Source organism: Balaenoptera acutorostrata, chromosome 1, assembly GCF_949987535.1.
Source record: "Balaenoptera acutorostrata chromosome 1, mBalAcu1.1, whole genome shotgun sequence".
NCBI lineage: Eukaryota > Metazoa > Chordata > Mammalia > Artiodactyla > Balaenopteridae > Balaenoptera > Balaenoptera acutorostrata.
The window spans coordinates 45307572-45561518 of NC_080064.1; the positions used below are offsets into that span (position 1 = coordinate 45307572).

Consider the following 253947-nt stretch of genomic DNA (forward strand, 5'->3'; position numbering starts at 1 on the left):
GTCTGTCTTTTCTCTTTCTTTGTCCTTTGCTTCTCCTGCCTTTGTCTCCTTTCCTCCCTTTCTCTGGCTCTCTGAAATTAAATAGAATCCAACTGCCAGCTCCCTGTGTGTTCTCCTGCTCACGACTCAGCCCTTTTCATTATTAATAGAAATATGTCCTCATTGTACAGCTTAATTCTGCTTATCTGGAGTGGATTAAGTGCTCACAATGACATGCAGTATTGATTCCTGAGCATCCCTGTTAAAGGAATTTTACCACGACCTAATTAGTTCCATAAAACCAGTGGGGGACGGGACCAGGGGACGAGGGGAGCCTGGGTGGGAGTCAAGAGCCCTGGATCCCCATCCCATAATGCCAATGTGCTGAGTGACATCGTGCCCGTTCCTCCCGATGTCACTGGGGAGGAACTGGCCTGCTCCGGGAGGCTGGAGCTAGGAGAGGAGGTGGGAGCCAGGTCACCCCGAGTCTTCAAGGGGTCAGAGGTGCACTGGGTGAGAGCATGCGTTGTGGAGCCCGAGGCCTAGATTTGGATCCCAGCTCACCATCTGCTGGCTGTGCCGTGAGGGCAAGTGACTTAACTTCACCGTCCCTCAGTTTCTGCATCTGTAAAATGGGAGGAACTGTCAGTCCAGCTCTGGCAGGAAGCAAATGGCCCTCTCAGTCTTGGGCAGTTGAGGAAGGTTCAATGAAGGGACTACACACAAGGCTGTGAGCCGGGTGTCAGGCAAGCAAGAGACAGTGCAGTGTGCTCACTTCTCTAAGAGTGGGAGCAATTCCAGTGCCAGCCCCTGCCTGAACAGGTAGGCTGGCGGCCATATGAGAGGGCCCCTGACCTTCAGTGGAAGATATAGCCTGCCGGGGACCCTCCTTCTTGCCCTCACTTCCATGCTGGGCTCCTCATTGGCTGCAGCCAGCTGGGAGCCAGCACGAAGGGAGCCCCAGAGATAGGTTGGCCCTGGACACAGGGCAGGCAAAGTGTCTACCTGGGGTGAACGGGCGTCGGCGAGCTGACCCAGGAAGCACACGCAGGCCAGCACAGAGCGGCACTCACAGACCCCCGTAGATTATGGTGGTGGGGGGGGGAAGCTAGGCACGCGTCACAGGTTCTGTTGCCACTTGGTTGGGTGGCCTCTCTGAATCCTAGTTTCCTCTCTTCTTTATAAAGAAGGGGTTGCTGGATCTTTCCATCTTGCTTTGCCTAACGCAGCCATGCAGTACGAAGAGGTGTCCCTTTGACCTGGGTTTGAATCCTGGTTGCTCCTCTCACCTAAATGGGGATAGAAGGACCCTCCACAGGGCTGTTTCCCAGAGTGGGGGTGGGGTGGGGTGGGAGGAGAGCCCTGCACAGAGTAGGTGCTCAGTAAACATGACCTCCATTGCTTCATTTCACTTCAGCAGTAATGAGGCAGGAATTTTCCCTGAGGATTTGTTTTTACAAGCTGACCTTCAGGATGACATAGTGAGACACAGGACACTGTTCAGGGCACCTGCATAGGCCTGGGCTGTGGGGAGGGCGGCCGCCTTGTGGGAGCCTTGGTGCCCTCCGAACTGGCCTCCTCTTCCCTCCCTCCTGGGCCACTCAGGGTGGGTGGGGCTCTATGTGAAAAGGATGTTCTCTGCACCCCCGCCCGCCTGTAGGGGCCCTGACTCTGCCCCTTTGTCCGCTGGAGGCTGTTCGGGCTGTGTCCCTGGAAGGCCTGCTCTGCCCTCCCCTGGCTTCCCCTGTTTACCCAAAGCCAGTGCCAGAATTGAAGCACGTTTTCCCACCAGCTGAGGAGTCAGTGCAGAGAGCAAAGGTCTGGTTCATATAGGGATTCCAATTTCAGTCCCAGCCTTGGTCTGCTTGACTGCCAGTGGGGGTGAGCCTGCCTTTCATTGATGTCCGGGGACCAGTGCCGGTGTCTGTAAGGCCCACAGCACGTGGTGGCGGCCCTGTGATGCGGGCCCCCGTCCCTGCCGAGGGAACCCAGGGACCGAGCTGGGCTCCGCACCTCGGCTCTCTTACACACGCCTCCACTGCTCTCCTGGTCTCGGCCTCTAGGCTGAATCGCAAAGCAGAACCGGGTCCCCAAGTCTCATTTCCAGTTTTTAATGTTTTTCTTGTAAAACCAAAAATATAAAACTGGCAGGGGAATGGAAAACAAGTTCTGTACATTTTATATACACGAGGTCTGTGATTTCGAAACCATGGCGGAAACAAAAGGAAGACACAGTCAAGGGATGCCACAGGTCACGGATGCTGACGGGCACCTCTGAGCACCTGGCTCAGGCTCGGAGGCTCAGTCCCGGCCAGTGCTGCGCAGCTGCCGCAGACCAGGCACCCCGCGCTCTGCGGAGCGGTGGCCTGGCTGCTCGGGCTGCGTGCCCCGAAGGTGGGAACAGACGGCGGGGCGGGCAAGGGAGCGTCTGCGGTGGAGGTCAGGCAGGTGTGGGCGGCGTTCCTTCAGGTGTCTGTGTAGATGGAGGGGATGTGACTCAGGCAGTGGTCAAAGGCCCCGTTGGGGAAGAAGCCGCAGTCCTCGGGGCCGCTGGACACGACGTCTTCTGATGGCTGCGGTGGCAGCACTGTGGGGCATGGGGCCTCGGCCAGGGCCTCGTAGCCTGTGGGTGTAGGGGGACAGGGTCCAGACTGGAGAACTCAAGGGCCATGCCTTGTCATCTTTTCCCAGCTCCCAGACCCCACCCTCCTGCCCAGGCCCCCTCGTCACAGTGTCCCCTCAGCAGGGTGCTCTGAGCCCTCTGCTCTTCCAGATGGGGGAGCTGGTGGGTGGGGAGGGGGCTTGGGAGGAGGCTCCCAAGGTCTTGTACCTCCAAGGGGCCCAGGGCAGTTGGGGAGAGAGGCAAGGGCTGGCGTGGAGCAGTCCATCACCCAGTGCTGGACTGTGGGGCGGAATGTGGGGAGGAAGGGGAGGTCGAGGTGGGAACATCACAGCTCTAGCCCTCAAGGGCTGGTTTTCTCCTGGCAGAAGGACCCCAGCCCACCGCCACCCTTTCAGGTTCCTCTGACCCAGCAGACACAAGAAACCCAAAGATGGGGGCCAGCACTCATTGGGCGTTTACCAAAAGCTCATTTAAATCTTGTCTCACTTAAGCTTCACAACAATCCTATGAGGTGGGATTCATTATCCCATTTTACAGGTGAGAAGACAGGCTCAGAGAAGGCAAGCTCCTTGCCCCAGGTCATAGTAAGCAGGGGAGCTGGGATTTGAACCCAGGTCCATCTGGCTCTGAGACACCTGGCTCTTCCATTGGACACACTGTCTCTGGGGTGGGGGCCTGAAACCTAGAAGGAACCGAGAGAGGTCGGTCGTCTTATCCAGTCCCTGACCTAAGGACTCTGTCCCTGAGCTGCTGTCATGAATTTGTATAACCTGAGACAGATGGGTCTCAGTCTTCCTGTCTGTGCAATGGGATCTGACCAAACTAATCCTGAGGCCCCATGGCCCTACCTTGTTGGTCCGGATTCAATCCTGTGAGTCTGCTCTCAGCTTGGCAGAGGAGGTATGGGCAAGGGCACTGGATGCTGGGCTGCCACCCAGACAGCAAGGGAGAGGGAAGGCCAAAAGAACCCCCTACCCAGATGTGGGGGCATGGAAGCTGCCTCTCGCCCCCCCCTCAGAGCTATTTATTTCAGGGCTTGCTGCTAAACCAAGAAAATCCCGCCTAGAGCTGGATGGGGCCAGGGGGAGGATGGGGTGGTGAGAGCTGGCAGTGCTGGAGACGGCGGCGGCGGGTGCCTAATCACTCACCAACCCACGTGCAAGCGAACACGCCCCCCCGCCCCCCGCAGACCTGTGGTCAGGTTCACATCTGCCTCTCGTGCATGCGTGTGACACATGTCCACTCACAGAGGTATGTACACCGTACCCGAACACACAGGCACACACCTGCACACAAGCATGCTCATATGAAATGGCCCAAACATGCTAATACACAACCATGCACACACACGTGTACACACACAGAGGGGAATCACAGGAGGAGGACACGTGTGCACAGACACGGCATGAACATCAGCACAAGCACGATGTGGAGCACATGTCTGCAGACACAAACACACGTGCCGCCGAGCTCCTTACACACATGGGGGGCTGACACTGCCGGGAACCCACCGTGCGGGCCCTGCATGCACATGCATGCACATGGCCACACAGATGTGCCCCACAAACACGTGTAGAAAGAAGACACGCACAGGCCCGGAGCGTGTGTGTGAGCAGGAACACGGGTCCACACGCAGGTGACCCACAGGTTTGTGTGTGCTCGGCTGTGGCCTTGGTGCTTGTCCCTGGTCCTTATCCCTCCACCCCCAGCCGCACACACCCAGAGCTGCCCAAGGGGCCTCTGGGAAGGGTCTCAGGCTCCCCTTTGTCTGGGGCCCCACCATCCTGCCCAGGCCTTGCAGCTTCCAGCTAGATCTGAGCCCCGAGGCTGATCTGGGGTGGGCTTGGCTTGGGGACTTCCGGTACCACCCATCTGATGCCCCTGCTCTGACCAGGCCTGGCCCTGGGGTCTGAGATCTCCACTCGGGCCGTGCGCAGCCCTCCCCTCTCACTGGGTTCTCCACCCCAGCTGGGGGCATTACTCGAGGAAGGCCCAGGGCCCTGAGGGGGACACAGATGCAGCATAAGGAACAAGCACAACCTCTAGGCTCTGTCTCTTCCTACAGTGTGGCCTCTGTGGGCCTCGGTTCCCTCATGTGTTAAATGGGGATCAGTATTTGTCTCATTCCCTGCTGTATTCTCAGGGTTTACAACTGTGCCTGGCACACAGTAGGTGCTCAATAAATATTTAAAGGAAAGCATCAGTTAGACGGGGAGCTCCTAGTCTGATTCTTCTCTGTGTGAGAGTGTGGAAGGAACACTGAGGCTGGGGTCAGGCAGCGTGCAAATCCCCACTCTGTGGGGTCCTGGGGCCTCCCTGCGCCTTTAGCTCCACCTCTGTAAAGTGGGGATGACCCTACCTCATAGGGCCGTCCCAAGGCTGTGGGACAATATGCACGAAGCACGCGGCACTGGAATGGAAAGGAGGCATGCAGGCGGGGCTTACCTGTGGCAGGTAAAGGTGCACTGAGGCCATGGTAGCCATTGGGCCGCAGGGGGTTGAAACCGTGGGCCTCCCCGGCCAGTCCGTCCCCACTGGCGGCCTGCTCGGCTGACCGGTAGCAGTCACCATAAGGGAAGCAATTCTGGATGGAGTGGAAACTGCCCTGGTAGCCTGCAGGGGGAGTCAGCGGGGGCTGCATTCAGAGGGAAAATGCCGAGGGAGGGAGGGGACGGTCCCCCACTGCAGTGCTCAGCCCCCCACACTGTCCTGTGGGCATGGGGGGTGTGAATGAGTGAAGAGAGCCCCAGGGTGGAGGAGGCGCGGGGGGTCCTGCCCCGCATGGGGTTGGGCGAGGTGGTCTCACGTGGCTGTGCCCGACGACAGTGCTTGGGGGGAAGGGACTGTGGGCCCTCCCCCGACTTCCGCTTCGAGATACCCCATCACTCACTGCTCCTCCAAGCAGCAGGCCAGTCCCACCCCCAGCCATCAAAGGGAACGCTGTTCCCTTTGATGTCTGGTCGATGGAACAAACTCTTACTCAGCCCTGCCTCCCGGCTTTTCCCAGTGTGGCCCTCAGTGCCCGCCATCATTCCGAGTACCCACCTGCCACCCCCAGGCCAGTGTCTCCTGCCTCTTGGGCAGCCTGAGTGGAATCGGTGGGTACATATGGAGAGGGCCCCCTGGCCAGAGCTTACCTTGCGGGCTGGGCAGAGGCTGGGGCGGAGGGCTCTGGAAGGGCGGGTAGGGTGGCTTGCTGGGGAGCGTGGGGAAGGACTGGCCCCCTGGAGAATGGCTCTGGGAGGATGGTGGCAGCGGCGGTGGCGCAAGCCCCTTCAGTGGGCTGACCATGGGCGAAAGGAGGCCGGGTCCCAACCTGGAGAGAAGAGACAGCCCTTAGCAGGATGGGCTCTGGAGGATGTGGGGGCCACAGGCGTGCCTGCCACTTCTTGTTCCCCTCCAGCTATGGTGAGCTCACTCACTGACCTGCTCTAACTTACAGCAGTGCAGTTAGAAGAGGAAGCTTTTATTTCTGATTATGTTCAAACCGGAATTAAAATTTTAAGTCCTGTAAGCTTTAGAGTCCAAAGGAACCACTAAAGAAAAGCTTCTATTTGGTATTTAGGACTGATAGTCAAGACCACTGGTTATAACCACAACCTCTGGAGTCAACAAAACTGTTTAAAACCCCATCTGCTCTCACTGCCCATGTGACTTTGGGCAAAATGCTTAATGTCTCTGAGCCTTGGTTTCCTCACAGGGTTGCTGTGTTCTCCACCTCACAACTCCACTGCAACTCTTTACCCAGGGCTAAATACCAGCCACCCCTGCTGGATCCCCACACCCTAACTCTGTGTAAGCCACTCTGGTCACCAGCAGGATGAGTCCAGGAACAGCCCCACTGAAAGCCGGGGCAGTTTCTCAGCAGGAGAACATCCCAAGGCACTAACAGTCACCATTCACCCATTGAACCTCTGCCTCGCTCCAGATCCTGTGAGAGATGTTCACAGATCAGAAAACCAAGGCTCAGAGAGGTTGCCCAAGTTAGTCCCAGCCACACAGCACTGACCCCATGGGTTATGGTGAGGATAAAATTAAATAAAGCAGTGTAGACAAAGCACCCAGTATGATGTCAGATACATTCTTAACCACACTGTGAATCATCAGCATTATCATCAAGGTGAAAGGAAGGAAAACTAGCACTTAGGTCTGATGTCCAAATTGGCCTCTAGTCCTCTGCATGGCCTTTAGTCCTCTGCATGGTGTACTTTTAGGGACCTTCTGTCTCCATCTCTGGCCATCTCTCCTCCACTTGCACACATCCTGTGATGGGGGACTCACCACCTCCCTTCGTACGCAGCCTGAAGGGGTGCGGGCCTCAGCCCGTACTCTCTGGAAGCTCACGTTCTGAAACGAGCCTGCAGCCGCCCTGAACCCAGCTGAGCCCCAGTGGGCTGTGTAACTAGGCTTCATGTCACTGTACACCAGGTTCCTTCCTCTTGCCGCCTTCCTAAGCCTCTGAGGTCTGCTCACAGGAACCCAAATGACCCTGGGGTCAGGGGGACTTGGCTGAAGGCTCACAGCCTATGAAGCATTTATGTGCACTGCAGAAAGAGGACGAGTGTGAGGGCTCAGAGTCTTTATTTTCTTGTTTGCATTAATGGTTATGTTGGACCATTCACGTTAGAATACTCTATGAACTCAATGTCACAGCTCCAGGTGAAGCTCCAGGTGACCTTTTCAGGCTAGGCATGTTACCCCTGCCCACCCTCCAACACATGAAGAGGTGTGAACAGACAGATCAGTGCCTCTCTCTGAGGGGAGCAGGACTGTCTCAAAACAAGGAAAGATTTGGGGAGAGATTGGTGGGCTTCACGTCTGTAGCTCTGCAGGGTCCCCATGTGATCTAACTTGAGCATCCTGCTGTCACTGCCCCTGTGATGACACTGCACTGTCATCATTCCCATGTCTGGGACCCCCACCACTGTGTGAGTACGCTGAAGACAGCAGAAAGGGGCTTCCACGCCAGGTCCCTGGTCCCCAGGCCCAGCATCTAAGGCCCTGGAGGTACACGTCAGCCTCCGTAAGCTGATGAACTGATCCTCATCGTGACTCCATGAATTAATTGTCATTATCATCAACATGTATATTTTTAGACCTGTCTCACAGGGCCATCAAGTGGGTCTACAACTGTGCTCTATAAACTGTGTAAGGCTGTGCACAAGCCATGGGTCCTCATAACCAGTTCTCTCAGCTGAGGCTGGGTCCAGGTGTGGCCAGGAGGGTGGGTCTTCCTCCTTCCAGCCTGCTGAGTGGTACCCTCCTGTCTTATGCCCACCCCATCCTGGCACCCACAGCCCAGTTCTTCCGCGACTTCCTGTCGGTCCCCTCCCCTGGGAGCCCCTGCGGGGAGGGCCAGGCCTGGTCCTCTCAGTTACTCCCTGCTCAGCACCGGGCCTGGCACATAGCAAACAGCTAATACTAACAAATGGGCTTCTGAATCACTCAGCTACAAAATCCAGAGATTAACGGCACTGCAGACTTAAGGAGAACCAGATCCGAAGGGGAAAAAACATGCATTTTCAAAGTTTGTTTCTCCTGTCTCAAACCTGCCATAAATTCCCGTTTGCCACCTTCACAGCCAGTGAAATTAAACAGAACACGACTCTCCCCTCAGCAGACGTGAAGGCTGAGGTTATACTGCTCTACCTGAACTCTTTAAAAGGAAAAAAGATCATCTGGAGCTCCTCTTCTGAGTCATGCAAATGATCCCTAAATCAAATATTTTTGCTTCAATTGGAACCTATAAAAATTAATATAAAACCTCACTGGCCTGGCAGACTAGGGCTTCATACCTCGTACAGGGCCGGGGAGAAAAAACCACCCTATTGAGAGTCTTCTCTTAGCCAGGGTAAACAAATTTGGTCATGAAGTCAGGCCCTCTTAGCATATTTTTGAGTGAATCAGATAATTCTGTCAAGCTATTTAACGTCCCAGCAAACCACCAGGGAGCTGCGAGTGGCCTTCCATGTTGACTTTGGCAGGAAGGGGAGGCTGAAGGCCTTCCCCCCTTCCTCGCCTCTTCTCAGGGGCTGAAAAAAGAAACCCATTCAAGCTGGGCCTGGGCCTGGTGTCAGGCGTGAGGGCCCTTCTCTCGGGCAGCCCATGGGAGCCTGGGCACCTGGCTGGTGGGGATGGCTTGCCCGTTGCTCCTGCAGGCACGGGTGGCCGAGCGGGCCTGGGGTCCTGTCTCCGTCCTGTCATCACTCTGCCTCTCGCTGCAGGAATTCTTGATGGGCACTTATGCAGGCGGCAGGGAGGTGATGAATGAGGCGGAGCAGAGTGCACAGGCCTGAGAGGGGAAAGGCCTCTGGTTTATTTTTCTTTGGTTGGCGATGTTTTGGGGCTGGCTGTGGGTGAACAGGTGGCCTGAGCCAGTGGGTGGGGGACAGGGGGGTAGTGTCCAAGGAACCTGTACCAGGTGACACATACATTGTCAGGCATGTGTAGCTGATCCTCACCATCTTCCTAGAGGAGGGTATTTTAAAGCCCATCTTACAGAAGAGGAAACTGAGGCTTGGGGAGGGCTTGGTTTTCTGGGTCCCCCTTTGCACTCCATCATGCTGCCTCTTTGTGGCTCTTCCCCTACTCATAGCCAGTCTTCCCTGCTCACCCAGGGGTTCATCTCTGACCAGCCCTCCTCTCCCCACCCAGCCAGAGTGTCCTCAAGTCCTGCTCATTCCATGGCACTCATGCCTTCTGAGCATTCCTCCTCCCTCCCACAGGTGCTGGCTCAGGCTGCCATCCACCCACCTTGGACGCTGCAGTCCAGCCCCACACTGCAGGCTGTGCCTTCTCATCCCCAAACCTGACCTGCTCACTGCTCAACACCCTTCAGACAGAGTCCTGTCACAGGCCCCATGATCTGGCCCTGGTGACCGCTCTCCTGAGCCTATCACCCCACACGAAGGTTCAGGCTTCTCAGAACACACCAAGCTCTCACCACACCTGCCCATGCTCTGGCTGCTCCTTCCTCCCAACCTCTCTACTCGGCCAGCTCCTACTTAACCTTGGAGGCCCGGCTTAACACCACCTCCAGGAAGCCTTCCCTGACATCCTCCCCCACCACACTGGGTTCTTCTCTGGGTTTCCACAGCCCCTTCTGCTTTGTTCCCTGAGGGCACTTGCCCCGCATCATCAATCCCTGTAGGTCTATCACAGGGAGCTTCACCAGGGCTGGCTGGGGGCATCAGTGGCCTCAGCACCAGGCCCAGGGCCCTGTCCTCATCAGGGGCTCAATAGCTGGACACTGAATGAACAGATGAGTGAGTAGCAAGAGGAGCCCTGGACAGCGAATTTGGTAATGAACTCAGGCTGAGGGCCCCACGCACAGGCAGGCCACGGCTGCAGCCTTGAGAAGGAAGGGCAGGGGAGGAGGAAGGTGATGGGACCAGGCCTTGGGGGACAAGTTTGATCAAGTCAAACTTGGGGGACAAGTTTTGATCAAGCAAAAGTGGCAGGGAGGGCAGGCGGTAGGGCTGTGAAGCTTCCCTCTGCCCATTTGCAAGGAAAACAGATTTCTGAAGCATTAGGGGCCAGCAATTAGCACATTCCTTGTTTCCAGCCAAGTAAATGGCCACAGTGGGAACCACCCTGAATGCAGAAAGAGGCCTCCTCCCTGCAGTGATCCTGCAGTAAGGGCTTCTGGACAGCCCTGGCGGGCCGGCCAATGGTCACAGCTGCATCGGCCGGAAGTGGGGACGAGACCAGGCGGGCCTCTCTGGAGTGGGCGGTGGGCAGTCTGCTCGCCAGATACACGGTACCAGCCAAAGAGAAGTCAGGGTGAGGCTCCCAGGGAGGCCTGGCTGTGGAAGCCCAGAATGCAGGGTGGGGTGGGGATGCAGCATCTTCCCAGGGCCGCCCCCCAGGGAGTGGAAGGGGCACGAGGTGAGGCACTGAGAGGCCCCAAACTGATATCATCCACCTGGTAGGGTTACTGTGAGGCACTGATGAAATCGTGCACAGCTAGTATTTGGTACAGAGCGCAGTACAGGTAGGTGCTGCATAAACGCTGGCTCTTTTCATTATTAGTAACAACCATTTAGTGTGTGGGACGCCTGCCCTCACCTGCTGCCCGTGCAGGTGCCCACCTGCTGTCCCGGAGGAGGACTGGCTTGCTGTACATACCCATCCCTGGTGCTCTCAGCCGTGGGCAGAGGGGACAGATGGTGGTGGGAACTGGTGGTGGCGTCCAGTGGGTGGTGCCTGGAAGGGACGTCGTGCATAGGGGGCAGGATGCTTGATGCGAGCCCATTATGGGGGGTGATGGAGCCGGGATACACGCCTGCAGGAAAGCAAACAAATATCACTGGGCTTCGGCCACTCCCCAGAGATGGCTGCGGATGCCCCAGAAGCCGTGCGCCTGCGGAGAGAGAAAGACAAGAAGGGAAACCAGCGAGGTTGTATTCATAGAAGGTTAGGGGCCCAAACGGGGGAGACGATGGCCCCACGCTGCTCTGTTCATGCTGTAGCTGAAGGGCTGTGTGCGGGGCTGAGGCCTGTGCTGAGAGCAGGGGTGGACTGACAGGGGCTGTCAGAGGCATGGGGTGGTCGGGCTGTGTGTGTGCGTGTGTGTGTGTGTGTTTACTGGGGCAGAGGGGTGTTGAATGGAGCAGCCTGCCTCAAACCTCTGGGGCTGTTCTGGGAAAGAAGGGGCTTGCTCTGTGTAGCCCCAGTAGACAGAGACCCTGGAATGAAGAGAAGTTTGAGAGAAGCAGACTCTAGCTCCAGGCCTGGCCGTTCCTTCTAATAGGCAGAGCTGCTGTAGGGTCACAGGCTGCCTTTGGAGAAAATTAACTACCCAACCCCAGAGGTGTGCAAGCAGCGCCGGGGTGTCTGCTGTGAGGGGTTCTAGAGAGAGGATGGCTATGGTAGCTGGATGGCAGGCTGGTCTGGGAGACTTGGGAGAAGGGATACCACAGATGGCTGTGTAGGCTGTACACTGCACAAGGGTCCCGACCGAGGAGAGGTGTCAACCATGCTCTAGTCTCAGATTCTAAACCTCTAGCAGACACCTGCAGGGTGGTACCACCTTTTATCACCTTTTACTCTCAAGGGTCTTACCCTTGTTAAGAAGACAGGTGGGCTAATGAATCAAATGGGGGACACTAGTCAGTCCAGGGTCCCAACTGAGGGTCTGAGAGTAGTTACTGAGGCCACTGCTTCCCAAATGCCTTCACCAAGGAACCCCAATTAGAGGGGAGAATGAACCCCAACTCTGGGACTAGAGCCTGAGAAGGTCACAGCAAAGGCTGCAAGTTTTGACGTTCCCTATTTCATCTGAAAAAAAAAAAATGAGGCCAATTTTGCACCCCTTCTTTAATCTGGCCATGTTTATTTGAACATTAATAGAAATTGACATCATTTTCCCAGAAATCAGTTCATCAAGTTGATGCCCTGGGAGGACTCTGTGGACCTGGGGGCTGTGCCCCGAGCTGCACTGAGGCAGCGTCCACTCTGTCAGCTGCTACGTTTCGAACATCACTCTGGTCATCGTGGATCCAGACCCAATGTTCTCAGCACCTCATGGGGACCATCTGAGAACACACCACACTCCTTTCATGGATGCAGTAAAGGAGGAACTTTTACCTTCTTAGGTGGTTCTAAGGCTAGCCCATCCCAGGCCTGCAAGTCAGGGAACTACTACCAGGAACTGAGCAGGGCTATGGCAGGGATTGCAAGCTCAACGCCTTAGGTGGCACGGCAGGGAGCAAAGTAAATGAACCGGCAGGGTTTACGGTAGGGGACTGTGGCACCGCACAGGTTGTAGACCAAACAGTTTGCAACCCCCGGCCAGCAGCTGGAGCAACAGACATCCTAAGGAAGGGTTACATTAGGTGAAATTCTAATCTATTATTAACAACAGTTAATTAAGAATATACTATACGTCAAGCTCTTTTTCCACACTATCAAGTTTAAGCATCTCAACAACTGTCAATCGGGCAGATAATATGATCTCATTTAAAGATGAAGAAACGGGGCTTCCCTGGTGGCGCAGTGGTTGAGAGTCTGCCTGCCAATGCAGGGGACACGGGTTCGGGCCCTGGTCTGGGAGGATCCCACATGCCGCGGAGCAGCTGGGCCTGTGAGCCACAACTGCTGAGCCTGCGCGTCTGGAGCCTGTACTCTGCAATAAGAGAGGCCGCGATAGTGAGAGGCCCGCGCACCGTGATGAAGAGTGGACCCCGCTTGCCACAACTAGAGAAAGCCCTTGCACAGAAACGAAGACCCAACACAGCCAAAAATAAATAAATAAATAAATTAGTTTAAAAAAAAAAAAAAAAGATGAAGAAACGAAGTCTTAAGATCTTCAGTGATTTGCCAAAAGTCATGCAATGGGCAGCTAATCAGGCCTCCCATTTCCCAAGGAAATGGCCTGGGGCTCCAGCTCAGGCTGCAGCCTGGATGTCTGGCTAGGGACCTCTGGTCCAGGCTTCACTGTGGGCTGGCTGTGAGACCCAGGCTCTGAATGGGCTCCTGGGAGCCTCCGCCTCTCAGCCCCAGTCCCTCCCGCTCCGTCTCGGGGACCTCTGTTCCCACGGGCAACATCCATCGGCCATCTCCTTCGGCCACACATCCCTCCCAGCTTGGTCAGGAAGGCGCAGGAGGGGGTTTCTGCGGATGGGGCCTGGCTCAGTGCTGCCCACGGCCTGCTCCGCTCACCGCTCTCTACGGCACCTCCTCACCTGCCATCTTGAACCAATCTGGGAGTCTGACAGCTGGGAAGGCCTAGAATCCTGATAAATCCTGCTCCCTCTCCCTCAGCCGTGCTGACCTCATGCTTCTCATGTCCTCACTGCCCATCACGTTACCAGGGTCAGCTGAGGGAGGCCTGCCGGGTAAGCTCCTGAGGGTTTCCTGTAAAGAGAGCTGGTCCTCCCTGATGAGAGACAAGCTAGAGGGAGCTTCCCATAGTCAGACAAATGAAGATTTGAGGCCGCCCTCACCAGCCCCTCCCTAACCTCACCCCTCTGTTCTGGACTCTTCTGTCCACACTCATCGAATCTGTCCCATTCCCCCTGCCTTTGCCCTGCCTGGTCCAGGTCCCTCTCTGTACAGCCCCCTGAGGATGAACACACGGTAGGCGGCTGAGTATGCGGACCAGGCATGTTGAACATGTGGACAGACAGCGTGTGGGAAGGAGGGAACCACTGTATCGTGAGGAACAGCAGGAGCGGGGACACCATGGGGGCTGCCCGTTCTCTCCCCAGAACATACCACTTCAGGCTGTAAATCAGCATCATCAATCATCAGCCGTGAGCACTTAACATCTGGCCCCAACATCTGTTCCCAACCGTGCCTCAGGCATCTGCTGTAGGGTCTGTAGAAGAACCTGACGGTCGAATCCCAGGGGGACCCAGGACTCCTGGGTTTGCCTGGCTGGTCCTTTTCTCCCCACTGTGCTGGAAGCAGCTCAAGGACAGGGACTAGAACAGAGCCTGGCACACAGTAGGTGCTCAGTATGGCGAGATGTAGCATTGGCAGCAGGGAGGCAGCAGATGGTTTGGTTAAGGGCACAGGCTGCAGCCAGATGGCCTGGGCTGAAATTGGCCTCTGCCATTTACTGGTTGTGGAACCTCAGCAAAAAGTTACTTAAGCTCTCAAGGCCTCAGTTGCCTCATCTGGAAAAGAAAGAGCATACTAGCATGTACTTTCTGAGGCTGATGTGAGGATTATGTTAGTTAACACACATATGTATAGGCCCTAGAACGGCTCCTGGCAGCACATATTCAATAAATGTTGGCTGTTGCATTATTAGGAGATGGATGAGTAAATAGTTACTCTTCTCCTTCACCATGAGACACAAAAAATAATGATAAAATTCTCAGTCACATGGGTTCATATAAGGGATCACATCCACAGTCCCATTTGTTGCCACGGCAGGTGTGGGACGGGGCGGGGAACTGAGGCTCAAGGCAGGGGAGACACCCCTCACTCACTGTCGGAGCAGGCCTGGGCAGGCTTGGTATTACCCCAGTGCCCTTCCCGTCCACGATGCTGCCTCAGTGACTTCACTTCTCATCTGCAGCATGGGCTCACTGGTGACTGGATGAGATGATGTTTGTAAAGTGACCAGCCCAAGCAGGTGCTCAAGAGATGGTTGTTGCTGGTTCCGGCTGCTCTCGCTGGGACAAGCCCTGGGATAGCATCTGGGAGAACAGGCTTCCAAATTGGATCTGTTGCTGACTTTTCTGGATGACCTTGGGTCAGTCCTTTTCCTGCCCAGACCTGAGTCCTCCCAGGGTAAAAATGATGCAGCTGTAGGACCTCGGCCCCAGGGTAGCCATTATTAATCAGTCCCAGCCCTCTTTCCTGCTGAGCCTCAGAATCCTTCTCAACACACAGGTCCAGCCACAGGCAGCTGGCACTTGAGATGCAAACCTTTATCCTTAGACTAGGTCATCCCTAGGGTCTCTTCTCTACTAGGGTCCCTATTTTAGCAACTCTGACCCTATGAGAAACAGCCATGGCAGATGGGCCCCCTAGCTGGAGGGAGGTGGGTGTGGTCCCTCCTCCATGGACCCATCCTCCTGGGGTGTCCTCACCTTTGTGGACCTGTATGAGCACAGACCCTGTGAAGGGCTACCTAGAGAAAGAGGAAACACCTTCTCTTCCCGAGGTTGTTTGGTGAAGCGCTTTGACACAGTTTTAAATTTGCTGCAACTCTAAGGCTGAGGGGGGGAGAATTTTTAAAAACTAGAAAATAAAAAATGTTTAAAATGGTTGGGGTAATTCAAGAAATCCCGAAGGGTGGGAAAAGCTTTCTGCTCTGATACTGTGGTTTCTTTGGGGGGTGGGGAGGGGGTAGAGCACAAGCATTATCAGCTGGAATCCACAGGCCACACTGCCCTTTTCTGGGCTGGATTCCCAAGCATCCAGGAATTCCTGCCAGGGCCTGAGACCTGCTCCATGGCCCGCGGCAGCTGGGAGGGTCACACAGGCTGCCTCGGCTGGACCAGAGGCTCTGAGTGTCCGGATGGATAGGCTGCAGGGTTCCAGGGGTTTGGCGGGCCCTATCTTATGATGAGCTGGAACTGATTATGGCCAAGCTGCCCACCCTCTCAGAGCCTCGGTTTTCTCCTCTGAAGCAAGGAGTCGTGGTGGGGAGTACATGGGACTTTAAGTTGGGGTCCAGGCCTGAGCCCTGAGGCAGGTCCTGAAGGAAGTGCAGGAGCTGCCTTCGTGAAGGGGAGGGGTGTGGAGGCTGGCAAGGTGTGTACAGTGGTTCAGAGGCAAGAGGGAGCATGGGGTGTTCGGGAACTGCGTCCAACGTGCCAAGGTTGGGGCGGGAGGCGGCCAGGAGTGCCTAGGCCCCGTGAGGCCTGGGAGGCCCAGCTGGGAGGAGCCTGGGCTTCATCCCACGGGCGATGGGGAGCCACAGAGGAGTGTGAAGGAACATACGCCTGGTCAGATAAGCTGCAGAGTCAGTAAGCCCCAAGGAGTGGGTGCCCTCCAGCAGGTCATGCCCACGTGGCCCCCGCTGCCCACAGAGCCTGGCCGTCCTCCTGGAGGGCTGGGTACAGGAAGGGGCCCCTCCGGGCTGTGCGCCTAGCCCTGCCTCCCTGCTTGCGTACCTGGGAGCAGCTCCTGGCTCAGGGTGCGGCCACCCTTCCCGTTGCTGGCAGCCAGCTGTGTGGATGCGTGGAGCTGCTGTAGGGCCAGACACTCGGTCAGGACGTCGGCCTGGGCATCAGGGCACATGTGCAGCTGGGGAGCGAGCAGAGAGAGAGAGGGTGTGAGCGCGAGACCACCTGCCCACCGGCAACCCTCGCTTTAGGGGACAGGGCAGGAAGGACAGTGGACCCAGGGCACGACCCCTCCCTCACTGTACCTCAGTTTCCTCATCTGTCAAATGGAGCTAATTATGTACACAGCGAAGGTTGTGTTAGTTCAGGGCTGAGAAGCAGATGCTAAGGGAAGATTGAACATGCAAGGGTTTTAATAGGGAGAGTGCCTGTGTGAGAGAAAACAGGGAGAGCTGGGCAGGCTGGGAGAGCCGTCAGACCAAGGGAAGGAGGGAGGGAGAGGAAGCTTCCTCGACTGGGAGCCTAGGGACCAGGGAGTCCTCAGGGAGCCAAAGTCTGCTGGGAGTCAGGGGGGTCCAAGTCTCCCAGGAAGGGGTCTGGCCTCACATCCCCACAGGGCCTGCCGGGCTCGGTCTCTGGCTGGGAGCACCCGCAGGAGGGGTGGCCTCGGCACAGACGCCGAGAGGGCATCAAAGTGCAGCAGCTGGGGCCTCCCAGGTAGCTGGAGCTCTGTGAGGCCCATTCTCGGGGCTGCTGCCGGGGTGACCGATGCCATGGAGTAAGATACAGGGGGCGCGTGGTTAAGTGTCTCCTCTCTGGCCCTCCCCTCCCCTGCCCGTAATAAGCAACAATACCCCTCAGGCCAGGCTGCTGTGAGGAGGATGAGAGGATGGGCATGAACGCTTGTTGAAGGTGCTGTGTCAAGGGCTGGCTGGCTCCACTGGCGGAGTCCCCCAGGCTCACATGACAGTGGGCTCGCTGGGTCGATACCTGGCCTTGAGGGTGTTGGCTAAGAGTACGCTTGGGCGGGCAAGTCTTTGGCCAACCGCCCTCAGCTGTCCCTAAAGACAGACTTGAGCTCGACACCTCAGACCATCTTCACGTCTCCAGATGGGGCCAGATGGGCACAGGGAGGGTCTGGTTGGGGCCCTCGGGCAATGGGGGGGCTGGCATGCACCAGGATGGGAGGGCCCCTTCTCCCAGGGAAATCCCAAAGCTGACCATCAGAGTCCTGAAGATTGACTTGTCCAAACCCTCATTTTATCTGGGACAAAACCGACCCAGAGAAGGCAAGAGCCTTGTCGCATGTCACACAGCAGCTGGGAGTCAGCCCTGAGGGTTTTTCTACCCTCTCAGGCCAGCTGGGCCAGCACCCAGGCTTGGGGAAGGCATGCCCAGCCTCCCGATGGGCTCTCGGCTCCCTGACCCAGCAGCTGTTTTCCATGTAAGTTAAGTTTCTGGCAAAAGAGGGCCAAGGCATGTTCTTACAGACCGCAATGTCGATCGGATTAGGAGCAGCGGGAGAGGAGAATTAAGGAAGAAAAGCATTTCTAATTCTCTCTGAAACGCAGCAGGGCTGCCAAAGAGCTGTCATAATACAAGGGTCGCTTTACCCAGAAAGATACATCATCCCCGATGGCTTTTAATGGATGCTTATTGTTGGGAAGTTTGCAGATCTGCGGCCCCAGGTCCCTGGGGCTCAGTGCAAGCCAAGCACAGGGCCTGGGAAAACCAGGGCAGGATTCTGGTCCTCGGGCACCAGTCCGCTTGGGACGGAAGCCCCCCCTGGTGTGGAGCCTGGGCCATTCCCTGTCCCTGCCCAAGCCCCTCAACCTGAGAGCACTGGAGAGAGCTTGGCCCTGGAAGCAGATGGGTCTGGCACTGTCACTCCCACACTGAACAACTCTGGGCAGATTTGTTACCTCTCTGAGCCTCAGTTTCCACATCTCTAAAATGGGGGGGGGGGAAATTGCCCACTTCCTAGTTATAGTGAGGGTTATAGTGAGGACTAGCTGAGATACAGTCTATGAAGCATATGGCTCATCTCTCCTTTCTCAGGGTGAACGTGTGCTCATGGCGAGCTCGTGGCCCATGCTGTGAACATGTCCCTTCTCTGCTCTACTGCTTCCAGGGGCTCCCAAGCCTGTCTGTTCCCTCCTCATTGTCTTTGCCACTGAGGCCTGCTTGCTTCTAGCACCCCATCTCTGTATACACCCATCCCACAGACTACAACAGTCTATTTCTCCAGCCTCTAGACCTTTCTCTGCTTTATTCATGCCGTATCCACAGTTCTGAGAACAGTGCCTGGAGGACAGGAGCTGCTCCATAAATCTTGCCGAACAAATCAATGGGCTCTTCCCCCTCTGTCCTCCTCTGTCATGCTCATGTCCCCAGGTTGGCCCCTGGTGTTTCTCTTCCCCCCCATACCCTCCCTGGCACTCAAGCACCCGTGGACCCGGTGGTCCTCAGGAGATGTGGGTTAAACCCAGCGGCTCACACACCGCCTGTCCAAAACAGAACCTGCTGCTTTCTTCTGCAAACCTGCTTCTTTCTTAGATTCTCTTTCCTGGTGAAGGGGACCACCACCCATCCGTCCATCCTGCCCCCAAACGTCTGACACTGATGCTCCTTCTGCCAGCCCCCCCACTGCCTAGCCAAGCAGTCGCCAAACCCAATCCCCTCCCACCTTGCCCCAGGTCAGCCCCCACTGTCTCCCCTGCTCCCTAGCAGTGGCCTCCCTGCCTTGAATTTCCCTCCAACCACCTCGACCCATTCATTCTCCACTAGGCCCCAGAGCCATCTTTCAGGGTGACAGGTCCCTTTTTTGCTTATAACCCCTCGATGGCACCCCCTGTCCTCAGCCCAGACTCCTCTGCAGGGCTTTGGGCTGTCCTGTCGCCCTGTCCCCACCGCCTCCCCTCCGTGTGGCTTGCTGCTCAGCTCCGAGACAGGTAGGGGGCCCACTGGTCCTCACATAGTGATTTCAGCTTCAGTTGCTCTCTTGCGCACCATCTTCACGGGCCCAATGCTTACTCCTTCTTCAAGACTTAACGACAACACCCACCGACTTCTGTTCTGAACTTTTACTTTGGCCAAGTACTGCTCAAAACCCTTGACATAGATTTACTCATTTAATCCTCATGACAACACTTTAAAGCAAGTCCTCTTTGCCCCATCTGACAGCTGAGGACATGAAGAACAAAGGCGCTAAGACGCGTGTGTGCCTGAGGCCATGGGGCTAGTAGTGGTGAGCCCGCAGTCTGGCCAGAGTGCACACCACTGCCCCACCCCGGCCCCATGTCACTTCTTCCACGACCCTCCCATTCCCACCCTGACGGGCTAAAGCCCCTTCTCTGTGCCCTGTTCTCTGCACATGTCTATTGCAGTCTTTGTCATATCTCTTTATGTCTGTCTCCCACTGCCAGGTCCCCATTGAAGGTGGGGACCGTGGTTTTGTATTTTTGCATCCTTGATGCTTGACATCAAATATTTATAAACAAGCCATGGCCAGTGGGCAGATGGATGAGAGAGGAGCTGGTGGACAGTCTGTGGGTGGATAAATGCCCGCTGGCTGAGGGTGAGGAAGTACAGATCTTCCTCAACTTATAATGGGACTACGTCCCCAATAACCCATTGTAAGTTGAAAATACCACAAGTCAAAAATGCATTTAATACACCTAACCTACCAAACACCATAGCTTAGCCTCACCTACCTTAAATGTGCTCAGAACACTTACACGCACACAAAGCCTATCTTATAATAAAGTGTTGAATAGCTCATGTAACATATTGGATACTGTCCTGAAAGTGAAAAACAGAACGGAGGTCTGGGAACAGAATGGCTGTTAGCGTATCAGCTGTTCACCCTCGTGATTGTGCAGCTGACTGGGAGCTGCGGCCACTGCCGCTGCCCAGCATCACGAGAGAGGATCTACTGCACATCGCAAGCCTGGAAAACGATCAAAATTCAAAATTTGAAGTATGGTTTTTACTGAATTTGTAAAAATACCATCGTACCATCATAAAGTTGAACAATTGTAAGTTGAACCATCATAAGTCAAACCATCGTTAAGTCAGGGACTGTCTGGACACTTGAGCTGGTGGGAGGCAGATGGAGGGCAAGGGACAGCGGCACCCTTGGGTGTGGAAGGCTGAACGCACGCAAGCAGTGTGCCTTGTACCTGCCTTGATGCTGGACGGGAGGCCGGGAGGCCGGGTGGGGGCATCTGCAGAGATGGACCTGGAACGGAGCCCTCTTACCTTCTTACGCACCTGCTGCTCTTTGGCTGAATGGGCCTTCACGTGCTTGCGGAGGGAGCTGGGGTCTGTGTAGCGCTTGGAGCAGCCAGGGATCTGGCAGGCGTACGGCTTCTGTAACATCAGAGGGCAGAGGTGGGGTGAGTGAGGGTCCACCTGCCAGGCCCAAGGTACCGCTGTGTGGCCTGCAGTGGGGAGGACGACTGGGCAAGGGGCGGCTGCAGGCTCACACCCTGTCCCTCCCTCCGTGTCCTGGGCCAGGAGGGGTCTGACTCAGCCAGGCCTGCTGATGGGTGCGGGGAAGGTGCCTGGCCTGGCGGTGAAGGAGGGGGTTTGTATCTCCATTCTACCCTCATGCTGGGACCTCAGGTAAGTTGCCTCCCCTCTCTGAGTCTCACTTTTCTCCTCTGCATAATGGGGCCAGCTGAGTTCTAAGGATTCTTTCTTTCAGTTCTAACACTAGCTCCGAGAAAATATACCCTCTGGGGCTCATGGCTGCAGAGAAGCAGCAGGTAGACAATGAGTAAAGTGAGGTGGCTGACTTGGAGAGGAGGAGGAGGAGGAGGGCAGGGAGACGGGGGAGGGGGGACAGCGCAGGGCAAGGCGGGCACAAACATGGAGCCAAGCTGCACAACGGCAGGGCCCGGGCTGGGAGCCACTGACCAAAACTTGCCGTGGGTCCAGAATCACAGTTCCTTGGCCCAACAATCACGGGAGACCAGAGGGAACTGGATCTCGGACACAGCCCTGGGGAGGCTGTGCCTCCGTCTGTGCCCTTTGCGTCCCTTCCCCTCAGAGCCCCATCCCTCCTCTACAACGAATCCATGCCCACCGCCTCCCCTCGTTCCTGTCCAGACCCCACCCTGCTCTCTGCGCCTCCAACCTCCCCTCACACTCACAGCCAGAGGGCCTTTCTCACAGGCCTGGCCATGCTCTCACCTTCTAACCCCCCTTGGCTCCCTGGTGCCCTTGGATACAGCCCACATCCGGGCACTGAAGGCCCTTTGTGACTTGGGCCCTGCTTGAGTCCTCACCCCTCCTCCTGCCCCTGCACACCCACCACCCAGCCCTCGTCACCTCCTCTCCAACCTCTCCTCGAGTCTTCTTCCCACTGCCACCACCCGAGCTGCCACGGGCAGCGCTGTCCACCTGCGCTGCTGGGTCTGTTCAGTGGTGAGTTTTCCTCAGGGGAGGCTCCCGTCTGATTCATCTCAGGCCCCAGGGTCTGACCCAGGGCAGGGACCCTGTGGCTCTAACTGAATTCTGAGCTCTCTGTAGGGGCCTCCACAAGACCTTGCTTGGGGACTCCAGCTGCTACTTGAAGTCCCTAAGGCGCCCTTTTTGAACACATCTAGTGGCTCCGATTTCTCGGGGCCTTCTGGCCTCCAGCGACTGCAGGGGATGTCATGGGGAGGGGATGTTTGGAGGTGATGCCTATGTCCCCGTCAGACACGCCCACGGGAACTGCCCCCCAAACCTCAAGGCGAGTCAGCCCTTCTGGACCTCATGGGGAGGGGGAAGCAGAAAGAGACGGCCATACCTTGGTGCTGCCACGGAGAGTTGCCAGGTTAAAGAAACGGAGGAGAGCAAAAAGAGAGAGACAGAGCAGTGAGAGGCTTGCCTTGCTGAAAGGAAGGTATGGGCGGGAGGGTGGAAGGCAGGCCTCAGACCTGTCCCCACACAACCACACAGAGACACAGACACAGACCAACACGCTACAGGGTCCCTCTCACACAGGCCTGCTCCCTACCCCAACATATGCGCGCGTGCGTGCGTGTGCGCGCACACACACACACACACATAGACACACACTTTCTCTCATGGGCCCTACCCTGCCCTGCCCCAGGCCCGGTCCCCTGGGGACGCTGATACAAATCCACACGCTTTTGTCAAAAAGCAAACAAACAGAGCTCCGTGTGTGCAGGCACCCTCGCCTGGAAAGAGGGCACAAGGCCCATCTCTGTGTTTGTTTTTCCAGGGCCTGACGTGTGTAGAACATTCCTCTGGCCCAGCTCCCTCATGAGCCCTCAGGAAACCCTGTGGCTGTCCCAAGCAGAAGCCAAGGCCCGGGCCTGGAGTCCCCACACCAGCTCCGAAGCCTCGTTAACAGCAGGACGCTCACGGCCGTGCTGTGAGCGTGGAGCACCTCACAGCGCCCTCACCTACTGAGTCCCCAGAGTGCAGGCCCTGCGCGCGGGGCTGGCCACCCATGATCTCCTTTCAGTCTCACACCCACCCCGGGAGAAGCATCCCCGCTCTGCCGATGAGGATATCGAGGCTGATGCTTTGCCCAAGACCTCACAGTGAGTGGAGTGCCCATGACACTCTGCTAGGGTGCCCCCTCTCTTCTGCAGCCCTGAAGGGTCCAGGGAAGTGGGCAAAGGAGAGATTATCACCCCCTTCTTCCTTATAAGGAAATGGAGGCCAGGGCAGGATGGTCTGTGGCGGTCGGGACATGAACCCTACATGGAGTGCCTGGGACATGGCAGGATTTAGTCAGCATTCAGTCAGTGAGTCATAGGTCAGGAAAGGAGGGACTCAAGTTTGCTGTGCAGATCCTGTGTCTGGGCTCCACATCTGTCACCTCAGTTGATCCCCTACCCCTCTCATGTGAGGTAGGTGTTTGAGGAAACTGAGGCCAGAGAGGATGGGTGGCGGTCCTCGGACCTCCGGGACCAGGTGGAGGGCCAGGGTTAGAACCCAGGCTGGTTCTCTCCAGTCTGTCCCGCTGCTTTCCTGCCCATGGAGAGAATCCCATGTTCTCTGGTGTCAGAGGGGAGCTGGGGACATGACTGGGTCCTCTCTGGAAAACAAGGCCCAGCCTACATGGGGCTGACCCAATGGGCCTGAGCCTTGGGTGCTGGGAAAGCAAACTAGCCATGGGGGGTCCGCCTGCATGTCTCCATGGGGCTGGAGAACGCGGGGGCTGAGCTTGGTGGCTGCACCTCCCGGGCTTGACCAGGACCTTCTGGGGAGATGCAGGCCTGAGACAACCCTGCGGGCTCATTCTGGGCCTGACCCAACCCAGCCCTCGGAGCTCTGTTCACACACCAAGTTGGGGCCAGAGGCGTGTTGCTTTGGGGCTGGGTCCAGGAAGTGCAGTAAGGGGAAGGGAGGAAGGGGGTGAGTCAGGGTAGGTGACCCCGAGATGCTGGAGGGACGTTGCCCCGGGGGAGGAGGGTACAGAGAGGCCTTGTGCTGTTGAGGCTGCCTTGTGGCCTCTGGGAGATGTAACCAGGGTGCTGGGGCACAAGCCATGCCTCTCAGGGCCGGGACAGGTGCCAAGGGCCCCAAGGGCTGGGCATGTGAGGAGGTAATGAAGGCAGAGGGATTTGTTAGCATACCTCCTCACTTCATGTCCCCAACCCCCGTGACAGTGAGCCTGAGAGGGGAGGGGTGGGGACAGCGGTCGGGCTCAGGTTGGGGGGAAGGGCTCTCCCTTCCCATCCTCTCCCCTCGGCTCTTCTCCCCTTTTCCAGCAAGGGGCACCGGACTTGGGGTCAGGCAGACTGGGTGGCATCCCAGCTCTGCCACTTACCAGCTGTGTGACAGTCAATGACTTCATCTCTGACTTTGTTTCTTTGTTTGCAAGATGGGGATAGGCCCCTACACCTTGTGGTTTGTCACTAGGATTAAACTGGGGGACAGTGTGTGTGATATTAGGGGAGAGGGGAGATGTATAGAATATTCTGCCCAGGGCCTGGCCTGGCCCCAAAACGTGACTTCCCTGCTATTTTCTGCTACCCACTTCCCCCATCTTTTTTGGGTCTTGGTTTTCCCAGCTATAAAACCCCAGAGGGCCTCTAGCTTTGACCTCTATTGTTATGTGGCTTCCAACTTACCCTGGAGGGGTCAGTCGCCCTCCTGGGCCTCTGTTTCCTCATCTGTATGTCTGTATACTGGACAGGCTGGGCTGGACGGCCACTCAGGTCTCCCAGTCCCCGATCAGCAGAGTTCCCCAAACATTTGCACAAAATGCAGAGACACAGGCCAGTGGCTGAGACGTGGAATCTGGCTACGGACCCGTCTGCTGCTGCACATGGGGGCTGGGGGCCTCCCAGGCCGGGTGCATCCCATCACATAGGCCCTATGAGACTGGGGTGAGGCCCAGTTCTGAGTCAGCTCTGCCACCTTCCAGCTGAGTAGTGAAATGCCCAGAGCCCCGCTTCCCTCATCTGTCAAATGGGCTAGTGACCCCCTGACTGGCAGGGTCACTGTGAGATCGTGGGAGACGATGTCCTAGGAAGTGCTCTGCTAACTGCTGAGGTCTGTATGCACAGGAGAGAATGCTTGGACCGATGTCGTGATGGAGCTGCAGGTTATCACACTGGCACAAACAAGGGAAAGGAGGTGGACACACGGGCATCTGGGGCCCAGGCCACTATTCCAGGGGCCTGGAGTCTTAGGCCCTGCTCACCTCAACTCCTCACCCACCGTGCCTGGGAGATACAGAATGGCCCTGGAGAGCCTCTGGCCTGTCTCCATGGAGGGAGGGGGTGGGAAGAGCAGGGAGGACCTGCTCTGGGGGTGACTGACAGGCCTGGGGATAGGATGCAGGATGTGAGCCCACCCTCTCAGTGCGGCCCACACTAGTGCCTGGGCCGGTACCCCTGGGCTAAAGCAGTGGTTCTCAACTAGGGGAGAGTTTAATTCCTCCTCCCTGGGATTTTTGGCAACGTTGAAGGACATTTTTGGTTGTCATAACTGGGAAGTGGGAGATCGCTCCTGTCTAATGGATAGAGGCCAGGGATACTGCTAAACATCCTATAATGACAGTACTTCCCTCTCCCCACAAAGAATTGTCCTGCTCAAAATGTCAACAGGGCTCAAGGATGAAGGCAGGGTTTCTGCCTGGAGCCGCCTGCTGCCCTGCATAGGCAAGTGGGGGCAGAGTGCGCGTCCTCCAACCCCACCCTCGGCCTCTGCCCTCGGGCCTACCGTGTCGAGGTGGGTGCGCTGGTGCTTGGCGCGGTCGCTGGAGTTGCTGAAGGCCTTCTGACAGCCCGGGTGCTGGCACAGGTATGGCTTCTCGCCCGTGTGGCTCCGCAGGTGGATCTTGAGGTTCTCCAGCCTCGAGAAGGCCTTGCTGCAGCCCTCAAACTGCAGGAAAGGCTGGTGAGGGGTGCTCTGCAGCCCCCCGAAGGCCCACCGCCCAGCCTGGAAGTGGGCCCCAGCATCCTCTGCCCCCCAACCCCCTGACCCTGCCCGAGGCCTCCAGCTGCCCCAGTTCAGCTCCCCATGAAGTGCTCAGGACCCAAACTCTATCTGGGAAGCCCTGGTGGGTCCAGAAAAAAATACACCCCTGACTTACAAATGGCCACTAGGGCTTGAGAAAAAAGTGGTCTTTCCAACTCTGGATCTGGACAGGTTTGCCCTCCATCGGCATCTGGAAATGACGTGCTGCTCTAATGGCAGCACTGCCCTGAACGGACAGGATGTAGGTACACATCTATTGCAGACAGCCCTGGATTTGGAACCCAAGGCCTGGATGTGAGTCGGGCTCTGTCCCAGTGAGGCTTTGGGCAGTGCCCTTGACCTCCCTGTGCCTTATTTCCTTGCCTACAAACTAAGACTGTGTGGCCACCACTCCGGGCTGATATGAAGGTCCCAAGGGGTAGGACACTGACTGTCAAAGGGCTTTGCCCACCTGGAACACAGCATCAATGCTGACTGCTGTCAGAACAATGACCACATTTGTAAACTCAGTGTCTCTGATTTACCATTTGGCCGTTTATCTGTTTAACATCCACCAAGTATGCACTAGGCCCCATGCCAGGCAGTGGGCATTCAGTAGGTACAGCACAGACATGTGATGCCCCTGGTCAGGGTGGGGATGAGCAGAGAGCAACAAATACAGTGCTGATCCCAGCAGCCTCTGCCCAGCTCCCATCTCTCTCCCAGAATCCTCTAACTTCAAACTCCTCCCTCCCTACTCTCTACACAGCTACCCCAGGAGCCTCTGGTGTAGGAAAGGGACCCCGTTGCTTCCGCCTGAAGTACTGCGGGCCTGGCATTCAAACACTCAGCCCGACACACGTTCCAGCCCCTCCTGACTCCCCACCAGAAGCTTGAAACAGCAGGGGTCCTCCAGGCAATTTCAAGCCTTTGTTCTAGAAAGGTACTCAGCAAAGAATGTCCTATCTCGTAACAGTGCATCCAACCCCCTTCAGCCTTCAAAATCCTTCAAACACTGCCCGCCGGAGCACGCCCTAGTCCTGGTGTGACTGGCTCCTTCTCCCCACTGTCTGGCCGCCATTCCCACGGTGCTCGCTGTGGGCGGGAAGAGGAGCTACACCGGCCCACCCCTGCTCCATCCGTCCAGGTGTGGTGCCGGGTGTTTAACCGCATGACAACCGTGAAGTGTGCGGCCTCAATGTCCCCACCTCAGAGACAGAGGCTTCCAGGGGTGATCACAGTGTTGGGACAAGATGCAGGCCACATCTGGGCCAAAGCCCAGGTGGCTACTCTGTGCCCGCTGCCTTCCCAGGGCAGGGGGGCAGGGGGAGGTGACCCTTGAGGAAGAAGAGATCGGGGAGGCCGGGTTTCCTCTCATGAGCCATTGGTTCCGTCCCTCAGGCCAGGGCAGACGTCAGAACAAGGACCCAGAGACAACGGTCTGGGGCGGGCTCTCCTGGAGCCTCTCCCTTGAAGACCCGGCCACAACTGCGGGCCGTGCTCTGCTGGGGCTGGTCCCAGGCAAGCTTCCCGCAGCTGGGTTTTAGAAGCTGTTCCGCTTCCTATTTCCAGATGTTATGCCTCTTCCGTGCATCGAAACCAGAAGGAAATCCTGTGTGGGGAGTAAACAGGCCACAAGCCACGCCCCCCTTGCTCTCCTGCAAGGCCGGTGCCAGGTTCGCCCACAGTGAGGTGGGGCAGCGGCTGAGGAGCAGGCTGCCTCTCGGCTCCCAGCCGGTCCCTCTGTTCCTCTCTGGCCCGAGCCGGGAAGGTGGACATGTGGGGCGGAGGGGCAATAGCCCCTCACGGGCCGCGTGCCGCTCCTGACTTTGCAGGGTCCGCCTGACTCTGGAGATCCAGATATCATCTCCCCACCCGGTCTGTGCGCCTATCTGGCCAGCCGTCCGTCTCAGCACCGTTGCCCCCACCCCCATGCCTTTGTTCGGGCTGTGCCCCTCCTGGGACACCTTCCCTTCCAATTCGCTGACAATTCAATTCAGACACTTGTCACGATCTGCAGCTTGGTGTTCGCGGTCTTCCAACACGGCTGGACGCCTCTCCCATCTGTGTACACCCCACACGTTATGCTGTAGTCACACAGGAGTGATCAGACCCTGAACGTGTCGGGAACTTGAATGCCCCCAGGCCTGCTGGAGCTGTTCCCTTGGAATGGAACGCCTTGCCTTCCTTCACTCACTTAGCAGACATCTACTCATGGTGCCCAAGCACCACCTCCTTGGAGAAGCCTCTGCCAGCCTCCTGCTCCTCCTCGGTCACACCCTGAGCTGTGTTGAGGTTTTCACTGCACACCCTTTGCCCTTTCTCCATGCCTCCAGGCTAAGGGTTTGGGAGTTCCCTGCGGGCAGGGCTAGCATCTCACTTATGGGGCAAAGGGTGAGTTAGAAATGTGATCCAATGGTGGGTAAGAATAGGGGTTCTGGAGCCTAGGGGTGCACACGCCTCCCTCGTGTTCATCAAGGTACCCCACACCTGCGCATGTGCGCTGTGCCCATGCCATGCCTGTGTATGCCCAGCTCGTCCTGCCCACACCTACCCCATTGGAACTTCCCAGAGCTGAGTCCCAGGCTGGCCAGGGCACCATGATGGGAGACCCATCCCTCAAGGTAGAACCAGAGGTAGCAGCAGGTGGGGTAGCAACTGCCCCATCAGGACAGGTCTGGGACGAGGCTGTTGCAGATACACCTGGCAGAGCAACGCCCCCATCAGAGCCAGCATCCCAGGCATGCCAGGGCCTTGAGGGGAGATGGGCTCTGCCTGCAGCTGCTTGCCAAGGTCCCCACGATCCTCCCCCTTTAACAACCCCAGAGATGGGCTAACAGAGGCAGAGAGAAGAGGACAGAATGCTCGTGGGTTCAGCACCTGTGCGCTCACTCTGCTAGGCCTGGTAATGTCCCTATCGTGATCGAGTATCCTCTCCATAGCCCTCGGGGCAAATATCTCTCCCACTGTCAGGAGCCAAGGCTCGGGGGAATCAGCACAACAGTTACAGACATGGACCCTGGTGTGGGACGACCACGGCTTGTGTCTTGTCTGCTCCACTTGTGAGTGATCCGAAGTGAGTCCCTTCAATTCTTTGAGCCTGTTTCCTCATCGTAAAACCGGGTGAGTTCTACCAACCTCAGAGGGTGGCTGTGAGGACTGCACAGTAAGTGCTTATCTTGGTACCAGGTTCTTGCTCAATACCGTCATTGTAGCTATTATTTAGGATCACAGAGCAGGTAAGTAGTGGAGTGGCATTCTGCCTGGGGTGGCAACTCCTGGGCCTGCTGGCCCTCTGCAGAGTTGGAAGGGTGCGTGTGTATGTGTGTGTGTGTGATGTCCCGCTGGGCATGGTGGGCTCTCAAGTCCCCCCAAAGTCCTGTTTCTACTTCTCACTCCTTAACCCCTCACCTCACTCCCCATCTTCCTCCTCCAGCCTGACATCCAGACTAACCTTCTCAACACACCCTGGGCTCTCCAGCCCGTGGGCTCAGGCATATCAAAGGGGTGTCAGCCTGCTCCTGGGGCCTGGAGCAGGCTGGGGACTGGGCAACAGTCTGGAGGGGCAGGTGCCCCAGCACCTCCTGTGATGGGGAGTTATCCCAGTGCTGTCCTGGCTCCACCTCCAAGGAACAGGTGGCCTGGACAGGTCTGCTCCCCCACCAAGCCCCCCATCTGTACCCTGGGGAGCCAGGACCTGGCAGGGCTCACACAGTGGTGGAAGGGCCTGGTCTGGAATCCTAGAGCTGGGGCACCTGAGTTTCTCATGAGTCCTCCTCTGCTGCCTTACAGCTGGCAGCTTCATCAGACAGCCCCCAAGACCCCTCCAGCTCTAATGCTTTATGAGTCTATTTTTAAATTGTAAATCTAACCAGGTCACCCCTGCTCAGGACCCTCCAGGGCTCGTTGTGCCTTCTGACATCCGGTCAACCCCCTCAGCCTGGCATTCAATGCCCTCCACGGTCTGGTGTGTCAGAGCCTGGGGTGAAGGGTTCAAACTTGGAAAGCAGATGGCTCTGTAATCTTGGCAAGTCAGTGCCCTCTCTGTGGCTCAGTTTCTTTCTCTGTAAAATGAAGATGCGAGGAAGCAGCTCACAGAGTTGTGGCAGTGGCGCAATGTGCATATCTGCATGTCACGCAGGACATCAATGTTGTCACTGTTATCATGGTGGTGGTGGTGGTGGTGTCTTGCCCTGAGGGAGGACACCCCTGTGGGGCAGGTTTTACTGACCCCAGAAGTAAAGAACAGGAGGCCCTGGTTGACGTGTTCGCCATTGATTGGTGTGGCCCTAAAACTCTTTCCACGCCAAGCCCGTGAAGTACCCTGTGGGCACCTCCAAAGAGAGTGAGGTTGCCTTTTGGGAAGGGAGTAGCTTGAAGGGGCCCCATGCACTGACTGTGTGGGGTCTGGGGGGCAGCAGGGAGAGGTGCCCCACCACTGCTGTGTCATGGGGGTACAGATGCTGCCAGAATGGAAACATGGGTCTTACTGGAACAGAAATGGAGTCGACGGGCACATCCAGGCTTTGGGTCTCAGTTTGCTTGAGGGGGGTGGAGGATGGGCCTTAAGGCAATGCTATGGTGACCCAAGGGTGTAATGATGCTTCCGCAGGGTCTGCACCCCACGGGGTACACGCTAGGGTGGGGCCTTCCTGACATTCCTCCCCCAACACTCCAGTCTCCTGAGGTTCTAGGGCAGATTTTGCCCTGGACAGGCCCCTCCTCTCTGTTGTCCATGTCCAGGTGTATAGCCTGCAGAGCACACCTCCTGGAACAGCCCTGCTCCCATTGAAAGGGGGCAAGGAGGTGTAATTGCCCCCACTGTGCCAGAGGGCACCAAACCTGGGCTCGGCTGCAGTCAGAACTGCCGTCTCTTCTAGAAAGAAGTGACCCATCCATCTTCAACACAAGGTAGCAATGTCAGACAAGCCCTACAGCTCTGAAAGTCACTCGTGTGCCCCAAGTGTGGAGTCTTGGGATCAAAACATCCCCAAACTCACCTGCTCCAGAATGAATCACCACCCCATGGGTTTGAATGAAGGGACCCTCAGAAACTCCCATTTCTACTTCTAGATCTCCTTCCCTTCCTCCCCTTCATTCCGGCTCAGCAGATTCTTAGCTGTTTCCAGAATATACACCACCCCTCCAAGTCTGCCTATGCCCTCCACTCTGTTTGTCCACAGAAACTGCCCTGTGCAACCATTCACATGGCCCAGCCAATGGTGCAGCACAGGGCTATTCACTTGGGGAACTCTGGTGCCACTTCTGCTGGTTGGACTCCCCGGCCACTGACCTCCCACCTTCCACCTGGACGCTTGAGCCAGAAACCTGGTCCCTCCTCCCTGGCCCCTGCATCCAACCATCTGCTAAGCCAGGGAAATGCCACCTCTTAAACATCTTTCACATCCGCCCACTACTCTGGTCCACACCCCAGCACTGCTCACCAAGGTGACTGTACCAGCCATTCTGTCTCCACCCTCCCCTCCCAATTCATTCCCACATGATATCCAGTATCTAGAACAAAGACAGAAGCCTATAGGTGTGTCTGAGCCCCCTTTCCCCGCCACCCCCGCTCACACCCTGCATGGCTCCCCAGTGCCTCGGCAAGTACAAACCCTCACCCCAGCATTCTGGCTGGTGCGACCTGGCCCTGGTAACGGCTTGGTGATGTCTGCCCTCTCCACCCCACCACCACTGCGTTTCAGCATCAAATTGGCCTGGGTTCAAATCCATTCTTCAGAACTGGATGACCTGGGCAAGTTCATTTCACTTGTCAGAGCTCAGGTGCCTTATCTGTAAATGGGGGCATCCACTTGGGCACACCTGGGCACACGGTGGGTGGGTGCTCTCTGTGAACCACAGGGTATATGCAGCATCCTGTGGCCAGAGCCCTGATGCCACCTGTGTGCATCCAGAGGATTACCCAGGCACCTCTTATTCGGGATGAATTTGAAACACATCAGTTCACATAACCAAACACAACAGATTTATCTGGCCAGAAGCCAAGGCTCACATGCCATGGGCAACAGAGAGGGTCACTACTGTGGGTAAGGCGTACACGAAGAGGGGAGAAGGAAGAGAAGAGATATCTAACAGTCTAGAAAAATGTAAGAGTGAGTGCTAGGTTTTTCTTATTTACTTAGAAGGCATAAACATTAAAATATGTACTAAGATGAACCTGGGGTGAATTCAGAATGACCTTAGTGACTGGGTGACACCCTCTCAGTCACCTATCAGGAGCCGGGAGCCATGTGTGTTTTGCGTGGTACTTCGTTTAATTGTGACAACATGCTCTTCTGGTGAGGCTCCTTTCTAGCGCCACTCTGCAGATGAGGAAACTGAGGGTCAGAAAAGTGACATCACTGGCCCTAAGTGATGTCACACAGCCAGTAAGTGGCAGAGCTGGGACTGGATCTGAGGTCTGGCTGATGTGCAAGTCTGTATATATGTGTCCCTAACTGCTCTGGCTACCGCCTCAGGGACCCCTACAGAAAGCACCAAAAACAGGCTGGTACTCGGGAACTATGACCGTGATTTCCAACTGGGCTCACATCCCGGGTTCCTTTCCCAGGCAAAATCAGGCCCAGCCCTGGATGCAGAGCTGATGCTGGGCAAAGGGGACACCCTCCTTCCTCCGGGTGCCTCCGAGAGGAGAGGCCACCACACAAAGAGGAAAGCCGAGGCGACACAGCAGAGAAGGGTGAGCCCGGCTGAGGCACAGAGTTTTGAAAGGCCCAGTTCCCACATGTGGGGCGTGTTACAAAAGAAGATTCAAATAACGGGGGAAAATACCCCGGGAACCATGAAGCCCTAGACCATCTGGAGTTTTATAGTAACAGGCAGGGGAAAATCAGAACCTAATTGAAAAAAGTCCACTGCAATCCATTACCGCTGCATGCAGCTCACAGAACCAAGGGCAGGAGATGAAAGACTGAGAGGAGCCGTCCCGGGAGCTGGGGAGGGGACTCCCTCTTCCCTTCCAGACCAAGCCCAAGGACCCTTCAAACTCTGGCTGGGGGAAGGAGAGGGCACTGGGTCTGGCGTCAGAATCTGCAGGGCTGGGCTCACCCCACTCAGCAAGCTGCCGTCTCTGAGCCTTTCTCACACCTGTGAAAGGGCAGAGCGAGTTCATTCAGGGCAGCCCCGGCACGGAGCCAGCTGGTGCCAGGCATGCCTGTTCTCTCCCTCTGGGCCCTGCAGGATGATCAAGGGCCCTGTGTCACATGTGAGGTGTGGGACATTGTGCCACAGGCCGAAGGCCGCGAGGTCTCACAGACAGAAGTTTGTGCCAGGGCCTCGCCACCGACCGCCACGAGCTTGGGCAAGTCATGTCCCACCTCTGCCCTCATTTTTCTCCTCTCTATAATGGGGCCACCACAAACGGCTGCTAGAAGTAAATAAAAGGACATGCCCAGCACGGGACCTGGCACACAGCGGTCCCTGAGGAATGTCAAGTTTCCTCCCTGTGGCTGACATGGGCCAAGGAGGAGGGAGGCCCTTTTCTCATGCTCTGGCTAAGGATCTGGACACAAAGGGCAAGGAGGAGGTTTGGGGGAACAGGGCACACGGGTGGGGGCAGGAGAGGAAATGCCTCCAGTTTTGGCCTTTGCCAGTGACTTGCTTCTAAACAAACACATTTCTGGTTTAAGGGTAAAATATATTGGGTTTCAACAGTCTGGCAGGCCATTCGGGGATCAACTTTTCATTTTCGTACAAACTTTTAACCTACTTTACAACAGTGATTTGGATGGGAGAGCTGCACAGTGCCAGATCCTTCTCCAAGATGTCAAATAATTCTGTTTGGCCAGCTTGAAAGGCCAGCCAGCCGGGAGCTGAGGTCCATGCCTCACCCTGCACCCCGGGAGAGGGATGTTGCTCTGCACTTACTGTCCTCTGAACCTCACGGGTTTTCCACGAGGGTCTTCTCAAGGCCTTGTGCTTCGAGGGTCCTCGGAGGTAGGTGGAGGCAATAAGGGGAGGGACACATGTGGAGAGTCCTGGGAGGTGAGGCTGGATGGCACTGGCCTGGACTGTGCCCTGTGAAGGCTGTGAGGGTCTGGTCCAGCCTCGGGTACCTAGTGCCGTCTGGGTGAATGTATGAACGGGCAGATGGGGGCAGGAGGGAGACCATGACTGTAACAGCAGCTATCACATTTACTAGGTGGGGGACTGGGCCAAACTCTCCCTAAACACGTCTCCTTAGTCCCATTAACCAGCACGACAGGTCCCCTTGTTACAAAGGCGGAAACTGAGGCGCAGGGAGTTTATGTGAGAGAGACCCCGAGCTCATGAGGGATGGAGCCTGGGTTTGCCTCCAGTGCCCTTCTGTGCCTGGGCCCACTCTTGTCCTAGGCAGCCAGGACCGAGGGGCGCCATGAGCTCCAAGGCGAGCGTCTCTCAGCTCTCTAGGCCTTCATGACCACCTAGAGAAGCGGGAAGCACACAAAAGGCAGAGAGAGACTGGGCTAGGGGGCCACAGGGCCTCCTTCCCAGAGCCGGTCAGACTGGGCCTGCCCTTGGGAGGAGATTTCTCAAGCTAGCGAGGTGCAGGCTGGAGATTCCCCAACTCTTCCTCACCAGGACTGCGCTGGAGGCTCTGGGCTGGGCCCTTTTCCAGCAGAAAGTCCCTGTCTGGGCAAGAAACAGGTTCCTGTTCCCAGCCAGAGAGAGCCAAGAGGGCTAGGACACCTTTCCAGGGTATGCAGAGCCCCCCCAGAGTAGGAGGTGCACGGGGAGGTTGAGTCTGTTCACCAGTAGACAGGTGGGATCCAGGGGGCTCCCTGTGCTGGCACATGGCTTGAGGTGTGGAGAGAGGCTCGGCTAGGGGCCAGGGCCCAGCAGAAGTCAGACTGCGCAGAATGGCTGACACACCCACACACACATAGCAAGCCACCAGCCGCAGACCCAGAAATGCAGACACACACACACTCTGACACCTCTTCTGCCAACCAAGCCACACATCAAAGACACAGAACCCCAGGACACCAACACACAGTGCACACGCGCACACACACACACACACACACACACACAATCATGACTCATGCCACACACACAGGCCAGCACGTACACACACACACACACACACACACACACCTCATACATATACCCAAGGACACCCAAGCCCAGACCCCACCACAGGCACAAACATACAAACTCCGCAGACTCTAGATGCACTGACACACAGCCCCACGTACAGCACAGCAGAAACTGGCTCACATATTGGAACACAGATGGCCTCATGGTGGTCTGTGTGTGCACAGGGAGAGACACCCAGAGACAAAATCCAGCAAAGGCTTCCTCCAAGAGGCCCGTGGATAAAGACATGTCCTCACACCAACATCTCCACACCCAACACAGCCAGACCCATGGACAGTCACGCTCCCACACGGCTCTCCATGGCTCCAGGCCGCCCAGGAGAGGAGGCTGCAGGTGGGAAGAGCCAGCTGAGCCCGTTGTACCTCCTGATTTTCCCACGGCAGCTGGACTGGCTTGGCTTTGGGGAGGGAACATGTGGCCGTAGAGAACTCCAAGACAGGGCCGCAGGCCACCCTTTGGTCCCACTGACCTCTAGCCCAGTGCCCACTCCCCCTTTCTAAGCTCCAGCTGCAGGCCTTTGCCCATGCAGTGTCCTCCGCCTGTCCGGTCCTCCCTGCCCTTCTGGGCTTGGCTCAAGCCTCAGCCCTCCCCTCCTCCTGTGCCAGGCCTTCCCTCATCGCCCCTGTTCCCACCCTGCCCTGAGCGCCTGGACACCACTCTGATGCACTGAGGCCAGGACGGCCTGTCTCCCACTGCTCGTTCTCTCTGCAGATGCCGCATACCCCCTGGGCCTTGCCAGATGCTGCCCGGCCTCTAGGAGCTCACCCCCAAGAGGGGAGGCAGGCACAGGCGGGAAAGCCACACGGCAGCCCATTCCATCTCCACAGCCAACTGAGAAGCAGAAGCACCTGGCCCATTTGCTGAGGAGACACCTTTCCAGGTGCATCAACATCTGATCCTAAGAGCTGGGGGTAAGGCAGGTGAGCGCTGCTCCAGGAGGAGGAGGGGAGGGACCGTAATGAATGAAAGGGTTCTCTCCAGCCTCAACCCTCCCCCAAATAAGCCTGCGCCCACAGCCTGGGTCTCAGGTCCAATTCCTCCTCTTCCTGGCCCCTGCGAACCTCAGTGTGCTCCCTGCAAAGGGGGTGACACTCCTGGCCCCAGGAGCCTATTATGGACATCAGGGTGTGGCCTTGGTACTGGGCACAGGACAGGTGCTCAGTCCTCTTTTCGGCTCCTCTTCCGAATTCCAAGAAGAAACAACAGAGGATGGGTCCATGATGTGAAAAACATTAGTGTCTGAAGACCTGATTCCAGCCCTGGCTCTGTCACAGGTTACTGTGTGACCTTAAACCAGTCACCTGCCTTCCTTGGGCTTAATTACCCGGGGCCGCCTGCCCAGGATTGGCGAGGGCACAGGTGGCGACTGCATGAATTAAGCCCTGTATAACCCGCAGCACCCTGGGGCTGCCCCGGGGAGAAAGGAGATCCAAGACATTCCACCCATCACCTGAAAGAAAACCTCCTGTCGCGTCAGTGCGAATCATGACAAATGTACACGTGCGAAGTTCCCTTCTGAGGTCATGGTTGGGTGGGAGCAACCTGCCCCGTGTGCACCTGGGGCTCAGTTCCCACCAGGAATGTCCCGTGAGGCTCTGGGCCCCTTGGGCGGGGGCAGGGGCGGGGCTGGGCCAGACAGCTGGTGTGTGTAGCTCTGGGGTAGCAGGGGCCTGGGGAGGTCGTAGTGAGGGTGTGGGGAGCCACAGAGGGGTGTGCTCAGTCAGGGGGAGCCCTACTGGAGAGGACATGAGTGACCCATTCCCAGGTGCTCAGGAACAGAGTCGGGTGACTGCATGTTCACCAGGGCTGCTTGGAGGGTGCAAGATGGTTCCTAAGTTACCTTCGGGGATATCCAATGGCTCTAAATTGGGTTCGATCTGACACCTGGGGCCCAGTGGGATAAACAGGCCAGGCTGACCTGCCTCAGCATTGTCACCACTGTCCCACCCGCCACAGATCCCCTGGGAGGCCCTGTGATGGCAACTTAGGGCCACACACTGAAGAGGGTCACATGGCTCCACATTGCTCGCTGCTGCCACTGACTGAACCCAGTGCCTGGACTCACTAATAATGGTGGATGGAAGGAACGATGACAGCCCAGCTTTCAACCTCGAGCTAATGAAGGAAGGTCAATTGCCATTAGGAACCAAGTACACAAACAACAACAACAACAACAAAACAAATGAAATCCAACCTACGGAAGGACGAGAAGCTGGGAAGAGACAGGGCAGGCCTTTCCAGTGACCAAGTGCCTCAGTCTGCAGGACACCTCTCTTCCCTGGTCTAACCAGTATCACTGCCACCCCGCCAGAGGCAGGACTGAGGCTCACAGGCTCGCTCTGGGGCTTCTCAGCGGTTGGGAGCCACTGCTCATGCCTCCCAACCCCCAGCTGGCCCACTGTGCAAGAGACATCCAGCTGTGAGCCGTGCACCCGGCTGGTTCAGCCACAGAGGACTCCCCTGGGCCAGGTGTCCTGGGGACGTCCCTTTCCCTGCTAGGTCTCAGTTCTCATCTGTCAAATGGGTATGTAGTAATAGCATTGTGCCTCCACCCAAGTGCTTCTGGAGGAGATAAGTTGGCAGAAAGCAGAGCAGATAGGAGTGAACTCCTGGCTTTTGGGTTTCAAAATCTCAAGTCTCAGGGCCGAATGGAAAGAACTCTGGAGACAGAGATAAGTCACGCACGGTAAATATTTCAAACGATTTTCTGCCATAAACCCATCTGAGAGTGCCCAGCACAGGCCTGGCACACAGTGAGCTTGTGTGAGAATATCTGTTAATGAATGAAAGAAGCAAGCAACAAACATACGAACCTTGAGGGACGTGTGGAGCAGGGCAGGGAGCCCCCCAAATTAGTGGAGCCCAGGAGAAGCCTAGGCGGGAGGAAGAGCAAAGCTTCCTGTGTTCCCACCCCTGGAAAATGTCTGGCTGGGAAAGGGACGCTGGAGGGAAAGCAAGACACGGGGAGATGGCAGGGCTCCCTCAGAGTAGGGAGGCTCAGAGCTCTGCCCTTTCACCCTGGGGCCAGGCTCTGGTGTGCTGATAGCACCCCCAGTTAGGCTTGTGGGACCTGAAGCAGGGCTCCTCCCAGGCGGGGCCGAGGCCCCCTGCGGGCAGGACTCTGGATCTCTCAGGAGGTCCCACACCCAGATGTTGAGTCCAAGCTGGCCCCAGGGCAGCCTTTCAGATGGATGGGAGACCGGTGGGCTCTGGCCAAAGACGAGGTGGGATGCTGGACGGCTCAGAAGATGCCAGCGTGAGAAATGACTCTGAGGACCTCTCGGTTCAGTGCAAGCCCCCCCCCACCCACAGAACTGGCACAGGGGTTTGTGAACTGCCTGAGATTTGCTACCCAGCTACGGGGACTCAGAACAGGATGGGAGTTCAAGGAAGACTTTCAAGTTACATTTCTTTTCTCTCACACTCAAGTCTGTGGACTTCAGGTTCAGACCTGACATAAATAAAATAGAGACCATTGTCTGCCCTGTCACGAGGATGTGGAAAAGGCAGAAGGGAGGAAAACTGCTCCTGAGGTGTGCACCTCTGAGTCGGCCTGTGCAGCCCCCTTTCTGTGCACCGCCATCTGTGCTCTTCGGGGCACCCTGGACAGAAGGTGCTCTATCACCCTCTTTCCCAGAGAGCCTGTGCTCAGGGTGCCCAGGGGTTAAGAGCAGCAGCCGGACTGAACCCAAGGCTGTCTGATGCCAAAGCCCTGTCCCTGTTCTCACATCGCGTTCAACAAAAAGCAGACGGGTCTGCAGATTTAGGAAACATTAGGCCACGGGCAAGAAATGACTAGAAACAAAAAATTAAATGTTTCACGTCACCAGAAAATAACAATACTAGTGATAATAGCCACCACACTGTTTTTCAGATCCCCTGAGAGTGTTTATTTCCCTTAAAACAAATTCTCCAAATGTTCAGTCCAACACAGGTTGGAAAGCGCTGGAAGGGTCTGGGGGAGGCATCCCACCCCTCACCTGCGCCTGGCGCCTCAGGGGTCTGAAAAGGAAGCATGCCTTCTGCTGGGCTAGGGAAGCTGTCCGACTCTCGTGGGAACCTTCCGTCTCTCGAGCAAGGGAGAATCACCCTGTGGTCACCACACAAAAGAACGACCAAGTAAACTGAAAAAAATCACAACCATATGATAAAGCAGGAAGGGGTCCTTAAGGAGGAACACACTGCGAGGCACTGCTCTGAGAACCGAGAGGGTGGCAGGAGGGGCGTCCTGGGGAGCAGGGCCCCGCCCAGATGGCTGGCTGCACAGCCTGACTCAGGGGGACACCTGGAACTCATTAGCATTATGTCAGGAATAAGGTAAAATTAAAACATTTAGCTTTGGATTCTAAAATTAAGGAGGACAAAAAGAGAAGGATGCCATTGTGCTGAGCCACTCAGCTACGACTTGGGCATCAATAATTTACAGAAAATAAAAAATCACTGCCTTGTACTGGGGCCCAGCCGGGGCACCCTGCTAGCGGGGGCTGAGGACAGAGAGCGGAGTCTCCAGCTCTGTCCTGGGGGAATCAAGTTGGGAGCCTGGGTGGGGCCCAGGTGAGGTCTTCCGACCACTCACTCCCTCTGGCAGTGCCAGTTATATGCCAATCCTGCCACTCTCCTCACTGTCTCCACCCTGGCCACCGCCCCCAAATCCGTCATCTGTCCTGCAGCCAGAGAGACTCCTAAATGGCAACCTGCCCCCAACATTGCTCAGAACGGCTCCCCACTGCCTTCAGGATACAACCCAAGGCCCTCAGCCTGGCATTTCCAGCTTCCCACCATCTGAATCTGCAGGCCTTCCAGCGGTGGCTGGCTCCCCAGGCTCCCTCCTCCCTCTCTAGTCTCCACTTACCCTGACTACTTGGGCTCTTGGACCTTTATACCTCTGGGCTCTCGCATATGCTGTTCCCTCAGCCTGGAATTCCCTCAGACGCCAGGGCTCAGCACCAATGGTGGCTCCTCTGCAGAGGCCCTGGGCTCTGGGGGCAGGTCCTGGGCCAGACTCCTCTCTGGGTCCTCCTAGGCTCAGGGGTAACAGCAAGGTGGCTGGGCTGGGCTGCGTGGGGACCTGAGACTCACACAATGTCAGGACTGGCCGGCCCTCGGAGGCCCCTGTGTTATAGGTGGGGACACCACGACAGCCCAGAGAGGGCATAGCTACTCCTGCCCCCAGCTTTGGCCCCCCTGGATTCTCAGGGCGTGCTCATTCTGGGTTAAAGAGTGCTCTGAAGTCATCCAGGCTGAAGTTCAAATCCCAACTCCCCTTCCACTCTATGAGAGGCACAGATCACCTAATCTCTCTGGGGTTCAGCACCTTTGTTGGCATTGCAAGGATGGAAATGATGGTATAGTGTTACCCACTCCCAGGGCTGTGGAGAATCGGCACCAGGCTCTGCTCGATCACCACCAGTCACCGCCAGTGACCCCCTGTGCAGACGGAGAAACTGAGGTCCAAGGCTACAGAGGACAGGGAATCAATGACAGGATGGAGACAAAGGCTCCCGGCTCTGGAAAGGTAGTCTGGGCAGAGTTCACAAAGCCTGACTTGTCCAGTGGCACAAGAGAGCAGACAAGTCATTCATTCATTTCCTCACTCATTCATTCACTCAGCTAAGTGCACATGGCTAGGTGTCCAAAATACACTGCAGTGAAGAAAGCAAATTACCAAACAACATATCTAGTATGATTCCATTCCTGCAAAGAGTATAATTATCATATACACAGAGAAGTCTGGAAAAATACTCCAAAATGTAAAACAGTGGTTATTTCTGAGTACTATAGCTAGAGGTAACTTTTCCTTTTTTCTTTATACTTTACTCTCCACTTTCTACCTCTTGATACATTATACTTTTGCTTTATACTTTATACTACTCTGTTTTGTTGAAGTTTAAAAAAAAATTCACAGTGGCCAGTGTGATATTTTCATAGACAGATCTAGGTTGCAGAAGAACTAGACTTCCTTCTTAATTCTGCGCGTGGCTTTGGGTGAGTTGTCCTGCATAACAGGACGTGGGGATGTTCCCACCCTCGATGTGGAGCCTGAAAGATCTGAGTCAGGTCTGGATCCGACACTTGCCCCTGTCCTATGTGATGTGGGCGAAGGACTTGCCTCTGATCTCAGTTTCCACACAAATGCATGGGAACAACATGATGACCTCCAGAGGGGATCTGAGGATCAAGGAAGACATGGATGGTGACCAACTTTCATGGATGGTGACATAGCCCATGACGATGACAGCTGTGTGCCTGCATCAGGGAACCCAGGCCCACCCCATGGGATGCACTGAGGGATGCCTCCTCACAGAGTGGCATCGCCAAGCTGTTTCACACATGGTGACCAGTGATGACTGAGGAGTCTCAGGAGACAGAGCGGCCAGCTTAAGTAAACAGTGGACACAAACAAGCTCACTCCTAGGGCAGAGGACACACAGGCAGGTCCGAGCCACAAGACTGCATGGGGGCGGGCAAGGCTGCATTTCACGCCGCAGCAGTAGCCATGAGCCGCAGAGCGCCGTGGGGAGCAAAGGCTCCTTCAACATCCTTCTCTGCAGCCTCAGCTGAATGTCTGGGGACACGTCTCTGAGTCAGGTAGATGGGCTGTGGGCTTTAGAGCAGGCGGAGCTGGGTTCAAGTCCCAGCCCTGCTGCTGACTGGCCCCTGCCCTTAGGCGTGGTACTTAGCCGCTCTGGTCCAGAGCTGTCTTCTGGAAAACAGTTAACACTCCTTCCTTGTAGGTTTATTGTAAGGGCCAAATGAGATAAGAGACTGCATGGGATCTATCATTTCTTACTCCTACAAGTGAATCAGTAATAATAAGTTTAATTTTTTAAATCTATTAAATCATATAGAAAAAAACCCTAATACCCATCAAGTGATGAATAGATAAACAAAAATAGTATATCAATACAATTGAATATTATTTGGCCATAAAAAGAAGTAAAACACTGATACATTCTACAATATGGATAAACTTTGAAAACATTATAGCGAGTGAAAGAAGCCAGATACAAAACACCACATATTGTATGATTCCACCTATGTGAAATGCCAGAATAGGCAAATCCATAGAGACAGAAAGTAGATTGGTGGTTGTCAGAGGCTGGGTGGAGGGGAGAATGGGAGTGACTGCTAACAGGTATAGGGTTTCTTTTTGGGATGATGAAAATGTTCTGGAATTAAGATAGTAATAATGGTTTCACAACTTTGTGAATATACTAAAAACACTGTATACTTTAGAAAGATGAATCTTGTGAGTTATATTTCAATAATACTTTAAAACATTAAAAAGAGAGAGGGAGATGGCAGGGCCTTCCACCTCTGGGCGTGGACAGGCCCTCGCCCCAGCACTACTGCATGCCAGGCATGGGTGTCATTCTCCATGCAGCCTGCACTGATGTACCTCTGCTCCCATCACCTGCCACTTCACCTGGCAAAATCCTGCTCATCCTCCAAGTTTCAGATCATATGCCACCTCTTCCAGGGAGCCTTCCTTGATTCCCCTACTGTTAGGGCAAGGCTCCCCTGGGGTCCCACAGCCCTGGCCTTCCCTCATCACAGACCCTAGGACTCAGGATCGTAACTGTCTGCCTCTGGGTCACTTGCTCCCACCACCAGGGCTGTGACTCAGACATGGAATAGTGTTGGTCCCACCAGCTGGCCTCTCACCCAGGGCCCAGCAGTAGACTGTACTCACAGCAGGGGCTCAGGGAATGTTTGCTTACTGAAACAATCTGCTCAATTGGGGTTAGCCACCCATGTCCCATCCCCCCCTGGGTAAGGAGAAAAAATCACAGGTCTCATTGGAACAGGTGTTAGAATAAGTCTGCCTGTTTTATACTGGGGAGACTGAGGCTGGGGAAGGAGAAGAGACCAGCTCAAGGCTGCCCAGAAAGTCAATGGTGACACCAAGACAGGGAGCCCAGACTCCAGGCTCCCAGCCCAGTGCTCCCTGACCTTTGGCCTCGGGGCACTCTCCTCCTCACACCCAGAAAAAAGGCAGCAGCTCCAGTTTCAACATGGGCTGAAGGTGGTAACAACAGTGGGTCCTCATCTGTGGCCCCTCCCTCTCCTCCTGCATCCGCAGAGAAATAGCGGAGAACTAGCTCTTGACTCCTGGGTCCCGAGCTCTCCTCCACCTTTCACGCTCCTGCCTTTAATGGATGGAAGGTGTTGCTTATCTCTGTAAGGTCCCATTTCTCAGGACCTAACCCAGGCAGTCCCGCCGACACATGTAGCTCCCAGAACTTCACCACCAGCAAGCCCTCCAGTGGACCCCGCAGGCCCACTCAAACGTATTTGCTAACTGCATGCTACACAATGGGTTTTCATCGTCTTTTGAATGACTGTGCATTTTGGAACACAAACTCGGTGAACCGGGCTCAGACTGGGTCTGGCAAATTCTATTTGTTGCTTCTCCCTTCGTGCGAGCCAAGCCGGGCTGCCGGGGATTACCGGAGCAGAATGACAGTAATTTCTCATTCGAAATATGTTTCATAAAATCCATTTCCATTTTCCTCAAGGAGCCAGGAACAGCCCAAAGAGGTCCAACTTGAGAGTTTCTTTGTGAGGGAGCCGCAGAGAGGACTTTTGTTTTCTTATAAATCTATGCTTATTGTGTTTTCCATGTTTTCTGCAACAAGCATATAAAAACTTTTACAAATATTTATTTTTAAAAACTCAAGGATAGAATCCTCCTGCTTCTCCGACTTCTCCCTGCTGGCCTCTCATTGCTCCTTTGTACGGGGTTGGTTTCTGCTGAACACGGGCTGAATCTCTCCCCTCCAGCTGCCAAGCTCTAACTGGACCTTGTGTCTGCTGGCTTTACCTTCTCAGCAACTCCACCTTTTAAAGATGACTCCTGTCCAAGGCCGCCCCAGGAGTCCCTGGCTGACCGGGACCTGAATGCAAAAATGCACTTCCTCTTTTCCACTATACCACCTCGCCTCTCTGGGCCTCAGTTAACCATCTATAAAATAAAGGGGGACTTCCCTGGCACTTCCACTGCAAGGGGCACAGTTTTGGTCCTGGGTTGGGGAACTAAGATCCTGCATGATGCGTGTTGTGGCCAAAAAATAAAATAAAATAAAGGGGAAGGGACTGAAGGTGGTCTCACAGACCCCTTCTGGCTCTGGCATGCCACACCTCGTGTGCACCGCCAGGTACCTGAAGGCGAGGCTCAGGGGTGAGTTCTGAGGGCCTCCCTACTCACACCAACATTGGACTTTGCCCTTTCCAGCAAAAGGCCCTATCTGTGCATGTCTCTAATTGGAGAACTGGGGTCTCTGTGCAGCACTGAGTAGGTGTTTATCTGCCAGACCTGTAGCATGCTGCCATTGGCACTGCCATGTCCATCATGGATGGGGGTGTGAGGGGGGGGGGACTCGCATGGCAGTAAGGGGCAGGGGAGGAGGGCCACACATGATATGTGGACCCCTGCTCTGGGCCACATGCTTACACCTATGACTTCTGCTAATCCTATGACAATGGTGTCACGCTAACGTAATCCCAGCTCAGGGTCCCACCACTTGACCACACTGTCTTTCACTGTGACCACAACTCTGGGCCTGGCTTTTAGGGACAGGCCTGCATGAGTTCAGAAGTTGCTGACCTGCTATGGCAAGATGAGGATTAGATGGCCTCTGCCCTATGAAAGCAGACCAGGAGGAATGCTGAGGGTGGGCCAGGTTCTTTGGGTGATGTCATTCTGTGTGTCTGCTTCCCTGTGGTCTTCCATGAGCCCTTCATAAAGTCTTTTTTTTTTCTTTTCTTTTTTTTTACAGCTCTGTTAAGATGTAATTCACATAACCATAAAATCGATCCATTTGAAGTACACAGTTCAGTGTTTTGAAGTATATTCACAGAGTTGTGCAACTATTACCACAATCAATTTTAGAACATTTTCATCATCCCTAAAAGGAACCCCATACCCATTAGCAGTCATTCCTCCCTCTCTGTAACCCCTGACAACCACTAATCTACTTTCTATTTCTATAGATTTGCCTATTTGGGAAATTTCATGTAACTAGAATCATCCAATATGTGGTCTTTTGTGGCTGGTTTCTTTTGCTTAGCATAACGTTTTCAAGGTTCATTCATGTTGTTGCGTGTATCAGTGCTTCATGCTTTTTGTGGCTAAATAATATTCCATTCTATGGATGCACCACATTTTATTCATCAGTTGATGGATATTTAGGTTGTTTCCACTTTTTAGTTATTGTGAATAATGCTGCTGTGAACATTCATGTACAAAATTTTGTGAAGACCCATGTTTTCAATTATTTTGGGTATATATATCCAGGAGCAGAATTTCTAGATCACATGGTAATTCTATGTTTAATTGTTTGAGGAACTGCCAGACTGTTTTCCAAAGCAGCTGCACCGTTCTACCTTCCCATCCTCACTGTATGAGGGTTCCAATTTGTCCATGTCCTTGTCAACACCCGTTACTGCCCATCTTTTTCATTATAGCCATTCTAGTGGGTGTGAAGTAGTATCTCATTATGGTTCGGATTTGCATTTCCCTGACAGCTAATGATGTTGAGCATCTCTTCATACAGCCATCTGTATACCTTCTTTGGAGAAATGTCTATTCAAGCCCTTTGCCCATTTTTTACTTAGGTTATTTATCTTTTTCATTATTGAATTGTAAGAGTTCTTAATATATGCTGGGTACAAGCCCCTTATCAGAAAAGTGATTGCAAAAGTAAAGTCATTTTTGAGCTAAAACAACAACAGCTAACATTTACTGAGTGCTTATCATGTGCTGGGCCCTGTTTCAAGTGCTTTACATGCAGTAAGTGTTTTAATCCCTACAACAGCTCCACAAGGTAGATTTTATTGTTGTTGTTGTTATCCCCATATTACAGATGAGTAAAGAGAGTCACAGAGCAGCACCCTTTTCAAGTCACCCATCTAGGAAGGGGCAAAGCAGAAGTTCTGGGGTACTAAGGGAAAGTCATGGCAAACCCTTGAGCCATGGGACAAACTGGGAAGTGATGCCTCCTTGGACTGATATGGGGCAGAGCAGCCAGGGACCCCTAAAAGGGGACTCAACTCTGGGACAGGAGACAGGGCCACAAGACTGAGCCCACCTCACAAGGTTTTCTGTCTCCTCTGCCAGCCTCAGGGACTCTGGGTTCAATTTTATTCAGGAAGGATTCAGTTTCCTTCAGCCATGCATGCTCAGATTGGGTGGAGATTGCAGACTGGCTCAGGAACTGACCCACTGCAAATCATAGGTGATGTTTTCAGCCATCAGCACCAGAGGGAGCCCAGCCCATTAACACATTAGCAAGCGAGCTTCCCTGGCCTTTCTCTGCAGTAGGCCTGGGCAGGAAGGAGGTGGTGCCGGTGGAACACAGGGCTCAGAGGGGGAAAGCCTTGCCCCAGGGGTTGGAGGGTTAGATGTGACAGTGAACAGAACGAACACTGGCTCACACGGAGCCAGGTTCCATTGCTCTTTGACATCTGGGTTCTGGGCACCCACCCAGGCTAAAGATCAGACAAACTTTGTGCAAGAAGGTGGTTAATGAAACATTCTTGTTACCAAATATGAATAGTGGAAAATTAGGAACAACCTAAATATCCAACAGTGGGAGAAAAGCTGAGTAGACTGCACCACAGTCCTCATGATAGACTATAAGACGGCTATGAAAAACGATCGCGATGACGCACCTGGAATCAGGGGAAATTTCTTAGCCCCAGTGCTAAATTCATCAACGCCCATTATTGTTAATAATCTTCTCAACAACCCCATTGAGAACTTGAGGCACAGAGAAGTGAAGCACGTCATCTGAGATGAGGCCTGGACTGGTCCATAGCTTGGACCCTTCTCACTCTAAAATCCTGGCAATGAATCTGAAATCACCCCTGTTGAGCACTTACCATGCGCCAGACATTGTGCTAATAAGCACCATGTCATACATGGATGGGCTCATGACCAAAGAAAACATTCCACTCTGGTGGTTTGAGTCATCTGTTCTTTTTGGTTTTGCAAAATTTCTAGCAAATGATTATGTCACACTCAGAGAAATTCAGAACACCCGAAACACCCACCTCTTGGGGATGCAAGGAAGCCCTTGGGACGTCACAACGTAGCACTTTGGAAACTGTGGCAGCCCACCTACACTCAGCACCCAAACCCCAGGTCCCCAGGATGGAGGCCTCTCCCAGCTGGTGGGAGATGCTCAGGTTGGGAAGGAGGAGCCTCAAGCCGCTTCCTCCCTCCCCTCTGGTCCGGTGTCCTCATCTGCCAAACAGGGTAACAACCTCTGCCCTATTGCCTCCCTGAGTGCTGGGAGGAGGCCAGGTCAAGCAGTGATCTACTGCAGGCAGCTCAGAGCCCTGGGGGACCAAGGTGAAGCCTCAGGAAGGGGCTGCTTTTCTCAGGGACCCCATGAGTACCTGAGAGAGTGCTGTTGGCAATACCGCCCCTACTAGGGCCTCTTCCATTTGTGAGCTCTGCAGTCATGCCTGCTCCATCTCTTCCATCCTCTGCCCACAGGATCAAGTCTCCACTCCTGGGCTTGACATTCAGACTCACCAGGCCATGGCCCAAGCCTCACTTCCTTCTGCCCTCCCTCCCCCTACACTCCACTGCTTTCCTGGATGCACTGGCTGACCTGCCTCCTGGTCCCTCTGCCTTGAAAGTCCTTGGACACCGTGCTCTTTTCACCACTCCAGGCCCTGCTCAATCTCATTCCCTCCAAGATTCTCCCAGATCTCCCCTCCAGCACCTCACATGGTCCTCAACTTGAGGACGAAGTGGGGGCTACAGGCTCCTGGGTTCAAATCACAGCCTGGGCTGGGCAGGAGACTCTTCTCTCCCAGCCAGTGTGAGCCCTACTCCCTCACCCTACATCTGACACACACACACCCCCAATGCACATCCAACATCCTACCACACACCTAAATACACACACACGATCCCCAGGCCAACACACATGCCCATACCCAATATCTATGCACGTACAGCAAACAGATTTTCAAATACACTCCTCCAAACACACGTGTGCCTTGACCACGTGCACACCCAAAACAGTCAACGCCCAATGCAACACCATACACCTGACACACACACACTGAACGTACGACACTCACCCAAACACTCAAACTACTCCCCTCAACACAAGCACAGACCATGACCACCCACCCCCAAACTTAAACTCAAACTCGCCCCCCACACAAACATATGCACACTCACACTCACTTAACCTAACCACACACACATGCATGCACATGTACTGGAGGAGGGTGTTTGAGAGTGTGCTCTGGGAGTGTGCTGGATGTGTGCATGGGCGTGGCATCGGGAGTGGCTGCGTATGCTGTGGGTGTTGACATACAGGGATACACGGGGTGTGCAGTGCGTATATGTCTATCTCAGCCACACACTCCGCAACCATAACCCCAGTACGTAGGTACTTACCTGCACAGACACCCCCATCCCACACCAAACCTCCCCCACACCCCAATCCCAATCCCAAACATGAGCTCTACAATTTCAATCACACTGCGAACAACCCGCACACACACCACACAGACCTACTCATACCAACACGCATGCCCACTTGGTCTCCTAATCCCCCCCAGTGCTTAACACACACCCAGGTACAGGCAATCACGCTCATACACACACACTCTCACAGAACCCCTGCTCACACCCAAAGATGGAACCCCCTGGACTCTCCCCTACCTGCTCTCCGGGCCTCACCATACACCCCAATCCTAAACTTCTATGGGTGGAGGGCAGACCCCATGGGAGTGGGACCAGGCAGGGACCCCATGCACCCGCACACAAGCCCCGTGCGTGGGCTGGCTCTGTGCAGAGGGACCCAGGTGGCAGGGGGATGGGCAGCCCCACGGGGCCTGCCTTCTCAGGTCCCCTGGCCACATTCCTGCCTGCTCCAGGGGTTTACTCTTCCCTTGTTCATTGATGATTAAAATCCTTTTAAGCAGACCGCAAAGATTGTTGTCTTCGTCTTTTTTTTTTTTTTTTATAAAAACCAAAACCAACAGATGCGTATGGGGACCCTCTGATTTTCCTCCAGGGTGATTTACATGACCACAACCAGTTCTTGGAGAAAAAAGGAAAACATTCCAGCAGCCTAATAGAAACATTCCCCCTCTGCTCACCATCCTCTCAGCCGGCTCAGCTCATTCCCAAGGACGGCTCCTCCGGCCCCTTCCCTCCCGCCTGGAGGCCAAGAGGTGGAGGGAGGACCTAACTGGACCCTGGGCCGCAGCCCCACGTGAGACTACCTCTATGAGAGTTTTCTATTTTTATGTTTATCATCAACCCTAGGGGAGGGAGCTGGGCAGGCAGAGACAAACTTCCTCAGCAACAGAACCGAAGACTCCTGTTCACTTAATCGGTCCTCTTAAACAGTTAACAACCTGGGGGTCGGGTAGGTACTAGTGCTATTTCCATTTTACATATGAACAAACTGAGCGTAGAGGTAATAAGTAACTTGTTCCAGTCCTCAACTGGTGTCAGGCCCCAACCAAGGCAACACAAAGCTAGTATTCGAGCTGAGTCCACAGCCTGAGCAAGGGCACCACTAACCTTCTCTGCCTTTCTTAAGACATTTCCCCCACTGGCTGGTCTGGCAGCTGCAGCCAACCCCACCCCTGGAAGCCTTGGTGAATACAGGTTGTCCTTCAGACCTGGGGTACACCAGGAGAGCACAGCCAAGGCTGGAGGGACTTGTGGGGTTACTTCATCCACTTTCCCCAAGAATAGGAATCAATTCCATGGCCCCCTGCCAGGGACCATTCCCCTTGGCTTACTACACACCTGCTGAGATGGTACCCCGGATCTGAGGCAGCCTTTCCCTATCCAACCACCACCTCTCCATCCAACCGTGACCCTCCACACACTCACCCATCTAATCTAATGTTAAGTGCCTACAAGATGCTGGGTACCATTCCAGCTGATGGTGACATAGTGGTGAACAAGACACACATGACCTCTGCCCTTGTGCAGGTAACATGCTATTGGAGTGACACAGACACTAGCCAAGTAAGTAAATAAGATAATGTCCTGTGACTTATTATGATCTTATTGTGTCTCCAAGGCCAAGTGCTTTTTCCCATAGCACTCACATGGTGACCCACATCATGTGAGTGCTATGGGAAAAAGCACTTGGCCTTGTGATGAGACAGAAGTACTGTGAGGAGGTGGCATTTGACCTGAGACCTCAAGAATGAGAAGGAGCCAGGCACACTAAGCTTTAGGGACAGAGAATCCCAGGTAGGACGAAACACCAGTGCAAAGGCCCTGAGGTAGGAAAAGAGATAGAGCAAGGAGGCCAGTGTGAGTGGAGTAGGGAGGGCAAGGGGGAGGACGGCCAGAAGGGTCTAGAGAGGTGGATGGGCCTGCCTTATTGGCCAGACGAGGGTTTGGCCAGTGTTCCAGCAGATGGAGCGGCATCACCCTCCCTGGATGTCCCTAAAGAGAAACTGGTACACTGGGCCTCCCCCAAAGCCTGGCTCAGGGACCCCTGTCAGTGCAGAGAACGCCATCGGGCACCCACCAGGCCAGAAGACCCTACCTTGAGTTCCTGGACATAACATCTCACCTTCCATTACCTGCCCTTGTGGGACTTTCACATTTGCAGTCCCATCTGAGCATCCTCAAAACAAGGAAGGGAGGGACAGTCATGACAACTTCTTTTTGACAGATGAGGAAACTGAAGCACAAAGAAGGCAGAACTATCATCTGAGGTCAGACAGTGAGTGGGATTTGAATCCAAGCCCTTTTCTGGGGTATCCAGAGGATCCCACCAACCCAACCACAGCCCTCTGGGGTAACGTTTGGATAACTGAGGTAGGGGCAGGCAGTAGGGACCAGGCAAAGTGCCAGGTTATTTATATGTATTAGCTTATAAAACTAGAGAACCAAAGCTCAGGGAGGGCAAATGACTGCCTAAGGTCACACAGCAAATCTGAGGAGGAGCCAGGACTTGACTCAAGTCTGGCACCACGGGACTAATCAAGCAGCTCATTAGTTCAGGCAAGTTTCCTCTTCTGCTGTCGATCTGGACTCAGGTTTGAGTCTGTTGCAATAGGGACACTGGGGAAGGGTGTGGGTGGGGACAGGTCACATCAGGGAGGCAGTGACACAGGCCCCACCAGTCCTGACCTGTTACCAGGCCCTACTGGCCAGCTCTGAGAAGCTGGGGGACACTCCCAAGAGCCACTGTCTCACGGGACTCAGGAGGGCTTCCCCACCCCTGATATCCCCTCTGATCCTGTTGAAGCCACCAGTGAAGGACACTCTGTCATCCTCCCAGGCTTCGTCAGGGCCTATGAGGCTTGAAGGAGACATTCTCTGGGGTGCAGAATGGAAAAGGCCTCAAAAGGAGGGCAGGGGACCTGGGAATCTGAAAGGGGCTGGCAGCTGTCTTTCTGGGCAGACTTGAGTGCCGTGCAGGGGTAGCTTCTCTAGGCGCAGACATAGGAAAGGTTGGCATGTTCCAGAAAGTTCCACGGGGACTCTCAGGTCTAAAGATTGGCCACCCCTCCCCCTGCCTCAGGTGACCAGGTCACTGTCTTCCCTACAAAGCAGTGTGTCAGTGGCCTCTTGGGCCACTCTCATTCTGAAAATCCTCTGCCTCAGACCTCATTTGTGGCTTGGCCTTGGCACAGAGCCGGACTGAAGGGGACCCGAAGAGGGTGTGCGGGTGAGTGCATGCTTACATGAGGGCACTGGGTTACCCTGCCCCAGTGGGCTTGGGGCTGTGCTGTCCTGCTTTGGGAGAGCCTGAGCAACAAAAGCCCCTCAACTCTGAAACAAGGCACCTTGGGAAGCTGCAATCAGTCAAAACAAGAAGCATTTACTCCCAGGTGTGGGAGGAGAGCACTACGCTGCAGACCGTGTTCATCCATCACTCAGAGCCAGCCTGGAGCTCAGCGTGGTTTGTGCCCAGCACAGGAGCGGTGCGGGGCCAGCGCCCAGACCCGCTCACCTCCCTAAACCCCAGGCTAGGACTGGAAACAAAATGTATCTGTTCGGTCATGCTTGTGCCACCCTGGACACTGTACATTATATCATCAAGTCCCCAGAATGGCCCCAATGGTAGGTGATATCATAATGGTCCCTACTTTACAGATGGAGAAACTGAAGCACACAGCATTATGGAACTTGCCCCTGTTCCCTCAGATGGAAAATACACTCTGCTTCTGCATCCACCAGTTCGCACCTGTGGATTCAACCAACTTCGTATCCATGGTACCCACAGACACAGAAGGTCGACTGTACTAGGCCATTTTATATAAGGAACTTGAGCACCCGCAGATTTTGGTAACTGTGTGGGTTGGCTGGGGAGTCCCTACTACAGGGATGACTGTAGTAGCAGTTAGGGTTTGACTCAGGCAGTCTGGCTGGACAGAGAGGTTTAGGAGTCCGAGTCATCAGCACTTGGTAACCAGCGAAACATAGGGAGGTGAGAAAGCATCCAGAAAGCCTCTTGGGGTTGTGGAGGAAGGGGGTGGGGGCAGCAGCAGGTATCCAGATGCAGAGCAACCACATGCCATGGCTGAGGCCAGCTGGGGAGGAACCGACCCTCTGAGCCCATCAGGTCTGCCTTGAAACAGACACGTGGCAGAGCACATGCTCACATGGTGCTGTCCAGCAGCTTCCATGAAATATCTTGTCACTCCAATAACATTTCTGAATACCTCTCCTAATTCACTTCCTGTATAATCAGACAGACGAGGTAAATATATATCTTTTTTTAAGTGAAGCACATTATAGTACCTAAATGGTTTTTATCAAGTTCTTTCCAGTCTCCTGCAAATTTCTGATTTCTAAATAATCCCTTATCCATTCCATATGCCCTTCTGAAGTCATTGTTAACAGAACAGCAGAAAACACATAAATAATCTGCCCTTTTGCATGAGCTTATGGTTGACTCCAGTTACTGCCAATCAAATGTCCTTAGCAGAGCCCCAAATCAAAGCAGGACGGAGCCGCTGATTAGATGGGGAACGGGGCTCTGGATAATATGGGATGAGGCCAGCAGGGGCTGGCAGCACCAGGCCTGCAGTGGGCACTCCTTGTCAGGCTGTAAGGGCTCACTGTCAAACACACAAGGTGTGTAAGCAATGTGATGGGAGCCTGGGCTTGGGAAGTGCGACTGCATGCAGGTGGGGCAGAAAGGCAGAGGGACACATTCAAAGGGTCCAGTTTAGCGGGGTAACTTAATGACCCCTGGAGGCAGGCCCAGGGTCATACTGAGCGCCATCCCCTGGGGTTCAGTCCCTCACCTGTCACTATCAAAGTGATCTTTTGAAAGCAGCCGCTGATGATAGCAGCCCTCAGTGGATCTCCAGGAAAATGTCCCAGTTCCTCTGCATGCGTGGCTCTATGTGATCCAGCCCCAGTCAACCTTCCCGTCTGCTGCTCTCCACCCCAGGCCCTCTACTCCAGCCCTGGCAAACTCCCAGGCATTCCCAGAACATGACATTGTCCTCCATGTCTCCTCCTAATAAACTCCACCCTGCCTTGGGCCAACGCTTATGTCCACTCCCCTTGCTCCAGTGTTTGGCCTCCCCCAAAACTTGGGACAAGGGTTGAGAAGGGTGGCCCATTCGTGTCATGGTGCCCAGCACCAGCCCGGGGCCTGGTCCAGAGGAGCTCTTGGTAAAGGCTGAGTCAATGAGTGAAGGAACACCCATTTCCCCTTGGGTGAGCCATTTACCTTGCTTGATTCACGACCCTGTATGTGCAGGACACCCTTAGTGTGTATTTCTTTGCTCTTCTGGGCCACCTAGAACCTGTCATAGTGCCTTACGGCCTGAAGGTAAACGGAGCGTAGTCTTGGACTTGTCTGTGCCATCCCGGAAACCGAAAAGCAGGAACAATGCAAAGCCCAAACTGATGAGGGTTTGCTGTAGCAGAGAGAAGAATCAGACCCGGAGCTAGAAGGGCCTGAAAAATTTTCTAGGTCTTAGAAACCTGGGGCTTCTTAGAAACAGTAACGCACAATGCAGTGGGCTTTGTTGGCCTCTGCCATTTTGTATAAACCTTGTCTTTTCAGACTTTGGCTTCTCTGAAGGCAGGGACCGAGTCTTTCTTGGCTGTGCCCACTCCCCTCAGAGACTGACCTGGCACCGAGTGGACAGGCACTGGGGCCTGCTGACTGGAGAGAGGACCTCAAGGCCCCAGAGCCCACAAGGCCACAACCCTACCTTGTCAGGTGTTCAATCCCAGAACTGGCCCAGGACTTGAGACTTCCCAAGTTAGAAGTGTTCTGTCCTCTCCCTTGACTGCTTGTCAACCCCTCAGTCCTGGTAACTGTCCTTCTGAACATCCCTCCATCCGCTTGGCCCCTGTCCTGATCCTCCCGTGCCACTGAAGGTTGAGATGATGACCGGCAGGCTTCTACTGGTACGCAGCTGCCAGGCCTACTCCTCCCGCCCAGTCCCACCCCACGGCTCCCCTTGTCCGCAGGGTCGAGCTCGATCGCCTTAATGTGGCGTAAGGGCCTGGTCCTCGGCCCTGTGTCAGTCCCTCCTTTTGCTAATCTTCCCCGTGACTGAATCCCCTCACAGCACTCAGCCTACCCAGGATGAGAGCTCACTCCCTGCTTGAAGGGCAGGGTTTCTACCTGTGGACAGTTTTGATCAGGAGAAACTTGTCCACGTGCTGACCTGACGTCAGCTTCCCTCCGACACCCATCAGACAGCCCTCCCCCTCCCCACGAGGGCAGAAGCTGCAGTGAGGAGGATGGAGTGGGGCGCAGGGGAGACTGGAGACAGCGTATAGCTGGCCTAAGGGCACGTCAGCATAGCTGGCTTTACCATGCCTTCGGCAAGTACTGTTGATGGCCTGCTATGAGTCCAGCATGGGGCGAGGCACTGGGGCAGTAGTGCACGCAGTAAGTGCTTTAAGAAGGCCTCGGCCACAGCCTGCCCAGTAGACTGCTCAGATGCAGCCTGTGATGGTGATGAGTCTTTGGACTCACTCCAGGGTGGACCACCCACCCTGCCCTCAGGGCTCCAGGCCTCGCTGTCTGAAGGACCACAGGCAACAGATGACGCTCTGCGGCCTGTCCCTGCTCCTGCTCCCGCCCCTGCCAGGCAGCTAGGCAGAGTACCAGAGAAGAGGCCAGCCCCATCTTGGACTGTTGTCCCTTTTAGGAACTCTAATGTACACGCCATCACTGAGCACCTACTATGTGCCAGAAACTGTGATGGGTTCTCTATAGCTGTTACCCAGTTTGTTTGATCCCCACAAAGCAGAGTGTCTACTACTCTTCCCAAGTCCCATCCTGCCACACTAGTCAAGTTATAGATGAAGAAATTCAGGATCAGAGAGACTAAACCACTTTCCAAGGTCACGCAGCAAGGAATAGAGAGCCAGGATTGAAACCAGGTCCCACTTTCCAATAATTTCCTAGGGTCACTTTAATAAGCAGCTAGGCCACGGGAGCCCCGGCCTTGCAGGTAAGCTGAGCAGCAGGGCAGTTAAGAATATACTGCATTTATAAATGGTGCATGAATTTACAAGCCTCCAGCTATAATTTCATCATAAGCCAGGCCCTGGAAAGTCTGCATAATCCTGAAAGGTGCTAGGTTTTGTCTAAAAGACAGCTATGACTGCTAATTGGAGCCTTGACCTATGCTGTAAATGAGATCAAAGTGTGGGCACCTAAATGCAATCTTTTGCAAACAGGCACTGTATATCTTTACATTACTGTTGGCCAAACAGGGCCTTAAATAGCTTCTGTGTGACCAACTTCATAAATCTGCCCTCGCTCCATGGCCGGCAAATGCTGCCGGAGAGGACACCATGTTCCCAAGGTAAACAGTTGGCAGGCAGCTGCCTCCTGGCCAGCCAAGAACTAGAGCAATGGGCCTGGGGTTGGGGCCCAGACAGCTCCCAGGAAGCCACAGAACATGCTGGGCTCGGCAGAGGCCGAAGGGAGCCAGTGGGCCCAGCAGTTCTTGGAGTTGTCATCCTAAGGTGTGGAGTAAAGGGGCTTAGGCCCATGGGATCCATGGTGCTCTGGTTGTGTGGAACACGCCAGCAAACGGAGCAGGTCCAGAGGCCGGCCAGGGAAGCTGGAGGGAACTCACCCTTACCATGAACCCACAGCATGCGAATCTCTCCACACCCCTGGGAGGCTGGCTTCCCCCTCCCCATTTTAGAGGTAGGGAGACCGACGCTCACGGTGTTACACTATTTGTCCACAGAGCCAGCAAGTGGAGAAGCCAGTTTGGATCCAGGGCTGCCGAGTTCCAAAGACTTTTTCCATGTCACACACGAGGAGAGGACTTGGAGCAGACAGGTAACAGAGATCATATTTGCCAAACCAAAAATCCGTCCACCAGGAATGACAAATACGAGTATGGTTATGAGGGCAACGCAACAGAGCATGTTAATGTGGGATGATGCCAGAACACAATACCGGGGAAAGGAGTGAGCCTCCCAGAGATGAATGAACGGAGGCTTACAAAGATTCTGTAGATGGGGTTTGTGCACAATGCGGTAGAGAAGATCCATTGTGAATTCCTGTCATCATCATTTGCTGAACACCTGCGGTGTGCCAGGCCCCTGCCAGGTCACAAAGAGCCAAGTAGAATCAGTGCCTGCCTTCAAGGAGTTCAGCCACTCAAGGAACTAAGTGGTGAACAGAAAACAGGGCACCAAGAATTCTACTGCACACAGAGATGAAACACAGAAGAAACCTGGGAACATCAGAGAAGTATAATCCTACCTGGGAAACAACTGGGGTTGCACCTCCATGGTGACTCACAATGTATGGAAACACTCCTGCACCCACAACGCACCCTTCTGCTCCCAGGAGACGAGCAGGCTGGGATTCTGCAGCCAGCACCCCAGACCATGAGCTGAGCTGGCTCAAGATCACCCAGCAAGAACCCACCCTTTCTCCTGAGTCCCAGCCCAGCACTCCCCATTGCACCACATGGCCCTTCAACCAATAGGCAGGCACCCCGCCCCACTCCCTTGGACCTGCTCTGCCCACAGGTATTCTCATTTCCCTCTCCTCCAACAACGTAACAATCATGATAATAGCAAGGGTGAGGCACATGAACCTTAACCCTTTGAAACCAATTTTCTCACGGGGGTGATGACAGAACCAGATCTGTTGGAGGATTAAATAAAATAATGCATGTAAAGCACTCAGCACTGTAAAAGATCAACAACGTATCAATAGCTGATTCTTAAAATAACACATTTATGGTGCTTTGCCATATCTGAGTTCCTATGATTCTTGTAACAACTCGTGGGGGAGTTGTTGTTACTATTATTGTTATTATGACTGGTGACCATTTTACAGATGAGGAAACTGAGGTTTTGTTTCTGGGCCTTTCTGCTGCAAAATAACCAGATTATATATAAAACATGGTTATTATTGAGTTACTTGTATCCTAGAAGGTAAGGAAAATCTCAGTGGCTAGGGGAGACAAAAGGAGGAAATCATGAGCTAAAAATAGACTGCTGCCGCGTGGGGTTGCCCTGAAGCAGGTGTTGACACCACGACTGCAGCAAAGTGGGGGGGCTAGACCTTCAACTCCTACACTGGGCTTGGGGACCTGGCCGGGGTTTGGGGCAACCTGGTTCTGAGGGCTCCTGGCTTCTGGATTTCCTCTAGGGAGGCAAGCATGTTTATCTCAGGCCTCCGGGGTACCCAGAGATAAAGATCACCCACACGTCCTCACACTCAAAACTACCCGGCACACAAGGGGACAAGCAGAGGAAGAACCCGAAGAGACAAAGGATCACAAAAGTAGCCATCCCCTGCCCCAAGGATTTCAAATTTAAAACTATCAGATCTAGAATATAAACTAATATGGGTGAAATGTTTAAAGAAATAAAGGATGGAATCACAAAATATGAGCAAGTAGTAAGAGACTATCAAAAATAACCAGTGACGTTTGAAAAAGATCAGACAGAATTTCTAGCAATTAAAAATGTAATTGCTAAAATAAATTTTTAAAAACCAAAATGGAGCGTTTCCCTGGTGGCGCAGTGGTTGAGAGTCTGCCTGCTAGTGCAGGGGACACGGGTTCGAGCCCTGGTCTGGGAGGATCCCACATGCCGCAGAGCAACTAGGCCCATGAGCCACAACTACTGAGCCTGCGTATCTGGAGCCTGTGCTCCGCAACAAGAGAGGCCGCGATAGTGAGAGGCCCGCGCACCGCGATGAAGAGTGGCCCCCACTTGCCACAACTAGAGAAAGCCCTCACACAGAGACGAAGACCCAACACAGCCAAAAATAAATAAAGAACACTTTTAAAAAGTATTAAAAAAAAAAAAACCAGAATGGATAAAACAGCAGGTTAGACACAGCTGAACTGGAAAAGCTGAAGAAATTTCACAGAATTCAGATCAGAGAGATAAGTAGCGGGAAAATAAGAGATTTGGAGGCCAGAGTAAAAAAGGCATAATATATCTTTAATCAAAGTTTCAAAAGCAAAGAAAAAAAAAAAAAGGAAAACAAGCAATATTTGAAGAGATAATGGCTGAGAATTGTCAAGTGCTACAAGGAGGAAAAAAAAAATTAAAGAAATCCCCTTCTACTTACAGGGGAGTGAAAATTCAGAACACCAAAGTAGAAGATCTTTATATAGAAAATAACAGAGAGAAAACCTGTGTTGTGAGAAAACTCATAAAAGAATGCCAATTATATCAACAGGCTTTTCTACAACAAAATGGAAACAAGGGGCAATGAACTAGTATTTTCAAAGTGCTGACAGAAAATAACTGTCATGAGACACAGATGTAGAGAACAAACGTATGGACACCAAGGGGGGAAAGTGGCAGGGTTGGGGTGGTGGTGGTGGGATGAATTGGGAGATTGGAATTGACATATATACACTAATATGTATAAAATGGATACCTAATAAGAACCTGCTGTATAAGAAAATAAATAAAATAAAATTCCAAAAAAGAAAATAATTGTCAACATAGAATGGGTACTCCAAAAACTATCTTTCAAAATGAAGGTGAAAGAAAAGATATTTTCAGATAAACAAACGAGACAGACAAACTTACTCCAGGAACTTCTAAAGGATAAATTTCAGAAGAAGGAAAATGATCCCAGAAGGAAGGTATAAAGTGTGCAAGAACTGATGAAGGGCAAATAAATTTGTAAATATGTAAACATGGAGGTGGAGCTAAAAAAACATTGTTTTATAAAATAACAATGCTCTCTAATTTGTGGAGTTGAAACAAGGACAGAACTAGAATACTGTCCAACAGTAGGAACAAGTTGGGATGGAGGAATTAGAGGTAGTGTTCTAAGGGTCTTGTACTGCTGGGGAAAGGCTTAAGGTATTAACATTAGACTTCTAGAGTGTATAACTTCCACACCAGCAGAGAGAGGGAAAAGTAATATGGAGAAAAAAAAACCCAAAACAAAAAAACCCAACCTCTCGTAATCAATCAAAAAAGCAAAATAAAATGAACAACAAAAAAACTAAGGCAAAACAAACAAAAAAGCACAGAAAAAGCAGAAGTAGAAAGCAAAATATAAGATATCAGAAACATGTCCTAATACGTTGGTAATCATAACTGAAAATGGATTAAACTTGAGAGCACATCAGAATGAACTAAAGAAACAAAACAAATCACACCTCCCACTATGTGCTAATTTCAATAAACACACCTAAAGCATAAGGACATGAAAAAGTTGAAAGTTAAAGGATAGAAAAAGATATATGATGCAAATGCTATCCAAAAGAAAGATGCTATAGCCTATTAATATTAGATAAAGTAGAATTTAAACCAACAAATTATTAGGTATGGAGTTATCTAATGATAAAAGTTTTAAACTTCTAGGAATCTAATGATGTTGCAAATACTGATAGAAATGCAAAGCCTACCATCTTGGTGGGAGATTTCAATACTTTTCTCTCAATTATTAATGGGTCAAACAGAGAAAAAATTAGTAAAGTTATAGAAATTTTGAATAATACAAGACTTTTGATCTATTGAACACAAAACAAACACATTCTCTTCAAGCACATGGAACATTTACAAAAAACTGTCATAATTTCAGTCATAATGGGTGATATTATATAAATAAATGTTCTCCAATGACCGTAAAATTAAATTACAAGTTAATAACAAAAAGAGAAACATATTTCCCTATGTTTGGAAAATTAAAGACTTACTGAGTCAGTCAAAGCATCATAATGGATATTTAAAATATTTACTTAGAACTGAACAATAATGCCAATACTACATATAAGAAATTCTGAGATGCAGTAAAAGTAGCATTAAAAAATTATTTTGCAAATGATTATACTAGAAAAAGAGAAAGTCTGAAAATTAATGTGCTAGGCAATCCATTTTAGAAATTATAAAAGGGACAGCGAAATAAACTAAAAAATATAAAAAGAAGAAGATAATAAATATAAAAGCAGAAATGAATAAAGTTGAAAACAAAGATACAATAGAGAGAACCAACAAAGCCAGGAATTAGTTCTTGGAACAACTAATAACAGAGACAAACCTCTGGTGAAATGAATTAAGAAAAAAAGAGAAAAGGCATACAAGAAGAGTAATATTAGGATTTAAAAAGGGAGACATAACTACAGATCCACCAAAGATTTAAAAATTAAAGGGAACACTATAACCAATTTTATGACAATAAATTTGAAAACATCAGATAAACCCAAAATGATGCACATCTTATAAAACAGCTGGCCTGTAATCTTCCAATGTATCAAAGACATGACAGTCAAGGAAAGTCTGAGGGTTGGGGGAAACAAAACAGATGAGACAAAAAGGAGCAATGAATGATTCTGACCTGGATCCTTTTTTAATAAGGAACATTACTGGGACAGTTGGTGACATCTGAATGGGGCCTGAGGATTAGATGGTAGCAGTGTATCAGTATTAATTTCCTGATTTTGATGGTTAACTTTTATCCTTTTTTGTAAGAAACACATACTAAAATTCAAGACTGATAGGATATCATTTGGCAACTTATTATCAAATTATTCAGAAAAAAATTTTTATACTGTACTTTCAACTTTTCTGCAAGTTTCTATTGTTTTAAATTTTTTAAAAGAATGAGGGATAGGGGTAGGGGAACTGACTTCAGAAGGAAAAAAAAAGCCTTAATAGTTCTATGCCAATTAAGATAATTGAAACAGTAGTTTTAAATCTTCCCACAAAGATAACACCAGACTCAGTTTTACAGGCAAGTTTTACCAAATATTCAAAGAACATATCATTCCAATCTTATACAAACTCGTCAAGGGATAGAAAAAAGAGAACTAGTCCTCAACACATTCTATGAGGCCAATAAAACCCTGATACCAAAATCAAATGACAGAAGTATGTGGAAGGAGAACTACAGGCAAATATCACTCATTAACAAAGATGTAAAAATCCTGAGTTAAGTGATATAAAGAAAAGATAACACACCATAACCAAGTTGGGTGAATTCTAAGAATGTAAGAACAATTTAACATCAGAAAAATCTATAAATTTAACTTACCATATTTACAAGTTGAAGTAGACTATATATGGTAACCTCACCAGATTTAAAAAGACCCTTTGATTAAAATTCAATGCTCATATATTCTAAAATTCTTAGCAAATTAGGAATAAAAAGGAATGCCTTAAAACAAAACAAGGATGTCCCCTATCACCACTCCTTTTCAACATCATACTGGAAATCCTAGCTAGTGCGATAAGAAAAGGAAATAAAAGGAATACAGATGAGGAAGGAAGAAATAAAACTGTCTTTTTTTGCAGACGACATGATTGTCTATGTAGAAAATACAAAAGAATCAGCTAACTGCCAAAATTAATATGTGATTATAGCAGTATACAAGGTTTACATACAAAAGTCAACCACTTTCTTACATGTCAGCAATGAAAAATGGAATTGAAATAAAAAACACAATAGAATTTAGATTAGCACACCCCTGCCAAATAAAATACCTAGGTATAAATCTAACAAAATATGTACAAGATCTATATGAGGAAAACTATAAAACTGTGGTGAAAGAAATCAAAGAAGAGCTTAATTAATGGAGATATAGTCCATGTTTATGGATAAGAAGACTCAATACTGTCATGAAGCCAGTTCTTCCCAATTTAGTTAATAGACTCAATACAATCTCTATCCAAATCCCAGCAAGTTATTTTGTGGATATTGATAAACTTATTCAAAAGTTTACATAAGAAAGGCAAAATACTCATAATAGCCAACACAATATTAAAGGAGAATAGCAAAGTTGGAGAACTGACGCTACCTGACTTCAAGACTTGCTCTAAGGATATGGTAATCAAGACAGTGTGGTACTGGTGAAAGAATAGACAAATGGATCAGTGGAACAGAACAGACAGTCCAGAAATAGACCCCCATAAATACAATCACCTGATCTTTGACAAAGGGGGAGAAGGTAATACAATGGCAAAAAGACAGTCTTTTCAAGAAATGGTGTTGGAACAACTAGACATCCACATGCAAAAAAAAAAAAAGTCTAGACACAGACCTTACACACTTCACAAAAATTCACTCTAAATGGGTCATAGATCTAAATAAAAAATATAAAACTATAGAACTCCCGGAATATAACATAGGAGAAAATCTTGGTGAACTTGGGTTTGGCAATGATTTTTAAGATATAATACCAAAGGCATGATCCATGAAAGAAATAATTTATTCTAATTGGAATAAATTGGACTTCATTAAAATTAAAAACTCCTGCTCTGCAAAAGACATTGTCAAGAGAATGAGAAGACAAGCCACAGACTGGGAGAAAATATTTGCAAAAGACATATCTGAAAAACAAATATTATCCTTATTAAAAAATGGGCAAGGGACTTCCCTGGTGGTGCAGTGGTTGGGAATCTGGCTGCCAATGCAGGAGACACGGGTTCGATCCCTGGTCCAGGAAGATCTCACATGCCATGGAGCAACTAAGCCCGTGCACCACAACTGCTGAGCCTGAACTCTAGAGCCCGTGAGCCACAACTACTGAAGCCCCCGTGCCTAGAGCCCGTGCTCTGCAACAAGAGAAGCCACCGCAATGAGAAGCCCTTGCACCGCAATGAAGAGTAGCCCCTGCTTGCTGCAACTAGAGAAAGCCCTCACACAGCAACAAAGACCCAATGCAGCCAAAAATAAGTAAATAAACAATAAATAAATTTTAAAAAAATGGGCAAAATATCTGAACAGAAACCTCACCAAAGAAGATATACAGATGGCAAATAAGCATATGAAAAGATGCTCCACATCCTATGTCATTAGGGAATTGCAAATTAAAACAATAATGGATACCACTACATATCTATTAGAATGGCTAAAATCCAAAACACTAACAACACCAAATGCTGGAGAGAATGTGGAGCAACAGGACCTCTCATTCATTGCTGATGGGAATGCAAAATGGTACAGTCACTTTGGAAGACAGTTTGACAGCTTCTTACAAAACTAGTAAATATACTCTTACTGTATGATCCAGAAATTGTACTCCTGGTATTTACCCAAATGAGTTGAAAAGTTATGTCCACACAAAAACTTGCACATGGATGTTTTTGGAAACCTTATTAATGATTCCCAAAACTTGGAAGCAACCAAGATGTCTTTCAGTAGATAAATGGATAGACTGTGGTACATCCAGACAATGGAATACTACTCAATTCCAAAAAGAAATGAGCTATCAAGCCATGAAAAGACATGGAAGAAACTTAAATGCATATTACTAAACGAAAGATGCCAATCTGAGAAGGATACATATTGTATGATTCCAACTGTATGACATTCTTGAAAAAAGAAAATTATGAAGATCAGTGGTTGCCTGGGGTTAGGGGGAAGGGAGGGATGACTAGACACAGCAGAGAATTTTTAGGCCAGTGAAACTATTCTGTATGATACTACAATGGCAGATACATGTCATTATGCATTTGTCAAACTCATAAATGTACAACACCAAGCGTAAACCCTAATATAAACTATGGACTTTGAGTGATAATGATGTGTCAGTGTAGGTTCACTGATTGTAACAAATGTACCACTCTAGTCCAGGATGTTGACAGTGGGGGAAGCTGGGGCGGGGGGAGGGTGGTGCAGAAGATAGATGGAAACTCTCTGTACTTTCCACTTAATTTTTTTGTGAACCTAAAACTTCCCTCAAAAATAAAATCTATTTTTTAAAAAAGTAATGCCTTTTATCTGATAGAAGATATATACAGAAATTCTATAGGAAGTTTTATACTTAACGGTAAAATGTTAGAAGTATTTTAAGTAAGAGCAAGACAACAATATCCACTATCATTGTTTCTTTTCAAAGAGATAAAAGTATAAAGATTGAAAAGGAAGAAGTAAAATCATCATTATTCACATATATGAGAGTCTGTATAGAAATCCTCAAAGAATCTATTACATAAAAATTAATAGAAATAATAAGAGAATTTGTCAAGATAGCTGGGTATAAGATACATATAGTGAAAGCAATTGTATTTCTATTCACCAGGAACAAACAAAAAAGATAATTTAAAAAGAGATATAATTCACACTAGCAGCAAAAATCAAAAGAAGCCTATGAATAAATACTTAAAAGAAATACATGCAATACATGTATGAAGAAATATAAAATCTTGCAGAAAATCATTAACAAAGACCATGTTTATAGACAGAAAGAATAAATATCATAAAGAGGTCCATTTCCCCCAGATGATCTGTAAGCAGAATTGCAATAAAAAATGTTAAGTTTTTGAAATTTTAAAGTTGATTCTAAAATATATATGGAAGAGTAAAGTCCTAAGGATAGCCAAGGAATACCTAAAGAAGACTGGAGTGAGAGTAGGGCGATAGGTTTTCCTAGTAGATATCAGCAAAAACTTCTTACAAAACTATGGTAATTAAGATAGTGTAATACTGGTACAGGGTTAAAAAAAAAATTGACTAATGGAACAGAAGCACCTAGAAACAGACTAATAAATACATAAAAACGTATATATGACAGGGCAGTATTGCAGATCTCTGGAGAAAGGATGGGCAATTCAGTGAATGGCTACCCAGATGGAAAAAAATTAAATTGGGTTCCTACCTCACACCATACCCTCTAACTCCAATGGATTAAAACCTTAAATGAAAGTAAGACTTTAAAAACTTAAAAATAAATCCTCTCGTTATGATACAAGAGAATTTACTTGTGACATCAAGGTAGAGAAGGATTTCTTTTAAGAAAGAAAAGATTTAAGCAATTAAAGGAAAGATTGATAAATTCACTCATTAAAACTAAGACCTTCTGTTCAAGAAAAACACCATCAAGAAAGAAAATATGAGTCACCAACTGGTAGAAAATACCAAAAATTCCTATCAATCAATAAGAAAAAGACAAACCAATAGAAAAATGGGCAGAGGACATTAAAGGCATTTCACAGAAGAGGAAACATGAATGGCCTACAAACTATGACAAGAGGAAACATGAATGGCCTACAAACTATGACTTGTCTCATAATCATCTATATGAGAATTAAGACCACCACCAGATACCATTTCACACCCACCAGACTGAGAGTTATGCAACGCTTTTGAGGCTGTGGAACAACAGAACTTCTACACGCCACGTGGGTGGGAGTGTAAACTGGTACAACCACTTTTGAAAACAATATGGCATCATCTTACATTCTCTGAGCCAGCAATTCCATTTCTAGGCTCACACTCTAGTGAAACTCTTCCACTCGTCCAAAAAGACACATGAAGAGGAATGTTCACAGCAGCATTGTGAGCTAGCACAAAACAGAAACAACCCAAATGTCCATCAACAAGAAAATGATTAAAGTTTACTCACACAATGTAATATTACACAGTAGTAAGAATGAATGAATTATAGCTACACACAGTAATATGGATACAATCAAATATAACATTAAGTGAAAATATGGCAAAGACCACATACAGTATGACACTATTTTTGTAAAGTTTTAAACCAAGCAAAACTAAACAATACATTGTTTATAGATATATATGTGTGATGCTAAACAGAAAATAAACAGTGGTTCCAGAAATTCAAGGATGTTCATTTTGCTATGCCTTATTATTTACACATATTTGCATGTATTACTTTCAAAGTATCAAATACGATATAATTTTTTAAAATGTAGTCTAAATCTTGGTTGTCTCTACTTCCTAATGTGTGACCCTGGCAAATCCTTCCCTTTCCAAAGCTTCTGTTTCCTTGTCTGTAAAATGGGGTTAGTGACACCCCTCTCCTGGGGTGCTGAGAGCCAATCCTAATTTAGCACAGTATCTGGCATGTATCAAGCACTAAGTAAGGGTTTGCTATTTTTATTATTACTATTAATAGTGATAAACATAGGCAGTGGCAGGGCAGGGACCCAGGCCACCCCCATCTCCCAATCTAGTGCTTTTTCTATGCTGTCCTTTCTGCCTGGTGCCCCCAGACCCCTGTGGGCTGCAGCAGGGTGACTCTTTCCCGCCTTGTCAGAGGGGCAACTGATTCAGACAGCACCATGGCCAACAGCCCCATGCAATCAGGGGACGTATACATTCCTGCTGGATTGAAATCCTCAGCCAGCACTGCGGTGGCCTCTGGGCCTTACTGATTAATAACCTGGCCTAGCGCTAAGAGCTCTCAGAGGATGGCTGGCAGGGAACAGGCAGGATGGCACAGGCACCTCCTGGATGCACATGAGCACTGGGGGCAGAAATCAGCCTCTTCTAGGCCCTGGCCAGCACCATCGCCTAGAGCTGGGGCAAGGGAGGGGGGCCGGCAGCTCAAGTCCTCCTGACTCAGGGATGCGGGTTCCACTCCTAGCTGTGCCTCTGCTTGCTGCAGGGACCCCAGGCAAGCTGCTTCATCACTCGGGCTTCTGTCTCTCATTTGTAAAACAGCACCTGGCCCAAATGTGTTAGCGAGCTTAGAGCAGTGCCCAGCAGTGTAAGGGCTTCATCACTTTAACTGCTACTATGCCTTTTGGGACCCAGTCTCAAGGGTTAATATCATTAGTCTGTGGGTCCCGGAACTCAACCTGAATTCCGTCTGTCCCAGGGCCCAGAGCAAGGCTTAATAAAGAATAAGACGCTTCAGGGAATGTTTGCTGAACGAAATTGCCAAATGGCAGGCCAGCCTCTGCTCCCACAGTTCCCTCCACTGGGGAAGGTCCTGCGTGCTATAAAGTCCTTCCTGGTACTGGGCTTAACCTGCTTCCTGGCAGCTTCCTCCCTCCAAGTTTTGGGAACAGGGGAAGAACAGTGGGGAGGAGAAGCGCCCGCACACCCCATTTGTACACACTCGCCAGGGCCCAAATCCAGTCTGCACTTCTCAGTGGTGCTTCCCCTGACCACCCTGACCAGGAGGAATGACACCTTCCTCAGGCTTGTAGAACCCACATTCACAGACATATGCTGCACGGACACACAGAGGTGTGCAGACACACACCCCAGATACACACTTACAAATCAACCCACTCAGAGGAACACACACAACACCCTGGACCTTGGGGACACATTCAACAACACAAACGTGCCTACAGACACTAACACACAGGCCTGCGAGGGTGCACGCACGCGCGCGTGTGCACACACACACCCCACAAGCACATAGAGACCTGGCGACAGGCACCCAGAGACAGGCAAACACACATAAGCACGGGCTCTCAGAACTCCAGAAGCTGGGGAGCCAGGGTCAGAGCCCCTTGTGGGGGAGGGCTCTGTGCTTTCCTAGAAATGGACTTGATTTACCCTGGACACGTCCCTGGGGGGCAGCTCAGGCTGATGCCAGAGACCACAGGTCTCCCGTTGGTTGTTCAGCAAGCCTGGCATCTGAGGGGCATTTTTAGAGATGACATAAACAGACATTCAGGGCATAATCTCTGCTCCATTCCATGCCGTACAAATTGTCGCACAAATTGCAGTACAATGACAATTAGAGCAGCAATTGCCGCAGGCCAGTTAGCTTGTGCAAACAGAGACCCCGCTGCTCCCCACACCGCCCCTGCAGCCCACTCCAGGCGCCCCAGACAGCAGGACGCTGTGACCCCAGCAGGGCCTCACCCAGCGAGCGAGACCATCTGCACTTCTGACATCCACTTCTGTGGTCCTGGCTCTGAGTTGCTCTGAGGTCACGCTGGGTGAGGCCCTGGTGGAGCACAGCTCTGAGCCTCAGTTTTCCCAGAGGTCACCGGGCCTTTGGTCAGCTTCCGCTGCAGCTTCTCCACCCAGCCTGCCTTTCTCCCAGGTCCTATTCACCTCTGTCCCCAGCACTTCACTCAATGCCGGGCATATTTCAAAGACTAAGTAAGACTGTGGAATGAATGAATGAACCCCCTTCCCACCCTGGAAGACAGGCATCGTTACCCCCACTTGTGGCAGACCCTCACCCCCGGTCTCCCCTGGGAAATCACTTGTACACAAATCTTCCTCTCAGGGTCTGCTTCTGGGGCATCCACCTAAATGCCATTTTACAGATGAGGAAATGGAAGCTTCAGAAAGGTAAGGTAACTCTCCCAATGTCACACAGCACAGCTGCCCTTGGGGGTTAGTTCTGGGGAGGCAGCCCCCGACTCCTCCTCTGGTTGGGAGGCTGGTGAGGTCCTGATGTCTGCTGGTCCCTAATACGGGTAAAGGAAGCAGCCCTACTTTGCCCTTGTGTCCAAGCCACATTCGTAGTTCCAGCTGTACCATTAACAAGGGGCGCTGTGATCCCCGCCTAGCCATGGGGTCTAGATGTGAATATGTCTAAGAAGAGGAGGACCGAGTTCAGCCAGGGTTTGACCACAGGCCCGCTGGAGGGGGGACGTTCAGCCAGCCCAAACCTCGGGCTCCTTGAGAGGGAGCCTCTCCATAAACAGTGTGATCAGTCCAGGGGCAGAGTGGTGGCCCCCCTCGGGACCTGATATCTTGTCAGGGGCCCTCACTGGACACCCTGGCCCAGCACAGAGGATTCTTGGGCCAAGTTGGAAAACTGCTTGCAAGTGCAGTGCTCTCCAGCAGCCTATATAAATCTGGAGGAAAGGGGTCATTGAGCCCTGGGAAACTGCAACCAAAGGCACTAACTCGGTTCTTAGAAAAGCCTCTAGAATTAAGTCATTACCTGTTAATTAACACGAGCTGGGCAGAGATCTTAGTTGATGGCATGGCTGTGTGCATGCTGGCCCTTGAGAGGCAAAGGAAGCACACACACATCTATGTTCACACGTACCTCAGGCCCCTCCTGCTCTAACTCACCCTCGGGTCTCTGCAGCCCTGCGGACAGAGCCCGAGCTCCTCCATCTGACACACAAGGTCCTCTGTCACCAGCCCTGTTCACCTCTCCATCACTCCATCACTGAGCCATTTGAAACTCTCACCTCCAGGCTTTTCTTATGCTGTTCCCTCTCCTTGGGACACCCTTCCCATCCTTTTGCACCTGGATAACTCTTACCTACCTTCTCTCTGGAGGCCTCCCCACCCGGTATTAAATCCTCTCCTCTGAGTTCCCATTTATTTTCCTCCAGGGGATTCATCATGGCATTTTGTAACTCAGGTTCAAAGACTGGCCCCCCTCTAGATGGCGAGCTTCTCCAGGGCAGGACAGGCAGAGCACAGAGCAGGCGCGTGGTGGTAAATGAATGAACACACACGGGCACAGCTGCACACGCTCAGAGGCTGCTCTGAGCTGGCCCTTGCGCCAGCCTGGGCCCCTGGAGATGGTGCAGGAGCCACCGCACAGGAGGACTTCGTCAGGGCGCTCTGTTATCCCAGCAGGAGGAGGCATCCCAGCCTGCTGGCCTGCTATCTCTTCTTGGAGACACGGGCAAGCGCAGTCAGGAGGGTGATGGCTCTCTCCAGTCCCCGCCCCCCATCCATCTCCCTGACCAGATCCTCCAGCCCCTTATGCTCTCAGGCCCACCTCTAGGCTGATGACACCCATCTCCTGTCTCAGGAGCCCCAGACTCCCACATCTCTAGCCCCCTGGGGCCCTCTGGCTGGCACCTCCCTACTCAGCACACCTGAAACCAGCTCACATCTTCCTCCCTCGTGCTGCCAGGGCTTGTACTCACGTCCACACAATGAACGCAGGCGGGAGAGTGGAGCACCAACCTGAGCTCCTCCTCTGACCCCACATTTAACAGGCTTCCCATCCCTTTCTGTCGACTGTCTCTCCTGAATAGCTCTCAAATCCAATCATCTCTGTAGCTGCAGATGTGCTAGTTTGATTGGTTGCCCAGTTTCCCCATATTAAAGAATCCTTCAGTGTGGGAAGTGAAGGTGTGAATAGGGAGGACATTTATGCCTCCCACAAAGGAGGGGGGGGCAATCCCTGTCAACCTGGGTGCGGGGGACCCAAGACAGGCCTGGTCAGTGGGATGCCCTGCTACAGCTTTAGCCCTGGAGCGAGAGCACGAGGCTGAGGACCCCAGTGTGGTGTCTGGATAGTCTGGTGTCTGGAGAAGCAGGTCTAGGTTCCCTGCTTCTAGGCCCCTGGGGTCCTGGGATCCTGCCTGTCCTCAAAGCCTGCTCCTCTTTCCTTAGACAAATGGTCTGTGGTCACAGGGCCTGCCCATAAATTCTAGGGGGTGGGGAAGGAGGGGATGCAGGGCTCATTATGGCCAGAGCTGGTTTCTGCTGCTTATAAGTAAGAAACTTAGCAGGCAGCTGCTTCTCTCCCTTCTGCCACCACCCAGATCCAGGCTTCATTGCCTTACCTCTCGGCCCACACTAGTGCCCTTTCTCACCTCCTCCATGATGTTATTCTGATCCCCCCCACCACCACCCTACGTCCTGGCTGACAGATGCTCCCTCTACTAGGCCCCATCACCCCTCAGCACCCCTCAAGGCATGGATCATGGTGTTGCCCTTTTCTTTTTAAGATCTGCAGAGTCCACTAGGCTATGAGCTCCTTGAGCAAGGGGCTGAGTCTGCCCCAAGTAACAGACTGACCCGTGAAGTCTGTAGAGAGAGGCCACTTGCTATAGAAGTCAGCTCCCACTGAGTGGTCGGGGTCAAGTCACTTAACTTCTCTGAGCCTCAGTTTCCTCATCTGTAAAGTGAGAATAATGATGGCTACCTCAGAGGGCTGCTGTACGGACAGACTAAGAATATAACATAGACTATAAGACACAGGTGAGGTTCCTTCATTGTCAGTATTTACTTGGCCCTGGCTTTTCTCAAAGAACATTAGCAAAGTTATTTGTGAAAACAAGATCTATGGCTTTGTTCAGTGACTCTGTATCATCATCAATCATTCGTACAGCCTTCCTCCAGCAATCAACTTGTGTGACTCTCACCAGGCCTCATAAAGATTTGATATCCAGACAAAACTGGCCCCAACACACAAGCTGGCTGCTCTTCTTCCTTTCCCAGACAATAAGAATTCTACAATTCAACAACTTGCCTTCTTTGCCTTGGCTTCCAGGAAGCTCCAGTAAATACAGGGTTCAATCGCAGTAACTAAGTGAGCTTAGGTTTTTCACATATTTATGTCCTTTTCTCTATGTCAGTTTAACTGCATATAGATCTTTTGTAGTAAATACCCATGAATTCTTAATGAAAGACAAGAACTCAATGATCAGAAATAAGATGGACTAGAACAGAATGGGACATAGTAGAACATCACAGCAAGGTTTTCTGGTGTTTCCTCCACTCATTCCTCTTCACAGAGGATGAAACTGAAGTCTAGAGAAGGGGAGGGGGAGGCAAGGCCTGGACTGCACCTCAAGTGCTCCCAGCCTCTGCAGGCCTTGCTTTTGGGCTGCCTTGTCCACCAGGCACAGCACACACAGTACACAAGAGTCCACAATACTTTTAGGAGCCCTTGAAAATGTTTGAATTTAATTTATAATCAGAAGAAAAGAAGGAACTTTTAGGTCAAAGAAAATGTTTTAATACATAAAATTAATATGTTGTCTTTAAACCTACGTTGTCATAAAATGTAATTTTTAGTATTTTTTATGGAGGAAGAGGCTGAAGCCAAAAGTGCTGGGGTCAGCAAACGTCATGATGAGGCCCTGCTCCCTTTACCCACCTCACCAATGAGTCCGGGAAGCTTCTACTTCCCACCTGCTGGCTTCCAGGGGACCCAGGCCTCCTCCACACTTCCCTCTCTGACGGGATCCAAAGGGAGCGTTTTCATGAAGATTCTAGTGGGAAGTGGGGCCTTGCCAGGTGAATCTAATTTATACCCGGTAGTGAGCACCTCAGAGAGCTCCTGAAAGGCCAAAACCACCTCCTGGCTGCGGGGTGGAGGCGGATCCCTTGGCTGAGTTTGCCAACCAGCTGTCAGGACAAACCTTCCTGGGTTCACAGTGTGGAGACAATGAAAGGGCTGGCGCTTGGAAGGCACGAGCCGCGAACTTCCTGACAGAGGTGTTGACTGCGGGCCGCAGACCCTCTGTTCTGCTTGGCTCAGGACCACCCCTCGTCTTCCCCAGCTCACGAGCTGGGCTCACTGCGGGGGCCACAGCGGGAGCAGAGCAGGCCTGACAAATACCACCATCCCACCTGGGGTACAAGCAGCAATGGAACTCAGAGGAGAGGGGCAGCAGGGGAAAAGCCTGCCCTGGGCATCACCACTGACGCACCGTGTGACCCTGGGCACCCTTCACTGGTCACCCTGCCTCACCAGGTCCAAGTGTCCTCACTGGGAAGATGGGGCAATGGTTGTTGTGAGGATGACATGGGATGACGGGCAGTAAACAACCTCCAGCAGATGAAGCAGGATTATCATTCCCACTAAACAGAAGGAAATTGAGACCAGAACAAGGAAATAGTTTGCCTAGCCAACATCATGGTGAATAAGGGATCAGAACTGGATTCCAGAAGCCTTGAAGGTAGGGTTCAGCTCTTCCTGAGGAGTGGTTATGCCTTCAGGCTTCCCTGGATTCGAATCTCGACTCCAGCTCTTACTGGCTGTGGGACCTCCCCACATTCTCTCTCCTGCCCCGTGTACATAGTCATGGGCCGCAGAGGCCTCCATCCCGACCTGGTTCGCTCACCTGGTCTCAGGGATGGAGACCCAGGTAGCTGCCCCCGAAACCCCTCCCTTCCTCTGACCCCTGCACACCTCCCCTAACCTGTGAGGTCGCTGTCTCCCTGCACAAGAAGCCAGAGAAGTGGGGCAAAGGATGCCTTGGGCTCGTGGTGCTAATTCTGGATAAAGCAAACCCCACCCCCGACCAGTGTAGGTTAAGTGCAAGGATCCATGCAAAGTCCAGATTATGTGGGATCGTTTTTGAGGAGTCACAGTAACTAATTAAGATGTCTTGACAGGCATTCTCTGGGCTGAGCTCAATGAAAACAGGGAGTGATCAGCTCATGATCAATTACAGAAAAACATGCTGACACAGACCACAACCCGGAGCAGTGGGTGGCCGGGGATTGGAACCCCAGCACTTAACTTCTCTGAGCCTCAGTCTCCTCATCCATAAAATGGGACAGTAATGCCAACATCAAAAGATTCACTGAGAAAACAAAGGGCTTAATCTGCTATCTGGAGAAGAGCACATACCTAAAAAAATGCCACTTTCCCTCCTTCCTCACACTTTAAAGTAGCTGCTTTGGGGTAGTTTAATCATTTCCTCTGCTGCATTCTTGGCTATAATAGTCCTTTTGTTGTCAATTAATGCAAAATTGTACTCTTACTCTATCTCTGTGCCCATGGTCATAAAAACAGGATCTGTGGAGACCGAATTAATGATAAACAGCTGCAGCAGCAGCAGCAGCTAATTACAGAGCTTCTACTCTGTGGAGGGCTTGATTGTAAATTTCTCTCCAAGCGTGGGAATGTGGACAAGAACTCCTCCTCTCTAGGCCTCAGTTTCCAAATCCACAAACAGGATTGAGCCAGATGGTTTCCAAGCTGACAGTTTCTAAGCTCTTATCTGGGTCTGACATTCCATGAGCTGGAGGACTTGGGGTGCAGACTCTCCTTTACCCTCATATTGCAGATTAAGGAGGGAGGGAAATCAAGGCGGGGATGGGGTAGGAGGAGTGAACTAACACTATGCACCGGGTGCTTGGCTGGGCCCCCTGGGCACACTACCCATCTAGCCTAACCCAGAAATGCCCCTCAGACAGCAACCCATGCAGTTCTCACCATGGCTCTGTGAGTTTGCTGCAAAAACCTTCATTTTACAAGACTCCTGATTCTCGGCCTGGGCCCTTCCCAGCACACTCCATCACTTCTGCCCCACTGAGTCCGGCTCTTCCCCTTTTCAGTCAATCACATTCATTCAGGAAACAGTTGTCAATCACATACTGTTCAAGACCTTGGAAACGTAACAGGGAACAAAACATAAAAGGATCTAGACTTTATGGAGCTTACGGTTGAGTGGAGGGAACAGATCAGAGACAAACACACAGTGTTGGGTAGTATGAGGGGCAGAGAGTGGATGAAGATATTACATTAGACAGGTGGTCAGGGAAGGCCTCCTGGAGGAGGTGACATGGACCTCCATGAAAGCCCTCCATGGGCCTGAGTGAAGGGAGGTGGGGCTGGAGCAAGAAAATTCTGGATGGAGGGAAGAGCCATGCAGAGCCTGAGGTGGGAATGAAGCTGGTATGTGTGAGGAACATCCAGGAGCCAGTGTGGCTGGAGCAGAGCAAGAGAGGAGTGTGGAAGGAACTGAGGTCAGAGAGCTCAGCAGAGGCCCACACCTGCCCCTTCCTTGTCCTTCACCTCTTTCCTCCTCCCCTAGGGCCCTGCCAGGAACGTGGAAAGGTAACTGCCTGAGTTCAAAGGATCTCAGGGATTCTGGAGTCCTTTCATTTTATGGATGAGAAAACGGAGGCCCCATAGGGTCTGGTGACTCTCCCAGAGCCATAAGGCAGTCTGATGCAGAGCTGGGGAGGGAACCGAGCACTGAGCCCTGGCCCACGCTGTCTCTACCCAGACTGCTGGAGTCAGGGTCAGGAAACCTAAGGGCTTGGGACTGATCAAAGTCCTTGTCACACACGTGAAGAAACTGAGGCCCAAGGCCAGGTGGCTGCGTGTGCATGAAGAAGGGGTGGGGGTGGGTAGAGGAGCTGCAGAGTCTTGTTGGTGCACACCCGTGTGGGCCTTTGCACAAGCCAGGCTTCCTCTGGGCCTAACACCCAATGCAATCAATCAGCGTGCTTTTCTAATGCACGTGAGGAGCTGTGATGTCTGAAACCCACCACTGATTACAACCTCCCTGGAGCCTGCTGGACAGTGCTGCCTGAACCCGATCCTGCTGGGAGGGAAGGTGATTCTGACACGTGGGGACTGCACAAGCTGCCAGCCATCTCCTCTGCGTGACCTCCAGGGGGTTGTCTCCCCACCCTGGGCCTCGAGTCCTCATTTGTCAAAAGGTGCTGCAGGGCTTGGGAGCAGCATCAGATGAGATTCCCTGGAGGGTTCTTCCCCAATGTGAACACAACACAAGCCAGCGTTCTCCAGAATTTGGGAGGCAGTGATGGTACAGGTGGAGGCAATGCAAGTCAGCTGTCAACACGGGGCCTGGCACATAGTAGGTACTCAACAGACTTTGCGGCTCTGCACAGTGGGACGAGCACTGCACTGGAAGGCAAGGGACCTGAGCTTTGGTTCTTTTGCTCCATGATCTCAATGAGCCAAACCCTCTCTACGTGCCTCAGTTCCCACAGCAACAAACAGCAAAAGTGCAAACACAGGCATTCGGACTTGTGGCCTCCACGAGGCCACCTCCTCTGGTCCTGGTTGCCTGGGGAGAAGCAACGGGAGCAGGCAGTGGGGGGTGGGATCTTGGGGAAGTATTGGAGGCAAAGCAGACTCATTTTTCTTCCTGGGGCCAAACTCTCTTGACTTCCAATTGCTATCATGTTCCTTGGCAACTAAACCTGGTCAGAAATGACCCCATAGGCCAAACTGCCTCCCCAAATGAGGGATTCAGCAGATTCTGGGGAGCACAGACTTGTGGTTAAATAGGGGTGCAGAAGGCAGCTGTGGGCAGTGGGAAGATGACAGAGCATGGAGCCAGGGACAGGAGGTGGAGTCCCAGATGTGACACCCAGTCAGGTAGCTTCCCCTCCGTGGATTTCAGCGAGCCCATTATAAAACAGGGATCCTGCCACTGCCCTGTGCATTCCCTGAGCACAGGAACTACACCCATCAAAACTGCACCCCAGGGCCTGGTCATGCCCTGCGAAGCTACAAATGTTACTTTCAGCTCGAAAACCCTACTCTTTCTGGCTCAGTACAACAAAGAGGCTGGCTCATGGAACATCAGCTGAACACTCACAGGGCACTTGCCTTCCTCCATGCCCAGCAGAGACCGATATCCCCAAGAAACGCACAGCCCAGGAGTACCACGCTCTCTGCTCTCCGAGGCCCATGCTCCCAATGTGGCAGACTTATCAAGGGAGGCTTGGGGGGTACGTGCAGGAGGCAAGAGCAGGCCGCCCTCCATCAGGCGGCCACCTCCCAGCTGTTTGGAAATGGCCACTTGCAAGGCCATGAGTCTCAGTGATGGACTCTCATTTTATCATTACCCACGTCAGAAGAATGCATCTTGAGGGGGCAGCACTGCACAAGTCAGCGCTGTAATCACTTACAGACCACGGAGGCCCCAGTCCTGGCAGTGGAGGAAGATTTATTGTGGGGATGGACGGAAAACAAAGAACAGTTGTGCAAACTTTACGGAGCCACATTATGGGAAATGCCTTTCCCATTTCCCACTGGTAAATGTGCTGGATGCTGTTTCCAAAGGGGGACTGAGCTCCGGGACCCAATCACTGCGCCCGGCATGGCTCGCTGGGCTGAGCTGGCCTGGCCCGTGGTGCCCAGGCCTTGGCTGGCAGCCAGGTGCTGCTGTCTGCTCTGGTGGACCCGGGAAGAAGGCTCCTTCCTGGGCCCCTGCGTCCTCATCTGCCTACTGCTGCTCCCCCTCGCACGCACCCACCACACGACCAACATTCTAAATGTTAATGCTGATCGTGTCACTCTCCTGCTCAGAACCCTTCCACCACTCTCTCCCTTGCCCTCAGGACAGAGTCCCAGCTCTTCATACTGGACTTCAAGGCCCTTTAAGGTTCAATTCCAGCTGCCATTTCTACTCTCAGCCCCCATGCACAGAACACACTCCCAGCACAAGAGGCTACCTATGCTCCCCTCAAGGGCCAAGACTGTCACATCTTTTGCATATGCTGTTCCCTTTCCTTGAAATGTCTTTCCTCATGGTCTGCACCTGGAAAGCTCCTACCCTCCCTTCAAAGCCCAGCTCTCACGACATCCTGGGGGAAGCCTTCTCCCTCCTCTGTGCCTCTGCAGCATGTGGTTAATTCCTTTGGCACCAGACCATTCCTCATTTGATGCTGCGCCTCCTGCTTCTAGCACCAAACCTGGCACAGTATGGGTGTCAATAAAGCTGTGTTGAAAAGGTGGCAGAAGTGAGATGGGAGACAGCACAGCTGAGCCCAGGGCACTCTCCCGAGGGAGGGGAACAGGTAAGCTGAGTGTCCCCTGGGTCTTGGAGAGGACTGAGGCCATAGCGCTGGTGTGGCCCATCACCCCTTTAACGGATGAGGTCGGTCACTGCAGCAGGCCAAGCGAGGCGCGTGAAGTCGGCTCAGATAACGCATCTGCCATCCTGTGGAGACAGAGCCTATTAATGCTCAATCACGAAGTTTACCATTTCCAGGATGTCCCTCTTAGAAAACATGTTCTGGACACTTTCTTCAAGTCACTGTTGATTTTATCTGACTTTCTCAGTCCAATAAGAGAATCATTTCAATTCCATTTACATTAAATTCAAAAGCTTTCTCTCCTTTTATTATTTTAAATTCAATTCAGAGGGCTGTGTTTTTTTATCCTTAATTTTTTTCATATTCCATAAAGCAGTGTGGAGTTCACAAAACTTGGCCAGTGTTCCTGTACCCTCAAGTTTGGTGCTCCCAGGAATTCTCATCTCTATGAGAGCTTGGGTTTGATGACTCAAAAAAAAAAAAAAAAAAAAAGGAACAAGGGCTCCTGTTTTCAAGCATGGAGTATTTTGCCAGGCATGAGATAAGTGCTCCATATACATGATCTCATTTAATTCTCACAACACTCTCCCTTTTACACAGACAGGAAACTGAGGCTCAAAGAGGCCACGTGACTTGTTTGAGGTCTCATGGCTGGTTAAGGGTCAGAGCAGATATTTGAACCCCAACAGTTATCCTATACCTTTAGCCATTGGTCCACCCTGGCTCACCAATTTCTGGCTCAGAATTCAAATAAGATGGAGGGCGGGGAGTCAGGGATGGAGATGAGGTAGGGCTGGGGACGGGGAAGTGAATGGGGGTAGGAGGGATGGGGGATAGAGGTGGAAGGGAGAGGGGGGAGGTATGGGGGCGCTGTGGAGCAGAGAAGGAGGAAGCTAGAAGAGCTGCAGACAGAGGCCTAAAGGCCAAGCACTGCATTTGGGGAGCATGTGGCTAAAAGATTCTGTGCCGGATGGGAAACCCGTCTGGGAGGGACACGCCTATGAGGGTGATTGTGTACTCTGGAGCCGGGTTACGGGCAGGAGCACTGGACCGGGAGTTGGGGACTCAACTTGATCCCCTCTGCAGAGCCCTCTGCAGTTTGTGGACCACAAGTGTCCACCCCTCACAGAGACTCTTCTGGGGTGAGCATCAGAAGCCCTATTTTACAGATACATTAACGGAGGCTCAGGAGTGAAGTGACTTGTCCAAGGTGGCACAGTCAGTGAGCAGCAAAGCTGGGATGAGTCTCCAGCTCCACCTGTCTCCTTCCTCTCCTCTTTCCCAGGCAAGTCTTTTCCATCTGCGGCCTCAGTTTCCCCCTCTGTACAGTGATGAGAGGGGGCCCTCAGGGCTCTGAGTTGAATGCAAAGCTGGAGTTTCCAGAAAGCCTCTCCTTATGAAGGTCCCTGAGTTTGATTTTTAAAAACTGGGGGAGATAGGAAGGCATCCAGTGTAAGCCAAGATCTGTGGAGCTGGAACCTTGGCTTCAAGAGGGGAAAGGGCATTAGCATCTGCTGGGCACCCAAGGAACACAGAGTGCTAGGCATTAATCCCATTTCACAGTTCAGGAAACTGAGGCTCAGCATAGCCAAGGGACCCATCCAAGGTCACATCCATGGCAGAGCTGGGACTTACAACAGGCTTTTCTGTTCCTTTAGGGACACTCATGACTGCATGGCTCCTATGCTTTTTAGACCCTCCCTCTTCTCCTTTCCTAATGCAAACTGCCCAGAGCAGTCAGACCATTTGTTGTGCACTCACTGTGTGCCAGGCAGTACGCAACAGCTCATGTATAGTACCTCATCAAAGCCTCACAACAGTTCTACTCCCTCCACTTTACACGTAAGAAAACAGAGGCTTACAGAAATCAAGTTACTTGCACACAATCATAGGCTGCTAGGTAGCAAAGCCAGGTTTCAAATGAAGGCTTTCTTGCAGGAAAACTTCAAGCACCAGATTAGGGATGGATGTGACCATCTTTAAGGTCCCTCCATTCTTGTGACTTTATGGGAAATTGCTCTGGAGGGCAGTGTCTGGGCAACCTCACACAGTGTCGGAGCAGAGAGGGCAGATGGCCACTAGGGCAGAGCCTCTGTACTAGGGAGCAGACTCACCTCCTCTGCCTCCAAGGCTAGGCCAGGTGCCAAAGAGCATGTGGTCCCCAAGACACTCAACCATACCAGGAGCACTGTTATAAATGGGGCAACATGTGCTGGGAGGGCAGGACACACGGAGAAAAGGGGTGCCGAGGAGGGGACACTGGACTGGGTTGTGCAGGATGGTTAGGAGTTTGCTGGGTTGGGAAAGGCATTCCAGGCAGAAGTATCAGCAAAAGCCAAGGCCCAGAGGAGGGACTTCAGTAAGGGTTGTTAACGAGGGCGTATTTGGATGCAAACTAAATGGCTGCCTTTGCTCAAAAAGGTTTTCCTACCCAGACCCTCCCGCCCCCCACCCCCAGAACGAGATGAGGCTCAAGCCCCTGTTTCCAAAGTGGGTGGGCTTGACCTGGTTGGAACAGCTTGGCCTCTATGGGCTCATGTACAGCAGGCTCCTCCAGGGCAAGGGGTTTAAAACCATATTCAATTTTGCAGCCTTTTAATCTTACCAGAAACCCCAGCCTCCAGAAAGGGAGACTGTTTTCAGGTGACTTATTTATTTTTAAAAAGGTAAAATGTCTTATTCTTCATCCCATGAGTGCTCTCTCCTCTCATATAGGACAAAAGACCCATCATGTCAGCAGGGCAGGGACCTGCAGGCTCTCAAGATGATGGGGCGCTGGCTTGGGAAAAGTAGTTAAATGCAGACGTCTATCTGCTTCCCTGCTCCATCAGGGCTCCACAGGGCCAGGCTGGCTTTGATTCCCTTCTGTGACCCCACGGCCCACCAGGGCCTGGCACACAGGAGGTGCTCGGTGTCAGCTTGCCGAATAAGTTTCAGATCTGGATATTCTCTCGACATTTGCAAGCAGACTGATGATTCTCTGCCTGGGAGGTGGCTTGGGGTCATGGCTAGCACACAGTCTTTGGAGTCAGGCTGAGACCTGGGTTCAAATTTGACCCCATGATGCACTTGGGGCCTGAACTTGGGCATGAACTGGACTATCCTTTCCCCATCTGTAAAATGGGGATAATTTCAGTCTCCAGCAATGTTCTGAGCGCTGAGATCACACATGTGTGGAAGCCCTCAATATTGAAAAACACCCAATGAGTATTTCAATAATGTTCCTGTCCCCCTTGACTGACTCAAACAAGCTTAAGCAGCCAGGCTCAAATCCTCAGCTCCTGGCTTCCCTCCCTCCCTCCATCATCCAGCAATAAGATCGCAAGATTCAAGGGCAGAATCCTTCCCACGGCGCTAGAAGTCTCACATCACATCATCTTCGTCTCTGGACCCACGACACCTGGCGCACTGGAGAGGCTGCTGCCCCTCCAGTGAGGCAAGTGTCTCAAGGGGAAGATTCTTCCCTCAGTTGAGGGTCACTTTCCCACAGTCTAACTTCCCCAACGCTTGGTTACCGGCCCCTTCAGGAAACCCCCTGCCCACTGAAGCTGCCCCATTTGCTGTGCCATCCTGGACCCCCATCCTCTCAGGGCCTGTCTTCCCCATGCCCTGTCCCTACGTGATGAGGATGGACTGGTAAAGCTCAGACATCTCGAGCTCCCGGATAATTCCCTGGGATGAGCCTGAGATGTTGAGATGAGTCAGGGGTGTCAGCTGCCCTGGGAATGTGCCCAACCCACTAGGCTGCTCTCAGGACACGGGGGCCGGAAGGAGCAGATGCCCTGGGACCCCACACACCGTGATGTGAGACGCACAGAGGACTCTACTCTGCTGAATAGAGAAGCTGGGCAAAGGCAGGTGGTAGAGGGCAGTGTGGCCTGTGGAATGGTCCAGGCAGCTGTGCCCGGTGATACAGAGCAGGCCATTGCGTCTCTGAATGTCAGTTTCTTCTTCTGTAAAATGGGCATGGTAATCCCTGGCTGGAGAGAGACTGTCTCAGAATATATTAGGTCTCTTCTCCCTCAGGACTTCCCATAAGATGCCATCCCGGACCCCCTGTCAAGCCTCTCTCTGAGGTATATCCCTGGTCCCAGGTCCAGTGGCACCTAGGACAGACTGGGCGGGGTAAGGGATGGGGACCAATGGTCAGTGCGGCTGCAGCTGCCAGAGGAACCCGGGCAGGATGTTAAGTCCAGCCTCAAGGCTCCAGCTGTGCATCAGAACTTGGAGGGCAGGGACTAGAGCCTCCTCCCTGTGCCTCTGCCCTGGTTCCCCCTTCTTACCCCGAACAGCCACTGTCTGGCACCGAGCAGGGGCTCTGCATCGCTGGCAGACACCTGACCACAAGGCCACCAGCACATGTGATAGCCCTGCCCACCTCACCAACAGCAGAGGCTGCAGCAGTTAGCTGACCTCAAGTCCAGGTTCCACTCCTGACTGGCTCTTTTGAGCCTCAGGCTCCTCATTTGTAAAATAGCTGTCAAAGATCCTGTCCTAACTCCTAGGGCTAATGTATGAATCTCCTAAGACCATCAGTGTGAAGAGTGTGATTGGGGAAGATGAGAATTAACTAAGCAGTTCCCTATGTCATCTCTTTTAATCCTAATAACGACAGTCCTAAAAGGTAGGTACTATTATCACCCCGTTTTACAATTGAGTATGCTATGGTTCAGAAAGGTTAAGTCACCTGCCTGAGGTCACACAGCCGGTAAGTGGCAGGGCCCGAGGTCGGTGTGACTCCAGACTTGGGCTTTCACCTGCCTTTTACACCTTCATGCTGCGCTCACAGCTTTGGTCAAGCTCTTCACAAAAGTCAGGGGTTGTTGTCATGATTATTTCATAAAACCCAAGGTTATGAGAAGTTTTCCTCTTTCTCCTCTGCCTATCTTTTTCTCGATGTGGAGAAATGCAAACTCAGAGTCTGCTAATTTCTGCAGTCTCAGACAATCAGAATTCCAACCGTCTGAGAGAGCCAACCTAAGAAAGCAAGAAAGTAATCTTTTCAAAGTTAACGTCTTCGAGGCGTCGCGTCAGTATTTGGGTTGGACGTAACCTTGCTATCGTAACACAGATGAAACCCCAAATATAATAAGGCTAAGACAACTCCGACAACGTAAGAAACATAACAGGATATTGCAAAGAGATTAAGGAGCTTCCGCTGGACAGCGTGGAAGGGCCGTGGAAAGGGCAGGGTGGGGAGCGGGCAGTGCACCCTGGGGGCCAGTGAGGCGAGTCCTGAGTCCCTGGCTGAGCCTGAGGATGAACGGCCTGGGCAGAGGGGAGCTGGGCTCCTCCAGGCACCTCTAGGCCCGCCCAGTGCGGGAGCAGAGGCTCCGCAGGCTAAATGTGAACCAGCTGCAAGGATGGGAGTGTTACAGTTGGACGGGGCGGGGAAGGCTTACCTCATGAAAGAACTGTGGAAACGGCTGCTGGAAAGATAATAAAAGGATTAACTGCTATTTTAGTGGGCCATTTACTCTGCAATCAAAGTGTCTCATCTATTTCCTGTTCTCCAGAGGCTCCGGGTCCAAAATTCCTTTGTCTATTACAGCACATGGTAGCAGAGGCCTGTCATGAGAAATTAATAATTGTACAGGGAAGGGAGATTGTATTTATCTGGGGTGCGGGTTAGGGCCCGCCCCCTCCCCTGGGTTACCTACTGCACCAGCCTCGCAGGAAGCGGGAGCACTCCCACTGCGGGCAGGGCGGAGCTCAGAGATCTCTGCTACCATCTCCAGAGGATGGCACCCGGCAGGGCTGGTACCTGGACCCCAGAGAATAATCAGTTTAACAGGAGAAGATATACACAAACAAGAGCATCACGGCTTAGAAAGGTGTGAGTTCAACTTCCACTCCAATGGTTACTAGCCGTGTAACCCTGGGCAAGTTACTTTTATCGTTGTTATCAATACTATTATTACTATCATGATTATTAGTCTCTATTATTATTGTTACTATGGTTTGTCTCTAACTAGCTGTGTGGCCTGGGGTAAATTATGCAGTCTCTCTGAGCCTCAGTTTCCTCATCTGTAAAATGGGGATTAATAGTATCTGCCCCATAGGGTTGTTGTGAGGACCACATGGAGTATGAGGACCATGGGCTTAGAATAGCCCCCGCACACAGTCAGCACTCAGGAGCTGCTTGCTGGTGTTATTACCATAATCCTAAACCCCCTAAGAGGCAAGATGAAGTGTTCTCACAGCAGCAGGTGGAAGGCCAGCTGGACCCTACTGAACCTTTGTTTCTTCATCTATAAAATCCCTTGGTTTCACAGGACTCTTGTAAAGATTAAACGCAACCATGGGTAAGTATAGACATGGCTTGAACATCATCTCCTGCATGAAGCCCTTCTAGATCTCTCCTCCCTGGGCCGATGCAAACTCCATCCCAGACCCCGTCACTCATCTCCACACCCATCTCCCACGCATCTCTGACTGTGAGTGCCCTCAGGCAAAGATCTTGGCAGGTCCAGGTCTGTCTCCAGAGCCAGGTGTAAGCCAGTGTTCTGTGGAATCTGCTGAACCAAAAGAGATTCTGGCAGGCTGGCCCCAGAGAAGAAACCCTACGGAGAGATCCTGAGACTGCTCTGAGTGATTTGAGCCTCTGTGACCCACTCACTGGGCATCAATTTCCCAACCTGGAAAACGGACAGGGAAGGCCTAGATCATCTCCAAGGTCCCTCATGTCTAACACAGAAACTCCTGGATGCTGTGATTCTACACGGGAGCCGGAGTGCGAGAAGGCCACTGACCATGCCACACGAGGGTTCAGGCCAGGCAGCCTCTTCGAGGACCCTGCGTACACCACTGGGATCACCCCAGGAGAGAAGACACGAAGGAGAACTGTAGCCCGGCAGCTGTCAACTGCAGGATCTCAGAGAGAGACAGGACTGTCTGCGGTCCAGGAGCCTTACCCTGCGATGTCCGCTGGGCATCTCTTTCCAGGCAGGGGCGTGCCCTCTCACAAGACACACGTGTCACAACACCCCAAAGGAACAGGGGCGTCGCCAGGAACCGGCCCAGCCACCAGTTCTCCCTCCAGCACACTCTCGGCCCAAAGACACACGATACAGTCAGCTTCTCAGCCTGCTCACTCCAGCCTCTCCCCCCGACCCCAGCACGCCAACCCTGACCCTCACTTGTCTGCAAAGTGAATTCCTTCTCATACTCAAGACCCAGCCTCCTCAAAGCTGAATAAGTTGGTCCAGTGGGTACCCAGCTCACAGCTCCACAAGCAGATGCGCCCCAAGGGCGAACAGCTAGTCCCAGGAGGATGGAGTTTATGCTGCTGGTTGCCCCTCCCTGGTCCTGCAAATGCTGCCCTGCACTTTGAGCAGGGACAGAGGTGCACCTCTCCCCGAGCTGCACCCCTTCCCAGACTGAGTTCTCCATGAGGTAGGGCCCAGTGACAGCACACAAGTGTTGGAAGAACTCAACTTTGGCTACAACACTGGCCCTGAAGACCAGACACACTGCTTCCTTCCTCTGCCTTACCCAAGCCCCAGCAGCTGGGAAGACAGAGCTGGGCCTTGGTGGCTCCACCAGCCCTTCCAATCCCAGGCAGGCGCCTGTCCTGGTGGGCTGGCTGGGCCTTGTGGGTAGGCACGGTGGCTTGGCTAAAGATATCAGGGACTAAGACTACATTTCTAACCTCTGATACGGATTTCCACCGCAGTGAGAGCAGAACATGCAAATGACCACTTAGAAGGGCTGGAGGCCTGGGTGCCTATATTTTGTGTGTGTGTGCGTGTGTGTGTGTGTGTGTGTGTGTGTGTGTCTCCCTGGAAAGCCTAGTTTCAGCCTCAGCCAGAACACTGCAGGTGCTATGCAGGGCCTTATCTGCTAACCCTTGGCCTTACCCCAAAGCCTGCCCTGGGTACCCACAGCTCTGAAGCCGGACGCCTGTGAGGACCCGGCGCTCTCTGGAGGAACTCAAGCCTGTGGCTGCTCCAGGAGGCCCCAGAGCCTCCCTGGGAAGGGCTCCGGGTGAAGAGCCAGTGCTGGGGGAGAGCGTACTCTCCATGACTCACCTGGCCATCGGCAGGTGTGACACTGAGCATTTGTACATAAGAGAGAAGGCTGGCCGAGCCGCTTTGACCTCAGAGCACGTGTGTCACCACCTGAACGAGTGTGTGTGACACCAGGCCGTGGAGGGTGGAGGACGGGGTACCTGGCCCTCCGCCAAGGTTCCCAGCGACAGGGCACTGACCACTGTGACCAGTGGCCACATCCCAGCCAGCCCCCAGGGTGAGGAGCCTAGGCAGGGCTCTCCCAGGGCAGTGAGGTGGGTGCTGCCCTGCTGGGGGCGGCGGGGGCACAGCCCGGCGGCCGTGGGAACTCACCATGCACTTGTTGGGCTTCTCGCCCGAGTGCACCCTCATGTGGATGAGCAGCTTGTAGCGGGCATTGAAGGGCTTGTAGCGGCGCACGCACCCCGCCCAGAAGCAGGTGAAGTCCTCGCCCTTGCGCTGGTCAATGTGGCTCTTCTCAATGTGCCGCACCAGCTCCTCCTGCTGCTCGTAGGCTGCACAGCAGTCCACCCAACGGCACGCCTGCCGCCCAGCCACGCCCCTGCCCGCCAGGCCCAGCCCCAGGCCTCCAAGGCCCGGGCCAGGCGGCAGCTGAGACAGGGGGTAGGGGGGCGGCAGGCCCTGCTGGTGAGGCCCGAAGAGCTCTGAGAACTCGTCCGCGGGCTCCTGCTTCAGGAAGCCGGACTTCCGGCAGGCTTCCAGTTGCAAACTGCCCTCGTGGCTCTCGGTGGACGCAGGGCTGGGCCGGGCCCTCTTGGGAGGGCCCCCCGGGTCTCCCGGCAGAGGGGGGCTCCGGAGTCCATTTACGCAGGTGACCAGAGCTGTCTGGGAGGAGCGGATGATGGAGGTGATGTCGGAGGAGGCGCAGGGCGAGGCGGAGGCTGAGGAGGCGGGGGGCAGGCCCAAGAGGCAGCAGCGCTTCAGGCCACCCTCGGGCGGGTGGGCCTCAGGTGGGGGGCCCAGGCCAGAGCTGGGTTCACTGCCCAGAAGGTAGCAGGAAGGTGCGGGGTTGGCGAGGCCTCGGCCCGAGAGGTCCAGGTCTGTGTGCAGGCCCGTGGCTGGCGGGGCCCGGCAGTGGGCAGACAGGGGTGCGCGAGCTTCCGTCATGGCCCGGTAGTCAGGCAGGGACTCCTGCTTGATGTGCTGTGTGGCCGGGAGGCCTCCATTCACATAGGTGGCCTGGGGCCTGGGCGACCTGGAAGACAGTGCACAGGGGTCATGAGAGGGTGGGCACTCCACAGTGGGGAGGTCCGGGCAGGGGACAGTGGCGAGCCTGACGACCGAGGGGCGGAGAAGCCCAGAGCAAGAGAGGGAGGCTGAGGGCTGGCAGCAGACAGACCAGGACTGGTTGCCCGGTCAGCAGGGAAGAATGTGGAGGGAGAAGGGGAGAGAGAGGAAGAGGAGGGGGCTGGGGAGAGGTTCGAGAGAGGCAGGAGGTCTGAAAGCATGAATGTGCCGAGGAGGATGCCCGAAAGGAGTGCATTTCATCCTTTTATTAACTCCAGACCACCCTCTCCAGCCCAATTGCTATCCGTCCTGCCACTGAGGCCTCCCTGGGTCTGCCCTGTCCCCCTCCCCGTGACCTTCTAGTGACTTCTGGAGGACGAAGGCTGAGGATGGCTCTTTGAGGGACACCAGGTCCAGTTTGTTTTAAATTCTGCTTACTTGTCCCTTAAATCTCTCTTGATTCTTGTAATGTTTCTTAATTTCTCAAAATGTGATGTTTTGCCCCAAGCAATCTGTTCTTTCCACTGTGAACATCAGCGGATGGGGTTTGGATCACAGTCACAGTGAGGGGTCATCCTAGGAAAAACTGAGGAAAAGTTTCTTGGGGGGAATGTCCAGAATTTCAAGGTCATGAATGTACAAAATGAAGCTGTAGGCAGGCAGGCCAGGTGCGGCAGCAAGAGACCTGGGTTAACATCTCTTAACCCTCAGGTCTCAGCCACTCGCAGCTCAGCGAACCTTACTTAGCAAGGTGCTCTGGGCCTCTCCCCATAGCCCAGCGTCGAATGGTTCTCCTGAGGGTGAGGATGGTGATGGGCAGGGCCCAGCTGGCCAAGATGCTCTCATCATCACACATGCGGTACATGCATTCCTGGAGGGGGCCTCTCACAAATGTGGGACAAGTAAGTGCAGGAAGAGATATCAGGGCCTGCCGGTCATCAGAGGGCTCTGAGAAGGAGAGAGACCAGCAAGGTGACACTGGGCTCAGGGTCCGAGAAGCCCCAGCAGCTGGCTGGGCAGAACAGGAGGCCTGCTTATGTGCCCAAAGTCTGACTAGGATACCCCATGCGCCCTCACACCTGTCCCCATCCGAGCCTCAGTCTTCTCACCTGTGAAATAAGGACTAACCCTCCCTACCTCAGAGGGAGGCTGCCAGGATCAAGGGAGGAAACAGATGCTGTGACAGCCCTCTGGGAAGAGGACAGCAGGGTGAATGGTGCAATCAGCACTGCCATCATTAACACTGCCGTCCTGGGGCTCTTTGCAGCCGGGGGTTGTGGCGCCATCACCTGTCCCTCTGCTTCCCAGCGTGGCCCTGTAGCCCCAGCCCCTCCCTCTCGGGCTCCCTGCAGCTGTGGCATCCTCCGCTCCAGCCCTGAGGTGGAAGGGAGGGGACAGGACAGGGGAGAAGGAAAGTCAGAGCCCGGAGCTGTCTGAGAGCACCGGCTCCAACCCCATCGCTACCAAGAGGGCACAGGGCTCACTGCAGTCACAAGCAGCAAACCAGCAGCAGGGCTGGGACCAGAACCCAGGCTCCGCTTCTTCCTCCCGGGTGTAGAGTTCTCCTGTGTAGACCTAACCTGAAGTGCTCCCTGGATAGGAGGTTGGGGGAGGGGCTCTTCTTCTGTTTGGTTCTCAACTACACTTGAACAATTCTCTGCCTCACTCACCAGAGACCTCTCTTCCCTCCCAGGAACTCTGCTGTCCAGAGCACGGTCACCAGGTGGAATCAGAAGGAGCAAACACATACCCCTCCATCTCTAGGGCTGGGGATCCTGGGCCCACCACTGCCAGCAGAAAGCTCCGAGTGGCTTAAAGATTGGATTTGAAGTTGTGACTTTGTGGAGCTTAAAAAAAATAAGTGCACAGCTGTTCCTTGCGTGGTCATGATCCTGGGCCTGGCAGAGGTGGGCACGGGTGGGGAAGGGCAGCCAGGTAAGCATCTGTTTGAAGCAACTGCTTTAACAGCAGCGCCAGCTTAAAGCAACCAACACCAGAAGAGAACAGCTGTGGTGTTCTGTGACTGAAGTTACCCGAATAATCAACAGCAAAACCTCGAATGGCATCAGGCAGGGAGGGGGCAGCTCAGGCCTTAGGGTTTCCTGGCTCCGAATGCCAGCTAAGGCAGCCCCTCCCCTTGCCCTCAGTGTCTCTGTGAGGCTGGGCAGTGGTTCTGGCCCTGCTCTGCCGCTGAGCCCTGTACACCCCAGGCAAATCCCATCACATCTCTAGAAATTGTGAGTGTGGTCCCTAGAAAAAGTGGACAACTCCAGGTGCTTTCCCAGGGGCCGCCTCAGGAATCCTAACAGTGTAAGGGTGCACGGTATCTACTGAAGTCATGGCCAAGTTCTTCAAGGGAGAGACTACTATCTGTTTGACACTTTTGAAAACTGAAGCAACTTGCCCAAGCCCTCAGAGGCAGGCAGTGATAGAGCAGGAATGTGAACCTGGATCTGTTTGAATCAGAGGGAGCCGCATGAACGGAGAGACCCCAAACACAACGCGATCTGGTGGGAGGGAGAAGGCACAGGATCCAACTGGGTATGGGATAGGGGCTGGGGCCCTCTTTTTCTTTAGGAAAATGAGGGAGTTTGGGAGAGCCAGATCAGCAGCAGAGGTGGCAGCAACTCAGACTGAGGCTGGCGTAGGGTTCTGGGTACAGACTCTCCTGTGCCCTGTCAAATGACATTCAAAAGACGAATGATGTTTCTGATCATCTCTACCAAAAGAGAAAAGAAAACAAAATCCACTTCCTTAGCTTTCACTAGGTTAGTGTAGCTTCTGCCATGAGATAGAAAGAATTTCACTGGAGAAACTGGATGCTGCCAGGGGGGCCTCAGTGAATAATCAAGCAGATAAATGCATTTGACTGTCACCAAACAATGCACAGCTCCAAGTCTAAAAGATGCTTGCTTAACTCCTCATCATGTACTTAATTGTGTCCCCCTAAAATTCACAGGTTGAAGTCCTAAACCCCATTGTGACTGGATTTGGAGGTAGGGCCTTCAGGGAGGTAATTAAGGTTAAATGAGGTCATAGGGTGGGGCCCTGATCCAACCAGACTGGAGTCCTTGTAAGAAGAAAAGACACCAGGGGTGTGCACACCGAGAAAAGACCATGTGAGGACACAGCGAGTGAGAAGGTGGCCATCTGCAAGCCAAGGAGAGAGCTCTCAGGAGAAACCAAACCTGCAGACACCTTGATCTTGGACTTCCAACTTCCCTGTGAGGAAATAAATGTCTGTTGTTTAAGCCACCCAACCTGAGGTGTTTTGTTATGGCAGCCCAAGCAGACTAACACACTCCTGTAAATCAGAAGTCTCACTAATACCAAAGAAAGCCACAGGGAATCTACATTCTCAAAGAAAAATGGTTCCATGTGGGAAGAATAAGCATCCTGCTAATTAGTAATATCTCCCACCATGGAGCTCCCACTGGAAAGTAAACTCTGTCGGGGAGATCTCTGCTTCCTTCACCAAGGCACCCACCCCTGATAAATGACTGGTGAAGGAACCAATTGCAAGCAACCAGTTGCAGGCAACTGGGCCAGTTTTTAGACTCTGTGATCTGTGAGACAGGCCCCAGGCCAGCAGCCCCAGGCACTGGCTCAGGGCCCTAGGGCTGAGCAGGTGGGTGCAGAGGCCTGTCTGTCTGCCTGTCAGCAAACCACAGGGCACAGAGGCATGGCTTGGATCCTGGGAGAAGCCGCAGGAGGCAGAGTTCAGCCCCATATGCAATCTGGCAGAACATCTGTCCAGAGGTGAACATCACTGGTAATGTGCCAGCACTGAATGATGGTTACCTGGCAGAGTTGTATGGGGTGATGGCTTCTTGGGGCAGGAGACGCCTGGGTGGAGGAACCCCTCTCGGCTCTCGGAGCAGTCCAGGGTTCATCACTACAGCATGCGTGAACCCTGAGCTGGGTCTTCCCTCCCCAACCTCTCCCCCCATCCTCTGAATCTTTTTCTTCTTCTGAAATGATTGATTCTCTGTAAAGTCAGCTCAGCTTCTGCAACAGGGAAACACACCTCAATAAAGCCACTCCTGTCTTTCATGGGGCCTTGCAATGCTGAGGTCCAGAGCCTAGACCAGGCGGCCATCCATGTGCTACTGGGCTCCGGCTGGTCTCTGGCCCTCCTGTGCCTCAGTTTCCCTGTGTGTCCCACGAGCCAGGCAGACCAGGTGAGGTCTGGAGGCCCTAGGTCTGTGGCTTCCAGCTACCGTCCACAGAAGGCAGCTGATGCATGGGGTCGGAGCACATACCTGCTGGGGTGGGGGAAATGCAGCAGCCTCTCGCAGGCTGAGGGGTGGCCCCGGGGTGGTGGGCTTCCTGCAGGGAGAAACAGGCCCTGGCGGCAGGGGAGGCCAGGGCCTTCAGCAAGGTCCAGGTCCAGTAGACTCTTCTCCGAGCCCGGAGTGCAGTGGCCGTAGCTCCCGTTCACTATGCAGAGAGAGACAGGAAAAGGAGACAAAGTGAGTGGGGATGGCCTGCAGAGGGCAGTCACTGGGGTACTGGGTGGGACAGAGTGCCCTTGAGAAACACTAACTGAACCCTTGCTGCATTCCAGGCACTGGGGACACCTATTAATTCCCATAATCACCAGCAGGATCAATAATAAAATCCCCAGTTCTCAGATGCAGATGCTGAGCTCCAGTGGGTAATTGATCTTTACACAAACACAGAGCACTTACAACGTACCAGACACTATCGTGGGTGCAGGAAACATGGTGAACTAGACACACACACCTGCCTCTTGGAGCTTACAATCTATGATCCTGGCGCTCATTTGACAAGATGCAAGGCCATGGCTGGGGCTGGCTGCCCAGCAGGCCAGGTGAGCATCACTAACATCTGTAGGTCAAGGAGGAGGTGCTCACTAAACAGCATGTGTTCTTCTTATCACCGGAGCTGAATCCACATTGTTTTCCAAATTGCATTACCCCATAGAAGCACGGTATACAGTTATTCACGCCTCTGTATCCTCCACGGTTCTTTGACAGCCTAACTATCATATGCCCTACCGTGCCCCACTCCTGGGATTTTTAGGAAGACAAACTGAGGCAGATGTGCCTCAATTAGTCTTGAAATCTATAGAAAGCCCTTGAAAGCCCTTAAAAACTATATAAAGTATAACAAAAATGTTAGCCATGGTTGTTATAAGCCACCTGCCCTCTCTGGGCCTCAGTTTTCTCATCTATAGTGTGAGGAGGGTTAATCTGAAGACTATCTTCTCGGGCTTTCTGCCCAGTCACTTGGCAGGGTTATGCTAAGGAGGAAAGGGATTTGGGGCCTGATATGCCCAATGTGAACCTCTACTGCCCCCAACCAAGTGTGTGACTCGGACAGGTCCCTTCCGGAGGCTGAGTCCCCCTGTGTCAAATGGGGACAGCCACACCAGTTCTCCAGAGATGCTGTGAGGTGTGGAGAGCTGAGGTGCAGAGCCCCTAGCCAAGCGCGGGTGCCTAGTAGGTGGTGCATCTGGAGTGGAAAGCGGTCGTATTGTCAAAGAGCACTTTGAAAAGTATAAAGTGTCTGACAGATGCAATAAAACATTAGTAACAGGCCCAAGGATTGTCCAGGGACTGTCAACACTGAGCGAGATAAACCATTAAGATGAGAAAAGAGCTGACACCAGCACACGATCAGCCCTGAAGCTAAGCAGGATGTGCAGGCCCTGACTCCACTGCCTCACTGGGGCCTCCTGCAGCCCTCGTAGGGAGAGATCAGTATTATGCCCATTGTACAGAGGAGAGAGCAGAGGTTCACGAAGGCTAAACTACTCACCCAAGATCACACAGCTAGTAAGAGTCTGGGCTGGATCTCTGGCTCAGGTCCATCAGACCCAAACCCATGTCTTAATCACTATGTAATAAAAAGTGGCCTCTTAGGAAGACAGAAGTCCAACCTCATCCTCAAGGATCCAGCTCCCCCAACCCTAATTCTAGCTTTACCCCACCCCCAGGCAGCCCCTTCACAGAAGGCCAGACCCTCAGTGCTTACTCGCCACGTGCCCAAAGCTCCGAACAGGCACTAGGCATTCACCTGCCGAGCACTTTACAGTTTGCAGATGAGAATACCATGCTCTCAAGGTCCCAGGGCAGGTGACAAGTCTCCAGACAAGTATTTCCTCAGAAGTGGACCTCTGGTCACCTTCCCAGGCCAAGCACTGGGCCAATGTCCTGCTGTGAGGAACGCTCACTCCTGCTGGCTTTGGCTGCTGCTTGGCCAGCCCCTCAAAAGCTTATTTTTTAATAACTTGGTTGTTTTTTAATTAAAAAGAAATCCCTGGTAACAAATGTGAATGGCCTGAGTTAATGAGAGCCGGCTGCCGCTCATTTAAGTCCTCCTCTGCAAGGCGGTCTCTGCCTTTTCCAAATTGTTTCTGCTTGTGATTTTATTGCCCCATTGAGGCAAACCCTGGGACTGGGCCTGAGAAAACTGTGGATGATTTTATGACCATTAATAGCATTTGGCGCAAAGAGAGCTTCATCACCACACGGGGCTGTTCTGCCAGGGTCTTTCTTCCAGCGTCTTTGGGTCAGGGACGTGGTTCCAAGCTTCTTTCAAGGACCCACGAGGCCCGTTGGGGACCTCTGGTTTACCTACCCCTCCTTCCCACAGGAGGATGTATGGAGAGATGGAAGGCGGGGCCCCAGAAAGGCGCCAGGGAGCCCAGCATGCATCAAGCCCTATTCATCAGCCCTTCCTATTTGATCAACAGGAACATTTGATTCTTTTAAGTGTCCATCCCTGTGAGGTGGGCTCATTACAGCCACTTTCCAGATGAGAAATGTTGAAGTTTGGAGAGATTAGGTGTCTTTCACCAGGCTCTGGGGTCTGTAAGACGCGGGGCCACAATTCAAACCCGTATCTCTCACACACTTCAAAGCTCAAGTCCTGTCCTGCTGCCTCTCAGCCAACTGATGAACGACTGGGGACCCCCAAACAAGCATCCCCACCTTTGACTCCAATAAGATCATGCTGGGGAGCCTTTGGGGAAGTCAAAGTGCAACCGTTACAATGACTGCTAAACTTCAATCTTTGCAACAACTCTGCCAGGCGGTAAGACCACTCCATCTCAGATGAGCATACAAAGGCTCAGAGAAATTTAGTGGGTTACCCAAGGTCACACAGGGAGTAAGGGGCTCAGTTGGGATGCAAACCCGTCACCTCTGGGGAAGAAACAGTCATTACCAGACAAACAATTGGGGACTATTGGCTTCTTTTCCACTGGATACAGTAAGAAGTTTTCCTACAATAAATAAACACACAGCTTTGGGAGGGAGGGAGGAAGGAGCCCCTCAGGTCACAGTTTGGCACTGCTCGGGGATCCAAGCCCATTCAAGCCCTTGTCTTATGTGACTCTCACAGCACCCTGATGAAAGCATTGCCCTCCCCACCTCACAGAGGGAAGGACATGAGCACCAGAGCTGGCAAGTGGCCACCCAAGGTCACATGGCAATTGCTGGCATAGCTGAGTCCAAACCCAGGTCTCCCCAAACCCATGCTGGACCCTGCTCCAGGCCACCTGCTTTCTCAAAGCCTGGAAATTAAACCAGAGGCTTTGTCCCAGCGGTGCTGTCACCACTGGAAAGATGTAGCTACAGTCACTCTTCAACCCTGGGCCCTCCCACTGCCTTCCTGCCTATTGACATCTTGCCTCTCTGTCCCCAAGGGCATCACAGGACCCACCCTGGCTTACTCTCTATCTCCAGGGAGCAGGGAGGGAGTCTTTCTCTGGGAAGGCAGGGGAATGAGAGGGGCATGTCAGCCCCGCTGCCCTAAGGCAGGCTGGGGGTGCCCTGAAAAGCGACTGGCACCCAGCAGCCATGCCTCCCTCTATGCCACAGGGGGCCAAGAGCAGACCCTGGACCTGGCTCTCCCCACATACATCAAGCTTCTTTGGAGGCTTGGAGGGTGAGAAGGTCCTCTGTACATTTTTACAGATTGATGAGAAAACCTAGAATGTCAGGGCTGGGACTGAGTGACTATTTCATTAATAGATGAAGAAACTGAGGCTCAGAGAGGGAAAGACTCTGCTTTAATCACACAGCAAATCCATAGCAGAACCTGGACTGGCACCCCCAGGGCTGGGTAAGAGTTTGGTTTAGTTTCCTCTTCAAGCTTCAGTTTTCTCATTTGTAAAATGGTGCTAACACTTACCTCACAAGGTTGTGGTGATAATTAAGTGAAATTACAAACACAATGCATTTGGCATGATGCCTATCTCACAGCAAGCACTCGAAAAGTTATGATGATCATGATAATTACTTCTTCTGTTTATCCTTGAATTCAGGATGGGGCTGGGAGGCAGGGCCTTGTATGAGAAGTATTCTATCCCCAAGAAGGTCAGGTCTGGATGACCCTGAGGCCAGGCTCAGAAGGACAAGCCCCCAAGTCTCAGGGGTCACCAAATGCAGAACTGGGCAGCCTGAATGAGGTCACAGCCAGCAAATCCAAAGCAAATGGCTCCAGTTACACACCACAGAGCTTTGCAAATTACCGTAATGACTTGGCTATAAAGTTGTACCACATATAAGGTGACTCCCCACAGGAATTTTAATTTACACTGAAAACTGCCAAGTCTGCATGAGAGGGACAATGATGCATTCAGCATCTCGGGCCCAGATGCCGCCTCCTTGCTGTCCCAGAAGCAGCCGTTGGCTGGGTCTAGGAAGGCCCACACGATGACTGCTCCTCATTCATGGACAAGCAGACTTTTAGTGCTCGCCAGGTGCCAGGCTGGTGACAGGGTACTGCACTTTACAGTCCACGAAACATTTCAGAGCCATCACCTATGAGCTTTGCTACAACCATCAGAAATTGGCCAGACAGGCTCAGAGGGGGCAAGCAATTTACCCAAGCTCACACGGCAAGTGTAGGGCTCAGAGAGCAAACTTTCTCTGTAACAGGCAAGATAGCACATATTTTAAGCTTTGCAGGCCATACATTCTCTGCCACAACTACTCAGCTCTGTTGTTGTACCATGAAAGGCAGCCACAGACAGCATGTAAACAGAAGATTGAGCTGTGTTCAAATAAAACTTTATTGAGAAAAAGAGCTCACTGGCTCTTGGGCTGTAACATGCTGACCCCAATCTAGTGCAGCAGTTAGAGGTGGGCTTTGCAGTTAGAAAGACTTTCCTGCATCTGTAAAACGAGGAGCATTTTACGGGTGTTGATGACATGAAAACCACTGTCGACTCTGACTGCAGGGCCAGCCCCTGGTGGCACCTGATAAATGGAGGTGCTATCAGCCTGGCTCAGGGGTCCCCACAGCCTGGGCTCACCTCCTATCTGGGCATTACCTCCCACTCCCACAGTGCTTTGCTGCTGCACTGTATACACCCCAGCCCTCCAGTCTGGGTGCCTGACACCTCCCAAATCTCTCTGGGCCCTCAGAGCTCAGCAGAAGTGCATCTCCTTCTGGAACGTTCCTTGGTCTCTCCCGCCCTCCCCCAAGCTTCCCCACCTCTGCACACAGCAGCCCCTGCAAATAGCTGCCTGTTAGGGTGCACCTAACCCAGCATCTGACATGTGGTTTCTTTCTTTCTTTCTTCTTTCTTCCTTTCTTCCTTCCTTCCTTCCTTTCTTTCTTTCTTCCTTCCTTTCTCCCTTCCTTCCTTCCTTTTCTTTTCTCTCTTTCTTTCTCTCTCTCTCCCTCCCTCCCTCTTTTTCTTTCTTCCTTTCTTCCTTTTTCTTTCTTTCTTTCTTCCTTCCTTTCTTTTCTTTCTCTCTTTCTTTCTCTCTCTCTCCCTCCCTCCCTCCCTCCTCTTCCCTCCCTCCCTCCCCCTTCCTTCCTTCCTTCCTTCCTTTCTTTCTTTCTTGCTTGCTTGCTTGCTGCGTTGGGTCTTTGTTGCTGTGCACGGGCTTTCTCTAGCTGTGGTGAGCGGGGACTACTCTTTGTTGCGGTGCGCAGGCTTCTCATTGCGGTGGCTTCTCTTGTTGTGGAGCACAGGCTCTAGGCGCACGGGCTTCAGTAGTTGTGGCACGCAGGCTCAGTAGTTGTGGCTCCTGGGCTCTAGAGCGCAGGCTCAGTAGTTGTGTCGCACGGGCTTAGTTGCTCTGTGGCATGTGGGATCTTCCCAGAACAGGGATCGAATCCGTGTCCCCTGCCTTGGCAGGAGGATTCTTAACTTGCCACTGTGCCACCAGGGAAGTCCCACATACTCGACATGTTTGATCTCTAAATCTCCACAACATCACCACAAGGTGGGGACTATAATACTCTGTACGGCCACATTGACGCTTGTAAGTGCGGTTAAAGTCCCGCCTCATCTAGAGTCTGTGAAATCCTTCAGGACAAGGTCTTGGAGCTCCAGAGCTGCTGAATGTCGGTGCATTCTGACACATGATTTTGTTCAACTTACTCCACATACAGAAGAGAAAACAGGGGCCCGGATGGGGGCAGAGGCTGGTCCTAGTCACACAGCAAGCAGGTTCTCTCAACACCTGGGCCCCACTGGGGATATTCCCCTCACTCCTAGCACACGGTTAGAACTACAGTAGGTGCTTGGAAACACTGGGAAGGGGGCGGGGTGGCTGGGAGGACTGTCCAAAGTTCACTTTCGTGCTTCCTCTACATCAGACACCATGACTCTGGGAAACAGAACAAGCTTTTGCACACACACACCTAGGTTGAAGCCCTAGCTCCACCATTAACTTTCTGGCTGCTTCATCCTAGATGAGCTACCTTACTCTTCTGAGCCTCAGTTCCTTCATCTGTAAAAACAGAGATAAGAATCTCAGCTCCAAGGGGTGGCTGTGAGGGGTAAATGAGATAATACATGTAGCAGTCTGGTGCCTGGTGCAGTCAGCACTTTAGTAAAAGTCCCTCTATTGCCTTTTTGACAGGCAGGGGACACACGGTCACAGCACCCTGAGGTGGTGTTTCTCCAGCAACAGTGGCCCACTTTCCCAGGCAGCGAGCCCCAGCGGCCACAGAGGGCAGCCTCAGGCCAACAGGGTCTTGAGTCTGAGCCTGGGCTCTGCAGGCCCCCTCTCTGAGCCTTAGCTTTCCCCTCTGAGTAGTGGGAGTGCCAGGCCCGAGCAGGAGGGGCACTAGAGACCCCAAACAGCAGGGAATATCAGTCTCCATTCTCAGGCCCAGGGAGGTGAGTGCTGGCTCTCTAAGGATGCTCAGCAGATGCCAAGCCTGTGCTGCATCCACACTCCAGGGCCCCTTCCGCCTCCGTGCTGCCTCTTCATCCCCTCTCTTCCCTCTCCTCATCAAACCCAAAGGCCTGGCAATCAGCAGGAAGTGGGGGCTTCTGAAAGAGCAGAAGCAGGAAGGTGGACATCGGAGCTTTTTCTCCAGTCTCCACAGCCCAGCGAGATGGGCTGCTCGATGCAGAGCTGTCTTGGGGTGTCCCAGGCCCCATCAGGGGGCCTGTAACCTTGGCAGGGCCTCTGATGCTCGAGGCCTCACGCCGGGCTTATGGCCGCCCGGCGTCTCTTATCCCAGGTCACAAAAAACTCCATAAATTCCCCTTTAAAGCTAAGCTAGATTTACGGGGACTCAGGCCAGTAAAACCTGAGCAGCACGGAGGCGCCACAGAGAAACCAGAGTGAGCCTGCAACTCTGTCCTATCCCGGGCCAGGAAATGAGCAGCCCAAGGCTGGCTGCACGTGGAGATGCAGGTATGTATATAAACACACATATGGGCCAAGTTTTCCCTCAGACTCTCTTATTGCTCTCAAATTAGCTCACATTTGCTATAGAAAAAATTAGAAAATGTATTGAGGCAACAATTAGAAAATAGACATCATGTATAAGACCACAAACCAGAGAGCCACAGCAGACACGATGACACGTAAACCTCTATGGTATTTCCCTAAGCATCCATATAATTTTTTGACAAAAAGAAGGATGATATACTTATTTTCTTGTATTCTGCTTCTTTCACTTAGTAATATATCATGAATATTAAAGTTTATAGAGTGCCCATTATGTGCCATGCACAGTACTAGGCTCTTTCCATGCCAGAATTACGAATGCCATTTCCCAGAGGAAGAGTAAGTGACTTGCCCAAGGTCAGGCATCTGTTGAATGGTGGAATCAAAATGCAAGTCCAGCTCTCTCAGACTTGGAAGGCAGTGGTGACCCAGACATTGCTCCACATCATTAAGAAATTTAGGGTTAACGCAGCTGATTGCTTGTATATGTCTGCTTGGACTGACATTACACAATGCCATAGACTGGGTGGTTTAAACAACAGAAATGTATTTTCTCACAGATCTGGACACTAGAAGTCAATGATCAAGGTTCCTGATGATTTGGTTTCTGGTGAGGGCTCTTTTCCTGGCTTGTAGACAGCCACCTTCTCACTATGTCCCTCATATGCCCTTTCCCAGTGCATGCATGGAGGTGGGGGGTAGGAGAGGGAGAGCACACATGTGCTGTATCTCTTCTTATAAGGACATTAATCCTATTGGATCAGGACCCCACCATTATGACCTCATTTAACCTTCATTACTTCCTTAGAGGTCCCATCTCCAAATACAGCCACACTATAGGTTAGGGCTTCAACATATGAATTTGGGGAGGGACACAAACATCCAGTCCATAACACCTAATATTCATTGCCTCCTTTCCTAGCCTTAATAGGGTCCCGTATTTCCATATCTATCTATGAGGCTTGAGAAGAAGAGACAGTATAGCACAGCAGATAAGAGTGCAGATTCTGGGGCCTAACTGACTAGGATTGAATCCTGGTTTTGCCATTTACCAGCTGTGATCTTGTCTAAGTCAAGTGACTTAACTTCTCTGTGCCACAGTTTATGAAGTTAAAATGGGTTTATATACCAAATGTAAAGTACATAGAACAGTACACCTGGCACACAGTAGGCACTATATAAATGTCTGCTCTCACTGTTGTTCTTATTCATTTTCCAGGGTAGGTTAGACCATCAGCATAGTCTCATCTCCCCAGCCACAGTGCCACAGTGACGGGCTCAGAGATAGGCACGTAATGCAAGTTGGGTTAATTAGACAGAGGCCTGGAACTTCTCTAACACTAAGGAAAGAGCAGCCTCCACTCCCCTACATGCAAAACTGTCTGTTTTGAAAAATTACTAGCCATCATCACTTCAGACATTACTTTTGCCCGTTATCTATCTTTCTGGGGCAACAATGTATGTTAGACCTTTTCACCATGTTCTATATCTCTCTTATGCTCTTTTCTGAATTTTTCATCTTTTTTTAACTTTCATGCTTCTGTCTAGATATTGTCTACTAACTTATTTTCCAATTTATCAATCTTCTCTTTAACTGCATCTAATCTATTAAGTCCCTATGATAAAAATTCTCCAGGAAGTGGGTATAGAGGGACCCTACCTCAACATAATACGGGCCATATACAACAAACCCACTGCAAACATCATTCTCGATGGCGGAAAACTGAAAGCATTTCCTCTAAGATTAGGAACAAGACAAGGATGTCCACTCTCACTTTTATTCAACATAGTTTTGGAAGTCCTAGCCATGGCAATCGGAGAAGAAAAAGAAATAAAAGGAATCTAAATTGGAAAATAAGAAGTAAAACTGTCACTGTTTGCAGATGACATGATACTATACTTAGAAAATCCTAAAGATGCTACCAGAAAACTACTGGAGCTCATCAGTGAATTCGGTAAAGTTGCAGGATGCAAAATTAATACACAGAAATCTCTTGCATTCCTATACACTAGCAACAAAAGATCAGAAAGAGACATTAAGGAAGTAATCCCATTTACCACTGCATCCAAAAGAATAAAATACCTAGAAATAAACCTACCTAGGGAGGCAAAACACCTGTACCCAGAAAACTATAAGATACTGATTAAAAATCAAAGATGACATAAACAGATGGAGAGAGATACCATGTTCTTGGAATGGACGAATCAATATTGTGAAAATGACTATACTACCCGAAGCAATCTAGAGATTCAATGCAATCCCTATCAAATTACCAATGGCATTTTTCACAGAATTAGAACAAAAAATTTTACAATTTGTATGGAAACACAAAAGACCCCGAATAGCCAAAGCAATCTTGAGAAAGAAAAATGGAGCAGGAGGAATCAGGCTCCTTGGCTTCAGACTATACTACAAAGCTACAGTAATCAAAACAGCATGGTGCTAGCACAAAAACAGAAATATAGTTCAGTGGAATAGGATGGACAGTCCAGAGATAAACCCACACATCCATCGTTTAATCTATGACAAAGGAGGCAAGAATATACAACAGAAAAAAGATAGTCTCTTCAATAAGTGGTGCTGGGAAAACTGGACAGCTACACGTGAAAGAATGAAATTGGAACACTTCCTAATATGATACACAAAAGTAAACTCAAAATGGATTAAAGATGTAAATGTAAGGCCAGATACTATTAAACTCTTAGAGGAAAACATAGGCAGAACACTCTCTGACATAAATCGAAGCAAGATCTTTTTTGATCCACCTCTTAGAGTAATGAAAATAAAAATAAACAAATAGGACTTAATTAAATTTAAAAGCTTTTGCACAGCAAAGGAAACCATAAACAAAACAAAAAGACAACCCATAGAAAGGGAGAAAATATTTGCAAACGAAGCGACTGACAAGGGATTAATCTCCAAAATACACAAACAGCTAATGCAGCTCAATAACAAAAATAAACAACCCAATCAAAAAAATGGGCAGATCTAAATAAACATTTCTCAGGACTTCCCTGGTGGTGCGGTGGTTAAGAACCCGCCTGCCAATGCAGGGGACACAGGTTCGAGCCTTGGTCCAGGAAGATCCCACATGCCGTGGAGCAACTCAGCCTGTGCACCACAACTACTGAGCCTGCACTCTAGAGCCCGCGAACCACAACTACTGAAGCCCGCGTGCCTAGAGCCTGTGCTCCACAACCAGAGAAGCCACTGCAATGAGAAGCCCGTGCACCACAATGAGGAGTAGCCCCGCTCGTCACAACTAGAGAAAGCCTGTGTGCAGCAACGAAGACCCAATGTAGCCAAAAATAAATAAATAAATAAATAAATAATTTTTAAAAAAAATAGACATTTCTGCAAAGAAGACATACAGATGGCTAAAAAGCACATGAAAAGATGTTCAACATCACTAATTATTAGAGAAAGGCAAATCAAAACTACATTGAGGTATCACCTCACACCAGTCAGAATGGTGATCATCAAAAAACAAACAATAAATGCTGGAGAGGGTGTGGAGAAAAGGGAACCCTCCTACACTGTTGGTGGGAATGTAAATTGATACAGCCACTATGGAGAACAGTATGGTGCTTCCTTAAAAAACTAAAAATAGAGTTGCCATATGATCCAACAATCCCACTCCTGGGCATATATCCAGAGAAAACCATAATTCAAAAAGATACATGCACCCCAATGTTCATTGCAGTACTATTTACAATATCCAGGACATGGAAACAACCTAAATGTCCATCAACAGAGGAATTGATAAAGAAGACATGGTACACATATACAATGGAATATTACTTGGCCATAAAAAGAATGAAATAATGTCATTTGCAGCAACATGGATGGACTTAGAGACCGTCATACTGAGTGAAGTAAGTCAGACAGAGAAGGACAAATATCATATGATATTGCTTATATGTGGAATCTTTTAAAAATGGTACAAATGAACTTACTTACAAAGCAGAGATAGAGTCACAGATGTAGAAAACAATCTTATGGTTACCAGGGGGAAAGGGGCAGGGATAAATTGGGAGATTGGGATTGACATATATACACTACTATATATAAAATAGATAACTAATAAGGACCTACTGTATAGCACAGGGAACTCTACTCAATACTCTGTAATGACCTATATGGGAAAAGAATCTGAAAAAGAGTGGATATATGTATATGTATAACTGATTCACTTTGCTGTACACCTAAAACTAGCACAATTTTGTAAATCAGCTATGCTCCAATAAAAATTTTTTAAAAATCTATTAAATCCATCTTTTGAGTTCTTAAATTTTTCTATTTTTTAGTTTAAAATTTTCCATTTGATTAATTTTTATAGCTTTCAGATATCCGTTGAAATTCTCCATTTGGTAATCTATTTTCTTGAACACATTAATCACAGTTATTTTAAATCTTGTACCCGATAAATCCAACACGTGGACCACCTGTGAGTCTGTTTTTGTATGTTTCCCCCCCCCATATTGGTCCTGCCTCCTCGTATCCCTGGTACTTTCTGACTGAATGCCCAACATTGCGTATGAAATCTGTACAGGCTCCAGATGATATCTTCCTCCAGAGAGAATTTTCTTTTGCTTCTCAAAGGCAGTTAAAAGAAGGGAAGATGATCTTTATCCACTCTAGGATTTCAGCTTTAGGCTTTGTAAAGGTTGCTCTCTTTCTGGTTCATCCTTTCTCCTAGGATGCTGCCCTTCAGGGTCCCCAGCTGAAAGCTTGGGATGCCCGGACTCCTCCTCCCTGGTTGACACTGAACTTCAATATAAGTTCCCAGAACCTGAGGCTGTTGAAAGCTTTGCTTAGTTCCTCAACCTCTTAACTGCCACACTGTTGATTTCTCAGCCGTATAGCCTATGCCACTTAAGAATCAACAAATATCTTGGAAGGAAACACAACATTTAAGGTTCAGCTCACTTTTCGGCACTTCCTATCTCCATGGAATCTTGGTCCCTCAAAATCTGCCTATTTTGGTGGCCCTAAACTCCAGTTTTTGTATCTCTAGCATAGTAAGGCCGCAGAAAGCTCTGTTCATTTCTCCAATTCTTGGTCCTATACAACTTGCAATCTGGCAAATGCCTGAAAGAAAGAAGTTGTGCAGAGTGTCAGATACATGTCAGTGTATTTCCCTTCTCTTCAGGGTGTTGGTGCCTCAAGTCCTCGTTGTCTTGGTAGTTCATGATGCTTTCAAACAGCTGGGTTTTATATTTTATTCAGAGGGAAGGTTAGTCTGATATAAGCTTATCTGCTATAAACAGATGCAAAAAGCCCCTTCCAACATATAATTTTAATGACTGCATAGTATTCCATAATATGCTTGTACATACTTTATTTAATCCATCCTCCATAGTTAGGATTTATATTGTTTAAAAAGATTAAAACTAGAAACTATCATGTAATAAATGTCCTTACAGACCTGTCTTCATGTCCACCCATATTTATAGCCTTAGAATAAATTCCTAGATGTGAGATGGCTGAGTCAAAGGACATGCAAAATTTTAAAGAATTTTGCTACCTGCTATTCAAACTGCTCTCCAAAAGGAATATATCAATTTATACCATCAGCAGTGCAGGAAAGCCCCTGTTTCCTTGCACTCTCACCACTCTAGGTATTCTCATTTTTTTAAAAATCTGTTAATTTAACAGTTCAGGGTGATTTATAATAGAAAAGAATAGGATATAGCCTGTATATCGAATAATAGAAAAATGATTACATAAAGTTACTCAGCAGAAATTTTATGTAGCCATTAAATATAGTAGAATTCCATCATAATGCAATTAACTGTGGTCCAAAATCTTCAATTACTTTGAAATGCAGAGCTTAAAATGGTATTTTTGGTGGTTTTTCCAGTTAATATATGGGAAAAAGATGTTTTCATTTATTAGATATGTCAGAAACAGCCCACTTATCACAAAGTACACACTACACAAGGAACTAAGAAAACCTCAAATGGTTATGAGGCAGTCACTTCCTAACCCATAATCCCCTGCAACCTCCAGAGAAAAGAAGAACACTTTTGTGAAGAGGCTGGACAGGGGACAGGAGCTACTGCCATGTTTTATATGAAGGCATCTTATCACAAGGTATCTTATCATGAGTTTTATTGGATTTACTAAAGGTTTTAATTACAAGGGAAAATATTTATAAGAATTAAATAAAAAGAAGATTCAAAATTCCACATACATGAAACTAACTTGAATAGAAAAAAAAAGGAAAATCAATACATCAAATATTAATCACGGACTTCCCTGGTGGCGCAGTGGTTAAGAATCTGCCTGCCAATGCAGACACGGGTTCAATCCCTGGTCTGGGAAGATCTCACATGCCACGGAGCAACTAAGCCCGTGCGCCACAACTACTGAGCCCACGTGCCACAACTACTGAAGCCTGTGCGCCCTACAGCCTGTGCGCTGCAACTACTGAAGCCTGCGCGCCTAGAGCCCGTGCTCAGCAATAAGAGAAGCCACTACAATGAGAAGCCCACGCACCATAACAAAGAGTAGCCCCTGCTCGCCACAACTAGAGAAAGCCTACACACAGCAACAAAGACCCAACACAGCCAAAAATAAAATATAATAAAGTAAATTTTAAAAAACATTAATCACTCATTCATTCATTTAACGTACGTCTATTGAATATCTACTTTGTGCAAGGACCAGGCACCAGGCACAGGAATGCAATGATGAACAAGAAAGGAAAATCTCTATTCTCACAGTGTTGACATTCTGATCAGAGAGAAGACAATTTCAAAAGTAAACACATAAATATATACTATAATATCAAGTAGGGATAAATGTGAATTAAACTAAAGGTAAGAAGCTAGAAAGTGCAGGGAGATGGGGACAGTCGGGGCAGGTCTCTCCGAGGGGCAGACATCTACACAAAGGCCCTAGTGAAGGGAAGAAGGGAGCCATGTGGACACCTGGGGAAAGAGCTTTCACACAGAGCTAGCAGCAGGTACAAAGACCCCGAGGTAGAAGTGCTACCCAGGGTAGGAACACAAGAAGCCCAAGTGTGGCTGGAGCCTAGTGAGCAAGGATGAGAGAGGCAGGTGATGAGACCCAGCTGGGTCTGACCAGCAGGGTCTTGAGAGTCCTGTTGAGGCTTCAGGGTTTTTTTTTCACTATGCTTTTTGTTATTGTTGTTTTGTTGTTTTTTTGTTTGTTTGTTTTGGCCATGCCACGCATGCCATGCGGGATCTTAGTTCCCCAACCAGGAATCAAACCTGTGTCCCCTGCATGGAAGCACAGAGTCCTAACCATTGGACTGCCAGGGAATTCCCGAAGTTCCGGGTTTTGTACCGACATAGCAGAAAGCCATGGAAGGGTGAGAGACCAGACTTGACTTATGGTGTGGAAAGATGTCTGAGTTTATGTTGAAAAAAGACTTTAGAAGAAAAACAGTAGCTGCGGAGAGAGTGGTGGCTTTATTATCAGAGTGCTTCCTAAACCCTCCATTCCTTTTTGGATTGAGTGTGTTATTCTGATTTCTGATTGTAATGGTGATAACATGACTGCATTTATCAAAACTCACAGAACTGTTCATACACACACTGTTTTAGTGATTTTTACTGTACATAAATTTTGAAAGATTAAAAAATCTCTGTATTACATATTTCAAAATATTTCATATTGTTTCAATAATTTAAAAAACTGTGCCAATATCCACCCTTGACAATAGACCAAAGATAGAGCTGGGATAGACTGCTGCCCCTAACTCGGCATGGACCATCGTCCAGCACGTGGATCTGTGAACAGGCCCCGTCCTTCCCAGCCCACCACCAGCCATTCCAGGCAGGGGGAGTGTGGGTACTCCCCACACTGGACCAGAGGACCCCTGGGTACCCTTCCTCTTGAAGGCTTACAGAAGAGGACAGCCCTAAGGAGACAGGTGCCTTCACATGAGATAAGATGGCGAACAGGAGAGATGCACAGCCCAATGAGTCTTCAGGACCCAGGGCTTCCCCTCCTCAGGCTGCTCTGCCGGAGCCTCTGTCCTCTCTCTGTTCCTACTGCAGTCTCACAGCCTCCCACCTCCTCCTCCTCCTCCTCTTCATCTTCCTCCTCCCCCCCCCTCCTCCCCCTCCTCTCAGATCCTTCCCTGGAAAGGCTGCACCTACACTAGGTGTAAATGACTGCTAGAGTGCCCAGGAAGATACACACACACACACACACACACACACCAGATTCCAGGTTGAGTGAGTGAGTGAGTGAGGAGGGAGCAACACAAAGCAGGGGCCCCAGGGCTGCCAGAAGAAAGCACTGCACATATTCAGCATATTTATGTATTTCCCAGGGGTAAGGGAAACGGGGTCTAGTAAATAAACTGATAGCCCTTAAAACTCTCAGATTCTACATTTCATCATAGTGAGCCATCATGGTTCCAAAATTTAAGATTAGAGATTTCCATGCATCTGGGATTCTAAAATTCCATGACTCTCTCATTCTGAGATGATGTAATTTTATAAAGCTAAGCATTTAAATTACTATGGTTCTAAGAGTCTATGATGTTATGGATCAGACATAAGGAAATTCTCTGATTCCAAGGGTGTAAAAACCCATGCTTCTCGGATCGGAAAGCCTGCCACTTCCTAGGGTGCCCTGAACCCCACATTAGTCCCTGCCTGGCCTAAATCATCAGGGAGCAATTTATGGTCACCAAAACCCCTTTGTTTTTGTCCAAGACGAAAACAAGAGAGTAATGGGATGACAAGAAATCCAGAGGAAATGGCTGTTAAAATCTATAAAACTTCTCAAAGACAAACATATTCCATCTGTGTTTTTTCAGTAAATACAGGACCATAAATATTTATGTCAGGCATATATTTAACATTTCATGTTTGGCCTTTTTTTTAACTCCCTCCCCTTAAATCAAGCTAATTAGTTAACTCCTATGCCCATGTCAGTTTTTTACCCCCTAACCGATGAAACAGCCCCTCAAACTGCTAAAAATATCTATAAAGCAAGAAGGAAGACATACAGGCAATGAGGAGAAATGCCCAGCTCCAGGCAGCTGCAGGCAGGTCTGGGCACGCAAGATGTCAGCACCTTAAAATCCCCTCCCTCCATCTCGCGTCCTTGGGGAAGGATCAGTTGTTATGACTGAAAAAATACCACCATCCCAAGGAAGATGTCCCAACCTTCAGAAAAGATTACATCCAGAGATGCAGCACGGAGCAGGCAGTGAGAATGGTTCCTTGTACCTCAGAGAGGCTCAGAGTTTCTAGACTCTTGGAAAAGATCATTTGTTCCACAGTGTGGCCAGAAAGGCTGGCAAAGCTTACTGAGGAAGTCATAGATGTTGATTTGGCTTATGAAAAATCCCCTCTCCTGGGCCCCAGAGCTGAAATCACTCAGCTCCCAGGGCCCCTCCTCCAGGAAGCCCTCCCTGATCAGCCACATCCCACAGGGCTTTCTGCTCTCCTCCTCTGCCCTCCTCGAGGACCCACAGCCAGTGCTCCAATCTGCACCCTTACCCACAGGGCACGAGGCGCCCTCCCTCAGCCATCATTGCAACAGGGATTCCCCAGAGTGGAGGTTCCGCCCCAGGGGGCACACTGAATATCCCTGGGGGGGATATCTGGCGTCACAATGACTGAGAGTCACTGTCTTTTAGTGGGGAAGAGCCAGGGATGGCCAACTCACTGCCCAGGGTGGGTCAGCCCCACACTAACTTTTGAATATGTTGCCAGATATTCAAAATATCTGTAAGCAAGCAACCTGGTCATCTAAGTCTAGAACATAGCCCCATTTTACACATAAACACAAAGTATTTTTTTCATGGTTTTAATATACATTGAATTTTCCAGGAATGGAACTATGTACGATGTACATGGAGGAAAGATGGTACTGTGGTTTTTTTTGTTTGTTTGCTTTTTAAATTTATTTATTTATTTTTATTTTTGGCTGTGTTGGGTCTTCGTTTCTGTGCTAGGGCTTTCTCTAGTTGCGGCAAGTGGGGGCCACCCTTCATCGCGGTGCAGGGGCCTCTCACTATCGTGGCCTCTCCTGTTGCAGAGCACAGGCTCCAGACGCGCAGGCTCAGTAGTTGTGGCTCACGGGCCTAGTTGCTCCGCGGCATGTGGGATCTTCCCAGACCAGGGCTCGAACCCGTGTCCCCTGCACTGGCAGGCAGATTCTCAACCACTGCGCCACCAGGGAAGCCCGGTACTGTGTTTTGTTTGGAACTTGACCAGTTGTTCACCATTTCAGAAAATGAGGTCACCCTCAGTCCCTCCGTTTGTGACGTCTATGCATCTGTAGCTGGCAGGTTTGGTCAGGGATGCCGGGCACAGGTGTGAGCAACTGGCGACTTCTCTGGGCGCTTATATGGGGGAGCACACATGACTTAAGGGTTTCTTCCCTTTCATTTCTTGACTATAATACAGTTGAAATATTATATGGAATTTTTAAGAACTATGGTGCCGACGGGTATCATTATCTACCAATTTCATTTCAAGAGCGTAAAGGAGGCAGTACAAGAGGGTCCTGTTAGAAAAAGGAAGTGCTGAGAACCACTGACCAGGCCAACTCCTCGTTTTCCAGATGGGGAAAGGGAGGTGTCCTCCAAAGTCACATAGTGAGGTGAGCATGGGGAGGTTGGGATTCAGCCAGGTGTGTCTGACTCTGCAGCTCTGAGACACTCCGAGGACAGGCCTGGTATGATGTCTTTGACTCCCAGGACCTGTTTCTGGATTCAGTGACACACAGAGAGCCCTGGGCCCATAAGGACCCCCAGGAAGGCAGGCACACGGTTCCCATGCGGGCTCTCCAGAGAAGGCGAGTGGGCAGCCCAGGCCCCGTGCCAGGGACAGGAGGTGTGGGTGTGCCAGGCTGACTCTGGAAGCCCTGGGAGAGGCAGGCCAGACAGAGGGCCTCAGGCAGGTGAGTCTCCCAGGCCTGGGAGCACAGTCTGAGGCTTGAGATTTTGGGACCAAGCTCACCTCCCCACTCCCTTTCCCCCCACCCTACACCTTCCCCTTCTCCTGCTGTGCCCCCTGACCCAGCTCTCTCCTCACCCTCAGCCCCCGTGCCCCACACTTGACAGCTCTCAATCCATCCCTTCCTCCCCATCCTCACCATCTTTGCCTCAGTTCAAACCACCACCATCTTTCACCTAGACGTGACATAGTCACTCCACTGCAGTCAGGGTGACCTTTCCAAAGCACAAAAATCTGTCCGGTTTTCCCCCTGTTCCTAACCCTCCATGGCTCCCACTACCCACAAGATACCCTCTGAATGCCTAAGCCAGGCAAACAAAACCCTGTACCTTCTATTTGTTCCCACCGTCCAGTCCCTTTCCTGCAGGTTCCCAACACCGCCAGCCTAGAACTGCACCCGGCTGCTCACAGCCCCCCAGACCTGCCCTGTAAGTACTGCCCTTGCCCTTGCCATCTCCCTGTGGAACAGCCTTCACTACTCCCTCTGCGCTACGCCAGCCCCATGTGGCCCCCGTCACAGCTCCCTTTGCACTGCGTGTGTGGCCCATGTATAAGTGCATTAACTGACAATCTGAAGGACAAATGCAGAGAACAATACATCAGGGGAGAGCTGAGCAAGGCCTTGAATGACACTCGCACCTCTGCTACCAGGAAAGAGAGACCTAGAAACACAAGACAGACAGAAGCCTTTTCTCAAAGACATAGGCCCCTGGTGGGGGCAGGGAGGGGGAGGGGGTGCCGGTCAGGCTGCAGACTCCACTCCAGCCATTACAGCTCTACTGGCTGAAACTCACTGATTTCCCTGGAAAGGTGGGGGATGGAAACATAAGGAACATTTCCAAAAACATGATTGAGGGAACTTGAAGCAGCACCTAGAAGTGTTTTCATTCCAAACAGGAGCAGGCCTCGGTGAGGAGTGGGGAGACTGCAGGTCCAGCTCTGGCCCAGCCTGGGCTCTACTCTGGACTGCCCGGCCCACACAGGACCACACTGCCCCGACTTCTGAGGCTGCAAGGGAGGGTGTCTAGGAAGATACAGCTGATGGGGCAGCCTATTCAGGCACATACCATCGACATATGTCACAGAGGAGAAAGGTCCACGAGGTCACACTTCACTCCATGAGGAGAGAGCTGGGTTCTCAATCCAAAATAAATGAATCAGTGCTCGTGTGTTTGGTGCAGTAGCCCCCGAATTCAGTCCCAAGCCCCTTTTTCACACTTCAGGTTAAGAGTCCGGGGAAAGGCCCCCTGGGCAGGGAAGCTGAGCCCAGTGTTCTGGGCTTCCCAGAAGACTCACTACATATCCTGGGCAGCCCCCAGCTCCTGGGTCTCAGTTTCCTTTGCTGTAAAACAAGGGGAGTGGACTGGAGGTGTCTCTAAATGTTCCTGTTCTCTTCTCACCCCAAAGAGCATCATGAATGCCCTGTCAAGAGGCCTCATGACCCAGAGTGGGGGCCGGTCTTGAACAAGACCCTGACTTCTCCTTCCCGCCAGCTCTAGCATTCGGGACTCCTTACTACCTGACAGGCCTGCCACTTCCCACGGCTTTCTCTGGAATGGGCTGAAGTCAGCACCCATCCACCCCGCCGACTCTGAGCACCTATGTGTGCCAGGCCTGGGCACTGGGACACAGAGGTGAGCCAGACACTGGTGCTTCCCTCAGGAGCCCATAGTCTCGTGAGTGACATGACCCTTAAACAGAAAAAGACTCTGGGATGGATCAGTGCCAGAACTGAAGTCCTCTTCCCTCTACAAGGATGAAGGAGCATACCTGCCTCCTCTTATCCTTCCTCTAGCATGGCCACTGCCTCCATGAAGCCTTCCCTGATTCTGCCACCCTCTCCCCACGTGGTTGGCTGCTCCCAGGCACTCTGGGAATCACTCCCCCACAGTCCTTACCATACGATGTAAGTGATGTGTCCATACCTTGGAGGGCAGAGCTAAATGTTTCATCCAAGCCTCTCCACAGTCTTGCTAGATAGATCTATTAGCCCATTTTACAGATGAGGAAACTGAGGCTCAGGAAGGCAAAATGACTTCTCCTGAGTAACACACTTAGAAAGAAACGGACCTGGGATTCGATCGCAGGGCTGGTGATTCCAGACTACAGTCCTCAGCCAGGGCTGCAGTGATCATCCCACACCCCACCCACAGGGTTGCCCAGAGGCCCAGAGAGGCCATTCCTAGGGGGAAGGAAGTGCACACTCCCTGAGGAGCATCCCTCAGTTACTCTATTGTAAGATGTCAGGGCTAAAATGGCCCTGAAAGATAATCTAATCTCAGCCTCCTATTTTACAGAAAAGGGATACTGAGACCCACAGAGAGCAAGGGGCTTGTCCACATTTATACAGCCAGTGGCCAAGTCAGGATCAGACCCAATTCTCCAGAGTCTCCATCCGGCATTCACCCCATGGCACCTCACTGCTACCTCTTAAAGGCAGCTGGAGAGGGTAACACTCTCCCTAGTGTTCTGGCAGAGATGGGACATTCACGGGACAACTTGGTTTATGAGTGTATCTTAAAGCTTCTCCCATGAGCTCTGCCAGGCAGGGATCATCGAGAGATAAGGAAACTGAGTCTGGGAGGTGATGAGAGCCATGCCCGGATTCAAGCCACGTCTGTCTGGGGTAAAGCCCCGGCCGCCTCCAGGGTGCTGGGCTGCTGGCCTCCACAACGTGGCACTTCGCGTGTACACAGATGATCTCATCTGTCCTCACCGAGGCCTGTGGCTAGCACTGACCTGCATTCCTGATGCCAGCTCAGTGCCCAGCATCTTTTCTTCAGACCAACCCTGACATCACAGTGTACCATCCTGACGGATGAATCTGGTTAAAGGATGAGGTGAATAGAAAATGGGCCAGAGGGCCTCCTGGGGCTCAGGGCGTGATTTCCCCAAAGCCCTCCTGCTTTCTTCTCATCATCGCACTGCCAGGTTTTGCCTGGTGAGCCGCGGCAGCTCACTGCCAAGCATGGGGACCCCGTCAGCGGACAGGCCGTGAATGAGTGCAGTGTTTGGGACCAGTCAACAAGATGGATGTTGTTTCGGTTCGGCTCCGTGCACCGTAAACATTCTGTGGCAGACGCAGCTCCAGGTGGCTCGCTGGCTCGCGCTCGGCAGCTGGGCCAGCCTGCAAAGGCCCATTAACATGGACATAAACAAGGAGGGCTGGGGGATGGAAGGCAGGAGGCCGCTGGGGTCTGTCCCACTTTCGGAGACAAGAACACAAAGACAGAAATCCAGGAGCCAGGCTGGAGGTGGTGGCAGCCGGGTGGGGAGGAACGAGGCCCCGCCTGGTTCCAATCTTCGCTCTGACGCACATACCGGGTGACTTTTGTTTTGACAAAACTCACACCTTGTCCAGGCCTCAGCCTCCTCATCTGGAGAAACAGGAAAGGGCTCCACTGTCGGCTGCAAGGAGGCCCTCAGAAATGCTTGATGAAGGAGCTGACTGCACCAGCAGCTGCTTGAGGACAAGAACTACATCCGATCCATTTTAGCCCAGTGATTAACAGCACGGGCTTCAGAGACAGACAACTTACCTGGTCTGGAATCCGAACTCTGCCGTTCACCCACTGATGTGTTCTTGGCCAGGTAACCCAACCTCTCTGAACCTCCCTTATCTGTAAGATACAAATGATCATACCTGTTGCACCAGCAGTGGTGAGGGGCAAATGAGACAATGCTCACAGGCGTTTTATAATGCAGTAATTAAAGGTCACTCTCATTCTGTTAGGATTTGTATGCCCCAAATCTCACAGAGCCTTGCCCGGAACAGGCTCTCAGGATGAAGCGGGTGGCCAAGGCTGGGGAGTGGCCAGGTCTTCTGGATTCTCCCCTCCCGGTCCAAGATGATCTCTGGATCCCTGACCAAGCGCTCAGCCTGCCAGGCGCCCATGTGGGCCTCACAGCCTGGCCCCAGACATCAAGCCCCAGGCCCGTGTGGGAGGCTGTCCAACTTGACGAACATCAATTCTCAAGTGCCAGCTGGCCGAAAATCAATGTGTCAAATGACCAATTCATCAAAAGCCAATTAGCCACAAATTACTTCGCCAAGTGGCTACATTCCCAAATTACCTCAACAGTTACCCAAAACTTATTTATTTTAGCCATTTATAAAGATGACAACCATTTGTGTTGGAGGAGATGGTTTTAGTTTTAGTTAATAAGTTTTGATTTTGTGTTCAGAGCAGCATTTTAAAGAATATTAAGCTGGTCAAAATCAAGGATCATGGGTTGGTTTAGTCCTCTTATTTAGTATTTACTATTCAGTGTATTTCATTATCAGTTATCAAATGTCAATGTTTCATACAGGAAATCTTGAAGTTATATTGTGCAGTAGGTTGAATGGTGGCTCCTGAAAAGACATGTCCATTTCAAATTTCTCGAACCTGGGAATGTGATCTTATTTGGAAAAAGGGTCTTTTTAGATGTAATGAAGTTAAAGATTTTGAGCTGAAGAGATTATCCTGGTGGGTCCTAAATCCAGTGAAAGGGATCCATATGAGGAGAGACACAGGAGACGACATGACCACAGGGGCAGAGACGGGAGCAACATAGCCACAAGTCATGGAATGCCAACAGCCACCAGAAGCTGGAACAGGCAAAGAATGCATGCTCCCCGCAAGCCTCCAGAGCCAGCACCTTGATGCCAGAATCTTCCACAGCTGTGAGAATAAACTTCCGTTGTTTTTTAAGCACCAAGTTTGTGCTAATTTGTTATGGCAGCCTCAGGAAACTAATACACATTTCTTTCATCATTATTTAATGTCATTTTCTGTTTTGCCTATTACTTTTTTTGGAGGGGGGGATTCTTTTGCTAATTTCTCAAAAAACTTGTTAACTTTAGTTTGTCTGTTTCTAGCAATTAACACACAATGGTGATAGGCCTGCTTACGCCACTTCTTAGTTTATTTATTACTTTAAGTATCTTTTAGTACTTTTTATGGTTTACAACCAACTTCTTTTACTCTTTACAATTTCGCATTTATGGTTAAAGTATCAAATTTGATACCAACTCTTTTAAAAAAACTAATGAATCAAATCCAGCAATATATGAAAAGGATGATTCATCATGACCAAGTGAGGTTTATCCTCATAATGTAAGGTTCTAGATTAATCAGCATAATTCACTAAATCAAAAGAATGAAGGAGAAGAGACTTATGATCAGCTCAACTGATGCAGAAAAAAAATTCACGATAAAAATTCTCAGCACACTAGGAAAAGAAATGAATGTCCTCAATATAATAAAGTACATCAATGATAAACTACAGCTAACATCAAGCTTAACAGTGAAACACTGAATGCTTTCTCCTAAGATTGGGAAAAAATAAGGATGTCGATACTCACCACTTCTATTCAACATATTAGAGGTCCCACAGCTAGTACAATTAGGGAAGGAAAGAAGATGGCATGAAAATAGAAAAAGAAGCATAACTCTTTACTCTCAGATGACATGATTACTTACATGGAAATTCCTAAGAAATCTCCAAAAAGAAAAACATGGAAAGAATAAATTAATTTAGCAGTGTCACAGGATACAAGGTCAACATGTAAAAACAATTAGAATTCTACATACTAGAGGAATTAATGGGGAAATAGAATTTAAAAAGCAATCTCGGGCTTCCCTGGTGGCGCAGTGGTTGAGAATCTGCCTGCCAATGCAGGGGACACGGGTTCAAGCCCTGGTCTGGGAGGATCCCACATGCCGCGGAGCAACTGGGCCCGTGAGCCACAACTACTGAGCCTGCGCGTCTGGAGCCTGTGCTCCACAACAAGAGAGGCTGCGATAGTGAGAGGCCCGTGCACCGCGATGAAGAGTAGCCCCCACTTGCTGCAACTGGAGAAGGCCCTTGCACAGGAACGAAGACCCAACACAGCCAAAGATAAATAAATAAATAAATAAATAAATAAATAAAAATTAAAAAAAAAAAGCAATCTCACATATAATAACATCAAAAAAACATAAAATTGTTGGGAACAAAGTTAAAGTTTTGTAAGACCTTTACACTGAAAACTATTAACACTGCTGAGAGAAAGTAATCAACACCTAAATAAACAAGGAGAGATACTATGTTCATGGATGGAAGATTCAATATTGTTAAGATGTCAATTCTATCCAAGTTAATCTATACATTTAATGTCATCCCAATCAAAGTTCTAGCTGGTTTTTTGGTAAAGCTTGACTAGTTAATTCTAAAATATATATGAAAATATTAAGGACCTAGAATAGCCAAAACAATATTGAAAATGAAGTACAAAGTTGGGGGCTCACACTATCTGATTCAAGACATTCTATAAAGCTACAGTCATCAAGACAGCATGGTACTGGCATAAGAATAGATGAACACACATAGATCAGTGGAAAAAACAGAAAGCCCACAAATAAACCCACATTAATATGGTCAACTGATTTTTCCCTAAAGTGCCAAGACAAACCAATAAGGGAAAGAAGTCTCTTCAACACATGTTGCTAGAATAACTGGATACCTATATGGAAAAGATGAACATTGACCCTTATCTCACACTGTACCCCAAAATTAATTCATAATGCATCATCAACCTGAATTTAAAGCTAAAACCATAAAACTTCTAGAATAGAGTATACCTCAAGACAGGCAAAAGTTTCTTTAAAAAAGCAGGAAACAAAAGAAAAAGTCGATAAACTAGACTGATTCAAAATTTAAAATCTTTGTTCTTTAAGAAACACCATTTAGAAAATGAAAAGGCAAGGCAGATAATGGGAGAAAATATTCCCTACATATATACCTAACAAGACTTGTATCCTGAATATATAAAGAACTCTCACAACTCAATAATAAAAGGATAAATAACCCAATTGAAAAATGGACAAAGGGCTTGAATAGATTTCTCAAAAGAAGATATGCACATAGGAAGATCCAAAGATGCTTTGCATCTCTAATCATCAGGGAAATTAAAGTAAAACCAGGGGACAATAGCAACACTGGCTTATTGGAATGTGGGTAACTGGACACTCACTGAAGGGCTAATGATTGCTGCTATAATGAAGGACTGTCTTCCTGCTGGCCAGTTCTGAAGAGAAAACAAAATGCAAGTCCAGCTTCCTGCAGCTCCGGGTCTGGATGACACACCTGGCTTCATTTGTATGGACCTCCTTTTCCTCCTAGCAGGAAAAAGTCAGAAAAACCTCCTAGAGGAGATGACTCGAGCTAAATACTGAAAGATTACTTGCCAGGAAGGCAGGGCATGAACAGCATCAAAAATGCAAGGACCAGACATGCAAGAGCAGCAGGTATCGGGAGCTTTGAGTATTTCAGAGCTGGGATTAGGAAGCCCAGGAATTAAGATGAGCAGGGGCTGGAGCAGGTGGGGCCCGGTGGGCCACCTCAGTAACCTTGGACTTTATCCTCTATCATGATGGAGTCAGATTCTATCACTTGGTCCAGTTCTGGACCAACCAACAAACATTTACTGGGCACCTGCTGTTGACATTCTTGTCTCCCCAGCCTAGAGAGCACCCTGCATTCCCAGCCCTGGCTCTTTCTCTGGGATATACAGCCACTATAGAGTGAACTCCTATTAGGTGCCAGGTGCTGATCCCAATACTATATAAGCAAAATCTTATTTAATTTTCATGTATTCTCCATTTTGCAGATGAAGAAATGAGAGGCTCAGAGAAGAAACTGATTCAAACCTTGGCCTAACTGATTCCCAAACCCCCATTCAGATTGATCCACCCATCTGTGCAGAAACAATACCCAAGTACAGGCTGCAGGCCAGGCCCTGTGACCAGCACAGGGGCACAGGTGTTCACAGTGCTGCCCTTGAGTGCTCACACCTGTCTGCCCGTGACTTGCCTCTCCCATCAGAGGGGGAGCCACCTTCCCTCACAGAGGTCCAGGCCAGCCCCCACATGCCCAGGCTGAGTGACCGTGGAGCTGTAGGGAGGGCAGCAGCTCGGTCTTATGGACTCCCCTCTCTAGCCGCTCATGACAACAGATGCTCTGTCCCTTTGCCTCCTGGTGGAAACACCAGGCCCAGAGTGCAAACGAGGCATGGTGCCAAGGTCCAGCCTCTTCCACACCAAGCCCACATCTCCCTTTGGTGTGACCAGACCCTGGCCAAATACTGAAGTTCCCAGTACTGCAGCTAGTTGTTAATCCATCTAGAAGTAAGTCAAACAAACAGCAGACACAACCCATAGCTTCCCCAGGAGACAGCTCCCCACACCTCTCTCTGGAGCTCCTGCCAAGTCTGTCCTCCACAGCTAGGCGGCCACAGGCTCTACACACTGCCACCTCACCCCAGGGACCCCCATTTCTGCTCCAAACCCTTTTCAGTGACCCTCATGCCCCAGGCCTGATGGTCACCAGCCTGTGTCCAGAGGATCCCCGAGCTAGCCGGGCTAACTTCTCTGCCTATCAGCCCCTCACTGCTCTGCTCCTGCCACACCCACTGTGACGGACTGAATGTTTGTGTCCCCCAAAATTCACGTGTTGAAACCATACCTGCTGTGTGATGGTGTTAGAGGTGAGGCCTTTGGAAAGTGATTAGGATTAGATGAGGTCACAAGGGTGGAGCCCTCATGAATGGGATTAGTGCCCTTCTAAGAGTCAGAAGAGAGCATACTTCCCTCTACTTTCCCCTATATGAGAGCACAGAGAGAAGATGGCCACCCACAAACCAGGAATCGGGTCCTCGCCAGTCACTCAATCTGCCAGTACCTTGACCTCAGAATTCCTAGCCTCCAGAACTGAGAATTAAATGTTTGTTGTATTTTTGTTACAGCAGCCTGAATGGCTAAGACACATGCCCTGTCCCCAAACATACCTCAGCGGCTTTGCTTTCCTAGTCTCTCTGGCCTCTCTTCTCTCATGTCTGTGCAGCTCCTTGTCCCCATTCATATCTTGGAGCAAAAGCCACCTCATCTGGGAGGGCTTCCCTGATGCTCTGAGAACCTCACCCTCACACCATCCAGTTTGACCATCTTTATAGCACTCATCATTATTTAAAAGCATCTTGTTTCTTTACTCACCTATTTATTTTCTGCTTTCATGAACTTGGTCTATTTTGATCACCACCTAGATCTGAGAGCACTGCCTCAGAATAATAGGAATTCAACAATTCAACTGTCACGTGCATGAATCCCACAAGGCCCAGCTGAAGTGCAACCTTCCTGGACACCTCTGCTCAGATCTCTCAGAGGTGCAGACCTCACCAACCCCTCCCAAATCTTCCCCACTGGTGCCCAAAGGCCGGGCTGTGGCTGATTCATCTCTGTGTCCAGCACCTAATATAGGGACTGGTACGCCTCAGGGGTTGAATGAACACATTTTCTCTGAATAAATAAATGAATGCAATTCAGCTTCCCCACCTGTGATAAATGTAAAAGGGCTTTGTCAACTGTAGAGTGCAGCAGGCACTCACGTACATGCGCGCGCGCGCACACACACACACACACACACACACACACACACACACTCCAGGGCCTGACAGTCACAGGGCCTTACCGCACGGTCTGTTGAACTGAATTCTGGGTAGTTCTGCCTGTGCCCTAACTCCAAGGCCAATAGTCACAGCCACACATGGGCCCTGTGCAGCCCCTACCTCAGTTGGCGTGAGTCGGACAACTCATTATCTGAGTGGCCAGGAGGCAGAGGTTAAGAAAACCACAGAGCTGAGTGCTCTGCAGTCCTGGAGGGGGTGTGGAGAGCTGCCTGCACATGTGAGCAGCAGATGGTCAGCCTGGCCAATCGGGAGGGTTCCCTTTCAGTGACAATTCATTTTCAGTAATTATCCCTCTCTCCTTTAAAGTCACCTAAGGTAGCCCTCGTGGGCACAGCGGACTTCTTCCCTGGGAGAACTTTCAAGTTACTTGCACTTTTGGAGATGCATAGAATTAAAAGCAGATGTGCCAAATTGAGCCTCCTGCTTGCTGCTCCATCTCTGATTTTTTTTCCTGCCGGCCCACTGTAAATGTTTTTAAAATGGGACCCCGGTACTAGACATGTCAAACAGCTGAATTCAAGGTAGAGGAGGCTGCCAGCAGGGAAGACGGATGAAATTTAAAATCCCTTTCGACAGATTAACTAGAGACACTTTGAAGCCATAAATCATGCAGACAGTCTAGAAGAAGCTAATAATGGATTTCGGTTTTATTCGTATATTTATTATCTCGAAGAGATAGCAGAATGCCGGGCCAACACGCCTGGCTGGGAAATCCACCGGGACTTCCTATGGCTGATTATCAACCAGAGAAGAGGTGGGACAGGAAGGGAGGAGGGACATAAGAACCGACATTAATTATGTACCTGCTGTGTGCCAGGCACTGGGCTTGGCGTGACTTGTTTTGTTTAAGCCAACCATGTGAAGAAGACAATATTGTTCCCATTTTATGGATGAAGACTCTAAGATACTCCAAGATAACTTGTTCCAGGCCACACAGCCTGGCCTCCCTGACTCCAAAGCTCTACTCCTTCCACCCAAAAGAATGCAGGAAAACAGATGGCCCAACGTGGCAGCAGAGAGCATCTGAGAGACAGACAGACAGACAGACAGCAAGTGTATGAGCTCCTGCACCCCAAGGGGCCAGTGCCCCAAGGATTGGTGCCCTTTTCCACTGCTGGTCCTTCAGTCTTGCTGTGCCCTCTGCCTGGGGTGCCTTCAGTGGTCACGTCCTGAGCTCACGATCATGTCAGGACCCAGCCTGGGTCTCTGCCCTCAAGAGAGTGCCCTGAATTACAGCATTTTTATATTTGTGTTATATATCCCTAGAAGGCTTCCCTCAAATAAATATGACCGTATCCATTCCTGTATCCTTCCATGGCCACCCAGGAGATGCTCAATGCTGTTTTTATCATTCCCTGATGCCCCAGCACCTTGAATACGAGCATCACATCTACCAAGGGCAGGGGGATGGCCAAGGCAAGACACTAATATTCATGAAGCACCTCACACATTTTTGGTGCCCGCTCTGTACCAGCACCAGGGATAGAATCGTGAACCAGACATAGTGCCCACATGGACCTTACATCTGAGTACCAGGCACCTTATAAACTAATTTAACCCTATCGACCTAGGGGGACAAGCAACACCCTGAGAGGTCAGAAGGGACGGCCATCAGGGAAGGCTCCCAGGGCAGAGAACAGGGTCCCGGATCTCTCTTTTACAATTCAATGACTCTTCGTCCACAGCGGTGAGCCCCACACTCTGTGGTGCATCGGAATCACCTGGGGGACTTATGAAAAATATATCTGGGCCCTGCCCTAGATATAGCAAATGAGAATCTCGTGGGATACGGCCAGGGAAGCTGCCTTTTATGCGTGCTCCAGAGGGTCCTGCTGAGCTGATCCTGCTGCTAGCCTAGTGTTTGGCCACCACCAAACTTTAAAAGAAAGTCTCCCTCTTTGGCCTGGCACACTCAAGGCCCTTCACAGCCTGGCTCCAAACCACCCCTCTGGTCTGAGCTTCCAAGACTACACGCACACACACACACACACACACACACACACACACACATACACACCATATAGTCATATAGTCCAGGCCTAACAGCTATTTACCATTCCCCTGATAAGCCCTGAATGTGCAAGCCCACCCCACCCCATGCGTCATGCCGTTCCCTCTCCCGAAATGCCTTTCACCCACTTCCACCTGGGGAATTCACTCCTACTTATCTCTCAAGGTCCAGCTCAAACATTTCCTCCCTGAAGCCCTCCCGGATCTCCTCCGTGCTTCATAGCCCCATGAATTAGCCCCCGCTGGGCCCCCGCTATCCCCACCACTGGACGGTTGGCTCCTCAGGACCTCTCCCCAGTTCTCCCGCCAGCCTGACTCCCTGGCCCAGCACCTGGCTCAGAACGGTGTCCTAGAAATGAACAAGGCATGAGGTGGTCTCGGAGAACAGGCCATGACCCAAAGATACAGAGGAGAAGGGGAGGCATCACTGGGCTCCTTGTTCCACTGTCCCAGCCCCACTGCAGACACGCTGGCCTCGTCCCACTCGGGGAGGTTGCTCCTCCTTCTGGGCCTTTGCACTAGCTGTCTCCTCTGCCCCGGGTTCAAGGATGCCTGCTTCCTGTCATTCAGACCTCCCTTCCTACGGGAGGCCCTTCCCTGACCGCCCCCAGGCCCCACCACTCACTAACCCCTCATCTGCTTCATCTCCCTTCTTAGCACATACCATTGCCTACATAGTATTCTGGCTGCTCACATCTGTCTGCCCCACTTGAACACAAGCTCCATGAGGGCAGGGACTAATATTTACTAAATCAAGTGGTTTCTGGAAAGCCTGGAGAGCCTTCCTGATTATTCCTGCACACACGTACAGGCCTTGAGAAAGCCATCCTAGACCATTCCATATGTGAGCTTTGGGTTTTCCTCTCCTATCTGACTCACCATGTTCATGTGTCGTGAGTTTTAAGGGACAAAATATCTTCAAAAATTGTTTTAAATTCCATAACCCTATCTCTCAGACAGCTTAGATTTCTTTCTTTTTTAAAAAATTGTGTTAAAATACACAACATAAAATTTACCATCTTAACCATTTTTAAGTGTGCAGTTCATGGTATTAAATACATTCCCATTGTTGTGCAGCCATCACTACCATCCATCACCCTAACTCTTTTCATCTTATAAATCTGAAACTCTGTACCCATTAAACAAGAACTCCCTATTCTCCCCTCCCCACCAGCCCCTGGCAACCACCGTTCTGCTTTCTGGCTCTATGGTTTTGACCACTCTAAGCACCTCATATAAGTAGAATCATACAGTATTTGTCTTTTTGTGACTGGCTTATTCTGTTTAGTATAATGTCCTCAAGGTTCATCCACCTTGTAGAATATTACAGAATTTCCTTCCTATTTAAGGCTGAATTATATTCTATTGTATGTATATACCACATTTTGGTAATCCATTCATTGGTCGATGGACACTTGAGTTGCTTCCTCAGACTGCTTAGGTTTTAAAATGTTCATTTTTTTCCACTACACCTATGTGTGTGATTGTATCTGTGCATATACACATACACACACATATTTAACATTTTACTACATATTGACACTTGTTTAGTATTTGTAACACTAACTATCAAATCATGAGCATTTTTTCCCTTGTCACTAAGGATTCTTCAAAAGCCCCCTTTGAACAGCTGCATAGTATTCCATCATGGAATTCATCATAACTTATTTAGTTATTCCTCATTGTTAGACATTTAGGTAGGGTGTTTCCAATTTTTTGCTATTATAAATAATGCTGTTATGAGCACCCTTGAACATAAATCACTGTCTGCATCTCTGAACGCTTCCTCGGGACAACTTCCAAGAAGAGGAATTCCTGGGTCAAAGGGATTGAATATTTTCCAGGCTCACAGAACGTATCGTCAAATTACCATCCAGAAAGACTGTCCCCATTTACATTCCCACCAGTGACTGGTGAGGGGGCCAACTTCACTGCACGTTGCAACAATAAGCAACAGGATTTCCTTTAGCTTTGCTAATTTGTGAGACTGAAATCAGACTTCATTTTTATTTGGATTTTATTACTAGTGGAGGCAAATATTTGAAAATATCTTTGGCTATCCATATTTCTTCTTCTGTCAAATGCCTGTTCCCATCCTTTCTGCATTTTTCTTATCATTTTGGGGAGCTTTTCTTAGGTATTAAATACATCAGGCTTACATACTTTTCTCATTTTGCTTATTGCCTTTCATTATTGTTTATAAATTTTTACACATAAAAATGTTCTAAATTTTCAAGTAGTCTAATCCAACAGTCTTTAGTTGAGATCACTTCCATGGGCTTTAAGTAAAGCTAGTTCTTTTCCAACCAGACATAAGATAAATATTTCCCTATAATACCTTCTAATTTTTTGTGTGGTTTCATTTTTCACACTTAACTCCTTAATCCATCTGGAATGTATTTTGCAGGATAATGTAGGTGAGGATTTAACTTTATTTTTTTCCCCAAATAGTTAACCAATTGTCCCCATCTGTGTTATTTTTTTTCAAGACCCTTATGGCAGGGTTTCTACCATCTCCCTTAGTAGCACCACAGTGTAATAATAATCACAAATATCACATATATCACTTACACTTTACAAAGCATTATTCATTTATCATTCATTCATCACATTTTTGTTGAGTGCCTGTTATGCACTAGGGACTATTCTAAGTGCTAGGAATCCAGCAGTGAATAAAACAGATAATAATCTCTGCTCTCATGGAGCACACCTTCTAATGGGGGAAGTAAAATAAGTAAGTAAATTATACAGGATGTTCGTGATAATGAGAAAAATAAAAAGGAAGGGGGATTGAAAGTATTTGAGGGGAGGACGCACTTCTACATAGGATGCTCAGGGAAGGCCTCACTGAGAAGTGTCACTTGGATAAAGACCTGGGTGGGGGGCTGAGCCATATGGATGTCTGGCTGTAGGGGGAGGACATCCAGGCAAAGGAAACAGCCAGTGCCAAGGCGCTGAGGCAGCAGGAGACCTAACGTGTTCCAGGATCAGCAAGAAGCCAGCGTGGCTGAGGTGGAGCAGGCCTGAGGGCATGAAGGAAGAGCTGAGGCCAGAGGAATAAGGGGGCGTGTGTGTGTATCATGTAGGACCTCCCAGGCCTTTGTGCTTTACCTCCACATCTGGATGAGATGAGAGTTCTGGTGAATTTTAAACAGAAGAGCAACATCACCGATATTTTAACACAGGGTTTGTCAACCTCAGCACTGCTGACATTTGAGGCCGGATAATTTTTTGCTCTGGGAGGCTGTCTTGTGCATTGCAGGATGTTAAGCAGCATGCCCAGTAGCTCACATGTGTACATGTACGTGCACACACACACACACACACACACACACACACACACACACTCTGCTGACAATTAAAAATGTCACTGTCAAATTGTTCCTCGGGGGGGCAAAATGCCCCCAGTTGAGAACCACTGCTTTAACAAGATCACTCTGACTACTGTGCAGATGGGGGCAAAGGCAGAGACAGAGAACCCAGCTGAGCAGCTACTGCAATCGATCAGTGAGAGATGATGGTAGTAGCTTCAGCCAGTGGTGAGGAGTGGCTGGTCTGGATATACTGTGAGTGTAGAGGCACCAGGATTTATTGACAGATCAGCTATAGGGAGTGAAAGAGAAGAGTCAAGGATGACACCAGGGCTTGATCCTGAAGATATGTAAGGACGGAGTTGCCATTTACCAAGATGACGACGGGAGAAGAACCAGGTCTGGGGAGACTCCCAGGAGCTATTTTGGTCACGTATGTTTGAGACATGCCAATGGAGACCCTGAAGAGCAACATGATTGACAAGTCTGGAGTTCAGAGCCCAGGTCAGAGCCCAAGACATGACTCTGGATCAGCAGCAAGTCGATGGTGTTTGAAACGAAGTGATACAAGATGAGCCCACCAAGGGAGACAGCATAAACAGAAAAGCAAGCGGTCCAAGGACTAAGCCCAGGGCCGCCAATGCTAGAAGTCAGGGAGCTGAGGAGCAGCGGCCCGAGTAGTAGAAGAGCAACAGCCGTGTCCTGAAGCTGTGAGAGGGCGGTGTTGCAGGGAGTAGAGAGCGGTCAACTGCATCCAAGGCTGAGCGTTGTCCATTGGGCCGCATGGAAGGCACTAGAAACCTTGGCTAGAGCCAAGAGCTGTTTGGAGGTGAGGGTGGAGTGAGGGCTTGACTGGAGGAGAGCAATGTAAGACGCTGAGCCAAGGCAGCTCTTTCATTTTGCTGAAATGGGTTCCCAGGCCCCTCTTGGCCACGCATCTTACTGCTGTCACTGCCACAGCAGCCAGGTGCAGGCATGCTTCCCGGCTTCAGGCAGGGGCAGCCTGACAGCGTCTCCTACAAAACACACACATGCCAGGCAACCTCAGACAACGACCCTAAAGTGGGTGGCGGGTTAATGCTTCTGCTGTGCCCCTGACCAGTGAGTATGGACACCCATGAATAAATACTGTCCCCTAGACAGTGCTCTGAGAGGTATTTTATTTTTTATTATTATTTTTTTAATATTTATTTATTTATTTGGTTGTGCGGGGTCTCAGTTGCGGCGCGCGGGCTCCTCAGCTGAGGCGTACATGTGGGATCTAGTTCCCCGACCAGGGATCAAACCCAGGCCCCCCACACTGGGAGCGTGGAGTTTATCCACTGTGCCACCAGGGAAGTCCCTGAGAGGAATTTTAAAGACCCCTTGGAAGGTGAGGCAGCTCAGGAATGCACTCTTTTTTTTTTTTTATTGGAGTATGGTTGATTTACAATGTTGTATTAGTTTTAGGCGTACAGCAAAGTGATTCAGTTATATTGATACATACACATCTATCCACCCTTTTTTAGATTCTTTTCCCCTATAGGCCATTACAGAGTATTGAGTAGAGTTCCCTGTGCTATACAGCAGCGGTCCCCAACCCCCGGGCCGCTGACCAGTACCGGTCCACGGCCTGCGAGGAACCGGGCGCACAGCAGGAGGTGAGCGGCAGGCGAGCAAGCAAAGCTTCATCTACCGCTCCCCATCGCTCGCATTACCCCCTGAACCATCCCCCCACCCTTCACACCCACCAGCCCCGTCTGTGGAAAAATTGTCTTCCACAAAACCAGTCCCTGGTGCCAAAAAGATTGGGGACCGCTACTATACAGTAGGTCCTTATTAGTTACCTATTTTATATATAGTAGTGTGTATATGTCAATCCCAATTTTCCAATTTATCCCTCCCCCCTCCTTACCCCCCAGTAACCATAAGATTGTTTTCTACATCTGTAACTCTATTTCTGTTTTGTAGATAAGTTCATTTGTACCCTTTTTTTAGGTTCTACATATAAGCGATATCATACGATATTTGTCTTTCTCTGTCTGACTTATTTCACTCAGTATGACGATCTCTAGGTCCATCCATGTTGCTGCAAACAGCATTATTTTGTTCTTTTCATAGCTGAATAATATTCCACTGTATATATGTACCACATCTTCTTTTTTTTTTTAACATCTTTATTGGAGTATAATTGCTTTACAATGGTGTGTTAGTTTCTACTGTATAACAAAGTGAGTCAGCTATATGTATACATATATCCCCATACCCCTCCCTCTTGCGTCTCCCTCCCACCCTCCCTATCCCACCCCTCTAGGTGGTCACAAAGCACCGAGCTGATCTCCCTGTGCTATGCGGCTGCTTCCCACTAGCTATCTATTTTACATTTGGTAGTGTATATATGTCCATGCCAATCTCTCACTTCGTCCCAGCTTACCCTTCCCCCTCCCCATGTCCTCAAGTCCATTCTCTACGTCTGAGTCTTTATTCCTGTCCTGCCCCTAGGTTCTTCAGAACCTTTTTTTTTTTTTTTTAGATTCCATATATATGTGTTAGCATACGGTATTTGTTTTTCTCTTTCTGACTTACTTCACTCTGTATGACAGACTCTAGGTCCATCCACCTCACTACAAATAACTCAATTTCGTTTCTTTTTATGGCTGAGTAATATTCCATTGTATATATGTGCCACATCTTCTTTATCATTCCTCTGTTGATGGACATTTAGGTTGCTTCCATGTCCTGGCTATTGTAAACGGTGCTGTAATGAACACTGGGGTGCATGTCTCTTTTCGAATTATGATTTTCTCTGGATATATGACCAGGAGTGGGATTGCTGGATCATATGGTAGCTCTATTTTTAGTTTTTTAAGGAACCTCCATACTGTTCTCCATAGTGGCTGTACCAGTTTGCAGGAATGCACTCTTGCACTGGCTCTCCCCACGTCCCCACCCCGCTCTGTTTCATTCCCTCAGCTCTCATACCTGCTCCCTGGGATCACCTCCCAAGGAAACTACCTGCCCCAGAGCATGAAACTCTCTGCTGTCGGGGGAAAGCAGGCTAAGACATATGGGAAGGAGAGAGAGGAGAAGGAGGCTGGAGGTGGATATGGAGTCACGAGAGGGTTTGGGTTTTGTTTTTTTTTAAGACGTTAGAAATAACAGCAGGCATGTATGCTGATGGGAATGACCCAGGGGGAAGGCAAAAATTGATGCAGGAAAGAGCGGAGAATCATTGGAGCAGTGCTGTCCCTGAGTAAGTGAGAGGAGGGTCCACAGTCGTATGTACAAAACTGGGCCACAAAGCGAGTCTGAATACATTTCAAAGGACTGAAATGAATAGAACATACTCTCTGACCACAATGTAAAAGATAACTCGAAATCTCATATGTTTGCAAATTAAAAAGATGCCCCGTAACTGTGGGTCAAAAAATAGAATGAAAATTAGAAAATATTTTGAAGTAATTGATAATGAGAAATCTACATATCAAAACTGTGGGATACTGCTAAAGCAGTACTTAAGAAAACTTTATGGTTTTTAATGTCTTAAACACATTTATCAGAAAAGAAATGTTGAGATTTAATGAGTTAAATGTTCATTTCAAGATTTTTGTTTTTAAAAGAGCAAAATAAAGCAGGACGAGAGAAATAATAAAGATATGGGCAGAAATCAATAATACAGAAAATATACACAGATGTGCACATACACAATAGAGAGGATCAATAAATTAGCCTAAAGTTGGTTCTTTGAAAACAAAAATAAGACTGACAAACAACAGACAAGACAGATCACAAGAAAAAAGTAGGAGGAACAAATAAGTAATACCAGGAATGAAAAACAAGACAACACTTGATGCTACAGGCAATATAAAGATACTTAGACAATATTTTAAATGTCTTTATGCCAATAACTTTGAAACATAGTCAAAATGGACAAATTCCTAGGAAAATATAATTTAACAAAACTTTAAAGAAGGAATAGAAAACCTGAATAGTCCTATAGGCATTAAAGTAATTAAATAAATGGTCTAAAATCTTCCCACAAAGAAAACTCCAGGCCCAGATCCCTTTTCCAGTGATTTCTACCAAACGTTCAAGGAAGAAATACTTCTAATCTTATACTCACTCTTCCAGAAACTAGAAGAGGGAATACTCCACAATTCACTGTATAAGGCTAGGAAAACCCTGATATCAAGCCTCAAAAAAAGACAGTATGAGGAAGGAAAACTACAAGTTAATTTCATTCATGAACATAGATGGGAAAATTCTAAATAACATATTAATAAACTGAATCCAACAGTACATAAATAGGAAAACTACATGATGACCAGGTTGGGTATATTCAAGGAATTCAAAGTTGGTTTATCATTTAATGTTATTCATCACATTAACAGATTTAAAAACAAAATGAGCATCTCAATAATTGCAGAAAAAGCATTTGATAAAATTCTACACCCATTCATGATTTTAAAAGAAAACTGTTAGTCAATCTGGAAAAGAAAGGAACTTCCTTACTATGGTAAAGAGTATTTAGAAAAAGCTAACAGTCAATTTCACAGTTAGTGATAAGTTATTGAAAGATCTCCTGTTGACACTGGAAGCAGAAAGGGTGCCCTCCATCCTTGACTTCCATCCTCCAGTCCTACTATATTACATAGTATGTGCTATATAAAAATTTTACATATTATATTCTGGAGGTCCTAGCCAGAATGGAAAGGCAAGAAAAAAGAAATAAAAAGATTTAGGATGTATGAATACAGCTGAAATCCACACCCAGGTTTCTCTGATTCCAGCTCATACAGAGGACTCCCACCTCTGATTCCAACCTGTGCTTTACCTGTCTTTTTTTTTTTTTTTTTCCATTTCACCTGTCTTCAATCCTCCCCCTACTCCCTCAGCGAATGCCTGCTGGGCCTTCTGTGAACCCACTGGTCACCTGACATTTTCTGCCTCTCCCTGCTCTGCCCTGTGGTGTGTTTTTGAAGACGCTTCCTCACAGACTACATGTGGGGGGCCGGGACCACTCTCGGATTCTTCTGTGAGCTGCACTGTCCTGACCTCAGGTTCTTCAGCTCCTTGTGGGCAGGACCAGGTCTGATTCACCTGGTCTCCTAGCCCCTCACACACAGCATGTCCCAGCCCACTTACTAAACGACGAGTGAGTAGATGGAAGGTGACAGCAGCAGCAAGACAGTCTCCCAGGCAGGGCTTCCTGCTTCACCAACATATATCAGCTGCTTCCTTTCTTCCTTCCTTCCCGCTGCCCTGAACTGAGCAGCTACTCTGTACTGGCCCTCTGCTGGGGGCACTGGGGACATAAAGGGGCACGCTGAGACCCAGCCCCTCCCTGGTGTGCTGACAATGGCCACACAGAGCACTGGGAGCAAGAAGGTGCCTGACCCAGCCTGTAAGATCAGGAGAGGCTTCCAGGAGGAGGGGACTTCTAAACTAAGCTACAGAATATGAGAGGTGTTAGTTATTGTCTAAAGGAGGTTGGAGGTGGGAGGATGTTTGGGGCTGAAGAGCGACAAGTGGGTCCCTGCGGGTAGAGCACTGTGAGAGTCAGCAGGGGAAAATGAGACCAGAGACGTCACTCCTAGAATGTGTGGAACTGTGAACCCTCCTGCTAGAAAAATGCATGAATGCATCATAAGATTGTGCACATACATTGAAGCCCACCCTGGAGCCCGGGGTTCTAAGACTCTGGGCTATATCCTGAGGATGGCAAAATCGAACTGTTCCAGATTTAGGGGAAGAAAGATACAAGTGAGCTTCAACTGCTGTCCACTTTCACCCATGACCTTGGCCAAGATCCAAAATAATCCCCCCAGGGCCAAGCTTGACCTCCTGGCTGGAACAGACACAATCCAATATGCGAGGGTCTCGCCGGCACTGGGCAGAGCACGCCGGACAGAGGCCTTGCAGTGACCCCATCACTGGGAAGGAAATGTCACCATCCCCCTCGTGAGCGGCACCATAACCACCAAGATTGCTGAGCACTCAAGCAGGGATGGACAGACGTGTGCCAAGCAGACAGGAAAGAGAAGAAAGTTCCTAAAACAGGACACATGTGAGCAGAGGACATGGGCATGAAAGAACCTCGTGCTTCAGGGGGCCTGGCTTGGAGGATCCAATGCCAGGACACTGACTGGATATGTGTGAGAGAAGCTGGCCCCTGTGGGCCAGACCCCAGAGCTTAGATGCTGTCCTGAGGGCAGGAGAGAGCCAGCATCCAGTTTAGGCTTAGAGAGTGCACTCTGGCTGGGTGTGAAGAAGGATCCATAACCGTGGTGGTAACCGCCATGCTATGTCCAAGGGAGTGCCCGACCTGCGAGAGGCAGTGTACACGGCCGGGGAACCAGGGAGAGCATCTCTGAGGAAAGGGGGGTTTCTGTGTTTCTTTTCATTTTGACAGATAACAACTACAGGCCTGCTTGGTGATGAACACCAAAAATCCAAAGGAAAGAGCGCCTGCCGGCTCGTTAACCATCACAGCAACTATACTGGGCATTGGCTGCAGGAAGGAACGACTGAGCGAAACAGATATTGGCCGAAAAGGACAGGTTTCCTCTATGTCAGCAAAGGCCCAGCTGGTCAGGAGTCCAGGTCCCTCCCTCAGCAGACACATAAGGCCAAGACCCGCACAGGGTTAACCAGGGGCCACTGCAGAGTCACAGAGTCTATAAGTGGCCACGGCAGTCCTGAATCTGGTCTGTCCTCCCTCTTTCCCCAGCCTGGCTGCCTCCCAACCCCAGTGGGCCACTGAAGCAGCACAGAGCCTGGGAGCAGGGAGTCCCGTGTCCACGTCCCAACTGCCACCATCATGTGGCCCTAGCCAGCTCCTCTCACTGCAGCCTCAGGCCAGATGGCAGTCAGTAAGTTCCTTTACACCCCTAAAATTTCACACACCCAGAAGCCAACAGGCAGAAGGAGCCAATGGACATAAAACCAGAAGTGACCGTGGAGGAACCGGTCAGGAAGGCCACTGGAAGAGGCAGGGCTGGTCCAGGCAGGTAGAAAACAGAGGCAGCAATGGGAAGGGGGCTGCTGGGGTTAGGGGCTGCCTTGACTCACCAGAAGAGCTCAGGCAAGTCACGCCCCACCTTGGTGCCTGGACTTCCTCATCCACAAACTGGGGTCAGGGGGAGTGAGCTGGACCGGTTGCGTCCAGGGTCTTTCAGCTTCACACTGACAGCACAAGCCTGAATAACAAAGGACTGAAACCAGGATCTGCCACTGGGAACTATGTGACTTCAAGAAAGTCCTTATTCTCTCTAAGCCTCAGTTTCCTCATCTGTAAAATGGGGATAATACCACACACACACACACACACACACCCCCATAGGGTTGTTCTAGAGATTGAACTACACCAGGTGACGCAGAGTAGCTACCTGACAATGACCACACTCTCCAGCATGACCCCAGGGGAGGCTAAGGGAGGATGTGGTCTGTGGGCTCTGCCAGGCCCCCACTGCCTCTCTGAGCTGCACTAGGTCTGCGGCCATCCGGCCAGGCTTCTGGGGAAGCCTCTCCAGCCCACAGCTGGGCTTTCTCACCACATTCGGAGGCATTTTCCTTGGTCCCGGTGGGCTTCTCTCCTTCCCTCTCCCCTTGGCCCACAGGGTGGCAACTCTGAGAAGGCCTGTCCATCTCCTCAGGGCTGGCAGGAGGCGCCCTATAAATCAATCAATAAATTCCAAGCAGATGCACACACGTTGTTTTGCTTGGAACCTTGGCTTTTTCCTACGGTTGCCATGAAACCAGACTCTCTCAGGTGATTCACAATTTGACGGGGCCGGGCCTGGATCCACCAGAGGGTGACGATAATATTTTCTTTCCTGTCTTACCTCGGAGACAGGGTGCGGTTTTTTTTCCAGCCCTCTATCCTGGGCTGACAGCAAACCCAGGTTTACTCAGTGCATATTTATAGACCCCCAGGCTTGGGGAAGCCAGTAGCAAGGATGACCAGCATTGCCGTGGGGCTTCCCAGTGTGCAGACACCCTCCCCCATAGGACTCCATTTTCCTCAAGCTCCCTACCAGGCTCTGCCTGAGGAAACCAGCAGAGGGTAGCTGTGGCTAAAAGCTGAGGCTTTGCTCCTGATGGTCCCGGATTCGAGCCCCAGGTCTGCCACTTCACCAAGCCTCAGTTTACGTTTTTATTTTGTAAATAGGGATAATACATTTGACAAATCATAGAAAGCTGAGATTTAAATTAAAATAATATACGTTAATAGCTTACCCAGGACCAGCACATTTTAGATACTCAATAGACTGTCACTATTAGTGTTAATAATATTCTGAGTGCTCAGAAAAGGGATAGCTAGCCCTATGACAAGGTCATACTGTAGACCCTGTCATCCTATGTCATACACCATGTCGTCGTCGTGTGGAGGAGGTCAGCCGCCTGCTCCAGCTGGTTCCACGGCTTTCTCTGCAGCCCACTGGACTGGCTGGCCCCTCCCCCTGTACAGGGGGCACCAAGGCAGCCAGTCAAGGAGAAGAAAAGGAAAAGAAGATACACCACAATGGGTGTGCCTTTGTGCTGGGCCCCATCCCATGAGGCAGGGATGTGATACCCGGAAGTTGGAGTTGAGGTGCCTACCCAGCACAACTCAGCCTGTTCCTCGGGCGGCCAGGCTTCAGGCCAGGCAAACACCAACTCCCTTCATGAAGAATGTCCAGTAAGTAGGGAAAATATCTGAGTCTGCATCCAGAACAAGTTAATGACTCAACTACTTTTTGTTGTAACCGAAGAGAAGGAATATAAAAAAGCTATGCATCTGGTTTAAAAACAGGCCAGTCCCCACACACCTTTTCTGGCTAAAATCCCGACCTGCCCCTCCCTGGATCTCAGCTGTTCATCTGATGGCAGGTTTCTGCGATCCCCAGCGCTCTGCCCATCTGTCTGAGGGGGCTGGATCTGAGCCTGCCTGTCGGATGGGTATGTAGAGTCTAACCACCACAGAGTTTACTGAGCACTCGCTATGTGTGGGCATCATGCTGTCTCTCTCCCTTCTCCCCACAGCCTGATAAGGTGGGGAGCACCAGCACTGTGCCCACTACACAGAGGAGGAACGTTATCAGGCAGAAAAGTTAAGTAACTGACCCAAAGTCATCTAATGGCAGGATTTGAAACCCAGGCAGTCTGGGCCCTCAGCCACTCTGCTGCCCCCACCCCTACCCTGTTCCGTTATACAACACACACACACACACACACACACACACACACACACACACACACACACACACACACACACACACACACACACACACACACACACACACACACACACACACACACACACACACACACACACACACACACACACACACACACACCTATGCTGAGGCAGCTCCCAGAGTCTAGGCTCAGCTGAGATTCATAGCAGGACTGTGACCTTATTATCTCTGAGCCTCAGTTTCCTCATCTGTGAAACGGGGATAACACCTACCTCACAGGGCTGTCCTATAGATTAAATTACACCAGATGACACACAGTTTCAGAGGTGAACCTGACACAGCCTCCCTGCCCTTAGGAGTTAATGGGAAAGTCAAGCATAGAGAATTACAACAAGATGCAGACAGCACAGGCCTCAGCCTGGCCCTCAAGGCCCTCTACAGCCTGGCCTCTGCCCACCTCTCACCATGACCTGCTCTCAGGGTACAGCTACCCCCAACCTCCCACAGAGCAGTCTGGCTCTTTACTGACTCCGGGCCTCTGCTCTCTGAACCTATCTGCCCGGAATGTCCTTCCTCACCCTTTTCCTTGGCAAACTCCTAACTTATCCTTCAGGACTCAGTTCATCAGCCACCTCCTCCAGGAAGCCTTTTCTGACTACTACAGGTTAGGCTGGTGCCTCTTCTAGCTCTGGCTGCTCCTCTCTCCATCCCAGCCCTGCTCACCCTGGGTGGACGCAGCTGTTACATACTCTCCTCCAGCAGGCTCTGGGCTCATCTAGGGCTAATGCTGTGTCTGTTCACCTGGGGTCCCCAGCACAGGGGCTGGCCCAGAGCAGTGGATGTTCAGTGGATGTCTGTGGCATGAATGAGTCAGTAACTCAGCAGATGGATGAGGCAGTGATGGGTGGCCAGAACACCTCCCTGAAGACCCAGCTCTGTGCCTCTCCCACTGTGAAGTCCTCTCTGCTCCCTGATGGCATTCTGTCCATCCACCTCCCTCCCACTGCTCCTTTAGGACACCCGTACTGACCCTTTCTCTGGACTGGGCCCAGGGAACATGGAGATGCACCAGAGGAGCTCAGGAGGGACTGCAACTCACAGGTAAAAGTGTCGCACTGGGTCCTCCCAGCAACCACCAGCACTGGGAGGGAGGGGGCTGTGCCACCCCAATGGCCACCTGCTTGGCCACCATGGTGTGGCCAAGGCAGGCAGGCGGGCTGAGCTGCCAGAGCTGACTCTGCAAAGAGATAAAAGCCTGGGAAACAAGAACATGCAAAGGAGGGTAGGGAAAAGGGGAGACGGAAAAAAATAATCAAAAAAAGGGTTCTTTCAGTATTTGTTTTCAAAGCCACTGACGAAAACCAGATTTGAAGTTTGGGGGAAAAAAGGGATTTGGGCCTTTCAAATTCCACTCTCCACTAATTGACTGCAGTTTCCTTTGAAAGAGCCCCCAGCTCTTCTGAACAATCAACGGCCCAGCTGGGACTCGACAACCAGCGGCATCAAGGCCTCCTGGCTCCAGAGGGTCGCTGTGGTTGTGTGTGTGAGCTCTGGACAAACAGATGGACCCTCAGAATGAACACTCAGAGCCAGTTCCTGTGTGACGTGCTTTACATATAAAGAGGCCAGGCCAGGACTCAAACCCAGGTCTGTCTGACCCCAGGGCCTGTCATTTTGCCGTTTTGCTGCCTGCCTCTCAAGGTGCTTATGGCTTATCAGCGGCAATAGGGAGCCAGAGCAGGTTCAAGCACAAAACTCCTGGAGGGTAGGTTTTCTGACAGGAGAAGCAAACTGCCCGATCCAACATCCTCAGGACTCTGAGAATGAAAATCCTCATGGGGTCAGGTGCCCACTCCATCACACACACACCCAGCACTCCCTCCCCACTCAACCAGAGAAACTGTCGTGTTCTCTATTCTTCTCCTCCCGACAAAGTCAGAAATGCCTCCCAACTCAAGCCCTGTTAACCCTCCTGCCTGTTCCCTTGCTTGACCTGGGAGTATCTGGCCAACCATTTCCCTTTGGAGCAGCTCAGAAACACTTTGTACTTGGAGAAATCTAAAACCAAAGGCCCAAGAATCCCAGCAACCCAGCCCTGGGAAAATCCAGGAGCCTCACCTGATGGCAGCTCAGACCATAACTCCCTCCCGCATGAGACTCTTCGACCTCGTGTCTCACAGAGAGGTCCAGAGGGGCAGGAAGACTTGCCCAAAGACACAGGTCAGTCGTGGAGTTGGCACAGTCTGAACCCAGACCTGGTATGAACCCTGCTGCCTTTGCCCTGGTCCATCCCATCCATCAGGACAAAGAGCCTTACTTGCCTTCCTGAGCCATGACCCCAAAGGGATCTATGAGCAGCAAAACCAGAATGTCCTGAAAATGTCAGTTTTCCTCCCATGAATGAAAAGGGCCAAGGTCCTTCAGCAAAAGCTGGCCTCCTGCTTTTGTACATGCTGCTTCCTCTGCCAGGAAAGCCCTTCCCCTCAGAGAAGTCCCTCTCTTACTAGGAGGCTTGCTCCAGTGTGCACGTCCTCCAAGACACGCTCCTTGACCCTTCTCCTGTGCTCCTGTGTGTCCTCTCTCTCATGCCCTGCGTGGCACAGTGTGAAACAACTCTGCCCACCTGTTGACGCCCATGCATTAGCTCCTCTAAGGCAGGAATGTCCCAGCTCCCACAGTAGGTGCTCCAGCGGTGTCTGGGGAAGGAGGAGGGCAGAGAAGGCCAGAGGAGGGCAGAGAAGGCCAGAGGAGCCCAAGCACTCTGGGAAAGGTCCTGGGGGTGAGTCCTGACCCCATCACTTGCCAACTGTGTGACCTTGGGAAACTTAATTCCCCTCTCTGGGGCCTTGGGCTCCTCACCTGAAAAAAACATGACTGACAAATTCTGCCCTGTGGGGTTGTCATACAGATCAAATGAGATTGAGAGTACAGAGGCACTTTGTGAATTATGGAGCTTTAAATAGATAAGGACAATGGGGGGGGGCTAGTAATGATGATGGGGCAATGGGGACAGGCACCACCTCAGTGGTGGAGTGAAGGTGATGTTCCTAACACGCCCTCCTGACACACGTCCACCTCACCTCCAGCTTCTCGGGATGGAATAGTCAGTCTGCTCACCTGTGCTAGAAAAAAGTAGGGGAATGAATGATCACTGAGCACTTGTTCTGTGCTGGGAACTGCCACAGATAGCACCTCAGCTAATCCCCCAGCCCCAGGAAGCATCAGTCACTGATGCCAAGAGGTGAGATGCTTGGCCCAGGTCTCACGCTCAGGGCACTCCCACCCCGGAGCCTGTCTTTTCTGCATCTCCCACTCTAGGCTGCGTCCAAAGCTCTCCTTGACAACGTGTCTAGCCTCCCCTTAGGCACTGCCAGGCATGGGGCCTCACAGGCTGCTCCTGGGGCCACCTGGCCAGGCAGGTACACCTCAGGGGCCCAGCGGAGCCCCTTGGGCCAGGCCACACCCACCCTGATGAATCCCCAGGCAGTGTGCCGCCCTGCTTCTGTTCCCCATTATAAGCAAGGACCAGTGCCCGTCAAACAAATCAGGCTCATGAAGCCTGATGAACAAAGATTCTGACGGTGGGATGCTGTAATTATGAACAGCAGCAGCTCAGCAATCTGGGATCAGGGGAGCCGCCTTGCTTTGATGGGGGGCAAGCAGCAGCGCAGCTCAGTTTAGATTGTTCTGGACATCGGAGTCAGGAGGAGCCAGGGTCCTCTGCTCCGACTTCCCAGCACACTGCTAGGGAGTTTCAAGCTGCTTCGTGGCACACGAGGCCTTTCACCACGGGACCCCGCCGACTTCTTCACCTCCCGCCTTCACTTCCGCCTTCGCAACACCCCGTTGGAACTAGAACTGCTCGTTGCTATCCACACTCACCACGTCACTTCACAGTTCCAGGCCTTTGCGAAGGTTATCTGCGTGCCGATGAAGTCCTTTCCATCCTCTATCACCCGGCTCAAATGCCACCTCTTCCTGGAAGCCTTCTGAGCACTCCATACAGTAAAGTACTCCCTCCCCTTGCTGTAAGACCTGCCTCTCCAGCCTCACCTGAACTAAACTCCATCTTTTCTCTTGTCTTTGCGTATGCCGGTCCCTCTGCCTTCCCCCTGCAGCTGTAACTCCAGCTCACCTCTCTTGCCTCAGATTAGACATCATCTCCTCTGGAAGCCCTCCCTGATCTGCTGCCAGGCTGCCTTGGGTGCTGCCCCACCCTCCCCCCCAGCTCCCTGTACTTGCCTACTGTGCTGTAATTGTCAGTTTGCATATTTGTGTCCCATCCTAACCTAGAAGCTCTCTGTCCCCAGTGCCCAGCACAGGCCTGGAACCCAGCAGGAGCTCAGAGAATGTGTGCTGAAGACATGCATTCACTCGCTATCAAACAGTCAAGGGGCAGGACAATTTGAGGCCAACAGACTGTGGTCTGAATCCCCTGAATCCTGTCTTCTTAGACTGACAAGCCCCGGCTCCTAATAACTGACAAATGAAACCACCGAGTGCTGCCACGACCCAAGCGCAGAAGGCTTCATATGGAAGGAATCAAGAGGACTGAGGAATAAAGTATCAGTTGGAATAGACACTTTATTATCCAGGCCATAAACCTGATTTACACTCAGGTTTCTTCTTTCCAGAAGCTCTGTAAAGTTTTACCTTTGCCCCAGCAAGCCCTTGGAACAACCCTTCAGAGCAACAGGAAATGGCCCATTATGACTCAGGAGGAGAAGGGGCTCCCAGATGCTTCTGCCCTCCCAGTAACCCTGTAGGTCGAGTCACCTGAACCAGGTGCAGTGGATGAGGCCCGGAGAGGGCTGGGGGCCCAGAGACCCGGATTCTAGTACAGACTCTGCTATACCCATGGGTGTGGCTTTACAGGCTACTCCCCAGTCTGGGTCTCAGTCTCCCCATCTGTACAATGGCCTTAGGGAAGGAGGAAGTTAGGCCAGATCTACCACTAATGTTCAAGGGTGCAGCATAACAGCAGCCGTGAGTTCGAATCTCACTAGCTATGTGATTTGGACAAGCTATTGAGGTTCTCTGCCTCACTCTGCACATCTCTAATATGGGGGAACGGTGTCAGGACGGCACCAGGAACTGTGTCAACAGCTGCCATGAGCACTACGGGGGTTTGTGCTGGAGAAGGGTGCAGACCAGCGCTCTGCACACAGTGAGCCCCCCATTCTGCTCCCGTGGGTCTTCTCCCACCGTCCTCAGCCGACAGATGCTGACAAGTGGACACGAGGCCCTTCCAAATCTATTGTCCAAGTGTATCCCTCAAGCAAGCTAGGAGGTACATGATGTTATCTCCGTGTTAAGAGATGAGAGAAACAAGGCCTGAGAGGGGTCTTAACTTGCCTGTAATTCAGTGAGCTGGGGGCCCAGCCTTGGACTCCCAATGCCAAGCCCCGTGTTCTTCCCCTGACACAGAATGTTCCAGGCCAACGTGTTTTGAAAAAATAGGCAAATTGGAGGAGGGGGCAAGGATCCATATTAAGGTCGACTCAAATATACTGGAAGATGTGCCTAAAAGACACCACTTAGGGTCAGCTGACCTGCCTCTGTTTCTTTCTGTCCCACCCCAGTTGCTAGCTCCCACTGAGGTCAGGCTGCCTGTTCCTTGCAGAGCGCTGGGCCCCTCCCTCACTCTACTGAGGCCTGTGCTCAGATGCCACCACCCCAGAGAGTCCATTCCCACCCAGCTAAAATAGCACCTCCACCCCGTCAGTCCCCAGGCTCTCACCCTGCCTTTTCTATAAATCACCATATATCATACTACCAGACACAACATCAATTTTTTTCTCATTCAACAAATACTTACTAAGTACCTATTATGTACAAGAAGCTGTAGTAGATGTTTGGGAAATGAACAAAACAAACAAAAACCCCTCCCCTCCTGGAGCTTACATACCAGAAGGGGAGACAAATAATACATCATAAACAGGATAAATAAGTTAACTGTATAGGCTGTTAGAATGTGAAAAGTTACTTGAAAAATAACTGAGCAGAGTAATGAGATTAGGCATGACAGGGTGGGTCAAGGGGGGCATTTTTAAATAGGGTGTTGAGGTGGGCACCACAGAGAAGAGGAGGAGTTGGTCCCGCAGATATCTGGGGGAAGGGCATACCCCACCAAGGGAACAGACAGTGCGAGGGCACACTCCAGTGTGCTTGGCTGGAGTGGAGGAAGTAAGAAGGAGAGAAGTAAACGATGCTGTGGTCAGAGGGCTCCAGAATTGTACTGCAGGACACCGTGAGCACTCGGGCTCCTGCTCTGAGTGACACGGGGAGTCATCTCACAATAGCAAGGATCAATGACAGAGGAGAGACAGATTTGACTCACAGAATAAAAGCATCACTCGGGCTGCTGTGTTGAGAGCAGACTGTCTCGCCTGTTTGTTGGTTTATTGTTCGTCTCCTCCACAAAAATATGAGATCGTTGAGGGCAGCACTTGACCTGAGTTGGTCACCGTTATCTCCTCAGTGTCCAGAACAAAGCTTGGCACATACAGGTACTCATTAAATGTCTGTGAGATGACTGACCAAACAAGCAAACAAGTGCTCCAGCCACACCTGCCTCCCGGCTAGCCCTCACACATGCCAAACACGCTCTAGCCTCAGGGCCTTTGCATTTACTGCGCACTTTTACTGAAATGCTCTTCCCCAGATATCTTCATGGCTTATTCCCACAATTCGGACCTTTGCTCAAACATCACATGGACCCTGAGGCCTTTCCTGGAGGGGTATGCCAAATATCCCCCTCCAGCACTTCCATCTCTCTTCCCTGCTCATTTTTTTCTCTGTTGCACTTGTTATCAAATGACATACACTCTATTTTCCTTTCTTACTATCTGTCTCCACCCACTAGAAAATAGGCTCCTGGAAGTTAGAGACTTTTGTCTATGTTACTCACTGATCGAGCCGCAGCATTTAGGACAGTTGCTAACACATAGTAGGAGCCCAGGAAATGTTTGCTGAATGAGTGAGTGATTCCTCCTGCCTGCTCCCTCGTCCAACCTCAGTGAGCAGGATGGTAGGCAAGGGCAACAAGCAATGGTGAGGAACCCCTGTCCAACAGCAAGACCCCCTGTTAACCATAAGCCTGGAGACAGAGGCCAGAGCAGAAGGAAGGGCCGTGCCACCCCGTGGTAAGTGGTTTCATAAAGTTATCTCATGAACCACACAAACAGTATCATCATCTCTGTTCTACTCAAGAGGAAAAACTGAAGTTCAGAGAAGCTAAGTAATTTTCCCACAACCACAGAATTTAGGAGATGGCAGAGCTGGGATTTGAACCCGAGACTATTTAATCCTTCCAGTTTTTATTCAGTCCAAGTCTTATTGACCTTCCAGGCCATGCGTGACCCTGTGCTTGGTCCTGAGGAATGCAGCAGTGAACAAGGGGGATGGGGGAGACAGCGAGGTGAAGAGGAGTATTTCATGCATGGAACAGCAGGTGCAAAGGCACAGAGGTGAATGCTTCAGTCTGGTTGGACACCTGTAAGAGGAGGCTAAAACAGGAGATAGGAGTTGGATGACATAAGGCCTTCTTCGTGAGTTAGGAAGCTGGGACTACAAGGAAACTCAAGTCAAGACTGGAAAACAGCCTAAATACTGGAAACAATCCAAATACTCATCAACTGGAGTGGATAATAACAATGGTATATTCATACAATGAAACATTACACAGCAGAGAAAATGAATGAACTAGAGGCACCTGCCATGACCAGTAACATAATACTGGATTTAAAAAAATGAGTCCCAGAATATAGAATAAAGTTCAAATGCAACTAAAACTAAACAATATGTTGTTTAGGTACACATATGTATGTGATGAAAATTATTTTTTGGATAAAACTATTTTAAGGAAATAGAATGACAAACATAAAATTACATTAGGTAGGGATAAAAGAAACAAAATATGTAAGAATTAAAAAGAAAGAAAGAAAATTGTTAGCATTCACAGATGACAAAAAGAATCTAGAAACAAATGATCAACATTAATAAGTGAACTTGACAAGGTCAGTACACATAGGTTGAATCCTCAAAAATCAATTGGGTGTCAATCTGCAATAAACAGAAAAAGAAATTTTTTAGATAGCATTTACAATAACATCCAAAAACATCAAACAGCTATGGATAAATCTAACGTAATATATGCAAGACTGCCACATAGAAAATTACAAAACATTATTGAGAGAAATTAAGACTTAAGAGGGATATATCATATTCATGCACCAAAAGATTCCAAACATGAATTTGCAAATTCTACATTTATCTTCTCAAATTTATCTAGAGAGTCAATGCAATCTAAATCAAAATCCCACTAGGGTCTTTTCATGTGTGGAAATCACCAAGCTAATTCTAAAATTTATATTAAAATCCAAACATCCAAGAACAGCCAGGGTAATCTTGAAGACAAATGAAGTGGCATCCACTATTAGATATCAAGCCTCATTGGAAAACTGCAGTAACTAAGACTGTGAAATTGGCAAAAAAAGAAACAGACCAATGGAACAGAACAGAGAATGCAGAAATAGACCCACTCGCTGAATTGATTTAAGGGAGAGTGGAGAAAGGACATGGTATTTGATAAAAGCTGCTGGCTCCCTCAATTTCTATACTTAAAAAAATGAAACTTCAAAGCAATCTACAGATTCAATGCAATCCCTATCAAACTACCAATGGCATTCTTCACAGAATTAGAACAAAAAATCTTACAATTCGTATGGAAACACAAAAGACTCCAAGTAGCCAAAGCAATCTTGAGAAAGAAAAACGGAGTTGGAGGACTCAGGCTCCTCAACTTCAAACTATACCACAAAGCTACATTAATCAAGACAGTATGGTACTGGCACAAAAACAGAAATATAGATCAATGGTATAGATAAAGGATAGAATGCCCAAAGATAAACCCACACACATACGGGCACCTAATTTATATGACAAAGGAGGCAAGAACATACAATGGAGAAAAGACAGCCTCTTCAATAAGTGGTGCTGGGAAAACTGGACAGCTACATGTGAAAGAATGAAATTAGAACACTACCTAATACCATACACAAAAATAAACTCCAAAAGGATTAAAGACTTAAATGTAAGACCAGACACTATAAAACTCTTAGAGGAAAACACAGGAAAAACACTCTTTGACATAAACCACAGCAAGATCTTTTTTGACCCCCCTCCTAGAGTAATGGAAAGAGAAACAAAAATAAACAAATGGGACTTAATTAACTTAAAAGCTTTTGCACAGCAAAGGAAACCATAAACAAGACAAAAAGACAACCCTCAGAATGTGAGAAAATATTTGCAAATGAAACAACAAAGGATTAATCTCCAAAACATACAAACAGCTCATGCAGCTCAATATCAAAAAAACAGGGGCTTCCCTGGTGGCGCAGTGATTAAGAATCCACCTGCCAATGCAGGGGACATGGGTTCGAGCCCTGGTCCAGGAAGATACCACATGCCACGGAGCAACTAACCCTGTGCGCCACAACTACTGAGCCTGCGCTCTAGAGTCTGCAAGCCACAACTACTGAGCCCACGCTCTAGAGTCTGCAAGCCACAACTACTGAGCCTGCGCCTAGAGCCCGTGCTCTGCCACAAGAGAAGCCACCGCAATGAGAAGCCCGCACACCGCAACAAAGAGTAGTCCCCGCGCACTGCAACTAGAGAAAGCCTGCATGCAGCAACGAAGACACAACACAGCCAGAGATAAAAATAAATAAAATAAATAATTTTTTTTAAAAAATCAAAAACACAAACAATCCAGTTAAAAAATGGGCGGAAAACCTAAATAGACATTTCACCAAGGAAGACATACAGATGGCCAGGAGGCACATGAAAAGATGCTCAACATCCTAATTATTAGAGAAATGCAAATCAAAACTACAATGAGGTATCACCTCTCGCAGGTCAGAATGGCCATCATCAAAAAAGCTAGAAACAATAAATGCTGGAAAGGGTGTAGTGAAAAGGGAACCCTCCTACACTGTTGGTGGGAATGTAAATTGATACAACCACTATAGAAAACAGTATGGAGGTTCCTTACAAAACTAAAAATAGAACTACCATATGACCCAGCAATCCCACTACAGGGCATATACCCAGGGCATAAAACCATAATTCAAAAAGAGACATGCACCACAATGTTCATTGCAGCACTATTTACAATAGCCAGGACCTAGAACCAACCTAAATGTCCATCGACAGATGAATGGATAAAGAAGATGTGGCACATATACATAATGGAATATTACTCAGCCATAAAAAGAAATGAAATTGAGTTATTTGTAGTGAGGTAGATGGACCTAGAGTCTGTCATACAGAGTGAAGTAAGTCAGAAAGAGAAAAACAAATACCATATGCTAATACCATATATTTCATATATGGAATCTAAAAAAAAAAAAAAAGGATGGTACTGATGAACCTAGTTGCAGGGCAGGAATAAAGAGGTAGACATAGAGAATGGACTTGATGACGCAGGGTGGGAGGGTGAAGCTGGGGCGAAGTGAGAGTAGCATCAACATATATACACTACCGAATGTAAAATAGTTGGCTGGTGGGAAGCAACAGCATAGCACAGGGAGATCGGCTCAGTGCTTTGTGATGACCTGGAGGGGTGGGATAGGGAGAACAGGAGGGAGGCTCAAGAGGGAGGGGATATGGGGACATGTGTATGCATATGGCTGATTTTTTGTTGTGCAACAGAAACTAACACAGTATTGTGAAGCAATTATACTCCAATAATTATATAATTGTGAAGCAATTATACTCCAATTATACTCCATATTTTTAAAAAAATGAAACTTGGCCCCTACCACACACCGTACACAAAAATAAAATCCAGATTGATTATAGATCTAAATATGAGGTGTAAAACAGCCAAGCTTCAAGAAGAAAATACAGGAGACTATTTTCACAATTTGAGGTAGGCAAAGAATTCTTAACTGGGACTCAAGCGCTAACCATAAAAATAACAACCGATAAAGAAGACTGTTTTAAAATTAAGAGCTTCTACTCTTCAAAAGGCACCATGAAGAGAGGAAAAGGACTAGCCAGAGTGGGAAAAGATATTTGTAGCCCACTTGACTAACAGAAGGCTTAGATCTAGAATGAAGATCTTCTACATAGAAAAAGGTAAATTATCCCCCCTGAAAAAAATTTTTAAGGACTTGGATAGACACTTCACAAAAGAGAATATTCAATGGTCAAAAAACATATGAAACAGTGCTGAGTATAATTTTTCATCAGGAAAATGCAAATCAAAACCACAGTAAGATACCACCACACACCCATCAGAATGGCTACAACTTAAGACAGGCAACACCAAGTGTTAGCAAGGATGATGAGCTATGGGAACTCTGTTTCGCCGCTGACGGGAGAGTTAAAATGGTGTGGTCACTATGGAAAACCATATGGCATTACACATTAAAAGTGAACACATCTGAACCCTATAGCTCAGCAATTCCATTCCTAGGTATATACCCAACAGAAGCACAAGTGTATGTGCATCATAACACATGTACACCTGTGTTCATAGTAATGTTACTCAGTCACAAACCAGACACAACCCAAATGTTCGCCAGCAGATTAAAAGATCGACTGTAATTCGAAAAGATACATGCACCCCAATGTTCACTGCAGCACTATTTATAATAGCCAGGACATGGAAGCAACCTAAATGTCCATCAACAGAGGAATGGATAAAAAGGATGTATACATATATACCATGGAATATTACTCAGCCATAAAAAGGACAAAATAATGCCATTTGCAGCAACACGAATGGACCTAGAGATTGCCATACTAAGTAAAGTAAGTCAGACAGAGAAAGACAAACATCATATGGTATCGTTTATATGTGGAATCTAAAAAAAAGGGTACAAATGAACTTATCCACAAAACAGAAAGAGAGTTACAGATGTAGAAAACAAACTTATGGTTACCGGGGGTAAGGAGTGGGGGGGGGGATAAATTGGAAGATTGGGATTGACATATACACACTACTATTTATGAAATAGATAACTAACAAGGATCTACTGTATAGCACAGGGAACTCTACTCAATACTCTGTAATGGCCTATATGGGAAAAGAATCTAAAAAAGAGTGGATAGATGTATATGTATAACTGATTCACTTTGCTGTACACCTGAAACTAACCCAACATTGTAAATCAACTATATTCCAATAAAAATTTTTTAAAAAAAGAAAAGATCAATAAACTATAATACAACTATAAAACTAAAATACATCTATAAAAACAAGTAAACCATAGCTACACAATAACATGAACAGATTTCAGAAACATGTCGTTGGGTGAAAGAAGCTAAACAAGAGAATGTACCATACGACCCTAGCTATATAAAGTTCAGAAGCAAGGAAAACCAGGCTGTGGTGTTGGAAAGCAGGCCTGTATTCACCTGGGGGAGGAGGCAGGGAGTAGACACTGGGAGGAGCCAAGCTCTCTGGGGTGATGGTGATATTCCATTTCTTGACCTAAGTAAGTACTGGTCTCACAGTTATGTCCGCATTGTGATATTCATCAAACTGTACACATGATTTGCACACTTTTCTACAGATAAGATTTACTTCAGTGAAAACACAATTAAAATGGAATAACAGGAACAGAATTCAGTAGAGTGATTGAGAGCACATAGGTAAATGTATTTTCTTATTAGTGGTTGAATGAGGGGGGAGGAGAAAGGACAGGGAGGAGGAGGGAGAGGGGAAGAGAGAGAGGTGAGCACATTAACGGACCAAAGAAGACAGTGACACAAACTAATAATGGGCTTTAATCCAATTCTATGCATTTAAGATTAAAAACATAAATACCTAAAAAGGACCACATTCCAGGAGGAAATCATTGGAATCAGAACACCACCACCTACCTCATGGGGTCATGAGACAAGTAAGTGATGTCATGCTCTGTTAAAGCTGGAATAAATATTATTTTTTAAATTTGTATTCAGCATGTAGAACAAGACAGATCTCCAAAAAATAATTTCTGCATGAAGAGATGGATGTTCTCTTAAGATAAATAAGTCCTAGGCATGTAATGTACAGCATGGTGACTATAGTTAAAAATACCACATTGTATATTTGAAAGTCGCTAAGAGAGCAGACCTTAAAAATTCTCATCACAGGAAAAATAAGTCTGTAACTATGTGAGGTGATGATTTTAACTAAGCTTATTGTGGTAATCATTTTGTAATATATACATATATCAAATCATCATGTTGCACACAAACTTACACAGGGTTATATGTCCACAGTATCTCAATAAAACTGGAAAAAAGAAAGACAGATGGACAAACCAACAGGTGAAGCAGGACATGACCCTCAAAGAGCATCTCACCCTGTCCATCCACCAGCATCTTCTCCCCATGCTTATGTTTCATTTCAGCTAGCACTGGCCAAATTAGTGCAGCCTCTATTCAAACCCCCTCTCCACCCTATCTCCAGCATCGCACACGGGCCCAGGGAGCCCTGGACGTTGGGCCAAATGAGTTAACAATTTCCTTTCAACCCTATGGCATTTCTCAAATGTTAGTCCATTTTTTCACAGCCTGAAAGAGCCAGAGTCTTTTTTAACGGTCCAGTTCTGGGCTAGATCTGTCACCACGATAGTAAAAAATAAAAATCAAAAAAAAAAAAGTTTAAGTGCATCGTGTGCTTATAATAAATAGTTTGCACAAAATTATTCATTCCACATATGGGCAGAGTGATGCCTTTAATGTGCATATTGTTTGTGGAGAGCCCGTAACCCAGGCTGTTACTGGGCAGAATGTGGAAGTCGTTTTCCACTATTAAATAAGGGAAACAAGGTTCTCATTTTAAAATTAATTCAGTGAAAACTATTAAGCAGTTGGCCGTGAATGCCTCAGTATTTTTTTCCAAACTTATACTAATAAGGGCTCCCACTCCCAGCCCTGCCTAAACAAAAACACGAAATTAACCATGTAATTTCCAAGAACATTTTCCCAGCCTTGCTGTTGTTGTTCTGAAACATGTAACCCAGAGGAACAGCAGATCCACTCAAAACTGAGACCCAAGTCCCCAGGATGATGCCTTCAGGTGGTTTGGGCAGGGCAGCGGCCTCATGGGTGCCATGGACTGGTGAATGGGGTGCTGTTCTCTTTGTTCAACCATCTGTGAATGAGCGAGGCACACGAGGTCCCGGGCTCCACCAGAGTAGCGAGGAGTGGATGAGACAAACACAAGTCCCCAAGGCCTCTCCAGGGACATGCGGTCAGCAAGCGTTGACGGCGCACCCGCTGTGGGGCAGCTGGTCAAGGGGAAAGACTGCAGGACCAGGAGTCAGACAGATGGACTAAATCTCAGCTATGCCACGTCCTAGCTCCATGGTCTCAATGTCTTCATCTGTAAAATGGGGCTGTTCTATGAACTTGATGTGTCCTTGTCAATACAGAATCCAGCACACACTCGGCATGCAGCAGGGTGTCATCGGATGTTGGGCCCTTTCTCGCCTTCTGAGCCAACTCTGTGCTGAGGATGCAGAGACAAGAATCGGTCACTGCTCCCGGTGGACAGCCAGCTCGCTGGAGCAGGAGGCATGGCATGCCATGGGAGCTCAGGGGCAGAGGAGGCTGGGATCTGAGGCTCAGGGGTGAGTCCCACGTGTGCCATTCCTGAAGGGGTGTCCTCAGCTGCTGGCCACTCAGATCAGTGCTGACCAGGAATGTGGGTGGCAGGACAGTTGAGGAAGCCAGGCCAGGAAGACACAACCAAGGACCCTCCAGGAACCCCAGGCCATCCTGAGATGGATGGTTTATATGTCCATGTCCCTCAGGCCCTGTGACCATCAGCCCCCTGAGGGCGAAGATAGTGTCTGACTCATCTCTGAGTCCTCGGTGCCCAGCCAGGCCGGGAACAGACAGAAACTCAGTGACGGTTCTTGATAAACAAATGAGCCCCCAACGACATCTTCCCTATGTTTCCTGTGGTTCAGGATGGAGGGCATCCTGGGTGGAAGCATTTATCCCCGTGCGATACGAGCCTCCCAGGCCTCTTAAAACTGAGGTTTCGCAGAAGAACCTGGACTCTGGGGCCAGTCCTAGGAGACACAAGGACCGGCTAAGGCCACCGAAAAGGAGGAGGGGGCTGAGCCTCCACTTCCTCATCCGTAAGTGGGGATGATGAAGCAGCCATTCTGCCTGCCAGGGCTGCCGAGAGGACCAAGTGACCTAACAGAAGGGAACGAGGAGTGCTGGGCACACAGGAGGCTCCCATCTCTCTCCAGCTCTCTCTGTCTCTATCTCGCAACCGATTTTGACTGCGCACCTACTGTGGGCAAGACTCTGTGGCCTGGGGGATGAGCCCAGGCTGGAGGCTAGCCTAGAGGCCAGTGGGGGTCCTGAGTATCACCAAGCCTGGAAAAGGCGGAGGGAAAGAAAAGGCGGCAGTGGACACAGTGCCTGGCTCGAATGGGAGCTTAGTAAATGGTGGACTGATAAATAGACGGAGGGATGGACATATGGCTGGGGACGAAAGAATGAACGGAGGAGTGGGCAAGACTCAAACCTCTAGTTTTCGGTCCCTCCTGCTCCCATGGAGGCAGTCTGCTATGCCCTGTCCTCAAAAACCCACACCCAGATCCACATTCTTCTGGTGACCCCACGGTAAGGCCTGTAAACAGCGTGCATCACAGCCCAAAGACCCAGCCCACGTGTCTGCCTCCCACTCTGTCCCTATTTGTCTCTTCCTGGACATCTCTCGGTTCCTTCACTCTCTGACTTTCTGTCTCATTCTGTTTTTCTCAGTAGGTGGGTATCTTTATCCATCTTTCTTGGTGTCTGCCTCTCTTTTCGGCCTCTCTCTGTCTTCTCTTTTCTTTTCTTCTCTCCTTCCCTCCACCCCATCGCCCATCTGTCTTCCCAGTCCCCCATGAAAGCCTAGCTTCCAGCCGGCACAGGTGTGTCTGCAGATGTTTTATCCAGGGAGACACTGCTTGTAAGCAGTGGGAGAGGATGAGGGCAAGGCAGACATCCCTGTTGAAAGGGGGCATGACCTGAAGCCCAGCTGTGATCCAGGTCAAAGCAGGGGGAGACCAGCGTCCCTGTCATACCCCACCCTACCCATGCATCACACCTCCTCCCCACCCCTGGCACTCCCTTGGCCCAGCCCTCCTGGCTGCCAGCAGTGGGTAAGGAGGAAGGGGGGCACCCAAAGGAGAGGGTGCCACCTGGACCAGACCCTAATGAATGGGTACCATGGGACCACTAGGCTTAGTTTTCACTAAGGGGCTCCCAGACAAAGTACCACCACCCTGGCCAGAAGCAGGGGGATCCTTCTGTGCGGGACAGCACCAAACCCACCTGGCTTGGGGCTGAGAACCCCTCAGCACAACAGCAATGTTGGTCACCTGCACACATAGGCCAGCACTTCATAATTTCCAAGGTCCTGACACTCCACCCATCCATTCAACAGATACTTACTAAGCACTCCTCTGTGCCAGGCATGGTTCTGGGTCCTGAACCTAGATAGAGTGGGAACAAGCCGGACAAAAGCCCCTGCCCATGTGGAACTGACAGTCTAGTGGAAGAAATGGACAACATGCAACATACATAATCAACCACTGGCAACCACATGGAGATGCAGGGAAGGCGGCCAGAGGTACACGTCTGAGCTCCAGGGGAAGGTCTGGGCTGGGCATACACAATGGGGAGTCATCAACAGATAGATATTCTTCAGAGCCACAGCCTGGATGAGGTCACTGAGAGAGGGAGAGAGGTCAGTGAGATGAGGAGGACCCAGGGAAGGGGGCCAGAAGCAGCAGAGAGGTGGGGAGGTCAGGAGAGCGCGGGGTCGGTGAGGAGGGGAGTGAGCACAGGCAAACGCTGCTGATGGGCAGAGGGACTGAGGGATGATGGTGGCCTGGGCAACACGGAGGCCACAGGGACCTGGACAGGAGCAGCAGCAGTACAGCTGCGGATGGGAAAGCCTAGCACAGGCCCAGAGAGAAGAGAAGAGAAACGGGACAAAGAGCACAGCCGACTCTTTCAAAGAGCTTTGCTCTGAAGGAAAGAATTGAGGCGGTATCTGAAGAGAGAAGTGGGTCCAGAGGTTTGTTTTGTTTGTAATATGGTAGAGAAAACAGCTTGCTTACGTGGGGTTGGGAATGACTCAGCAGAAAGGAAGAGCTGACACGGCAGGAGCAGGGGGCCTGCTGGGGCCGCGTCCTTGAGCAGGTGAAGGGCATAGAGTGCACGGTCTGTCTGACGCCCACACATCCCACAGACTGGTGGGCAGGGGGGGCCTGTCCTCATTTTTCAGATGAGGACACTGAGGGGAAATGGCTATCCTGCACCTCCAGAGCAGTCACCCAGGAGTTTCCTTCCTTCCTCACCTGCGCCCTGCTCAAAACCCTCCTCTACCCACTGAAGTGGGGCAGGAATCTGCATTTGAGCCTGCCCCTTAGATGTTTCTCACCCACACAGAAGTATGACAATCACTGCTGCAGGCCAGCAGGCATCAGACTTTTTTTAATCTCATATCCCTATCAGGAGAAAATGTATTCATTTCTAAATCATAGACATGAACTACTATTCTTATATGTATTATCAAAAACACTCTACCACATGCTAGGTGTGCAGCCTTGGGCACATGGCCCAAGTAACCTCTCTGTGCCTCAGTTTCCCCACCCATAAAATGGGAGATTATAAGAGACCCACCTCATATGGTTGTTGTGAAGACCACATGAGTTAAAAACACAAGCAGTGCTCAGAACAGTGCCTGACACATAAGATCATCAACATCACTATACCAAAAATGAGCTATGTCATAAACATAAATCACTCTCTAATATTTCTCCCCCACCCCATAGATGGTCTTGGTGTCCCACCTTAGTGATCACTGGGCCACACCATGAGGTCCCCAAGGACCAGGACCATGCGTCTCGTCAATGCCTTGCAGAGGGCCTGGCACACAGCAAGTGGGCAACAAACTGTTGCTGGAATTAAGACTCGCCATTGTTGCGGCCCAACCGTGAGCCACACATCACTTAATCCCTGCACCAACCACTGAGGTGGGGATTGATATTCCATTTACAATGGGAGGGACTGAGGCTCTGAGGGGTAAGGTGATTGGTCTAAGGTCGCAGAGCAAGTTAGAGCAGAGCTGGGGCCACGCTGGGGCAGCCGGATGCCTAGTGCCCTGGCTAGTAGTGGCCTCTCCCCATCACAGAGGTGCAGCCAGAATATACTGCCCGAATTCTGTCTCCTTGGGGGACAAGGGTTGGCTCTTAGCTTGATTGCCCCCAGCCCCCCAGCAGAAGAGGAAGGATTAGCTGGGCAAATGCACACACCCCTCATAATTAGCAGAAGCGCAGAGGAAAATGGAGTCTGGCTGTAGGCAGGAAAGGCTGGAGGAGACAGAGACCCTAACCTGGCCGTCCCGCCCCACTCCACCCAGTCTCCTGGCCTGAGCCAGAGACGCATCTCTGCCATTAGGGAATCTGCACCTTCCCTTCATCTCACGCCTCCCTCCCGGCCGAGCTACAGATCAGCTGGCAAGCCTGCATTAACGGATTTCTGAAATGTCACCAAGAACAAAGCTCCCCTTTCTGCCAGCCCCTAGTATTTACAAGCAAGCACAAATCTGTGAGAAAATTCAATTGAACGCAGATGGCAGGAAATTCCTCTAAAATGACAGTGGCCAAATTCAAACCACAAGACATGAAAATAACCCAACATACTAGACATGAAGAACATATCTTATAGACTTCTCCTCGTGCGATTTGCAATCTGTGATTGATTACCAGGAAGACAGACTGCAGATTTATTGGACTTCTGTAGAACACGGATTCCATTTGCAACAATTAAACCTTCCGTGGTTGAGAAAGGGGTCGGAGGGGGCTAGAGGGAGATGGTGAAGTTAAGGAATGTGGTGTGAGGCTGATAAAGGCTGGTGTTAGCAACTGTCAAGCTGGGTGTCTGCCCTGTTCAGGTACCAGCTGGCAGGGGAGGGTCTAGGTGTGCTGGTGCATCCGAAACCCAGGCACGTGCCATTGGATTGGAGGCCCAGCTTGTGGTGATGGGTTGGGGGCAGAGGGGTGCTGACAGGCTTTCGAAGGGACAGGTATTTGCAAATCTGCTGACCCTCTGGGTATACTTGGCTAGGCTAGAGGGATCCTTACAATGGCAGTGGTCCTGGAGGTGCTAAGGGGAAAGAGGCCACCAGAATCAGTGAGCTGAGGGACAGTGGTACCGCTTCTCCCCTTGTCTTGCACAAAGCAGACGTCACTAATTCACACCATCTCTTTCCTGCTAAGTTCAGAATCCTGCTCAACACAGTTCTCCAGGCAGCACAAGCAAGTGACTGAAGCTGAGCTAAGAGTGGAAACCTGTTTGCCAGCCCTGGGCTCAAGCACTGGGGGGCCTCGTGGTGTGTGCTGAGGCTGGAGCACCAGTGGTGTGTTGCTCGGGCATTGAAGGAAACAGGTGTGCTTTAAACTCCTAATGATCTTGATATATGCTAATAAGCTCCAGGTTCAAGTGTGTGGCATGGTTCAGGAGTTGAGGTGTGTGCTAACAGGTCAGAGATTCAAATCTGTGCTACAGAATTAAGCTTCTTTACCAAGTGCCTGACAGCATCTGGAAGATTTCACCTCCCAGTCCTCAGAGGGACTCAAATCTCTCTGATGGAGATGGAGGAGAGGGGTTGCATGTGGATTAAAGATGGCCGAAATTCTTTGATAGTCCTCCCACTAAGAGTTGGGCTGTGTCCCCTCTCTGAATGTGGGCTGGCCTGTGACTGCCTTGACCAATGGAGCATGGTGGAAGTGAGCCTGTTCCTGAGCCTGCCTTTCTAAGGACTAGTGGCTTCCCTTTTGGTCTCCTGGAGCCCTGAGCTGCCACATAAGAAATCTGACTACCCTGCTGGAGGCACCCCATGGAGGCTGCAGAGAGAGACAGAAGAGCCCAGCTGAGCCCAGCCTCCCAGCCACCCTCATCCATGCGTCAGCACACGACCAATCTGTCCTGGACTCTCCAATCAGACCAGATGCCAACTGAATACCACCAAAGTGACCCCAGTCGATGTCATGTGGGAAGGTTCACCCAGAAGAGCCTTGCCCCAAATTCCTGACCCACAGAACTGTGAGACACAGTGAAATGTTTGGTGATTTAAACCGCTACATCTTGGGGTGGCTCATTATGTGAGTCATCCACCCTTGCCCCCTTCCTCCCCAGACTCATTGTTCCCTCCCTTTCATCCTCATCATCTCAGCCTGGAGAGCTGCCCTGGCCTGGCTTCCCAGCCTCCCATCTGGTTTCCTACTAGTCAGATCCCTCTGGCTCCAGTGACCTTGCTAAATAAGCTGAGGCTCTGATCACATCCACCCTCTTCACTGGTGCTCAAAGCCCTGTGGGGTCCTGACCACCTCGCCAACACCCTGCCTACCACTCCCCTTCCCACCTGTAGGCTCATCATTCCGCAGAGGGAGCTCACTCTTGAAAGCCCCTCTTGCTGCTGCACGTGCTGTTCCCTCTGCCTCATGCCCTGCTCCCTGCTGTCTCTTGGCAAACTCTTACTCATCCCTCAATGCCCAGCTCAAATCCAGGGCATTTGTTAGCTCCCTCCCCTGGGAATTTTTAGCCTTCACCATCCTGTAGTGTCATTATACGCTTGACTCTCATTATAAAAGCAACTTGAGAAAAGGAAGACACTCTTGGGTTTCTCTCTGCCCAGTGTTTAACATGGCACCTGACATAGAATCCAACAGAGTTTTATTGAATAAGTTAATAAAATAAATGCATGATGCAGGAAGTTCAGTACACGTCCTGGCCCAACCTGTCTAGAGGAAAGGAAAACATGACAAGTTGAATTCCAACAAGCAGCACAGCAGAGATTAAGGGTTCAAGTCAGAGAAGGCAGAGGCCACTGGGGCCCAAGTAGCCAGAGAGGACTTCCTGGAAGAGGAAGACCATGCTGATGTCACAGTCTCCTCCTCCAGAAGCTCCTCCAGAGAGTCCTCCTCCGTGCTGAGGCTGCCCCCTGCACTCCCACTAGCTGCACTCGCCTGACTGCATCATCGGTGCTGCTCACGCACCCCACTCCCCACTCACTGCTGCATCCACAGCGCCCAGCCTGGGGGATTAGGGACAAGCTGACTTCCACCAGGGCATCATAACTCGGTTGCTTGTCTCTCCTCCCTCTCAGAGACAGGGACCAGCAGGGGGACCCACCCAGGGCAAGCAGGAAGAGGCTAGCTGCTGAATGAATGAGGGGGAGGTTAGGGAGGCACTGTGGGAGGAGGAGGGTCAGAGAGGCCTGAAGAAGGAGCCACAGGGCACTGACCTGCAAGCCCACAGCTACCCCTCTGGGACCAGGGATGGTGGCAGGTTAGTGCATAAGCGCCTGGCACAGAGTAGTGGGCACTGATGCCCACTAGACACGAGTCTGAGCTTCTGGGGTTGCTAGGGGATGAGCCTGGGCCCTGAAGGCCCCTTGGAGAAGGCAAGGAAGGCCCAGGAAAGGGATGGAAACGTTTCCAAAGCAGCAGCCAAGGGCCAGGCCCCAGGCTTGGCTGCCACACTCAGGGAGAGATGAGGGGAACCAGGAGGGCAACAGGCAGCAGAGAAACTCTGGAACACTCAGAGAGTTTGGTTCCACATGGAGGAGAGCTGTCCAGCACTGGGGTGGGCTGACTGGACAGGTAGTGAGCTGCCCATCACAAGACATTTAGCAATCAGGTAACCTCAGAATCTCAGGTCTGGAGAGTCTTTCAATTTTCCTCATTATGCACATGGAGACACTTAGGCCCAGAGAAGCAAAATACCTCGCTCAAGGTTACACAGTGAGTTAATGACAGAGCAAGACTTGCACCCTGTCCTCCCTACTCCCAGTCAAGACAGCACTCCCCACAGACCCTCCTCAGCTGACCCAGAGAGCCAGGGATGCTTATGAGGGGGCCTATAGGCAAACTCCACCCCCAGGCCCCTTCCCACTGATGCCAAATCCGAACCCCAAGGCTCTGCAGCACCAAGAGGGTTGTACCACCCTGGGAAAGCTGTTCAGTGACTTTGAGTCTCACTTTGTTCACTCACCTGTAAGATGGAAATAATAATAGGTCCCACCTCAAAGGGTTTGTGTGAGGACTAACAAAATAAAAGATAAAAAGCACTCAGAACAGGCCCAGGATGTTGCAAAGTCTCAATAAATGTCAGTCGTTGCCTTTTTTTTTTTAAACCATTTGAGGCACTGGAATGGAAAGGACCCAGCTCTGCTCCCTTCTGGCTGGGTGGCCTTAGGAAGGCCTCTTTCCCTCTCTGCGTCCCTTTGCCTCATCTAAAGTGAGCAATTTGTGTAAGTGATCACAAAGGTCCTAGCCAGCTCAAAAATTCTTCACATCTACTTCAGGTTTTCCCAGACATTCTCTGAGTTGGGGAGCCATCTCACTAGCATAGGAGAAGCCTGGCCCCTTTTCCAGACACCTCAGGTTGGGGGAACATCCGAAAAGCATTAGGGCCTTCCTTAGGAGGCCAGGGAGCCACTGCCTCGTTCCCACCTTCCAGACCTCTGGCAAGGTTTTTCTTGGCTCACTTCACATGCACCCCACCCCCATGCCTCTCTCACCCCGCCGTCCCCCATTCTCAGCAAGAAAGAGGCTGGTTTCTAATGAACGCAGTAAAAAGAGCTAACATTTATTCAGCATCTACTATGTTGCACTTTGGGCACCAGGCCCTTCACCTATGTAATTTCACCTAACTGTCACAGCCACTCCTGGATGGGGATAGCATACCCCATCTGACCCTGAGAAAGCCAGCTCAGAGAGGGGAACTGACTGGCCCCTGGTCACATTGACCCTGGCCACCCTGGTAAGGTGGCAGGAAAGAGACTGGACCTCAAGCACACGCTCCACCCTCAGGTACCTTCCTGGGACCCCAGGCTGAGTAAGGACCCCAGGAAGAGGGAGAGAGCTTAGACCACAGTCCCCTTGAACCTGACCGCTGGCCAGGAATGGGGAAAAGGGGCCAGCCTGGGCCAGCCTGGAGTGGGGCAGGGAGAGGGGAAAGCGGGGCCCCAGGGGATGCATGCAGATTTGGACCCCTGAGCTGAGCCCAGCCTGGACATTCCTCCCTCTCATCTTCTTATCTGGCTGGTTGGGGGAGGTGGGGGCTCCCTGTGATGCTCAAGTTTACAGGAATGTGTCCCCCCAGGGCTCAGTGGGGAGGATCAACTACAAAGAGAGCAGTGGGTCACTGCAAGTCAAAGCTCAGTCCACCAGCAAGCCTGCTCTCCCAGCCGGGCAGAGTGGACCCCACTCAGCAGCCCCAGTGCCATTCCCCGGGGAGGTGGCCGGGCTGGGTGGAACATGCACTGGCAGAGCCACGTTTGAATGTGGCTCTGTGACCTGCCCACTGAGGGGCCGTGGGCAATACCCACTCCACAGGTTGTAGGATTGAGCAAAGAGATAAATGCATATGTGGGCGGACATGTATACATATTTCAGTGCTGCCTGGCTCATAGAATATAATTGGGAGAGGCACCAAGTGAGAAATACTAACACTTTTTGGGAGTCAGGGACAAGGCTGGGGTCCCTGACTGTTGAGAAGATAGGAAAGCAAATGGTTGGTGACAGAGAGATGCCTGAGGACTGCAGGAGCCCAAAAGAGGCCCCTCACCCAGTCAAGGAAGTCAGAGAAGGCTTCCTGGAGGAGGCGGTATTTGAGCTGTGCAGGAGCATGGAGGTGGGGAGACTGAGGGCAGCGAACTGGGGCAGAGAGACAAAGGAAGGGTTGAAAAGGCAGGCCAGGCCCACCACGATGGCTTGTTTGCTTGGCTACACATTTGAGCTCTCTCCTGAAACAAAATTCCCAAAAAAGCCTAATTTGCTCTTATCAAAAACAATCCCTCAACACTGAACCCCCCTCCAAATGCCTGGTCTTCTAAGCTCCCCTAGACTATTCCACACAGGCCCACACAGGTGGAAGGCCCTTAAAGGGGAGGGGCTAGAGAGGACACGACTGAGTTTTTGGACTCCGGAGGGACCTTAAAGACCTTCTGATTCAAGGAGGACTAGGAAGATACTGACGTGCCAGGATCAAGCGGAGCTCAGATCCCCTGATGCCCAGCCCAAGGCTCCTTTGCACACCACTCCCCACGTGGTCTCTATTCTGCCCCCTTTCTGGGACAGCCCCAGGATGTGTCTTAATAGGGGGCAAGATAGGCAGGGATAGTGGGACAGGGCGGGGGGTGGGGGGTGGGCGCCTGGATAACATCTGGTCATCTGAAAGGTCATTCAGCCCAGGGCTGCACATCAGGAGAGACAAACCTCCTGTCCTGATGTCTCAGCCAGGCTGTGCATCACCAGGCCAACTAGGACCAGTGGGAGGGACGGAGAATCATGGATTGGGGGACAGACCTCTGCTTGACTCAGGTAGTGAGCTTCCCATCCCTAGAGGTATGCAATCAAGTGGCTGAGCTGCTGCTACGGAAGGGAGGCCTGCCCTGTATGGAAGGCTAAACTGAAAATGAAGACCCCACAAATCCCTCATTTTACCACTTAAGTCCCAGCCTCATAAGCTGGGTCACCTCAAGCAAGTCACTGGAACTCTCAGGGCCTCAGATTTGCTTGTCAAACAGGATGTTCATTCCTGGTTGATGGGCCTTGTGAGGAGCCATAGTGAGAGCCAAATGTGAGCATGGACGTGAGGGCACTTGGCAAAGTACAAAGCACTATAAAAATGCACGGCATTATTATCATTTGAAACAGACTTTCAGAGGAGTGGGCCCCACAGGACCCAAGAGAAATGCATCCTTGCCTTCTATTGGAACCATGTGTTCCCAATGAGGTAATGGAGGAGAAAGCACTTTGTAAAATGTAAATCCCCACACAAATGGTAGTTGTTATCATTGCCATTATCATGATGATGGTGGTGGTGATGGTGATGATGATCACTGTTCTCCCAGCTCCAGCCGCAGGGACCCCAAGCGGCCAAAAATAATCAACCCATAGGTTCTGAAAGCAGACCTGTCACCTATGGGGCCATCAGCCTCCTGGTTTGGAGGTGGCTGACAAGCACTTTTCAACAGCCCTGGCCAAGCCCAGAAGGGCCTGCCCATCTCCATGGGATGCCCCACAGGTACCCCGGAATCAGCCAAGCTCCCTCCGACCCCACCCCAACCTGCTCCTCCTTTCCCACCTCCAGATACCCAAGGCCTCATCCTAGATGCCTCCCTCTGCCCCAGTCCCCCATCCGATCAGCCACCAATAATAATGACAGCTAACGTGAGCACCACATATGTGGGGATCCTCTAAGCCCTTTTGAAGGCCATCTCCCCTAGCTCATAAAGAAAGGACTGTTAACACCCCCATTTTATAGCTGAGGAAACAGAGTCACAAAAAGGGTAAGTAACCTGCCCAAGGTCACACAGCTGGTAAATAATGGAGCCAGGGTTTGAACTGAGGCAATATGCAGCCAACAAACTGCCTCTCCCATCTCCTAAATGCATTTCACATCTCCACTCTGTGACCACAGCCATCACCCTAGTCCAGGCCACCAGCACCTCTCACCTCAGCCTCTATGACCACCTGTCTGCCACACCCAGGGTGAGTAACTCAAGGGCCTGGACCTGTCTGGCCTCTTTTCTAGGCTTTCAAATTCTGGCCCAAGGCTGGGCCCAAAGCAGGCTGGCATCAATGAGCACCAAGTACACTGAACCAAGCCAAACCCACTCGGGCAGCCTGGGGGCTGCTAAGGCTGGGGAGGGGGCCACAGGCAGCAAATGGATGGCTTGTGGGTGCCAGGAATGGACTGAGTGCTTTCCACACCTCACCCCATTTCATTCACATGAGGACCCCTCCAGGTACAACTGTGCCACTGGGCAGATCCAGGCTCCTTCTTTCCCACCAGCTGGAGAGTTCTCTTGTGGACTGCAGAGGTGGGCAACGAGCATGATTTCAGATGGGAGATGAGGCTGGCCTCTGAGCCCCACCTCATGGCCCTTCGCTGTGCTGTGCCTCAGTTTCCTCATCTGTCCGGCGGGGCGAGCCATGCCTTCCTGAAGGGTGGTCGGGGCAGCTGGAGGAGTGCACGTCAATGGGCGGGCGGCGCAGCTCTGGCATGGAGCTAGAGCTGGAGCAACGCTGGCTGCCCAGACTCCACAGAGGTCTCTCTTGGGGAAGGGTGCCGGGGCCAGGGGTCAGGAGGACAGAATGTCCCGAGGCAGAGCTGTGGCCCCCTCTGGGCCAGCGGCCAGGCAGCCCCAGGCACTGGCCTTTACAAGGAGTCGTGATTTATGGGCTCAGGTCGTAAGGAAAGCCTCCTCTGACATGGCTCCAGACACCTATTAAAGCAGCCAGGAGAGCAGCACAAGACTAGCCCGGGTGGCCCCATCCCAAGCCTGCCCTCCCTTCCCCCTCCCTTCCCTTTTGCCTTCCCCTAGCCCATTGATTGGGAGGGGGCAGGAAAGCCAGCTCAGAAAAAGAGGGACAACCGGAATGTGCTCTTCACCCAGTCAAGCCCCAGCCAGAGTCTGAAATATCCTGACAGTGTCCACCCAGTAGCCATTCCAGGGAGAGCCCAGCTCACTGGAGGTTCTGGTGTGCAGTCACTGGGGGGTTCTGAGCAGAGAAGTGACATCACTGGGCTCCTGTCAGAACAGGACCCTGGCCACAAGGGGGCCAGGGTGGAAGCAAGGAAGCCAGAGAGGAGGCAACTACAATAATCCAGGTGAGAACAATGGTGGTGTGGGCCAGGATGACAGCAGGGAAAGGACAGGATGCAAAGGGTCAGAGTCTGCCTGTGTGGTGAAGGCAGAACCAACGAGATAGACAGAGAAATTTGATGTAGGATGTTGGAGAGAGAAGGGACTCCAAGGCTTTGGGCCTGAGCAACTAGCAGGAAAATGCGGGAGGCTGGGGTGTTATCAGGAGTTCAGCTCTGGATGTGCTAAGTTTGAGATATCGATTAGACACATCCAGTTGAAACGCAGGGCAGTCTGGAGTTCGGAGGTGAGATCCAAGCTGGAAGTATAAATGTGGAATTCACCCAATGATATTTAAAGCCATGAGCGTGGAGGAGATTACCAAGGGTGAATGCAGAGATGAGAAGCTTGGGGCACAGGGACATTCAGACATCAGGAGGAGGAACCAGCAGAGGTGAGTGAGGAGCTGCCAGGGAGGGAGGAGGAGGGAGAGCCAAGAGGTGTCCCGGAAGCAGACAAGAAAGTGTTTCAAGGAGCAGGGAGTGAGCAACTGTGTCGGATGCTGCAGAAAGGTCAACTACGATGAACCACTCCCAGATCCAGCAACACGGAGGGCACTGCTGACCCTGACTGGGTGACTCCTGTGATGGCGGCAAGAGCCTGAGTGGAGAGGATTCAAAGAGAATGGGAAGAGAGAAAGCTGGTATTAACTCATTTGATACAACAATCCCAGGAGGTCAGTACGATTTTTCTCATCGTTATAAATTAAAAACAACAAAAACAAAAGAGACTCAGGGAGGGCTAACCAGAGTGCCCAAGGTCACACAGCCAGGCTTTGAAGCCGGGCAAGGTGGCCCGAGGGCCTCTGGTCTCACCCACTCTGCTTTGCTATCCTTCACTCCTATGGACATACAGCCGCCTGTTTATTGAGCACCTGCCATGTGCCAGGGCTAGCTCTTCACTACACCGCTCAGGCAGCATTGCACCTCCCTCCACCAGCTGAAGGTCAGTTGTGATTTCCCAACTCGCGAATGAGGAAACCTGGGCTCGGAGTTAGCAAGAGGTGAGGCCGGCGTTCGAACCCAGGTCAGGGTGACTCCAATGCCTGTGCCTTTAATTGATAGTTTCCAGGATGGCATCCCGGGTCCCACTGGATTGGACACTCTGTTCAGGCAGGGAGAGGGCCAACCGCTGACTTGGGGGCCTCAAATCCCACTGGTTGACAGAGTCCAAGCACTGTGGGCGGTTCTTGGGGTCCCTGCAGAGTCTGGCCTGCTTCCTCTCCAGCTTCATCTTTTGCCCCACCTCCCACCCATCTGCTGTCATTCCTGGGGATCCAAACCCTGGTCCGGCAGACTTAAAGCCCAGCACAGAGAGGCGCGGAGCCCAGGCGAGCCCCTGGACAGTGGCAATAATCATGTACACCCACCCCCATGCCCTCGAGAGCACTTTCCCAAATCCCTTCTCCACTGCTGGTCCTGGGCGCAAGCCCTTGCCCATCCTGGAGGAGCTCGAGGTGGGAGGCATGGACACAGAGAAGTACACTGAAGTGTCATGGGGGCTATGATGGAGGACCCACAGAACTGGGGTGGGGTGAGAGCAGGGCTCCACGTTCTCCTCCCTGGGGGCCCCCTCTGTATACCCAGTTACCAGCACAGGGCCTGGATCCCAGCAGGAGCTCAGTAAGGGACAGATGGAAGAAAGGGAGAAAGGAAAGACAAAGAGAGGGAGGGAAAATTGTTTCCTACCAGGTAAGACTGGGTGATGACTGATTCCCCCCTAACAAGCATACCTGGGCTGGGTTAGGCGCTACCTAGTTCCTCATTTCACAGATATCTACTGGACATCTACTCTGTGCCAGGCAGCATGGAGGGCTGAAGGTACTGTGGAGAACAAGCCAGGCACCACCCAGCCCTCATGAACCCTACGGGCTGGCAGGATGTCCAGCTCCACAGCCCCCGTACTTCCCTCCGTCCCAGCTCCTCCCACCACCTGGTCACTGCCTGGTAAGTATCTGCCCCACATGAACCGAGAGCTCCCTGAAAGCAGAGGTGGGGTCTACCTCCTCCCTGTGTGACCACACCCAGCACCCAGCACCAGCCTGGCCCTGAGGGACCACTTGCTGGTTGAAATGAACAAACAGTGCATCCTAGGATTGGGGTGAGGGGCGTTGTCTGCTCCAGAGAGGACTTCCTGACCAGGGCAGCCTGCAGCCCAGCGCTGCTTTGTCAGACCAGCAGCAGAGCAAGCACTTGAAGCTTTTTACCTGCTTTTTTTTTTTTTTTGCTGTGCCACACAATAGGCGGGATCTTAGTTCCCTGACCAGGGGTCAAACCTGTGCCCCATGCAGTGGAAGCACAGAGTCTTAACCACTGGATGACCAGGGACGTCCCTACCTGCTTTTTTTTTTTTTTTTTAATTTATTTATTTATGGCTGTGTTGGGTCTTCATTTCTGTGCGAGGGCTTTCTCTAGTTGTGGCAAGTGGGGGCCACTCTTCATCGCGGTGCGCAGGCCTTTCACTGTCGTGGCCTCTCTTATTGCGGAGCACAGGCTCCAGATGCGCAGGCTCAGTAGTTGTGGCTCACGGGCCTAGTTGCTCCGCGGCATGTGGGATCTTCCCAGACCAGGGCTCGAACCCGTGTCTCCTGCATTAGCAGGCAGACTCTCAACCACTGCGCCACCAGGGAAGCCCCCTACCTGCTTTTATCTAAGTGACCCAAAGCATAAAACCAAAGCAGCTGGGCTTCCCTGGTGGCGCAGTGGTTGAGAATCTGCCTGCCAATGTGGGGGACATGGGTTCGAGCCCTGGTCTGGGAAGATCCCACATGCCGTGGAGCAACTAGGCCCGTGAGCCACAATTACTGAGCCTGCGCATCTGGAGCCTGTGCTCCGCAACAAGAGAGGCCGCGGTAATGAGATGCCTGCGCACCACGATGAAGAGTGGCCCCCACTTGCCACAACTAGAGAAAGCCTTAGCACAGAAACGAAGACCCAACGCAGCCATAAATTAATTAATTAATTAATTAATTAATTAAAAAAACCAAAGCAGCTCAACAGCCACAGCCCAGGCGGGAATCCTAGTTCTGGACTGGATTTCTCTCTGGATTCAATATTCAACCAGCTCTGGCCAAGAATGGCTCAGCTGACAAGAACTGAGTTCTCTCCTAGCCCAAACCCACATCTCCAGTGAGGGCAGATGGCTTCCCAAGTCACAGAGCACACGGCCAAACAGACGGAATAACTTGGGCAGCATGAGGTATATCAAACAAGGCAACAAACCTTTGGACTATAAATCCCCCCAAAGTGAGACTGCTCCCCCAAGCCGCAATCTGCTGCCTCCTTCTCCCTCCCACCTCCTCCCTATCTCAAACCAAAAGGACTAACACTAGGAAGTTAATGTAACTTATCCCCACCAGGAACACTTCTGACAGTGAAAGGGGACTCTTTTAATAATTACACGAGGATGAGAAGAGTAATTCTGGGCAAACTCTAGAAGTGCCTTGGGCTCAGATGTAAATGGGAGAATGCATCTCATTTGGAATTAGTTATTGCTATAGTGCTATCAGTGAAGAATTTTTTTTAAAAAATCACTTACAGAAGAACAAGAAGGTGGAAACCTGTCTTAATAGCAGAGGATGTCTTTAAAGGATAGAGGGTTTTGAGGGATGGAGATGCTTGTATATACTGAGTTTACAAGTTGAGATCTCAAGCTGCATTTGCTGCAAATGTTCAGGTGTAAAACTCTACTCCCAGGCCCAGCCAGGTTACCTGGGGAACCAGGCTCAGCTTCTGGCAACAAATTCTAAAAGCAGCGTGGGTACCCTGCCTTCTGAGAAGGATGCCCAGAGCTGATGGCCCCAAGGATATGGCTCCTGGATAAGGGAAGGCTCATTGGCCTCCAGTGCCTGAGGCCTCACAGAGCAGAACCAGGATCAGTGGGGGAAGCTACAGGGGTCAGATTTTGCTCAATACTGTCTTGAAAGTAGAAAGCTCCCCCATCACTAGGGGTATTCAGGGCAGACTGGAGAATATTTTCCAGTCTGGGAATATTTTAGGGAGATAAGCAGATGAATTTCATGCATGCTGTGGGAAATAGAACTTATATTTATTTATTCAGCACCTGTATAAATTGGAATACACTTTAAATACATACTATTCCATGGGATCTTCACAGATTTTTACAGATGAGGAAACTGAGGTTTTGGAAGGTGAAATGGTTTGCTCAAGCTTTCAAAGCCAGCCAAGGCAGAACAGAAATTAGAACCCAGATCCGCCCAACTCCAAAGCTCCTTCCCTTCACTCCGACCTTTAACTTCTTAAATATTTCCTTCATTATCAAGAATACACTCTAGTCTTCATTCAGACTTCCTCTTCCTGTAGGATGAGGCAATTCTCAACTTCTCCATCTATGAGCTGTGGTGGCAGGAACACAGCAGGCCCTGGCCAAGCTGGCAGTGGCCCACCTGCAGGGTAGGAGGGCCAAGGCCAATGGGGTCAGGCCCTGCCTCCAAGCAGCCCTGAAGCCACCCTGCCCAGCCGTTCCCCCTAGTCCAGGAGTTAAAGTGGAACAGACGCCCAGGGCACATCCTAAGCCTTCCCAGGGCTCCTGCAGTGCCTGAGAGTGGACCTAGGAAACAGTGTGGGGAAGTGGGCAGAACATCGGATGAGGAATCAGGAGGAGGTCTGGCCTCCATCACCCTAGGCAAGCCACTCCATCTTCCTGAGCCCTGCTTTCCTTTGTGCAAAATGGAACCATTCCATCCACCTGGCCCAACTCAAAGCTGCACGCAGTTCTGCCCGAACGTCCTCTCACTATCCTGTCTGTGAACTGGTACACATCCTTTAAGGCCCAGCCCCAAAGTCACCTACTCTGTGAAGCCTTCCCTGATCACTTCCTATCCCTGGGCCCAGAGTGAGTAACTCTGTTCTTCTCTAGTACTCAGAACATCCCTTATCCCTGGATTATTTATGTGACTGTGGGCCTTGGAGCAGGTGCTGTGTGTCTCCAGCTGCACAGACTGGTAAGCTGGATTGACAACAAGGCCTCTCTGCCAACCCAGAACCAGCATGGCATTTACAGATCTCTGTGGAAACTCCCTGCAGCCTCCGAGAGCAGCTTTTCCTCCTGCTCCTTTCACCCCGCCTCCCCCACACAAACGCTGTTTTCTCTCTCCTTTCTATGCCCCCCAGTACCTAGCTCAGGGATGGGCACGTAATAGGACCACACCTCCCCAAATCTATCTGTGCACAGCAGAGAGAGTGCCCTGGAGCTGCTGTGGCCCTACCCTTCCTCTCAACTGGGACTGGCCGCCTGGCTCTTGGCCACTCTTTACCCCACCCACCAGGCTGCAGCAGTGCAGGGCCCTCCCCCAGACCCAGCCAGGCCAGACTGTCCCCAGGTCTTTGCCCAGCCAGGTCACTCCAGTTTGGGTGCATTATTCCCTGAGCTGGCAAGCACGCCATGTTCCCCACAATCTCAAGCCTATAAAGGCCAGAGAGGCGCCAGTGGTCATGGAAGCCTCGTTCCAGTCTGGGTCCCCAGACTGAGGTCCAGCTCCCTGAGCCCACGCTCAGTTTAAGACTGTAAGTGTTATGTCTTTAACCTCTTGTCCACACCATCCCTATAGAATTTTTTTTATTAGTGGAACACTGGAGTAGTCTCGAGAGATAATGGTGATAAAATTACTCTGAAAGGGCCTGGATTAACACTGGAGCCACTTGCCCAGGGAAAAAAACCCAGCCCCAGACACAGAGGAAAAACAAAATAAATCCATGCCTCCAGTTAGACCGTGTTGAGAAAATGAGCCAAAAGGGTTTTATAGAGAGGCAGCACAGTGCAGGGGAGACCTGGCTTCAAGCCTTGACTCAATGCTTATCAATCATGTGGTCTTAGGCAAGTCACCTCCTCCAGGGAGCCTTCCCTGATCCACCCCCTGTCCCTGACCAGCCCCTATCTATGGGCACCAACTATTCCTTGAGCTTCCCATGCATCTCCTACTTCACTGGGATTTCCTTCCCAGTCAGGGACACTCAGCTCAGGGCCTGGGGCAGAGGAGCTACCGGTGGGCTTTGGTTGGATGGGTAGATGAATAGATGGATAGAAAAACAAAGAACAAACAAAGTTCAACACTTTGGGCCTACTTTTCATCTTTAGAAAAAGAATTAAGCCTCCCTCCACTATACCCTTAGTGCCAAGCACAATGCTTGGTGCAAGGTAGATGCTAATGGCTGAATGAAGGCAGGAATGAATGGAAACCTGAGTGGCCTGGCTCCTACGGTGGTAAAGATCAGCGGAGATGCAAGTGAGAACACTGCAAATACCAGTGTGAGGGTGGCTTGGACTGAGGCCACCCAAAGTGTGGGCCGAAGTCCAGCGGCATCAGCATCACCTGGGAACTTGCTAGAAATGCAAATTCCCAGGCCCCACCCCAGACCTACTGAAACAGATTCTCTGGACATGGGGCCCAGGAATCTGGATCTTAACAAGCCTGTCAGCTGATTTTACTGCATAGGAAAGTTTGAGAAACACTAGTTTCGATCATAGGTCTACATTACTTAAGTTCTCTGTTGCCGTTTCGACCTCTGCAACGCGGGTACAATACATGGAAATGTGCTCAGGAGAGTCGCAGGCAGGCTGTTGTTACTAATTGGCAACAGCCTGCGGGAGGCCCTGGGAGGGATACAGCCCAGCCTGCTCTCCAGAGTTCTGTGTGCCAGAGCTCAGCCTCGGGAGGAAGGCACGTAACACCGAGGCGGGTGTAATGACGTGCTTGGCGGTGTGGCTGGGGTCACGTGAGTGAAACCTCACGGCTGACCCAGATGTCACCGGGATTGAGCTGAAGCTGTCCCCATAAAGGATACTAGGAACCTACAGGAACCTGCAAGTTCCATTTTGTACAGGAGGAAACTGAGGTCAGAGAGGGACAAGACTGGTCTGAGGCCACCCAGCCTGGGATGCAGGCTTCTATTTGCAGCAGATTTCAAGCAGAAGTGCCCACTGCAGGACCCCCTCACTCACCTCAGCCCTGGAGCAGTGGGGACAGGCTACCTGCATACAGCAGGGGCCAACTCGCTCTTGGCCAGGAGCCTCACGTGAGCTGACATTCAAGGTGAGGTGCCACAGCATCCCAGCTGGTGACGGCTGGTTTTCTTGGGCCCCCTGCTTTGCTGGATTGGGGTTAAAAGTGGGGGTCCAGATAACTCCAGCAACCTGGAATTCCTCCTCAAAGCAGCCTCTTCTCCCAACTCGGACTCTTAAATTCACATTCATTCATTTAGTCATTTGACAATTAACTTTCTGAGCACCTCCTATGCCAGGCTCTGTGCAGGTGGCTCTAATCCCAGCGAGGGCAAGAAAATCATTCATGTGGGATTATCACTGTGCTTTTAGAGATGAGGCTCAGAGAGGTTACATGACCTGCCTGTGGTCACACAGCTCAAGAGAGGCAGAGTAGGGTGGTCTGACACCAAAGCTCGTGCTCCACCCGTGCTCTTGCTGCTTCCCTGAATTAGAAGCTTGGGTTTGTGCCTGGCTTAGCCCCACATTAGGTTCCAGATTAGGCAAGTCACAGCTCCATCTGAGTGAGCCCAGATGCCCCAAAGCCAGGGGGGAAAATATCATCTATCTCCCGGGCCTGTCTGGAGAAATCCAACGAGAAGACGGAAACAAGGACATGTGAAAACATGCAGAGTCCTTGCCTGGTCACCTCTCACCCTGGCTGCAAGGACAGACACCTGCAGGGGATCTCTCCTCACCACCCTGCAAGGGATAGTTCCCCCATTCCAACAGAGGCTTTGAGACTCACTGCTCTCAAAGAGGCATACCACAGCAAAGCCGGCACTTGACCTCCTGGGCCAGGGCGCCTTCCTTCCACCGGGGCTCTCACTGTCCTGCCGCCTCTTTCACCAAACCTCCTCCCATAACCGCTGCTGGCACAGGGCCCTCCCACCCTACCCATTCCACCTCCTCTCCCTACCTGGCCCAAGGAATCCAGCCTGGAGCCAGCAGCTACCAAGACCCTGGCCAAGGAACCCCAGACAAAAGCAGAAGGGCAAAAAGAGGCACAGTTAAGAGGCAAAACTTCTTGAACAGAGCCTTCTTTTATTGCGAGGAAGAAACTGGAGACTTGGTTCACAGTTCAAGGGAAAAAAATTCATCTTTGGGTTTGGTGTGGGATCCAGCACATTAGCACCGTTTGCTCCAGTTTGGGATTTGAAGTTTTGGTCAAGTCTGTGGGAAGCAACAATTGGGGATACCTCATTCCACAGGCCCCAAAGGCATCGGCCTCAATGGCTCTATTTGAGGGACAGGGAATAAAAAAAAAGACCATTCAGGCAGGAGTCCTGGTTCTCCTTAAAGTTCTAAGAGCAGGCAGTCCAGGCCTGGACTGAGAAGCATCCCTCCTTGCCCAGCTCCATCTCCTCCTCCAGCCAAGGAGAGTGCTGGACCAGCCTCCTGGCCGCTCGCAGGAGAGCCCAGCGTCGCCCCAGACAACGCTGGTACGGCCACCCGATTTGGAACCTCTGAGCCTGAGGGTTCCAACTACGTCCCCCTCTCGGCCTGCCCTGGTCTTCCCAACGATCCTTCCACCTCTCACCTGCACTGGGGTGCGAGCAGGTCCCCGTGCCAGGCCCAGGCCTGGCCACATCAGGCTCTCAGTCAGAAATCACCTACCCATTGGGTCTGTCACAGACACATTCCTCAAGAAAAATCAGGCTGAAACAAGCAAGGCACCCAGTCCTTCTCCAACCCTCAGGCTGAGCCTTCCAGGGCTGTAACCCCTTCCTTGGCCTCACTGAGGAGCTTGAAGTTATTAAAATTTCTCTCTCCCTCCTGCCTCACACCAGAAGGGGTATGGGCTTTGGACAAACATGCCTCCAAATCCCACTTACCAGTCATGCAACCTTGAGCAGGCCCTCGGGCCTCTCTGAGCCTTATCTGCAAAATTTGAATGTCAATAATACCGATTTTGCAGGGTCTCAATATCAATAATACCTAGTTTGCTCCTGGAGTGGTGAGTGCCCCCATCATTCCCAACTGTGCTCCCCACCAGACCAGGCCCAGGAGACACTCTGCACCCCTTCCTGGGAATCCACACCGCGTACCAGCACTACACCCCCGAGGGAGCCTATCTGTCGTCAGGAACCTTGCTGTGGAGTTGTCTCCAAAACACTTAATGATTGGGAATTCCCTGGCGGTCCAGTGGTTAAGACTTGCGCTTCGGGCTTTCACTGCCCAGGGTTCGATCCCTGGCCAGGGAACTAAGGCCCCACAAGCTGCACGGTGCAGCCAAAACGAAAACAAACAAACAAACAACAAAACACTTAATGATTACACCCAGCAGAGCAACTGGCACATAGTAGGTACCCAGGAAACCCCAGTTCTCCTTCCTCCCCTCCTCCCTCCCAGGGCGCAGTCCCTTGTTTCTGCATATGAGGACAGGGCACTCCACTATCCACAGCTCGTAATTACAAACGCACATGGGGGTATAGCAGGCTTCACTCTGGGGCTGACGGTTCCATTAGCAGGGTGCGGAGCGTGGATTAGTTGTAATGGAAGTTAATGATTGCTGAAACGGCTTTTCACCAATGAACCAGATTGGTGGTACCAGAGTCCCTTTCTGCGCAGGACATGCAGTCGTCCCCGTCTCCCAGGTGAGAAAATGAGGGCACAAAGCAGCCGAGCAACTTGCCAAAGTCTCACAGCCAGCGGCGACCAAGCTGGGGCTGGAATCCGGGTGCTGGCTCCGGGGTCAACCGTGGAGAAACACCCCGCAAATGACAGCCTGGCCTCACCAACACCTCAGCGTGTTCCCAAAAGTTCTGCTCCCCAGCTCGGCCACTCAATGTGCGACAGCCAACCGGAGGAAAAACAGCCCAGTTTAGAAGGCAATAAAAATGTGTTTTTTCTTGCTAAACAAATTAGTTTACATCTGGTGATGTACAAATAAATAGAGGGCACTCGGCCAGGCCCAGACCAGACGTCTCCCAGGGCCTGGGCCCCGCTCTGATTGGCTCTGGCACGGGGCGCCACGCGGAGTACCCTCACTTCTCACTTGTTCTCGTGCCATCCCTGGGGTCTGCTGCACCCCTCCCCTCCCCACCCCCTTCTCTGCTGTCACCTCAAGAACTGCGCAGTCCCTCTCCCCCTGCCCCAGGGGAGAAGCAAGGTCTCTGGTGGTTGCCTCCCACCTCCCTGCTCTGAGGTTCAGGGGGGGCCTCAGTCTCCTCATGTGTAAAATGGGGGAAATGATGTCTTCCTGCCAGAGGTGTTACAAGAACAAAAGTACCTGAAGTCCCTGCTCATAGAGCCTGGCACTTAGGAGACGGCCCCACTGTTCCCCAGCACCCTCAGGCCCTTGGGAAACACACTGGCTGTGGATCACCGGAAGCTCAGCCAAGCCTGTCCTCCCAAGCTCCTGGGGCAGTGAGCACCCCCATCACTCCTGACTGTGCTCCCCATCAGACCAGGCCCTGGAGACAGTCTGCGCCCCTTCCTGGGGATCCACACCGCGTACCCCGCGCTACACCCCCGAGGGAGCCGGCCTTGTCGTCAGGAAACTTGCTGTGGAGTTGTCGTCAAACACAAAGACTGCCCATCAGGTCCGGCAGCTCGGGCTGTTCCCCACCACACGGAAGAAGAAAAAGAGGCCCAGAGAGGTGAGGTCACTTGCCTGGCATCACACAGAAAGCCAGGTCTCTAGACTCCCAGTCCCAATATTTTCCAGTTCACACCAATGAGAAAGAGCTGGTACCTGCCACCCCAAGTCGTGATGGGGAGGTCAATGCAGGACGCGCTGACGGCACATTGGCTCACAGCCTGTCCAAGTACTAACATCCACCCTGAGTGCCCATTTCCCTTGGGACTTAAAGGCTCTGGCTTCCAGAGCCACTCGTTTGAATGGAACATCGCTGAGGGTGTGCATGGGGTCAGTCATTCCTGGTGGTATCAGCCGGGACACAGACAGAATTAGCTGGGAGCAGAGTAAGAGTGAAACCTCTGGGCGTGGGGCAGTGAGCCCCTCACTCTCTGAACCTCAGTCTCCTGAACTGTAAAAGGAAAGCACTGGACAAGATAACCCCCAAGGCCCTACCCTAGCCAGAAACTGACTTATTTAGACCCAACTCTCCAGCCCATTTCTGCTATAAAGTGGGGTGTGACTGTGGTCCTGGTAACCAGAGTGTAAGCCTACAACCGGGCCGGACTGCTCCTTCCCTAGCGACCCCTCCTCAGCCTGGGAGGTCATTCCCGCTCCGCTGTGTCTTCCTCCCACAGGCCCAGGTCCAAAGCTGCCCTCTTGGCCACTGCAGCCCCTCGAGTTCTTAGATGCATCAGCGACCTGGGAGGGAGCGGCCTGACACCTCATTTTATCTCCCACTACTACCTCCAGGCCACCCTGGGCCCCTGGTGGGAAGGTGATGGAGTCCACAAGGAGAGGGGAGGGAGGTGGCAGCCATGAATGCCCCCAGCAGCAGCTGGATGGCTGTGGGAGCTGGGCCCGCAATTAAAATAAACCCCCAAACAGCCTTAAAATAACTACAAGGCATTTCAAGAAGACTGTACTGTTGAATTTACTGTTTGTTTACTGAGACAATCTGAGTTGGGTTTCAGATGAAAGTAGGAGGGAGACCAGATGTGAGGCTGAACGTCTGACCTGCAGCATCTGCTGCTCTGGCAGGAGCCCTGGCACGCCTGGGGAGCAGGGGCCGCCCAGAACAAGACAGTGAAGACCCAGAGACCCAGACCCCTGCCCCAAACCACGGGCCGTCCAGGGCCCAGAAAGTCAGCGTTCCAGCTCCATTTGTCAGCTTCCTCCACTGATGCAGAGGGTTTCTCAGAGGCAAGGTGTCCCAGAAAGAAGTCTGGCCTTCAGAATCTCAGAGATGAAAGTTCAAATGCCAGCTGTGCAGCCCTGGACAAGTCACTGTGCTGCTCTGAGCCTACCTCCTCAGCTGGAAAGCACACGCCCACTTCCTGCATGTCGGGGAGATCTAGAAAGGCCCTGGCCCAGGGCTGGCCACAGGGGGCTCCAGGACAGCAACACAAGCCCACTTCCCTACTTCTCCCTCCAGCCTGTCGGTCTTTTCCTGTAAAGAGCGACCCCCAGGCTGCCCACCTGAGGCAGCCTGGCCTGAGAAGGGCCACTGCCACGTTCTATGAACTCCTCAAGGTCAGGTACAGGTTGGATTCTCTTGGTCCCCAGTCCCAGCCCAGAGCTGGACACAGAGCAGTGGTCCCCAGACATCCTGTTGAATGAAGGAGGGAGATGGCAGGGAGGGAGGGAGCCTCCATTCACTCCAGGAAGGGTCTGACTGTCCATCAAGTGTCAGCTAATAGCTTTAAACCTTTTCCTGTCAATTACAACATCTGCCCTTAATGTCCTCACAAGGAAAGGCAAGGAGAGAGATTTCTATCACACAGATATCATCATGGGAACACTGAGGTCCAAACAGATTAGGAACTTACTTCCCTGTCCACAGATCCCTGTTTTTTGGCAGGAAGTGGATGCTATCTGTGTCGTGAGCATGGGAACTGCTCACCCAGTGGCACCAGTACCAGACAGGGACAGTGCAGAGAGAGGGGACAGCCACAGAGCTCTGCTACTGACCGAGCTACATAACCCTGGGCAAGACACTTAACCTCTCTGAGCCTCGGCTTCCTTCTCTTACAAAATAGAGACAATAAATCCCCCTCTCCTCATGAACATTAAATGAAATAATGGAAGGGAAGATGTTCCATGAAATGTAAACAGCATGGAAACGTGAGGGGCCACCATCCTGTTATGATCAGAGAAGGTTTTAAAACTCACATGATCAGAAAACAAACCAATCTTATTCAGGGAAGGGTTAGATATAGGCAAGTGTGTGTGATGCTCCTCATACAGGCTGAGTGAATGAACAAATAAGTGACATTCCAAAAGCAAAGCTCCTCAGGCCATCTGAATGTGTGCCAAGACTAACTCGCCCTAAGAGCAGTAGGAATAAAATACCCAATCCCACTGCTTTTTTTTTTTTTTTTTTTTTTTTTGGCCGCACTGCACAGCTTGTGGGATCTTAGCTCCCCGATCAGGGATTGAACCCAGGCCCTCAGCAGTGAAAGCTCGGAGTCCTAACCACTGGACCACCAGGAAATCCCCCCGCCACACACACACACACACACACACACACACACACACACACACACACACACACACACACACACACACTGCATTTAAAGAGCAGGGTGAGATGCCTGAGGACTTGGATTTGACTGTGGGCAAGAACCTCACCCCTTCCATACCCAAGGTGAACTTCTCCAAAAGTTGGCACACACATCGCCACCATCTGACACTTTCACCCTGCAGCGGACACTGGCCCAATCATCTCAAGACTGGACACAGCTGGGTAAATGATTCCTGGGCCTGGGGCCTGACTGAACTGATAACATCTGCCGGTGTCAGAGGGAGGCGTGTACATCCCTCTTTCCCAGCCTTGGGTCCACCCAAGCCCCAAGTCTCCTAAATTAAGTCAAAGAAGAAAACTAAAGCACTCTTGCAGCTGCCCTGGGATCTACAGTTGCACCAGGAGAGCAGGGCTCTCTTCCAAGTTCACGGCTGCATGATGTGTTCTGGCTGTGAATGGACTAAGATGGGCACACGGCACAAACTGCATCAGAACCAGGAATGCAGCCGTGGGGCAAAGACCACTGAGGCAGAGCTGCACAGCCTCGCTGCCTCTTGTCTGGGCTGTTGAGACGGTCCCCTCACTGCTCCAGGGATGATGCCAAGTGGGGTGGAATATGCTGATCAGAGCCGGGGCGGGAGGAGGGACTGGGACCCGAAAAGAGACTTGGAAGAATTCTTGTAAAACCATGAGCAAAATGAGAGAAATGGATGCCGCCCGCCTGGACCAATGTCTCCAATCAAAGGCGGCCAAGAAAGAGAACATTCACATTGTCTCTGCTGACCAAGTGAGAGGCTGAACTTCCCAAAACCTCCAGAGCTCTGGGAGGCTGACTGCTTTTCAAGGACTACCAAGGAGGAGCAGGTAGAAGGGCCTGGGCCCACTGCCGTCCCACAGACACGTGTGGAGTGCCCGCTCTGCCCCGGACACGGCCCTACCCTCAGGGGACTTACACGACAGACATCCCACCTCCTCCCAAACAGCTCAGAGGTAAGAGAAGTGCCCCAGGTCACATGGCTGGTAGGTGGTGGAGCTGGGACTCAAAACCCTGTTTTCCGATCTCCCATCATCTCTTTCCATAGAACCACAGCACCCAGTCAGCCATTTGTTCCTTCTCTCGGGGTCCTTCCCTGACTGTGACTGTCACCCCCCTCCACACACACACACACAAACACACACACACACACACACATTCCTGTGCCGAGTTTATTCTACACTAACTTAAACCACTTTGTCGGCTACTTTGCAAGTGTTCTTAATCTTTCAACTAATTCATCAGCTCTTGAAGAATAAAGGAAATTTGAAATTGCTAGGCTGCCTGCAATAAACTCTTGGCATCTGGCCGGCGGGGGCCATTCCCGGCAGTTTCGGCACCAACTCTGCACAGATGCTTCCTGTTGTAAAGGTGGGGAGCCTCTCTCCTTCTCTGCAACCCCTTCAACAAGCCCGACGGCGGGACCCACTCTGCAACCATTCATTCTCTCCTTGAGCCACGCAGCTAACAGTCATCAGTAGAGCTGACACCTGGTGGCAGGCCCTGGGCTAGGCCAGGGATGCAAGGTGAATTGGGCACGGTCCCCAAGTCCCTGCACAAGGAGCTCAGAGTGTGCTCTGGGGGGGATGGCCTAGGGCTATGCACCTCTCACCCTGTAGATGTGGCTAAAATAAACTGCACGTTATCAGAACAGGGCCTTCCTCTGTGGGTTACCTTTCCACATGTGTCCCCATAAGGAATGTTGGGGCACAAGCTGATGCCAAGGGCCCTAGTGGTGACCCCGAGTGCTGGTGCTGCAGGTTGGTAACTTTTCACCAGGGTGGATATGGCATCACTTATTAGAATACATCTACCTCCTGTGAACTGATTCTTCATAAGCAATAACCACAGAGCCAAGGAAGGGAGGCAAGGAGGACAAGAATTAGGAGAGGCCTTTTTACCAATGGTTAATCTATGAGGATCTGTCTTCTACCCCGAAAAAAGTGCAGGAGTAATGCATTAAATCATACGACGAAAGAGTAGGAAGGGACCTCAAAGATTGTCTCAGACAACCCTGCCATTTTACAGATGGTGAGACTGAGGCCCAGAAAAGAAGAGGGGCTACCCCAGGCCTCACAGAGAGGCAGGGACAGGACCTGGACAGGAGGCCAGGTGTGGTGTCCAGCAAAAAGGCTGAAGCCAGCTTCACTAGTCCAGACTGCCCCTGCCCGCCACAGAAAGGTCCCAGCGGCTGGAGGAGGATGTTGGCCCACAGCCCACGAGCTCCCCAGCAAGGTGCCAAGAAGAAGTGGAGTTGTCACAGGGAGGGTCCCTGGAAACGCTGACCAACTTGAGACCCAGGACAGCTTCACTGGAGCCTCTTCCTCTCCTCCCAAAGGTCCCAGGTACTCTGATTTCTTTTCTTTGAACTTATATTCAACAAGTATTGGTTGCGGGCCTACTATGTATGGGACACTATGGACAAAATGATGGGCCAAACAGATGTCCCTGCCTTGAGCACCTAGGGAGGATGCTAAAGTAACCAAGAATCGCACAAAGAGATGCAGAATAAACTCTGTTAGTGACATGAAGTGCGTGGACAGGGCAATGAGAACACAGGAGAAAAATCAGGGAAGGCTTCCCTGCAGAAGTGGCATTTGAACCAAGACATGAATTATGAGTAAATATTAAGTGAGCAAAGGTTTCAGAAGAGGAAGGAAGAGCATTCCAGGCCATGGGAATAGCCTGTGCAAAGACCCCAAGGCAGTGATAACAGTGCTTTGGGAGGGAAGGAAAGAGAACTAGTGTGGCTGGAGTACAGACAGTAAGGGGGCAGCGAGGGAGGAATGAAACCACGGGGGTAGTCGGGCCAGATTGTGCAGGACCCTGTGGGTCAAGGTGCAAAACGTGGATGCTGTTCTGAAAACAGCAGCAAACTAGTTAAGTCTTAAGCAGGTTGAGGGTATGTGACAGGATCACATTTGTGTCCTAAAATAAAAGGTCACCTTAACTACAGGGAGGGAAACAACCTAGAGGTGAGACAGGGAGCCCAGCTGGGAGGCTTGGACTGGGGTGGTGACAGTGGGGATGGAGACAAGTGGACACACTTAAGAGAGACCCAGGAGGTTACAGGATAGAGCCTGCAGAGGAACTGGGAATAGGGAGTAGGGAGCTGCCCTCAAGAACAATTCTGAGGTATTGGTGGCAGCGCCCTCCACAGAGCCAGAAACACCAGGCGAAGATCAGACGAGCTCAGTCCTGGCACGTGGAGTCTGGGGTCCCACTTCCTCGCTCCTCTACCTGCACTAACACCTGCAAGCATCTACCAAGTACGGGACCTCTTCTGAGCACTTACACCCATAACTCCCTTTCTATAGTCCTCGAATCTGGTGGATGTGACTGTAACCCAGACAGAAAGTCTCCGGAGCCTGAGCCCCTCACCAAAGGCCCCCCTCTCAACAAGCCATGGTACACAGTGACCAAGAGCAGAGACCGTGGGTCAGAATCCTGGGCTCAAGCTCCATCTCTCCTTCTCATTTCCTGCATGACCTGAGGTGAGTTACTCTACCTCTGTGGACCCCATCTGTGAAATGGGGATACGATGGTACCACCTACCACAGAGAGTCCCCACATAGATCAAACGAGAGCATCGCAAAAGTCAGTCAGCACCATGTCTGGCTCACAGGGCACAAAGGATATAAGCCAGTCCTGGCCAGAGCAAATCTGTGTTTCCAACACTGGGAAGGCCTGGCACAGGGCAGGTATGTGGAACAAAGGAACGGCCCAGGTGCCCAGTAAATGCTTGTCCAGTAATGAGTGTTACAGTCCTGAAGTGGGCACACCATGTGGGGGTGGGTGGAGATACTCAAGCACACACGGGTGGTCACTTGCTGGGGCTGCTGCAGAAGGGATTCGGGCGCTGGTAGGGCCTGAATTAGAAGGAGGAAGGCTTTGTACCGTCCTTTCCAGGCCTGAGCTCCAGTGACTCTCCCCACCCACCAGCCTGCCAGAGCAAGGACAATTTTATGGAGCTCAGTTTCTTAATCAACCTTATTCTGCCAGGGCTTAGAGTTGAATCCTTTCCCCAAATTGGACGTTTATGGGGCTGGAGGAGGGACAGAAGAGCAGGATGGATGAAGTGTCCACATTCCAGCTGGGAGGTTAAGGGCTTTTGTGTTCCTTCCTTCTAAACCCCAAACGTTTCCAGCCAGGCCTGGGGGCATCCGTGTCTCCCTCAGATGGGCGTCCCCCTCCCAGACCTCTGTAGTCCAGCTCCTCCTCCCGTCTCCGGAGGGAGCCAGGCTGCCAGAACCTCAGAGCATCCCCAGGGCTCACACAGTAGGTGTGGCACACAGTAGGTGAGTGTTTCTGGAGTGTGTAAACCAAGCTCAGCCTGATTTCAGGCTAGTCCAGCCCTGCTCCCTCTCACTCCTGGGCTGAAGTGGCCTCTCTGTGATCAGGACCAGGCCAGGCCCCTTGAGGCCAAGCATGGAGACCAGTGCAGGCGTGCCTCAGTTTGCATTGCGAGGTGAAGCAGCTAGTGGAGGTCAGATCCACCAGGGCAGCTGGGTGTGTGGAGGGATCCCATCTGACAGCAGAAGAAACAGGCTTCTCCTGAAGCTCAGTTTCTGTCACTGCCCCAAATCAAGCATCTTCAATGGCTCCCCAGTGTCCAGAGGGTCAAGTCCATGCTCTTCAGCCTGGCACCCACATTCCCATCATCCCTTCCAGTGCGTCTCCTTCATGCACTTCAGCCTGGCGGAGCCACCTGCCTCTCCTCGGCTGGGCAGCAGGTGAGGGAGATCCAAGGGACACCTTCCCCTGGCCCGCACCCCGTCCCCACCCCACGAGCACCTCTCGGCAGAAGTCCTGGGACTACTCCCATGACAGGCAGGTGGAGCCTGACCTTGCTTTGCTCTTGCCCAGCTGTGAGGTTTCACAGACTTGGCTCTGACCACATCAGTGAACACAGCTTGACATCTGCTCTGTGCCTGGCACTGAGCTGGACACATAGGACATGGAGAGGCATGCTGCCATCGAGGGATTCACAGTCAGGAGGGGACTGGGGGACACATGTGGACACAGATGATGACAACCCTGAGTGATGGGGGCTGTGGGGACCCAGAGGAGACACCTGACCTGGCTGGGGGTCAGGGAAGGCTTCCTGGAGGAGGTGCAAGCAAGCGGCGTCCTGGAGGGAAACAGAAGACAGGAAAGGGTGAGGGAGGCATTCGACACAGCAGGAGGGGCATGAGCAAGCTCACAGAGGTGGAAAACAGCAAGGCGAGTGCTCTGGCTGACCTGTGCCGATGGAGCAGTCCCCACGCAGAGGCTGCGGAAACAGACAGGCCACAGAGAGGGGACGAGGCTTGCACAGGCGCCCCCTGTCACCTTCATTCCCCTTGGAGCCTGAGGACACACCATTCCTTGTGGCCGCCCCGCCGCGGAGCGCTGCGTCCCCAGAGCGCCGTGGTGTCTGCGCTGCTGGGTGCGATCTGTTATTATTCCCCGTCAGCGCTGCCGGCCTGTGTACATTCCTCCGTAATGAGTCTGACCCTCCTCAGCCATGTTTAATCAGAGCCTAATCGACCCTGGCTTTGATCTGCTTCATTTTCTGCAAAAACCCCGGTACCTGATTTTTACAATCTGATTAGCAGGGCTGGCTCTCCAAAGCCAAAATTACCCTGAGTTGCAGAGATCCCTGCTGAGTTCTTTGTGTTTTTCCCCTCTCTTCCAACGAGTTATTTCCTGAGACAACTGTCACTTCCCCACTTGCCCGTGACTGTCTCCCTCACCCTCATCTTTCACATCCAGTCAGTCACCAAGTCTCAAATAGCAGGCCCTGGCCCATCCCCTTCTCTCTGGTGGCCTTGGCCTTGGCCATGGTTAACCAGGTTATCCCAGCCTGCACCTCCTGCCCTGCCTCGCCCCTCCAGCCCACACCACAGCCACACCAGAGGCACCCCCATCCCCAACCATCTGGCCTCAGGAACGGCTCCCTGCTGACACCTTCAGCCTGACCTGTGACCTCCCACCAACTCTCATGTCCACAGGTTCTGTCGGAAACACACCCTCCCCTCCACCGGACCCTTGGTCTAGTCCACGTCTCCCCATCATTCACACGCCTGGCTCTGCCTCACTCTCACACCAGGCTGCCAGCTGGCTCCTCTCAGCTTCCGGGTCCTGGGGGCTTCCCTCCGCCTCCCAGTCGCCCCACCTATGGTTACTGTTTCCTCCATCTCTCCCACCAGATTGTGAGCTCCTCTAGGCAGGGTCTCTCTCTCCTGTTCTCCACTGTTTCCCTGGGAACTAGAGCAATGCTGGACATGAAGTCGGGTACTCACAAAATGCTCACTGAATGAATGAGTGGAGATCTCTTACAGCCCACTATGGAGTCAGCACACTGGTGGTCAAAGCCTGGCCCCTTCTCACCTTTCAGTTCCACAAAGCACACTTCTCCCCTGCCTGGCTCAGCCCCATTCCACTTTCCACCAGCTCCTATGCCTCCCAGACAGAGGACACTGCTCTCGCCTACAGTGCTATTTCCTCCAAAGGGAAAAAGAAGAGCAGGTGGGAATGGAGCAAAACTCCTCATGAGCAGAGGAAAATGGTCCTGCTTGGTCTGTGCCAGACCCTGAGCTGGGTGCAGAAGGGGTCTGGACCCGGCCCTCTTCCTCTCCCTGGGAAGCTCAAAGCCTACTGGGGGAACCAGAGAGAGGAGCAGATAAACTAGAACACGGGGAAAATACTGCTTGTACCTAGTCAGGGTAACTGACTGCCTGAAAGAGATGGGAAGGATTCAAAGAGGGAACATCAGATCTGGGTTTTGAGCAATAAATAGGAGCTCTCTAGCCAAGGAAAGAGCGACCGTGCAAAGGCCCAGAAGTACGAGAGCACATGGTATGTTCAGAGAATGGAAAAAGTTCAGGGTGGCCTGAATGGAGCAGGGGCGGAGCGGTAAGTTTACTGCGGCCAGATCATGAAGGGCCTGCGGGAGCTTGCACCATGTCCTGCAGGATCACCATGTCTGCCACGAACTGAACTTCCTAACAGTGTGGAGCCTTTCCCTTGCCTTTATATGCAAAGGATTCCAGAGCTGTGTATACAAGGCTCCTGAGAGCTATCCCAATGCCAGGATCCTTCCTGTGAGGATACAGGCTCAGAGAAGCCAAGTGACTTAGCCCAGGTCACACAGCCTGCAAGGGGTAGAGCCTGGGCTGGAACCCAGCATTTCCAGAGTTAAGGGCAGAAGTTCCCAGGATGGAGGCAGATGAGCAAGGGGAGGTGGAAGCCAGAACCAGAGCCAGGCAGGAGAGCTGGACTTGTAAGGCGGCCTCTTCGACAGACATCGGAGGGGGTGGGCCCAGCTCGAATCACCTCTCACACCCTCCAAAGCCCACCCGCCTCGTCTCTCAGACACTCTCTCAGGCAGGAGGAAAGAAAGTGAGGATCTCCTGAGGCCTTCCCTTGGGGTTCTTTCACTAATTACTCATCCCCAGCCATTCCAAGGAGACTTGGAGGCAACATCTACCACCTGGTCCAACCATCCAACCCTGCTTTTACCAAAATTCAAGGCCCCTGTGTCAGCCCTTGTATGGTTTAATCCCCACAGGAACGCCTCGTGGGAGATACCACTATATCCCTGTTACCCGTACCCCAATGACAAGCCAAGGTCGCCCAGCTAGAGAATGTGTTTGTTTATTCTCTTCCTCAATCCACAAGGTTTGCTCAACAAATGATGGATCCACCCAGAGAAGAAGTGACGGCGCTGGACCAAAGCCCCCACCTCCCGCCACCAGCCCAGGGGTCTTTTCTACACCATCTGGTCACCTCCTCTGCATGGCGACGACGGTGAGGCAGGGATGCTGGCTGATGGGGGTTCCAGTTAACCGGGTGGGCAGCCCCAGGCCCTGATGGCAGCCCCACATCACCAGGTGATGGTGATCACTGTCTCCACTGGCAGGAGACGCTGACAGCCTCCCAGGTGCAGGCTCTGGGCCAGGGGCTTACCTCGCTGTATCTAACTCTCACCCTGACTCGGGGAGGCCAGTGCATCCATCAAGTTACAGGTGAGGAAACAGTCGCAGAGGTAAACTAGACCACCTGGGGCCACACAGCCCCATCTCAAGCCTGGAGAACCCCAGCCTCCCCGCCCTCCCTCGTGCCATCAGGACACTGTCAAGGCTGCGGAACTGTGGGCCGTCCCACCGGAGGCCAGAGTGGCCCTACCGCCAGATAAGCAGAGTTTCCTGCACAGCCAGCTAGGCCCTGTGTGTGGCAGGAGATGCCTGCCCCACCCCTGGTTCACGGCGAGCCCCCTCATCAGACTCTCATTAGGCTCTGTTTTCTCTGCAAACATCTCCACGGGCCCGCCGCCCCTCCTGTGCCCAGGAATGCGACCATGGGCTCACGGGGGATAAGTCCGTCTGAGTCTGTATTTTGACTAGTCCCTACAACACGTGCTCTGAGCTCTTAGCAAGGGAAGTGTGGGGAAGAGGGGAAGAGGTGGGAGGAGAGAAGGTGCTCCTGCTGGGGCTGCCAAGCGGCCCCCAGTCCTCCTCCCACCTTTGTGCCTACCTCCCCTCCACCCTCTGCTCTCCCTCCCATCACCATCCCTAAAACCCTTCCCATTCTTTAACGCCATGGGCACATGCCCCCTCCTCCACGAAGTCTTCCCGGGTTCACCCCCACTGGGAATGACGCCCTTCTGCCCTGAGCTTCCTCCTTTCTCTGACGCTTGCTTTCCCCACGAGACCACAAGCTCCTCAACAGCAGGCCCACAGCTCCCATAAAGCATCACGTACCACAGTAAGGAAAACCCTGCTCACGAGTAAGTCAATAAATAAATGTTCTCACTCTGACAGTTTTCCCGTTGTTACTGAATGGTAGAGAATTCACTCGGTGAGCACCCGGAGGACTCTGGAGGGGCACCTGCTGGCCGAGCCCTCAAAGGCCCAGGAGTCGGGTCCACGTGGCACCATCCACACCCCCAGGTCAGGGGCCAACTCGATGCCAGGCACGGAGGGGGCATAAAACACGAATGTCAGGAACAGTAGCACTGCCTTTGGCTCTAACAGCACTCTGTGTGACAGACTGCTCTCTCTCGGGTTATTTCATTGTCTCCATAAGTCGCCACCCTTGTGAGATGAGGGAGGTTAAGAGACCAGCCCAAAGTCACAGTTTATCCATTTGTCTAATTCAAGAGAGTGAATTAGACAGACAGACACCGAGAAAGGAGGGGGGTGGTGGGAGCACTGGGGGGCCACCGGCCCAGTTAGAGGGAAGGCGGTCTCAGGGAAGGCCCCACCGAGGTGACATCTAAGCTGGATATTGAAAAGCCGGTAGGAAATAGGCAACAACATAAAGAAGGGCAGCCCAGGCAGAGGGAACAGCATAGGCAAAGGCGCAGCCATGTGAGGGAAGAGCACACGGTTCAGTGTGACTGAAGTAAAGGCAGCAAGACAGACGAGGCAGAGTGCAGCAGGCACTGTGTGCCAGGCCGGGTCCTCAGCCCCGCGGAAGGGGGCAGAAGGAGCCACCTGCAGAGGCAGGCCAGGCCGGGAGGTGCAGACATTAGCGGGAGCAAGGGAGGGAAGACAGAGGGCTCCTGGCTCTCCAGGCAGCACACCTCTTCTGGAACAAAGTTTTCTCGTGTCCTGCACTGGGCCTGGCTCCCTCTGGGCTCCCCGACCCTGAGTCACTCTGTGTGGTCATCATTTCACACCCGGCTGTCTGACCCCTCAGCTGTGAGCTCCCCGAGACAGGCCTGGATCTGATTTGTCTCTGAGTCCCCAGCATCCAGCAGTAGCCAGAAGGGACAGAGAACAGGCATCAAAAAGAGGCAGGTCCGAATTAAAAAAAAAAAAAAAAAAAAAAAAAAAGAGGCAGGTCCAGCTGAGGCCTGAGTCATGTGCTGTTAATAAAGGCATCGGGCAAGTGAGCCTCACCCACTCGGCACCATCCGGAGCATCTCCAGGGCCACAGGCAGGGATGGGCTGTGTCTGTCATCTCACACCCCTGACTCCAGTCCCCCCAACAGCACCACGATTGGGAAGGTGTGATGTCCAAGGCCCACCGAAGGTCTGTAATGCGGGACGCAGCTGGGACAGCTTCAGCAGGTCTCGTAGGGACACGGCAGGGTCTCCTCCCAGAACCAAATACCAAAGTGCCCTCTGCCTGAACTGACCTGCCAAACCCCAGGATGGAGGGGACTCTAACACAGTAAGCACCTCTCAGGCTCAACTTCTCACCTTGAAAGGGACGTGGGAAAACAAGTCAGAGCTGCAGAGCAGCTTCCGTTGTACAGCACCGTGCAGCGTGCCAAGGCTGTCTCTCTTCCCTTTGTCACCCGCTGAGGCAGCAGGACAGGGATGATCAGCCCCTTTTTACAGCTAAGGAAATGAGTCAGAAGGCAGCACACTCGACCTGGGCCTTAACAGGCAGAGATGGGAAGAGAGGGCACTGCGGCAGAGGGACTGACGTCAGCAGGAAGAGACACTGGTGGCGATGCCTGGGCTGTCCCAGGGCGCGCCTGGAGCAAGAACAATCAAAACCAGGTGCCACTCTAGCCACCCTGCATGGCTTTAGACCTTTAGCCCTCATGACAGCCCCTTGAGGTGGAGACAATTATTTCCCCCTTTCTACAGATGAAACACAAAGATCAAGTACCTTTCCCAAGGCAGCTGGCAGGGGAAGGAGCAAGAACGATGCAAACCCAGGCTCCAGAAGCCTCCTGAAAAGTACAGGAGCATGTGAAAGCACTCTGTTCAGCGCCTGGCCCTTAATTCATATTTGATGAGCAAACACGTGGATGAATGAATGGAGAGGCTCGGCATCTCCCCCTATCTGTAACATTAGCTCCCCGCCGGCAGCCCTCACCACTGGCTGGGACTACTTACTGCCCCAGCCCAGCACACTCATCCCCGCCCAGGCTCTGGGATCCAACCAGTTGCTGGTGACGGTTTTAAGGGATCCAGAGTGAGGAGCCCAGGGCGACCTACTGGTCTCGCTCTGACCTCAGCCCATCTCTCTGGGAAAGACCATTGTGTCCTCACCATCCACACCATCGTCAGGCTGGCTCTGGTCCTGCCTCTGTCTCCCTAACTGTGCACCCCTGCTCCTTGACACCCCCCGAAGTCTGATTCCCTGGTCTGGCCCCCCTCCAGTCCCCATCCAACTCATGGATCCACACACACACACACCCGTTTTACCATCTCTCACGACCAGCTTCTAATCAAAGCCCTCTAAAGGCTCACTCCCACCCACCCAGGCCAGGGTCCCTCTCCTCCACCCAGGCTAGGTCCACCCCTTCCATCCCTCCACTGGGAGCCTCTCATGCCCAGACTCAGCCCCTCTCAACATCTGCTGCCTGCCACATCATCCCTCTACCCACCATGGGGGCCGGAGGTGGACCTAAATCAGTGTTCCTCAGAGTCTGGTCTTTGCCTCTGTCTACAGAATCATGTTGAAAATGCAGATTTCTGGGTCCACCCTGGACTCCCTGAGTCAGAACCACCAAGAAAGGAGCCTGGGAAGACCCGTAGGCCCAGGGTCCCAAATGCACACACATTCAGAGGAGCTGAGTGCCCTGCTCACCCACACTCCCACCTCCCAAACCTCCCTCCCTCCCTCTTCAGCTCCTCCTCCCTCACCCCTCCACCCACACCCCTCCAGCCTCCCCTCTGCCTTTTCCAAAGCCCACCCCTGCAGCCTGCTCAGCCAGCATCAAATCATACACTAGCCCGGCTCCAGGGTTGCTTAAAAAAAAAAAGGGTTCGTCATTTCCACACAGCCCCACCTTATCGAACTTCCAGTTTCTCTAAATGGCCTCTATATTCCTTTCATGGTCAATCCCAACCTCCCTCCTCCTCCCACCCCAATCCAGAGTCACACCCACGAGCAATACCAGGTTCCGAGTTCAAAGCAGCCCCACCCCAGGTTTCTGCATCCCTGAAGGCACAGAGATGATTTACATTCTGATTATTCTCAAGTCCCACATGTGTGGGGGCGATGGGGTGGGGAGATTCCATACCACAGTCTGACCTGAGGGCACTGGCAACCCCAGGCCCAGTCTTGCAGCCCACTCGACAGGTCTTCCCATCTCTGCTAAATACCTGACCTCCTGCGACTGTTTTCTTTTTTCTTAACACAAACCTTCTTTTCCTTTTCCTCCAACCTCTCTTTTCCCCTCGACTAAATAGGAAAGGATTTGAAAAGTCAATTTTTAAAATACCATAAAACAACAAGTCCCTTTTTGAGCTAACCACACCTCGTAATGAGGCTTAAACCCACTGCCAGGTTAATCATCCTGGAGCCCAGCTCTATGTCACAGCCTTGCTCAAAAGCCCTCCATGGCTCTCCATTGCCTGAAGGATAAAAGTACCCAGCCCAACCATAAAACAGCAAGTGGTATCCAATGTACTTGGGATGTGTGTGGAAAGAATGGAGTAATAATGTGAAGAATGTAACAATAACAAAAAATATATAATCTAACAATTATTGAGCACTTACTGTGTGCTCCACACATATTACTTCCATGACCTCACAGGGTTATAGTAACTGGCACAACAACCCTGCCAGGTGGGTGCTATTATTGTCCTTGTTTTAGGGTTAGAGGCTGCAGTCAGGAGCAGGGTTGAGAGGGGAAGTTAGAGAAATCCAGGCCACCTCAGCTGCAGGCTCCTTTCTCCCCCACTGGGCTGGAAGCACACTCTGGCCCGGGAATCCCTGCAGGCCCAGTTCTCTGGACGGACGGACATTGCCACCCTGAGAAACACCCCAGCTCTTCCCGGAACCCACCAACTGCCTGCCTGCACTCTGGCCAGAGATGCCCAGGCTTTGCTGGCTGGACTGGCCCATTTGTCAGCCTGGCCCTGGGTTGGCTCCCAGGGGTCTGTCCTCCACATCCACCCTGCTTCTTTCTAAAAAAAGACAGGTGCACAGCAGTTCACAGTGTACAGACCACTTCATGTGGACCTCACATCAACCCAGGGAGATGACCAGAGTAGGGTAAAAGGCCATTACCCAGAAAAGGAAATAACTGTGCCACTCAGTATGCTCCAGGCACTGTTTAATAATTTAATCCTCCCTCTGAGATTACTACTATCCCCGTTATACATAAGAAAACTGAGGCACAGAGAAGGGAAGTGACTTGCATAGCCTCAGGTCAAGTCAGTGGCATTACCGACCAGGTAGAACTTGAACCAGGTCTCCCTGGTGCAGTTAGTGCCTGAAGGCCACCACCATAGCCAACCTAACCTCAAAAGGCCAGAGGAGTCTGATCCATCTCCCTGCTGCTGTTGACCATCCAAAACCTTCTGGACACCCAGATGCATGCAGCAGGCCTCTGGCCAACCACTTAGGATGGTTTTCACCAGCCCCCAGGGCCAAAGGCCAGAACCACTAAGTCTGGTTCTGGTGTGTTCACCCAGACCCCCCACCCATCCTGGTCCCCCAGCACCTGAGCCAAAGTCACCCCCGCCACCACGCCCGCTGGTGCAAATTTCCATTCCTTCAGCAGCATGAGCTCAGTGGGGAGGAAGGCAATCTGATTACAAGCAGTCGCGGCCTCAGGGTCGCCAAGGGTGTGGGCGCCATTGGTGCACACGCACACGGTGGGGGGAGACAGCGCAGCAAGCCTTGGACGTGGAGGCCAGGCTCTACCACCATTACCGTGGGCAGCTTCCTGAGCTTCTGCTTCCGAACCTTATGACCGCTGCCTTACCTAACTCTCCAACAGTTGTGTGGCTCAAAGGGACCATGGACGTGAACATGCTTTGGAAAATAGACAATACAGTCCAAACACGAGGGGACTATCATTACTAATCAAATTGGACAAGCCTTCCCCCAGTGTGCCAGGCCTGATGAAGGGCACTGGGGGGGCCCAGAGAGGAATAAACACAGTCCTAGCCCCCAAGATCTGCTGCCTGTTGGGGGAGACGGACCGTGAACAAGCGATCACCACACAGGTGAGTCAGTGCTTTGCGAAAGGATGCGCCGGGGACGGCAGGCGCCCCGAGAAAGAGCTCCAACCCAGCCTGGGGGTCAGGGCAGGTCTCCTCGGGTCTTGTAATGCATCGTAAAAGACCAGCGGGAGTTAGCCAAATCAAGAAGGAGGGGAGGGCCCTCCAGGCAGAGCAGGGTGTGGGGAAAAGCGTGGAGATGGAGGCAGTGTGGTGGTTTCAGAGTAAGGAGAGCTGGGGTGCTGGGGAGGTGACAAGGAGCGATGACGCAGCAAAGGGCAAGGCACACAGTAGGCTCCTATCCCCGCACGCCCCCATGGACTCAGGTCCAAGCGCAGGGCTCCGCACTCCCTCTCCACAAGCTGGCTCCCTGTGGCCTGGACCCCATCTGCCTTCTCTGCTCCCTGGGCTGGGACCCAGTGTTCCAGGAGAGCCCTGCTGACACGGTCTTTTGGGCTCCAAACTGGGACCCACCCATTAATTAAGATGATGCCAAAGGGAGATCGATGAGGCAGGAATGCCACCCAGGGAGAAAGCCCAGGCTGGACAGATGCTGTGGGGACCCCAGCTCTGCCTCGTAGTGGCTGTGTGACCTCGGGCAAGTCGCTCCCGGGCTCAGACCCCAGACTTGCGGTAAAGGGAGTTGCTGTGGACAAGGTTACACAAGGCTCCAGCATGGTCCTGCACGTACCATAAGTGTTTGGGAGTGGGAGGTAAATTCTCACTATCTGAGTAAATTGAGGATCTCTCCAAAACTCCAGGCCATAGGGTCATTCGATAAGCATGAAATGCTGTGCGGGCAGCAGCTCTAATGCAGAGGGCAGCCACAGTCGTGGGGCAGGGACAGGGGAGAGGGCAACCACAGTGGAAGGCTGCTCAAGGCCACTCTGCAAAAAAACGCTGGCTCTCTCCCACCCACTACGGGAGGGACCAAGGCCAGGGAGCAAGTGGTTCCTAATAAATGGGGAAGGTAAGTCAGAGAAAAACATGACAATCCACAGTAGGCCCATATCTGTTAAAAAGCCCGCTGAGTGGTCTGCTAGGGTCGCTGGGGCCTAGGAAAGCCCCAGGCTCTGCTGCCCTCTGCCAGACTGCAGCCGGATGCCCATCGAGGTGACCCCCTGCCTGTAAAGGGTGGGTGAGAAGCCTCCAAGGTCGAGGTGAAAGTCCACAGGGAAGATGTGTGTAAATGCGGAGGAGGTGTAGGTGAAGAGTGAAGGAGCTGGGTGAGGGAGGAAGTGGAGGTCAGGGAGAGGCCTTCAGGGCTGGGTGAGCAGACACCTTCCAGCCAGAAGGTGGCCGCCACAGGGCTGTGACAGCCAAGAAGGCAGTCTCCCGCAGCGAGCTCATTCCCCCTGGTCCCTCAGAACGGGAAACCTTCCACCGTCCCTCAGGCAGGATGAGGTCCCGCCCGGCCACTCCACATATCACGGTGGTTCACTCACCTGTCTTCATCCATCCAGCTGGGGGCTCCCTGAGGGCAGGGACCTGTCTAGGGCAGGGGCCTGTCTAAGGCAGACATCAGGGAGTGAACTGCCCAGCACGGTGGAGGGGTCAAACTGAGCCAGGGCCTCTCCCCTCTGCCCTGTGCATGGGGAGTGGGTTGGGAACTGGCCCTTGGAGCAGGGCTCCGGTAGGCAAGAGCTTGGAGCCTGAAGTCAGAACAAAGGAGGGGAAACAGCCTGGAGAAGTGTGCCGTACTAGGACCCATTAACTGGCATTTATTGAGCACCACTGAATACTAGAGTATTCTGTTTACATATAGTGTCTCATTTATCCCTATCAATTACCCCTAGAAATGAAAACTCCCCATTTGTAAAATGTGAGATTAAGCAACGCAGCCAAGTTCACCCATCTTAGGAGAGACTCAGACCCGACCCAGGCACCAGGATCCTTTTCTCAGCCCTCCTCGACCTCTGTTCCCGGGATCGGGGGACAGAACGAGGGCTGAACCCACCATCAGGAGGCTGCACTCCAAGTACAGAGATGCCTGAAATGCAAGAATCCCCGGGGCCTCTTGGATCCCAGCAGTAACCCTTGCTTTACAAGGTGGGACCATTCTGAGGGTTTTCCTCCCAGCAAGCTCCAAATGGCTAATGCTGTGCTCGGCAGAGGGTTGAATTTAATAAAACTAGAAGCAGCTAATGGCTAACAATAAAAAATAATATTTTTCCTCCAAGCAATTAAATTGTAATATAGAGCTCACTAATTCCTTCCTATTCTTTCCCATGGGATCTCAGATAAAGCACCAGGAGAAATAAATTATGTATCGCTACTCCCCCCCTTGAAACCAAAGTTTTAAAGAATCTGTGGGAGAAGACCTGCCTCCTTCATTAAGGCAGAAATCTCTGAGGATTTTTATAATGGTTTCATTACAAGTTACCTTTCTACCCACCCCCATCTTAAAGACCGATAAATTCACTCCTTGCCCCTTCTCCAAAGAATCATAGTCTATAAAAATTAAGGGTACCAGAGCAAAAAGCTCTCCAAACAAACAAACAAAACTCCCCTTACCCCTCGCCCCTCCTCTTGCCCTGGCACACAAGGCCCTCCAACCTTATTTCTCTCTGTTCCCTCCATAGACCTTTCTCTCCAGCCAAGCAGAACCCATGGCTGCTCCTCACGCACGCCCTCTGCTTTCCCACCTCCGTGCCTTTGCCCATACCAACGGCGCTGCCTGGAATTCCCTTCCCACCAATGCCCGATTCCTGAGCTGGAGCAGGTCGTCCACTCATGTAACTCCCGCAGCATTCTCTGTCTCACGAAGACCTTCTCCTTTTGGCCTCGGGTGATAGCCTCCTGCGAGAGCCACCTTGACTAGAACCGAACACCTTCAACATGGTATCACCCTGCAACTGACTCATATTTGCACACCCCTCCACTGTGCCTGGCATGGTGCCCAGGATTTTCCAGGAGTTGCATCCAATTCCACTGCATGAACTAAGAGATGGACTCCATAACCACTGAGGCCTACTTCCCTCAAGACCAGGAAGGGAGAAGGCAGGACAAGGACCCTCGGGACACTAACCAGGTAGTGGGGGAGACAGCCATACGCATACAACCCTGAGAATGATGCAATGGCTCACTAAGCAAAATAAGGGGAAGATAACACCAGAAATACCCCAATGGCTCCCCTGCCTATTGGGCAGAGTTTGGATTTCCTTACCTTGGCATTCAAGGCCCTTTGTGAACAGATTACCAGCCTTGTCACCCAATTCTCCACTTGCACTAACCTAGATGGGTGAACTTGGCTGTGTTGCTTAATCTCACACTTTACAAATGGGGAGTTTTCATTTCTAGGGGTAATTGATAGGGATAAATGAGACACTATATGTAAACAGAATACTCTAGTATTCAGTGGTGCTCAATAAATGCCAGTTAATGGGTCCTAGTACGGCCTTACATGTGCAATTGCTCCCCTCCACTCTGCCTAGGAAACTCCTATCCATCCTTCAAAACAGAGCCCACTGTCGCCTCCCTAATCCCTCCCTCCCCTGGAGGGCCACTGTCTGTTCTTGAGCCTCCCTTCACCCAAGCTGTGAGCATTCCCAGATAGGCTCAGAGGATTGAATCCACTCCCAGCAGAGCGCTTACCCCTGCAAAGGGCTCAATGATCATCAGTGGAGCTGAACTAAACAGGAACTCAGAGGAAGAAGGAGAAACAGTTTTTCTGGAAGGACCGCCCTGTCCTCCATGCCTCTTGCACAGTCCAGTGAAGGTTTACTTAGCATTACTCTGTGCCAGACACTGTTCTAAATGCTTTGCCTGTATCACCTCACTTCATCTTAACAACAACCTATGAGATAGGTGCTACTATTGTTATTTTACAGATGAGGGAATGGAGGCACAGAGAGGTTAAGAAACTTGCCAAGGTCACAGAGCCCATCAGCGGTGGAACTGGGTTCAGCGCCAGTGGTTCTAACCACTACAGCCAACACCTCTCTGAAATACAAGGACCTATGGGGTGTGGCTAGACCAGAGCTATTCTAGCAACCAAACCCCCTACCCCTTATGTCTGAAAACCTCCCTGTCTCCACATCCGTTTTCTGACGTCTGCCCTCCTCTGCCCCAGAGAGGCCTTCTGTGCTGCCCAGGCCAACATTCCGAGGACTCCCCACCCCACAGCCCCAGACCAGACAGCAAACAAACAGGACATGATTAAAGAACCAACCAGAAAATCCCATAAACTCTCCCGGGAACATGCCCCTCCCGCCGCCCGGTGTGGGACGTCTGAGCTGGGGAACGACCTCAGCCCACAGCTCTGAAGACAAATGCAATGGTCTAGGGCCCCTCGGGACGCGCTCCAGAGGATGACGCAGAAGGAGTTCCAGACAGTGCTTTTCCATCCGAAGACTTCCGAGTTCCTGATGTCACAGAGCAGGATCAGGAGCCAGCTCGGCTGGTGCTTCTAGGTCTCCTCAGCTCCCCAAAGGCAGCTTTTGGAATCAGCTTGTGAGGTTTCCCTGTTATCCAGGGTGCTCCCCTACTCAGGGTCCGACACTGCCAAGTGGCAAGGTCACGAGCTGTTTGCAGGTCTTCCTCCACCCCGAGTCCTGAGCACACACCACTGTCTCTGGGCACGCGCCCCTCTTCCCTTCCACCTGGCTCCCCATTCAGTGACGAGACACTGAGCCCAGAACACCAAGCCTAGGGACTTCTGCTCAGCCACCTGGGTACAGGTAGAGACAGATGCTGCTGCCAAAACAGAGACTTCCTGAAAGGACCACACGGAGAGCCTCCCAGCCAGGAGTGCCCGCCAGACCCACTGCATCACGGTGCCGCTCACACTCCATCCCACGTTTGTCTGCCAAGCTCCATTCCATAAACACCCAGCCCCTTCGACAGGCATGCCATCTCACTGTTTACGAGCCCCTCGACCTAGATTATCTTATCTGACCATGCCGCAGCCCTGAGTGGGTGGCGTCTTGACCTCATTCTACAGAGGAGGAAGTGACAACACTTTAGAGAGTCAAGTGACTCGCCCAAGGCCCCACAGCTACTAGTGACCATCACAGTCATAAATGGAGACACCTGGGAGTAATAGCAGGCATGCCTGCCACATGCCAAGCACTGCACTCCGCACTGTACATCCGCACTACTGTTTCTAATGTCTTCTTGTAGTCTGCTCGGGCTGCCATAACAAGATACCATAGGCTGGGGGGGTTAAACAACAGACATTTATTTCTCACAGTCTGGAGGCTGGAAGTCTGAGATCAGGATGGCACATGGTCAATTTCTAGTGCGAGCTCTCCTCCTGGTTTGTAGATGGCCACCTCCTGGATGGGTCCTCACATGGCAGAGAAAGATGAAAGAGAGAGAAGGAGAGAAAGCTCTCTGGTGTCTCTTCTTATAAGGGCACTAATCCCATCATGAAGACCCCATCCTCATGACCTCATCTAAACCTGATTTAGATGAGGCCCTATCTCTAAATATCATCACAATGGTGGGTTAGGGCTTCAACATATGAATTGGAGAGGAGACACAATTCAGTCCAAAGCATGCCTACCACAACCCGTGTCTACTACAGAGGACACTGAAGCACAGAAAGCTGAGCCATCTCAAAGGGTCACTCAACTAGGAAGAGAAGAGCTGGGATTCAAATCTAGGCCTTCCTGACCCATAGCTGGGACTCAGAGCTGGTGCTGCATCTATCAGGTGATGGCAGAGCCCAGCTCTCTGCTCACCCAGGGCCTCGGCCACTGTCCTACACTACACCAAACATTCTGGAACACTTACCGTGCACAAGGCACTTGACCTGGAGGAACTGACACACGATAGAGAATGCAGATGCTCCTGCTCTCAATACCTATACCAAGCCGCTGCCTGCCCTCATTTCCCCCCTCACAAGAGTCCTACGCCAGAGATTCTATCCTCCGCGCCTTCAGGTAAGGAAACTGAGACTCAGAAGAAGGGGCACGAATGGGAAAATGCAAGGCTCGGTGGCTCCAAAGCCATGGGTTTCTTCCCAAGATATCATCTATGAAGTGTTTACTTCTTGGCCCAGACAGCCTGCCAAGGGGGAATGGGATGGAGAACCAGATGAGCACAGGCCTGGCTGCACCAGATCTTACTGCCTGGAGCGCAGAGCGAGATGTGTCCCCAGAGCGAGTGAAGGGGTCAGGTCAAGGAGGGGTTTTTTTTTTTTTTTTTTTTTTTTAAATTTTATTTATTTATTTATTTATTTATTTATTTTTGGCTGTGCTGGGTCTTCGGTTCGTGCGAGGGCTTTCTCTAGTTGCGGCAAGTGGGGGCCACTCTTCATCGCGGTGCGGGGACCGCTCTTCATCGCGGTGCGCGGGCCTTTCACTATCGCGGCCCCTCCCGTTGCGGGGCACAGGCTCCAGACGCGCAGGCTCAGCAGCTGTGGCTCACGGGCCCAGCTGCTCCGTGGCATGTGGGATCTTCCCAGACCAGGGCTCGAACCCGTGTCTCCTGCATTAGCAGGCAGATTCTCAACCACTGCGCCACCAGGGAAGCCCAAGGAGGGGTTTTGTTTTACTTATTTGTTTTTTAAAAACTGAGATATCTTTTATTTTTAAAGTGTTATTATTAACACTATTAACGTGTACTATTGGTGGTTTCAATATATTTGCAGAACTGTACACCCATCACCTCTGTCTAATTCCAAAACATTTCCATCAGCCCAAAAAGAAACTCATACCTGTTAAGAGTCACTCCCTATTTTCCCCTCCAGCCCCTGGCAACCACTAATCTACTTTCTATCTCTATAGATTGGCCTACTGTGGGCATTTCCTATAAATAGAATCATATAATATGGGGCCTTCTGCATCTGACTTCTTTCACTTATCAGAACGTTTTCAAGGTTCATCCATGTTGTAGCATAATCAGTACTTCAATCCTTTTTATGGTTGAATAGCATTCCTTTGTATGGATAGATGACATTTTGTTTGTCCATCCATCAGCCGATGGACATTTTGGGTTGTTTCCACTTTTGTGCTACGATGAATAATATTGCTATTAACATTCGTGTACAAGTTTTGTGTAGATGCATGTTTTCAATTCTGCTGGGTCATATGGTCTCTCTATGTTTAAATTCTGGAGGAACTGCAGACTGTTTTCTGCAGCACCATTTTCCATTCCCACCACCAGGGTACAGGGATTCTGGTTTCTCCACGTCCTGCCTGACACTTGCTGGCATCTTTTTTACCAGAGCCATCCTAGTGGGTATGCCACGGCACCTCTTTGTGGTTAGGCAGGGCTGTGAACTCCTGACTCAGGGATAGTCCTCTTCCCCCATAAAGAATAACTTTGGGGTTTAGAGGCTCCCAGAATCTGCTCCACCTCCTCTCCCTCCTGTTCCACACCCTCCTCTCCTGCAAAAAGGCACGCTTACCGAGAGTGCTCACAATGTGCCAGGTACTGTCATAAGCCCTGCTGTTATCCCCATTGTACAGATACAGAAACTGAGGCACAGAAAGAAGTGATTACCCAAGCTGGTAAGTGGTAGAATCAGGGTTCAAAGCTAGGAGTCTGGCTCCAGAGACCTGGCTGGCTCTTAACCACTAGGATCTTCTGCCTCCTGAGTCAAAAAAGACAATGCTGGGAACACACTTGGTTTGGAAACTAAAGGACTGCACCACCACTTGCAGTCACTGCTACCATAAAGCCCAGCTTCCTCTGCAGTCAGCCCAGTGCCCCAGCCACCGACACAATGCCCAACAAACAGTAGGCATTTAGTAAATGTTTATAGGAGACAGGCAGGCTTCACGCATTTCTCCCTCCCTGCATTTGCTCCCGGAGCTTTGCTTCTACCTCCAATTCCTTCCCACTCCTTTCCATCAAGGGCTACAGGGTCAAGACAGGACGTGCGCTAGACCTCCGTCCTGGCTCCGAGGTCAGTACTCCTTCCCCTCGCCAGGCTGCCTCTCCAGGAGGATGCCAAGGCTCTCTCCTCACCTGTAAAATGCGGTAACAATAGCAGCTACTTCACAGGGTTACAGTGAAGATTAAGTGAGTTAACACAGAGAAAGAGCTTAGAAAAGGGCCAGGCTCAGGACGAATGTACAGTAACCATCGGCTCCCACAAGAGAGGCTTCCCTTGCATCTGCCCCCTCGCCAAAGTGTGGGGAGCACAGATCTTCAGCCCGGGGGAGTGGGTGGCAGGGCCTCCTGGCTGTGGTAGGAACAGAGAGAGAGAGATGCCGACCCTGAGCCACCCGGCCATGGGCCAGCTTTCTTCTCATCGACCCCCAATCCGAGTCACACTCACAGCCCAGACCAGGGCACCCCTGCTGGCAACCCCAGGTAGCAGAAGTGCAAGGGTGCGGGGCTGCTCTCCACTTGGCAGTCTGCCCTGAGGAACAATTGTCAGCAAGGGACCATCTGCCTTGGGACTTCAGCCACAGACGATTCTGGCCGCATTCTCTGCGTGGCCATAAAACCCTAAGCAAAGCGCCAGCCCTGACCAGTCTGCTAAAGCCCTCCCACACGCTCGGGATCCTGTCCTCAGAAGCCCAGCCTGCCCACAGGGCTCGTGGGGGAAGTAGCACTGGAGACAGCACGTCCCTTGTGGGGATGCTCCTGCAGCCGGAGACGCATAGTGGCGTCAAAGCTCTAGTCTGCCAACAGACCTTCTCTGGCTTTGAAATCGACCAGACCCAGGCTCGAACTCCTGCTCTGCCACTCACCAGCGTGGGCAAATGACTTCACCTCTGTCAGCTTCATCCACATTCAACGTAAAAAGTAATTCCACGTAAAAGTAATTCCATGTAAGTGTAAGTGACACTTACACTTCCATGTAAGTGTCAGTAATTCCATAGTGCAGCCACTATGGAAAACAGTATGGAGTTTCCTTAAAAAACCTAAAAGTAGATCCAGCAATCCCACTCCTGGACATATATCCGGAGAAAACTATAATTCGAAAAGATACGTGCACCCCAGTGTTCACAGCAGCACTATTTACAATAACCAAGACATAGAAGCAACCTAAATGTCCATCATAAGATGAATGGATAAAGAAGATGTGACATATATATATATATATATATATATATATATATATATATATATGATGGAATATTACTCAGCCATTAAAAAGAATGAAATAATGTCATTTGCAGCAACATGGATGGACCTGGAGCTTATCATACTAAGTGAAGTAGATCAGAAAGAGAAAGACAAATGCCATATGATACCACTTGTATGTGGAATCTAAGATATGACACAAATGAACTTATTTATGAAACAGAAACAGACTCACTGACATAGAAAACAAACTTACAGTTACCAAAGGGGAAAGGGGATGGGGGAGGGATAAATTAGGAGTTTGGGATTAGCAGATGCAAACTACTATATATAAAATAGATAAACAACAAGGTCCTACTGTATAACACAGGAAACTACATTTAATATCTTGAAATAAACCATAATGCAAGAGAAAAAAAAGTCATTTCATCCCTCCTGGCAGGGTCCTCAAGGGAGCTGATGTTACTGTGCATTTACCCTGTGCCCTGCCCTGCTCTAAGCTCTTTCTATGTATTAACTCACTTTACCTTCACCACCACCCTATGAAGTAGACACTGTCAGGATCCCCACTTTACAGAGGAAGGAACAAGACAGAGAGAGGTGTACAGGAGACATGTATGCAGGGCGCCTGGCACAAGCCCTGGCATCTAGAGCTGCTCAAAGCATGAGTCCTCTCTCCTTGATTGGATGGGGGCAGGACTTGGGGTCCCTGAGAGTAACAGGACCGCCCTTGTTCCATAGAGTCCACAGAGCAAACTGGTTGCCATGCAGCCCTCAACACAAACCTCCCTACCCGAGGCATCCAGAGCCAGGGGAGGTGCTGTGGATTCTGCATGCCCAGGGGGAAGGCTTTCCAGTTCCCCACTGTGGTGCTGGATGGGCTGATCACTGCCACAGACCCTCTGCGGCCTCCTGATCCTATAACCACGGCCAGGGAGACGCAGGGCAGGGAAAGCACTCCGGATCGCTCCAAACCGCACACGTTTAAGCCTCTTAGATTTTCCGATTCTAATCAAGCCTAGCCTCGAGCAACATTCTTCAGTAACGGGGGATTCATTTAGTTTGTTCTGAGAATCAGCGTTACCTACTAAAGAAATAAAACCCTTCTCCCCCCCAGTCGCACTTGCACATTTAAGACCATACGTGGGGGCTTCCCTGGTGGCACAGTGGTTAAGAATCCGCCTGCCAACACAGGGGACGCGGGTTCGAGCCCTGGTCCGGGAAGATCCCACATGCCGCGGAGCAACTAAGCCCGTGCGCCGCAACTACTGAGCCTGCACTCTAGAGCCTGCAAGCCACAACTACTGAGCCCGTATGCCACAACTACTGAAGCCCAAGCGCCCTAGTGTCCGTGCTCCACAACAAGAGAAACCACCTCAATGAGAAGCCCGCGTACCTCAACGAAGAGGAGTCCTTGCTCGCCGCAACTAGAGAAAGCCCGCGTGCAGCAACGAAGACCCAATGCAGCCAAAAATAAATAAATTTTTAAAAAAAAGACCATACGTGGCCTTTAAAAATCCTTCTCTCTCCACTTAGAAATGTCTGGTCACAGCCGAGGCTGCAGACACAGGGTCTTCTCCCAGGATCAACGTGCCATAAGGGCACCTTGTGCAACAACTCCTTTAACTAGGTCCCACCTGCTCACGTTGTGGGCACTACGTTTAATCCATTGTAACAAATTTGTGGCAGGAATAAAGCAGATGTTATCAATCCTATTTTACTATTGGAAAAATCAAGGCACAGAGAGAGACAGTAACCTGCCCAAGGACACATAGAGATAGCGGCAGGGTCATTCACCTGTTCGTACACAGAGCTTTTAATTCAGTGGACTCCCCGTCTTGCACCACTCAGCCACACCACCCTAAGCCTGGGTCAGTAGATGGACTGTGGAGAAGAAGGGGGAGGGGGAAGAGGAGAGCTCATTTAGGATAAAGGGAACTAGAGGAACCTCCTGCTTAATGAGCCCTTCCAACTCCAGGAATCCAGGGTCTCTGCAAGAGTGGGGCTTCAGGGCGGGGACGAAGCAGGCCTGACCTGCAGTGGGACAGACCTCAGGTTAGCTCCTGGCTCTGTGGGACCTCGTAGTCCCCAAATCACTTCCCTTCCCAGCACTGCCTCATAGTGAGAGAGATGACAGCCACCCCAGGGGAGTGCTGGGAAGTTAAAGGAGGATGTTCTTTATAACCTTCCATGGGAAGCATGATCATTGCTATCATTATTTTATTTGTAGGGTCTGCAGTTTTCCAAGTACTTTCATAAGAGCTACCTCTTGGGAGGCAGAAGAGGGATTCTCATCCCCATTTTGCCGATGAGTAAAGGGAGGCCAGGGGAGGGGAAATGAGCAGGGGAGCTTGCACTCACACCAGCTCCCTGCACACACCTACGGCACTGAGCAGTGAATGAAGGAGGCTTTGGCTCCTTAGGGCTTTTCCTAGGTCCCTGCTGCTTCCCGGGAAGATCTGGCAAATTCTAACGTGGCGTCAGCCCCAGTCCAGAACCTTCACATCTACTATGGCATCTGACTCCCTTAACAACTATTTATCATATGAGGACACCAAGGCCCAGAGGGAGAAAGCAACCTGCCCAAGATGCCCAGTTGGCAAGTGGCAAGGCCAGGGGGTAAATCCAAGTTGGCAGATTCCAGAGCCAGCCTCCCCACTACTCCAAAGATCCCTGCCTTACCCCTGCATCGCGATGAAAATCAGATGTCTAATCTCCAGGGAAATGGCCAATGACGGTCCATAAAGGCTCTTACACAGAAAGGAAATCAATGTTTCCAAAAGCAAGCTTTTCTATTATGGGAAGTGGAGGGGGGTTGGCATCTTTCCTTCTCTCCTCTTTGTCAGTCTCTGCTCCTATAAAGCAGCTAAGCTAGTTTGAGGTCCTAAAAAGAAATTTTAAATATGAAAAATATCCAATCCTGTTCTCATTAGTTCTCAGGTCACCTGTCACCAGGTGTCCAGAAAAGGAAAACAAGGTGAGTCTTCTGGCTGTGCTCAGTCCCATGGGTCAGCAGCCACCCCCCCCCCCCCCACCCCATCCCTTCTGAGGCAGAAGTAGGGAGGAAGTGGAAGGGAGGGAGAGAGAGGGAGGGAGATGGGGGCAGGGAAAGCCTCCCATCCCAAGCTGTTTCCACTTTTTATATTTACCCAAATCCTTTAATTGACCTCCATGGAAAGACTCCCGATTAGGCTAATCCTGCCTACCAAGCTTTCCCATTAATGCTCCTGGGAAGTCTCAGGAAGGCCAAGGGAATACCCCACATCCCAGTGCAGGAGTCAGCAGGCAGGCCCTTGCTGGCCATCTGCTGCCCAGCACAGCCCCATCAGAGCAGCCTGGACAGCATCGGGAAAGGCTGTGGAACCTGAAGGCCTGGGTTCTGGCTGTAATCTCCTACTGGCAGTGACCTTGACAAGTTAGCCTCTCGGTGCCTCCATTTGATAACACTGGCTCATGTACCATGGAGCACAGACAATAATGGTATTACTGTCCCCACTTTACAGGTAAAGCAACCAAGGCTTAGTGACAGTGAATTGGCAGAGCCAAGACCTGAAAGCAGTCACTGCGGGCTGCAGTCAACATTCTCAACCCCATGCCTTTTGGATTCCCCTTCAGGAAGGTAACAACCTCAGAGTTGTTGCGAGGTTCAGCTAGACTCTGCAGGAAAGCACTTCTGCAAGAGAGCCTGGCACACAGTAAGCGCTCCAAAAAGGAGCACTCTTTCCCTTCCTTCTTCCTCAGGCGGTTGAGAGTAAGAGGGGCTCTTTGTGACCATTTTTTTCGGACCTCTATGCAGCCTAGATCCCTAGGTGGGAAATCGCGACAAATGGGTCCCACCCTAGCAAAGGGACTGCCTGCCACCTTCTGCATTTCCTGCAGCCAGCTGAGGGGCGACTCCACCATCCAGGCCCCATCAGGGACTGCCTCCTTCTCTCTGAACCTGGCCTTTCAAAGGGGCTTTCATTTATCGGGCTTTAATGTCTCACATGATTTAATCGGAAACACGTGCCTTGTAAATATCATCTGTCATGTTTCATTAGGTTCACAGGGAAAAGTACAAGTCAATAAACAAAGGTTGCAGCATAAATCTACCTTGAACACATAATACCTCAAATAAGAAAATCAAAACATGTGTGGCCTCTGACCTGTGTGGAGTTTCACAAGCGGGAACTCTGGGTATAGTGAGGAACATTTCTAAATGTTCATAATTAATAGAGAGACTGGAGCTGGTCCCGTGCATAATGAAAGTGCACGCAGAGCCCTTCAACAAAAGATTCTGCGTCAGCAGCACCTGTTAAATCATTCCAAAGCATTCCTAGCTGGACCAAAAACTGGCTATCTCCACTGCAAAAAGGCTCTGAGGGCCCAAGAAGCTTCTTTTGTAAAAGAAGGAGTGTTACTCCCCATTTTCCTCATAGGGAAAATACAGGAGAGGGTGATAGGATAAAAACCTTCCCTCTTCCCTTTCAATCCCCTTCCTCCCTGGCACTCTCCCAGGCTCTTCAGAAAGCCCTGAAATGGAGACAGGGAAAGAGGATGAGGCTTGGGGAGTCAAACAGTCTTGGGTTTGAGTCCCAGTTCTGCCACTTAGGACCAAGTGACCACTGCCAGCCTCTTGTCTGACCCTCATCTAATAGGAAAGCAGTTAATTACAATATGTTCTTTTCCAGTGTCCCTGCTATTAAAGACATCGAAACCATTTATTGACTTCTTCCCTCAAAAAGAAATGAAAAAGCATTTGCCATCTTCAAAGATGATACCTACTAGATGAAGGCAGAGCTCTTGTACCCCTAACACGTGCCCTGCTCAGGGCAGGTGCTTCCAGACCCACACGTCCATCCATCCAGCAGTGAAGCTTTCCCTGAAGCTTTGAAAGGAAATCAAAGGCTAAAAGGCGGCTTGATAGAGGGGGAAGACTCAGGTTCCTCATATGCAAAATGGGGGTAGCACCTCCTCCCTCACAAGATTGTTATAAGGATTATTACTCGAAATGGTATATTCAAGAATGCCACCATAAAACATGACATAACTATGTCTCCCCTACTAATTAAATTCATAGATCTCAGAGTCATGGTCCAGAAGACTTTATAGTTCATCTCATCCCACCCCTTCATTTTGTGGTTCTGGACCGGGGGCTCAGAGTGGGCAAGGCTCTGGCTTCATCCAGCAAGTTTAGTGAACTGAACACTGGATCCGGGAATCGGACGGCACTGAGGGACCTCATCTGCGTGTTTCGGCAGGTCCCCGGGTACTGTAACGTCCTAGGCTAAACTCTGGCTTCCCTTCCCCAGGAGGTCCTCCTCAGCTACCCCTCTGACCACCTGGAGTCCCTGCTGTACAGGTGCACTCCACTTTGGAACACAGCACACACAGACAGAGTCTGGGAGTTTTATCTTTGACCAAACTTGTCTCACTGCCAACTAGACTAGAAGCTCCCCGAGGGAGCCTCACCCACAGCCGGCACACAGAGGCACTTACTGCAATTTATTTACTCCTTTACTGTCTGTCTCCCCCACTAGAATGTAAACTCAGCAAGGTTGAGGACTATCTGTCTTGTTCACCACAGTATCCCAAGTGTCTAGAAAAGTATCAGGTACACAGTAGGCATTCAACAACTGCTGAATATGTGGATTTGTTGAATAAATGGGAGTAGGATCCCTGCCTTGTGCTTCTATGTATTTCAGAATGTCAGAGCTGGAAGGGACTTTAAAAGCAAATCCCAGTAACTCAACTGACCCAGGGCATATATCAGGCTAGTATTCCAGAATCTAATACAGTACCTCATACATACATATTGGGATCTTGAAAGTAAGGTGTAAAGGTGAATGAGTTGATAGGTAGCTGGGTGGGTGAATGGGTCGCAGGATAGTTGGGTGGTTCGTGGCAGTTAGATGGCTTCATGGTGGGTTATATAGATGGGTGGGTGAGTGGGTAGGTGGGTGGATAGATGGCAAGATGGATGGACACATGAATGAGTAAATGGACAAGTAGGTGGAAGGGAAAGGAAAGGTGGAAGGGAAAGACTTATTCAGATTTACTGTCTGATCTGATTCATCTTTAAAGGAAGGTCAAGGAGTTTATGGTCTTCTTTGATGTCAAAGACAGAAAGCCACAAGCACCTCCAATGATTCCTCACAGAGGCAAATCTGATTCATCTCATGTAATCTAGTACAGAGCAAGAGCAGGGCTCATGATGGGGCTTGGTGAATGTTGGCTGATGGGTGACTAGCTAGATGGATACAAATACTGATGGGTGTTCACACAAAGAGGCATGAAGATGGATATGGAGCTGGGTGGGCAGAAGAACAGTGGGTATCTGGAAGCCTTATTGTTGGGGGGAATGGTGGGTGGACAGATGCGGAGGCACGTGGGAGTACCCACAGATGTACAGAAGGATGGGAGGGGAATCCTTGGACAGAAGAACAGGGAGGTTGGGCGGGGAAGCGCAAGGCACAAGAAACCTTTATCTATGTCATCATTTTTCATGCTGCCCACACCCCTTCATCCAACCCTACAGGAGTAGGGAAACACTGACAGCCCACTAGCTGCAAACCCCCGCTGGGACCACCCATTCATCTCGGAGGGGGCTCCTTCTTCCTTAAGCTCCAAAGAGTCCTGGGTGCGGCTCTCTGCTCACCCAAGGCCCCCAAACGCCATGCCTCTCCGCCTCCAGGGGGCGCTCTGAAGCATACTCGGCCGGAAGGTGTCTTGTCTTCCCGACCAGGCTGTAAATGAAATAAACAGCCCCACGGCCTTTTACACGTCACACGCAGGAGCTGTGTGTGGGCGCAGAGGCTGTGCACTCTCACTGCAAGTGGAGCCCGGGGAAGCTGTGAGCTACCGCAGCCCCGGTCAGACAACAGTTCAAGTCCTCTCACGTGCTTCATCTCATCTTCACAAGCCTGAAAGACAGGCGGTCTTAGACAAACCAAGAAACCGAGATTCAAAGAGGTGAGGGCACTTGCCCAAGGTCGTACAGTGAGAGGGCTGTCTCGCTGACTCCGAGTCCCGTGCTCTGTCGCGATAACTTCCTCCGAGGCTGTCTCTCACTCCTCACGGGACAACACCACCTATTTCACGGGAGGATGAGAGATTCTAAACAAGCTCTCCTCTACAAGCGCCTGCCTAGACCAGTCACTCCACCCTTCCGCCTGCCAGGGCCCGGGAGGAACTCCCTGAGCCGGTCCTGCAGGGTCCCTGTGCCCGGGCAGCTACGGAGCTCCGACACAGCGCCCTCATGCTTGTGCAGACGTGGTGCCTCCTCGCAGGCCCCCAGCACATGTGGGAAGCCAGGGCCAGGAACCCTCCCACGCATGTGAATGTTCCTAAACAGAGTAATTAGAGTGGTGTTTAGGTAACTTTTACACAGGCCCCCTAATCAGAATCACATGTGGGACGGAGTTGGCGATGGTGGCTGAGCTGGAGGGGAGGCTGGTCAGTCTCCCCCCCACACAACCACCACCCCTTCTGTGTTTCTCTGACTACACACACACCCCCCACCTCCCACCCCAGGACTGAAACGAACCACACGCTGGTAGGTCCAGGGCCACGCCACCCACCAGCAGCTCTGCAGTCACAGCATGACACACCCGAAGCCTGACTCAGGATGGACCTTCGAGAGCCTCTACTAGAACCCAAACAGGTGAGGAAACTAAGAAGGGACTTGCTCACCCAAGGCCATCCAAAGAGCTCAGGGACTGCCACACTGGTGTGAGCTTCCCAAAAACCAGGTCTGACCAGCTCCTTCCCCTGCTCAAAAGCCTCTATGACTTCCCATCCCCTCTAGGATAAAGCTCACATTTCTCTGCCTGTCCTCCAGGTGGGTAGAGCAGCAGGCCCTGGAATCAGCCACACATCAATTCAGAGCCCAGCTCTGTCTCTTAAGTCACTTGTCGTTAGGCAAATGACTTTACCTCTCAGAGCCTTAGTTTCTTGCGTGTTAAATGTAGATCACAGTAGGGAAATGAACTATTTCATTAACCCAATGGGAAGCACTTAGTTCCACGCCTGGCCCATAACATGACCTTAATAAGCAGTAGTCATTCTTTTTTTTTTTAATTGTATTTATGCATTTATTTTTTTTTTATATTTATTTATTATTTATTTTGGTTGCACTGGGTCTTAGTTGCAGCAGGCGGGCTCCTTAGTTGTGGCATGTGGGCTCTTAGTTGCGGCATGCATGTGGGATCTAATTCCCTGACCAGGGATCAAACCTGGGCCGCCTGCATTGGGAGCGCGGAGTCTTAACCACTGCGCCACCAGGGAAGTCCCAGCAGTAGTCATTCTTATTACGAGCAAACACATTCCCAAAAGAGTCAGAGAACTGTGGAGTCTGAGAGCCATGATTTTTCATCCCATCCCTCATCTTATTTGCTGTGTGATCTTAAGCTAGTCACTTGGTATCTCTGGGCTTCAGTCTCCCCATTCATCTCGTGAGAAGACAGGACCTGATGATCCCTAAAGCAGTGGTCCCCAACCTTTTTGGCACCAGGGACCAATTTCGTGGAAGACAATTTTTCCATGGACCGAGGTGGAGGGGGAGGGGATGGTTCAGGCAGTAATGCAAGCGATGGGGTGCAGCAGATGAATTTTCGCTCGCTCACCCTCCGCTCACCTCCTACTGTGCGGCCCTGTTCCTAGCAGCCCAGAGACCGGCACCAGTCCTCGGCCCGGTGGTTGGGAACCCCTGCCCTAAAGGGCTTCACTGAAACGGTGGCCCGGGGGGTCTGGCAGGTACTGTGAAGCAGCAAGCATGGCTCCAGCTCTGTCCTCATCTTGAGTGGATTATTTAAGGCCCAGCACAACCTGAGTCCATCTTCTGTTTCTAGCTTCATTCTAGCCACTTTCAGCCAATCTCCTGCAACACCAAATTCCTCCCCATTGCCCAACACACGGGCTCTCTCCCACCAGACCTTTACACAGTCTTGGCTGGTGCAGTGCTTCTCCAGCTTTTGCGCACATGAATCACCTGGGAATCTTGTTAGAAAGCAGATTCTGGTTCAGCAGGTCTGAGGTAGGGCTGAGATTCTGCGTTTCTAAGAAGCTCCTAGTGGTGCCCATGCTGCTGGTCTGCAAATCACACTTTGAGTAGCGAGGGCCTAGAATGCCTTCTCCCTGCTCACCACCTAGTAAAGGGCCTCCTCACCATTCAAAGCCTGGCTCAAGCAACCCTTCTGTTGAGACACCTGCACCCGAAGCAGGATTCATAAAGCCCCAGCAGTACTCCTGTGTGTGGAACTGATGATCACCGCCCAGCGATGCTCGCGACAAGCAGCTTCTCTGTCTGTGTCCCCAGCAAGGGCCCCTTGAGGGTGGGGCATGTCCCGGTGTCCAGCACAGGACTTGCACAGAGGGAGGGGCAGGAGCGTCCCCCAGCTGAATATGGTCATGGGCAGCAGGGTCGTTCTCAGACCTGCCCACTGGGGCCGGTTTCCAGGCAGTTCAGGTGCAGAGAAGAGCTGCCATGGCCGTGGGCCACCACATGGATTCTTTGTAAACAAAACTCCAAAGGGGGACTTTTCAGCAATAGCAGGTAGCAGGAGCCTAAATGTTAATATGGACCCAGAAAGGCAGCACCAGAGAGAAGGAAGGAAAAAACACAGAAAGTGAGGCAGAAAGAAGCCTGGATAAAAGGACATAGAAGGATGCAGAAGGGAAAAAAGGGAAAGTCAGAAATAGAGAGAGTATAAAGAGAGACACCAAAAAGGAGGGAAATAGGGACCACAGAAAGAAGAGGGGACCAAGTACATAGAGAGACAGAGAGCACATGCTCAGGAGCAGGAGAGAAGAGAAACGGGGGAGAAGAGAATTTTGAAAAGGGAGTGGGAGGGGACAGCCCCTAAGATTATAGCTAATTCATCCCGAAAAGACATGAATCCAGAGGGTGTATGACAGCTTCCTCACAAAAGGATGTCTGGTCCCCTGAGGGCCTTAGCCTCTTCATGCTGGGATGCGATTTGGGGTATGTGGCTGGACAGGGAAAGTCCTGAGATCTCCCCATTTCCCTCTACCTTCCCTAATCCTCCCCCTTCCCCGTAAAGTTACTAAATGAAGAAAGAAACTGGAAACAGCAATTAGAATTTTTTTTTTTTTGGTCTAAAGACAAAGTCCAAAACTAGTAGGAAACTGAGCTGAGCCTAAGAAAACACAGGTATCACAAGCTCTGCAAATTATCAGCAAGTCATTCATCTTCTCAGAGTCTCAACTTCTTCAGGTGCAAAATCACCAGGAGCCTCACAAGAGTGTTGAAAGATTAAATGAATTATGTAAACATGAGAACAGCCCCTTAGTACAGCACGCAGTAGGTGCTTCATAAATGGTCACTGCATTTGAACTGCAGAATGGGTTACACAAACACCCTCTTTTTAGGTTTGTTTTTTTCTTAAGTCCTTTCCTATCCTGTTTCTCCCGAGCCTCACGGGAGCCCAGGCATGGATTATTGCCCCATTTCACAGAAGAGAAAACTGAGAGATCTTCCATGGCAGCCCCCAGTGCTCAAGACAGTATGGATGTTCAGGTCCATAATGGCCCCCACCTTTTCTACTCTACCAGCTGCAGGCAGCATCAAAACTAAGGCCCACACAGGATTAACAAGAAATGAATTTTGGGGGCTTCCCTGGTGGCGCAGTGGTTGAGAATCTGCCTGCCAATGCAGGGGACACGGGTTCGAGCCCTGGTCTGGGAAGATCCCACATGCCACGGAGCAACTGGGCCCGTGAGCCACAACTACTGAGCCTGCGCGTCTGGAGCCTGTGCTCCGCAACAAGAGAGGCCGCGACAGTGAGAGGCCCGCACACTGTGATGAAGAGTGGCCCCCGCTCGCCGCAACTAGAGAAAGCCCTCGCACAGAAATGAAGACCCAACACAACCAAAAAATAATAATAATAATAATTAATTAATTAATTTAAAAAAAAAAAAGAAATGCATTTTTTTTCCTACAAAAAGTGGCCACACCTCTGCGGAAGCCGCAAGCCCCGTGCAAAGATGGGCCCAGGGGTGGATGAAGCGTGGCCCTGCCTCCCTGGGAGACAGACATCACAGTGTGACCACTGCCGAGACAGACAGGAGCGGTGGGAGGGCACTCTGCCCACCTGTTCTGGGCCCTGCGGGGTCCTTGCGTCTCGTGGAGTTTTCCTTCTTGGGAGTGAAGGATGGCCATGAACAAGAAAACAGGGAGTAGGGGCTTCCCTGGTGGCGCAGTGGTTAAGAATCCACCTGCCAATGCCGGTGACACAGGTTCGAGCCCTGGTCCGGGAAGATCCCACATGCCGCGGAGCAACTAAGCCCGTGTGCCACAACTACTGAGCCTGCGCTCTAGAGCCTGCAAGCCACAACTACTGAGCCCGAGTGCCAAAACTACTGAAGCCCACGCACCTAGAGCCCGTGCTCCGCAACAAGAGAAGCCACCACAATGAGAAGCCCGCGCACCACAACAAAGAGTAGCCCCCACTTGCCACAACTACAGAAAGCCCACGCACAGCAACAAAGACCCAACGCTGCCCCCCCCCCAAAAAAAGAAAAGAAAACATGGAGTAATAACAAGTGCTCCGACGAAAACCCACTAGTAAAATAACACAAAGAAACTGGGTGGTCAGGGAAGGCCTCTCTGGGAGGTGACCCTTAAGCAGACACCTGGGTCTGCCGTGTGAAGATGAGCTAGAAAAGCGAGTCAGGTAGCGGGAACAGGCCGTGCTAAGGCCCTCACGAGAGGACAAGCTTACCGTGCTCACAGGACAGAAAGGTCAGTGTGGCTAGAGTGCAGTGAGGGAGGCAGAGGATGTAGAGGATGAGGGCAGACATCGCATCAGCCTCATGGGCCTGGACAGAACAGAAAACTGATGGGGGGCTTTACACAGAGAAGTGTCGTGGCATGACTTGCATTTTAGCTCATACCTGCACTGGACTCCAGAGAGGTGAGGGTGGCAGCAGGGGGCCAGTGAGGTGACTGCTGCAACTCCCAGGAGAGGGGTGCCAGGGAGCGGCACGGACCAGGTGGCGGAGATGCAGGGCTGAGCCTGGAGCCCAGAGACTCTAGAACGTGGGCACTGCAGCTGGAGAAGCCGGCAAAGGCAGTGAGAAGGGGCAGCCAGAGCAGGGGGGCAGCCAGGGAGAAGCAGGAGCGGTCACTGCACTGCTGCTGCTGCGTGGGCAGTGAGACGGAGACGGGCACAGTGGTTAGCTCCAGCCACGCAGAGGCCACAGGGACCTTGACACGAGCAGTCTGCAGACAGGGGAGGACAGAAACTGGGACGTGACCAAAGGAGGGCTGTAAACCGAGGTGACTCCTTCTGGAAGTTTCAGCCTCAGCAGAAGCAGAGAAAGGGAGCTGTAGCAGGAGGGAGTGTGAGCTCAAGGAAGCAATGTTGGTTCTGCTTTTCAGGCTGGAAGGTTCTGGAGCAGGTTGTGTGCTGATGGGAAGGACCTCTAGAGAGCGTGAAATTCACACTGCAGGAAAGGGAAGTGCAGAAGCAAAGTCTGTGAGGAAAAATGAGAGAGAACAGGATGAGAAGAACAAGTAAGGACAGTTTGGCCTTGACCAAAGCAGGGTCCCTGCGGGCACACAGCGAGGAGGAGCGGGTGGCCGGGCTGCGGAGAGGCCCGCTGGAGCTGAGCTCACGGATGCAGACCCGACCGCTCAGCACGGCTGTCTCCAGCAGCACCCGTCAACAGGCAGGCTCAGGCGGTCCAGTATGAACCAGGGTTGGGGCCTGACGTGAGAAGAGCTGCTTGGAAAGGAGTAAGTATAGGGATGGACTCTAAGCTGGGCAAGGAGAGCAGACGCAAGGGGCAATGGGCAGCAAAAAAGAGATAGGGTTCGTAGACGAGATGTCTTCATAAGGTCAGGTCATTGTCACCAGCATGGGAGGAAAGCCCCAACCTGAAAGAATGAGACCAAACAATAACAAATGGAAATCCACAAACAGAAAACAGGAACACAGGGGATAGGAGAAAAGATGGTTTAAAATCCTAAAATCTCCTTAGAGAGGTATAAGATATTGCATCCATAACCAGAGACAAAATACATGAAAAGGAACTGTTGGAGACCAAGAAAGTACTTCTGCAAACCAAAAATAACTAAAATTTTTAAATAAAATGGGAGAGAAAGTCAAGGAAATTCTCAGAAAGCAGGTCAAAAAGACAAAGAGCTACATATTAAAGAAAGATAAGAAAACGAGAGGATCGATACAGAAAGCAAAACATGCAACTAGTGGGATTTCCAGGAAAAGAAATAGACAAATGGCATGGAAAAAAACATCTAAGACCTGCTACATAGAAACATCTAGTACTGAAGGTCATGGATCTTCAGAAACAAAGGGCACAACAAGTACTCCGTCCAATTAATGGAAAAAAACCCACACCAAGGCACATCACTAGAGAACTTCAGAACATCAGGGATGAAAAGAATAACCCGAAAGCTAGAAAATAGATTGGAGGGGAAGGGGACCTACATGGAGTTTCAGGAATCACATGGCATTGACTTCTCAACAACAATGAGGGAAGCTGGGAGACAATGGGACACTATCATCAAAATTCTTAACAGGATCAGCTCTGAAGCCAGACAGCCTGAGTTCAAATCCTGGCCCTGACACTTACTAGCTGTGTGACCATGGCCAAGTTACTTAACCTCACTGGATCTCAGTTTCCTCATCTGTAAAATGGGTATAACAGTCAATGGACTGTTGTGAGTATGAATTAACTGATGTAAGGCACTCAGAACTATGCCTGGCACATGGTAATAAGCATTTAAAGATTAGTTCTTCTTATAATTAAAGTTCCCCAGCCAAACTATTAATCAGGAATGAGACACTTTTCAGACAAACACCCTTACTTACCTTTCTTACAAAGTCATTGGAGGATGGGCTCCAGCAAATTATGGGGTTAAACTAAGAAAAAGGAAAATACAATGCGAAGGACATTTGTCTTTCTTTTGGGTGCTCAGCATCTGAACACCTTTCTACTGGGAAAATCACTCAACTTACAAGGCAAGAAACCCCCACTCCACCCCAACACACACACACACGCACGCACGCACGCACACACATACGCGCGCACACTGAAAATGCACACAGAAGCTGAAAGTGTCAGATCCCTCACGTACTTTGTCTTTGCTCAGCAGAAGTCCCCAGCCCTCTTCCCTGCTTTTTCTCCAAAGTATGTACCATCATTTGGTAAACATTATATTTGATTGTTTATTTGATCATTGTATCTTCCTCCTCTAAAATGTAAGTGCAGAGATTCTTGCCTGTTTGCTTGTTTTCCCAGCATCTAGAAGGGTGCCTAGCAGGTGCTCAGTAAAAATATGTTGCGTGAAAAGATTGTGTTTCCCCAGCCTCCCTTGGAGATGAGGCATGGGTACACGGCCCAGGCTCTGCCAATTAGAAGCATAAACCTAGGGGGATGGCTCAAATCCGTCTACACAAGCAAAACCAAGGAGTCAGCGACAGCCAGTGACCAGGGATGGGGCTCTGCTGCCAATGTCTGGCACCCACTGTTTTCACTGCACAGCCCTGTGGCGGACTTTGGGGTACAGTTCTCAGCTACGTAGCTTCCAAACCTTAGTAAGTAATTCTGAGAGCCACCCAGCATCCTTTTAATAAAATCTCTTTTCTGCTTCAATCAGCCAGATAATGTGATACACGTGTGAGGCAAGAATTAGGGAATCCTACATAGGACAGCATCAGTGACAATCCCAGGAGGTGCAATAGAAGTGCTCCCCACTTCTTTGGGGTGCATGAGAAATGGAACTAAGATAACCTGATGCATTTGAGCATTTAAGAAAGTATGACTGACAGATGTTTGACAAAACTGATGGAGTATTTATGGGAAAATGGTAATAGATACATAAATATAAAACTAAGCAAATGAAAAAAAGAGACCCTATTTAACCCCAGGAAAACAAAATGCTATACCCCAAAGGGAAAGTTCCCACAGTGCATGACTTAATTCAACATCCTGTTTCAAATGTAACCAACCCTATGCTGAAAAAGTGGACCCCAGAGGGTGCTCCAGAAACAATGTCATTACCCCGTGCCACCCGACCCCACCGGCCCTTATTTAAAACCCAATCTGCAGACTTGTTCCCCGTCCCCACTCCCCACCCCTGTGAAGTCTCTAGAAGTTCCCTTAACTCTTTGAACCACTCTTAGATCATAAAACATCTTCCAGACACTTTCAGTCCTAAGAATATCTCATCTTAGCGATTAAGATGTCCTGTCCAGATTAATAATCTCAATTCTGCGCTTCATTTACAGCCAAATTCCTCCCCTCCCCCAGCTGGGGCCTGCCTCCTGGTGGGGCCCCTGAGCAGGGGTGGAGGGGCAATGTCTCCAGTGCCCTTACTCTGTCTACTGGAGTGGCAAGAAGGGACTCACTTGCCAGGTACCAGGGGAGCTCTCTGGACTTGCGTGTTCAGTGCCCACTTCCGTGGGTTCCCAGGAGAGAACCCCACTGTGTCCCACGGGACACCTCCAGTTTCTCTCCCCTCTGCCTGGCAAGAAGTCCTCTCTGGCAGGGTGGGCCAGTCTGAAAATGACCACCAGGCAGGACCCGTGGAACAGAACCCTCTGTCCATCACAACAACAGTGCAGCCACCCGCTTCACTCTGCTACCAGGCAGGGGCTCCAACCACAGCTTTCATCTTCAATACCTTCAGGCATGGAAAAACACGTCGTTCCTCTGAGTGGGGCTCTCAGAGCCCCTCTCACTTGAGTCCTGCGTGAGGAGAAAGCAACCCCCTCCCCGCCCACCTGGCACGGGGGAGGAAGTGTCACAGCTTTCTCAACAGCTCTCTCTAAGGAAATGCCCTCCCTCATCTCCTCCATCTCAACCCTTTGACACCCTCAAAGTGTGTGCCAGTTAAGGATCTCAAAACCAGAGTTAAGTTTAGGCACCTGAAATCCTGCTCTAGAAGGTAGCAGCCAATGCCTATTATCAATACCCATCGTCTTGGGGCTCAGCCAGAACCAAGCAAGCAACGTCCCCACACTGGCATCCTGCTACCCACCGTCCCACCTGTGCACAGGCTGAACGGCTACAACCAGAGCAGGAGGGAGGAGAGGGCCAGCACGAGCGGGATAAGAACTGGGTTGGGGGGGAGTGGTTCAAGAGAACTAAATCCTCACCCATCACACAAGAAGCCCGCAGCCAGTGAATACAGCTGATCCAGAAACAGCAGCCTAAGTCTCACTTAGAGGCTGTGGAGCCTAGCAGTTCAGGCTTCACCACTCACCAGCTGTGCAACCTTGGACACATGGCTCCCTCCTCTGGGTCTGTTTCTTCATCTGCAAATCAGGGATAATAACAGCAACTCCTTCACAGGGTTGTTGGGAGAATCAAAGGCATTACGTTCGGAATGCTCTTAGAGCATGACTGGACCATGGTAATAAGCACCATGTTTAGCTATTATTGCTTTTATTTTTGTAACTGAGACAAATGGAAGCAAACACTAGAAAATGACAACTAAATGAGTTGAAGGCAGGACCCCTGTGTTGCGCAAGTCCAGGGAGCACCATCCACGTAGATGGGGGTAAGCGATGCCCTCTGCAAGTGAGCGTCCCAGCAGCCCTGGCTGAAGGCAGCTGCCTCTCAGCAGTGTGACAGTGAAGGCAAAGGACTGACTCCCTGTAAAGTCTTACAGTATTAGATGATTTTAAAACTATGTTTAGCATTATTTTGCTGAAAATAAAAATATTTTTAGAATGTTAATAAAACAAGCTCCCCAAAATAGTAATAATAGCAAACAATAGGACTTGGCCAATGACAAAAAGAAAAGCAATGGAGGAAATGACAAAAGAAAATCTTGGAATTAAGACTATATAAAAATTTTGAATTTTTGTTTCAAAATCATCATAAAAAACATTGAAACAGCAGACTCATAAAAATATTAGCAACAAATATGAACAAAATATTAACATTCCTAACTTACTGAACACTTTAAAATATGTAAAGTTTTACATTTTATACATAAAATGTTCAGACCCCAACACAGACACCAACTTGCAAAAGAGGAGCTATGAACTGTGAATCAATACACAGTATATATTCCACTACACTAACGATCAAATAAACATAAGGTGAAACAATAACCAGTTGTCACTTCCACCTTCCAATTAGGAAATTACTTTGGAAACACTGGTGAAGATTCAGGGAAGTAAGTTCTTTAAGACACTGCTTGCAGTTGTGAAAATTCGTGCAACCTTCTAAAGAGCTATTTGGTAATATGTGTGTCAAATGCCACTAGCCTTTGGCCCAGTAATTTTCAATTCTGGTAATCTAGCCTAAGAAAACAATCATAGATGCAAATGATGATTACTGCAGAAAGATAGTCACTGCAGCATTATCTATACTAAGGGAAAAGATGAAAAACTCTAAGCATCATGCACACGCAAGTAATATATATACATATTTGTTTGTACTCACATCAACTATCTGAGAGGCTAAATAAAAATGGGGGAAGGAAGAGGGGGTGTTACTAGTTGCCTCCAGCAAGAGGAACTGGGGGTTGGGGGGAGAAAAGGAAGGCTCTTCCTAAGAACCCTTTTTTGGGTCTTCTGAATTTTGAACCATTTTAAATGTATCACCTATTCAAAATAATTTAACAAATGTAGTAAAATGCAATACATTTTTGAATGTTCACAAAAAAATTTAACAGCATGGAAAAGATTTATTATGTTAGAATGTTAAGATTAAGTACACAAGGCTTTATATTCAGAATGATACCAATGATAATGAAAACTATTAATATACAGATAAGCACAGAAAAAAGACTGAAAAGAAATATACTAAAATATAAATGGTAATCACTTCTGGGGGTGAGATTATTTCCATCTTTAAATGTTTTTATAGTTTCCAAATTTTCTACAATAAGTATATACTACTGATATAAGTGGGAAAAATAACGATTATTAAATTATCTTTAAAGGGTCAGCCACTTCCCAGAGAAGGATTAGGAGTAAGATCAAGTAATTTGTTGGAGGGCAGGAACCCATTCCTATCTAAGTGGCTATGCGGGATGCCGTCAGGAGACCCTGTGCATGATTCCAGCTTCAGAGATGTACTTGCATGAACCATTTGCCCTCTCTGGACTGCTTCCTGGGGAATCAGCAGAACACACCCACTAGGGCCCAGCCATTCAAATGCTACCTTTCCAGGAAGGCTGCTCTGATCTCTGTCTTGTCAGTGGTAGCCGGTGAGCTCTCTGAGAGCAGGCAGACCCTAAGATTCACGTCTGCATCCCCAGCAGGAGCCCAGTAACCAGCACGCTGGCCCCACCTCCAAGCTGGTATGTCCATCTGCCTGCCCTCTAGACTGGATGCTCCCCAAAGCAGAGGCCGCGCTTGGGTTATACCTACTTCTCTAGAGCCTGACAGAGAGTCTAGTATATGATAGGGCCCCAGGAAATGTTTGCCGAACAAATGAATAAATTAAAGAAAGATACTCTAGACTAGCACCGTCCAACTGAACTTTCTCTGGTGATGGAAATGTTCTATATTTGCTGCCCAATATGGTAGCCACTAGCCACATGGGTCTACTGAGCACTAAAATGTGGCTAGGAGACTCAGGGACTGAATTTTTTATTTTATTTAATTGTAATTAATTTAAATGTAAATCGCCATAAGTTCTTCCATAAGAACACTTACATCACAGGATAATTATAAGATGATCCATTAAAAAAAAAAGAGATGATCCAATGTCTTGCCGTAGTCAAAAGATGATCACGGCAGGATACTGAAAATGAGGAGGAGGAGGGGGAAGAGAAGGAAGGTCCCCAACAGCCCCCAAGCCCCCAGCTACCTGGCCAATATCACACAATGGGAATTTACTTGTCTCCATGACTCCCTAGCAAGTAGCTCTGCTGTATTCTGAGTACCCAACAGCCAGAGCCATTGGGAGAATGAAAGACTGGGATGAGTGAGAAGAAGGGAGGGGTGTGAGGCTGAGACAGGAGAGACTCTAAACATGTTGCAAAAGGAAAACTCTGGCCTTTTTTTATTGCCACAGGTAAGGAGAAAGGATATTCCCTCCAAGAGGAAGGCTTACGCAAGCAGGAAGTGGCAACAGGTGCAGGAAAAGGGCTGGCAGAGGTGTCCCCACCCCCGGGACTGGGTAACCTGTGCGGCTCGACAACCAGTGTCCTGCAGAGAGCTGCTCTACACACCCCTGTTCCCGCCCGCCCTCAGAGGCCCCGCAGTCAGCCCTTTCCCTGCCGACATCACTGATTCTCACGCTGGCCTCACAAGGGGAGCTAGCTAGTAAATATTTCCATTTTATAAGCTGGCAAACCAAGGCTCCGTGAGACTGGCTGAGGTCATGGGTCTCAGACTGTCTGGAGCTCAGGAGTCTGCTTAGGACAGCAAGCCAGGTGATGAGGTGGTGAAGCTGCACAGGTGAGGACTGGGGACCCGGCCGGGCTGGGAGGGAACCTGCACACACTTGCCCACTGTCCCCCAGCCCTCCTGACTGACAGCCCCATGCAGGCACAGGCTCTATCTGTTAGCCCACCACAGTGTCCCAGGGCCCAACCCAATACCTGGGACATAGCAGCCATTCAAAACACTGATGAACGAACCAAGCAACAACCAAACCCAGATGCAGCCCTTCCATTTTCAAGATACTTCCCCACACTTCATCCGATATGCTCCTGACAATTGGCCAGGCAGAGATCACTGTCTGAGGCTCAGACATAGAGAGCCACTCTGGGTTCCTGTCCTGAAAATCTGCTTGGGGAACTCCCCAGGGAGCCACACCTGGACTGCAGAGGGACAGATTAATTCTGCTGGGATCCTGCATTCATTCTCTTCTCTGGTCCACACTCCTTCTGCAAGTCAGAGATACAGTCATTACAGACCCTGCTCCATGGAGCTCACAGTCTCGTCAGGGAGGAAGCATCTATAATACCCAACTGTTCAACGGGAGAAAAGTGACAAAGGGCAGTGGAAGATGAAGGAGGGCAACGGTAATTCTGGCTGGAGGAGGCAGTTTCTAGACTGTGACGAATGGGGAAGATTGGACCCAAGGCAGCAGAGTTCAGAGGGCCTGGGGAAAGGCCCAGAGCTGTGGCAAGGTGTGAGAAAGGGCGGGGTCTTGGAGTCAGGCCTGCAGCTACCACCTACCAGCTCTAGAACCTTGGGCAAGTCATTTGGTCTCTCTGGGCCTCAGTATTTCTCATCTGTAAAATGGGGTGATGATACTCACCTCACGAGGAGTGAATGGCTTCAGGGGATATCTGCTCACAGCAGGGCCCAACAAATGGAAGCCTCCACAGTGCTGCAGAGACCCGCAAGCACAGGGATGTGGGAGCAGAACAGGAACAGCATCATGAGTTTGGGAGGCAGAAGCAAGGTAATTCACCTGGATATTAGAGTCCGAAGGCAACTCCCAACCCAATAAACCAGGAACAGGGGGAGGGAGGTCTGTACCTCCTGACCCACCCCAGAAACAGCCCCCTCCTGCCAGACACCAGAGCCACCACAGGTTGAGTGAATGTCTTGGACTGACCCCAGGGGCAGGACCTGTCAGACAGTTGTGCTGAGGTAGCCCATGCCCACCTGGGCAAGGGACATAGACACCTCCTAACCTTCCCCTAACCCTAAGTGAAGCCAAGGGGCTTCAGATCTGTGTCCTCCAGTGCTGGGGTTAGGACCTCAGTCTCTGAAACCCCAAAGTCCTTATTCTTCTAATTTCTCCAAGGAAAAAAAAAGAAAGAAAGAAAGAACAAAACAAAACAAAACACCAGAGTAAGGGGATGGGACACCGCAGTATAGAGGAGAAACAGCATCAGACCAAGTCAGGCTTGGGGACCTAGGCCCAGCTCTGCCACTCAGTAAGAACAGTAACAGCAGCTTACCTGTGTTACATACCTACTATGTGCCAGCCCCTGAGCTAGGTGCTCTACAGACGCCTCACCTTAAGCCCCTCATCAACTCTATGAGATAGGCATTATCTCCATTCTACAAATGAGAAAGATTGGGACTCAGAGTCCAATGAACTTGCCCAAGCAAGTTCCAGCAAATGGTATAATCAGGATCTGAACTCAGTTCTGACTCCAAAAGCCATGTGGCCACCTTTGCACAGTAACATGACCTCTCTGAACCTTAGTTTTCCCATCTGTTCATGGGGGATTGAATGAATAATAGTGATTTGGGCAGAGCTCTACAGTTCACAAAGCTCAAACCACAACAGTACCCAGAGAGCGGCCAGGAGGCCAACACAATCCCCCCGGGGTCTGTCTAAGCCTGTCCTGAAGTGGGGATCCAGGGTGTATACATCAATCTCCACCCCAGCAGGGTGACCAAGAGCTGGCTCCTCGCTCTCATTTCCAAGGTTCTTCTTCATCGTAGAGAAATCTGGGTCAGATGTGTTGCAACCACCAATACCTGCTCTTTAAACCATAAGATGAGACACACTTTAAAGCACCTGGGACTTTGCCTAGAAGGGGGGCAGGTGTGTGGCAAGGTGTGCCTACGATCCAGGCCAGTCACTCGGGACAGCCGTCAGGCCCCTAGCTCCTCCACCTGGCCCATGGCCTGGCAGCCACCAAGAAAGATCTGTGATCACTGAAGCCAACTCTTCCCAGAAAGGAGAGGAAAGGGAGGCCCAGACAGGTGAGAAGACTTGCCCAATGTCACCTAGAAAAGTAGGACAGACCTCGTTGTGAAGTGCCCCAAGACGGTGTGGGAAGGAGAATAGGGCTGTGTCTGTACTTGAGAACTCCTTGTGCATTCACTGGAGTCTCACATGTGCTGAGACCTTACCATGTGATTAACCTTGTAGGAAAAACAAAGACATAAAACTCAGCTTCTCCTTTCTAGGCTACAAGCTCCTTGAGGGCAGAGACTGGGTTGGAGTCCATTCCCAACCTTCCTTGACACCCACCTTGAGCCAGGCCCTGTGCTGGGCACTGGGATGCAGGAATAATGAGACTCTGCCCCTGTCCTCAAGGACACATAAGTAAATGGAAAATCGCCACAGAGTATGACCTGTGCTACCGCAGAAGGAAGGATAAAGGTGTGGGTGCCAGAGCTCTAGCATAACCAGGCCAAGGGAGAAAGGGAAGGCTTCCAGGAAGAGGTGGCACCTGAGCTGGGTCTTAAAGAATAAGTAGGAGTCAGACTGGTGAAAAGGAAGGGAAGAAAGGCCCTTCTAAGAGATTCTGTTTACCAAACATTTACATGGTAGCAATAACAATAACAATAATAACCTCAACGTTAATTGAGCACCTTACCATGTGCCAGTCTCTGTATTTAAGCACTTATACATGTATTAACTCGTTTCATCCTCGTAACAGTCTTTTGAGACTGTTACTATTATTATCCCCATTTTACAGGTAAGAATATTGAGGCCCAAAGAGCTTAATAACTTGCCCAAGATCCCGAAGTTTGTACCTGGAACCAGAGTTCAAACATAGTGGTTTGGTCCCACACCTACAGCCCCAACCAGCACACTATTTGCTTCTCAGATATGTACCTTGCCAGACCTGGTACTGGACGTAAGGCTACAAAGATGAATATTTGAATATGAACTAGTTTATGTTCCAAAAATGATTTAAAGAGGCACAAAAATGAATAAAAAGAAGCTCAAAGTGTGTAAGGACAGAAGGACAAGAGAAAATTCCAGGTCTGAAGCTGCACAAGGAAAAGTCCGATGCTGAGACTTCCCTGGTAGCTCAGTGGTTAAGAATCCTCCTGTCAATGCAGGGGACACGGGTTCGAGCCCTGGTCCGGGAAGATCCCACATGCCGTGCAGCAACTAGGCCCGTGCTCCACAAGAGAAGCCACCGCAATAAGAAGCCCACACACCACGACGAATAGTAGCCCCCACTCACCGCAACTAAAGAAAGCCCGCGCACAGCAACGAAGACCCAACGCAGCCAAAGATAAAAATAAATAAATAAATTTATAAGAAAAAGAAAAATCCGACGCTGCTGGAGGACAAGCAAAGCAGACATTAGGAAGAGGTGGAACTGGATTGTCGGGAAGGCCTTGAACACCAGACCAAGGGGCTCAGATTTCTTCCATCAGTCAACTGGTTGCGAATCTACATGCCAAGTTGTAATTTCAGGGGAGAGCTTGAAGGCAAAGACTGTCTATAAAACAAATCGATGTCTCTACAGATATGTGAGTGGTTGATAAAATACAAATCTATTTAAAAGAGCCCTTAAAACTAGTAACCTCCAGGTATTTTCTCCATCAACAGATACTAAAAATATAACAGCTATCTGGACAGGGGATCGATTTTTGTCCTTGTATTTAGAAAACTTGGATACCCCTGCTGTCAGGGATGGGAAGTAACAAAAAGGTTTTAAGCAAGGAATCCTTTGGATTGAAGGTCTGGGATTTTTGCCCTCCACCTACCCCTATACCTCCACCTCTCCAGGCTGGAAATCAACCATCTGAAGTCCCAAAGATGAGCCGAGCCCGGCAAAAAGCTCCGATGCAGAGATATTCTCACAAAGAGAGCTACGTAAGTACAAATGACTGTTTGATCAATCATTTGGCCTCAGCGTGGGATTTGGTTAGAATTAAAGCCATCTGGTTGGGGGGGGGGCGGGTGGCTGGGGGAGGAGACAAGCAGGCGGGAAAATGACCCACCCCCTCCCCCAAAAAGCATTGTTAAAATATAACGGGGAAAAACAGTAAAGTCTCTGCTGTTATTTCAGCCTAAGCCACTTAATACTTCAGCACATAAAGCAACTTATTTTATGACCTTTTCCCTTTAAAAAGTAAATCAGAAGACGCTGCCTTGAATTCAGATATCTCTGAAACACACTACTCATCCCTCCCAGTGAAATATCCTGTTTCATAAACCTTCTTCGAGATACTTGAAACTGCAGATCACTAAATGCCTAGCTTTAGGCATCTGACATTCCAGAGAATTAATATTTAAACTTATTATAGGAAAAAAGAATTGAGTTTGGTTGAAGCATGAAATATTTAATAGTGTCTCCAAATTAGAAACCCGATTTTGTTTCGCACTGGAAATGCCAACGTTATTACCTGGGCTTTGCACTCAAATAAGATAAAATGCACAGGCGGTCTTGAGATTAAACACACAATTACGGCTGTTTTCTCCAGAGAGAAGGGGAGCGAGACAGGTTTGAGGAGTGGAAGCGATTGAGTTTCATTTTTACGATACACTTAAAATTATATTATCATTCTCTGCCTTGGGGGTTGGACTTGAGAGGGCTGAAGCTACTTAACCACTGAAAACTGTGTCAAGATTGGTGAATCCACGGAGGCCTGTTCGTGGGCTCATGAAACCGTCTACATCTCAGAATGGGCCCGCTGCTGGGCAAAACCCGGGAATTTTCTCTGCTCACTAGGACAAAAGTATTAAGTGGTTTGGGATAAAAATTAAGCTTCAATTGACACATTGGATCCTGGCAGCCTCTGCCGGCACGTGTAATTTATTTACAGGGTTGGAAAGTCAGCAAAATACATCATCAACTCTTATACAAACTTCTATTAGGTATTAAATACCCAAGCCTCAGAGAAGTAATTCATATAGTCCACCAACGTTCCAAAATAAACCCAATCTCCAGGCCCTCCGGAGAGCTTAAAACAGCAAATGGGGATCTGTATTTTTAAAGCTGGGTTTATAACACGCCCTGGTTTCTTGCTAAAGCCTTATTTGCCATCAAACCTGTTATTTAAAAACAAAAGCAACAACATCTAAAAGAGTAATCTGGCTGCTAGAAAAGACACAAATAGGAAGAGACTGGGCCACAGTGCAAGCAGGCCATCCCTGATACCCCTTCATACTCTCCCTTTCAGACCCAGGGTCAACATCCAAAGGCAAAGAAGCTTTGGGCAATAAAGCCTCCTGCAATTTCCACTTCAGAAGAAGTATGATCCCTTGAGAATGTCCACACTCACATACATTCTCATGAATGCACACACCCCCATGCAAGACCACAGACACAACCCAGCCGTGGGACCTCTTCCTTCCATAGAGGGTCATTTGACTCATTCATCATTTGACACAAAAGACCCATTTCCCACAAACGCTCAAGTTCACTCTGATCCCTGGCCTGTTCTCCCCACAAGCCTTTCTTCATCCCACCAAGCGTTTAATAAGAAATAATTATTTAATAGATCTCAAGCCATCATGCCCAGTGAAGCATGCATTCTACACACGACGTGTGGTGCGATCATGAGGAATTCTCTTCAAACAGATGTCTTCAGAACCGGTGGAAGGGCGACTGCAGCCAGGGCTCGGGCAACGAAGCTCCCCAAACTGCATGACAGGCTCAAAGAGGAACCTGAAGCTGCAGTAACCGGCGGGATGCGTGTATGCGCTGCTTCTGAGAAGGGGCTGCTTCTAGAGGCCCTCCGGTCTCGGACTCCTTGCCTGAGGACCCCATGTCACAACCGGGAACCACTGTCCTTCCACCACTTCTGCAGCAGACCGGTGGGCAGAGCCCAATGGAGGCAGAGCCCCCCCTAAAATCACACCTCCGCCTGTTAGCTGAGACTCAGAAGTCTGCTCCGGGGACTGGTCATCCCGACCGGCCTGTGGTCTTCTGCTGCCTTCCCCCAGGGTTCGGGGCACACTCTGCAGCCACAGCGACTCCTGGCCACTACTTGGGTTTTAAGGGCTGTCCGTGAGAGCTCTGTGCTTTAGGGGGAAAGCACAGGCTTTGCAGTCAGACAGAGCTGGGTTCAAATTCCAGCCTCTACTACCTGCTACCTATACAGTGAGTCACTGTGAATTAAATCGTAAGCTCATTATTTGGACAAATCAATTAACCTTTCCAAGCCTCATTTCCCCCATCTGTAAATTTAGAATAATGCCTCCTTTCCTCATAGGGTTGTTGGGCTTTATTAAGTGCAATGACAGCTATAAACTGCTCGGCCTGGCAATGAATAGGTGCTCAATAAAGATTAGTTGACCTCCCTCCCTCTTCCGGTTCCTTCTGTGCTCTACTTCAGGAGTCAAGAGTTCCAAGGAGAGATCAAATCTAGAACCTGACCTCTTTCCATACCCTAGATCCTTCCCAACTGCCCCAGAGAAGTTCATGTGGAATCCCGGAGCAACAGAGTAGGAAGAGACTATGGGTCATCCTATGGAATTGCTTCCCATTTTACAGATGGGGAAACCGAGACTCAAAGCCAAGGGCATGGCCCACATGCATCGAGGCTGTACAATGGCGCGTGTGTTTGCTCCAGACAGGCCCAACCATAACCACCAAAAAAATTCAGGCCATGCAGGAAATGCATTATTCAGTGAGCGGACTGAAGGGCTCCTCTCAGTGCATCTGACTCAAATGCTGACTTTAAAAACACAGCTCGTAATGCTAACACAATCCGCCTCAATCCACCGGAAACCTTCTGAAGGAATAACCCTTTGGAGTTTAGGGAAAGACGGGGAAAAGAAGAAAACAGATGCTTCAAGTGACTTTAAACTAAAAGACACTGGGCTAGGGTTGTATTTTCTCCACCCCACCCCACCCCAGGTCTCTGTTTTCTTTCAGTTTCTTATAAATAAGGCTTTAGGAGACCAAAGCAGCCACAAAACTTTTCCCCCCTCTTTTCTGCTTCCCTTAACTCAGTAACTCAACTATCAGTCCCGGACTTTGCTTCTAACGCCAAAGCATTTTTTTTTTCATTGTAAACTATTAATTCAGGCAGCGGCTGTTGATAAACAAGAAGTCCGTTTTTAAACTGCTAGAATCATTAGCACAGGGAAGGCGAGCAGCACAAATATTTCAGGAGGTTGCTCTTTTTTCCTGGCCCTGGTATCACAGCTGGGCTTTCTGCATGTTGCAGCTGAATTTTTCAAAGCCCAGGGTAGAGTTTGTTTCATTTCTTCTCCCCCTTGAACTGAATGTCTTTGTTTCTTTAAACACAAAAATAGACTACCCCCTACCAGAAGAAACAACTGCAAGTCTCCAGGTCTAAACTAATTGCAACTAAAATCTGTATTAGGAAAAAAAAATTAGCAAACCACACCCTGTAATTTAACTTTGAATGTAATCACAGATACAAGGTGAGGTTGTTGAAATACTACCATATCAGCTTCAAAACAAGGAATTGCTTTTCTAAGAAAATTGAGAGAAAGAAGGGAGATTATCCTCTCTATGCAAAAGTCACAGTTAGCGACAGTCACTGGTCAATTTACAAATAAAGTTGGTATTTATTTGTTTGTTGTTTTTTTTTTCCCTATTCCTATCCAAAAAAGGGTTGAAAACCCCATTCCAAACTTTAGTTTCTCCCCTTTTCTAGGATGCTGGCCAAACTCCACAAAATAAAACCAAAGAAAATGATGATAATTATGCAACATTCAGAACAAAGAACATAAGAATATATTTTTTAAAATGATTCATTGTGCACTTATGCCTGTAATGGGATTTTAACACACTGTAAAAATAAGTGTGCTGGCTCACTTCACTTCTCATGCAACTGTAACGCAGGGAGATGAAGAACTCAAAGATGGGGTGAGGTTTTTGTTTTTTTTTTTCAGAAGGAGGAGAAGTGTGAAGGAAAACCACGGCGTATAACCACGGCGTATAAAGAAACATGTATTTTCATCACAGATGGAGCAACACAGCCTATGGATATGATTCCGCAGCCAAGACAGTCCTGAGACCTCAGCCCAGCTGAGCACTTCAGGTAAACGACTCAGAAACAACTAAGCCTAAATTAAGTTACGATCTCATGTGCTGGTCCCCTTTCCATTTTGTACGCCAAGTCTTAGCAGCTTCTAAAGAGCTTAGGAGGCAGGAAGGGAAGAGGAATTCTAGCCACACAAGATTCTTAGGGAATCTTTGGGAATTATATTTCCGCTACATGTCTATAAAAGATTTGTCGGGTACATAATTCTTATGACTGTAGACGCAACATGTTCCTATCTTATTTGTGTACCCACACACATACATGTTTCTCTTTGTCTCACTGAGCCTGACATTTGGCCAGCAGGTTTTTCTCCCCCTTATTTGAAACCTCAAGCACTGAAAAAATTTGGATCTGATTATTTCCGGATCACAGGACCAGCACTTTAAAATGGATGAAATGCAAGCAAATTGCCCACTAGAGCCGGAGGGGGTAAATGCTTTCAAAATAACTCATACCTTTCTATTAGGGATGTGCTGGCCCCTCAAAAGCCTCCCCAGAACATCACAGTGGCTTCTGATTCAGATGAAGAAACTCTACCAGGTAATGCCAACCAAAACTGTCATGTCTTACTTTCCACCACCAGCCCCTAATGCCCCTAATGCAATCTACAACTGCTTTCCTTTTTTGTTTTCATTTTTAAAGAAAAATATATATACTAACTTTTTTTTAAGTTACAAGATTAACTACTTTTTGGAATTTCCAGCCACGTTATGATGGCCTTTTACTAATGGCAGAGTCCACATTTGTCATGATCGTCAGCCTCCTTTTTATTGCTAGGACGTGTCTAGTCTCAGAGCACAATGAAAACGGCCCAGTGAGTCGCTGAGAATTAAATAGTGAGCTCATTATCTGGTTTGGTCTGAGAGCAGCAATTCTGGTCAAACGGAATCTTCTGGTAAACTACGAAGTTATCTAATGATGGCATAGATACTAGTTACCAACTTCCAAAGATTCGAGACAGAAGAAATACCAAAAGCAAAAATAGTTTAAATTCTCTGGGAACATTCGGGAGGCCGTCATGAACACCCAGCTCTCGGCCCCCAACACACACACATAGAAGGTACAAGTTGTGGAACCAGAATCAAACTTTGGAACAGGAAGCCTTAGAAACTGCCACTTACTGTCTGTAGCCTTGAGCACATCCTTGAACCTTAATGTCTTCATCTATAAAATGGGAATCACAGTAATAAGAAGCCAGCGCTTCTACATCTGTCCCCTCGGAACAGCCCACAAGGTAGGCAGAGCTCAGCTGGCATGAGGGCAGATGAGGGAACGTGTGGGGGACACATGCTGAAAACTGTAAAGCACTGTGCACAGGGAGCGAGCATCATCGGGCCATCGCCACAAAGCTGACCGCCTCCATAAAGTCCAGATGTTTACTTTCTTTCCTTGTCAGGACTTCCAAAAGCAGAGTGTCGGGTATTTAATAATAAGAAAGAAAAAACGTAGCATCTGGTAATTTGGCCTTTTCAGCTGTTTGGAATCTGGATAAACAGGACTCTGTCATAAACAGATCGTGATTCTTATTGTAAATGATGACAATGTTAGTCCATGACGACGCACCATCCCCAGTGCCTCCTAACTCCAGATCTAGAAACGCAGAGGACCCCAACATTTACGGATAAGCTGCTGGATTCAAGAGCTCACTCCCTTCCTCGGCTTAGGGTCTGTCCAAAGCGGAAGGCAGATCATTTGAAACCTGATTCCAAACCAAGCAATACTGTCTTCTCTCCGGTCACCAGGCAGCAGTGGCCACAAAAGACCTGCAGCTTGGCTCCTCTCAGCTTCCTCTGGCTAGGGCACCAGAGTTAAAGTTGTTAAAGTCAACATTTAAAAAATCAAACCTCTCTCCCTCCTCACCCTACCCTCTTTATCTCAAGTATCGCTGACCATAACACGGTGCCCTACATGAATTAATAAAAGTGACCCCTTTTTCCTTCTTAGTTTATAAAGTATTCTTACAACAACTGTTTCATTTTCCCTTGGGAGGAAGCATTATTACCTCTCGTGCAAATGGAAAACCAGAAGTTGAGAACGTTAGACACATTACAAGAGTAATCTCCAAAATAATCAGGCACTGAGGCGGCCCTTTCACACTCTATAACTAATGCTCTCTTCAGTCTATCCAAGTAAGTCTCACGGTAGATTTACAAATGAGGAAACTAAGACTCAGAGAGGGGAAATAATTTCCCCCGGTCCCACAGATCCTGGATGGCAGAGTCTTACAATTTCCAGCACGGTCAATAAATATTTTTCAGTTGGTATTCTTACCTGTCTGTTTCCAATAAGCCTGAGACTTGGAGCTAGACACCAAATATTCAAAGGGTTGCGATGTCTAGGGACTATTTGGTTGGGAATGGTGGCAGTAAGAGGTTTCCTTTACGGCATTTTCAAGAGGACTGCCCAGCTCTCGTTTTGTGTCAGGCCACTGCCTGGCTTGACTATGGGGAAAAATTCGCATAGAGGGACAGAGGCCAGGTCGGAAACCTCTTCAAGCCCAGGTCCATAAGCAATGGGCTGGCCAGAAACCCCGCACCCAGTAGGCCTCAGTTTCCTCATCTTTTAAATGGGTGGGACAAATCCTACCCCACCAGCCTTGCTGGGGGCTATGAAGAAAACAGAAGCATCTTAAAAAAGTTTAATCAGTACAACCATCTTAAGGTACAAAGAAAGAGGTGCTTCCTCGCATTCTTTTATCCTCCTCTGCCCCTTTCAAATATAATCCTGATTTAAAGATCTCATGTTTTAGACATTGGGGGGTGTGGATAAAAATAATTGGGATTTGGGGGAATGGAAGTCAGAAGGTGTACACAATGCATCCAGACAAAAGGTCTCTAACTATGGCTTGGAACAAAGGCTATGTTTGGGAGAGCTTAGGTCTGCAGAGAACTCGATCTTCAATTGACAGCTATTTTTTTAAACAGAAAATGTTGCAGGAGGGTATCTATTTAAGGGAGGGTTGTGTAAGGAGGGGGCAAGCGAGGGAGCTCAGGGCAGCAAATATTACTCATGTCTTGCTGCACAGCCCTCTCTCTCCCTAGTAAAAGAGAACCTCGTGTGTATTCCAGTAATAATACGCTAAAGGCGTTTTTTTCTATATCTACCCTTTAAAAAATGACCTCTGTCTCTTGGAGAAGAGACTGACATTTAAAACAACGAGACAAGAAATAGTGCTCTCCTACAAAGTCAGGTGTTTTCATTAAAAAGAAAAAAAGTGTTTATATTTATTTCATTTTACCAGTCTTTGCATTGGGGAGTTGGGGTTTTTTTTGTTTTTTTTTTTAACCTAAAAGGAGCTCTCATCTCTAAAAGCAAGCCACCCTACCTTTTCTAAGTTGCTGGGGCTCATTGATGCTAAAGTAGTGATGCTTACAGAGCCATAAAACACACTTTTTGTCTTTCCTTAAGAATCAGCTGGAAATAGAACCAAGAGGTCCCAAACACTGAAATAATGAAACCCCAAAGCTTTGGTTTCTCCCAGGGAAGAAAAGGTGGGGGCAGGGGGGAGGACACGGTGCCTCAACAATTTCCCCAATTTCTGGTTAATTATCTGTCAGCATGAAACTTATAAATAATGGCTCAATAATAATTAACTGTGATGAGAAGAACATGTTCATGAGAATCCAGCCTCATCGCTGACTTTGACCCATTAATTATACTGGAGCCTGCACCTTATACCCACCAGCCTCACTGGGTAGAGGAAGGGTATGGCAAACTAACTTTTGACCCAAAACTATGCTTCTGAAGCATCAAATACAGAACAGCCATTGTTAAAGTCGGGACTTGACTCAGGCTAGATTATAGATTCATAAAATTTTCCATCAGGAATCCAGAAATCATCTGGTATAATTAATTCCTTACTTGACAGATGGGGAAACTGAGGTCCCAACAGGCGAGGGGTCTTGCTGAAGGCTTCTGGTTTTTGTTATTGAGGGAGACTGGAATACTTCAAAGGATGCCTTTAGCAGCCTCAGAGATAGACATACTCGAGTTGCTACTCATCCTAATTTATAATAAGATTTTGACAAGTTTCACACAACTTTTATCAGAAACATACAGAAGCAAAATTATGTAATCTGAGCTGTCTATACACCCATCTCCCCCAATATAGGCTACTGAGTTTAAATTAGATGCTTCCTAAACAATCATCGTTTCAAAATGACAAGGGAGTGCCAAACAACTTGAGAGAAACTGATGAACTCCGGAGAAGGTTCTACCAAGTTTTCTCCGGAGGATTCCTACAAAGGCCTGCGGTGGAAACGTCAGAGAGCCCAAATCTCTCCACACCCACGGCCAGGCACGTCGGCGGGGCCAGACTTACCCTTCCCGGCGGCAGAGGCCTTGGACGGACCATAGTCTCGGGGGCTCCGGGGCTCGAGGAGGTCGTGGGCGCGCGGTGGCGCGGGCAGCAAGTCACGCGGACCCCCATCCCCGCAGCCCCCGCTGCTCACCGTGACCCTGAAGGCCATGTGCGGGCCGAGGCCAGCGGGCCCCCGGCCGGGACCCGGAGCGCCGGGGGCCTCCTTCGGCCTCTTGTCTGAGTGCGCCTCGGCCACCTCGCAGTGCATGGCGCCGGGGCGGGGCGCACCGCTGGAGGTCGCGCCGGGCTCCTGCGGAGGGGAGAAAGCACAGGCGCGTTAGAATGAGCGGAGCGGTCCCCTTCTCGTCCAGAGGCCGAGGTTTGGGCAGGTCACCATCCCTCCGTTTATTCCTCCTTCTTGAAACGGGTTCGCGCCACCACACTCACCCTAACGTGACACTCACCCTAACCTACCTGATCCGCGTAAAAGCCCCTTCCAGGGCGCAGGAGCGGCTGGCCGTCCTTCCCTGGCTTGTGGAGGGCCCGGCCACCCAATACGCCCCCACCAAGCCCTCTTTGGATGAATGGGGAAACTGAGGCCTGGAAAAGGGACAGCGCCTGTGCGCGTCACCCAGTGAGATACAGAGCGGGCGGCAACCAGAGATTCCCGGAGCAGGGCTCTGGAGAAGCCGCGGAGACTGCTCGGGGTAGGTCACCCGCTGCACTCCTCGCCTCGTGGGCGCTCTGGGAGCCGACTGCGCGCAGGGACCACGGACTGAGCACCCACAGGCCGGGGGACAGACCCTCTGAGATCCCACCACAACCACCCAAGCTGCGAAAATGGGAGTCGGAGGATGGGCGCTCACTCCCGCGACGCGAACCCATCACACGCACCGAGACACGCACACTCCCACGCGCAGCTGAGAAAACGAACCTATCGCACGTGCAAACCTGCACAAAGTCGGTAGCCCGTGCACGCCCGCTCCCACACACACCAAACACCCCGCAAATGCACACTCGGGGACACGACGTGCCATACACACTACCCTCATTCACCCGCTCAGACTCTCAGCAACACTAGCAGCCGCACGGTCTCACACTCCCCGCGCGCGCGCGCGCGCTGCGTGCCCCTCCACAGAGCCTTGGGCCTTCCATCGTCCCTCCTGGAAAAGGGCCCCGGGCCCCCAAACTCTCCTTTCCCCCTCGCGCTCCCCGCGCCATCCCAAAGCTCCCCAATTCCACCTTCCCTGGGACGCCAGCCTCGGATGTCTGGCCGGACGCCCGCCCGCTTCCCGGGCCGCGGGCCGCGCCCCCTCTCACCTCGCCCCGCTCACCTCGCGGCGGCCGCAGCAGCTTGCTCCCGGGGCGCGAGGCTAGGCGCGCCTCCACTGGCGCCGCAGCCCCAGCAGCAGCAGAGTCCAGCGGGGCGGCACCCCGGGGCGGGGGCGGGGCCGCGGCCTGCCTGACAGCCTCTCCAGCCACTGGCTCTCTGCGGCCGCCCCGCCAAGGCCAATCGCGGCGCGAGGGCGGAGCCTCCGTCCTCGGGCCCGGGCCAGCCGGGCACAAGGCTGGGCGGAGGGTTTGACAGGCGGCGGCCGGCGGCGCCCGGTGCTGCGCGGCCCCCCTCCTCCGGCTGCCGATGAGGGCAGGCCCGCGGGGCGGCGCCGCGGGCGGCAGGGCCTGGGCTCTGTCGTCGGGGCTGGGCTGGCCAGGGCGGCGGAACGCCTTGGGTATCAGGAACGCCGGGCTCAACCTGGCTCTTCTCCGCCTTTCCCAGTGGCTGAGACAAGACCCTTCTTGCCCTGTCCAGCATCAGTTTTCTCCTGGTCAAATGGGAACGGCCAACCCTGCTACCGCGGAGACAATGGATGTGAAAGTGCTTTCAAAGTTCTCCTGCAGAATCCAACCCGCTCACTCCAGAGCTCCCACAGCTTTCATAGCGGGTCAGCAGCGAGGTTGGGACCGAACCCACGGCTCTCAGACCACTTGTCTTAAGTTTTTGTTTCTGTGGTGTTTTTCACCAAAAAGGAACCAGACTAGAGGGTCTCATTCCGAAGTTAAACAAAAATAGATACCCGGATCCCAACTAGAAAACACCGCAAGTGAATCTGTGAATCTGTCTGGGAGCAGGGTTCCAGCACCTCGAATTTTAGCGAGCCCCCAGGAGGTGCTTGCAGCCCTGGGGGTTGAGACCCACTCCTCTAAGTTCCTCCAGGACCTGCAACCTGGTTCCCCTGCATTCTGGCTCCCCTCACAGACAGCAGTGACCCAGCGAGTCCTGCCCAATGTGTACAAAGAACACTGGACCAAGAACAAGACCTCAGGGTGAGTGGAAGCGGGAGCTCAGTTCCCTTTTCTGAGCCTCAGTTTCCTCCTGTGTAAAATGGGGTTATTCCCCCAGGCCAGGTCTATTTGCCAAGACTACTGGAGTTTCCACCCATGTCCTTGAGACGGTCTCTGCATTTCATGTCGGCCTGCCCCGCTCCGCACTGTTTACTTGTGATCTGGGCCCACTCCAAAGACCCTGCCTGGCTCCGCACTCTTTGAAGAGAGGGGTCTGGTCTCCTTGGCCTTGGTCTCAAATTGAAAAATGTATATGGAGCCCCTCCCTACTACTCAGCAGGTCAGGCCTCACAACATAGGAGTCCACACGGAGTAAGAGACCTCAAGCAGCATTCCCGGATTCTTGGAAAACCAGGATTTCAGAATCACAGAATCCTAAAATCTGATTTCCTATCATTGGTTAAATATAGCATCTTAACAATTAGAGAGCAATAAAGGTAGGAAGGACCTTGGAGATTTCGTTAGACCCACCCCCACGTTCAGAGGAGAGAGGATGTGACCCGCCCACAACAATATGGTGGGGTGAGGCAGAGCTGGCACTGGAATCCAGGCTTCCTGACTCCTAGTCCAGCACTCTTCCTCTCTACCAGCCATGATGCCTCTAATAGGTACAGGATGTCAGCCAATCCCACCCATTGCACACAGGCCAAGGGCCATGGGCTACATAAGACAGCACAAAGGTCTTGCCTCTACCCGAGGATCTGGAGTTGGGGATTACTGCTACTTATATGGCAGGAGGGGAAGGGATGGAAGGAGTAAGAGTAGCTCACGAACACCTCCAACGCACCACCAGGTGCTCCTCCCCCACCCCCTCACTCTTCTGAAGCTCTAGGGCTGGTTCTGGCACCAATAAGCCTTGCGGCTTTAGGTAAATCAGGACCTCATTCTGCACCTAAGTTTCCCCCTCAAAAAGCAAGAGGACTGGGAGATCACTGACCTTTCCAGTTCTGCTCTTTGGTGAGGCCAGGAACCAAGTCCTCTGACTTCCCTCCCCACCACACATACACACACATACCCACACACACAGCACTGCACACTTAGTCAGAACTCAGGGAACATTTGCTGAAGAAGTCACTTAACGAACTGGAACTGCAGGCAAAGATTCTCCAAATTTCCAAATTGCAGCAACAGCTCATTTAGTTATTCTTTGCTGAGCACCTACCCTGATGCAAGTCCCATGCCTGAGCTAGGGACGTGGAGATCCTGCCTTTCCCTCAGAGAATTCACAGCTCCACCCTACCAGGACGGATGGGTTTGTGAAGCCTGGCAAAGCAATGAGAAGGTTAATCTACTCAATAGAACAGACCTCTTAAACGTGGTATGTGGCAGGACCTCTTTGCGGATATACAGAATCCAGTGGGTATATACATTTTTTTTTTCCTAGAAGGAAACACAAGAAGTGTTAACAGTGGTTAAGGGAATGGAGGACTGGGGGGAAGCCTGTACTTTTCATTTTACATTTCTCTGAACTGTTTGTATTTTCTAACAATATATAGTTTCCTCTCTCCCTTTCAACAAGGGTTATTTAAGAGTAGTAAGATTACAGACTGTAATTTTTTTCTTTATACTTTTAGTATGAAAATAAAATTCATTAATATTTTAATTGTCAAGAACAAAACAAAACAAAACAAATAAAATCCACTTCTCCCTTTAGCAAGCCAGGCAATAATGTGTGCTTTTTTACACTAACCAATGTGCCTGCTCAACACAGTCTGTCTTGTTTTGGGGTTTTTTTGGTTTTTATTTTTGCCCTCTGGTCCCACATATGGTCTGTCTACTAGGTAACTCCATCTGTATCCATCTACCAAAACAAACATCATTATTTCTTCTCTGACTTTGTTCCTCCTCCTCTCCCATACTCCCGTATCTGATCTGCCATGAATACACCTAACAGTCCTCCTCCTCTCCATCCTCACTCCTCACTGCTACATCTCTTCCCAACTCTTCTTCCTGCCTCCAGCTTCATCTTCTTCCCAATCATTCATTTTCCATACTGGTCTCCCTATAAATCTCTAAAATATAGATCTGACCATGTCACTTCCCTGTTTAAGCCTCATTAACAACTTCCAATGGCCATCTAAATAAAGTCAAACCATTTTCTCACTGCACCTCTTAGCTCTATCCTATGTTCCAAGTACCTTAGAATATTTTTCATCTCCTAGAACCTGGAACATATATTCATGCCTTCATAGCTTTGTATATGATGTTCCCTATGCTAACACTTTCCCTTTGGTTCACTCCTTCCTGAGAATCATTTAATACCCAGCTCAAGCATCACTTTTTCCCAGAAGACTTCCCTGAATCCTCTGGCTAGAATTATTTTCTTCCTGCATATTCTCACAGCAATCTCTGCTTCATTCTATCTCAGAACTTGTTACACTGCTTTATAATGACCTATCTGTCTCTCCCTCTAGACTGAGAGCTCTCTGAGAGCAGGAGCACCTTTTGCCTTTGTAACTCCAGAGCCTAGAACTGATTCAGGCACAAAGTCAGCACTAGGTAAGTGTTTATTGAATGTCGATTGAATTATTAAAGAATGACCACTACTTCCTTTGCTTGCCTGAATTTCTGGCTAAGTGCTTCTTCATCCTATTGTGACCTCCCCCCTCACCACCTTTATAAGCATATACTCAGAAAAAATAGACATTTCTATGTCTAGGGTCTCCTGTGTCCTGGAGACATGAGGAAGACATGCTTATCCTGCCCCTATTTCTTGCAGCAAGGGAAGAATTAGCACTCACTGGGGAAACTCCTATGTGCCGGGTACTATGGCTGATAGTCTCCATACGTAATCTCATTTAATTCTGACAGCTCTGAGAAAAAGAGGATATCTTTCCTATCTTATAGATGAAAAAAATAAAAGCTCAAAATTGATTTGCCAAAGTTCTCACGGTCAAAAGTGTCTGCCTCCCATACATCTATGGCCAACTGATCTTTGATACGAGTGCCAAGATTGCTCATTGAGGAAAGAATAATCTTTTCAACAAATGGTGCTAGGACAACTGGATATCTACATGCAAAAGAATGAAGTTGGATCCCTATCTCAAACCATATACAAAAAGTGACTCAAAATGGATCAATATCCTAAATATAAGAGCTAAAACCATAAAACACTTAGAAGAAAACATAGGGGTAATCTATGTGACCTTGGATTTGGCAATGGATTCTTAGATGTGACACCAAAAACACAAGCACAAAAGAAAAAAATAGATAAATTGACTTCATCAAAATTAAAAACCTTTGTGCATCAAAGAACATTATGAAGATAGTGAAAAAACAACTTAGAGAATGGGAGAAAAATATTTGCAAATCATGCAACTGATAAGAGTCTAGTATCCAGAATATATAAAGAACTCTTACAACTCAACAACAAAAACAACCCAATCAAAAAAATGAGCAAAAGACATAGAGAATGGACTTGAGGACACGGGGAGGGGGGAAGGGTAAGCTGGGATGAAGTGAGAGAGTAGCACTGACATATATACACTACCAAATGTAAAATAGATAGCTAGTGGGAAGCAGCTGCACAGCACAGGGATGTCAGCTCGGTGCTTTGTGACCACCTAGAGGGGTGGGATAGGGAGGGTGGGAAGGAGGCGCAAGAGAGAGGGGATATGGGGATATATGTATACATATAGCTGATTCACTTTGTCATACAGCAGAAACTAACACAATATTGTAAAGCAATTATACTCCAATAAAGATGTTAAAAAAAAAATGGGCAAAGGACTTGAATAGACATCTCTGCAAAGAAGATACACAAATGGCCAACAAGTATGTACATGAAAAGATGCTCAACATTATTAGTTATTAGGGAAATGCAAATCAAAACCACAATGAGCTATCACTTCACACCTATTAGGATGGCTATAATTTTAAAAATTAAAAATCAAAAGAACAGGGACTTCCCTGGTGGCGCAGTGGTTAAGAATCCACCTGCCAATGCAGGGGACACGGGTTCGAGCCCTGGTCGGGGAAGATCCCACATGCCGCAGAGCAACTAAGCCCATGTGCCACAACTACTGAGCCTACACTCTAGAGCCCAGGAACCACAACTACTGAGCCTGCGTGCCACAACTACTGAAGCCTCTGCTCCTAGAGACTGTGCTCCACAACAAGAGAAGCCACTGCAATGAGAAGCCCCTGCACCACAACAAAGAGTAGCCCCCATTTGCCGCAACTAGAGAAAGTCCACGCGCAGCAACAAAGAGCCAACACAACCATAAATAAATAAATAAATAAATAAATAAATAAATAAATAAATTTATTTATTTTTAAAAAATCGAAAGAACAGAAAATAACAAATATTGGCAAGGATGTGGAGAAAGTTGAGCCCTCATACATTGCTGGTGGGAATGTAAAATCATTTAGCCACAACTGGAAAACAGTTTGACAATTCCTCAAAAAGTTAAACATGGAATTACCATATGACCCAGCAATTCTGCATCTAGTATATGCCCAAAAGAACATTGTTGTGAAAACAATCCAAATGTTCATCAAAGAATGAATGGATGAATGGATAAACAAATTGTGAAAAAATATATGTAAAGGAATACTGTATATATGTAAAGTACTGACACATGCTACAACATGGATAAACCTCAAAAACATTACGCTAAGTGAAAGAAGCCAGACACAAAAGGCCATGTATTGTATGAGTCCACTTATATGAAATATCCAGAATAGGTAAATTCATAGGAGATAGAAAGCAGATTAGTGGTTGACAGGGGCTTGGGGGAGGGACCAATGGGAAGTATCTGCTTAATGGGTATAGGTTTCCTTTTGAGGTAATGAAAAAATGCTGGCACTAGGTAGAGGTGGTGGTTACACAACATTGTGAATGTACTAAATGACACTGAATTGTTCACTTTTAAGTGGCTACTTTTATGTTATATGAATTTCACTGCAATAAAAAATTTTAATTTAATTAAAATTTAAAAGATTATCTACCTGAGTCCAAAGCCTGGACTTTTCACTGCATTTCAGGACTGGGGGCAGTCCATAGAAGAGCTTCTATAATGGTTGTGGCTCTGGCGCTATCAAGCTGAGGGACACGAGCAAGTCACCATCCCTGGTTCCTCGATACTACACCTGTCAAATAAAGGTGATAGTACCTGACCCACCAGGCTTCTGTGGAGACTCAATGAGCAGGTGGAAAAAGGTAAAATCAATTGGAAAATGAGAGGTAATGATGATGATTAATGAAATACCCAACTTACTTCTCCTACCATTTCTAGAATTCATCTTATAACTTGAAGATGCTCTTTTAAAAAACAAATCAGGGACTTCCCTGGTGGTGCAGTGGTTGAGAACCTGCCTGCCGGTGCAGGGGACACAGGTTCGATCCCTGGTCCAGGAAGATCCCATCTGCCACGGAGCCACTAAACCTTTGCATCACAACTACAGAGCCTGAGCTCTAGAGCCCACGAGCCACAACTACTGAGCCTGAGTGCCACGACTACTGAGCCCACATGCTACAACTACTGAAGCCCGTGTGCCGAGAGCCTGTGCTCCACAGCAAGAGAAGCCACTGCAATGAGAAGCCCATGCACAGCAATGAAGACCCAACACAGCCAAAAAATTTTTTTAAATTTTTTATTTAAAAAATAAAATAAAATAAAAACCAAATCAAACAAACAAACAAAAACCTGGAGAATCCCAATATGGAACACAGTCACAAGAGGCCAAAGATGATGTTTTATATGAAAACTCATATATGATTAGAGAATAAGAACCAATTTAGGAATAGAAAGAAACTTTCTTAACTAGATAAGGGCAGCAACAAAAACAAAACAAAACCTACAGCTAACATCACACACTTACACTACACTTAGTGGTAGAGACTGAATGCTTTCCCCCTGAGATCCAGAACATGGTAAGGATATCTACCTTCACTATTCCTGTTCAACATCATACTGGAAGTCCTAGCAAGTGCAGTAAGGCAAGAAAATAAATAAAGAAAAAGGCATACAGCAGAAAACTATAAGACACTGATGAAAGAAATTAAAGATGATGCAAACAGATGGAGAGATATACCATGCTCTTGGACTGGAAGAATCAACATTATGAAAATGACTCTACTACCCAAAGCAATCTACAGATTCAATGCAATCCCTATCAAATTACCAATGGCATTTTTTACAGAACTAGAACAAGAAATTTCACACTTTGTATGGAAACACAAAAGACCCTGAATAGCCAAAGCAATCTTGAGAAAGAAAAACGGAGCTGGAGGAATCAGGCTCCTGGACTTCAGACTATACTACAAAGCTACAGTAATCAAGACAGCATGGTACTGGCACAAAAACAGAAATATAGATCAATGGAACAAGATAGAAAGCCCAGAAATAAACCCACACACATATGGTCACCTTATCTTTGATAAAGGATGCAGGAATATATGATAGAGAAAAGACAGTCTCTTCAATAAGTGGTGCTGGGAAAACTGGACAGCTACAGGTAAAAGAATGAAATTAGAACACTCCCTAACACCAAACACAAAAATAAACTCAAAATGGATTAAAGACCTAAATGTAAGGCCAGACACTGTAAAACTCTTAGAGGAAAACATAGGCAGAACACTCTATGACATAAATCACAGCAAGATCCTTTTTGATGCACCTCGTAGAGTAAGGGAAATAAAAACAAAAATAAACAAATGGAACCTAATGAAACTTAAAAGCTTTTGTACAGCAAAGGAAACCATAAACAAGACAAAAAGACAACCCTCAGAATGGGAGAAAATATTTGCAAGCAAAGTAACTGACAAAGGATTAATCTCCAAAATATACAAGCAGCTCATGCAGCTCAATATCAAAAACACAAACAACCCAATCCAAAAATGGGCAGAAGACCTAAATAGACGTTTCTCCAAAGAAGATATACAGATTGTCAACAAACACATGAATGGATGCTCAACATCACTAATCGTTAGAGAAATGCAAATCAAAATTACAATGAGGGGACTTCCCTGGTGACGCAGTGGTTGAAAGTCCACCTGCCAATGCAGGGGACATGGGTTTGAGCTCTGGTCCGGGAAGATCCCACATGCCACAGAGTAACTAAGCCTGGGTGCCACAACTACTGAGACTGCGTGTCACAACTACTGAAGCCCACATGGTTAGAGCCTGTGCTCCACAACAAGAGAAGCCACCGCAATGAGAAGCCCACACACCGCAACAAAGAGTAGCCCCCGCTCGCCACAACTAGAGAAAACCCACATGCAGCAACGAAGACCCAACGCGGCCATAAATAAATAAATAAGTAAATAAATTTATTTTAAAAAACTACAATGAGGTATCACCTCACCCCGGTCAGAATGGCCATCATAGAAAATCTACAAACAATAAATGCTGAAGAGGGTGTGGAGAAAAGGGAACCCTCTTGCACTGTTGGTGGGAATGTAAATTGATACAGTCACTATGGAGAACAGTACGGAGGTTCCTTAAAAAACTAAAAATAGAACTACCATATGACCCAGCAATCCCACTACTGGGCATATACCCTGAGAAAACCATAATTCAAAAAGAGTCATGTACCACAATGTTCATTGCAGCACTATTTACAATAGCCAGGGCATGGAAGCAACCTAAGTGTCCATCAACAGATGAATGGATAAAGAAGATGTGGCACATATATACAATGGAATATTACTCAGCCATAAAAAGAAACGAAATTGAGTTATTTGTAGTGAGGTGGATGGACCTAGAGTCTGTCATACAGAGTGAAGTAAGTCAGAAAGAGAAAGACAAATACCGTATGCTAACACATATATATGGAATCTAAAAAAAAAAAAAAAAAGGTTCTGAAGAACCTAGGGGCAGGACAGGAATAAAGATGCAGACGTAGAGAATGGACTTGAGGACATGGGGAGGGGGAAGGGTAAGCTGGGACGAAGTGAGAGAGTGGCGTGGACATATATACACTACCAAATGTAAAATAGATAGCTAGTGGGAAGCAGCCGCATAGCACAGGAGATCAGCTCGGTGCTTTGTGACCACCTAGAGGGGTGGGATAGGGAGGGTGGGAAGGAGACACAAGAGGGAGGGGATATGGGGATATATGTGTACGTATAGCTGATTCACTTTGTTATACAGCAGAAACTAACACAACATTGTAAAGCAATTATACTCCAATAAAGATGTTTTTTTAAAAAAAGAAGGCATACAGGTTGCAAAGGAAAAAATAAAACTGTTGGCAGGCAACCTAATCATCTATGTAGAAAATTCCATGGGATCTACGAAAACAGGTTCCTCCTAGAACTAATAAATGAGTTTATTGAGATTGCAGGATATAAGATTAATATACAAAAATCCATTGTATTTACATATACTAGCAATAAACAATTAGAAATGAAATTTTAAAAATACCATTTATAATAGCACTGAAAATTATATACTTAGATATTAATCTAACAAAACATGCAAAATTCATATGGTGAAAACCATGAAACTGATGAAAGAAATCACAGAAAATATGTAAATGAATGAAGAGGTGTATTGTGTTCATGGTTTGAAAGATTCAATATTGTTAAGATGTCAACTCTCCCCAAATTAATCTGTAGATTCAACATAACTTCAACCAAGACCCTAGCTGGATTTTTTAAATAGAAATCAACAAACTAATCCTAAAATTTATTTGGAAAGGAGCTAGAATAGCCAAAACAATTTTGAAAAAGAAGAACAAAATTGGAGGACTCACTATTTGATTCTAAAACTCACTATAAGGCTACAGTAATCAAGACTGTGATAGTGGCAAAAAACATAGATTACATAGATCAATGGAACAGAATATTCCTATTCTATGGAACCCACATATGGTCATATGCTTTTGTCAAAGGTACAAAAGCAATTCAGTGGAGAAATAATAGTCCTTTAACAAACAGTGCTGGAAAGGCTGCACAGACATGTGTAAAAAAACGAACCTCAACCTATACTTCACACATTATGCAAAAATTAACCCCAAATGGACCAAAATGCAAAGCTATCACTTCTAGAAGAACACATAGAGAAAATCTTTGTGATCTCAGGTTAAGTTAAAAAGTAGTTAGATAATGATGCCAAAAGCACAATCCAGAAAATAAAAAATTATTAAATGGGACTTCATCAAAAATCTAAAATTTTTGCTCTGTAAAAGATACTGGCTGTTAAGAGAATGAAAAGACAAGCCACAGACTGGGAGAAAATATTTGTAAATCATTTATCCAACAAATGACTTGTATTCAGAATATATAAAGACCTCTTACAACTTAATAACAAGAGAACAAACAAATTTTCTAAATGTGCAAAAGATTTAAACAAGCATTTCACCAAAAAAATATGAAGATGGAAAGATGAAAAGATGCTCAGCATTAGGGAATGAAAAGTATAAGCATATTGAGATACCACTACACACCTTCAGAATGATTAAAATTTAAAAATAAAACAAAAACTAACAATATCAAATGCTGGCAAGGGTATGGAACAACTGGAACTCTCATACCTTGCTGGTAGAAATGCAAAAGGCACAACCACTCTGGAAAACAGTTTGATATTTTCTTATAAAGTTAAACTTAATACTTATCATATAACTCAGATAATCCAGCAATTCCATTCCCAATATTTACCCAAGTGAAATGAAAACCTATGTTTACACGAAAACCTGTACATGAAGATTTTTAGCAGCTTTATTTGTAATCCTCAAAAATGGGAAACCAAATGTCCTCAACTGCAGAAAGAACAAACTGTGGTAAATCCACAGAATGGAATACTACTCAGCAATAGTATGGAATTAACTATTGGTATTCATAACAATGTGGATGAATCTCAAATGCATTATGCTAAGTAAAAAAAGCCAGGATCAAAAGACTACAGACTGTATGGATTCCATTTCTGTGACATTCTGGAAAAGGCAAAATTACAGAGAACAGATCAATGGTTGCTAGGAATTAAGAATTGAGATAAATTTGACTGCAAAGGAATAAGGAAATTTGGGGGAGGTAGGGTCAGTGAGATAATTGTTCTGTATCTTGGTGTTTACATGATTCTATGCTTTTGTCAAAACTTGTAGATATGTACATTGAATTTTACTGTATGTAAATTTAAAACAAAAGATTCAAGTTGATTATTCCTAAAAGTAGTCTCTTCTGAATGAAGCTTCAGTTTAATCAGACTGTCTCTAGAAATAGAAACTCTTAAACGGCTTGAGAAGCCAAGTTCTACTAAACTCATTTTCTCCCTGTCTTGCTCTCCTTTCTCCTCTCCTCATCCTGTGTTTTCTCTTACGTGAATGATGACACCACCAAGCTGGGACCTTGGGAGTTATCCTAGGCTCCTTTCTCTCTCTTCACCTATGTTCAGACTCCAAGGCCTGTGATTCCTACCTCCAATGTACCTTCTGTAAGTGCTCCTTCTCTCCATCTCCACATGTGTGGCCCTTGCAAGCTTCATCGTCTCTAGCCTGAACCACTGGACCGGCTTCTCATCTGGGTCTCCCTGCTTCCAGCCTGGCCCTTCCAATCCATCCTCCTCCCTGCAACGAGTGGTCTTTCTAAATCACTGATCCAACCATGTTGCTGTCCTAGCTTAAAGCCTTCTGAGTGCCCCTGGCTCTTTGGGGGCAGGAATTGTTTCATTTGCCTCTGCAGCTCTAGTATGAAGCACAGGGCCTACCATCCATGCACATTCAGTGAATGATGGTTGAATAAATGCATAAGTTAATGAAGGAGTTATTAAAGGATGTGCAAGCCCTCAAGAAACCCATTCAGAGAAGTCAGAAGACAATGGCTAAGAGTGCAAGGAGGAAGCACCAAGGTTTGTATCCCAATCTCTTTCCTTGTCCAACAGTATTGATTGAGTACCTACCATGTCCCAGGCACTGTCCTAGGTGCCAGAGATTCATGGAGGTTCCGACTGGTGGAGGACAAAAAGTAATCAACTAGGACTTCCCTGGTGGTGCAGTGGTTAAGAATCCGCCTGCCAATGCAGGGGACACGGGTTCAAGCCCTGGTCCGGGAAGATCCCACATGCCACGGAGCAACTAAGCCCATGCACCACAACTACTGATGCCTCCGTGCCTAGAGCCCATGCTCCGCAACAAGAGAAGCCACAGCAATGAGAAGTCCATGCACCGCAACGAAGAGCAGCCCCCGCTCACCACAACTAGAGAAAGCCCGCGCACAACAACGAAGACCCAATGCAGCCAAAAATCAATAAATTAAATTTAAAAAAAAAGTATTCAACTAATCATACAAATGAATGCATACTTACAAACAAGGAGAAATGCCCCATGCTATGAGAGGATGTGAAGTGGGGAGGGGGGGTCGGAGGCTTGCCGGAGTCTAAAGGGACAAGGAAGTCTTCCCTGAGAGGTGATGATTAAACTAGAATCTAAGAGGATAAGAAGTTAATTGTCGTAGAGTTGAGGAAAAGCTTTCCAGAAGATGGAGGAGTACGTGCAAAAGGTGCAAATGTTTTGAAATGAGAGGAATAATATTCCTTCCAGGCAACAAAAGAGAGGCAGTGTGATTGGAGCCACAGAGTGAGAGGAGGGAAGGCATCAGGTGAGACTGGGAAAGAGAAAGGGCTGGGTGCAAAATCAGTGAAGGACTCTGGGTTGGACACTGATATGATCAGATCTGTTCTGAAAATATCATTCTAGCTGTTGTGTGGAAAATGGATTGAGAAAGCAGCAAGGGTGGATAATGGAAGACTAGTGAGGAGATAATCCCAGAGAGAGATGCTGAGGAGCCAGGGGTTGGTGCAGATGGGGAGAGGTGGCTGGAATGCGGCTTCGTTAAGGAAGAAAACTAGACAAGCCTGGTGATGGGAGAGAAGAGAAAGGAGAAGCTGAGTATCTGGAAGAAGAGTAGTTTTAGAGTTTGGAACTTCCCCTGGGTGGCCCAAGGCATTCTTCATCCTTAAGGGTGATTTTCTAGAAGCAAAGTGTCACAATTAACAGGCCATTAAGTTATACCCCTTCCTCACTCTCATTATTATTCAACTGCTTTTCCATAACAACTTTAGTTGGTTTCCAGCACATCATTGTATTTGTAGGGAAACAGAATCAGACTTAATATAAAATGCACATCAAATGCTTCTAATGAAGACAATAAGAATTGACAGCTTGAAAAGTTGTGAGGGACAGTTTGGGTTGTCTGTTTAGAAGGGGCCTGTTATTTATGGAAGCACAGAGTACCATGCCCTGTGGCAGGTTCTTTTATGTAAATTACTGCAGATGACACTACATATATACATTTAATACAGACAACAACCTATGAAGAGAGTGGTATTGTTCCTATTATAGATGAGGAAAATGAGACCCAAATAAGTTAAGTGACTTGCCCAAGGTTTCAACTAGCAAGTGGCAGATTCAGGGTTCAGCCCTAGGTCTGCTTGACCCTAAATACCATGGTCTTTCTGTCATGCCACTGTACCTCATCTCCAACTGAACTGGAACACCCTCTGTCACCTGACCTTTCTTTTCCTTTCATCCAGAACGCCTTTGTGGCTGACCATTCCTACCTGGACCCATCCAGATCTCCAAGGTGCACCTCAAATGGCCCCTTCTCCACATAACCTGCTTCCCCTCCCAACCAAACACTAGCACACAAAGCCCCTCTCAGAGCATTTATTTTCTGCCTTGTTACATACCCAATTATAAACTATAGACCACTTGAAGGCACAGACTTTCTATGTGTATGAGAGATAATCAGTGGTGTGTGGATTTGAACACATGTACTAAATTGTTTGAAGAGGTGAAAAAGTTGGCAAATGTGGCTACGACAAATGTATATATGGAGTAAGGAATGAGATAGTTGATTATTAACATTTTTATTAATTAATATTTTAATTTGTTAAAGTAAATATCAAGTTCATCCAGTATACACTAGTATTATGTAATTCATATACTTCTTTTTGAGCCAGTATTAAAATCATAGATACCTATAGGCAGAAAGCATTCTGAAAAATAGAAGAATGGAATGGTATTCATGAATAAGTTTTAAATGAATCTTTCAATTACAAAAATCAATTTTAAGACATTTGATAGACATCTTCTTACCATAATATTTTCTTCTAAGACTTTTTATCTCTTTTGTGAAAAATATACTTACCTTACTATGTGACAAACTCAAAGACTCATGCAAAATTAGTCAGAAGGGAACTTAAAAATCATTCAGTCCAATTCTTTTATTTTGCAGTTGAAATAGAGGTTTAGTGATGAAATCTTAGCTCAAAGTCACACAGCTAGATGATGCCAGACTAGAACTTGCTTCTTCCAAAATCAAACTTCAAACTCTGGAGAAGAGACTGCTCACAACCTATGTTAATATTCATTTAGAGCCCCAGTAACAGAATCCCAATTTATTTAGGCGTTACATACAACCTCTAAAAGATATTTCCCAGGCTCCCTTGCAGCCAGATATGGCCTCATGACTATGCTTCAGCCAATAAGATGCAACGGTAAGTGTGTGGACTTTTAGGAAATCTCCTTGAAAGGGAGGGGATTCACCATTCTCTCTTCTCTTCTTCCTTCTTGTCTCCTGGAATACAGATATAATGGCTGTAGTTCTAGCAGCCATTTGGGACCATGAGGATGAGAAGCACACCTTGGGGCTAGCTAAGTAGAGAGCTAGAATGAGCCTGAATCCCTGATAACTTCAGGAAGCAATCCTGAGACAGCCTATTTCTGGATCTTCTTTTATGTGAAAAAAATAAATAAATAAATTTCTATTTCTATTTAAGCCACCATTATTTTGAGTTTTTCAGTTATATGCAGCCAAACTTAACTAACCCATCATACTTACTCCACTGTAAACCCATTCCTCTCCCATCTCAGCAAATGGCAATTTCAGTCTACCAACTGCTCAGGCCAAAAACCTCAGAGTCCATGTTACTAACTCGTTTTCTTTCATACTCCACAACCATTCCACCAGCAATTCTCATCAACTCTTTCTTCGTAATAGACCCAGACCTGTCTGTTTCTCATTGCTTTCACTCTCACTCTGGTCTCAGTCACTGCAGGTGACCCTTGAACAACATAGGGCTCAGGGGCACCAACCCTCTGTGCAGTAGGGAAATCTGCATAGTACTTTACAGTCAGCCCTCCATATCCGCGGTTCCACGTGCATGGATTCATCCAACCACTGATTGTGTAGTACTGTAGTACAGATTTAGTGAAAAATAGCTGCGTGTAAGAGGACCCACGCACTCCCTTGGTTTTCCTCTTGCTTCTCTGGCAACTCCTGCCTCTTCTTTCTTCATCTTCTATTCAGCCTTAAATGCTGGCTTAGATCTTCTTCCCTCTCCGGCTCTACATATTCTCAAAGGCAAGGTCATCTATCCATATCCCCAGAGCTGTCACCATCATCTAGAGTATCATCATTAAGAATTTCAAAGTTAGAATATGAAAAAGAATATATATATATATGTATAACTGAGTCATTTTGCTGTACAGCAGAAATTAGCACATTGTAAATCAACTCTACTTCAATAAAATAAATTTTTAAAAGTAGTAAAAAAAAAAAAAAAAAGGACCCACAAAAGTTTGAACCCATTTTTCAAGGGTTAACTGCATCTTCTCTCACCTGCTTTACAGCAGTAGCCTCCTAACTAGTCTCCCTGCTTTCTTTTTTTTTTTTTAAGATTTTTTTGATGTAGACCATTTTTAAAGTCTTTATTGAATTTGTTACAACACTGCTTCTGTTTTATGTTTTGGTTTTTTTGGCTGCGAGGCATGTAGGATCTTTGTTCCCCGACCAGGGATCAAACCCGCACCCCCTGCGTTGGAAGGCGAAGTCTTAACCACTGGACCGACAGGGAAGTCCCAATCTCCCTGCTTTCATTCTTACCTGTTTTCCAGAGAACAGCCAGATTTAATTTTTTTAAACATAAGTTGGTCCACGTTACTCCTTCGCTCAGAACTTTCCAGTGGCTGCCCCGAGCAAAGTCCTTGTTGTTGTCTACCAGGCCTGACATGATCTGGTCCCCTCCTCAGTCTCTGACCACAGCTACCGCTCTTCCCCTCACCCACTGAACCCCGCCACCCTGCCCTCTTTGCTATCCCTTGAACTTATCAGGCATGCTCTCGTCTCCAGGTCCACTGCTTTTAGGAACTCTTCCCCCAGATACCCACATAACACCACTCTTACCTCATTCAGGCCTCTGGCCAAACATCACTTTATCAGGAGGGCGTTCCCTGACCACCCTATCTAAAATAGAATCCCACCCCCACTATCTACTGTCTAATTGTTCCCCTGTGTACTCGCCACCACATGATGTTTGTTTATACTCATTGTCTATCTCTTCCACTACAGCCTTAGTGTTGCTACTCTGAGCAACTTGCCATCCACATGGAAACTTGTTAAATATTTGCTCGCAACAAAAATAAGCCAGTTCCATCTTACTAGTTAATTAAGAAGATCTATAGGGGTAATATGGTTTTCTGTTCTAATAATAATAAGCATTATTATTACAGTTAACAGCAACCACAAAACATTAAAAATTTTGAAATAAGAATGATGGACAGCAGTACGTCAGACCAATTTGTAAGACTGACTCCAGAACCAAATGTCCTTTTATAGCAGTCCAAGAGATACAAAGCTTTTTCTTACTGTTCTCATATGACCTCTTCAGTGAGAACAGGGCGGGGTCAAATTGACCACTCGTTATTTGGTGATGAACACAGCTGTCTTCTCATAACTCTCCAGCTTTATGGAAAATCCTGATAATTTATTAATGTTTTTTAAAACATGAATAAATAAAAGTCCACTAAAACAGATTTATCTTTTCATTCACAAACAGCTTATTTATTGTCAGTTAGGAAGTTTTTCCGTTGGATTTATAAATTGAAATTAGAAATCTTTTTAGTAAACTACTCACCAAATAGGTCTTAAGCTTGAGACATTTTTGGAGACAATGTATTACTAACATTTGTTTTCCTGTGGAGAAGGAGCAAAGGCTGACAGAACATCACAGTTCCCATCTTCAGAGGACCAAGAAGCCAAGTTTAGCTTCTTCAAGAACATTTGCAAGGAAAAACAGCAAGCTATTTCTGAGGCTTTGCTTCAGATGACTGCTAAAATATTCCTTCTTTGAAGAAAAAGTATAGCTCCCAAGAAAATGAAGAGCCGAGCTTTGAAGACAGAACTCCCTGCATCTGAATCCCATCTCCATTAGCTGTGTGCCCTTGGACTTCTCCTCACCTCAGGCTCTCCTTCTGGAAAACTGAGGTAAGCATCACAACCACTCCAGAAGATAGATGGCTATTAAAGATAAGAGAGTGGATAGTGTGGAGCACAGGGTCTGGTACCTAGTAGGTGCTCAATAAATGTTGTCACTACATAAACAACTGTCTACAGAAGTCCACGCAAGCCATCAGCACTTTTAAACGTAATATATTACAAAATTAAATTTTTTTTGAACATTTGGAAAATACAGAAAAGTATGAATAGAAAACCTCCCACCAGTACTCTATGAATAAAACCTCCCCCAAGCAAAAGAGAAGTGGTGTGGACTATCATTTTTCCTCTGACAACTTTGAAATAGTGACCTCTGCTGGCCAGTGGAAAACATGAGCTTTCCAGTCAACTCTCGCGACTGAGCAAGGGTTGAGTCAGCCAGCCTTGGTCCGTGTCCCAGAAACAAAAACCAGGTGTTGCATTACAAGGGACAGAAATCATCACAAGGGTTACCACGATGTAATTGGGATGTTAACAAAATTAAAGGCTGGCCTTTCCATTTTCTTATCCGCCCAGAAGATTCTTTTTTTCAAACTCCATGGTCTCCTATTTTTAAAATGTCATAATTACATGCAAATGTTACAGTCGAAAAACAATGCAAGGGGCATTAAAAATCAATCTTCCATGTAAGCCTCAGATTTTCCAACATGATGATCCAAAAGCAGAAGTGGTGACAAATGTGTAGAAAACAGAGTGAAAAAGTCAGAAGGCATCATTAAGAATATTACAACAAAAGGAGGAAAAATATCTTTGGGAACACATGTATGATTCAGCTGGGGTAAACAGCCAACTACAAAGAAGGCTTTAAAAAACCCTACAAACCTCTTACAGATATGACCCAGAAATCCAGTTAGGAAGCAGTCACGACCCTTTTCTTCAGGCAGAAATAAGCTTGATGGAATAGGCTGCCCAAGAGTCTATTGGCTGAGGTATTTAGACATGAAACACATTCCCACCTCTTAAGGTATGAAATAAAACAGAAGTTGCAAACTGGCAACCACAGGGCTGTGTGGTTTGATTTGGCACTTACTGTATCTTTTTTTAATTAATTAGTTTCCAACATTTTAAAAATGGAGATTTCACAAAAATCTGAATTTCTGCCTTCTTAAAAACAAATGGAGAGATCTAGACATACCAGGCAAGCACTCTCCCATAGCAACAATCAACCAGGGCCAAACAGCAGTGGTTCCTTTATTTTATTTTATTTTTTAATTAATTTTTATTGAAGTATAGTTGATTTACAATGCTATGTTAGTTTCTGCTGTACAGCAAAGTGAATCAGCTATACATATACATATATCCACTCTTTTTTAGATTTCCTTCCCATTTAGGTCACCACAGAGCATTGAGTAGAGTTCCCTGTGCTATACAGTAGGTTCTTATTAGTTATCTATTTTATATATAGTAGTGTGTATATATGTCAATCCCAATCTCCCAATTCATCCCACCCCCCCTTCCCCCCTTGGTAACCATAGCTTGTTTTCTACATCTGTGACTCTATTTCTGCTTTGCAAATAAGTTCATCTGTACCATTTTTCTAGATTCCACATATAAGCAATATTATACGATATTTGACTTTCTCTTTCTGACTTTCTTCACTCTTTTTTGTTTGTTTGTTTTTGGCCACGCCGCGTGGCATGCGGGATCTTAGTTCCCAACCAGGGATCGAACCTATGCCCCATTCAGTAGAAGCGCAGAGTCTTAACCACTGGACCGCCAGGAAAGTCCCTTACTTCACTCTGTATAACAGTCTCTAGGTCCATCCTTGTCGCTGCAAATGGCATTATTTCATTCCTTCTTATGGCTGAGTATAATCTCACTCCTGGGCATATATCCGGAGAAAACCATGATTCGAAAGGATGCATGCACCCCATTGCAGCACTATTTACAATAGCCAGGACATGGAAGCAACCTAAATGTCCATCGACAGAGGAATGGATAAAGAAGACATGGTACATATACACAATGGAATATTACTCAGCAGTCGTTCCTTTAGATGGGGCACGTCCTCTCCGGTTTGCTGCGTTCCCCATCCTGACAGCCTTACTCATCACATCACCTGTTTGGCTTTTGTAAGCTCGAGATTGAGACCCCGGGTTTCTTTTTCTTTTTTTAAAATATTTATTTATTTATTTGGTTGCACCGGGTCTTAGTTGCAGCGGGCGGGCTCCTTAGTTGTGGCACATGGGCTCCTTAGTTGTGCCAGGTGGGCTCCTTAGTTGTGGCATGAGGCATGCACGTGGGATCTAGTTCGTTGGATTGAACCCTGGCCTGCTGCATCGGGAGTGCGAAGTCTTAACCATTGCACCACCAGGGAAGTCCCGTGACCCTGGGTTTCTGACCAACCTAAGGCACTGAGGATTCAGTTAAAACAATTATCAACCATGTGCAAAGTACTTCAACAAGCACTGGGTTTATAAAGAGACATGATCCTTGAACCCAAAGAACTCATATATCACCATTTCCAGTAAGACCAAGTAAACTGGTTAATTATAATACATTATGACATGTTCATTGAAAAGATATAGAGGTGGTAAAGACAAAAGTGATAAAATTCACTTTCTAGCTTTTTGAGATGCTACTCAGCCCACTGATGTTCAGCCTTTCTTCTTTCCTAATAGATGCATTTTTAAAAAATTAATTAGTTAATTTATTTTTTGGCTGCACTGGGTCTTCGTTGCTGTGTGCAGGCTTTCTCTAGTTGCGGCGAGCGGGGGCTACTCTTTGTTACGGTGTGCAGGCTTCTCATTGCGGTGGCTTCTCTTTATGTGGAGCACAGGCTCTAGGCACACGGGCTGCAGTAGTTGTGGCATGCAGGCTCAGTAGTTGTGGTGCACGGGCTTAGTTTCTCCGCAGCATGTAGGATCTTCGCAGACCAGGGCTTGAACCCGTGTCCCCTGCATTGGCAGGAGGATTCTTAACCACTTCGCTACCAGGGAAGTACCCTAATAAATGCATTATAAGGGTATAAATTTCCCTCTAAGCATGGCATTAGCTCTACCTCACAAGTTTCAACATGTATTCTTATTATCACTCCTTTAGAATCATTTGTCTAATTCCCACCTGTGTCATTTTCTGTGGGAGATTTTGAAGTGTATTTCTTAATTTCCAAACATATGGAATATTCTAATTATCATTTTTAATGGATTTCTACCTTAACTGCCTTACAAATATACTCTAAATCATTTTAATCCTTTGAAATTTGTTGAAACTTGCTTTATGGATCAACATATGGCCAGATTTGTAAATGTTCAATGTGAGCGTGAAGAGAATGCCTGTTTTTTAGTTGTCAGGTGCAGTGTTTCATATGTGTCCATTAGGTCAAGTTTGCTGATTGTGTCATTCAAATATTCTACATCCTTACTGATTGCTAAAATCTACTTGTTCTATCAGTTACTGAGAGAGGTGTATAAAGAATCTTGTTGTAATTGTGGATTTATCTATTTCTCCTTGTAAGTGGTTCTGTCAGTTTTTGTTTTGTGTATTTTTTATTAAGGTATAACATACCAATACATAAAGCACATAAATCTTACATATCCAGTTCAACAAGTCTTTTACGTATACACCCAAATAATTCAAATCAAGATATAGAACATTTCCAGCACCTCAGGTTTCCTCATGCCCTTCTAAGTCAATATGCTGCCCCTCTCTCCATTACTATTCTGACTGAGGACGATAACATGAAGTTTTACCTGTTCTTGAAATGCATAAAAATGTAATCATACAGTATATATTCCTTTGTGTCTGGCTTCTTTTGCTTAATACCATGTCTATGAGCTTCATTCATGTTGGTATACATAGCAGTAGTCCGTTCTTTTGCTTGCTATGTAAAATTGCATTGCAGAAGTGTAGCACAATTTATTTATCCATTCTACTATTGACAGACAATTGTCTCCAATTTGGGGTTATTGTGAAAAATCCTGCTGTAAGCATCCTTGTAAACATGACTTTTGGTGTGCACACACACTTATTTTTGTTGAGTGGTATCTCAGTATAGTTTAAATTTGTATTTCCCTAGTAACTGATGGTGCTGAATACCTATCTTCTCTTATAAGCCATTTCAATATCCTTATTTTTGAAGTGCCTGTTAATCTTTTGCCCATATTTTTTAATATACTTTAAGGCTATGTTATTAGGCACATTAACATTTAAAACTGTTAACTTTCTCATGAATTGAATCTTTTATTTTGAAGTGCCCCTCTTTATCTCTAGTAAGGCTTTTTGCCTTATACATTATCAAAAATTAATGCAAGTATACCGGCTTTCTTTTAGTGTCTGCATGTTTCTTTCCTATTTTTTTATTTTCAATGTATCTTTCTTTAACTGTGGCTCTTGTTGACAGCTAACAGTTCAGTTTTGGTTTTTTGTTTGATGATCTTTGCTTTTTGAGTGGAATATTAGTTCATTTATATTAATGTAATTACTGATATCTTGGGTTTATTTATTTATTTTTTGGTGGCCACACAGCATATGGGATCTTAGTTCCCTGACCAGCGCTCGAACCCATGCCCCCTGCATTGGGAGCGTGCAGTCTTAACCACTGGACCGCCAGGGAAGTCCTGATATCTTGGGTTTAAATCTACAACTTATTATGTGGATTTTCTTTGTCCTGCCTATTTCAGATTTCTTTTTTCCTCCTCCTTTCATTCATTTTTTGTTATTTCATTCTTTCCCTGCCTTCGTTTGAAACTTTTACTATTCTTTTAGAGGTTATCCTTAAGTTACAATGTACACCTTTAATATATCAAAGTCTACTTTTACTCTATTGGCACTTTCTATTCCCAGACAACATAAAGACCTTAAGATATTTTACATCCCAAATACTAACGTATATGTCATTATGTTGTGTACTTTAATTCTCTCTGTATTTAAAACCCCACCAGACATTACTATGTCTCATAAGTCAATATTCATATTTATCCTTTTTGTTGTTCTTAATTTCTTCCTGCTTCTCTATCCTTTCTTATCCCTGAAAAAACAAAAAAACAAAAAAACCCTACATTTACAAATTAAGTTCCTTTTAGTGTAACCTGTTGATGAAATTTCTCAGCTTTTGTCTGAAAATGTTTTGAATTTCCCCACTATTTTTGTAGATTAATGCTGGATATGGAGTTCTAGGTTAGTAAATTTCTTCCAGCACTTTAAAATTTCCATTACATTCTCTTCAATTGTTTTCGTTGAAATGTTAGCTGTCTAGTTGTTGCTCATTTAAACATGGTCTTTTTTTCACTTCTGGCTACTTTAAACACTTTGATTTTTAGCACTGATGTACCTCAGTGTGCACTCTTTTTATTTATCTGTTTAGGGGTCATAGAGCTTTCTCAATCTGTGCCTTGACGATTTATCAATTTTAGAAAGTTCTTTGCTATTAAGTCTTCAAAATCGTTTCTGTTCCATCAGATCACCATCTCTTTGCAGGACTCCAATTACATTTACAGACTTTCTCATTATATTCTCTCTGTCTTAATCTGTCATCTGTATTTTGATATTTTTTACTTTCCATGCTTTATTCTGAATAATTTCTTCTGACCGATCTTCTAAGTCAATCTTTTTCAGCTATGTCTATCTGCAGGTAAACCTATCCAATGACTTAATTTTATTCCATTTTTCTGTTCTAGAATTTCTCTGTGGTACTTTTTCAAATTGTGTGTGTGTGTGTGTGTGTGTGTGTGTGTGTAGTTTCTACTACATATATATGTAGTTTCTAGTTCTCTAATGAATTAAAATTTCATTTTTTAATCTTATTGAACACAGTAATCATAATTCTTTTAAAATCTTTGTCTGATAACTCTAATACCTGGAGTCCCTATGGGTCTATTCTATTGTCTATTGCTTTTGTTATTCTCATTCATGTTGTCTCTTCCTGTGCCTGGTTATTTTCAATTGTCTGCAGACATTGTATCTGAATAATCATTTGTAGAAATAATTAAGACCCAGGACGTTGTTTTCCTCCAGAGATGATTTATGATAGCTTCTCCCAGGAGCTAGAAACACTGGCAAATAGAGATTACTGCAATTTCAATTTAATTAGGATTCTAACTCAACTACAGCTCATGCAATCGACTTCCTTTTCACCCTTCCTTCTAGGTTGCAGCCCTTTGGGGTTCCAACCCAAAGCAAGGGGACTTACCAGCCCCTCTTTGCAGGCCCTGAATCCCAAATTCTGTCCCCTATGTTGCAAAACTCTGGAAACTGCCCCTACCTGACACTTTATCCTGATCAACAAAGATAAGTTCTCAGAAGCCATGTTGGCACTACATGACCTTGTCCCTAAAGCCTAATTAGACCCTTGGACACTTGATCCATTTAGGCTAATTTCTTTCAAACAGGAATTTGGTTGGCATTCAGAAACAGATGGTCAGTCTACATCTATTATATGTAAACTCAGGAGTTAGAGGGCAGATGGAGTGAGTAGCAGAAAGCCACTAGGCAGAGAGACAGAATAAATCTTTGATGCACAAAGAAGCAGAGAAGACCATTTAGAGGTCCTGAGAGCTTTCCAGGTTCTTCATGGGGCCCAGAAGCAAATCTATACTTGTACTCACCAAGACTTTCCTGTGCCCTTGGGATCAACTCCCCTTCTTATGCTTAAGCTAAGTTGGGGATTGTGTCCTTGCAACAAAGAATCATAATATAGCAAGGGAGGGACTAGTGTTCAAAATTTTTTCAAGACTGTAGGCCACTTTACTAGCAAGTTGAGAGATTAAAAAGGATAAATCAATCAAGAGTCAACATATCTTCAAGACTATCAAGTAAAAGCATGTGATTCAGAGGTCATCTTCCAATGTTTCTCTGCCAGAGACATCTCATAGGTCTTCCAGAACTACCATCAGAACTACTTTACCATCAGAATCACTTGCAAGGCACACTCAACAGTATCTGGTAAGAGATATGTGTGTGCAGGGAGAACATGAGCAATTAAAGACAAGGTAGAGCCACACAGCTCCTGAAAAATAATGCAAGAGACAAAGTGGGAGAGCACCAGGACACCTAAAGAGATGCTGCATTCTGGGTAGGCTAGGAACAGAATAGATGCTCAATCAACAATGAGACAGCACATAGCAAGACACATCAATTCTGTAAATAAGTAGAAAAAAGGTCTTTGCAAACAAGGGTTACCTCCACTTACTTCTTCCACACAAGGAAGAACTCTAAGGGGGTAAGTTTGTACTATCAGGGCCTGGTATACAGCAGGCAGTTAGTAAATGCTGCATGAGTAAATGGAAGAATTAACAGCATTTTACAAAAACAGGTCTGTAACTTTGTCTTAAACTCCTGAGGCCAGATGTTTCGAATAAAGAATTTTTCAGATTTTAGAAAGGTAATAAAGATGTATATTACATAACACTCTAGTGGGGCCTGGAACAGCACCTTATAATCACACTACAGTGAATGTAAACATAGTCATACTACATGGAATAAATTAAGTCTACAAATAACCTCATATCAGTTAAGGTCAGGTTTAGCTGCCAAATATGTTTTGTCACCAAACTTACCAATAAAAAAACCTCTGGATTTCAGAATTGTAGATAAGGTCTGCTAAAGATGAAAACTAGTGGGCTTCCCTGTTGGCGCAGTGGTTGAGAATCTGCCTGCCAATGCAGGGGACACGGGTTCGAGCCCTGGTCTGGGAAGATCCCACATGCCGCGGAGCAACTAGGCCCGTGAGCCACAATTACTGAGCCTGCGCGTCCGGAGCCTGTGCTCCGCAACAAGAGAGGCCGCGATAGTGAGAGGCCTGCGCACCGCGATGAACAGTGGCCCCCGCTTGCCGCAACTGGAGAAAGCCCTTGCACAGAAACGAAGACC

At 49.7% G+C, this 253947-nt stretch overlaps 1 protein-coding gene across 4 annotated transcripts; it reads right to left on the reverse strand.

The window, feature by feature from the left end:
- Positions 1 to 2135: 2135 nt before the first annotated feature.
- On the reverse strand, positions 2136 to 228993 carry GLIS1 (GLIS family zinc finger 1). 4 transcript variants are annotated; one of them, XM_057534863.1, is made up of 12 exons: positions 228914 to 228993; positions 227601 to 227889; positions 112485 to 112565; positions 90580 to 90757; positions 85403 to 86285; positions 25324 to 25485; positions 20401 to 20499; positions 16177 to 16309; positions 10730 to 10886; positions 5740 to 5918; positions 5048 to 5215; positions 2136 to 2602 (listed from the first exon to the last, which is right to left on the reverse strand). In XM_057534863.1, the coding sequence occupies exons 2-12, from the start codon at positions 227845 to 227847 to the stop codon at positions 2445 to 2447; spliced, it is 2445 nt and encodes an 814-aa protein (XP_057390846.1). In that variant the 5' UTR covers positions 227848 to 227889; positions 228914 to 228993; the 3' UTR covers positions 2136 to 2444. The 4 variants fall into 4 exon arrangements, with proteins under 4 accessions (XP_057390846.1, XP_007164493.2, XP_057390842.1 ...); XM_007164431.2 differs by having other exon boundaries at positions 20389 to 20499; XM_057534859.1 differs by having other exon boundaries at positions 20389 to 20499; positions 228900 to 228980.
- Between the last annotated feature and the right edge of the window lie 24954 nt (positions 228994 to 253947).

Excerpts from the sequence above, each read along its gene's own strand:
- GLIS1 (XM_007164431.2), bottom strand. The coding sequence starts at position 227,847 with ATGCACTGCGAGGTGGCCGAGGCGCACTCAGACAAGAGGCCGAAGGAG. Across the intron at positions 112,566-227,600 it reads GGCCTCTGCCGCCGGGAAGG|ATAAGGGAGGTTCAGAGAGG; the intron begins GTAAGTCTGGCC and ends TGTATCTTACAG. Across the intron at positions 10,887-16,176 it reads GAGCCAGGAGCTGCTCCCAG|GCGTGTATCCCGGCTCCATC; the intron begins GTACGCAAGCAG and ends GCTTTCCTGCAG.